This window comes from Macaca fascicularis, chromosome Y (genome assembly GCF_037993035.2).
Source record: "Macaca fascicularis isolate 582-1 chromosome Y, T2T-MFA8v1.1".
Taxonomy (NCBI): domain Eukaryota; kingdom Metazoa; phylum Chordata; class Mammalia; order Primates; family Cercopithecidae; genus Macaca; species Macaca fascicularis.
In genome coordinates this window covers 13412799-13701156 of record NC_132903.1, presented here as the reverse complement: position 1 = coordinate 13701156, position 288358 = coordinate 13412799, and positions in this window count along the sequence as shown.

Sequence of the window (288358 nt, the reverse complement as noted above, 5' to 3'; positions counted from 1 at the left end):
GAGAAACTGCATTGCGCTGTGTGAGTGCACCTCCCAGAGTTACACTTTTCCGTGATGAGTTTGACAAGACTGTTTCCTTGAAATCCGCAATGGGAGACTTCTTGGAGCTACGCAGCTTACCGTGACAAAGGAAGTATCCCTAGATAAAAATGACAGAAGCTTCCTCAGAAATTGCTTTCAGATACGTGACTTCATCTGACCGAGTTACATCACTGTTTCTTGGAGCCGTTTCCCAGCACTGTTTATGTGGATTCCGAGAACTGATATTTCGGATGGGTTTGGAGAGTGTGGGGAGAAAGGGATTATCCTCCGAGAAAAAGCAGGGTGCAGCTTTCTGAGAAACAGCTTTGTGATGTGTGAGTTCATTTCAAAGGCTTTCACCACTCTTGGGAGCACACGGAGGGATATGGTGAGAAAAGAAAGGTCCTCAGATAAAAACTGGAAAGAAGCCTTCGGAGAAACTGCATTGTGACATGTGAATGCGACTCCTAGACTTCCACGCAACTTTTCACTGACCCGTTTGCTAACACTGTTTGATTGCAGTCTGCACTGGGCTATTTCTCAGCGCAATGAAGCTTACGGTGACCCAGGAAATATCGTAAATGAAAACTGGAAAGAAGCTTTGTGAGAAACTTCTCAGTGAAACGTGAATTCATCTCACAGAGTTCCCACTTAGTCTTCGCGAAGCAGTTTGCTAACACCGTTTTCCTGGAATCTGCGTAGTACTATCTGGGAGCGCATTGAGGGCCCACGGTGAAAACGGAAACATCCTCAGATCGTAACGAGAAAGAAGCTGTCTCCGAAATTGCTTTGTGATGTGTCAGTTCACCACACAGAGATTCACCTTCCCTTCTTGTAGCCCTTTGCCAGCACTGTTTCCCTGGATTCTGCAAAGTGATATTTGGGGGCTACGGGGAAAAGGAAATAGCCTCAGATAAAAACTGGAAGGAAGCGTTCTGAGAAACTGCATTGCGATGTGTGAATGCAACTCACAGAGTGACACTTGTCTCTTCAGTGACCAGTTTGCTCACACAGTTTCCTTGAAATCTGCCTTGGGATGCTTCTTAGCGCAATGAAGCTTACGGTGACAAAGGAAATCTCCTCAGAAAACATTAAAAGAAGCTTTCTTAGAAACTGGTTTGCGATGTGTGAAATCATCTCCCAGCGTTACATCGGCGTTTCGTGGGGCAGTCGTTTAACACTGTCTCTCAGGAACCCGAGAAGGGCTACTTTGGATGGAATTGAGGCCTACGCTGATGAAGGACATATCCCCCATTAAAAACGTGAGAGAAGCTTTGTGAGACACTTCTCTGTGCTACGTGAATTCAACACATAGAGTTACAGCTGAATCTTCAGGAAGCAGTTTGCCACCACTGTTTTCCGGGAATCTGCAAAGTGATATTTGGGGGCGCATTCAGGGCCCATGGTGCAAAAGGAAACATCCTCAGACGATAACTAGAAAGAAGCTGACTCAGACATTGCTTTCTGATGTTGAATTCCCCACACGGAGCTTCACCTTTACCCTCTTGTAGCAGTATGCTAACACTGTTTTCATGGATTCCGCAAAGGGATGTTTGGGAGCTCATTGTGGCCTAGGGTGAAAAGGGAAATATCCTCAGACACAAACAAGAAAGAAGTGTTTTGAGAAACGGCGTTGGGATGTGTGAATGCAACTCACGGAGTTACAGTTTTCTCTTCAGTGATCAACTTGCTCACACAGTTTTCCTGAAATCTGCCATGGCATATTTCTTAGCGCAATGAAGCTTACAGAGGGCATAGCCTCAGATAAAATGAGAAAAGAAGCTGTCTTAGAAACTGGATCGTGATGTGAGAATTCATCTCACAGAGTTACACACCCCTTTCGTGGAAGAGTCATTTAACACTGTCTTTGAGGATCCTGAGAAGGGCTACTTCGGTTCGAATTCAGGCCTATACTGAAATACCCTCAATGCAAAACGTGAGCGAAGCTGTGTGAGAAACTTCTCTGTGATACGTGAATTCATCACACAGAGTTACAACTGAGTCTTCAGGAAGCAGTTTGCTAACACCGTTTTCGTGGAATCTGCAGAGTGATATTTGGGGGCACATTGAGGCCCATAGTGAACACGGAAACATCCTCCGATATTAACTAGAAAGAAGCAGTCTCAGAAATTGCTCTGTGATGTTGAATCCACCACACAGAGATTCACCTTTACCTTCTTATAGCAGTTTGCTAACACTGTTTCCGAGGATACTGCAAAGTGATCTTTGGGAGCTCATTGTGGGCTACGGGGAAAAGAAAATATCCTCAGATAAGAAGCGGAAGGAAGCTTTCTGAGAAACTGCATTGCGGTGTGTGAATGCACCTCACGGAGTTACACTCTTCTCTTCAGTGATCAGTTTGCCAACACCGTTTTCTTGAAGCTTGCGATGAGATACTTCTCAGCGCTAGCAGCTTACGGTGACAAAGGAAATATCCTCAAAGAAGAAATGAAAGAAGCTTCCTCGGGAATTGCTTTCAGATACGAGACTTCAGCTCCCAGAGTTACATCACTGTGTCTTGGAGCCGTTTCCTTGCACTGTTTTTGTGGATCCTGAGAACTGATCATTTCGGATGGGAACTGATAATTTCGGCTGGGAGGCAGGAACTATCCTCCGAGAAAAAGCGGAAGGAAGCTTTCTGAGAAACTGCTTTGTGATGTGTGAATTCATTTCAAAGGGTTACACCACTCTTTCATGAGGAGTTTGCTAGCACTGTGTTTGTAGAATCTCACGAGTGATATCTTGGATAGCGTTGAATCCCATGGTGAATCATGAAATCTCCTCAGACCAATCTGCAGAGAGGCCTCCTCTGAAACTCCTTTGCTGTGGGTGACTTCGGCTCACAGAGTTCTACCATTGTTTCCCTTGAGACGCTTGCTAACAGTGTTTTCGCAGAATCTGCTCTAAGACACACAGTGGGGCTCCGAGACCACAAATAACCTCAGCTCGAAAACGAAAAATAGAAGCTTTCTGAGAAACTGCTTTGTGATGTGTGACTTCAACTCACTGAATTACACCTGCCTTTCATGGAGCCGTTGGCTACCCCCGTTTCTGTGGAATCTGGAAACTGATATTTCAGACCCCTTTGAGGACTACGGGGCCAAAGGAAATATCCTCCGTTACAAAGGAGAAAGAAGCTTTCTGAGAAACTTCTTTGTGATCTGTGAATTCATCTCACAGAATTGCAGCTTTCTCCTAATGAAGCCCTTCGCGAAGACTGTTCTCGTGGAATTTGCAAAGTGATATTTGGGAGCTCACTGAGGGCTCCGGTGAAAAGGAAATAGCCTCAGATGCACACTGGAAAGAAGCTTAGTGAGAAACTGCATTGCGCTGTGTGAGTGCACCTCCCAGAGTTACACTTTTCCGTGATGAGTTTGACAAGACCGTTTCCTTGAAATCCGCAATGGGAGACTTCTTGGAGCTACGCAGCTTACCGTGACAAAGGAAGTATCCCTAGATAAAAATGACAGAAGCTTCCTCAGAAATTGCTTTCAGATACGTGACTTCATCTGACCGAGTTACATCACTGTTTCTTGGAGCCGTTTCCCAGCACTGTTTATGTGGATTCCGAGAACTGATATTTCGGATGGGTTTGGAGAGTGTGGGGAGAAAGGGATTATCCTCCGAGAAAAAGCAGGGTGCGGCTTTCTGAGAAACAGCTTTGTGACGTGTGAGTTCATTTCAAAGGCTTTCACCACTCTTGGGAGCACACGGAGGTATATGGTGAGAAAAGAAAGGTCCTCAGATAAAAGCTGGAAAGAAGCCTTCGGAGAAACTGCATTGTGACATGTGAATGCGACTCCTAGACTTCCACACAACTTTTCACTGACCCGTTTGCTAACACTGTTTGATTGCAGTACGCACTGGGCTATTTCTCAGCGCAATGAAGCTTACAGTGACCCAGGAAATATCGTAAATGAAAACTGGAAAGAAGCTTTGTGAGAAACTTCTCAGTGAAACGTGAATTCATCTCACAGAGTTCCCACTTAGTCTTCGCGAAGCAGTTTGCTAACACCGTTTTCCTGGAATCTGCGTAGTACTATCTGGGAGCGCATTGAGGGCCCACGGTGAAAACGGAAACATCCTCAGATCTTAACGAGAAAGAAGCTGTCTCCGAAATTGCTTTGTGATGTGTCAGTTCACCACACAGAGATTCACCTTCCCTTCTTGTAGCCCTTTGCCAGCACTGTTTCCCTGGATTCTGCAAAGTGATATTTGGGAGCTCATTGAGGGCTACGGGGAAAAGGAAATAGCCTCAGATAAAAACTGGAAGGAAGCGTTCTGAGAAACTGCATTGCGATGTGTGAATGCAACTCACAGAGTGACACTTGTCTCTTCAGTGACCAGTTTGCTCACACAGTTTCCTTGAAATCTGCCTTGGGATGCTTCTTAGCGCAATGAAGCTTACGGTGACAAAGGAAATCTCCTCAGAAAACATTAAAAGAAGCTTTCTTAGAAACTGGTTTGCGATGTGTGAAATCATCTCCCAGCGTTACATCGGCGTTTCGTGGGGCAGTCGTTTAACACTGTCTCTCAGGAACCCGAGAAGGGCTACTTTGGATGGAATTGGGGCCTACGCTGATGAAGGACATATCCCCCATTAAAAACGTGAGAGAAGCTTTGTGAGACACTTCTCTGTGCTACGTGAATTCAACACATAGAGTTACAGCTGAATCTTCAGGAAGCAGTTTGCCACCACTGTTTTCCGGGAATCTGCAAAGTGATATTTGGGGGCGCATTCAGGGCCCATGGTGCCAAAGGAAACATCCTCAGACGATAACTAGAAAGAAGCTGACTCAGACATTGCTTTGTGATGTTGAATTCCCCACACGGAGCTTCACCTTTACCCTCTTGTAGCAGTATGCTAACACTGTTTTCATGGATTCCGCAAAGGGATGTTTGGGAGCTCATTGAGGCCTATGGTGAAAAGGGAAATATCCTCAGACACAAACAAGAAAGAAGTGTTTTGAGAAACGGCGTTGGGATGTGTGAATGCAACTCACGGAGTTACAGTTTTCTCTTCAGTGATCAACTTGCTCACACAGTTTTCCTGAAATCTGCCATGGCATATATTTCTTAGCGCAATGAAGCTTACAGAGGGCGTAGCCTCAGATAAAATGAGAAAAGAAGCTGTCTTAGAAACTGGATCGTGATGTGAGAATTCATCTCACAGAGTTACTCACCCCTTTCGTGGAAGAGTCATTTAACACTGTCTTTGAGGAACCTGAGAAGGGCTACTTCGGTTCGAATTCAGGCCTACGCTGAAATACCCTCGATGCAAAACGTGAGCGAAGCTGTGTGAGAAACTTCTCTGTGATACGTGAATTCATCACACAGAGTTACAACTGAGTCTTCAGGAAGCAGTTTGCTAACACCGTTTTCGTGGAATCTGCAAAGTGATATTTGGGGGCGCATTGAGGCCCATAGTGAACACGGAAACATCCTCCGATATTAACTAGAAAGAAGCAGTCTCAGAAATTGCTCTGTGATGTTGAATCCACCACACAGAGATTCACCTTTACCTTCTTGTAGCAGTTTGCTAACACTGTTGCCGTGGATTCTGCAAAGTGATCTTTGGGAGCTCATTGTGGGCTACGGGGAAAAGAAAATATCCTCAGATAAGAAGCGGAAAGAAGCTTTCTGAGAAACTGCATTGCGGTGTGTGAATGCACCTCACGGAGTTACACTCTTCTCTTCAGTGATCAGTTTGCCAACACCGTTTTCTTGAAGCTTGCGATGAGATACTTCTCAGCGCTAGCAGCTTACGGTGACAAAGGAAATATCCTCAGATAAGAAATGAAAGAAGCTTCCTCGGGAATTGCTTTCAGATACGAGACTTCAGCTCCCAGAGTTACATCACTGTGTCTTGGAGCCGTTTCCTAGCACTGTTTTTGTGGATTCTGAGAACTGATCATTTCGGATGGGAACTGATAATTTCGGCTGGGAGGCAGGAACTATCCCCCGAGAAAAAGCGGAAGGAAGCTTTCTGAGAAAATGCTTTGTGATGTGTGAATTCATTTCAAAGGGTTACACCACTCTTTCATGAGGAGTTTGCTAGCACTGTGTTTGTAGAATCTCACGAGTGATATCTTGGATAGCGTTGAATCCCATGGTGAATCATGAAATCTCCTCAGACCAATCTGCAGAGAGGCCTCCTCTGAAACTCCTTTGCTGTGGGTGACTTCGGCTCACAGAGTTCTACCATTGTTTCCCTTGAGACGCTTGCTAACAGTGTTTTCGCAGAATCTGCTCTAAGACACACAGTGGGGCTCCGAGACCACAAATAACCTCAGCTCGAAAACGAAAAATAGAAGCTTTCTGAGAAACTGCTTTGTGATGTGTGACTTCAACTCACTGAATTACACCTGCCTTTCATGGAGCCGTTGGCTACCCCCGTTTCTGTGGAATCTGGAAACTGATATTTCAGACCCCTTTGAGGACTACGGGGCCAAAGGAAATATCCTCCGTTACAAAGGAGAAAGAAGCTTTCTGAGAAACTTCTTTGTGATCTGTGAATTCATCTCACAGAATTGCAGCTTTCTCCTAATGAAGCCCTTCGCGAAGACTGTTCTCGTGGAATTTGCAAAGTGATATTTGGGAGCTCACTGAGGGCTCCGGTGAAAAGGAAATAGCCTCAGATGCACACTGGAAAGAAGCTTTGTGAGAAACTGCATTGCGCTGTGTGAGTGCACCTCCCAGAGTTACACTTTTCCGTGATGTGTTTGACAAGACCGTTTCCTTGAAATCCGCAATGGGAGACTTCCTGGAGCTACGCAGCTTACCGTGACAAAGGAAGTATCCCTAGATAAAAATGACAGAAGCTTCCTCAGAAATTGCTTTCAGATACGTGACTTCATCTGACCGAGTTACATCACTGTTTCTTGGAGCCGTTTCCCAGCACTGTTTATGTGGATTCTGAGAACTGATATTTCGGATGGGTTTGGAGAGTGTGGGGAGAAAGGGATTATCCTCCGAGAAAAAGCAGGGTGCAGCTTTCTGAGAAACAGCTTTGTGACGTGTGAGTTCATTTCAAAGGCTTTCACCACTCTTGGGAGCACACGGAGGGATATGGTGAGAAAAGAAAGGTCCTCAGATAAAAACTGGAAAGAAGCCTTCGGAGAAACTGCATTGTGACATGTGAATGCGACTCCTAGACTTCCACGCAACTTTTCACTGACCCGTTTGCTAACACTGTTTGATTGCAGTCTGCACTGGGCTATTTCTCAGCGCAATGAAGCTTACGGTGACCCAGGAAATATCGTAAATGAAAACTGGAAAGAAGCTTTGTGAGAAACTTCTCAGTGAAACGTGAATTCATCTCACAGAGTTCCCACTTAGTCTTCGCGAAGCAGTTTGCTAACACCGTTTTCCTGGAATCTGCGTAGTACTATCTGGGAGCGCATTGAGGGCCCACGGTGAAAACGGAAACATCCTCAGATCGTAACGAGAAAGAAGCTGTCTCCGAAATTGCTTTGTGATGTGTCAGTTCACCACACAGAGATTCACCTTCCCTTCTTGTAGCCCTTTGCCAGCACTGTTTCCCTGGATTCTGCAAAGTGATATTTGGGAGCTCATTGAGGGCTACGGGGAAAAGGAAATAGCCTCAGATAAAAAGTGGAAGGAAGCGTTCTGAGAAACTGCATTGCGATGTGTGAATGCAACTCACAGAGTGACACTTGTCTCTTCAGTGACCAGTTTGCTTACACAGTTTCCTTGAAATCTGCCTTGGGATGCTTCTTAGCGCAATGAAGCTTACGGTGACAAAGGAAATCTCCTCAGAAAACATTAAAAGAAGCTTTCTTAGAAACTGGTTTGCGATGTGTGAAATCATCTCCCAGCGTTACATCGGCGTTTCGTGGGGCAGTCGTTTAACACTGTCTCTCAGGAACCCGAGAAGGGCTACTTTGGATGGAATTGAGGCCTACGCTGATGAAGGACATATCCCCCATTAAAAACGTGAGAGAAGCTTTGTGAGACACTTCTCTGTGCTACGTGAATTCAACACATAGAGTTACAGCTGAATCTTCAGGAAGCAGTTTGCCACCACTGTTTTCCGGGAATCTGCAAAGTGATATTTGGGGGCGCATTCAGGGCCCATGGTGCAAAAGGAAACATCCTCAGACGATAACTAGAAAGAAGCTGACTCAGACATTGCTTTGTGATGTTGAATTCCCCACACGGAGCTTCACCTTTACCATCTTGTAGCAGTATGCTAACACTGTTTTCATGGATTCCGCAAAGGGATGTTTGGGAGCTCATTGAGGCCTATGGTGAAAAGGGAAATATCCTCAGACACAAACAAGAAAGAAGTGTTTTGAGAAACGGCGTTGGGATGTGTGAATGCAACTCACGGAGTTACAGTTTTCTCTTCAGTGATCAACTTGCTCACACAGTTTTCCTGAAATCTGCCATGGCATATTTCTTAGCGCAATGAAGCTTACAGAGGGCATAGCCTCAGATAAAATGAGAAAAGAAGCTGTCTTAGAAACTGGATCGTGATGTGAGAATTCATCTCACAGAGTTACACACCCCTTTTGTGGAAGAGTCATTTAACACTGTCTTTGAGGATCCTGAGAAGGGCTTTTTCGGTTCGAATTCAGGCCTACGCTGAAATACCCTCGATGCAAAACGTGAGCGAAGCTGTGTGAGAAACTTCTCTGTGATACGTGAATTCATCACACAGAGTTACAACTGAGTCTTCAGGAAGCAGTTTGCTAACACCGTTTTCGTGGAATCTGCAAAGTGATATTTGGGGGCGCATTGAGGCCCATAGTGAACACGGAAACATCCTCCGATATTAACTAGAAAGAAGCAGTCTCAGAAATTGCTCTGTGATGTTGAATCCACCACACAGAGATTCACCTTTACCTTCTTGTAGCAGTTTGCTAACACTGTTGCCGTGGATTCTGCAAAGTGATCTTTGGGAGCTCATTGTGGGCTACGGGGAAAAGAAAATATCCTCAGATAAGAAGCGGAAAGAAGCTTTCTGAGAAACTGCATTGCGGTGTGTGAATGCACCTCACGGAGTTACACTCTTCTCTTCAGTGATCAGTTTGCCAACACCGTTTTCTTGAAGCTTGCGATGAGATACTTCTCAGCGCTAGCAGCTTACGGTGACAAAGGAAATATCCTCAGATAAGAAATGAAAGAAGCTTCCTCGGGAATTGCTTTCAGATACGAGACTTCAGCTCCCAGAGTTACATCACTGTGTCTTGGAGCCGTTTCCTAGCACTGTTTTTGTGGATTCTGAGAACCGATAATTTGGGATGGGAACTGAGAATTTCGGCTGGGAGGCAGGAACTATCCTCCGAGAAAAAGCGGAAGGAAGCTTTCTGAGAAACTGCTTTGTGATGTGTGAATTCATTTCAAAGGGTTACACCACTCTTTCATGAGGAGTTTGCTAGCACTGTGTTTGTAGAATCTCACGAGTGATATCTTGGATAGCGTTGAATCCCATGGTGAATCATGAAATCTCCTCAGACCAATCTGCAGAGAGGCCTCCTCTGAAACTCCTTTGCTGTGGGTGACTTCGGCTCACAGAGTTCTACCATTGTTTCCCTTGAGACGCTTGCTAACAGTGTTTTCGCAGAATCTGCTCTAAGACACACAGTGGGGCTCCGAGAACTCAAATAACCTCAGCTCGAAAACGAAAAATAGAAGCTTTCTGAGAAACTGCTTTGTGATGTGTGACTTCAACTCACTGAATTACACCTGCCTTTCATGGAGCCGTTGGCTACCCCCGTTTCTGTGGAATCTGGAAACTGATATTTCAGACCCCTTTGAGGACTACGGGGCCGAAGGAAATATCCTCCGTTATAAAGGAGAAAGAAGCTTTCTGAGAAACTTCTTTGTGATCTGTGAATTCATCTCACAGAATTGCAGCTTTCTCCTAATGAAGCCCTTCGCGAAGACTGTTGTTGTGGAATTTGCAAAGTGATATTTGGGAGCTCACTGAGGGCTCCGGTGAAAAGGAAATAGCCTCAGATGCACACTGGAAAGAAGCTTTGTGAGAAACTGCATTGCGCTGTGTGAGTGCACCTCCCAGAGTTACGCTTTTCCGTGATGAGATTGACAAGACCGTTTCCTTGAAATCCGCAATGGGAGACTTCTTGGAGCTACGCAGCTTACCGTGACAAAGGAAGTATCCCTAGATAAAAATGACAGAAGCTTCCTCAGAAATTGCTTTCAGATACGTGACTTCATCTGACCGAGTTACATCACTGTTTCTTGGAGCCGTTTCCCAGCACTGTTTATGTGGATTCCGAGAACTGATGTTTCGGATGGGTTTGGAGAGTGTGGGGAGAAAGGGATTATCCTCCGAGAAAAAGCAGGGTGCAGCTTTCTGAGAAACAGCTTTGTGAAGTGTGAGTTCATTTCAAAGGCTTTCACCACTCTTGGGAGCACACGGAGGGATATGGTGAGAAAAGAAAGGTCCTCAGATAAAAACTGGAAAGAAGCCTTCGGAGAAACTGCATTGTGACATGTGAATGCGACTCCTAGACTTCCACGCAACTTTTCACTGACCCGTTTGCTAACACTGTTTGATTGCAGTCTGCACTGGGCTATTTCTCAGCGCAATGAAGCTTACGGTGACCCAGGAAATATCGTAAATGAAAACTGGAAAGAAGCTTTGTGAGAAACTTCTCAGTGAAACGTGAATTCATCTCACAGAGTTCCCACTTAGTCTTCGCGAAGCAGTTTGCTAACACCGTTTTCCTGGAATCTGCGTAGTACTATCTGGGAGCGCATTGAGGGCCCACGGTGAAAACGGAAACATCCTCAGATCGTAACGAGAAAGAAGCTGTCTCCGAAATTGCTTTGTGATGTGTCAGTTCACCACACAGAGATTCACCTTCCCTTCTTGTAGCCCTTTGCCAGCACTGTTTCCCTGGATTCTGCAAAGTGATATTTGGGAGCTCATTGAGGGCTACGGGGAAAAGGAAATAGCCTCAGATAAAAACTGGAAGGAAGCGTTCTGAGAAACTGCATTGCGATATGTGAATGCAACTCACAGAGTGACACTTGTCTCTTCAGTGACCAGTTTGCTCACACAGTTTCCTTGAAATCTGCCTTGGGATGCTTCTTAGCGCAATGAAGCTTACGGTGACAAAGGAAATCTCCTCAGAAAACATTAAAAGAAGCTTTCTTAGAAACTGGTTTGCGATGTGTGAAATCATCTCCCAGCGTTACATCGGCGTTTCGTGGGGCAGTCGTTTAACACTGTCTCTCAGGAACCCGAGAAGGGCTACTTTGGATGGAATTGAGGCCTACGCTGATGAAGGACATATCCCCCATTAAAAACGTGAGAGAAGCTTTGTGAGACACTTCTCTGTGCTACGTGAATTCAACACATAGAGTTACAGCTGAATCTTCAGGAAGCAGTTTGCCACCACTGTTTTCCGGGAATCTGCAAAGTGATATTTGGGGGCGCATTCAGGGCCCATGGTGCCAAAGGAAACATCCTCAGACGATAACTAGAAAGAAGCTGACTCAGACATTGCTTTGTGATGTTGAATTCCCCACACGGAGCTTCACCTTTACCATCTTGTAGCAGTATGCTAACACTGTTTTCATGGATTCCGCAAAGGGATGTTTGGGAGCTCATTGAGGCCTATGGTGAAAAGGGAAATATCCTCAGACACAAACAGAAAGAAGTGTTTTGAGAAACGGCGTTGGGATGTGTGAATGCAACTCACGGAGTTACAGTTTTCTCTTCAGTGATCAACTTGCTCACACAGTTTTCCTGAAATCTGCCATGGCATATTTCTTAGCGCAATGAAGCTTACAGAGGGAATAGCCTCAGATAAAATGAGAAAAGAAGCTGTCTTAGAAACTGGATCGTGATGTGAGAATTCATCTCACAGAGTTACACACCCCTTTCGTGGAAGAGTCATTTAACACTGTCTTTGAGGAACCTGAGAAGGGCTACTTCGGTTCGAATTCAGGCCTACGCTGAAATACCCTCGATGCAAAACGTGAGCGAAGCTGTGTGAGAAACTTCTCTGTGATACGTGAATTCATCACACAGAGTTACAACTGAGTCTTCAGGAAGCAGTTTGCTAACACCGTTTTCGTGGAATCTACAGAGTGATATTTGGGGGCGCATTGAGGCCCATAGTGAACACGGAAACATCCTCCGATATTAACTAGAAAGAAGCAGACTCAGAAATTGCTCTGTGATGTTGAATCCACCACACAGAGATTCACCTTTACCTTCTTGTAGCAGTTTGCTAACACTGTTGCCGTGGATTCTGCAAAGTGATCTTTGGGAGCTCATTGTGGGCTACGGGGAAAAGAAAATATCCTCAGATAAGAAGCGGAAGGAAGCTTTCTGAGAAACTGCATTGCGGTGTGTGAATGCACCTCACGGAGTTACACTCTTCTCTTCAGTGATCAGTTTGCCAACACCGTTTTCTTGAAGCTTGCGATGAGATACTTCTCAGCGCTAGCAGCTTACGGTGACAAAGGAAATATCCTCAGATAAGAAATGAAAGAAGCTTCCTCGGGAATTGCTTTCAGATACGAGACTTCAGCTCCCAGAGTTACATCACTGTGTCTTCGAGCCGTTTCCTAGCACTGTTTTTGTGGATTCTGAGAACTGATCATTTCGGATGGGAACTGATAATTTCGGCTGGGAGGCAGGAACTATCCTCCGAGAAAAAGCGGAAGGAAGCTTTCTGAGAAACTGCTTTGTGATGTGTGAATTCATTTCAAAGGGTTACACCACTCTTTCATGAGGAGTTTGCTAGCACTGTGTTTGTAGAATCTCACGAGTGATATCTTGGATAGCGTTGAATCCCATGGTGAATCATGAAATCTCCTCAGACCAATCTGCAGAGAGGCCTCCTCTGAAACTCCTTTGCTGTGGGTGACTTCGGCTCACAGAGTTCTACCATTGTTTCCCTTGAGACGCTTGCTAACAGTGTTTTCGCAGAATCTGCTCTAAGACACACAGTGGGGCTCCGAGACCACAAATAACCTCAGCTCGAAAACGAAAAATAGAAGCTTTCTGAGAAACTGCTTTGTGATGTGTGACTTCAACTCACTGAATTACACCTGCGTTTCATGGAGCCGTTGGCTACCCCCGTTTCTGGGGAATCTGGAAACAGATATTTCAGACCCCTTTGAGGACTACGGGGCCAAAGGAAATATCCTCCGTTACAAAGGAGAAAGAAGCTTTCTGAGAAACTTTTTTGTGATCTGTGAATTCATCTCACAGAATTGCAGCTTTCTCCTAATGAAGCCCTTCGCGAAGACTGTTCTCGTGGAATTTGCAAAGTGATATTTGGGAGCTCACTGAGGGCTCCGGTGAAAAGGAAATAGCCTCAGATGCACACTGGAAAGAAGCTTTGTGAGAAACTGCATTGCGCTGTGTGAGTGCACCTCCCAGAGTTACACTTTTCCGTGATGTGTTTGACAAGACCGTTTCCTTGAAATCCGCAATGGGAGACTTCCTGGAGCTACGCAGCTTACCGTGACAAAGGAAGTATCCCTAGATAAAAATGACAGAAGCTTCCTCAGAAATTGCTTTCAGATACGTGACTTCATCTGACCGAGTTACATCACTGTTTCTTGGAGCCGTTTCCCAGCACTGTTTATGTGGATTCCGAGAACTGATATTTCGGATGGGTTTGGAGAGTGTGGGGAGAAAGGGATTATCCTCCGAGAAAAAGCAGGGTGCAGCTTTCCGAGAAACAGCTTTGTGACGTGTGAGTTCATTTCAAAGGCTTTCACCACTCTTGGGAGCACACGGAGGGATATGGTGAGAAAAGAAAGGTCCTCAGATAAAAACTGGAAAGAAGCCTTCGGAGAAACTGCATTGTGACATGTGAATGCGACTCCTAGACTTCCACGCAAGTTTTCACTGACCCGTTTGCTAACACTGTTTGATTGCAGTCTGCACTGGGCTATTTCTCAGCGCAATGAAGCTTACGGTGACCCAGGAAATATCGTAAATGAAAACTGGAAAGAAGCTTTGTGAGAAACTTCTCAGTGAAACGTGAATTCATCTCACAGAGTTCCCACTTAGTCTTCGCGAAGCAGTTTGCTAACACCGTTTTCGTGGAATCTGCATAGTACTATCTGGGAGCGCATTGAGGGCTCACGGTGAAAATAGAAACATCCTCAGATCGTAACGAGAAAGAAGCTGTCTCCGAAATTGCTTTGTGATGTGTCAGTTCACCACACAGAGATTCACCTTCCCTTCTTGTAGCCCTTTGCCAGCACTGTTTCCCTGGATTCTGCAAAGTGATATTTGGGAGCTCATTGAGGGCTACGGGGAAAAGGAAATAGCCTCAGATAAAAACTGGAAGGAAGCGTTCTGAGAAACTGCATTGCGATGTGTGAATGCAACTCACAGAGTGACACTTGTCTCTTCAGTGACCAGTTTGCTCACACAGTTTCCTTGAAATCTGCCTTGGGATGCCACTTAGCGCAATGAAGCTTACGGTGACAAAGGAAATCTCCTCAGAAAACATTAAAAGAAGCTTTCTTAGAAACTGGTTTGCGATGTGTGAAATCATCTCCCAGCGTTACATCGGCGTTTCGTGGGGCAGTCGTTTAACACTGTCTCTCAGGAACCCGAGAAGGGCTACTTTGGCTGGAATTGAGGCCTACGCTGATGAAGGACATATCCCCCATTAAAAACGTGAGAGAAGCTTTGTGAGACACTTCTCTGTTCTACGTGAATTCAACACATAGAGTTACAGCTGAATCTTCAGGAAGCAGTTTGCCACCACTGTTTTCCGGGAATCTGCAAAGTGATATTTGGGGGCGCATTCAGGGCCCATGGTGCCAAAGGAAACATCCTCAGACGATAACTAGAAAGAAGCTGACTCAGACATTGCTTTGTGATGTTGAATTCCCCACACGGAGCTTCACCTTTACCCTCTTGTAGCAGTATGCTAACACTGTTTTCATGGATTCCGCAAAGGGATGTTTGGGAGCTCATTGAGGCCTAAGGTGAAAAGGGAAATATCCTCAGACACAAACAAGAAAGAAGTGTTTTGAGAAACGGCGTTGGGATGTGTGAATGCAACTCAGGGAGTTACAGTTTTCTCTTCAGTGATCAACTTGCTCACACAGTTTTCCTGAAATCTGCCATGGCATATATTTCTTAGCGCAATGAAGCTTACAGAGGGCATAGCCTCAGATAAAATGAGAAAAGAAGCTGTCTTAGAAACTGGATCGTGATGTGAGAATTCATCTCACAGAGTTACACACCCCTTTCGTGGAAGAGTCATTTAACACTGTCTTTGAGGAACCTGAGAAGGGCTACTTCGGTTCGAATTCAGGCCTACGCTGAAATACCCTCGATGCAAAACGTGAGCGAAGCTGTGTGAGAAACTTCTCTGTGATACGTGAATTCATCACACAGAGTTACAACTGAGTCTTCAGGAAGCAGTTTGCTAACACCGTTTTCGTGGAATCTGCAGAGCGATATTTGGGGGCGCATTGAGGCCCATATCGAACACGGAAACATCCTCCGATATTAACTAGAAAGAAGCAGTCTCAGAAATTGCTCTGTGATGTTGAATCCACCACACAGAGATTCACCTTTACCTTCTTGTAGCAGTTTGCTAACACTGTTGCCGTGGATTCTGCAAAGTGATCTTTGGGAGGTCATTATGTTCTACGGGGAAAAGAGAATATCCTCAGATAAGAAGCGGAAAGAAGCTTTCTGGGAAACTGCATTGCGGTGTGTGAATGCACCTCACGGAGTTACACTTTTCTCTTCAGTGATCAGTTTGCCAACACCGTTTTCTTGAAGCTTGCGATGAGACACTTCTCAGCGCTAGCAGCTTTCGGTGACAAAGGAAATATCCTCAGATAAGAAATGAAAGAAGCTTCCTCGGGAATTGCTTTCAGATACGAGACTTCAGCTCCCAGAGTTACATCACTGTGTCTTGGAGCCGTTTCCTTGCACTGTTTTTGTGGATCCTGAGAACTGATAATTTCGGATGGGAACTGATAATTTCGGCTGGGAGGCAGGAACTATCCTCCGAGAAAAAGCGGAAGGAAGCTTTCTGAGAAACTGCTTTGTGATGTGTGAATTCATTTCAAAGGGTTACACCACTCTTTCATGAGGAGTTTGCTAGCACTGTGTTTGTCCAATCTCACGAGTGATATCTTGGATAGCGTTGAATCCCATGGTGAATCATGAAATCTCCTCAGACCAATCTGCAGAGAGGCCTCCTCTGAAACTCCTTTGCTGTGGGTGACTTCGGCTCACAGAGTTCTACCATTGTTTCCCTTGAGACGCTTGCTAACAGTGTTTTCGCAGAATCTGCTCTAAGACACACAGTGGGGCTCCGAGACCACAAATAACCTCAGCTCGAAAACGAAAAATAGAAGCTTTCTGAGAAACTGCTTTGTGATGTGTGACTTCAACTCACTGAATTACACCTGCGTTTCATGGAGCCGTTGGCTACCCCCGTTTCTGTGGAATCTGGAAACTGATATTTCAGACCCCTTTGAGGACTACGGGGCCAAAGGAAATATCCTCCGTTACAAAGGAGAAAGAAGCTTTCTGAGAAACTTCTTTGTGATCTGTGAATTCATCTCACAGAATTGCAGCTTTCTCCTAATGAAGCCCTTCGCGAAGACTGTTCTCGTGGAATTTGCAAAGTGATATTTGGGAGCTCACTGAGGGCTCCGGTGAAAAGGAAATAGCCTCAGATGCACACTGGAAGGAAGCTTTGTGAGAAACTGCATTGCGCTGTGTGAGTGCACCTCCCAGAGTTACACTTTTCAGTGATGAGTTTGACAAGACCGTTTCCTTGAAATCCGCAATGGGAGACTTCTTGGAGCTACGCAGCTTACCGTGACAAAGGAAGTATCCCTAGATAAAAATGACAGAAGCTTCCTCAGAAATTGCTTTCAGATACGTGACTTCATCTGACCGAGTTACATCACTGTTTCTTGGAGCCGTTTCCCAGCACTGTTTATGTGGATTCCGAGAACTGATATTTCGGATGGGTTTGGAGAGTGTGGGGAGAAAGGGATTATCCTCCGAGAAAAAGCAGGGTGCAGCTTTCTGAGAAACAGCTTTGTGACGTGTGAGTTCATTTCAAAGGCTTTCACCACTCTTGGGAGCACACGGAGGGATATGGTGAGAAAAGAAAGGTCCTCAGATAAAAACTGGAAAGAAGCCTTCGGAGAAACTGCATTGTGACATGTGAATGCGACTCCTAGACTTCCACGCAACTTTTCACTGACCCGTTTGCTAACACTGTTTGATTGCAGTACGCACTGGCCTCTTTCTCAGCACAATGAAGCTTACGGTGACCCAGGAAATATCGTAAATGAAAACTGGAAAGAAGCTTTGTGAGAAACTTCTCAGTGAAACGTGAATTCATCTCACAGAGTTCCCACTTAGTCTTCGCGAAGCAGTTTGCTAACACCGTTTTCCTGGAATCTGCGTAGTACTATCTGGGAGCGCATTGAGGGCCCACGGTGAAAACGGAAACATCCTCAGATCGTAACGAGAAAGAAGCTGTCTCCGAAATTGCTTTCTGATGTGTCAGTTCACCACACAGAGATTCACCTTCCCTTCTTGTAGCCCTTTGCCAGCACTGTTTCCCTGGATTCTGCAAAGTGATATTTGGGAGCTCATTGAGGGCTACGGGGAAAAGGAAATAGCCTCAGATAAAAAGTGGAAGGAAGCGTTCTGAGAAACTGCATTGCGATGTGTGAATGCAACTCACAGAGTGACACTTGTCTCTTCAGTGACCAGTTTGCTTACACAGTTTCCTTGAAATCTGCCTTGGGATGCTTCTTAGCGCAATGAAGCTTACGGTGACAAAGGAAATCTCCTCAGAAAACATTAAAAGAAGCTTTCTTAGAAACTGGTTTGCGATGTGTGAAATCATCTCCCAGCGTTACATCGGCGTTTCGTAGGGCAGTCGTTTAACACTGTCTCTCAGGAACCCGAGAAGGGCTACTTTGGATGGAATTGAGGCCTACGCTGATGAAGGACATATCCCCCATTAAAAACGTGAGAGAAGCTTTGTGAGACACTTCTCTGTGCTACGTGAATTCAACACATAGAGTTACAGCTGAATCTTCAGGAAGCAGTTTGCCACCACTGTTTTCCGGGAATCTGCAAAGTGATATTTGGGGGCGCATTCAGGGCCCATGGTGCCAAAGGAAACATCCTCAGACGATAACTAGAAAGAAGCTGACTCAGACATTGCTTTGTGATGTTGAATTCCCCACACGGAGCTTCACCTTTACCCTCTTGAAGCAGTATGCTAACACTGTTTTCATGGATTCCGCAAAGGGATGTTTGGGAGCTCATTGAGGCCTATGGTGAAAAGGGAAATATCCTCAGACGCAAACAAGAAAGAAGTGTTTTGAGAAACGGCGTTGGGATGTGTGAATGCAACTCACGGAGTTACAGTTTTCTCTTCAGTGATCAACTTGCTAACACAGTTTTCCTGAAATCTGCCATGGCATATTTCTTAGCGCAATGAAGCTTACAGAGGGCATAGCCTCAGATAAAATGAGAAAAGAAGCTGTCTTAGAAACTGGATCGTGATGTGAGAATTCATCTCACAGAGTTACACACCCCTTTCGTGGAAGAGTCATTTAACACTGTCTTTGAGGAACCTGAGAAGGGCTACTTCGGTTCGAATTCAGGCCTACGCTGCAATACCCTCGATGCAAAACGTGAGCGAAGCTGTGTGAGAAACTTCTCTGTGATACGTGAATTCATCACACAGAGTTACAACTGAGTCTTCAGGAAGCAGTTTGCTAACACCGTTTTCGTGGAATCTGCAGAGTGATATTTGGGGGCGCATAGAGGCCCATAGTGAACACGGAAACATCCTCCGATATTAACTAGAAAGAAGCAGTCTCAGAAATTGCTCTGTGATGTTGAATCCACCACACAGAGATTCACCTTTACCTTCTTGTAGCAGTTTGCTAACACCGTTGCCGTGGATTCTGCAAAGTGATCATTGGGAGCTCATTGTGGGCTACGGGGAAAAGAAAATATCCTCAGATAAGAAGCGGAAGGAAGCTTTCTGAGAAACTGCATTGCGGTGTGTGAATGCACCTCACGGAGTTACACTCTTCTCTTCAGTGATCAGTTTGCCAACACCGTTTTCTTGAAGCTTGCGATGAGATACTTCTCAGCGCTAGCAGCTTACGGTGACAAAGGAAATATCCTCAGATAAGAAATGAAAGAAGCTTCCTCGGGAATTGCTTTCAGATACGAGACTTCAGCTCCCAGAGTTACAGCACTGTGTCTTGGAGCCGTTTCCTAGCACTGTTTTTGTGGATTCTGAGAACTGATAATTTCGGATGGGAACTGATAATTTCGGATGGGAGGCAGGAACTATCCTCCGAGAAAAAGCGGAAGGAAGCTTTCTGAGAAACTGCTTTGTGATGTGTGAATTCATTTCAAAGGGTTACACCACTCTTTCATGAGGAGTTTGCTAGCACTCTGTTTGTAGAATCTCACGAGTGATATCTTGGATAGCATTGAATCCCATGGTGAATCATGAAATCTCCTCAGACCAATGTGCAGAGAGGCCTCCTCTGAAACTCCTTTGCTGTGGGTGACTTCGGCTCACAGAGTTCTACCATTGTTTCCCTTGAGACGCTTGCTAACAGTGTTTTCGCAGAATCTGCTCTAAGACACACAGTGGGGCTCCGAGACCACAAATAACCTGAGCTCGAAAACGAAAAATAGAAGCTTTCTGAGAAACTGCTTTGTCATGTGTGACTTCAACTCACTGAATTACACCTGCCTTTCATTGAGCCGTTGGCTACCCCCGTTTCTGTGGAATCTGGAAACTGATATTTCAGACCCCTTTGAGGACTACGGGGCCAAAGGAAATATCCTCCGTTACAAAGGAGAAAGAAGCTTTCTGAGAAACTTCTTTGTGATCTGTGAATTCATCTCACAGAATTGCAGCTTTCTCCTAATGAAGCCCTTCGCGAAGACTGTTCTCGTGGAATTTGCAAAGTGATATTTGGGAGCTCACTGAGGGCTCCGGTGAAAAGGAAATAGCCTCAGATGCACACTGGAAAGAAGCTTTGTGAGAAACTGCATTGCGCTGTGTGAGTGCACCTCCCAGAGTTACACTTTTCCGTGATGAGTTTGACAAGACCGTTTCCTTGAAATCCGCAATGGGAGACTTCTTGGAGCTACGCAGCTTACTGTGACAAAGGAAGTATCCCTAGATAAAAATGACAGAAGCTTCCTCAGAAATTGCTTTCAGATACGTGACTTCATCTGACCGAGTTACATCACTGTTTCTTGGAGCCGTTTCCCAGCACTGTTTATGTGGATTCTGAGAACTGATATTTCGGATGGGTTTGGAGAGTGTGGGGAGAAAGGGATTATCCTCCGAGAAAAAGCAGGGTGCAGCTTTCTGAGAAACAGCTTTGTGACGTGTGAGTTCATTTCAAAGGCTTTCACCACTCTTGGGAGCACACGGAGGGATATGGTGAGAAAAGAAAGGTCCTCAGATAAAAACTGGAAAGAAGCCTTCGGAGAAACTGCATTGTTACATGTGAATGCGACTCCTAGACTTCCACGCAAGTTTTCACTGACCCGTTTGCTAACACTGTTTGATTGCAGTCTGCACTGGGCTATTTCTCAGCGCAATGAAGCTTACGGTGACCCAGGAAATATCGTAAATGAAAACTGGAAAGAAGCTTTGTGAGAAACTTCTCAGTGAAACGTGAATTCATCTCACAGAGTTCCCACTTAGTCTTCGCGAAGCAGTTTGCTAACACCGTTTTCCTGGAATCTGCGTAGTACTATCTGGGAGCGCATTGAGGGCCCACGGTGAAAACGGAAACATCCTCAGATCGTAACGAGAAAGAAGCTGTCTCCGAAATTGCTTTGTGATGTGTCAGTTCACCACACAGAGATTCACCTTCCCTTCTTGTAGCCCTTTGCCAGCACTGTTTCCCTGGATTCTGCAAAGTGATATTTGAGAGCTCATTGAGGGCTACGGGGAAAAGGAAATAGCCTCAGATAAAAACTGGAAGGAAGCGTTCTGAGAAACTGCATCGCGATGTGTGAATGCAACTCACAGAGTGACACTTGTCTCTTCAGTGACCAGTTTGCTCACACAGTTTCCTTGAAATCTGCCTTGGGATGCCACTTAGCGCAATGAAGCTTACGGTGACAAAGGAAATCTCCTCAGAAAACATTAAAAGAAGCTTTCTTAGAAACTGGTTTGCGATGTGTGAAATCATCTCCCGGCGTTACATCGGCGTTTCGTGGGGCAGTCGTTTAACACTGTCTCTCAGGAACCCGAGAAGGGCTACTTTGGATGGAATTGAGGCCTACGCTGATGAAGGACATATCCCCCGTTAAAAACGTGAGAGAAGCTTTGTGAGACACTTCTCTGTGCTACGTGAATTCAACACATAGAGTTACAGCTGAATCTTCAGGAAGCAGTTTGCCACCACTGTTTTCCGGGAATCTGCAAAGTGATATTTGGGGGCGCATTCAGGGCCCATGGTGCAAAAGGAAACATCCTCAGACGATAACTAGAAAGAAGCTGACTCAGACATTGCTTTGTGATGTTGAATTCCCCACACGGAGCTTCACCTTTACCCTCTTCTAGCAGTATGCTAACACTGTTTTCATGGATTCCGCAAAGGGATGTTTAGGAGCTCATTGAGGCCTATGGTGAAAAGGGAAATATCCTCAGACGCAAACAAGAAATAAGTGTTTTGAGAAACGGCGTTGGGATGTGTGAATGCAACTCACGGAGTGACAGTTTTCTCTTCAGTGATCAACTTGCTCACACAGTTTTCCTGAAATCTGCCATGGCATATTTCTAAGCGCAATGAAGCTTACAGAGGGCGTAGCCTCAGATAAAATGAGAAAAGAAGCTGTCTTAGAAACTGGATCGTGATGTGAGAATTCATCTCACAGAGTTACACACCCCTTTCGTGGAAGAGTCATTTAACACTGTCTTTGAGGAACCTGAGAAGGGCTACTTCGGTTCGAATTCAGGCCTACGCTGAAATACCCTCGATGCAAAACGTGAGTGAAGCTGTGTGAGAAACTTCTCTGTGATACGTGATTTCATCACACAGAGTTACAACTGAGTCTTCAGGAAGCAGTTTGCTAACACCGTTTTCGTGGAATCTGCAAAGTGATATTTGGGGGCGCATTGAGGCCCATAGTGAACACGGAAACATCCTCCGATATTAACTAGAAAGAAGCAGTCTCAGAAATTGCTCTGTGATGTTGAATCCACCACACAGAGATTCACCTTTACCTTCCTGTAGCAGTTTGCTAACACTGTTGCCGTGGATTCTGCCAAGTGATCTTTGGGAGCTCATTGTGGGCTACGGGGAAAAGAAAATATCCTCAGATAAGAAGCGGAAAGAAGCTTTCTGAGAAACTGCATTGCTTTGTGTGAATGCACCTCACGGAGTTACACTCTTCTCTTCAGTGATCAGTTTGCCAACACCGTTTTCTTGAAGCTTGCGATGAGATACTTCTCAGCGCTAGCAGCTTACGGTGACAAAGGAAATATCCTCAGATAAGAAATGAAAGAAGCTTCCTCGGGAATTGCTTTCAGATACGAGACTTCAGCTCCCAGAGTTACATCACTGTGTCTTGGAGCCGTTTCCTAGCACTGTTTTTGTGGATTCTGAGAACTGATCATTTCGGATGGGAACTGATAACTTCGGCTGGGAGGCAGGAACTATCCTCCGAGAAAAAGCGGAAGGAAGCTTTCTGAGAAACTGCTTTGTGATGTGTGAATTCATTTCAAAGGGTTACACCACTCTTTCATGAGGAGTTTGCTAGCACTGTGTTTGTAGAATCTCACGAGTGATATCTTGGATAGCGTTGAATCCCATGGTGAATCATGAAATCTCCTCAGACCAATCTGCAGAGAGGCCTCCTCTGAAACTCCTTTGCTGTGGGTGACTTCGGCTCACAGAGTTCTACCATTGTTTCCCTTGAGACGCTTGCTAACAGTGTTTTCGCAGAATCTGCTCTAAGACACACAGTGGGGCTCCGAGACCACAAATAACCTCAGCTCGAAAACGAAAAATAGAAGCTTTCTGAGAAACTGCTTTGTGATGTGTGACTTCAACTCACTGAATTACACCTGCCTTTCATGGAGCCGTTGGCTACCCCCGTTTCTGTGGAATCTGGAAACTGATATTTCAGACCCCTTTGAGGACTACGGGGCCGAAGGAAATATCCTCCGTTACAAAGGAGAAAGAAGCTTTCTGAGAAACTTCTTTGTGATCTGTGAATTCATCTCACAGAATTGCAGCTTTCTCCTAATGAAGCCCTTCGCGAAGACTGTTCTCGTGGAATTTGCAACGTGATATTTGGGAGCTCACTGAGGGTTCCGGTGAAAAGGAAATAGCCTCAGATGCACACTGGAAAGAAGCTTTGTGAGAAACTGCATTGCGCTGTGTGAGTGCACCTCCCAGAGTTACACTTTTCCGTGATGAGTTTGACAAGACCGTTTCCTTGAAATCCGCAATGGGAGACTTCTTGGAGCTACGCAGCTTACCGTGACAAAGGAAGTATCCCTAGATAAAAATGACAGAAGCTTCCTCAGAAATTGCTTTCAGATACGTGACTTCATCTGACCGAGTTACATCACTGTTTCTTGGAGCCGTTTCCCAGCACTGTTTATGTGGATACCGAGAACTGATATTTCGGATGGGTTTGGAGAGTGTGGGGAGAAAGGGATTATCCTCCGAGAAAAAGCAGGGTGCGGCTTTCTGAGAAACAGCTTTGTGACGTGTGAGTTCATTTCAAAGGCTTTCACCACTCTTGGGAGCACACGGAGGGATATGGTGAGAAAAGAAAGGTCCTCAGATAAAAACTGGAAAGAAGCCTTCGGAGAAACTGCATTGTGACATGTGAATGCGACTCCTAGACTTCCACGCAACTTTTCACTGACCCGTTTGCTAACACTGTTTGATTGCAGTCTGCACTGGGCTATTTCTCAGCGCAATGAAGCTTACGGTGACCCAGGAAATATCGTAAATGAAAACTGGAAAGAAGCTTTGTGAGAAACTTCTCAGTGAAACGTGAATTCATCTCACAGAGTTCCCACTTAGTCTTCGCGAAGCAGTTTGCTAACACCGTTTTCGTGGAATCTGCATAGTACTATCTGGGAGCGCATTGAGGGCCCACGGTGAAAACGGAAACATCCTCAGATCGTAACGAGAAAGAAGCTGTCTCCGAAATTGCTTTCTGATGTGTCAGTTCACAACACAGAGATTCACCTTCCCTTCTTGTAGCCCTTTGCCAGCACTGTTTCCCTGGATTCTGCAAAGTGATATTTGGGAGCTCACTGAGGGCTACGGGGAAAAGGAAATAGCCTCAGATAAAAACTGGAAGGAAGCGTTCTGAGAAACTGCATTGCGATGTGTGAATGCAACTCACAGAGTGACACTTGTCTCTTCAGTGACCAGTTTGCTCTCACAGTTTCCTTGAAATCTGCCTTGGGATGCCTCTTAGCGCAATGAAGCTTACGGTGCCAAAGGAAATCTCCTCAGAAAACATTAAAAGAAGCTTTCTTAGAAACTGGTTTGCGATGTGTGAAATCATCTCCCAGCGTTACATTGGCGTTTCGTGGGGCAGTCGTTTCACACTGTCTCTCAGGAACCCGAGAAGGGCTACTTTGGATGGAATTGAGGCCTACGCTGATGAAGGACATATCCCCCATTAAAAACGTGAGAGAAGCTTTGTGAGACACTTCTCTGTGCTACGTGAATTCAACACATAGAGTTACAGCTGAATCTTCAGGAAGCAGTTTGCCACCACTGTTTTCCGGGAATCTGCAAAGTGATATTTGGGGGCGCATTCAGGGCCCATAGTGCAAAAGGAAACATCCTCAGACGATAACTAGAAAGAAGCTGACTCAGACATTGCTTTGTGATGTTGAATTCCCCACACGGAGCTTCACCTTTACCATCTTGTAGCAGTATGCTAACACTGTTTTCATGGATTCCGCAAAGGGATGTTTGGGAGCTCATTGAGGCCTATGGTGAAACGGGAAATATCCTCAGACACAAGCAATAAAGAAGTGTTTTGAGAAACGGCATTGGGATGTGTGAATGCAACTCACGGAGTTACAGTTTTCTCTTCAGTGATCAACTTGCTCACACAGTTTTCCTGAAATCTGCCATGGCATATATTTCGTAGCGCAGGAAGCTTACAGAGGGCATAGCCTCAGATAAAATGAGAAAAGAAGCTGTCTTAGAAACTGGATCGTGATGTGAGAATTCATCTCACAGAGTTACACACCCCTTTCGTGGAAGAGTCATTTAACACTGTCTTTGAGGAACCTGAGAAGGGCTACTTCGGTTCGAATTCAGGCCTACGCTGAAATACCCTCGATGCAAAACGTGAGCGAAGCTGTGTGAGAAACTTCTCTGTGATACGTGAATTCATCACACAGAGTTACAACTGAGTCTTCAGAAAGCAGTTTGCTAACACCGTTTTCGTGGAATCTGCAGAGTGATATTTGGGGGCGCATTGAGGCCCATAGTGAACACGGAAACATCCTCCGATATTAACTAGAAAGAAGCAGTCTCAGAAATTGCTCTGTGATGTTGAATCCACCACACAGAGATTCACCTTTACCTTCTTGTAGCAGTTTGCTAACACTGTTGCCGTGGATTCTGCAAAGTGATCTTTGGGAGCTCATTGTGGGCTACGGGGAAAAGAGAATATCCTCAGATAAGAAGCGGAAGGAAGCTTTCTGAGAAACTGCATTGCAGTGTGTGAATGCACCTCACGGAGTTACACTCTTCTCTTCAGTGATCAGTTTGCCAACACCGTTTTCTTGAACCTTGCGATGAGATACTTCTCAGCGCTAGCAGCTTACGGTGACAAAGGAAATATCCTCAGATAAGAAATGAAAGAAGCTTCCTCGGGAATTGCTTTCAGATACGAGACTTCAGCTCCCAGAATTACATCACTGTGTCTTGGAGCCGTTTCCTAGCACTGTTTTTGTGGATTCTGAGAACTGATCATTTCGGATGGGAACTGATAATTTCGGCTGGGAGGCAGGAACTATCCTCCGAGAAAAAGCGGAAGGAAGCTTTCTGAGAAACTGCTTTGTGATGTGTGAATTCATTTCAAAGGGTTACACCACTCTTTCATGAGGAGTTTGCTAGCACTGTGTTCGTAGAATCTCACGAGTGATATCTTGAATAGCGTTGAATCCCATGGTGAATCATGAAATGTCCTCAGACCAATCTGCAGAGAGGCCTCCTCTGAAACTCCTTTGCTGTGGGTGACTTTGGCTCACAGAGTTCTACCATTGTTTCCCTTGAGACGCTTGCTAACAGTGTTTTCGCAGAATCTGCTCTAAGACACACAGTGGGGCTCCGAGACCACAAATAACCTCAGCTCGAAAACGAAAAATAGAAGCTTTCTGAGAAACTGCTTTGTGATGTGTGACTTCAACTCACTGAATTACACCTGCCTTTCATGGAGCCGTTGGCTACCCCCGTTTCTCTGGAATCTGGAAACTGATATTTCAGACCCCTTTGAGGACTACGGGGCCAAAGGAAATATCCTCCGTTACAAAGGAGAAAGAAGCTTTCTGAGAAACTTCTTTGTGATCTGTGAATTCATCTCACAAAATTGCAGCTTTCTCCTAATGAAGCCCTTCGCGAAGACTGTTCTCGTGGAATTTGCAAAGTGATATTTGGGAGCTCACTGAGGGCTCCGGTGAAAAGGAAATAGCCTCAGATGCACACTGGAAAGAAGCTTTGTGAGAAACTGCATTGCGCTGTGTGAGTGCACCTCCCAGAGTTACACTTTTCAGTGTTGAGTTTGACAAGACCGTTTCCTTGAAATTCGCAATGGGAGACTTCTTGGAGCTACGCAGCTTACCGTGACAAAGGAAGTATCCCTAGATAAAAATGACAGAAGCTTCCTCAGAAATTGCTTTCAGAAACGTGACTTCATCTGACCGAGTTACATCACTGTTTCTTGGAGCCGTTTCCCAGCACTGTTTATGTGGATTCCGAGAACTGATATTTCGGATGGGTTTGGAGAGTGTGGGGAGAAAGGGATTATCCTCCGAGAAAAAGCAGGATGCAGCTCTCCGAGAAACAGCTTTCTGACGTGTGAGTTCATTTCAAAGGCTTTCACCACTCTTGGGAGCACACGGAGGGATATGGTGAGAAAAGAAAGGTCCTCAGATAAAAACTGGAAAGAAGCCTTCGGAGAAACTGCATTGTGACATGTGAATGCGACTCCTAGACTTCCACGCAACTTTTCACTGACCCGTTTGCTAACACTGTTTGATTGCAGTAAGCACTGGCCTATTTCTCAGCGCAATGAAGCTTACGGTGACCCAGGAAATATCGTAAATGAAAACTGGAAAGAAGCTTTGTGAGAAACTTCTCAGTGAAACGTGAATTCATCTCACAGAGTTCCCACTTAGTCTTCGCGAAGCAGTTTGCTAACACCGTTTTCGTGGAATCTGCATAGTACTATCTGGGAGCGCATTGAGGGCCCACGGTGAAAACGGAAACATCCTCAGATCGTAACGAGAAAGAAGCTGTCTCCGAAATTGCTTTGTGATGTGTCAGTTCACCACACAGAGATTCACCTTCCCTTCTTGTAGCCCTTTGCCAGCACTGTTTCCCTGGATTCTGCAAAGTGAAATTTGGGAGCTCATTGAGGGCTACGGGGAAAAGGAAATAGCCTCAGATAAAAACTGGAAGGAAGCGTTCTGAGAAACTGCATTGCGATGTGTGAATGCAACTCACAGAGTGACACTTGTCTCTTCAGTGACCAGTTTGCTCACACAGTTTCCTTGAAATCTGCCTTGGGATGCTTCTTAGCGCAATGAAGCTTACGGTGACAAAGGAAATCTCCTCAGAAAACATTAAAAGAAGCTTTCTTAGAAACTGGTTTGCGATGTGTGAAATCATCTCCCGGCGTTACATCGGCGTTTCGTGGGGCAGTCGTTTCACACTGTCTCTCAGGAACCCAAGAAGGGCTACTTTGGATGGAATTGAGGCCTACGCTGATGAAGGACATATCCCGCATTACAAACGTGAGAGAAGCTTTGTGAGACACTTCTCTGTGCTACGTGAATTCAACACATAGAGTTACAGCTGAATCTTCAGGAAGCAGTTTGCCACCACTGTTTTCCGGGAATCTGCAAAGTGATATTTGGGGGCGCATTCAGGGCCCATGGTGCCAAAGGAAACATCCTCAGACGATAACTAGAAAGAAGCTGACTCAGACATTGCTTTGTGATGTTGAATTCCCCACACGGAGCTTCACCTTTACCCTCTTGTAGCAGTAGGCTAACACTGTTTTCATGGATTCCGCAAAGGGATGTTTGGGAGCTCATTGAGGCCTATGGTGAAAAGGGAAATATCCTCAGACGCAAACAAGAAAGAAGTGTTTTTTTTTTTTTTTTTTTTTTTTTTTGAGACGGAGTCTTGCTCTGTCACCCAGGCTGGAGTGCAGTGGCCGGATCTCAGCTCACTGCAAGCTCCGCCTCCCGGGTTTACGCCGTTCTCCTGCCTCAGCCTCCCGAGTAGCTGGGACTACAGGCGCCCGCCACCTCGCCCGGCTAGTTTTTTTTTTTTTGTATTTTTTAGTAGAGACGGGGTTTCACCGTGTTAGCCGGGATCGTCTCTCGATCTCCTGGCCTCGTGATCCGCCCGTCTCGGCCTCCCAAAGTGCTGGGATTACAGGCTTGAGCCACCGCGCCCGGCCTAGAAGTGTTTTGAGAAACGGCGTTGGGATGTGTGAATGCAACTCACGGAGTTACAGTTTTCTCTTCAGTGATCAACTTGCTCACACAGTTTTCCTGAAATCTGCCATGGCATATATTTCTTAGCGCAATGAAGCTTACAGAGGGCATAGCCTCAGATAAAATGAGAAAAGAAGCTGTCTTAGAAACTGGATCGTGATGTGAGAATTCATCTCACAGAGTTACACACCCCTTTCGTGGAAGAGTCATTTAACACTGTCTTTGAGGAACCTGAGAAGGGCTACTTCGGTTCGAATTCAGGCCTACGTTGAAATACCCTCGAGGCAAAACGTGAGCGAAGCTGTGTGAGAAACTTCTCTGTGATACGTGAATTCATCACACAGAGTTACAACTGAGTCTTCAGGAAGCAGTTTGCTAACACCGTTTTCGTGGAATCTGCAGAGTGATATTTGGTGGCGCATTGAGGCCCATATCGAACACGGAAACATCCTCCGATATTAACTAGAAAGAAGCAGTCTCAGAAATTGCTCTGTGATGTTGAATCCACCACACAGAGATTCACCTTTACCTTCTTGTAGCAGTTTGCTAACACTGTTGCCGTGGATTCTGCAAAGTGATCTTTGGGAGCTCATTATGTTCTACGGGGAAAAGAGAATATCCTCAGATAAGAAGCGGAAAGAAGCTTTCTGAGAAACTGCATTGCGGTGTGTGAATGCACCTCACGGAGTTACACTTTTCTCTTCAGTGATCAGTTTGCCAACACCGTTTTCTTGAAGCTTGCGATGAGACACTTCTCAGCGCTAGCAGCTTTCGGTGACAAAGGAAATATCCTCAGATAAGAAATGAAAGAAGCTTCCTCGGGAATTGCTTTCAGATACGAGACTTCAGCTCCCAGAGTTACATCACTGTGTCTTGGAGCCGTTTCCTTGCACTGTTTTTGTGGATCCTGAGAACTGATAATTTCGGATGGGAACTGATAATTTCGGCTGGGAGGCAGGAACTATCCTCCGAGAAAAAGCGGAAGGAAGCTTTCTGAGAAACTGCTTTGTGATGTGTGAATTCATTTAAAAGGGTTACACCACTCTTTCATGAGGAGTTTGCTAGCACTGTGTTTGTCGAATCTCACGAGTGATATCTTGGATAGCGTTGAATCCCATGGTGAATCATGAAATCTCCTCAGACCAATCTGCAGAGAGGCCTCCTCTGAAACTCCTTTGCTGTGGGTGACTTCGGCTCACAGAGTTCTACCATTGTTTCCCTTGAGACGCTTGCTAACAGTGTTTTCGCAGAATCTGCTCTAAGACACACAGTGGGGCTCCGAGACCACAAATAACCTCAGCTCGAAAACGAAAAATAGAAGCTTTCTGAGAAACTGCTTTGTGATGTGTGACTTCAACTCACTGAATTACACCTGCCTTTCATGGAGCCGTTGGCTACCCCCGTTTCTGTGGAATCTGGAAACTGATATTTCAGACCCCTTTGAGGACTACGGGGCCAAATGAAATATCCTCCGTTACAAAGGAGAAAGAAGCTTTCTGAGAAACTTCTTTGTGATCTGTGAATTCATCTCACAGAATTGCAGCTTTCTCCTAATGAAGCCCTTCGCGAAGACTGTTCTCGTGGAATTTGCAAAGTGATATTTGGGAGCTCACTGAGGGCTCCGGTGAAAAGGAAATAGCCTCAGATGCACACTGGAAGGAAGCTTTGTGAGAAACTGCATTGCGCTGTGTGAGTGCACCTCCCAGAGTTACACTATTCCGTGATGAGTTTGACAAGACCGTTTCCTTGAAATCCGCAATGGGAGACTTCATGGAGCTACGCAGCTTACCGTGACAAAGGAAGTATCCCTAGATAAAAATGACAGAAGCTTCCTCAGAAATTGCTTTCAGATACGTGACTTCATCTGACCGAGTTACATCACTGTTTCTTGGAGCCGTTTCCCAGCACTGTTTATGTGGATTCCGAGAACTGATATTTCGGATGGGTTTGGAGAGTGTGGGTAGAAAGGGATTATCCTCCGAGAAAAAGCAGGGTGCACCTTTCCGAGAAACAGCTTTGTGACGTGTGAGTTCATTTCAAAGGCTTTCACCACTCTTGGGAGCACACGGAGGGATATGGTGAGAAAAGAAAGGTCCTCAGATAAAAACTGGAAAGAAGCCTTGGGAGAAACTGCATTGTGACATGTGAATTCGACTCCTAGACTTCCACGCAACTTTTCACTGACCCGTTTGCTAACACTGTTTGATTGCAGTACGCACTGGCCTATTTCTCAGCGCAATGAAGCTTACGGTGACCCAGGAAATATCGTAAATGAAAACTGGAAAGAAGCTTTGTGAGAAACTTCTCAGTGAAACGTGAATTCATCTCACAGAGTTCCCACTTAGTCTTCGCGAAGCAGTTTGCTAACACCGTTTTCCTGGAATCTGCGTAGTACTATCTGGGAGCGCATTGAGGGCCCACGGTGAAAACGGAAATATCCTCAGATCCTAACGAGAAAGAAGCTGTCTCCGAAATTGCTTTGTGATGTGTCAGTTCACCACACAGAGATTCACCTTCACTTCTTGTAGCCCTTTGCCAGCACTGTTTCCCTGGATTCTGCAAAGTGGTATTTGGGAGCTCATTGAGGGCTACGGGGAAAAGGAAATAGCCTCAGATAAAAACTGGAAGGAAGCGTTCTGAGAAACTGCATTGCGATGTGTGAATGCAACTCACAGAGTGACACTTGTCTCTTCAGTGACCAGTTTGCTCACACAGTTTCCTTGAAATCTGCCTTGGGATGCTTCTTAGCGCAATGAAGCTTACGGTGACAAAGGAAATCTCCTCAGAAAACATTAAAAGAAGCTTTCTTAGAAACTGGTTTGCGATGTGTGAAATCATCTCCCAGCGTTACATCGGCGTTTCGTGGGGCAGTCGTTTCACACTGTCTCTCAGGAACCCGAGAAGGGCTACTTTGGATGGAATTGAGGCCTACGCTGATGAAGGACATATCCCCCATTAAAAACGTGAGAGAAGCTTTGTGAGACACTTCTCTGTGCTACGTGAATTCAACACATAGAGTTACAGCTGAATCTTCAGGAAGCAGTTTGCCACCACTGTTTTCCGGGAATCTGCAAAGTGATATTTGGGGGCGCATTCAGGGCCCATGGTGCCAAAGGAAACATCCTCAGACGATAACTAGAAAGAAGCTGACTCAGACATTGCTTTGTGATGTTGAATTCCCCACACAGAGCTTCACCGTTACCCTCTTGTAGCAGTATGCTAACACTGTTTTCATGGATTCCGCAAAGGGATGTTTGGGAGCTCATTGAGGCCTATGGTGAAAAGGGAAATATCCTCAGACGCAAACAAGAAAGAAGTGTTTTGAGAAACGGCGTTGGGATGTGTGAATGCAACTCACGGAGTTACAGTTTTCTCTTCAGTGATCAACTTGCTCACACAGTTTTCCTGAAATCTGCCATGGCATATTTCTTAGCGCAATGAAGCTTACAGAGGGCATAGCCTCAGATAAAATGAGAAAAGAAGCTGTCTTAGAAACTGGATCGTGATGTGAGAATTCATCTCACAGAGTTACACACCCCTTTCGTGGAAGAGTCATTTAACACTGTCTTTGAGGAACCTGAGAAGGGCTACTTCGGTTCGAATTCAGGCCTACGCTGAAATACCCTCGATGCAAAACGTGAGCGAAGCTGTGTGAGAAACTTCTCTGTGATACGTGAATTCATCACACAGAGTTACAACTGAGTCTTCAGGAAGCAGTTTGCTAACACCGTTTTCGTGGAATCTGCAGAGTGATATTTGGGGGCGCATAGAGGCCCATAGTGAACACGGAAACATCCTCCGATATTAACTAGAAAGAAGCAGTCTCAGAAATTGCTCTGTGATGTTGAATCCACCACACAGAGATTCACCTTTACCTTCTTGTAGCAGTTTGCTAACACCGTTGCCGTGGATTCTGCAAAGTGATCATTGGGAGCTCATTGTGGGCTACGGGGAAAAGAAAATATCCTCAGATAAGAAGCGGAAGGAAGCTTTCTGAGAAACTGCATTGCGGTGTGTGAATGCACCTCACGGAGTTACACTCTTCTCTTCAGTGATCAGTTTGCCAACACCGTTTTCTTGAAGCTTGCGATGAGATACTTCTCAGCGCTAGCAGCTTACGGTGACAAAGGAAATATCCTCAGATGAGAAATGAAAGAAGCTTCCTCGGGAATTGCTTTCAGATACGAGACTTCAGCTCCCAGAGTTACATCACTGTGTCTTGGAGCCGTTTCCTTGCAGTGTTTTTGTGGATCCTGAGAACTGATAATTTCGGATGGGAACTGATAATTTCGGCTGGGAGGCAGGAACTATCCTCCGAGAAAAAGCGGAAGGAAGCTTTCTGAGAAACTGCTTTGTGATGTGTGAATTCATTTCAAAGGGTTACACCACTCTTTCATGAGGAGTTTGCTAGCACTGTGTTTGTCGAATCTCACGAGTGATATCTTGGATAGCGTTGAATCCCATGGTGAATCATGAAATCTCCTCAGACCAATCTGCAGAGAGGCCTCCTCTGAAACTCCTTTGCTGTGGGTGACTTCGGCTCACAGAGTTCTACCATTGTTTCCCTTGAGACGCTTGCTAACAGTGTTTTCGCAGAATCTGCTCTAAGACACACAGTGGGGCTCCGAGACCACAAATAACCTCAGCTCGAAAACGAAAAATAGAAGCTTTCTGAGAAACTGCTTTGTGATGTGTGACTTCAACTCACTGAATTACACCTGCCTTTCATGGAGCCGTTGGCTACCCCCGTTTCTGTGGAATCTGGAAACTGATATTTCAGACCCCTTTGAGGACTACGGGGCCAAAGGAAATATCCTCCGTTACAAAGGAGAAAGAAGCTTTCTGAGAAACTTCTTTGTGATCTGTGAATTCATCTCACAGAATTGCAGCTTTCTCCTAATGAAGCCCTTCGCGAAGACTGTTCTCGTGGAATTTGCAAAGTGATATTTGGGAGCTCACTGAGGGCTCCGGTGAAAAGGAAATAGCCTCAGATGCACACTGGAAGGAAGCTTTGTGAGAAACTGCATTGCGCTGTGTGAGTGCACCTCCCAGAGTTACACTTTTCCGTGATGAGTTTGACAAGACCGTTTCCTTGAAATCCGCAATGGGAGACTTCATGGAGCTACGCAGCTTACCGTGACAAAGGAAGTATCCCTAGATAAAAATGACAGAAGCTTCCTCAGAAATTGCTTTCAGATACGTGACTTCATCTGACCGAGTTACATCACTGTTTCTTGGAGCCGTTTCCCAGCACTGTTTATGTGGATTCCGAGAACTGATATTTCGGATGGGTTTGGAGAGTGTGGGTAGAAATGGATTATCCTCCGAGAAAAAGCAGGGTGCAGCTTTCCGAGAAACAGCTTTGTGACGTGTGAGTTCATTTCAAAGGCTTTCACCACTCTTGGGAGCACACGGAGGGATATGGTGAGAAAAGAAAGGTCCTCAGATAAAAACTGGAAAGAAGCCTTCGGAGAAACTGCATTGTGACATGTGAATGCGACTTCTAGACTTCCACGCAACTTTTCACTGACCCGTTTGCTAACACTGTTTGATTGCAGTACGCACTGGCCTATTTCTCAGCGCAATGAAACTTACGGTGACCCAGGAAATATCGTAAATGAAAACTGGAAAGAAGCTTTGTGAGAAACTTCTCAGTGAAACGTGAATTCATCTCACAGAGTTCCCACTTAGTCTTCGCGAAGCAGTTTGCTAACACCGTTTTCCTGGAATCTGCGTAGTACTATCTGGGAGCGCATTGAGGGCCCACGGTGAAAACGGAAACATCCTCAGATCGTAACGAGAAAGAAGCTGTCTCCGAAATTGCTTTGTGATGTGTCAGTTCACCACACAGAGATTCACCTTCCCTTCTTGTAGCCCTTTGCCAGCACTGTTTCCCTGGATTCTGCAAAGTGGTATTTGGGAGCTCATTGAGGGCTACGGGGAAAAGGAAATAGCCTCAGATAAAAACTGGAAGGAAGCGTTCTGAGAAACTGCATTGCGATGTGTGAATGCAACTCACAGAGTGACACTTGTCTCTTCAGTGACCAGTTTGCTCACACAGTTTCCTTGAAATCTGCCTTGGGATGCTTCTTAGCGCAATGAAGCTTACGGTGACAAAGGAAATCTCCTCAGAAAACATTAAAAGAAGCTTTCTTAGAAACTGGTTTGCGATGTGTGAAATCATCTCCCAGCGTTACATCGGCGTTTCGTGGGGCAGTCGTTTAACACTGTCTCTCAGGAACCCGAGAAGGGCTACTTTGGATGGAATTGAGGCCTACGCTGATGAAGGACATATCCCCCATTAAAAACGTGAGAGAAGCTTTGTGAGACACTTCTCTGTGCTACGTGAATTCAACACATAGAGTTACAGCTGAATCTTCAGGAAGCAGTTTGCCACCACTGTTTTCCGGGAATCTGCAAAGTGATATTTGGGGGCGCATTCAGGGCCCATGGTGCAAAAGGAAACAGCCTCAGACGATAACTAGAAAGAAGCTGACTCAGACATTGCTTTGTGATGTTGAATTCCCCACTCGGAGCTTCACCTTTACCCTCTTGTAGCAGTATGCTAACACTGTTTTCATGGATTCCGCAAAGGGATGTTTGGGAGCTTATTGTGGCCTATGGTGAAAAGGGAAATATCCTCAGACACAAACAAGAAAGAAGTGTTTTGAGAAACGGCGTTGGGATGTGTGAATGCAACTCACGGAGTTACAGTTTTCTCTTCAGTGATCAACTTGCTCACACAGTTTTCCTGAAATCTGCCATGGCATATTTCTTAGCGCAATGAAGCTTACAGAGGGCATAGCCTCAGATAAAATGAGAAAAGAAGCTGTCTTAGAAACTGGATCGTGATGTGAGAATTCATCTCACAGAGTTACACACCCCTTTCGTGGAAGAGTCATTTAACACTGTCTTTGAGGAACCTGAGAAGGGCTACTTCGGTTCGAATTCAGGCCTACGCTGAAATACCCTCGATGCAAAACGTGAGCGAAGCTGTGTGAGAAACTTCTCTGTGATACGTGAATTCATCACACAGAGTTACAACTGAGTCTTCAGGAAGCAGTTTGCTAACACCGTTTTCGTGGAATCTGCAGAGTGATATTTGGGGGCGCATAGAGGCCCATAGTGAACACGGAAACATCCTCCGATATTAACTAGAAAGAAGCAGTCTCAGAAATTGCTCTGTGATGTTGAATCCACCACACAGAGATTCACCTTTACCTTCTTGTAGCAGTTTGCTAACACCGTTGCCGTGGATTCTGCAAAGTGATCTTTGGGAGCTCATTGTGGGCTACGGGGAAAAGAAAATATCCTCAGATAAGAAGCGGAAGGAAGCTTTCTGAGAAACTGCATTGCGGTGTGTGAATGCACCTCACGGAGTTACACTCTTCTCTTCAGTGATCAGTTTGCCAACACCGTTTTCTTGAAGCTTGCGATGAGATACTTCTCAGCGCTAGCAGCTTACGGTGACAAAGGAAATATCCTCAGATGAGAAATGAAAGAAGCTTCCTCGGGAATTGCTTTCAGATACGAGACTTCAGCTCCCAGAGTTACAGCACTGTGTCTTGGAGCCGTTTCCTAGCACTGTTTTTGTGGATTCTGAGAACTGATAATTTCGGATGGGAACTGATAATTTCGGATGGGAGGCAGGAACTATCCTCCGAGAAAAAGCGGAAGGAAGCTTTCTGAGAAACTGCTTTGTGATGTGTGAATTCATTTCAAAGGGTTACACCACTCTTTCATGAGGAGTTTGCTAGCACTCTGTTTGTAGAATCTCACGAGTGATATCTTGGATAGCATTGAATCCCATGGTGAATCATGAAATCTCCTCAGACCAATGTGCAGAGAGGCCTCCTCTGAAACTCCTTTGCTGTGGGTGACTTCGGCTCACAGAGTTCTACCATTGTTTCCCTTGAGACGCTTGCTAACAGTGTTTTCGCAGAATCTGCTCTAAGACACACAGTGGGGCTCCGAGACCACCAATAACCTGAGCTCGAAAACGAAAAATAGAAGCTTTCTGAGAAACTGCTTTGTCATGTGTGACTTCAACTCACTGAATTACACCTGCCTTTCATGGAGCCGTTGGCTACCCCCGTTTCTGTGGAATCTGGAAACTGATATTTCAGACCCCTTTGAGGACTACGGGGCCAAAGGAAATATCCTCCGTTACAAAGGAGAAAGAAGCTTTCTGAGAAACTTCTTTGTCATCTGTGAATTCATCTCACAGAATTGCAGCTTTCTCCTAATGAAGCCCTTCGCGAAGACTGTTCTCGTGGAATTCGCAAAGTGATATTTGGGAGCTCACTGAGGGCTCCGGTGAAAAGGAAATAGCCTCAGATGCACACTGGAAAGAAGCTTTGTGAGAAACTGCATTGCGCTGTGTGAGTGCACCTCCCAGAGTTACACTTTTCCGTGATGAGTTTGACAAGACCGTTTCCTTGAAATCCGCAATGGGAGACTTCTTGGAGCTACGCAGCTTACCGTGACAAAGGAAGTATCCCTAGATAAAAATGACAGAAGCTTCCTCAGAAATTGCTTTCAGATACGTGACTTCATCTGACCAAGTTACATCACTGTTTCTTGGAGCCGTTTCCCAGCACTGTTTATGTGGATTCCGAGAACTGATATTTCGGATGGGTTTGGAGAGTGTGGGTAGAAATGGATTATCCTCCGAGAAAAAGCAGGGTGCAGCTTTCCGAGAAACAGCTTTGTGACGTGTGAGTTCATTTCAAAGGCTTTCACCACTCTTGGGAGCACACGGAGGGATATGGTGAGAAAAGAAAGGTCCTCAGATAAAAACTGGAAAGAAGCCTTCGGAGAAACTGCATTGTGACATGTGAATGCGACTTCTAGACTTCCACGCAACTTTTCACTGACCCGTTTGCTAACACTGTTTGATTGCAGTACGCACTGGCCTATTTCTCAGCGCAATGAAACTTACGGTGACCCAGGAAATATCGTAAATGAAAACTGGAAAGAAGCTTTGTGAGAAACTTCTCAGTGAAACGTGAATTCATCTCACAGAGTTCCCACTTAGTCTTCGCGAAGCAGTTTGCTAACACCGTTTTCCTGGAATCTGCGTAGTACTATCTGGGAGCGCATTGAGGGCCCACGGTGAAAACGGAAACATCCTCAGATCGTAACGAGAAAGAAGCTGTCTCCGAAATTGCTTTGTGATGTGTCAGTTCACCACACAGAGATTCACCTTCCCTTCTTGTAGCCCTTTGCCAGCACTGTTTCCCTGGATTCTGCAAAGTGGTATTTGGGAGCTCATTGAGGGCTACGGGGAAAAGGAAATAGCCTCAGATAAAAACTGGAAGGAAGCGTTCTGAGAAACTGCATTGCGATGTGTGAATGCAACTCACAGAGTGACACTTGTCTCTTCAGTGACCAGTTTGCTCACACAGTTTCCTTGAAATCTGCCTTGGGATGCTTCTTAGCGCAATGAAGCTTACGGTGACAAAGGAAATCTCCTCAGAAAACATTAAAAGAAGCTTTCTTAGAAACTGGTTTGCGATGTGTGAAATCATCTCCCAGCGTTACATCGGCGTTTCGTGGGGCAGTCGTTTAACACTGTCTCTCAGGAACCCGAGAAGGGCTACTTTGGATGGAATTGAGGCCTACGCTGATGAAGGACATATCCCCCATTAAAAACGTGAGAGAAGCTTTGTGAGACACTTCTCTGTGCTACGTGAATTCAACACATAGAGTTACAGCTGAATCTTCAGGAAGCAGTTTGCCACCACTGTTTTCCGGGAATCTGCAAAGTGATATTTGGGGGCGCATTCAGGGCCCATGGTGCAAAAGGAAACAGCCTCAGACGATAACTAGAAAGAAGCTGACTCAGACATTGCTTTGTGATGTTGAATTCCCCACTCGGAGCTTCACCTTTACCCTCTTGTAGCAGTATGCTAACACTGTTTTCATGGATTCCGCAAAGGGATGTTTGGGAGCTTATTGTGGCCTATGGTGAAAAGGGAAATATCCTCAGACACAAACAAGAAAGAAGTGTTTTGAGAAACGGCGTTGGGATGTGTGAATGCAACTCACGGAGTTACAGTTTTCTCTTCAGTGATCAACTTGCTCACACAGTTTTCCTGAAATCTGCCATGGCATATTTCTTAGCGCAATGAAGCTTACAGAGGGCATAGCCTCAGATAAAATGAGAAAAGAAGCTGTCTTAGAAACTGGATCGTGATGTGAGAATTCATCTCACAGAGTTACACACCCCTTTCGTGGAAGAGTCATTTAACACTGTCTTTGAGGAACCTGAGAAGGGCTACTTCGGTTCGAATTCAGGCCTACGCTGAAATACCCTCGATGCAAAACGTGAGCGAAGCTGTGTGAGAAACTTCTCTGTGATACGTGAATTCATCACACAGAGTTACAACTGAGTCTTCAGGAAGCAGTTTGCTAACACCGTTTTCGTGGAATCTGCAGAGTGATATTTGGGGGCGCATAGAGGCCCATAGTGAACACGGAAACATCCTCCGATATTAACTAGAAAGAAGCAGTCTCAGAAATTGCTCTGTGATGTTGAATCCACCACACAGAGATTCACCTTTACCTTCTTGTAGCAGTTTGCTAACACCGTTGCCGTGGATTCTGCAAAGTGATCTTTGGGAGCTCATTGTGGGCTACGGGGAAAAGAAAATATCCTCAGATAAGAAGCGGAAGGAAGCTTTCTGAGAAACTGCATTGCGGTGTGTGAATGCACCTCACGGAGTTACACTCTTCTCTTCAGTGATCAGTTTGCCAACACCGTTTTCTTGAAGCTTGCGATGAGATACTTCTCAGCGCTAGCAGCTTACGGTGACAAAGGAAATATCCTCAGATAAGAAATGAAAGAAGCTTCCTCGGGAATTGCTTTCAGATACGAGACTTCAGCTCCCAGAGTTACATCACTGTGTCTTGGAGCCGTTTCCTAGCACTGTTTTTGTGGATTCTGAGAACTGATAATTTCGGATGGGAACTGATAATTTCGGATGGGAGGCAGGAACTATCCTCCGAGAAAAAGCGGAAGGAAGCTTTCTGAGAAACTGCTTTGTGATGTGTGAATTCATTTCAAAGGGTTACACCACTCTTTCATGAGGAGTTCGCTAGCACTCTGTTTGTAGAATCTCACGAGTGATATCTTGGATAGCATTGAATCCCATGGTGAATCATGAAATCTCCTCAGACCAATGTGCAGAGAGGCCTCCTCTGAAACTCCTTTGCTGTGGGTGACTTCGGCTCACAGAGTTCTACCATTGTTTCCCTTGAGACGCTTGCTAACAGTGTTTTCGCAGAATCTGCTCTAAGACACACAGTGGGGCTCCGAGACCACAAATAACCTGAGCTCGAAAACGAAAAATAGAAGCTTTCTGAGAAACTGCTTTGTGATGTGTGACTTCAACTCACTGAATTACACCTGCCTTTCATGGAGCCGTTGGCTACCCCCGTTTCTGTGGAATCTGGAAACTGATATTTCAGACCCCTTTGAGGACTACGGGGCCAAAGGAAATATCCTCCGTTACTAAGGAGAAAGAAGCTTTCTGAGAAACTTCTTTGTGATCTGTGAATTCATCTCACAGAATTGCAGCTTTCTCCTAATGAAGCCCTTCGCGAAGACTGTTCTCGTGGAATTTGCAAAGTGATATTTGGGAGCTCACTGAGGGCTCCGGTGAAAAGGAAATAGCCTCAGATGCACACTGGAAAGAAGCTTTGTGAGAAACTGCATTGCGCTGTGTGAGTGCACCTCCCAGAGTTACACTTTTCCGTGATGAGTTTGACAAGACCGTTTCCTTGAAATCCGCAATGGGAGACTTCTTGGAGCTACGCAGCTTACCGTGACAAAGGAAGTATCCCTAGATAAAAATGACAGAAGCTTCCTCAGAAATTGCTTTCAGATACGTGACTTCATCTGACTGAGTTACATCACTGTTTCTTGGAGCCGTTTCCCAGCACTGTTTATGTGGATTCCGAGAACTGATATTTCGGATGGGTTTGGAGAGTGTGGGGAGAAAGGGATTATCCTCCGAGAAAAAGCAGGGTGCACCTTTCCGAGAAACAGCTTTGTGACGTGTGAGTTCATTTCAAAGGCTTTCACCACTCTTGGGAGCACACGGAGGGATATGGTGAGAAAAGAAAGGTCCTCAGATAAAAACTGGAAAGAAGCCTTCGGAGAAACTGCATTGTGACATGTGAATGCGACTCCTAGACTTCCACGCAACTTTTCACTGACCCGTTTGCTAACACTGTTTGATTGCAGTACGCACTGGCCTATTTCTCAGCGCAATGAAGCTTACGGTGACCCAGGAAATATCGTAAATGAAAACTGGAAAGAAGCTTTGTGAGAAACTTCTCAGTGAAACGTGAATTCATCTCACAGAGTTCCCACTTAGTCTTCGCGAAGCAGTTTGCTAACACCGTTTTCCTGGAATCTGCGTAGTACTATCTGGGAGCGCATTGAGGGCCCACGGTGAAAACGGAAACATCCTCAGATCGTAACGAGAAAGAAGCTGTCTCCGAAATTGCTTTGTGATGTGTCAGTTCACCACACAGAGATTCACCTTCCCTTCTTGTAGCCCTTTGCCAGCACTGTTTCCCTGGATTCTGCAAAGTGGTATTTGGGAGCTCATTGAGGGCTACGGGGAAAAGGAAATAGCCTCAGATAAAAACTGGAAGGAAGCGTTCTGAGAAACTGCATTGCGATGTGTGAATGCAACTCACAGAGTGACACTTGTCTCTTCAGTGACCAGTTTGCTCACACAGTTTCCTTGAAATCTGCCTTGGGATGCTTCTTAGCGCAATGAAGCTTACGGTGACAAAGGAAATCTCCTCAGAAAACATTAAAAGAAGCTTTCTTAGAAACTGGTTTGCGATGTGTGAAATCATCTCCCAGCGTTACATCGGCGTTTCGTGGGGCAGTCGTTTCACACTGTCTCTCAGGAACCCGAGAAGGGCTACTTTGGATGGAATTGAGGCCTACGCTGATGAAGGACATATCCCCCATTAAAAACGTGAGAGAAGCTTTGTGAGACACTTCTCTGTGCTACGTGAATTCAACACATAGAGTTACAGCTGAATCTTCAGGAAGCAGTTTGCCACCACTGTTTTCCGGGAATCTGCAAAGTGATATTTGGGGGCGCATTCAGGGCCCATGGTGCAAAAGGAAACATCCTCAGACGATAACTAGAAAGAAGCTGACTCAGACATTGCTTTGTGATGTTGAATTCCCCACACGGAGCTTCACCTTTACCCTCTTGTAGCAGTATGCTAACACTGTTTTCATGGATTCCGCAAAGGGATGTTTGGGAGCTCATTGAGGCCTATGGTGAAAAGGGAAATATCCTCAGACACAAACAAGAAAGAAGTGTTTTGAGAAACGGCGTTGGGATGTGTGAATGCAACTCACGGAGTTACAGTTTTCTCTTCAGTGATCAACTTGCTCACACAGTTTTCCTGAAATCTGCCATGGCATATTTCTTAGCGCAATGAAGCTTACAGAGGGCATAGCCTCAGATAAAATGAGAAAAGAAGCTGTCTTAGAAACTGGATCGTGATGTGAGAATTCATCTCACAGAGTTACACACCCCTTTCGTGGAAGAGTCATTTAACACTGTCTTTGAGGAACCTGAGAAGGGCTACTTCGGTTCGAATTCAGGCCTACGCTGAAATACCCTCGATGCAAAACGTGAGCGAAGCTGTGTGAGAAACTTCTCTGTGATACGTGAATTCATCACACAGAGTTACAACTGAGTCTTCAGGAAGCAGTTTGCTAACACCGTTTTCGTGGAATCTGCAAAGTGATATTTGGGGGCGCATTGAGGCCCATAGTGAACACGGAAACATCCTCCGATATTAACTAGAAAGAAGCAGTCTCAGAAATTGCTCTGTGATGTTGAATCCACCACACAGAGATTCACCTTTACCTTCTTGTAGCAGTTTGCTAACACTGTTGCCGTGGATTCTGCAAAGTGATCTTTGGGAGCTCATTGTGGGCTACGGGGAAAAGAAAATATCCTCAGATAAGAAGCGGAAAGAAGCTTTCTGAGAAACTGCATTGCGGTGTGTGAATGCACCTCACGGAGTTACACTCTTCTCTTCAGTGATCAGTTTGCCAACACCGTTTTCTTGAAGCTTGCGATGAGACACTTCTCAGCGCTAGCAGCTTACGGTGACAAAGGAAATATCCTCAGATAAGAAATGAAAGAAGCTTCCTCGGGAATTGCTTTCAGATACGAGACTTCAGCTCCCAGAGTTACATCACTGTGTCTTGGAGCCGTTTCCTTGCAGTGTTTTTGTGGATCCTGAGAACTGATAATTTCGGATGGGAACTGATAATTTCGGCTGGGAGGCAGGAACTATCCTCCGAGAAAAAGCGGAAGGAAGCTTTCTGAGAAACTGCTTTGTGATGTGTGAATTCATTTCAAAGGGTTACACCACTCTTTCATGAGGAGTTTGCTAGCACTGTGTTTGTAGAATCTCACGAGTGATATCTTGGATAGCGTTGAATCCCATGGTGAATCATGAAATCTCCTCAGACAAATCTGCAGAGAGGCCTCCTCTGAAACTCCTTTGCTGTGGGTGACTTCGGCTCATAGAGTTCTACCATTGTTTCCCTTGAGACGCTTGCTAACAGTGTTTTCGCAGAATCTGCTCTAAGACAAACAGTGGGGCTCCGAGACCACAAATAACCTCAGCTCGAAAACGAAAAATAGAAGCTTTCTGAGAAACTGCTTTGTGATGTGTGACTTCAACTCACTGAATTACACCTGCGTTTCATGGAGCCGTTGGCTACCCCCGTTTCTGTGGAATCTGGAAACTGATATTTCAGACCCCTTTGAGGACTACGGGGCCAAGGGAAATATCCTCCGTTACAAAGGAGAAAGAAGCTTTCTGAGAAACTTCTTTGTGATCTGTGAATTCATCTCACAGAATTGCAGCTTTCTCCTAATGAAGCCCTTCGCGAAGACTGTTCTCGTGGAATTTGCAAAGTGATATTTGGGAGCTCACTGAGGGCTCCGGTGAAAAGGAAATAGCCTCAGATGCACACTGGAAAGAAGCTTTGTGAGAAACTGCATTGCGCTGTGTGAGTGCACCTCCCAGAGTAACACTTTTCCGTGATGAGTTTGACAAGACCGTTTCCTTGAAATCCGCAATGGGAGACTTCTTGGAGCTACGCAGCTTACCGTGACAAAGGAAGTATCCCTAGATAAAAATGACAGAAGCTTCCTCAGAAATTGCTTTCAGATACGTGACTTCATCTGACCGAGTTACATCACTGTTTCTTGGAGCCGTTTCCCAGCACTGTTTATGTGGATTCCGAGAACTGATATTTCGGAAGGGTTTGGAGAGTGTGGGGAGAAAGGGATTATCCTCCGAGAAAAAGCAGGGTGCAGCTTTCTGAGAAACAGCTTTGTGACGTGTGAGTTCATTTCAAAGGCTTTCACCACTCTTGGGAGCACACGGAGGGATATGGTGAGAAAAGAAAGGTCCTCAGATAAAAACTGGAAAGAAGCCTTCGGAGAAACTGCATTGTGACATGTGAATGCGACTCCTAGACCTCCACGCAACTTTTCACTGACCCGTTTGCTAACACTGTTTGATTGCAGTCTGCACAGGGCTATTTCTCAGCGCAATGAAGCTTCCGGTGACCCAGGAAATATCGTAAATGAAAACTGGAAAGAAGCTTTGTGAGAAACTTCTCAGTGAAACGTGAATTCATCTCACAGAGTTCCCACTTAGTCTTCGCGAAGCAGTTTGCTAACACCGTTTTCGTGGAATCTGCATAGTACTATCTGGGAGCGCATTGAGGGCCCACGGTGAAAACGGAAACATCCTCAGATCGTAACGAGAAAGAAGCTGTCTCCGAAATTGCTTTGTGATGTGTCAGTTCACCACACAGAGATTCACCTTCCCTTCTTGTAGCCCTTTGCCAGCACTGTTTTCCTGGATTCTGCAAAGTGAAATTTGGGAGCTCATTGAGGGCTACGGGGAAAAGGAAATAGCCTCAGATAAAAACTGAAGGAAGCGTTCTGAGAAACTGCATTGCGATGTGTGAATGCAACTCACAGAGTGACACTTGTCTCTTCAGTGACCAGTTTGCTCACACAGTTTCCTTGAAATCTGCCTTGGGATGCTTCTTAGTGCAATGAAACTTACGGTGACAAAGGAAATCTCCTCAGAAAACATTAAAAGAAGCTTTCTTAGAAACTGGTTTGCGATGTGTGAAATCATCTCCCAGCGTTACATCGGCGTTTCGTGGGGCAGTCGTTTAACACTGTCTCTCAGGAACCCGAGAAGGGCTACTTTGGATGGAATTGAGGCCTACACTGATGAATGACATATCCCCCATTAAAAACGTGAGAGAAGCTTTGTGAGACACTTCTCTGTGCTACGTGAATTCAACACACAGAGTTACAACTGAATCTTCAGGAAGCAGTTTGCCACCACTGTTTTCCGGGAATCTGCAAAGTGATATTTGGGGGCGCCTTCAGGGCCCATGGTGCAAAAGGAAACATCCTCAGATGATAACTAGAAAGAAGCTGACTCAGACATTGCTTTGTGATGTTGAATTCCCCACACGGAGCTTCACCTTTACCCTCTTGTAGCAGTATGCTAACACTGTTTTCATGGATTCCGCAAAGGGATGTTTGGGAGCTCATTGAGGCCTATGGTGAAAAGGGAAATATCCTCAGACACAAACAAGAAAGAAGTGTTTTGAGAAACGGCATTGGGATGTGTGAATGCAACTCACGGAGTTACAGTTTTCTCTTCAGTGATCAACTTGCTAACATAGTTTTCCTGAAATCTGCCATGGCATATTTCTTAGCGCAATGAAGCTTACAGAGGGCATAGCCTCAGATAAAATGAGAAAAGAAGCTGTCTTAGAAACTGGATCGTGATGTGAGAATTCATCTCACAGAGTTTCACACCCCTTTCGTGGAAGAGTCATTTAACACTGTCTTTGAGGAACCTGAGAAGGGCTACTTCGGTTCGAATTCAGGCCTACGCTGAAATACCCTCGATGCAAAACGTGAGCGAAGCTGTGTGAGAAACTTCTCTGTGATACGTGAAATCATCACAGAGAGTTACAACTGAGACTTCAGGAAGCAGTTTGCTAACACCGTTTCCGTGGAATCTGCAGAGTGATATTTGGGGGCGCATTGAGGCCCATAGTGAACACGGAAACATCCTCCGATATTAACTAGAAAGAAGCAGTCTCAGAAATTGCTCTGTGATGTTGAATCCACCACACAGAGATTCACCTTTACCTTCTTGTAGCAGTTTGCTAACACTGTTGCCGTGGATTCTGCAAAGTGATCTTTGGGAGCTCATTGTGGGCTACGGGGAAAAGAAAATATCCTCAGATAAGAAGCGGAAAGAAGCTTTCTGAGAAACTGCATTGCGGTGTGTGAATGCACCTCACGGAGTTACACTCTTCTCTTCAGTGATCAGTTTGCCAACACCGTTTTCTTGAAGCTTGCGATGAGATACTTCTCAGCGCTAGCAGCTTACGGTGACAAAGGAAATATCCTCAGATAAGAAATGAAAGAAGCTTCCTCGGGAATTGCTTTCAGATACGAGACTTCAGCTCCCAGAGTTACATCACTGTGTCTTGGAGCCGTTCCCTAGCACTGTTTTTGTGGATTCTGAGAACTGATAATTTCGGATGGGAACTGATAATTTCGGCTGGGAGGCAGGAACTATCCTCCGAGAAAAAGCGCAAGGAAGCTTTCTGAGAAACTGCTTTGTGATGTGTGAATTCATTTCAAAGGGTTACACCACTCTTTCATGAGGAGTTTGCTAGCACTGTGTTTGTAGAATCTCACGAGTGATATCTTGGATAGCGTTGAATCCCATGGTGAATCATGAAATCTCCTCAGACCAATCTGCAGAGAGGCCTCCTCTGAAACTCCTTTGCTGTGGGTGACTTCGGCTCACAGAGTTCTACCATTGTTTCCCTTGAGACGCTTGCTAACAGTGTTTTCGCAGAATCTGCTCTAAGACACACAGTGGGGCTCCGAGACCACAAATAACCTCAGCTCGAAAACGAAAAATAGAAGCTTTCTGAGAAACTGCTTTGTGATGTGTGACTTCAACTCACTGAATTACACCTGCCTTTCATGGAGCCGTTGGCTACCCCCGTTTCTGTGGAATCTGGAAACTGATATTTCAGACCCCTTTGAGGACTACGGGGCCAAAGGAAATATCCTCCGTTACAAAGGAGAAAGAAGCTTTCTGAGAAACTTCTTTGTGATCTGTGAATTCGTCTCACAGAATTGCTGCTTTCACCTAATGAAGCCCTTCGCGAAGACTGTTCTCGTGGAATTTGCAAAGTGATATTTGGGAGCTCACTGAGGGCTCCCGTGAAAAGGAAATAGCCTCAGATGCACACTGGAAAGAAGCTTTGTGAGAAACTGCATTGCGCTGTGTGAGTGCACCTCCCAGAGTTACACTTTTCCGTGATGAGTTTGACAAGACCGTTTCCTTGAAATCCGCAATGGGAGACTTCTTGGAGCTACGCAGCTTACCGTGACAAAGGAAGTATACCTAGATAAAAATGACAGAAGCTTCCTCAGAAATTGCTTTCAGATACGTGACTTCATCTGACCGAGTTACATCACTGTTTCTTGGAGCCGTTTCCCAGCACTTTTTATGTGGATTCTGAGAACTGATATTTCGGATGGGTTTGGAGAGTGTGGGGAGAAAGGGATTATCCTCCGAGAAAAAGTAGGGTGCAGCTTTCTGAGAAACAGCTTTGTGACGTGTGATTTCATTTCAAAGGCTTTCACCACTCTTGGGAGCACACGGAGGGATATGGTGAGAAAAGAAAGGTCCTCAGATAAAAACTGGAAAGAAGCCTTCGGAGAAACTGCATTGTGACATGTGAATGCGACTCCTAGACTTCCACGCAACTTTTCACTGACCCGTTTGCTAACACTGTTTGATTGCAGTCTGCACTGGGCTATTTCTCAGCACAATGAAGCTTACGGTGACCCAGGAAATATCGTAAATGAAAACTGGAAAGAAGCTTTGTGAGAAACTTCTCAGTGAAACGTGAATTCATCTCACAGAGTTCCCACTTAGTCCTCGCGAAGCAGTTTGCTAACACCGTTTTCGTGGAATCTGCATAGTAGTATCTGGGAGCGCATTGAGGGCCCACGGTGAAAACGGAAACATCCTCAGATCGTAACGAGAAAGAAGCTGTCTCCGAAATTGCTTTGTGATGTGTCAGTTCACCACACAGAGATTCACCTTCCCTTCTTGTAGCCCTTTGCCAGCACTGTTTCCCTGGATTCCGCAAAGTGGTATTTGGGAGCTCATTGAGGGCTACGGGGAAAAGGAAATAGCCTCAGATAAAAACTGGAGGGAAGCGTTCTGAGAAACTGCATTGCGATGTGTGAATGCAACTCACAGAGTGACACTTGTCTCTTCAGTGACCAGTTTGCTCACACAGTTTCCTTGAAATCTGCCCTGGGATGCCACTTAGCGCAATGAAGCTTACGGTGACAAAGGAAATCTCCTCAGAAAACATTAAAAGAAGCTTTCTTAGAAACTGGTTTGCGATGTGTGAAATCATCTCCCAGCGTTACATCGGCGTTTCGTGGGGCAGTCGTTTAACACTGTCTTTCAGGAACCCGAGAAGGGCTACTTTGGATGGAATTGAGGCCTACGCTGATGAAGGACATATCCCCCATTAAAAACGTGAGAGAAGCTTTGTGAGACACTTCTCTGTGCTACGTGAATTCAACACATAGAGTTACAGCTGAATCTTCAGGAAGCAGTTTGCCACCACTGTTTTCCGGGAATCTGCAAAGTGATATTTGGGGGCGCATTCAGGGCCCATGGAGCAAAAGGAAACATCCTCAGACGATAACTAGAAAGAAGCTGACTCAGACATTGCTTTGTGATGATGAATTCCCCACACGGAGCTTCACCTTTACCCTCTTGTAGCAGTATGCTAACACTGTTTTCATGGATTCCGCAAAGGGATGTTTGGGAGCTCATTGAGGCCTATGGTGAAAAGGGAAATATCCTCAGACACAAACAAGAAAGAAGTGTTTTGAGAAACGGCGTTGGGATGTGTGAATGCAACTCACGGAGTTACAGTTTTCTCTTCAGTGATCAACTTGCTCACACAGTTTTCCTGAAATCTGCCATGGCATATTTCTTAGCGCAATGAAGCTTACAGAGGGCATAGCCTCAGATAAAATGAGAAAAGAAGCTGTCTTAGAAACTGGATCGTGATCTGAGAATTCATCTCACAGAGTTACACACCCCTTTCGTGGAAGAGTCATTTAACAGTGTCTTTGAGGAACCTGAGAAGGGCTACTTCGGTTCGAATTCAGGCCTACGCTGAAATACCCTCAATGCAAAACGTGAGCGAAGCTGTGTGAGAAAATTCTCTGTGATACGTGAATTCATCACACAGAGTTACAACTGAGTCTTCAGGAAGCAGTTTGCTAACACCGTTTTCGTGGAATCTGCAGAGTGATATTTGGGGGCGCATTGAGGCCCATAGTGAACACGGAAACATCCTCCGATATTAACTAGAAAGAAGCAGTCTCAGAAATTGCTCTGTGATGTTGAATCCACCACACAGAGATTCACCTTTACCTTCTTGTAGCAGATTGCTAACACTGTTGCCGTGGATTCTGCAAAGTGATCTTTGGGAGCTCATTGTGGGCTACGGGGAAAAGAGAATATCCTCAGATAAGAAGCGGAAAGAAGCTTTCTGAGAAACTGCATTGCGGTGTGTGAATGCACTTCACGGAGTTACACTCTTCTCTTCAGTGATCAGTTTGCCAACACCGTTTTCTTGAAGCTTGCGATGAGATACTTCTCAGCGCTAGCAGCTTACGGTGACAAAGGAAATATCCTCAGATAAGAAATGAAAGAAGCTTCCTCGGGAATTGCTTTCAGATACGAGACTTCAGCTCCCAGAGTTACATCACTGTGTCTTGCAGCCGTTTCCTAGCACTGTTTTTGTGGATCCTGAGAACTGATCATTTCGGATGGGAACTGATAATTTCGGCTGGGAGGCAGGAACTATCCTCCGAGAAAAAGCGGAAGGAAGCTTTCTGAGAAACTGCTTTGTGATGTGTGAATTCATTTCAAAGGGTTACACCACTCTTTCATGAGGAGTTTGCTAGCACTGTGTTTGTAGAATCTCACGAGTGATATCTTGGATAGCGTTGAATCCCATGGTGAATCATGAAATCTCCTCAGACCAATCTGCAGAGAGGCCTCCTCTGAAACTCCTTTGCTGTGGGTGACTTCGGCTCACAGAGTTCTACCATTGTTTCCCTTGAGACGCTTGCTAACAGTGTTTTCGCAGAATCTGCTCTAAGACACACAGTGGGGCTCCGAGAACACAAATAACCTCAGCTCGAAAACGAAAAATAGAAGCTTTCTGAGAAACTGCTTTGTGATGTGTGACTTCAACTCACTGAATTACACCTGCCTTTCATGGAGCCGTTGGCTACCCCTGTTTCTGTGGAATCTGGAAACTGATATTTCAGACCCCTTTGAGGACTACGGGGCCAAAGGAAATATCCTCCGTTACAAAGGAGAAAGAAGCTTTCTGAGAAACTTCTTTGTGATCTGTGAATTCATCTCACAGAATTGCAGCTTTCTCCTAATGAAGCCCTTCGCGAAGACTGTTCTCGTGGAATTTGCAAAGTGATATTTGGGAGCTCACTGAGGGCTCCGGTGAAAAGGAAATAGCCTCAGATGCACACTGGAAAGAAGCTTTGTGAGAAACTGCATTGCGCTGTGTGAGTGCACCTCCCAGAGTTACACTTTTCCGTGATGAGTTTGACAAGACCGTTTCCTTGAAATCCGCAATGGGAGACTTCTTGGAGCTACGCAGCTTACCGTGACAAAGGAAGTATCCCTAGATAAAAATGACAGAAGCTTCCTCAGAAATTGCTTTCAGACACGTGACTTCATCTGACCGAGTTACATCGCTGTTTCTTTGAGCCGTTTCCCAGCACTGTTTATGTGGATTCCGAGAACTGATATTTCGGATGGGTTTGGAGAGTGTGGGGAGAAAGGGATTATCCTCCGAGAAAAAGCAGGGTGCAGCTTTCTGAGAAACAGCTTTGTGACGTGTGAGTTCATTTCAAAGGCTTTCACCACTCTTGGGAGCACACGGAGGGATATGGTGAGAAAAGAAAGGTCCTCAGATAAAAACTGGAAAGAAGCCTTCGGAGAAACTGCATTGTGAGATGTGAATGCGACTCCTAGACTTCCACGCAACTTTTCACTGACCCGTTTGCTGACACTGTTTGATTGCAGTCTGCACTGGGCTATTTCTCAGCGCAATGAAGCTTACGGTGACCCAGGAAATATCGTAAAAGAAAACTGGAAAGAAGCTTTGTGAGAAACTTCTCAGTGAAACGTGAATTCATCTCACAGAGTTCCCACTTAGTCTTCGCGAAGCAGTTTGCTAACACCGTTTTCCTGGAATCTGCGTAGTACTATCTGGGAGCGCATTGAGGGCCCACGGTGAAAACGGAAACATCCTCAGATCGTAACGAGAAAGAAGCTGTCTCCGAAATTGCTTTGTGATGTGTCAGTTCACCACACAGAGATTCACCTTCCCTTCTTGTAGCCCTTTGCCAGCACTGTTTCCCTGGATTCTGAAGAAGTGGTATTTGGGAGCTCATTGAGGGCTACGGGGAAAAGGAAATAGCCTCAGATAAAAACTGGAAGGAAGCGTTCTGAGAAACTGCATTGCGATGTGTGAATGCGACTCACAGAGTGACACTTGTCTCTTCAGTGACCAGTTTGCTCACACAGTTTCCTTGAAATCTGCCTTGGGATGCTTCTTAGCGCAATGAAGCTTACGGTGACAAAGGAAATCTCCTCAGAAAACATTAAAAGAAGCTTTCTTAGAAACTGGTTTGCGATGTGTGAAATCATCTCCCAGCGTTACATCGGCGTTTCGTGGGGCAGTCGTTTAACACTGTCTCCCAGGAGCCCGAGAAGGGCTACTTTGGATGGAATTGAGGCCTACGCTGATGAAGGACATATCCCCCATTAAAAACGTGAGAGAAGCTTTGTGAGACACTTCTCTGTGCTACGTGAATTCAACACATAGAGTTACAGCTGAATCTTCAGGAAGCAGTTTGCCACCACTGTTTTCCGGGAATCTGCAAAGTGATATTTGGGGGCGCATTCAGGGCCCATGGTGCAAAAGGAAACATCCTCAGACGATAACTAGAAAGAAGCTGACTCAGACATTGCTTTGTGATGTTGAATTCCCCACACGGAGCTTCACCTTTACCCTCTTGTAGCAGTATGCTAACACTGTTTTCATGGATTCCGCAAAGGGATGTTTGGGAGCTCATTGAGGCCTATGGTGAAAAGGGAAATATCCTCAGACACAAACAAGAAAGAAGTGTTTTGAGAAACGGCGTTGGGATGTGTGAATGCAACTCACGGGGTTACAGTTTTCTCTTCAGTGATCAACTTGCTAACACAGTTTTCCTGAAATCTGACATGGCATATATTTCTTAGCGCAATGAAGCTTACAGAGGGCATAGCCTCAGATAAAATGAGAAAAGAAGCTGTCTTAGAAACTTGATCGTGATGTGAGAATTCATCTCACAGAGTTACACACCCCTTTCGTGGAAGAGTCATTTAACACTGTCTTTGAGGAACCTGAGAAGGGCTACTTCGGTTCGAATTCAGGCCTACGCTGAAATACCCTCTATGCAAAACGTGAGCGAAGCTGTGTGAGAAACTTCTCTGTGATACGTGAATTCATCACACAGAGTTACAACTGAGTCTTCAGGAAGCAGGTTGCTAACACCGTTTTCGTGGAATCTGCAGAGTGATATTTGGGGGCTCATTGAGGCCCATATCGAACACGGAAACATCCTCCGATATTAACTAGAAAGAAGCAGTCTCAGAAATTGCTCTGTGATGTTGAATCCACCACACAGAGATTCACCTTTACCTTCTTGTAGCAGTTTGCTAACACTGTTGCCGTGGATTCTGCAAAGTGATCTTTGGGAGCTCATTGTGGGCTACGGGGAAAAGAAAATATCCTCAGATAAGAAGGGGAAAGAAGCTTTCTGAGAAACGGCATTGCGGTGTGTGAATGCACCTCACGGAGTTACACTCTTCTCTTCAGTGATCAGTTTGCCAACACCGTTTTCTTGAAGCTTGCGATGAGATACTTCTCAGCGCTAGCAGCTTACGGTGACAAAGGAAATATCCTCAGATCAGAAATGAAAGAAGCTTCGTCGGGAATTGCTTTCAGATACGAGACTTCAGCTCCCAGAGTTACATCACTGTGTCTTGGAGCCGTTTACTAGCACTGTTTTTGTGGATTCTGAGAACCGATAATTTCGGATGGGAACTTATAATTTCGGCTGGGAGGCAGGAACTATCCTCCGAGAAAAAGCGGAAGGAAGCTTTCTGAGAAACTGCTTTGTGATGTGTGAATTCATTTCAAAGGGTTACACCACTCTTTCATGAGGAGTTTGCTAGCACTGTGTTTGTAGAATCTCACGAGTGATATCTTGGATAGCGTTGAATCCCATGGTGAATCATGAAATCTCCTCAGACAAATCTGCAGAGAGGCCTCCTCTGAAAATCCTTTGCTGTGGGTGACTTCGGCTCACAGAGTTCTACCATTGTTTCCCTTGAGACGCTTGCTAACAGTGTTTTCGCAGAATCTGCTCTCAGACACACAGTGGGGCTCCGAGACCACAAATAACCTCAGCTCGAAAACGAAAAATAGCAGCTTTCTGAGAAACTGCTTTGTGATGTGTGACTTCAACTCACTGAATTACACCTGCCTTTCATGGAGCCGTTGGCTACCCCCGTTTCTGTGGAATCTGGAAACTGATATTTCAGACCCCTTTGAGGACTACGGGGCCAAAGGAAATATCCTCCGTTACAAAGGAGAAAGAAGCTTTCTGAGAAACTTCTTTGTGATCTGTGAATTCGTCTCACAGAATTGCTGCTTTCACCTAATGAAGCCCTTCGCGAAGACTGTTCTCGTGGAATTTGCAAAGTGATATTTGGGAGCTCACTGAGGGCTCCCGTGAAAAGGAAATAGCCTCAGATGCACACTGGAAAGAAGCTTTGTGAGAAACTGCATTGCGCTGTGTGAGTGCACCTCCCAGAGTTACACTTTTCCGTGATGAGTTTGACAAGACCGTTTCCTTGAAATCCGCAATGGGAGACTTCTTGGAGCTACGCAGCTTACCGTGACAAAGGAAGTATACCTAGATAAAAATGACAGAAGCTTCCTCAGAAATTGCTTTCAGATACGTGACTTCATCTGACCGAGTTACATCACTGTTTCTTGGATTTGTTTCCCAGCACTTTTTATGTGGATTCTGAGAACTGATATTTCGGATGGGTTTGGAGAGTGTGGGGAGAAAGGGATTATCCTCCGAGAAAAAGTAGGGTGCAGCTTTCTGAGAAACAGCTTTGTGACGTGTGATTTCATTTCAAAGGCTTTCACCACTCTTGGGAGCACACGGAGGGATATGGTGAGAAAAGAAAGGTACTCAGATAAAAACTGGAAAGAAGCCTTCGGAGAAACTGCATTGTGACATGTGAATGCGACTCCTAGACTTCCACGCAACTTTTCACTGACCCGTTTGCTAACACTGTTTGATTGCAGTCTGCACTGGGCTATTTCTCAGCACAATGAAGCTTACGGTGACCCAGGAAATATCGTAAATAAAAACTGGAAAGAAGCTTTGTGAGAAACTTCTCAGTGAAACGTGAATTCATCTCACAGAGTTCCCACTTAGTCCTCGCGAAGCAGTTTGCTAACACCGTTTTCGTGGAATCTGCATAGTAGTATCTGGGAGCGCATTGAGGGCCCACGGTGAAAACGGAAACATCCTCAGATCGTAACGAGAAAGAAGCTGTCTCCGAAATTGCTTTGTGATGTGTCAGTTCACCACACAGAGATTCACCTTCCCTTCTTGTAGCCCTTTGCCAGCACTGTTTCCCTGGATTCCGCAAAGTGGTATTTGGGAGCTCATTGAGGGCTACGGGGAAAAGGAAATAGCCTCAGATAAAAACTGGAGGGAAGCGTTCTGAGAAACTGCATTGCGATGTGTGAATGCAACTCACAGAGTGACACTTGTCTCTTCAGTGACCAGTTTGCTCACACAGTTTCCTTGAAATCTGCCCTGGGATTCCACTTAGCGCAATGAAGCTTACGGTGACAAAGGAAATCTCCTCAGAAAACATTAAAAGAAGCTTTCTTAGAAACTGGTTTGCGATGTGTGAAATCATCTCCCAGCGTTACATCGGCGTTTCGTGGGGCAGTCGTTTAACACTGTCTTTCAGGAACCCGAGAAGGGCTACTTTGGATGGAATTGAGGCCTACGCTGATGAAGGACATATCCCCCATTAAAAACGTGAGAGAAGCTTTGTGAGACACTTCTCTGTGCTACGTGAATTCAACACATAGAGTTACAGCTGAATCTTCAGGAAGCAGTTTGCCACCACTGTTTTCCGGGAATCTGCAAAGTGATATTTGGGGGCGCATTCAGGGCCCATGGAGCAAAAGGAAACATCCTCAGACGATAACTAGAAAGAAGCTGACTCAGACATTGCTTTGTGATGATGAATTCCCTCACGGAGCTTCACCTTTACCCTCTTGTAGCAGTATGCTAACACTGTTTTCATGGATTCCGCAAAGGGATGTTTGGGAGCTCATTGAGGCCTATGGTGAAAAGGGAAATATCCTCAGACACAAACAAGAAAGAAGTGTTTTGAGAAACGGCGTTGGGATGTGTGTATGCAACTCACGGAGTTACAGTTTTCTCTTCAGTGATCAACTTGCTCACACAGTTTTCCTGAAATCTGCCATGGCATATTTCTTAGCGCAATGAAGCTTACAGAGGGCATAGCCTCAGATAAAATGAGAAAAGAAGCTGTCTTAGAAACTGGATCGTGATCTGAGAATTCATCTCACAGAGTTACACACCCCTTTCGTGAAAGAGTCATTTAACACTGTCTTTGAGGAACCTGAGAAGGGCTACTTCGGTTCGAATTCAGGCCTACGCTGAAATACCCTCAATGCAAAACGTGAGCGAAGCTGTGTGAGAAAATTCTCTGTGATACGTGAATTCATCACACAGAGTTACAACTGAGTCTTCAGGAAGCAGTTTGCTAACACCGTTTTCGTGGAATCTGCAGAGTGATATTTGGGGGCGCATTGAGGCCCATAGTGAACACGGAAACATCCTCCGATATTAACTAGAAAGAAGCAGTCTCAGAAATTGCTCTGTGATGTTGAATCCACCACACAGAGATTCACCTTTACCTTCTTGTAGCAGATTGCTAACACTGTTGCCGTGGATTCTGCAAAGTGATCTTTGGGAGCTCATTGTGGGCTACGGGGAAAAGAGAATATCCTCAGATAAGAAGCGGAAAGAAGCTTTCTGAGAAACTGCATTGCGGTGTGTGAATGCACTTCACGGAGTTACACTCTTCTCTTCAGTGATCAGTTTGCCAACACCGTTTTCTTGAAGCTTGCGATGAGATACTTCTCAGCGCTAGCAGCTTACGGTGACAAAGGAAATATCCTCAGATAAGAAATGAAAGAAGCTTCCTCGGGAATTGCTTTCAGATACGAGACTTCAGCTCCCAGAGTTACATCACTGTGTCTTGCAGCCGTTTCCTAGCACTGTTTTTGTGGATCCTGAGAACTGATCATTTCGGATGGGAACTGATAATTTCGGCTGGGAGGCAGGAACTATCCTCCGAGAAAAAGCGGAAGGAAGCTTTCTGAGAAACTGCTTTGTGATGTGTGAATTCATTTCAAAGGGTTACACCACTCTTTCATGAGGAGTTTGCTAGCACTGTGTTTGTAGAATCTCACGAGTGATATCTTGGATAGCGTTGAATCCCATGGTGAATCATGAAATCTCCTCAGACCAATCTGCAGAGAGGCCTCCTCTGAAACTCCTTTGCTGTGGGTGACTTCGGCTCACAGAGTTCTACCATTGTTTCCCTTGAGACGCTTGCTAACAGTGTTTTCGCAGAATCTGCTCTAAGACACACAGTGGGGCTCCGAGACCACAAATAACCTCAGCTCGAAAACGAAAAATAGAAGCTTTCTGAGAAACTGCTTTGTGATGTGTGACTTCAACTCACTGAATTACACCTGCCTTTCATGGAGCCGTTGGCTACCCCTGTTTCTGTGGAATCTGGAAACTGATATTTCAGACCCCTTTGAGGACTATGGGGCCAAAGGAAATATCCTCCGTTACAAAGGAGAAAGAAGCTTTCTGAGAAACTTCTTTGTGATCTGTGAATTCATCTCACAGAATTGCAGCTTTCTCCTAATGAAGCCCTTCGCGAAGACTGTTCTCGTGGAATTTGCAAAGTGATATTTGGGAGCTCACTGAGGGCTCCGGTGAAAAGGAAATAGCCTCAGATGCACACTGGAAAGAAGCTTTGTGAGAAACTGCATTGCGCTGTGTGAGTGCACCTCCCAGAGTTACACTTTTCCGTGATGAGTTTGACAAGACCGTTTCCTTGAAATCCGCAATGGGAGACTTCTTGGAGCTACGCAGCTTACCGTGACAAAGGAAGTATCCCTAGATAAAAATGACAGAAGCTTCCTCAGAAATTGCTTTCAGATAGTGACTTCATCTGACCGAGTTACATCACTGTTTCTTGGAGCCGTTTCCCAGCACTGTTTATGTGGATTCCGAGAACTGATATTTCGGATGGGTTTGGAGAGTGTGGGGAGAAAGGGATTATCCTCCGAGAAAAAGCAGGGTGCAGCTTTCTGAGAAACAGCTTTGTGACGTGTGAGTTCATTTCAAAGGCTTTCACCACTCTTGGGAGCACACGGAGGGATATGGTGAGAAAAGAAAGGTCCTCAGATAAAAACTGGAAAGAAGCCTTCGGAGAAACTGCATTGTGACATGTGAATGCGACTCCTAGACTTCCACGCAACTTTTCACTGACCCGTTTGCTAACACTGTTTGATTGCAGTCTGCACTGGGCTATTTCTCAGCGCAATGAAGCTTACCGTGACCCAGGAAATATCGTAAAAGAAAACTGGAAAGAAGCTTTGTGAGAAACTTCTCAGTGAAACGTGAATTCATCTCACAGAGTTCCCACTTAGTCTTCGCGAAGCAGTTTGCTAACACCGTTTTCCTGGAATCTGCGTAGTACTATCTGGGAGCGCATTGAGGGCCCACGGTGAAAACGGAAACATCCTCAGATCGTAACGAGAAAGAAGCTGTCTCCGAAATTGCTTTGTGATGTGTCAGTTCACCACACAGAGATTCACCTTCCCTTCTTGTAGCCCTTTGCCAGCACTGTTTCCCTGGATTCTGCAAAGTGGTATTTGGGAGCTCATTGAGGGCTACGGGGAAAAGGAAATAGCCTCAGATAAAAACTGGAAGGAAGCGTTCTGAGAAACTGCATTGCGATGTGTGAATGCAACTCACAGAGTGACACTTGTCTCTTCAGTGACCAGTTTGCTCACACAGTTTCCTTGAAATCTGCCTTGGGATGCTTCTTAGCGCAATGAAGCTTACGGTGACAAAGGAAATCTCCTCAGAAAACATTAAAAGAAGCTTTCTTAGAAACTGGTTTGCGATGTGTGAAATCATCTCCCAGCGTTACATCGGCGTTTCGTGGGGCAGTCGTTTCACACTGTCTCTCAGGAACCCGAGAAGGGCTACTTTGGATGGAATTGAGGCCTACGCTGATGAAGGACATATCCCCCATTAAAAACGTGAGAGAAGCTTTGTGAGACACTTCTCTGTGCTACGTGAATTCAACACATAGAGTTACAGCTGAATCTTCAGGAAGCAGTTTGCCACCACTGTTTTCCGGGAATCTGCAAAGTGATATTTGGGGGCGCATTCAGGGCCCATGGTGCAAAAGGAAACATCCTCAGACGATAACTAGAAAGAAGCTGACTCAGACATTCCTTTGTGATGTTGAATTCCCCACACGGAGCTTCACCTTTACCCTCTTGTAGCAGTATGCTAACACTGTTTTCATGGATTCCGCAAAGGGATGTTTGGGAGCTCCTTGAGACCTATGGTGAAAAGGGAAATATCCTCAGACGCAAACAAGAAAGACGTGTTTTGAGAAACGGCGTTGGGATGTGTGAATGCAACTCACGGAGTTACAGTTTTCTCTTCAGTGATCAACTTGCTAACACAGTTTTCCTGAAATCTGACATGGCATATATTTCTTAGCGCAATGAAGCTTACAGAGGGCATAGCCTCAGATAAAATGAGAAAAGAAGCTGTCTTAGAAACTGGATCGTGATGTGAGAATTCATCTCACAGAGTTACACACCCCTTTCGTGGAAGAGTCATTTAACACTGTCTTTGAGGAACCTGAGAAGGGCTACTTCGGTTCGAATTCAGGCCTACGCTGAAATACCCTCGATGCAAAACGTGAGCGAAGCTGTGTGAGAAACTTCTCTGTGATACGTGAATTCATCACACAGAGTTACAACTGAGTCTTCAGGAAGCAGTTTGCTAACACCGTTTTCGTGGAATCTGCAAAGTGATATTTGGGGGCGCATTGAGGCCCATAGTGAACACGGAAACATCCTCCGATATTAACTAGAAAGAAGCAGTCTCAGAAATTGCTCTGTGATGTTGAATCCACCACACAGAGATTCACCTTTACCTTCTTGTAGCAGTTTGCTAACACTGTTGCCGTGGATTCTGCAAAGTGATCTTTGGGAGCTCATTGTGGGCCACGGGGAAAAGAAAATATCCTCAGATAAGAAGCGGAAAGAAGCTTTCTGAGAAACTGCATTGCGGTGTGTGAATGCACCTCACGGAGTTACACTCTTCCCTTCAGTGATCAGTTTGCCAACACCGTTTTCTTGAAGCTTGCGATGAGATACTTCTCAGCGCTAGCAGCTTACGGTGACAAAGGAGATATCCTCAGATAAGAAATGAAAGAAGCTTCCTCGGGAATTGCTTTCAGATACGAGACTTCAGCTCCCAGAGTTACATCACTGTGTCTTGGAGCCGTTTCCTAGCACTGTTTTTGTGGATTCTGAGAACCGATAATTTGGGATGGGAACTGAGAATTTCGGCTGGGAGGCAGGAACTATCCTCCGAGAAAAAGCGGAAGGAAGCTTTCTGAGAAACTGCTTTGTGATGTGTGAATTCATTTCAAAGGGTTACACCACTCTTTCATGAGGAGTTTGCTAGCACTGTGTTTGTAGAATCTCACGAGTGATATCTTGGATAGCGTTGAATCCCATGGTGAATCATGAAATCTCCTCAGACCAATCTGCAGAGAGGCCTCCTCTGAAACTCCTTTGCTGTGGGTGACTTCGGCTCACAGAGTTCTACCATTGTTTCCCTTGAGAGGCTTGCTAACAGTGTTTTCGCAGAATCTGCTCTAAGACACACAGTGGGGCTCCGAGACCACAAATAACCTCAGCTCGAAAACGAAAAATAGAAGCTTTCTGAGAAACTGCTTTGTGATGTGTGACTTCAACTCACTGAATTACAACTGCGTTTCATGGAGCCGTTGGCTACCCCCGTTTCTGTGGAATCTGGAAACTGATATTTCAGACCCCTTTGTGGACTACGGGGCCAAAGGAAATATCCTCCGTTACAAAGGAGAAAGAAGCTTTCTGAGAAACTTCTTTGTGATCTGTGAATTCATCTCACAGACTTGCAGCTTTCTCCTAATGAAGCCCTTCGCGAAGACTGTTCTCGTGGAATTTGCAAAGTGATATTTGGGAGCTCACTGAGGGCTCCGGTGAAAAGGAAATAGCCTCAGATGCACACTGGAAAGAAGCTTTGTGAGAAACTGCATTGCGCTGTGTGAGTGCACCTCCCAGAGTTACACTTTTCCGTGAAGAGTTTGACAAGACCGTTTCCTTGAAATCCGCAATGGGAGACTTCTTGGAGCTACGCAGCTTACCGTGACAAAGGAAGTATCCCTAGATAAAAATGACAGAAGCTTCCTCAGAAATTGCCTTCAGACACGTGACTTCATCTGACCGAGTTACATCGCTGTTTCTTTGAGCCGTTTCCCAGCACTGTTTATGTGGATTCCGAGAACTGATATTTCGGATGGGTTTGGAGAGTGTGGGGAGAAAGGGATTATCCTCCGAGAAAAAGCAGGGTGCAGCTTTCTGAGAAACAGCTTTGTGACGTGTGAGTTCATTTCAAAGGCTTTCACCACTCTTGGGAGCACACGGAGGGATATGGTGAGAAAAGAAAGGTCCTCAGATAAAAACTGGAAAGAAGCCTTCGGAGAAACTGCATTGTGAGATGTGAATGCGACTCCTAGACTTCCACGCAACTTTTCACTGACCCGTTTGCTAACATTGTTTGATTGCAGTATGCACTGGGCTATTTCTCAGCGCAATGAAGCTTACGGTGACCCAGGAAATATCGTAAATGAAAACTGGAAAGAAGCTTTGTGAGAAACTTCTCAGTGAAACGTGAATTCATCTCACAGAGTTCCCACTTAGTCTTCGCGAAGCAGTTTGCTAACACCGTTTTCCTGGAATCTGCATAGTACTATCTGGGAGCGCATTGAGGGCCCACGGTGAAAACGGAAACATCCTCAGATCGTAACGAGAAAGAAGATGTCTCCGAAATTGCTTTGTGATGTGTCAGTTCACCACACAGAGATTCACCTTCCCTTCTTGTAGCCCTTTGCCAGCACTGTTTCCCTGGATTCTGCAAAGTGATATTTGGGAGCTCATTGAGGGCTACGGGGAAAAGGAAATAGCCTCAGATAAAAACTGGAAGGAAGCGTTCTGAGAAACTGCATTGCGATGTGTGAATGCAACTCACAGAGTGACACTTGTCCCTTCAGTGACTAGTTTGCTCACACAGATTCCTTGAAATCTGCCTTGGGATGCTTCTTAGTGCAATGAAGCTTACGGTGACAAAGGACATCTCCTCAGAAAACATTAAAAGAAGCTTTCTTAGAAACTGGTTTGCGATGTGTGAAATCATCTCCCAGCGTTACATCGGCGTTTCGTGGGGCAGTCGTTTAACACTGTCTCTCAGGAACCCGAGAAGGGCTACTTTGGATGTAATTGAGGCCTACGCTGATGAAGGACATATCCCCCATTAAAAACGTGAGAGAAGCTTTGTGAGACACTTCTCTGTGCTACGTGAATTCAACACATAGAGTTACAGCTGAATCTTCAGGAAGCAGTTTGCCACCACTGTTTTCCGGGAATCTGCAAAGTGATATTTGGGGGCGCATTCAGGGCCCATGGTGCCAAAGGAAACATCCTCAGACGATAACTAGAAAGAAGCTGACTCAGACATTGCTTTGTGATGTTGAATTCCCCACACGGAGCTTCACCTTTACCCTCTTGTAGCAGTATGCTAACACTGTTTTCATGGATTCCGCAAAGGGATGTTTGGGAGCTCATTGAGGCCTATGGTGAAAAGGGAAATATCCTCAGACACAAACAAGAAAGAAGTGTTTTGAGAAACGGCGTTGGGATGTGTGAATGCAACTCACGGAGTTACAGTTTTCTCTTAGTGATCAACTTGCTCACACAGTTTTCCTGAAATCTGCCATGGCATATATTTCTTAGCGCAATGAAGCTTACAGAGGGCATAGCCTCAGATAAAATGAGAAAAGAAGCTGTCTTAGAAACTGGATCGTGATGTGAGAATTCATCTCACAGAGTTACACACCCCTTTCGTGGAAGAGTCATTTAACACTGTCTTTGAGGAACCTGAGAAGGGCTACTTCGGTTCGAATTCAGGCCTACGCTGAAATACCCTCGATGCAAAACGTGAGCGAAGCTGTGTGAGAAACTTCTCTGTGATACGTGAATTCATCACACAGAGTTACAACGGAGTCTTCAGGAAGCAGTTTGCTAACACCGTTTTCGTGGAATCTGCAAAGTGATATTTGGGGGCGCATTGAGGCCCATAGTGAACACGGAAACATCCTCCGATATTAACTAGAAAGAAGCAGTCTCAGAAATTGCTCTGTGATGTTGAATCCACCACACAGAGATTCACCTTTACCTTCTTGTAGCAGTTTGCTAACACTGTTGCCGTGGATTCTGCAAAGTGATCTTTGGGAGCTCATTGTGGGCTACGGGGAAAAGAAAATATCCTCAGATAAGAAGCGGAAAGAAGCTTTCTGAGAAACTGCATTGCGGTGTGTGAATGCACCTCACGGAGTTACACTCTTCTCTTCAGTGATCAGTTTGCCAACACCGTTTTCTTGAAGCTTGCGATGAGATACTTCTCAGCGCTAGCAGCTTACGGTGACAAAGGAAATATCCTCAGATAAGAAATGAAAGAAGCTTCCTCGGGAATTGCTTTCAGATACGAGACTTCAGCTCCCAGAGTTACATCACTGTGTCTTGGAGCCGTTTCCTAGCACTGTTTTTGTGGATTCTGAGAACTGATAATTTCGGATGGGAACTGATAATTTCGGCTGGGAGGCAGGAACTATCCTCCGAGAAAAAGCGGAAGGAAGCTTTCTGAGAAACTGCTTTGTGATGTGTGAATTCATTTCAAAGGGTTACACCACTCTTTCATGAGGAGTTTGCTAGCACTGTGTTTGTTGAATCTCACGAGTGATATCTTGGATAGCGTTGAATCCCATGGTGAATCATGAAATCTCCTCAGACCAATCTGCAGAGAGGCCTCCTCTGAAACTCCTTTGCTGTGGGTGACTTCGGCTCACAGAGTTCTACCATTGTTTCCCTTGAGACGCTTGCTAACAGTGTTTTCGCAGAATCTGCTCTAAGACACACAGTGGGGCTCCGAGACCACAAATAACCTCAGCTCGAAAACGAAAAATAGAAGCTTTCTGAGAAACTGCTTTGTGATGTGTGACTTCAACTCACTGAATTACACCTGCCTTTCATGGAGCCGTTGGCTACCCCCGTTTCTGTGGAATCTGGAAACTGATATTTCAGACCCCTTTGACGACTACGGGGCCGAAGGAAATATCCTCCGTTACAAAGGAGAAAGAAGCTTTCTGAGAAACTTCTTTGTGATCTGTGAATTCATCTCACAGAATTGCAGGTTTCTCCTAATGAAGCCCTTCGCGAAGACTGTTCTCGTGGAATTTGCAAAGTGATATTTGGGAGCTCACTGAGGGCTCCGGTGAAAAGGAAATAGCCTCAGATGCACACTGGAAAGAAGCTTTGTGAGAAACTGCATTGCGCTGTGTGAGTGCACCTCCCAGAGTTACACTTTTCCGTGATGAGTTTGACAAGACCGTTTCCTTGAAATCCGCAATGGGAGACTTCTTGGAGCTACGCAGCTTACCGTGAAGAAGGAAGTATCCCTAGATAAAAATGACAGAAGCTTCCTCAGAAATTGCTTTTAGATACGTGACTTCATCTGACCGAGTTACATCACTGTTTCTTGGAGCCGTTTCCCAGCACTGTTTATGTGGATTCCGAGAACTGATATTGCGGATGGGTTTGGAGAGTGTGGGGAGAAAGGGATTATCCTCCGAGAAAAAGCAGGGTGCAGCTTTCTGAGAAACAGCTTTGTGACGTGCGAGTTCATTTCAAAGGCTTTCACCACTCTTGGGAGCACACGGAGGGATATGGTGAGAAAAGAAAGGTCCTCAGATAAAAACTGGAAAGAAGCCTTCGGAGAAACTGCATTGTGACATGTGAATGCGACTCCTAGACTTCCACGCAACTTTTCACTGACCCGTTTGCTAACACTGTTTGATTGCAGTCTGCACTGGGCTATTTCTCAGCGCAATGAAGCTTACGGTGACCCAGGAAATATCGTAAATGAAAACTGGAAAGAAGCTTTGTGAGAAACTTCTCAGTGAAACGTGAATTCATCTCACAGAGTTCCCACTTAGTCTTCGCGAAGCAGTTTGCTAACACCGTTTTCCTGGAATCTGCGTAGTACTATCTGGGAGCGCATTGAGGGCCCACGGTGAAAACGGAAACATCCTCAGATCGTAACGAGAAAGAAGCTGTCTCCGAAATTGCTTTGTGATGTGTCAGTTCACCACACAGAGACTCACCTTCCCTTCTTGTAGCCCTTTGCCAGCACTGTTTCCCTGGATTCTGCAAAGTGATATTTGGGAGCTCATTGAGGGCTACGGGGAAAAGGAAATAGCCTCAGATAAAAACTGGAAGGAAGCGTTCTGAGAAACTGCATTGCGATGTGTGAATGCAACTCACAGAGTGACACTTGTCTCTTCAGTGACCAGTTTGCTCACACAGTTTCCTTGAAATCTGCCTTGGGATGCTTCTTAGCGCAATGAAGCTTACGGTGACAAAGGAAATCTCCTCAGAAAACATTAAAGAAGCTTTCTTAGAAACTGGTTTGCGATGTGTGAAATCATCTCCCAGCGTTACATCGGCGTTTCGTGGGGCAGTCGTTTAACACTGTCTCTCAGGAACCCGAGAAGGGCTACTTTGGATGGAATTGAGGCCTACGCTGATGAAGGACATATCCCCCATTAAAAACGTGAGAGAAGCTTTGTGAGACACTTCTCTGTGCTACGTGAATTCAACACATAGAGTTACAGCTGAATCTTCAGGAAGCAGTTTGCCACCACTGTTTTCCTGGAATCTGCAAAGTGATATTTGGGGGCGCATTCAGGGCCCATGGTGCAAAAGGAGACATCCTCAGACGATAACTAGAAAGAAGCTGACTCAGACATTGCTTTGTGATGTTGAATTCCCCACACGGAGCTTCACCTTTACCATCTTGTAGCAGTATGCTAACACTGTTTTCATGGATTCCCCAAAGGGATGTTTGGGAGATCATTGAGGCCTATGGTGAAAAGGGAAATATCCTCAGACACAAACAAGAAAGAAGTGTTTTGAGAAACGGCGTTGGGATGTGTGAATGCAACTCACGGAGTTACAGTTTTCTCTTCAGTGATCAACTTGCTCACACAGTTTTCCTGAAATCTGCCATGGCATATATTTCTTAGCGCAATGAAGCTTACAGAGGGCATAGCCTCAGATAAAATGAGAAAAGAAGCTGTCTTAGAAACTGGATCGTGATGTGAGAATTCATCTCACAGAGTTACACACCCCTTTCGTGGAAGAGTCATTTAACACTGTCTTTGAGGAACCTGAGAAGGGCTACTTCGGTTCGAATTCAGGCCTACGCTGAAATACCCTCGATGCAAAACGTGAGCGAAGCTGTGTGAGAAACTTCTCTGTGATACGTGAATTCATCACACAGAGTTACAACTGAGTCTTCAGGAAGCAGTTTGCTAACACCGTTTTCGTGGAATCTGCAAAGAGATATTTGGGGGTGCATTGAGGCCCATAGTGAACACGGAAACATCCTCCGATATTAACTAGAAAGAAGCAGTCTCAGAAATTGCTCTGTGATGTTGAATCCACCACACAGAGATTCACCTTTACCTTCTTGTAGCAGTTTGCTAACACTGTTGCCGTGGATTCTGCAAAGTGATCTTTGGGAGCTCATTGTGGGCTACGGGGAAAAGAAAATATCCTCAGAAAAGAAGCGGAAAGAAGCTTTCTGAGAAACTGCATTGCGGTGTGTGAATGCACCTCACGGAGTTACACTCTTCTCTTCAGTGATCAGTTTGCCAACACCGTTTTCTTGAAGCTTGCGATGAGATACTTCTCAGCGCTAGCAGCTTATGGTGACAAAGGAAATATCCTCAGATAAGAAATGAAAGTAGCTTCCTCGGGAATTGCTTTCAGATACGAGACTTCAGCTCCCAGAGTTACATCACTATGACTTGGAGCCGTTACCTGGCACTGTTTTTGTGGATTCTGAGAACTGATAATTTCGAATGGGAACTTATAATTTCGGCTGCTTCACAGAAAATTTCGGATGGGAACTGATAATTTCGGTTGGGAACTGATAATTTCGGATGGGAAATGATAATTTCGGCTGCTTCCGAGAAAAAGCGGAAGGAAGCTTTCTGAGAAACTGCTTTGTGATGTGTGAATTCATTTCAAAGGGTTACACCACTCTTTCATGAGGAGTTTGCTAGCACTGTGTTTGTAGAATCTCACGAGTGATATCTTGGATAGCGTTGAATCCCATGGTGAATCATGAAATCTCCTCAGACCAATCTGCAGAGAGGCCTCCTCTGAAACTCCTTTGCTGTGGGTGACTTCGGCTCACAGAGTTCTACCATTGTTTCCCTTGAGACGCTTGCTAACAGTGTTTTCGCAGAATCTGCTCTAAGACACACAGTGGGGCTCCGAGACCACAAATAACCTCAGCTCGAAAACGAAAAATAGAAGCTTTCTGAGAAACTGCTTTGTGATGTGTGACTTCAACTCACTGAATTACACCTGCCTTTCATGGAGCCGTTGGCTACCCCCGTTTCTGTGGAATCTGGAAACTGATATTTCAGACCCCTTTGAGGACTACGGGGCCGAAGGAAATATCCTCCGTTACAAAGGAGAAAGAAGCTTTCTGAGAAACTTCTTTGAGATCTGTGAATTCATCTCACAGAATTGCAGCTTTCTCCTAATGAAGCCCTTCGCGAAGACTGTTCTCGTGGAATTTGCAAAGTGATATTTGGGAGCTCACTGAGGGCTCCGGTGAAAAGGAAATAGCCTCAGATGCACACTGGAAAGAAGCTTTGTGAGAAACTGCATTGCGCTGTGTGAGTGCACCTCCCAGAGTTACACTTTTCCGTGATGAGTTTGACAAGACCGTTTCCTTGAAATCCGCAATGGGAGACTTCTTGGAGCTACGCAGCTTACCGTGACAAAGGAAGTATCCCTAGATAAAAATGACGGAAGCTTCCTCAGAAATTGCTTTCAGATACGTGACTTCATCTGACCGAGTTACATCACTGTTTCTTGGAGCCGTTTCCCAGCACTGTTTATGTGGATTCCGAGAACTGATATTTCGGATGGGTTTGGAGAGTGTGGGGAGAAAGGGATTATCCTCCGAGAAAAAGCAGGGTGCGGCTTTCTGAGAAACAGCTTTGTGACGTGCGAGTTCATTTCAAAGGCTTTCACCACTCTTGGGAGCACACGGAGGGATATGGTGAGAAAAGAAAGGTCCTCAGATAAAAACTGGAAAGAAGCCTTCGGAGAAACTGCATTGTGACATGTGAATGCGACTCCTAGACTTCCACGCAACTTTTCACTGACCCGTTTGCTAACACTGTTTGATTGCAGTCTGCACTGGGCTATTTCTCAGCGCAATGAAGCTTACGGTGACCCAGGATATATCGTAAATGAAAACTGGAAAGAAGCTTTGTGAGAAACTTCTCAGTGAAACGTGAATTCATCTCACAGAGTTCCCACTTAGTCTTCGCAAAGCAGTTTGCTAACACCGTTTTCCTGGAATCTGCGTAGTACTATCTGGGAGTGCATTGAGGGCCCACGGTGAAAACGGAAACATCCTCAGATCGTAACGAGAAAGAAGCTGTCTCCGAAATTGCTTTGTGATGTGTCAGTTCACCACACAGAGATTCACCTTCCCTTCTTGTAGCCCTTTGCCAGCACTGTTTCCCTGGATTCTGCAAAGTGATATTTGGGAGCTCATTGAGGGCTACGGGGAAAAGGAAATAGCCTCAGATAAAAACTGGAAGGAAGCGTTCTGAGAAACTGCATTGCGATGTGTGAATGCAACTCACAGAGTGACACTTGTCTCTTCAGTGACCAGTTTGCTCACACAGTTTCCTTGAAATCTGCCTTGGGATGCTTCTTAGCGCAATGAAGCTTACGGTGACAAAGGAAATCTCCTCAGAAAACATTAAAAGAAGCTTTCTTAGAAACTGGTTTGCGATGTGTGAAATCATCTCCCAGCGTTACATCGGCGTTTCGTGGGGCAGTCGTTTAACACTGTCTCTCAGGAACCCGAGAAGGGCTACTTTGGATGGAATTGAGGCCTACACTGATGAAGGACATATCCCCCATTAAAAACGTGAGAGAAGCTTTGTGAGACACTTCTCTGTGCTACGTGAATTCAACACATAAAGTTACAGCTGAATCTTCAGGAAGCAGTTTGCCACCACTGTTTTCCGGGAATCTGCAAAGTGATATTTGGGGGCGCATTCAGGGCCCATGGTGCCAAAGGAAACATCCTCAGACGATAACTAGAAAGAAGCTGACTCAGACATTGCTTTGTGATGTTGAATTCCCCACACGGAGCTTCACCTTTACCATCTTGTAGCAGTATGCTAACACTGTTTTCATGGATTCCGCAAAGGGATGTTTGGGAGCTCATTGAGGCCTATGGTGAAAAGGGAAATATCCTCAGACACAAACAAGAAAGAAGTGTTTTGAGAAACGGCGTTGGGATGTGTGAATGCAACTCACGGAGTTACAGTTTTCTCTTCAGTGATCAACTTGCTCACACAGTTTTCCTGAAATCTGCCATGGCATATATTTCTTAGCGCAATGAAGCTTACAGAGGGCATAGCCTCAGATAAAATGAGAAAAGAAGCTGTCTTAGAAACTGGATCGTGATGTGAGAATTCATCTCACAGAGTTACACACCCCTTTCGTGGAAGAGTCATTTAACACTGTCTTTGAGGAACCTGAGAAGGGCTACTTCGGTTCGAATTCAGGCCTACGCTGAAATACCCTCGATGCAAAACGTGAGCGAAGCTGTGTGAGAAACTTCTCTGTGATACGTGAATTCATCACACAGAGTTACAACTGAGTCTTCAGGAAGCAGTTTGCTAACACCGTTTTCGTGTAATCTGCAAAGTGATATTTGGGGGCGCATTGAGGCCCATAGTGAACACGGAAACATCCTCCGATATTAACTAGAAAGAAGCAGTCTCAGAAATTGCTCTGTGATGTTGAATCCACCACACAGAGATTCACCTTTACCTTCTTGTAGCAGTTTGCTAACACTGTTGCCGTGGATTCTGCAAAGTGATCTTTGGGAGCTCATTGTGGGCTACGGGGAAAAGAAAATATCCTCAGATAAGAAGCGGAAAGAAGCTTTCTGAGAAACTGCATTGCGGTGTGTGAATGCACCTCACGGAGTTACACTCTTCTCTTCAGTGATCAGTTTGCCAACACCGTTTTCTTGAAGCTTGCGATGAGATACTTCTCAGCGCTAGCAGCTTACGGTGACAAAGGAAATATCCTCAGATAAGAAATGAAAGAAGCTTCCTCGGGAATTGCTTTCAGATACGAGACTTCAGCTCCCAGAGTTACATCACTGTGTCTTGGAGCCGTTTCCTAGCACTGTTTTTGTGGATTCTGAGAACTGATAATTTCGGATGGGAACTGATAATTTCGGCTGGGAGGCAGGAACTATCCTCCGAGAAAAAGCGGAAGGAAGCTTTCTGAGAAACTGCTTTGTGATGTGTGAATTCATTTCAAAGGGTTACACCACTCTTTCATGAGGAGTTTGCTAGCACTGTGTTTGTAGAATCTCACGAGTGATATCTTGGATAGCGTTGAATCCCATGGTGAATCATGAAATCTCCTCAGACCAATCTGCAGAGAGGCCTCCTCTGAAACTCCTTTGCTGTGGGTGACTTCGGCTCACAGAGTTCTACCTTTGTTTCCCTTGAGACGCTTGCTAACAGTGTTTTCGCAGAATCTGCTCTAAGACACACAGTGGGGCTCCGAGACCACAAATAACCTCAGCTCGAAAACGAAAAATAGAAGCTTTCTGAGAAACTGCTTTGTGATGTGTGACTTCAACTCACTGAATTACACCTGCCTTTCATGGAGCCGTTGGCTACCCCCGTTTCTGTGGAATCTGGAAACTGATATTTCAGAACCCTTTGAGGACTACGGGGCCGAAGGAAATATCCTCCGTTACAAAGGAGAAAGAAGCTTTCTGAGAAACTTCTTTGAGATCTGTGAATTCATCTCACAGAATTGCAGCTTTCTCCTAATGAAGCCCTTCGCGAAGACTGTTCTCGTGGAATTTGCAAAGTGATATTTGGGAGCTCACTGAGGGCTCCGGTGAAAAGGAAATAGCCTCAGATGCACACTGGAAAGAAGCTTTGTGAGAAACTGCATTGTGCTGTTTGAGTGCACCTCCCAGAGTTACACTTTTCAGTGATGAGTTTGACAAGACCGTTTCCTTGAAATCCGCAATGGGAGACTTCTTGGAGCTACGCAGCTTACCGTGACAAAGGAAGTATCCCTAGATAAAAATGACGGAAGCTTCCTCAGAAATTGCTTTCAGATACGTGACTTCATCTGACCGAGTTACATCACTGTTTCTTGGAGCCGTTTCCCAGCACTGTTTATGTGGATTCCGAGAACTGATATTTCGGATGGGTTTGGAGAGTGTGGGGAGAAAGGGATTATCCTCCGAGAAAAAGCAGGGTGCGGCTTTCTGAGAAACAGCTTTGTGACGTGCGAGTTCATTTCAAAGGCTTTCACCACTCTTGGGAGCACACGGAGGGATATGGTGAGAAAAGAAAGGTCCTCAGATAAAAACTGGAAAGAAGCCTTCGGAGAAACTGCATTGTGACATGTGAATGCGACTCCTAGACTTCCACGCAACTTTTCACTGACCCGTTTGCTAACACTGTTTGATTGCAGTCTGCACTGGGCTATTTCTCAGCGCAATGAAGCTTACGGTGACCCAGGATATATCGTAAATGAAAACTGGAAAGAAGCTTTGTGAGAAACTTCTCAGTGAAACGTGAATTCATCTCACAGAGTTCCCACTTAGTCTTCGCAAAGCAGTTTGCTAACACCGTTTTCCTGGAATCTGCGTAGTACTATCTGGGAGTGCATTGAGGGCCCACGGTGAAAACGGAAACATCCTCAGATCGTAACGAGAAAGAAGCTGTCTCCGAAATTGCTTTGTGATGTGTCAGTTCACCACACAGAGATTCACCTTCCCTTCTTGTAGCCCTTTGCCAGCACTGTTTCCCTGGATTCTGCAAAGTGATATTTGGGAGCTCATTGAGGGCTACGGGGAAAAGGAAATAGCCTCAGATAAAAACTGGAAGGAAGCGTTCTGAGAAACTGCATTGCGATGTGTGAATGCAACTCACAGAGTGACACTTGTCTCTTCAGTGACCAGTTTGCTCACACAGTTTCCTTGAAATCTGCCTTGGGATGCTTCTTAGCGCAATGAAGCTTACGGTGACAAAGGAAATCTCCTCAGAAAACATTAAAAGAAGCTTTCTTAGAAACTGGTTTGCGATGTGTGAAATCATCTCCCAGCGTTACATCGGCGTTTCGTGGGGCAGTCGTTTAACACTGTCTCTCAGGAACCTGAGAAGGGCTACTTTGGATGGAATTGAGGCCTACACTGATGAAGGACATATCCCCCATTAAAAACGTGAGAGAAGCTTTGTGAGACACTTCTCTGTGCTACGTGAATTCAACACATAAAGTTACAGCTGAATCTTCAGGAAGCAGTTTGCCACCACTGTTTTCCGGGAATCTGCAAAGTGATATTTGGGGGCGCATTCAGGGCCCATGGTGCCAAAGGAAACATCCTCAGACGATAACTAGAAAGAAGCTGACTCAGACATTGCTTTGTGATGTTGAATTCCCCACACGGAGCTTCACCTTTACCATCTTGTAGCAGTATGCTAACACTGTTTTCATGGATTCCGCAAAGGGATGTTTGGGAGCTCATTGAGGCCTATGGTGAAAAGGGAAATATCCTCAGACACAAACAAGAAAGAAGTGTTTTGAGAAACGGCGTTGGGATGTGTGAATGCAACTCACGGAGTTACAGTTTTCTCTTCAGTGATCAACTTGCTCACACAGTTTTCCTGAAATCTGCCATGGCATATATTTCTTAGCGCAATGAAGCTTACAGAGGGCATAGCCTCAGATAAAATGAGAAAAGAAGCTGTCTTAGAAACTGGATCGTGATGTGAGAATTCATCTCACAGAGTTACACACCCCTTTCGTGGAAGAGTCATTTAACACTGTCTTTGAGGAACCTGAGAAGGGCTACTTCGGTTCGAATTCAGGCCTACGCTGAAATACCCTCGATGCAAAACGTGAGCGAAGCTGTGTGAGAAACTTCTCTGTGATACGTGAATTCATCACACAGAGTTACAACTGAGTCTTCAGGAAGCAGTTTGCTAACACCGTTTTCGTGTAATCTGCAAAGTGATATTTGGGGGCGCATTGAGGCCCATAGTGAACACGGAAACATCCTCCGATATTAACTAGAAAGAAGCAGTCTCAGAAATTGCTCTGTGATGTTGAATCCACCACACAGAGATTCACCTTTACCTTCTTGTAGCAGTTTGCTAACACTGTTGCCGTGGATTCTGCAAAGTGATCTTTGGGAGCTCATTGTGGGCTACGGGGAAAAGAAAATATCCTCAGATAAGAAGCGGAAAGAAGCTTTCTGAGAAACTGCATTGCGGTGTGTGAATGCACCTCACGGAGTTACACTCTTCTCTTCAGTGATCAGTTTGCCAACACCGTTTTCTTGAAGCTTGCGATGAGATACTTCTCAGCGCTAGCAGCTTACGGTGACAAAGGAAATATCCTCAGATAAGAAATGAAAGAAGCTTCCTCGGGAATTGCTTTCAGATACGAGACTTCAGCTCCCAGAGTTACATCACTGTGTCTTGGAGCCGTTTCCTAGCACTGTTTTTGTGGATTCTGAGAACTGATAATTTCGGATGGAAACTGATAATTTCGGCTGGGAGGCAGGAACTATCCTCCGAGAAAAAGCGGAAGGAAGCTTTCTGAGACACTGCTTTGTGATGTGTGAATTCATTTCAAAGGGTTACACCACTCTTTCATGAGGAGTTTGCTAGCACTGTGTTTGTAGAATCTCACGAGTGATATCTTGGATAGCGTTGAATCCCATGGTGAATCATGAAATCTCCTCAGACCAATCTGCAGAGAGGCCTCCTCTGAAACTCCTTTGCTGTGGGTGACTTCGGCTCACAGAGTTCTACCATTGTTTCCCTTGAGACGCTTGCTAACAGTGTTTTCGCAGAATCTGCTCTAAGACACACAGTGGGGCTCCGAGACCACAAATAACCTCAGCTCGAAAACGAAAAATAGAAGCTTTCTGAGAAACTGCTTTGTGATGTGTGACTTCAACTCACTGAATTACACCTGCCTTTCATGGAGCCGTTGGCTACCCCCGTTTCTGTGGAATCTGGAAACTGATATTTCAGACCCCTTTGAGGACTACGGGGCCAAAGGAAATATCCTCCGTTACAAAGGAGAAAGAAGCTTTCTGAGAAACTTCTTTGTGATCTGTGAATTCATCTCACAGAATTGCAGCTTTCTCCTAATGAAGCCCTTCGCGAAGACTGTTCTCGTGGAATTTGCAAAGTGATATTTGGGAGCTCAATGAGGGCTCCGGTGAAAAGGAAATAGCCTCAGATGCACACTGGAAAGAAGCTTTGTGAGAAACTGCATTGCGCTCTGTGAGTGCACCTCCCAGAGTTACACTTTTCCGTGATGAGTTTGACAAGACCGTTTCCTTGAAATCCGCAATGGGAGACTTCTTGGAGCTACGCAGCTTACCGTGACAAAGGAAGTATCCCTAGATAAAAATGACAGAAGCTTCCTCAGAAATTGCTTTCAGATACGTGACTTCATCTGAGCGAGTTACATCACTGTTTCTTGGAGCCGTTTCCCAGCACTGTTTATGTGGATTCCGAGAACTGATATTTCGGATGGGTTTGGAGAGTGTGGGGAGAAAGGGATTATCCTCCGAGAAAAAGCAGGGTGCGGCTTTCTGAGAAACAGCTTTGTGACGTGCGAGTTCATTTCAAAGGCTTTCACCACTCTTGGGAGCACACGGAGGGATATGGTGAGAAAAGAAAGGTCCTCAGATAAAACCTGGAAAGAAGCCTTCGGAGAAACTGCATTGTGACATGTGAATGCGACTCCTAGACTTCCACGCAACTTTTCACTGACCCGTTTGCTAACACTGTTTGATTGCAGTCTGCACTGGGCTATTTCTCAGCGCAATGGAGCTTACGGTGACCCAGGAAATATCGTAAATGAAAACTGGAAAGAAGCTTTGTGAGAAACTTCTCAGTGAAACGTGAATTCATCTCACAGAGTTCCCACTTAGTCTTCGCGAAGCAGTTTGCTAACACCGTTTTCCTGGAATCTGCGTAGTACTATCTGGGAGCGCATTGAGGGCCCACGGTGAAAACGGAAACATCCTCAGATCGTAACGAGAAAGAAGCTGTCTCCGAAATTGCTTTGTGATGTGTCAGTTCACCACACAGAGATTCGCCTTCCCTTCTTGTAGCCCTTTGCCAGCACTGTTTCCCTGGATTCTGCAAAGTGATATTTGGGAGCTCATTGAGGGCTACGGGGAAAAGGAAATAGCCTCAGATAAAAACTGGAAGGAAGCGTTCTGAGAAGCTGCATTGCGATGTGTGAATGCAACTCACAGAGTGACACTTGTCTCTTCAGTGACCAGTTTGCTCACACAGTTTCCTTGAAATCTGCCTTGGGATGCTTCTTAGCGCAATGAAGCTTACGGTGACAAAGGAAATCTCCTCAGAAAACATTAAAAGAAGCTTTCTTAGAAACTGGTTTGCGATGTGTGAAATCATCTCCCAGCGTTACATCGGCGTTTCGTGGGGCAGTCGTTTAACACTGTCTCTCAGGAACCCGAGAAGGGCTACTTTGGATGGAATTGAGGCCTACGCTGATGAAGGACATATCCCCCATTAAAAACGTGAGAGAAGCTTTGTGAGACACTTCTCTGTGCTACGTGAATTCAACACATAGAGTTACAGCTGAATCTTCAGGAAGCAGTTTGCCACCACTGTTTTCCGGGAATCTGCAAAGTGATATTTGGGGGCGCATTCAGGGCCCATGGTGCCAAAGGAAACATCCTCAGACGATAACTAGAAAGAAGCTGACTCAGACATTGCTTTGTGATGTTGAATTCCCCACACGGAGCTTCACCTTTACCATCTTGTAGCAGTATGCTAACACTGTTTTCATGGATTCCGCAAAGGGATGTTTGGGAGCTCATTGAGGCCTATGGTGAAAAGGGAAATATCCTCAGACACAAACAAGAAAGAAGTGTTTTGAGAAACGGCGTTGGGATGTGTGAATGCAACTCACGGAGTTACAGTTTTCTCTTCAGTGATCAACTTGCTCACACAGTTTTCCTGAAATCTGCCATGGCATATATTTCTTAGCGCAATGAAGCTTACAGAGGGCATAGCCTCAGATAAAATGAGAAAAGAAGCTGTCTTAGAAACTGGATCGTGATGTGAGAATTCATCTCACAGAGTTACACACCCCTTTCGTGGAAGAGTCATTTAACACTGTCTTTGAGGAACCTGAGAAGGGCTACTTCGGTTCGAATTCAGGCCTACGCTGAAATACCCTCGATGCAAAACGTGAGCGAAGCTGTGTGAGAAACTTCGCTGTGATACGTGAATTCATCACACAGAGTTACAACTGAGTCTTCAGGAAGCAGTTTGCTAACAGCGTTTTCGTGGAATCTGCAAAGTGATATTTGGGGCGCATTGAGGCCCATAGTGAACACGGAAACATCCTGCGATATTAACTAGAAAGAAGCAGTCTCAGAAATTGCTCTGTGATGTTGAATCCACCACACAGAGATTCACCTTTACCTTCTTGTAGCAGTTTGCTAACACTGTTGCCGTGGATTCTGCAAAGTGATCTTTGGGAGCTCATTGTGGGCTACGGGGAAAAGAAAATATCCTCAGATAAGAAGCGGAAAGAAGCTTTCTGAGAAACTGCATTGCGGTGTGTGAATGCACCTCACGGAGTTACACTCTTCTCTTCAGTGATCAGTTTGCCAACACCGTTTTCTTGAAGCTTGCGATGAGATACTTCTCAGCGCTAGCAGCTTACGGTGACAAAGGAAATATCCTCAGATAAGAAATGAAAGAAGCTTCCTCGGGAATTGCTTTCAGATACGAGACTTCAGCTCCCAGAGTTACATCACTGTGTCTTGGAGCCGTTTCCTAGCACTGTTTTTGTGGATTCTGAGAACTGATCATTTCGGATGGGAACTGATAATTTCGGCTGGGAGGCAGGAACTATCCTCCGAGAAAAAGCGGAAGGAAGCTTTCTGAGAAACTGCTTTGTGATGTGTGAATTCATTTCAAAGGGTTACACCACTCTTTCATGAGGAGTTTGCTAGCACTGTGTTTGTAGAATCTCACGAGTGATATCTTGGATAGCGTTGAATCCCATGGTGAATCATGAAATCTCCTCAGACCAATCTGCAGAGAGGCCTCCTCTGAAACTCCTTTGCTGTGGGTGACTTCGGCTCACAGAGTTCTACCATTGTTTCCCTTGAGACGCTTGCTAACAGTGTTTTCGCAGAATCTGCTCTAAGACACACAGTGGGGCTCCGAGACCACAAATAACCTCAGCTCGAAAACGAAAAATAGAAGCTTTCTGAGAAACTGCTTTGTGATGTGTGACTTCAACTCACTGAATTACACCTGCCTTTCATGGAGCCGTTGGCTACCCCCGTTTCTGTGGAATCTGGAAACTGATATTTCAGACCCCTTTGAGGACTACGGGGCCGAAGGACATATCCTCCGTTACAAAGGAGAAAGAAGCTTTCTGAGAAACTTCTTTGTGATCTGTGAATTCATCTCACAGAATTGCAGCTTTCTCCTAATGAAGCCCTTCGCGAAGACTGTTCTCGTGGAATTTGCAAAGTGATATTTGGGAGCTCACTGAGGGCTCCGGTGAAAAGGAAATAGCCTCAGATGCACACTGGAAAGAAGCTTTGTGAGAAACTGCATTGCGCTGTGTGAGTGCACCTCCCAGAGTTACACTTTTCCGTGATGAGTTTGACAAGACCGTTTCCTTGAAATCCGCAATGGGAGACTTCTTGGAGCTACGCAGCTTACCGTGACAAAGGAAGTATCCCTAGATAAAAATGACAGAAGCTTCCTCAGAAATTGCTTTCAGATACGTGACTTCATCTGACCGAGTTACATCACTGTTTCTTGGAGCCGTTTCCCAGCACTGTTTATGTGGATTCCGAGAACTGATATTTCGGATGGGTTTGGAGAGTGTGGGGAGAAAGGGATTATCCTCCAAGAAAAAGCAGGGTGCGGCTTTCTGAGAAACAGCTTTGTGACGTGCGAGTTCATTTCAAAGGCTTTCACCACTCTTGGGAGCACACGGAGGGATATGGTGAGAAAAGAAAGGTCCTCAGATAAAAACTGGAAAGAAGCCTTCGGAGAAACTGCATTGTGACATGTGAATGCGACTCCTAGACTTCCACGCAACTTTTCACTGACCCGTTTGCTAACACTGTTTGATTGCAGTCTGCACTGGGCTATTTCTCAGCACAATGGAGCTTACGGTGACCCAGGAAATATCGTAAATGAAAACTGGAAAGAAGCTTTGTGAGAAACTTCTCAGTGAAACGTGAATTCATCTCACAGAGTTCCCACTTAGTCTTCGCGAAGCAGTTTGCTAACACCGTTTTCCTGGAATCTGCGTAGTACTATGTGGGAGCGCATTGAGGGCCCACGGTGAAAACGGAAACATCCTCAGATCGTAACGAGAAAGAAGCTGTCTCCGAAATTGCTTTGTGATGTGTCAGTTCACCACACAGAGATTCACCTTCCCTTCTTGTAGCCCTTTGCCAGCACTGTTTCCCTGGATTCTGCAAAGTGATATTTGGGAGCTCATTGAGGGCTACGGGGAAAAGGAAATAGCCTCAGATAAAAACTGGAAGGAAGCGTTCTGAGAAACTGCATTGCGATGTGTGAATGCAACTCACAGAGTGACACTTGTCTCTTCAGTGACCAGTTTGCTCACACAGTTTCCTTGAAATCTGCCTTGGGATGCTTCTTAGCGCAATGAAGCTTACGGTGACAAAGGAAATCTCCTCAGAAAACATTAAAAGAAGCTTTCTTAGAAACTGGTTTGCGATGTGTGAAATCATCTCCCAGCGTTACATCGGCGTTTCGTGGGGCAGTCGTTTAACACTGTCTCTCAGGAACCCGAGAAGGGCTACTTTGGATGGAATTGAGGCCTACGCTGATGAAGGACATATCCCCCATTAAAAACGTGAGAGAAGCTTTGTGAGACACTTCTCTGTGCTACGTGAATTCAACACATAGAGTTACAGCTGAATCTTCAGGAAGCAGTTTGCCACCACTGTTTTCCGGGAATCTGCAAAGTGATATTTGGGGGCGCATTCAGGGCCCATGGTGCCAAAGGAAACATCCTCAGACGATAACTAGAAAGAAGCTGACTCAGACATTGCTTTGTGATGTTGAATTCCCCACACGGAGCTTCACCTTTACCATCTTGTAGCAGTATGCTAACACTGTTTTCATGGATTCCGCAAAGGGATGTTTGGGAGCTCATTGAGGCCTATGGTGAAAAGGGAAATATCCTCAGACACAAACAAGAAAGAAGTGTTTTGAGAAACGGCGTTGGGATGTGTGAGTGCAACTCACGGAGTTACAGTTTTCTCTTCAGTGATCAGCTTTCTCACACAGTTTTCCTGAAATCTGCCATGGCATATATTTCTTAGCGCAATGAAGCTTACAGAGGGCGTAGCCTCAGATAAAATGAGAAAAGAAGCTGTCTTAGAAACTGGATCGTGATGTGAGAATTCATCTCACAGAGTTACACACCCCTTTCGTGGAAGAGTCATTTAACACTGTCTTTGAGGAACCTGAGAAGGGCTACTTCGGTTCGAATTCAGGCCTACGCTGAAATACCCTCGATGCAAAACGTGAGCGAAGCTGTGTGAGAAACTTCTCTGTGATACGTGAATTCATCACACAGAGTTACAACTGAGTCTTCAGGAAGCAGTTTGCTAACACCGTTTTCGTGGAATCTGCAAAGTGATATTTGGGGGCGCATTGAGGCCCATAGTGAACACGGAAACATCCTCCGATATTAACTAGAAAGATGCAGTCTCAGAAATTGCTCTGTGATGTTGAATCCACCACACAGAGATTCACCTTTACCTTCTTGTAGCAGTTTGCTAACACTGTTGACGTGGATTCTGCAAAGTGATCTTTGGGAGCTCATTGTGGGCTACGGGGAAAAGAAAATATCCTCAGATAAGAAGCGGAAAGAAGCTTTCTGAGAAACTGCATTGCGGTGTGTGAATGCACCTCACGGAGTTACACTCTTCTCTTCAGTGATCAGTTTGCCAACACCGTTTTCTTGAAGCTTGCGATGAGATACATCTCAGCGCTAGCAGCTTACGGTGACAAAGGAAATATCCTCAGATAAGAAATGAAAGAAGCTTCCTCGGGAATTGCTTTCAGATACGAGACTTCAGCTCCCAGAGTTACATCACTGTGTCTTGGAGCCGTTTCCTAGCACTGTTTTTGTGGATTCTGAGAACTGATAATTTCGGATGGGAACTGATAATTTCGGCTGGGAGGCAGGAACTATCCTCCGAGAAAAAGCGGAAGGAAGCTTTCTGAGAAACTGCTTTGTGATGTGTGAATTCATTTCAAAGGGTTACACCACTCTTTCATGAGGAGTTTGCTAGCACTGTGTTTGTAGAATCTCACGAGTGATATCTTGGATAGCGTTGAATCCCATGATGAATCATGAAATCTCCTCAGACCAATCTGCAGAGAGGCCTCCTCTGAAACTCCTTTGTTGTGGGTGACTTCGGCTCACAGAGTTCTACCATTGTTTCCCTTGAGACGCTTGCTAACAGTGTTTTCGCAGAATCTGCTCTAAGACACACAGTGGGGCTCCGAGACCACAAATAACCTCAGCTCGAAAACGAAAAATAGAAGCTTTCTGAGAAACTGCTTTGTGATGTGTGACTTCAACTCACTGAATTACACCTGCCTTTCATGGAGCCGTTGGCTACCCCCGTTTCTGTGGAATCTGGAAACTGATATTTCAGACCCCTTTGAGGACTACGGGGCCGAAGGAAATATCCTCCGTTACAAAGGAGAAAGAAGCTTTCTGAGAAACTTCTTTGTGATCTGTGAATTCATCTCACAGAATTGCAGCTTTCTCCTAATGAAGCCCTTCGCGAAGACTGTTCTCGTGGAATTTGCAAAGTGATATTTGGGAGCTCACTGAGGGCTCCGGTGAAAAGGAAATAGCCTCAGATGCACACTGGAAAGAAGCTTTGTGAGAAACTGCATTGCGCTGTGTGAGTGCACCTCCCAGAGTTACACTTTTCCGTGATGAGTTTGACAAGACCGTTTCCTTGAAATCCGCAATGGGAGACTTCTTGGAGCTACGCAGCTTACCGTGACAAAGGAAGTATCCCTAGATAAAAATGACAGAAGCTTCCTCAGAAATTGCTTTCAGATACGTGACTTCATCTGACCGAGTTACATCACTGTTTCTTGGAGCCGTTTCCCAGCACTGTTTATGTGGATTCCGAGAACTGATATTTCGGATGGGTTTGGAGAGTGTGGGGAGAAAGGGATTATCCTCCGAGAAAAAGCAGGGTGCAGCTTTCTGAGAAACAGCTTTGTGACGTGTGAGTTCATTTCAAAGGCTTTCACCACTCTTGGGAGCACACGGAGGGATATGGTGAGAAAAGAAAGGTCCTCAGATAAAAACTGGAAAGAAGCCTTCGGAGAAACTGCATTGTGACATGTGAATGCGACTCCTAGACTTCCACGCAACTTTTCACTGACCCGTTTGCTAACACTGTTTGATTGCAGTCTGCACTGGGCTATTTCTCAGCGCAATGAAGCTTACGGTGACCCAGGAAATATCGTAAATGAAAACTGGAAAGAAGCTTTGTGAGAAACTTCTCAGTGAAACGTGAATTCATCTCACAGAGTTCCCACTTAGTCTTCGCGAAGCAGTTTGCTAACACCGTTTTCCTGGAATCTGCGTAGTACTATCTGGGAGCGCATTGAGGGCCCACGGTGAAAACGGAAACATCCTCAGATCGTAACGAGAAAGAAGCTGTCTCTGAAATTGCTTTGTGATGTGTCAGTTCACCACACAGAGATTCACCTTCCCTTCTTGTAGCCCTTTGCCAGCACTGTTTCCCTGGATTCTGCAAAGTGATATTTGGGAGCTCATTGAGGGCTATGGGGAAAAGGAAATAACCTCAGATAAAAACTGGAAGGAAGCGTTCTGAGAAACTGCATTGCGATGTGTGAATGCAACTCACAGAGTGACACTTGTCTCTTCAGTGACCAGTTTGCTCACACAGTTTCCTTGAAATCTGCCTTGGGATGCTTCTTAGCGCAATGAAGCTTACGGTGACAAAGGAAATCTCCTCAGAAAACATTAAAAGAAGCTTTCTTAGAAACTGGTTTGCGATGTGTGAAATCATCTCCCAGCGTTACATCGGCGTTTCGTGGGGCAGTCGTTTAACACTGTCTCTCAGGAACCCGAGAAGGGCTACTTTGGATGGAATTGAGGCCTACGCTGATGAAGGACATATCCCCCATTAAAAACGTGAGAGAAGCTTTGTGAGACACTTCTCTGTGCTACGTGAATTCAACACATAGAGTTACAGCTGAATCTTCAGGAAGCAGTTTGCCACCACTGTTTTCCGGGAATCTGCAAAGTGATATTTGGGGGCGCATTCAGGGCCCATGGTGCCAAAGGAAACATCCTCAGACGATAACTAGAAAGAAGCTGACTCAGACATTGCTTTGTGATGTTGAATTCCCCACACGGAGCTTCACCTTTACCATCTTGTAGCAGTATGCTAACACTGTTTTCATGGATTCCGCAAAGGGATGTTTGGGAGCTCATTGAGGCCTATGGTGAAAAGGGAAATATCCTCAGACACAAACAAGAAAGAAGTGTTTTGAGAAACGGCGTTGGGATGTGTGAATGCAACTCACGGAGTTACAGTTTTCTCTTCAGTGATCAACTTGCTCACACAGTTTTCCTGAAATCTGCCATGGCATATATTTCTTAGCGCAATGAAGCTTACAGAGGGCATAGCCTCAGATAAAATGAGAAAAGAAGCTGTCTTAGAAACTGGATCGTGATGTGAGAATTCATCTCACAGAGTTACACACCCCTTTCGTGGAAGAGTCATTTAACACTGTCTTTGAGGAACCTGAGAAGGGCTACTTCGGTTCGAATTCAGGCCTACGCTGAAATACCCTCGATGCAAAACGTGAGCGAAGCTGTGTGAGAAACTTCTCTGTGATACGTGAATTCATCACACAGAGTTACAACTGAGTCTTCAGGAAGCAGTTTGCTAACACCGTTTTCGTGGAATCTGCAAAGTGATATTTGGGGGCGCATTGAGGCCCATAGTGAACACGGAAACATCCTCCGATATTAACTAGAAAGAAGCAGTCTCAGAAATTGCTCTGTGATGTTGAATCCACCACACAGAGATTCACCTTTACCTTCTTGTAGCAGTTTGCTAACACTGTTGCCGTGGATTCTGCAAAGTGATCTTTGGGAGCTCATTGTGGGCTACGGGGAAAAGAAAATATCCTCAGATAAGAAGCGGAAAGAAGCTTTCTGAGAAACTGCATTGCGGTGTGTGAATGCACCTCACGGAGTTACACTCTTCTCTTCAGTGATCATTTTGCCAAAACCGTTTTCTTGAAGCTTGCGATGAGATACTTCTCAGCGCTAGCAGCTTACGGTGACAAAGGAAATATCCTCAGATAAGAAATGAAAGAAGCTTCCTCGGGAATTGCTTTCAGATACGAGACTTCAGCTCCCAGAGTTACATCACTGTGTCTTGGAGCCGTTTCCTAGCACTGTTTTTGTGGATTCTGAGAACTGATAATTTCGGATGGGAACTGATAATTTCGGCTGGGAGGCAGGAACTATCCTCCGAGAAAAAGCGGAAGGAAGCTTTCTGAGACACTGCTTTGTGATGTGTGAATTCATTTCAAAGGGTTACACCACTCTTTCATGAGGAGTTTGCTAGCACTGTGTTTGTAGAATCTCACGAGTGATATCTTGGATAGCGTTGAATCCCATGGTGAATCATGAAATCTCCTCAGACCAATCTGCAGAGAGGCCTCCTCTGAAACTCCTTTGCTGTGGGTGACTTCGTCTCACAGAGTTCTACCATTGTTTCCCTTGAGACGCTTGCTAACAGTGTTTTCGCAGAATCTGCTCTAAGACACACAGTGGGGCTCCGAGACCACAAATAACCTCAGCTCGAAAACGAAAAATAGAAGCTTTCTGAGAAACTGCTTTGTGATGTGTGACTTCAACTCACTGAATTACACCTGCCTTTCATGGAGCCGTTGGCTACCCCCGTTTCTGTGGAATCTGGAAACTGATATATCAGACCCCTTTGAGGACTACGGGGCCAAGGAAATATCCTCCGTTACAAAGGAGAAAGAAGCTTTCTGAGAAACTTCTTTGTGATCTGTGAATTCATCTCACAGAATTGCAGCTTTCTCCTAATGAAGCCCTTCGCGAAGACTGTTCTCGTGGAATTTGCAAAGTGATATTTGGGAGCTCACTGAGGGCTCCGGTGAAAAGGAAATAGCCTCAGATGCACACTGGAAAGAAGCTTTGTGAGAAACTGCATTGCGCTGTGTGAGTGCACCTCCCAGAGTTACACTTTTCCGTGATGAGTTTGACAAGACCGTTTCCTTGAAATCCGCAATGGGAGACTTCTTGGAGCTACGCAGCTTACCGTGACAAAGGAAGTATCCCTAGATAAAAATGACAGAAGCTTCCTCAGAAATTGCTTTCAGATACGTGACTTCATCTGACCGAGTTACATCACTGTTTCTTGGAGCCGTTTCCCAGCACTGTTTATGTGGATTCCGAGAACTGATATTTCGGATGGGTTTGGAGAGTGTGGGGAGAAAGGGATTATCCTCCAAGAAAAAGCAGGGTGCGGCTTTCTGAGAAACAGCTTTGTGACGTGCGAGTTCATTTCAAAGGCTTTCACCACTCTTGGGAGCACACGGAGGGATATGGTGAGAAAAGAAAGGTCCTCAGATAAAAACTGGAAAGAAGCCTTCGGAGAAACTGCATTGTGACATGTGAATGCGACTCCTAGACTTCCACGCAACTTTTCACTGACCCGTTTGCTAACACTGTTTGATTGCAGTCTGCACTGGGCTATTTCTCAGCGCAATGGAGCTTACGGTGACCCAGGAAATATCGTAAATGAAAACTGGAAAGAAGCTTTGTGAGAAACTTCTCAGTGAAACGTGAATTCATCTCACAGAGTTCCCACTTAGTCTTCGCGAAGCAGTTTGCTAACACCGTTTTCCTGGAATCTGCGTAGTACTATCTGGGAGCGCATTGAGGGCCCACGGTGAAAACGGAAACATCCTCAGATCGTAACGAGAAAGAAGCTGTCTCCGAAATTGCTTTGTGATGTGTCAGTTCACCACACAGAGATTCACCTTCCCTTCTTGTAGCCCTTTGCCAGCACTGTTTCCCTGGATTCTGCAAAGTGATATTTGGGAGCTCATTGAGGGCTACGGGGAAAAGGAAATAGCCTCAGATAAAAACTGGAAGGAAGCGTTCTGAGAAACTGCATTGCGATGTGTGAATGCAACTCACAGAGTGACACTTGTCTCTTCAGTGACCAGTTTGCTCACACAGTTTCCTTGAAATCTGCCTTGGGATGCTTCTTAGCGCAATGAAGCTTACGGTGACAAAGGAAATCTCCTCAGAAAACATTAAAAGAAGCTTTCTTAGAAACTGGTTTGCGATGTGTGAAATCATCTCCCAGCGTTACATCGGCGTTTCGTGGGGCAGTCGTTTAACACTGTCTCTCAGGAACCCGAGAAGGGCTACTTTGGATGGAATTGAGGCCTACGCTGATGAAGGACATATCCCCCATTAAAAACGTGAGAGAAGCTTTGTGAGACACTTCTCTGTGCTACGTGAATTCAACACATAGAGTTACAGCTGAATCTTCAGGAAGCAGTTTGCCACCACTGTTTTCCGGGAATCTGCAAAGTGATATTTGGGGGCGCATTCAGGGCCCATGGTGCCAAAGGAAACATCCTCAGACGATAACTAGAAAGAAGCTGACTCAGACATTGCTTTGTGATGTTGAATTCCCCACACGGAGCTTCACCTTTACCATCTTGTAGCAGTATGCTAACACTGTTTTCATGGATTCCGCAAAGGGATGTTTGGGAGCTCATTGAGGCCTATGGTGAAAAGGGAAATATCCTCAGACACAAACAAGAAAGAAGTGTTTTGAGAAACGGCGTTGGGATGTGTGAGTGCAACTCACGGAGTTACAGTTTTCTCTTCAGTGATCAACTTGCTCACACAGTTTTCCTGAAATCTGCCATGGCATATATTTCTTAGCGCAATAAAGCTTACAGAGGGCGTAGCCTCAGATAAAATGAGAAAAGAAGCTGTCTTAGAAACTGGATCGTGATGTGAGAATTCATCTCACAGAGTTACACACCCCTTTCGTGGAAGAGTCATTTAACACTGTCTTTGAGGAACCTGAGAAGGGCTACTTCGGTTCGAATTCAGGCCTACGCTGAAATACCCTCGATGCAAAACGTGAGCGAAGCTGTGTGAGAAACTTCTCTGTGATACGTGAATTCATCACACAGAGTTACAACTGAGTCTTCAGGAAGCAGTTTGCTAACACCGTTTTCGTGGAATCTGCAAAGTGATATTTGGGGGCGCATTGAGGCCCATAGTGAACACGGAAACATCCTCCGATATTAACTAGAAAGAAGCAGTCTCAGAAATTGCTCTGTGATGTTGAATCCACCACACAGAGATTCACCTTTACCTTCTTGTAGCAGTTTGCTAACACTGTTGACGTGGATTCTGCAAAGTGATCTTTGGGAGCTCATTGTGGGCTACGGGGAAAAGAAAATATCCTCAGATAAGAAGCGGAAAGAAGCTTTCTGAGAAACTGCATTGCGGTGTGTGAATGCACCTCACGGAGTTACACTCTTCTCTTCAGTGATCAGTTTGCCAACACCGTTTTCTTGAAGCTTGCGATGAGATACATCTCAGCGCTAGCAGCTTACGGTGACAAAGGAAATATCCTCAGATAAGAAATGAAAGAAGCTTCCTCGGGAATTGCTTTCAGATACGAGACTTCAGCTCCCAGAGTTACATCACTGTGTCTTGGAGCCGTTTCCTAGCACTGTTTTTGTGGATTCTGAGAACTGATAATTTCGGATGGGAACTGATAATTTCGGCTGGGAGGCAGGAACTATCCTCCGAGAAAAAGCGGAAGGAAGCTTTCTGAGAAACTGCTTTGTGATGTGTGAATTCATTTCAAAGGGTTACACCACTCTTTCATGAGGAGTTTGCTAGCACTGTGTTTGTAGAATCTCACGAGTGATATCTTGGATAGCGTTGAATCCCATGATGAATCATGAAATCTCCTCAGACCAATCTGCAGAGAGGCCTCCTCTGAAACTCCTTTGCTGTGGGTGACTTCGGCTCACAGAGTTCTACCATTGTTTCCCTTGAGACGCTTGCTAACAGTGTTTTCGCAGAATCTGCTCTAAGACACACAGTGGGGCTCCGAGACCACAAATAACCTCAGCTCGAAAACGAAAAATAGAAGCTTTCTGAGAAACTGCTTTGTGATGTGTGACTTCAACTCACTGAATTACACCTGCCTTTCATGGAGCCGTTGGCTACCCCCGTTTCTGTGGAATCTGGAAACTGATATTTCAGACCCCTTTGAGGACTACGGGGCCGAAGGAAATATCCTCCGTTACAAAGGAGAAAGAAGCTTTCTGAGAAACTTTTTGTGATCTGTGAATTCATCTCACAGAATTGCAGCTTTCTCCTAATGAAGCCCTTCGCGAAGACTGTTCTCGTGGAATTTGCAAAGTGATATTTGGGAGCTCACTGAGGGCTCCGGTGAAAAGGAAATAGCCTCAGATGCACACTGGAAAGAAGCTTTGTGAGAAACTGCATTGCGCTGTGTGAGTGCACCTCCCAGAGTTACACTTTTCCGTGATGAGTTTGACAAGACCGTTTCCTTGAAATCCGCAATGGGAGACTTCTTGGAGCTACGCAGCTTACCGTGACAAAGGAAGTATCCCTAGATAAAAATGACAGAAGCTTCCTCAGAAATTGCTTTCAGATACGTGACTTCATCTGACCGAGTTACATCACTGTTTCTTGGAGCCGTTTCCCAGCACTGTTTATGTGGATTCCGAGAACTGATATTTCGGATGGGTTTGGAGAGTGTGGGGAGAAAGGGATTATCCTCCGAGAAAAAGCAGGGTGCAGCTTTCTGAGAAACAGCTTTGTGACGTGTGAGTTCATTTCAAAGGCTTTCACCACTCTTGGGAGCACACGGAGGGATATGGTGAGAAAAGAAAGGTCCTCAGATAAAAACTGGAAAGAAGCCTTCGGAGAAACTGCATTGTGACATGTGAATGCGACTCCTAGACTTCCACGCAACTTTTCACTGACCCGTTTGCTAACACTGTTTGATTGCAGTCTGCACTGGGCTATTTCTCAGCGCAATGAAGCTTACGGTGACCCAGGAAATATCGTAAATGAAAACTGGAAAGAAGCTTTGTGAGAAACTTCTCAGTGAAACGTGAATTCATCTCACAGAGTTCCCACTTAGTCTTCGCGAAGCAGTTTGCTAACACCGTTTTCCTGGAATCTGCGTAGTACTATCTGGGAGCGCATTGAGGGCCCACGGTGAAAACGGAAACATCCTCAGATCGTAACGAGAAAGAAGCTGTCTCCGAAATTGCTTTGTGATGTGTCAGTTCACCACACAGAGATTCACCTTCCCTTCTTGTAGCCCTTTGCCAGCACTGTTTCCCTGGATTCTGCAAAGTGATATTTGGGAGCTCATTGAGGGCTACGGGGAAAAGGAAATAGCCTCAGATAAAAACTGGAAGGAAGCGTTCTGAGAAACTGCATTGCGATGTGTGAATGCAACTCACAGAGTGACACTTGTCTCTTCAGTGACCAGTTTGCTCACACAGTTTCCTTGAAATCTGCCTTGGGATGCTTCTTAGCGCAATGAAGCTTACGGTGACAAAGGAAATCTCCTCAGAAAACATTAAAAGAAGCTTTCTTAGAAACTGGTTTGCGATGTGTGAAATCATCTCCCAGCGTTACATCGGCGTTTCGTGGGGCAGTCGTTTAACACTGTCTCTCAGGAACCCGAGAAGGGCTACTTTGGATGGAATTGAGGCCTACGCTGATGAAGGACATATCCCCCATTAAAAACGTGAGAGAAGCTTTGTGAGACACTTCTCTGTGCTACGTGAATTCAACACATAGAGTTACAGCTGAATCTTCAGGAAGCAGTTTGCCACCACTGTTTTCCGGGAATCTGCAAAGTGATATTTGGGGGCGCATTCAGGGCCCATGGTGCCAAAGGAAACATCCTCAGACGATAACTAGAAAGAAGCTGACTCAGACATTGCTTTGTGATGTTGAATTCCCCACACGGAGCTTCACCTTTACCATCTTGTAGCAGTATGCTAACACTGTTTTCATGGATTCCGCAAAGGGATGTTTGGGAGCTCATTGAGGCCTATGGTGAAAAGGGAAATATCCTCAGACACAAACAAGAAAGAAGTGTTTTGAGAAACGGCGTTGGGATGTGTGAATGCAACTCACGGAGTTACAGTTTTCTCTTCAGTGATCAACTTGCTCACACAGTTTTCCTGAAATCTGCCATGGCATATATTTCTTAGCGCAATGAAGCTTACAGAGGGCATAGCCTCAGATAAAATGAGAAAAGAAGCTGTCTTAGAAACTGGATCGTGATGTGAGAATTCATCTCACAGAGTTACACACCCCTTTCGTGGAAGAGTCATTTAACACTGTCTTTGAGGAACCTGAGAAGGGCTACTTCGGTTCGAATTCAGGCCTACGCTGAAATACCCTCGATGCAAAACGTGAGCGAAGCTGTGTGAGAAACTTCTCTGTGATACGTGAATTCATCACACAGAGTTACAACGGAGTCTTCAATGATCAGTTTGCCAACACCGTTTTCTTGAAGCTTGCGATGAGACACTTCTCAGCGCTAGCAGCTTACGGTGACAAAGGAAATATCCTCAGATAATAAATGAAAGAAGCTTCCTCGGGAATTGCTTTCAGATACGAGACTTCAGCTCCCAGAGTTACATCACTGTGTCTTGCAGCCGTTTCCTAGCACTGTTTTTGTGGATCCTGAGAACTGATCATTTCGGATGGGAACTGATAATTTCGGCTGGGAGGCAGGAACTATCCTCCGAGAAAAAGCGGAAGGAAGCTTTCTGAGAAACTGCTTTGTGATGTGTGAATTCATTTCAAAGGGTTACATCACTCTTTCATGAGGAGTTTGCTAGCACTGTGTTTGTAGAATCTCACGAGTGATATCTTGGATAGCGTTGAATCCCATGGTGAATCATGAAATCTCCTCAGACCAATCTGCAGAGAGGCCTCCTCTGAAACTCCTTTGCTGTGGGTGACTTCGGCTCACAGAGTTCTACCATTGTTTCCCTTGAGACGCTTGCTAACAGTGTTTTCGCAGAATCTGCTCTAAGACACACAGTGGGGCTCCGAGACCACAAATAACCTCAGCTCGAAAACGAAAAATAGAAGCTTTCTGAGAAACTGCTTTGTGATGTGTGACTTCAACTCACTGAATTACACCTGCCTTTCATGGAGCCGTTGGCTACCCCCGTTTCTGTGGAATCTGGAAACTGATATTTCAGACCCCTTTGAGGACTACGGGGCCGAAGGAAATATCCTCCGTTACAAAGGAGAAAGAAGCTTTCTGAGAAACTTCTTTGTGATCTGTGAATTCATCTCACAGAATTGCAGCTTTCTCCTAATGAAGCCCTTCGCGAAGACTGTTCTCGTGGAATTTGCAAAGTGATATTTGGGAGCTCACTGAGGGCTCCGGTGAAAAGGAAATAGCCTCAGATGCACACTGGAAAGAAGCTTTGTGAGAAACTGCATTGCGCTGTGTGAGTGCACCTCCCAGAGTTACACTTTTCCGTGATGAGTTTGACAAGACCGTTTCCTTGAAATCCGCAATGGGAGACTTCTTGGAGCTACGCAGCTTACCGTGACAAAGGAAGTATCCCTAGATAAAAATGACAGAAGTTTCCTCAGAAATTGCTTTCAGATACGTGACTTCATCTGACCGAGTTACATCACTGTTTCTTGGAGCCGTTTCCCAGCACTGTTTATGTGGATTCCGAGAACTGATATTTCGGATGGGTTTGGAGAGTGTGGGGAGAAAGGGATTATCCTCTGAGAAAAAGCAGGGTGCAGCTTTCTGAGAAACACATTTGTGAAGTGTGAGTTCATTTCAAAGGCTTTCACCACTCTTGGGAGCACACGGAGGGATATGGTGAGAAAAGAAAGGTCCTCAGATAAAAACTGGAAAGAAGCCTTCGGAGAAACTGCATTGTGACATGTGAATGCGACTCCTAGACTTCCACGCAACTTTTCACTGACCCGTTTGCTAACACTGTTTGATTGCAGTCTGCACTGGGCTATTTCTCAGCGCAATGAAGCTTACGGTGACCCAGGAAATATCGTAAATGAAAACTGGAAAGAAGCTTTGTGAGAAACTTCTCAGTGAAACGTGAATTCATCTCACAGAGTTCCCACTTAGTCTTCGCGAAGCAGTTTGCTAACACCGTTTTCCTGGAATCTGCGTAGTACTATCTGGGAGCGCATTGAGGGCCCACGGTGAAAACGGAAACATCCTCAGATCGTAACGAGAAAGAAGCTGTCTCCGAAATTGCTTTGTGATGTGTCAGTTCACCACACAGAGATTCACCTTCCCTTCTTGTAGCCCTTTGCCAGCACTGTTTCCCTGGATTCTGCAAAGTGATATTTGGGAGCTCATTGAGGGCTACGGGGAAAAGGAAATAGCCTCAGATAAAAACTGGAAGGAAGCGTTCTGAGAAACTGCATTGCGATGTGTGAATGCAACTCACAGAGTGACACTTGTCTCTTCAGTGACCAGTTTGCTCACACAGTTTCCTTGAAATCTGCCTTGGGATGCTTCTTAGCGCAATGAAGCTTACAGTGACAAAGGAAATCTCCTCAGAAAACATTAAAAGAAGCTTTCTTAGAAACTGGTTTGCGATGTGTGAAATCATCTCCCAGCGTTACATCGGCGTTTCGTGGGGCAGTCGTTTAACACTGTCTCTCAGGAACCCGAGAAGGGCTACTTTGGATGGAATTGAGGCCTACGCTGATGAAGGACATATCCCCCATTAAAAACGTGAGAGAAGCTTTGTGAGACACTTCTCTGTGCTACGTGAATTCAACACATAGAGTTACAGCTGAATCTTCAGGAAGCAGTTTGCCACCACTGTTTTCCGGGAATCTGCAAAGTGATATTTGGGGGCGCATTCAGGGCCCATGGTGCCAAAGGAAACATCCTCAGACGATAACTAGAAAGAAGCTGACTCAGACATTGCTTTGTGATGTTGAATTCCCCACACGGAGCTTCACCTTTACCCTCTTGTAGCAGTATGCTAACACTGTTTTCATGGATTCCGCAAAGGGATGTTTGGGAGCTCATTGAGGCCTATGGTGAAAAGGGAAATATCCTCAGACACAAACAAGAAAGAAGTGTTTTGAGAAACGGCGTTGGGATGTGTGAATGCAACTCACGGAGTTACAGTTTTCTCTTCAGTGATCAACTTGCTCACACAGTTTTCCTGAAATCTGCCATGGCCTATTTCTTAGCGCAATGAAGCTTACAGAGGGCGTAGCCTCAGATAAAATGAGAAAAGAAGCTGTCTTAGAAACTGGATCGTGATGTGAGAATTCATCTCACAGAGTTACACACCCCTTTCGTGGAAGAGTCATTTAACACTGTGTTTGAGGAACCTGAGAAGGGCTACTTCGGTTCGAATTCAGGCCTACGCTGAAATACCCTCGATGCAAAACGTGAGCGAAGCTGTGTGAGAAACTTCTCTGTGATACGTGAAATCATCACACAGAGTTACAACTGAGTCTTCAGGAAGTAGTTTGCTCACACCGTTTTCGTGGAATCTGCAAAGTGATATTTGGGGGCGCATTGAGGCCCATAGTGAACACGGAAACATCCTCCGATATTAACTAGAAAGAAGCAGTCTCAGAAATTGCTCTGTGATGTTGAATCCACCACACAGAGATTCACCTTTACCTTCTTGTAGCAGTTTGCTAACACTGTTGCCATGGATTCTGCAAAGTGATCTTTGGGAGCTCATTGTGGGCTACGGGGAAAAGAAAATATCCTCAGATAAGAAGCGGAAAGAAGCTTTCTGAGAAACTGCATTGCGGTGTGTGAATGCACCTCACGGAGTTACACTCTTCTCTTCAGTGATCAGTTTGCCAACACCGTTTTCTTGAAGCTTGCGATGAGATACTTCTCAGCGCTAGCAGCTTACGGTGACAAAGGAAATATCCTCAGATAAGAAATGAAAGAAGCTTCCTCGGGAATTGCTTTCAGATACGAGACTTCAGCTCCCAGAGTTACATCACTGTGTCTTGGAGCCGTTTCCTAGCACTGTTTTTGTGGATTCTGAGAACTGATCATTTCGGATGGGAACTGATAATTTCGGCTGGGAGGCAGGAACTATCCTCCGAGAAAAAGCGGAAGGAAGCTTTCTGAGAAACTGCTTTGTGATGTGTGAATTCATTTCAAAGGGTTACACCACTATTTCATGAGGAGTTTGCTAGCACTGTGTTTGTCGAATCTCACGAGTGATATCTTGGATAGCGTTGAATCCCATGGTGAATCATGAAATCTCCTCAGACCAATCTGCAGAGAGGCCTCCTCTGAAACTCCTTTGCTGTGGGTGACTTCGGCTCACAGAGTTCTACCATTGTTTCCCTTGAGACGCTTGCTAACAGTGTTTTCGCAGAATCTGCTCTAAGACACACAGTGGGGCTCCGAGACCACAAATAACCTCAGCTCGAAAACGAAAAATAGAAGCTTTCTGAGAAACTGCTTTGTGATGTGTGACTTCAACTCACTGAATTACACCTGCCTTTCATGGAGCCGTTGGCTACCCCCGTTTCTGTGGAATCTGGAAACTGATATTTCAGACCCCTTTGAGGACTACAGGGCCAAAGGAAATATCCTCCGTTACAAAGGAGAAAGAAGCTTTCTGAGAAACTTCTTTGTGATCTGTGAATTCATCTCACAGAATTGCAGCTTTCTCCTAATGAAGCCCTTCGCGAAGACTGTTCTCGTGGAATTTGCAAAGTGATATTTGGGAGCTCACTGAGGGCTCCGGTGAAAAGGAAATAGCCTCAGATGCACACTGGAAAGAAGCTTTGTGAGAAACTGCATTGCGCTGTGTGAGTGCACCTCCCAGAGTTACACTTTTCCGTGATGAGTTTGACAAGACCGTTTCCTTGAAATCCGCAATGGGAGACTTCTTGGAGCTACGCAGCTTACCGTGACAAAGGAAGTATCCCTAGATAAAAATGACAGAAGCTTCCTCAGAAATTGCTTTCAGATACGTGACTTCATCTGACCGAGTTACATCACTGTTTCTTGGAGCCGTTTCCCAGCACTGTTTATGTGGATTCCGAGAACTGATATTTCGGATGGGTTTGGAGAGTGTGGGGAGAAAGGGATTATCCTCCGAGAAAAAGCAGGGTGCAGCTTTCCGAGAAACAGCTTTGTGACGTGTGAGTTCATTTCAAAGGCTTTCACCACTCTTGGGAGCACACGGAGGGATATGGTGAGAAAAGAAAGGTCCTCAGATAAAAACTGGAAAGAAGCCTTCGGAGAAACTGCATTGTGACATGTGAATGCGACTCCTAGACTTCCACGCAACTTTTCACTGACCCGTTTGCTAACACTGTTTGATTGCAGTCTGCACTGGGCTATTTCTCAGCGCAATAAAGCTTACGGTGACCCAGGAAATATCGTAAATGAAAACTGGAAAGAAGCTTTGTGAGAAACTTCTCAGTGAAACGTGAATTCATCTCACAGAGTTCCCACTTAGTCTTCGCGAAGCAGTTTGCTAACACCGTTTTCCTGGAATCTGCGTAGTACTATCTGGGAGCGCATTGAGGGCCCACGGTGAAAACGGAAACACCCTCAGATCGTAACGAGAAAGAAGCTGTCTCCGAAATTGCTTTGTGATGTGTCAGTTCACCACACAGAGATTCACCTTCCCTTCTTGTAGCCCTTTGCCAGCACTGTTTTCCTGGATTCTGCAAAGTGGTATTTGGGAGCTCATTGAGGGCTACGGGGAAAAGGAAATAGCCTCAGATAAAAACTGGAAGGAAGCGTTCTGAGAAACTGCATGGCGATGTGTGAATGCAACTCACAGAGTGACACTTGTCTCTTCAGTGACCAGTTTGCTCACACAGTTTCCTTGAAATCTGCCTTGGGATGCTTCTTAGCGCAATGAAGCTTACGGTGACAAAGGAAATCTCCTCAGAAAACATTAAAAGAAGCTTTCTTAGAAACTGGTTTGCAATGTGTGAAATCATCTCCCAGCGTTACATCGGGGTTTCGTGGGGCAGTCGTTTAACACTGTCTCTCAGGAACCCGAGAAGGGCTACTTTGGATGGAATTGAGGCCTACGCTGATGAAGGACATATCCCCCATTAAAAACGTGAGAGAAGCTTTGTGAGACACTTCTCTGTGCTACGTGAATTCAACACATAGAGTTACAGCTGAATCTTCAGGAAGCAGTTTGCCACCACTGTTTTCCGGGATTCTGCAAAGTGATATTTGGGGGCGCATTCAGGGCCCATGGTGCCAAAGGAAACATCCTCAGACGATAACTAGAAAGAAGCTGACTCAGACATTGCTTTGTGATGTTGAATTCCCCACACGGAGCTTCACCTTTACCATCTTGTAGCAGTATGCTAACACTGTTTTCATGGATTCCGCAAAGGGATGTTTGGGAGCTCATTGAGGCCTATGGTGAAAAGGGAAATATCCTCAGACACAAACAAGAAAGAAGTGTTTTGAGAAACGGCGTTGGGATGTGTGAATGCAACTCACGGAGTTACAGTTTTCTCTTCAGTGATCAACTTGCTCACACAGTTTTCCTGAAATCTGCCATGGCATATTTCTTAGCGCAATGAAGCTTACAGAGGGCGTAGCCTCAGATAAAATGAGAAAAGAAGCTGTCTTAGAAACTGGATCGTGATGTGAGAATTCATCTCACAGAGTTACACACCCCTTTCGTGGAAGAGTCATTTAACACTGTGTTTGAGGAACCTGAGAAGGGCTACTTCGGTTCGAATTCAGGCCTACGCTAAAATACCCTCGATGCAAAACGTGAGCGAAGCTGTGTGAGAAACTTCTCTGTGATACGTGAATTCATCACACAGAGTTACAACTGAGTCTTCAGGAAGCAGTTTGCTAACACCGTTTTCGTGGAATCTGCAGAGTGATATTTGGGGGCGCATAGAGGCCCATAGTGAACACGGAAACATCCTCCGATATTAACTAGAAAGAAGCAGTCTCAGAAATTGCTCTGTGATGTTGAATCCACCACACAGAGATTCACCTTTACCTTCTTGTAGCAGTTTGCTAACACTGTTGCCGTGGATTCTGCAAAGTGATCTTTGGGAGCTCATTGTGGGCTACGGGGAAAAGAAAATATCCTCAGATAAGTAGCGGAAGGAAGCTTTCTGAGAAACTGCATTGCGGTGTGTGAATGCACCTCACGGAGTTACACTCTTCTCTTCAGTGATCAGTTTGCCAACACCGTTTTCTTGAAGCTTGCGATGAGATACTTCTCAGCGCTAGCAGCTTACGGTGACAAAGGAAATATCCTCAGATAAGAAATGAAAGCAGCTTCCTCGGGAATTGCTTTCAGATACGAGACTTCAGCTCCCAGAGTTACATCACTGTGTCTTGGAGCCGTTTCCTAGCACTGTTTTTGTGGATTCTGAGAACTGATAATTTCGGATGGGAACTGATAATTTCGGCTGGGAGGCAGGAACTATCCTCCGAGAAAAAGCGGAAGGAAGCTTTCTGAGAAACTGCTTTGTGATGTGTGAATTCATTTCAAAGGGTTACACCACTCTTTCATGAGGAGTTTGCTAGCACTGTGTTTGTAGAATCTCACGAGTGATATCTTGGATAGCGTTGAATCCCATGGTGAATCATGAAATCTCCTCAGACCAATGTGCAGAGAGGCCTCCTCTGAAACTCCTTTGCTGTGGGTGACTTCGGCTCACAGAGTTCTACCATTGTTTCCCTTGAGACGCTTGCTAACAGTGTTTTCGCAGAATCTGCTCTAAGACACACAGTGGGGCTCCGAGACCACAAATAACCTCAGCTCGAAAACGAAAAATAGAAGCTTTCTGAGAAACTGCTTTGTGATGTGTGACTTCAACTCACTGAATTACACCTGCCTTTCATGGAGCCGTTGGCTACCCCCGTTTCTGTGGAATCTGGAAACTGATATTTCAGACCCCTTTGGGGACTACGGGGCCAAAGGAAATATCCTCCGTTACAAAGGAGAAAGAAGCTTTCTGAGAAACTTCTTTGTGATCTGTGAATTCGTCTCACAGAATTGCAGCTTTCTCCTAATGAAGCCCTTCGCGAAGACTGTTCTCGTGGAATTTGCAAAGTGATATTTGGGAGCTCACTGAGGGCTCCGGTGAAAAGGAAATAGCCTCAGATGCACACTGGAAAGAAGCTTTGTGAGAAACTGCATTGCGCTGTGTGAGTGCACCTCCCAGAGTTACACTTTTCCGTGATGAGTTTGACAAGACCGTTTCCTTGAAATCCGCAATGGGAGACTTCTTGGAGCTTTGCAGCTTACCGTGACAAAGGAAGTATCCCTAGATAAAAATGACAGAAGCTTCCTCAGAAATTGCTTTCAGATACGTGACTTCATCTGACCGAGTTACATCACTGTGTCTTGGAGCCGTTTCCCAGCACTGTTTATGTGGATTCCGAGAACTGATATTTCGGATGGGTTTGGAGAGTGTGGGGAGAAAGGGATTATCCGCCGAGAAAAAGCAGGGTGCAGCTTTCTGAGAAACAGCTTTGTGACGTGTGAGTTCATTTCAAAGGCTTTCACCACTCTTGGGAGCACACGGAGGGATATGGTGAGAAAAGAAAGGTCCTCAGATAAAAACTGGAAAGAAGCCTTCGGAGAAACTAGATTGTGACATGTGAATGCGACTCCTAGACTTCCACGCAACTTTTCACTGACCCGTTTGCTAACACTGTTTGATTGCAGTCTGCACTGGGCTATTTCTCAGCGCAATGAAGCTTACGGTGACCCAGGAAATATCGTAAATGAAAACTGGAAAGAAGCTTTGTGAGAAACTTCTCAGTGAAACGTGAATTCATCTCACAGAGTTCCCACTTAGTCTTCGCGAAGCAGTTTGCTAACACCGTTTTCGTGGAATCTGCATAGTACTATCTGGGAGCGCATTGACGGCCTACGGTGAAAACGGAAACATCCTCAGATCGTAACGAGAAAGAAGCTGTCTCCGAAATTGCTTTGTGATGTGTCAGTTCACCACACAGAGATTCACCTTCCCTTCTTGTAGCCCTTTGCCAGCACTGTTTCCCTGGATTCTGCAAAGTGATATTTGAGAGCTCATTGAGGGCTACGGGGAAAAGGAAATAGCCTCAGATAAAAACTGGAAGGAAGCGTTCTGAGAAACTGCATCGCGATGTGTGAATGCAACTCACAGAGTGACACTTGTCTCTTCAGTGACCAGTTTGCTCACACAGTTTCCTTGAAATCTGCCTTGGGATGCCACTTAGCGCAATGAAGCTTACGGTGACAAAGGAAATCTCCTCAGAAAACATTAAAAGAAGCTTTCTTAGAAACTGGTTTGCGATGTGTGAAATCATCTCCCGGCGTTACATCGGCGTTTCGTGGGGCAGTCGTTTAACACTGTCTCTCAGGAACCCGAGAAGGGCTACTTTGGATGGAATTGAGGCCTACGCTGATGAAGGACATATCCCCCGTTAAAAACGTGAGAGAAGCTTTGTGAGACACTTATCTGTGCTACGTGAATTCAACACATAGAGTTACAGCTGAATCTTCAGGAAGCAGTTTGCCACCACTGTTTTCCGGGAATCTGCAAAGTGATATTTGGGGGCGCATTCAGGGCCCATGGTGCCAAAGGAAACATCCTCAGACGATAACTAGAAAGAAGCTGACTCAGACATTGCTTTGTGATGTTGAATTCCAAACACGGAGCTTCACCTTTACCCTCTTGTAGCAGTATGCTAACACTGTTTTCATGGATTCCGCAAAGGGATGTTTGGGCGCTCATTGAGGCCTATGGTGAAAAGGGAAATATCCTCAGACACAAACAAGAAAGAAGTGTGTTGAGAAACGGCGTTGGGATGTGTGAATGCAACTCACGGACTTACAGTTTTCTCTTCAGTGATCAACTTGCTCACACAGTTTTCCTGAAATCTGCCATGGCATATTTCTTAGCGCAATGAAGCTTACAGAGGGCATAGCCTCAGATAAAATGAGAAAAGAAGCTGTCTTAGAAACTGGATCGTGATGTGAGAATTCATCTCACAGAGTTACACACCCCTTTCGTGGAAGAGTCATTTAACACTGTCTTTGAGGAACCTGAGAAGGGCTACTTCGGTTCGAATTCAGGCCTACGCTGAAATACCCTCGATGCAAAACGTGAGCGAAGCTGTGTGAGAAACTTCTCTGTGATATGTGAATTCATCACACAGAGTTACAACTGAGTCTTCAGGAAGCAGTTTGCTAACACCGTTTTCGTGGAATCTGCAGAGTGATATTTGGGGGCGCATAGAGGCCCATAGTGAACACGGAAACATCCTCCGATATTAACTAGAAAGAAGCAGTCTCCGAAATTGCTCTGTGATGTTGAATCCACCACACAGAGATTCACCTTTACCTTCTTGTAGCAGTTTGCTAACACTGTTGCCGTGGATTCTGCAAAGTGATCTTTGGGAGCTCATTGTGGGCTACGGGGAAAAGAAAATATCCTCAGATAAGAAGCGGAAGGAAGCTTTCTGAGAAACTGCTTTGCGGTGTGTGAATGAACCTCACGGAGTTACACTCTTCTCTTCAGTGATCAGTTTGCCAACACCGTTTTCTTGAAGCTTGCGATGAGACACTTCTCAGCGCTAGCAGCTTACGGTGACAAAGGAAATATCCTCAGATAAGAAATGAAAGAAGCTTCCTCGGGAATTGCTTTCAGATACGAGACTTCAGCTCCCAGAGTTACATCACTGTGTCTTGGAGCCGTTTCCTAGCACTGTTTTTGTGGATCCTGAGAACTGATCATTTCGGATGGGAACTGATAATTTCGGCTGGGAGGCAGGAACTATCCTCCGAGAAAAAGCGGAAGGAAGCTTTCTGAGAAACTGCTTTGTGATGTGTGAATTCATTTCAAAGGGTTACACCACTCTTTCATGAGGAGTTTGCTAGCACTGTGTTTGTAGAATCTCACGAGTGATATCTTGGATAGCGTTGAATCCCATGGTGAATCATGAAATCTCCTCAGACCAATGTGCAGAGAGGCCTCCTCTGAAACTCCTTTGCTGTGGGTGACTTCGGCTCACAGAGTTCTACCATTGTTTCCCTTGAGACGCTTGCTAACAGTGTTTTCGCAGAATCTGCTCTAAGACACACAGTGGGACTCCGAGACCACAAATAACCTCAGCTCGAAAACGAAAAATAGAAGCTTCCTGAGAAACTGCTTTGTGATGTGTGACTTCAACTCACTGAATTACACCTGCCTTTCATGGAGCCGTTGGCTACCCCCGTTTCTGTGGAATCTGGAAACTGATATTTCAGACCCCTTTGAGGACTACGGGGCCAAAGGAAATATCCTCCGTTACAAAGGAGAAAGAAGCTTTCTGAGAAACTTCTTTGTGATCTGTGAATTCACCTCACAGAATTGCAGCTTTCTCCTAATGAAGCCCTTCGCGAAGACTGTTCTCGTGGAATTTGCAAAGTGATATTTGGGAGCTCACTGAGGGCTCCGGTGAAAAGGAAATAGCCTCAGATGCACACTGGAAAGAAGCTTTGTGAGAAACTGCATTGCGCTGTGTGAGTGCACCTCCCAGAGTTACACTTTTCAGTGATGAGTTTGACAAGACCGTTTCCTTGAAATCCGCAATGGGAGACTTCTTGGAGCTACGCAGCTTACGGTGACAAAGGAAGTATCCCTAGATAAAAATGACAGAAGCTTCCTCAGAAATTGCTTTCAGATACGTGACTTCATCTGACCGAGTTACATCACTGTTTCTTGGAGCCGTTTCCCAGCACTGTTTATGTGGATTCCGAGAACTGATATTTCGGATGGGTTTGGAGAGTGTGGGGAGAAAGGGATTATCCTCCGAGAAAAAGCAGGGTGCAGCTTTCCGAGAAACAGCTTTGTGAGGCGTGAAATCATTTCAAAGGCTTTCACCACTCTTGGGAGCACACGGAGGGATATGGTGAGAAAAGACAGGTCCTCAGATAAAAACTGTAAAGAAGCCTTCGGAGAAACTGCATTGTGACATGTGAATGCGACTCCTAGACTTCCACGCAACTTTTCACTGACCCGTTTGCTAACACTGTTTGATTGCAGTCTGCACTGGGCTATTTCTCAGCGCAATGAAGCTTACGGTGACCCAGGAAATATCGTAAATGAAAACTGGAAAGAAGCTTTGTGAGAAACTTCTCAGTGAAACGTGAATTCATCTCACAGAGTTCCCACTTAGTCTTCGCGAAGCAGTTTGCTAACACCGTTTTCGTGGAATCTGCATAGTACTATCTGGGAGCGCATTGAGGGCCCAAGGTGAAAACGGAAACATCCTCAGATCGTAACGAGAAAGAAGCTGTCTCCGAAATTGCTTTGTGATGTGTCAGTTCACCACACAGAGATTCACCTTCCCTTCTTGTAGCCCTTTGCCAGCACTGTTTCCCTGGATTCTGCAAAGTGATATTTGGGAGCTCATTGAGGGCTACGGGGAAAAGGAAATAGCCTCAGATAAAAAGTGGAAGGAAGCGTTCTGAGAAACTGCATCGCGATGTGTGAATGCAACTCACAGAGTGACACTTGTCTCTTCAGTGACCAGTTTGCTCACACAGTTTCCTTGAAATCTGCCTTGGGATGCCACTTAGCGCAATGAAGCTTACGGTGACAAAGGAAATCTCCTCAGAAAACATTAAAAGAAGCTTTCTTAGAAACTGGTTTGCGATGTGTGAAATCAACTCCCGGCGTTACATCGGCGTTTCGTGGGGCAGTCGTTTAACACTGTCTCTCAGGAACCCGAGAAGGGCTACTTTGGATGGAATTGAGGCCTACGCTGATGAAGGACATATCCCCCGTTAAAAACGTGAGAGAAGCTTTGTGAGACACTTCTCTGTGCTACGTGAATTCAACACATAGAGTTACAGCTGAATCTTCAGGAAGCAGTTTGCCACCACTGTTTTCCGGGAATCTGCAAAGTGATATTTGGGGGCGCATTCAGGGCCCATGGTGCAAAAGGAAACATCCTCAGACGATAACTAGAAAGAAGCTGACTCAGACATTGCTTTGTGATGTTGAATTCCCCACACGGAGCTTCACCTTTACCCTCTTCTAGCAGTATGCTAACACTGTTTTCATGGATTCCGCAAAGGGATGTTTGGGAGCTCATTGAGGCCTATGGTGAAAAGGGAAATATCCTCAGACGCAAACAAGAAATAAGTGTTTTGAGAAACGGCGTTGGGATGTGTGAATGCAACTCACGGAGTGACAGTTTTCTCTTCAGTGATCAACTTGCTCACACAGTTTTCCTGAAATCTGCCATGGCATATTTCTTAGCGCAATGAAGCTTACAGAGGGCATAGCCTCAGATAAAATGAGAAAAGAAGCTGTCTTAGAAACTGGATCGTGATGTGAGAATTCATCTCACAGAGTTACACACCCCTTTCGTGGAAGAGTCATTTAACACTGTCTTTGAGGAACCTGAGAAGGGCTACTTCGGTTCGAATTCAGGCCTACGCTGAAATACCCTCGATGCAAAACGTGAGCGAAGCTGTGTGAGAAACTTCTCTGTGATACGTGAATTCATCACACAGAGTTACAACTGAGTCTTCAGGAAGCAGTTTGCTAACACCGTTTTCGTGGAATCTGCAAAGTGATATTTGGGGGCGCATTGAGGCCCATAGTGAACACGGAAACATCCTCCGATATTAACTAGAAAGAAGCAGTCTCAGAAATTGCTCTGTGATGTTGAATCCACCACACAGAGATTCACCTTTACCTTCTTGTAGCAGTTTGCTAACACTGTTGCCGTGGATTCTGCAAAGTGATCTTTGGGAGCTCATTGTGGGCTACGGGGAAAAGAAAATATCCTCAGATAAGAAGCGGAAAGAAGCTTTCTGAGAAACTGCATTGCGGTGTGTGAATGCACCTCACGGAGTTACACTCTTCTCTTCAGTGATCAGTTTGCCAACACCGTTTTCTTGAAGCTTGCGATGAGATACTTCTCAGCGCTAGCAGCTTACGGTGACAAAGGAAATATCCTCAGATAAGAAATGAAAGAAGCTTCCTCGGGAATTGCTTTCAGATACGAGACTTCAGCTCCCAGAGTTACATCACTGTGTCTTGGAGCCGTTTCCTAGCACTGTTTTTGTGGATTCTGAGAACTGATAATTTCGGATGGGAACTGATAATTTCGGCTGGGAGGCAGGAACTATCCTCCGAGAAAAAGCGGAAGGAAGCTTTCTGAGAAACTGCTTTGTGATGTGTGAATTCATTTCAAAGGGTTACACCACTCTTTCATGAGGAGTTTGCTAGCACTGTGTTTGTAGAATCTCACGAGTGATATCTTGGATAGCGTTGAATCCCATGGTGAATCATGAAATCTCCTCAGACCAATCTGCAGAGAGGCCTCCTCTGAAACTCCTTTGCTGTGGGTGACTTCGGCTCACAGAGTTCTACCATTGTTTCCCTTGAGACGCTTGCTAACAGTGTTTTCGCAGAATCTGCTCTAAGACACACAGTGGGGCTCCGAGACCACAAATAACCTCAGCTCGAAAACGAAAAATAGAAGCTTTCTGAGAAACTGCTTTGTGATGTGTGACTTCAACTCACTGAATTACACCTGCCTTTCATGGAGCCGTTGGCTACCCCCGTTTCTGTGGAATCTGGAAACTGATATTTCAGACCCCTTTGAGGACTACGGGGCCGAAGGAAATATCCTCCGTTACAAAGGAGAAAGAAGCTTTCTGAGAAACTTCTTTGTGATCTGTGAATTCATCTCACAGAATTGCAGCTTTCTCCTAATGAAGCCCTTCGCGAAGACTGTTCTCGTGGAATTTGCAAAGTGATATTTGGGAGCTCACTGAGGGCTCCGGTGAAAAGGAAATAGCCTCAGATGCACACTGGAAAGAAGCTTTGTGAGAAACTGCATTGCGCTCTGTGAGTGCACCTCCCAGAGTTACACTTTTCCGTGATGAGTTTGACAAGACCGTTTCCTTGAAATCCGCAATGGGAGACTTCTTGGAGCTACGCAGCTTACCGTGACAAAGGAAGTATCCCTAGATAAAAATGACAGAAGCTTCCTCAGAAATTGCTTTCAGATACGTGACTTCATCTGACCGAGTTACATCACTGTTTCTTGGAGCCGTTTCCCAGCACTGTTTATGTGGATTCCGAGAACTGATATTTCGGATGGGTTTGGAGAGTGTGGGGAGAAAGGGATTATCCTCCGAGAAAAAGCAGGGTGCAGCTTTCTGAGAAACAGCTTTGTGACGTGTGAGTTCATTTCAAAGGCTTTCACCACTCTTGGGAGCACACGGAGGGATATGGTGAGAAAAGAAAGGTCCTCAGATAAAAACTGGAAAGAAGCCTTCGGAGAAACTGCATTGTGACATGTGAATGCGACTCCTAGACTTCCACGCAACTGTTCACTGACCCGTTTGCTAACACTGTTTGATTGCAGTCTGCACTGGGCTATTTCTCAGCGCAATGAAGCTTACGGTGACCCAGGAAATATCGTAAATGAAAACTGGAAAGAAGCTTTGTGAGAAACTTCTCAGTGAAACGTGAATTCATCTCACAGAGTTCCCACTTAGTCTTCGCGAAGCAGTTTGCTAACACCGTTTTCCTGGAATCTGCGTAGTACTATCTGGGAGCGCATTGAGGGCCCACGGTGAAAACGGAAACATCCTCAGATCGTAACGAGAAAGAAGCTGTCTCCGAAATTGCTTTGTGATGTGTCAGTTCACCACACAGAGATTCACCTTCCCTTCTTGTAGCCCTTTGCCAGCACTGTTTCCCTGGATTCTGCAAAGTGATATTTGGGGGCTACGGGGAAAAGGAAATAGCCTCAGATAAAAACTGGAAGGAAGCGTTCTGAGAAACTGCATTGCGATGTGTGAATGCAACTCACAGAGTGACACTTGTCTCTTCAGTGACCAGTTTGCTCACACAGTTTCCTTGAAATCTGTCTTGGGATGCTTCTTAGCGCAATGAAGCTTACGGTGACAAAGGAAATCTCCTCAGAAAACATTAAAAGAAGCTTTCTTAGAAACTGGTTTGCAATGTGTGAAATCATCTCCCAGCGTTACATCGGCGTTTCGTGGGGCAGTCGTTTAACACTGTCTCTCAGGAACCCGAGAAGGGCTACTTTGGATGGAATTGAGGCCTACGCTGATGAAGGACATATCCCCCATTAAAAACGTGAGAGAAGCTTTGTGAGACACTTCTCTGTGCTACGTGAATTCAACACATAGAGTTACAGCTGAATCTTCAGGAAGCAGTTTGCCACCACTGTTTTCCGGGAATCTGCAAAGTGATATTTGGGGGCGCATTCAGGGCCCATGGTGCCAAAGGAAACATCCTCAGACGATAACTAGAAAGAAGCTGACTCAGACATTGCTTTGTGATGTTGAATTCCCCACACGGAGCTTCACCTTTACCCTCTTGTAGCAGTATGCTAACACTGTTTTCATGGATTCCGCAAAGGGATGTTTGGGAGCTCATTGTGGCCTATGGTGAAAAGGGAAATATCCTCAGACACAAACAAGAAAGAAGTGTTTTGAGAAACGGCGTTGGGATGTGTGAATGCAACTCACGGAGTTACAGTTTTCTCTTCAGTGATCAACTTGCTAACACAGTTTTCCTGAAATCTGCCATGGCATATTTCTTAGCGCAATGAAGCTTACAGAGGGCATAGCCTCAGATAAAATGAGAAAAGAAGCTGTCTTAGAAACTGGATCGTGATGTGAGAATTCATCTCACAGAGTTACACACCCCTTTCGTGGAAGAGTCATTTAACACTGTCCTTGAGGATCCTGAGAAGGGCTACTTCGGTTCGAATTCAGGCCTATACTGAAATACCCTCAATGCAAAACGTGAGCGAAGCTGTGTGAGAAACTTCTCTGTGATACGTGAATTCATCACACAGAGTTACAACTGAGTCTTCAGGAAGCAGTTTGCTAACACCGTTTTCGTGGAATCTGCAGAGTGATATTTGGGGGCGCATTGAGGCCCATAGTGAACACGGAAACATCCTCCGATATTAACTAGAAAGAAGCAGTCTCAGAAATTGCTCTGTGATGTTGAATCCACCACACAGAGATTCACCTTTACCTTCTTATAGCAGTTTGCTAACACTGTTTCCGCGGATACTGCAAAGTGATCTTTGGGAGCTCATTGTGGGCTACGGGGAAAAGAAAATATCCTCAGATAAGAAGCGGAAGGAAGCTTTCTGAGAAACTGCATTGCGGTGTGTGAATGCACCTCACGGAGTTACACTCTTCTCTTCAGTGATCAGTTTGCCAACACCGTTTTCTTGAAGCTTGCGATGAGATACTTCTCAGCGCTAGCAGCTTACGGTGACAAAGGAAATATCCTCAAAGAAGAAATGAAAGAAGCTTCCTCGGGAATTGCTTTCAGATACGAGACTTCAGCTCCCAGAGTTACATCACTGTGTCTTGGAGCCGTTTCCTTGCACTGTTTTTGTGGATCCTGAGAACTGATCATTTCGGATGGGAACTGATAATTTCGGCTGGGAGGCAGGAACTATCCTCCGAGAAAAAGCGGAAGGAAGCTTTCTGAGAAACTGCTTTGTGATGTGTGAATTCATTTCAAAGGGTTACACCACTCTTTCATGAGGAGTTTGCTAGCTCTGTGTTTGTAGAATCTCACGAGTGATATCTTGGATAGCGTTGAATCCCATGGTGAATCATGAAATCTCCTCAGACCAATCTGCAGAGAGTCCTCCTCTGAAACTCCTTTGCTGTGGGTGACTTCGGCTCACAGAGTTCTACCATTGTTTCCCTTGAGACGCTTGCTAACAGTGTTTTCGCAGAATCTGCTCTAAGACACACAGTGGGGCTCCGAGAACACAAATAACCTCAGCTCGAAAACGAAAAACAGAAGCTTTCTGAGAAACTGCTTTGTCATGTGTGACTTCAACTCACTGAATTACACCTGCCTTTCATGGAGCCGTTGGCTACCCCCGTTTCTGTGGAATCTGGAAACTGATATTTCAGACCCCTTTGAGGACTACGGGGCCAAAGGAAATATCCTCCGTTACAAAGGAGAAAGAAGCTTTCTGAGAAACTTCTTTGTGATCTGTGAATTCATCTCACAGAATTGCAGCTTTCTCCTAATGAAGCCCTTCGCGAAGACTGTTCTCGTGGAATTTCCAAAGTGATATTTGGGAGCTCACTGAGGGCTCCGGTGAAAAGGAAGTAGCCTCAGATGCACACTGGAAAGAGGCTTTGTGAGAAACTGCATTGCGCTGTGTGAGTGCACCTCCCAGAGTTACACTTTTCCGTGATGAGTTTGACAAGACCGTTTCCTTGAAATCCGCAATGGGAGACTTCTTGGAGCTACGCAGCTTACCGTGACAAAGGAAGTATCCCTAGATAAAAATGACAGAAGCTTCCTCAGAAATTGCTTTCAGATACGTGACTTCATCTGACCGAGTTACATCACTGTTTCTTGGAGCCGTTTCCCAGCACTGTTTATGTGGATTCCGAGAACTGATATTTCGGATGGGTTTGGAGAGTGTGGGGAGAAAGGGATTATCCTCCGAGAAAAAGCAGGGTGCAGCTTTCTGAGAAACAGCTTTGTGACGTGTGAGTTCATTTCAAAGGCTTTCACCACTCTTGGGAGCACACGGAGGGATATGGTGAGAAAAGAAAGGTCCTCAGATAAAAACTGGAAAGAAGCCTTCGGAGAAACTGCATTGTGACATGTGAATGCGACTCCTAGACTTCCACGCAACTTTTCACTGACCCGTTTGCTAACACTGTTTGATTGCAGTCTGCACTGGGCTATTTCTCAGCGCAATGAAGCTTACGGTGACCCAGGAAATATCGTAAATGAAAACTGGAAAGAAGCTTTGTGAGAAACTTCTCAGTGAAACGTGAATTCATCTCACAGAGTTCCCACTTAGTCTTCGCGAAGCAGTTTGCTAACACCGTTTTCCTGGAATCTGCGTAGTACTATCTGGGAGCGCATTGAGGGCCCACGGTGAAAACGGAAACATCCTCAGATCGTAACGAGAAAGAAGCTGTCTCCGAAATTGCTTTGTGATGTGTCAGTTCACCACACAGAGATTCACCTTCCCTTCTTGTAGCCCTTTGCCAGCACTGTTTCCCTGCATTCCGCAAAGTGATATTTGGGAGCTCATTGAGGGCTACGGGGAAAAGGAAATAGCCTCAGATAAAAACTGGAAGGAAGCGTTCTGAGAAACTGCATTGCGATGTGTGAATGCAACTCACAGAGTGACACTTGTCTCTTCAGTGACCAGTTTGCTCACACAGTTTCCTTGAAATCTGCCTTGGGATGCTTCTTAGCGCAATGAAGCTTACGGTGACAAAGGAAATCTCCTCAGAAAACATTAAAAGAAGCTTTCTTAGAAACTGGTTTGCGATGTGTGAAATCATCTCCCAGCGTTACATCGGCGTTTCGTGGGGCAGTCGTTTAACACTGTCTCTCAGGAACCCGAGAAGGGCTACTTTGGATGGAATTGAGGCCTACGCTGATGAAGGACATATCCCCCATTAAAAACGTGAGAGAAGCTTTGTGAGACACTTCTCTGTGCTACGTGAATTCAACACATAGAGTTACAGCTGAATCTTCAGGAAGCAGTTTGCCACCACTGTTTTCCGGGAATCTGCAAAGTGATATTTGGGGGGGCATTCAGGGCCCATGGTGCCAAAGGAAACATCCTCAGACGATAACTAGAAAGAAGCTGACTCAGACATTGCTTTGTGATGTTGAATTCCCCACACGGAGCTTCACCTTTACCATCTTGTAGCAGTATGCTAACACTGTTTTCATGGATTCCGCAAAGGGATGTTTGGGAGCTCATTGAGGCCTAAGGTGAAAAGGGAAATATCCTCAAACACAAACAAGAAAGAATTGTTTTGAGAAACGGCGTTGGGATGTGTGAATGCAACTCACGGAGTTACAGTTTTCTCTTCAGTGATCAACTTGCTCACACAGTTTTCCTGAAATCTGCCATGGCATATATTTCTTAGCGCAATGAAGCTTACAGAGGGCATAGCCTCAGATAAAATGAGAAAAGAAGCTGTCTTAGAAACTGGATCATGATGTGAGAATTCATCTCACAGAGTTACACACCCCTTTCGTGGAAGAGTCATTTAACACTGTCTTTGAGGAACCTGAGAAGGGCTACTTCGGTTCGAATGCAGGCCTACGCTGAAATACCCTCGATGCAAAACGTGAGCGAAGCTGTGTGAGAAACTTCTCTGTGATACGTGAATTCATCACACAGAGTTACAACTGAGTCTTCAGGAAGCAGTTTGCTAACACCGTTTTCGTGGAATCTGCAAAGTGATATTTGGGGGCGCATTGAGGCCCATAGTGAACACGGAAACATCCTCCGATATTAACTAGAAAGAAGCAGTCTCAGAAATTGCTCTGTGATGTTGAATCCACCACACAGAGATTCACCTTTACCTTCTTGTAGCAGTTTGCTAACACTGTTGCCGTGGATTCTGCAAAGTGATCTTTGGGAGCTCATTGTGGGCTACGGGGAAAAGAAAATATCCTCAGATAAGAAGCGGAAAGAAGCTTTCTGAGAAACTGCATTGTGGTGTGTGAATGCACCTCACGGAGTTACACTCTTCTCTTCAGTGATCCGTTTGCCAACACCGTTTTCTTGAAGCTTGCGATGAGATACTTCTCAGCGCTAGCAGCTTACGGTGACAAAGGAAATATCCTCAGATAAGAAATGAAAGAAGCTTCCTCGGGAATTGCTTTCAGATACGAGACTTCAGCTCCCAGAGTTACATCACTGTGTCTTGGAGCCGCTTCCTAGCACTGTTTTTGTGGATTCTGAGAACTGATAATTTCGGATGGGAACTGATAATTTCGGCTGGGAGGCAGGAACTATCCTCCGAGAAAAAGCGGAAGGAAGCTTTCTGAGAAACTGCTTTGTGATGTGTGAATTCATTTCAAAGGGTTACACCACTCTTTCATGAGGAGTTTGCTAGCTCTGTGTTTGTAGAATCTCACGAGTGATATCTTGGATAGCGTTGAATCCCATGGTGAATCATGAAATCTCCTCAGACCAATCTGCAGAGAGGCCTCCTCTGAAACTCCTTTGCTGTGGGTGACTTCGGCTCACAGAGTTCTACCATTGTTTCCCTTGAGACGCTTGCTAACAGTGTTTTCGCAGAATCTGCTCTAAGACACACAGTGGGGCTCCGAGACCACAAATAACCTCAGCTCGAAAACGAAAAATAGAAGCTTTCTGAGAAACTGCTTTGTGATGTGTGACTTCAACTCACTGAATTACACCTGCCTTTCATGGAGCCGTTGGCTACCCCCGTTTCTGTGGAATCTGGAAACTGATATTTCAGACCCCTTTGAGGACTACGGGGCCAAAGGAAATATCCTCCGTTACAAAGGAGAAAGAAGCTTTCTGAGAAACTTCTTTGTGATCTGTGAATTCATCTCACAGAATTGCAGCTTTCTCCTAATGAAGCCCTTCGCGAAGACTGTTCTCGTGGAATTTGCAAAGTGATATTTGGGAGCTCACTGAGGGCTCCGGTGAAAAGGAAATAGCCTCAGATGCACACTGGAAAGAAGCTTAGTGAGAAACTGCATTGCGCTGTGTGAGTGCACCTCCCAGAGTTACACTTTTCCGTGATGAGTTTGACAAGACCGTTTCCTTGAAATCCGCAATGGGAGACTTCTTGGAGCTACGCAGCTTACCGTGACAAAGGAAGTATCCCTAGATAAAAATGACAGAAGCTTCCTCAGAAATTGCTTTCAGATACGTGACTTCATCTGACCGAGTTACATCACTGTTTCTTGGAGCCGTTTCCCAGCACTGTTTATGTGGATTCCGAGAACTGATATTTCGGATGGGTTTGGAGAGTGTGGGGAGAAAGGGATTATCCTCCGAGAAAAAGCAGGGTGCAGCTTTCTGAGAAACAGCTTTGTTACGTGTGAGTTCATTTCAAAGGCTTTCACCACTCTTGGGAGCACACGGAGGGATATGGTGAGAAAAGAAAGGTCCTCAGATAAAAACTGGAAAGAAGCCTTCGGAGAAACTGCATTGTGACATGTGAATGCGACTCCTAGACTTCCACGCAGCTTTTCACTCACCCGTTTGCTAACACTGTTTGATTGCAGTCTGCACTGGGCTATTTCTCAGCGCAATGAAGCTTACGGTGACCCAGGAAATATCGTAAATGAAAACTGGAAAGAAGCTTTGTGAGAAACTTCTCAGTGAAACGTGAATTCATCTCACAGAGTTCCCACTTAGTCTTCGCGAAGCAGTTTGCTAACACCGTTTTCCTGGAATCTGCGTAGTACTATCTGGGAGCGCATTGAGGGCCCACGGTGAAAACGGAAACATCCTCAGATCGTAACGAGAAAGAAGCTGTCTCCGAAATTGCTTTGTGATGTGTCAGTTCACCACACAGAGATTCACCTTCCCTTCTTGTAGCCCTTTGCCAGCACTGTTTCCCTGGATTCCGCAAAGTGATATTTGGGAGCTCATTGAGGGCTACGGGGAAAAGGAAATAGCCTCAGATAAAAACTGGAAGGAAGCGTTCTGAGAAACTGCATTGCGATGTGTGAATGCAACTCACAGAGTGACACTTGTCTCTTCAGTGACCAGTTTGCTCACACAGTTTCCTTGAAATCTGCCTTGGGATGCTTCTTAGCGCAATGAAGCTTACGGTGACAAAGGAAATCTCCTCAGAAAACATTAAAAGAAGCTTTCTTAGAAACTGGTTTGCGATGTGTGAAATCATCTCCCAGCGTTACATCGGCGTTTCGTGGGGCAGTCGTTTAACACTGTCTCTCAGGAACCCGAGAAGGGCTACTTTGGATGGAATTGAGGCCTACGCTGATGAAGGACATATCCCCCATTAAAAACGTGAGAGAAGCTTTGTGAGACACTTCTCTGTGCTACGTGAATTCAACACATAGAGTTACAGCTGAATCTTCAGGAAGCAGTTTGCCACCACTGTTTTCCGGGAATCTGCAAAGTGATATTTGGGGGGGCATTCAGGGCCCATGGTGCCAAAGGAAACATCCTCAGACGATAACTAGAAAGAAGCTGACTCAGACATTGCTTTGTGATGTTGAATTCCCCACACGGAGCTTCACCTTTACCATCTTGTAGCAGTATGCTAACACTGTTTTCATGGATTCCGCAAAGGGATGTTTGGGAGCTCATTGAGGCCTATGGTGAAAAGGGAAATATCCTCAGACACAAACAAGAAAGAAGTGTTTTGAGAAACGGCTTTGGGATGTGTGAATGCAACTCACGGAGTTACAGTTTTCTCTTCAGTGATCAACTTGCTCACACAGTTTTCCTGAAATCTGCCATGGCATATATTTCTTAGCGCAATGAAGCTTACAGAGGGCATAGCCTCAGATAAAATGAGAAAAGAAGCTGTCTTAGAAACTGGATCGTGATGTGAGAATTCATCTCACAGAGTTACACACCCCTTTCGTGGAAGAGTCATTTAACACTGTCTTTGAGGAACCTGAGAAGGGCTACTTCGGTTCGAATTCAGGCCTACGCTGAAATACCCTCGATGCAAAACGTGAGCGAAGCTGTGTGAGAAACTTCTCTGTGATACGTGAATTCATCACACAGAGTTACAACTGAGTCTTCAGGAAGCAGTTTGCTAACACCGTTTTCGTGGAATCTGCAAAGTGATATTTGGGGGCGCATTGAGGCCCATAGTGAACACGGAAACATCCTCCGATATTAACTAGAAAGAAGCAGTCTCAGAAATTGCTCTGTGATGTTGAATCCACCACACAGAGATTCACCTTTACCTTCTTGTAGCAGTTTGCTAACACTGTTGCCGTGGATTCTGCAAAGTGATCTTTGGGAGCTCATTGTGGGCTACGGGGAAAAGAAAATATCCTCAGATAAGAAGCGGAAAGAAGCTTTCTGAGAAACTGCATTGCGGTGTGTGAATGCACCTCACGGAGTTACACTCTTCTCTTCAGTGATCAGTTTGCCAACACCGTTTTCTTGAAGCTTGCGATGAGATACTTTTCAGCGCTAGCAGCTTATGGTGACAAAGGAAATATCCTCAGATAAGAAATGAAAGAAGCTTCCTCGGGAATTGCTTTCAGATACGAGACTTCAGCTCCCAGAGTTACATCACTGTGTCTTGGAGCCGTTTCCTAGCACTGTTTTTGTGGATTCTGAGAACTGATCATTTCGGATGGGAACTGATAATTTCGGCTGGGAGGCAGGAACTATCCCCCGAGAAAAAGCGGAAGGAAGCTTTCTGAGAAAATGCTTTGTGATGTGTGAATTCATTTCAAAGGGTTACACCACTCTTTCATGAGGAGTTTGCTAGCACTGTGTTTGTAGAATCTCACGAGTGATATCTTGGATAGCGTTGAATCCCATGGTGAATCATGAAATCTCCTCAGACCAATCTGCAGAGAGGCCTCCTCTGAAACTCCTTTGCTGTGGGTGACTTCGGCTCACAGAGTTCTACCATTGTTTCCCTTGAGACGCTTGCTAACAGTGTTTTCGCAGAATCTGCTCTAAGACACACAGTGGGGCTCTGAGACGACAAATAACCTCAGCTCGAAAACGAAAAATAGAAGCTTTCTGAGAAACTGCTTTGTGATGTGTGACTTCAACTCACTGAATTACACCTGCCTTTCATGGAGCCGTTGGCTACCCCCGTTTCTGTGGAATCTGGAAACTGATATTTCAGACCCCTTAGAGGACTACGGGGCCAAAGGAAATATCCTCCGTTACAAAGGAGAAAGAAGCTTTCTGAGAAACTTCTTTGTGATCTGTGAATTCATCTCACAGAATTGCAGCTTTCTCCTAATGAAGCCCTTCGCGAAGACTGTTCTCGTGGAATTTGCAAAGTGATATTTGGGAGCTCACTGAGGGCTCCGGTGAAAAGGAAATAGCCTCAGATGCACACTGGAAAGAAGCTTTGTGAGAAACTGCATTGCGCTGTGTGAGTGCACCTCCCAGAGTTACACTTTTCCGTGATGAGTTTGACAAGACCGTTTCCTTGAAATCCGCAATGGGAGACTTCTTGGAGCTACGCAGCTTACCGTGACAAAGGAAGTATCCCTAGATAAAAATGACAGAAGCTTCCTCAGAAATTGCTTTCAGATACGTGACTTCATCTGACCGAGTTACATCACTGTTTCTTGGAGCCGTTTCCCAGCACTGTTTATGTGGATTCCGAGAACTGATATTTCGGATGGGTTTGGAGAGTGTGGGGAGAAAGGGATTATCCTCCGAGAAAAAGCAGGGTGCAGCTTTCTGAGAAACAGCTTTGTGACGTGTGAGTTCATTTCAAAGGCTTTCACCACTCTTGGGAGCACACGGAGGGATATGGTGAGAAAAGAAAGGTCCTCAGATAAAAACTGGAAAGAAGCCTTCGGAGAAACTGCATTGTGACATGTGAATGCGACTCCTAGACTTCCACGCAACTTTTCACTGACCCGTTTGCTAACACTGTTTGATTGCAGTCTGCACTGGGCTATTTCTCAGCGCAATGAAGCTTACGGTGACCCAGGAAATATCGTAAATGAAAACTGGAAAGAAGCTTTGTGAGAAACTTCTCAGTGAAACGTGAATTCATCTCACAGAGTTCCCACTTAGTCTTCGCGAAGCAGTTTGCTAACACCGTTTTCCTGGAATCTGCGTTGTACTATGTGGGAGCGCATTGAGGGCCCACGGTGAAAACGGAAACATCCTCAGATCGTAACGAGAAAGAAGCTGTCTCCGAAATTGCTTTGTGATGTGTCAGTTCACCACACAGAGATTCACCTTCCCTTCTTGTAGCCCTTTGCCAGCACTGTTTCAATGGATTCTGCAAAGTGATATTTGGGAGCTCTTTGAGGACTACGGGGAAAAGGAAATAGCCTCAGATAAAAACTGGAAGGAAGCGTTCTGAGAAACTGCATTGCGATGTGTGAATGCAACTCACAGAGTGACACTTGTCTCTTCAGTGACCAGTTTGCTCACACAGTTTCCTTGAAATCTGCCTTGGGATGCTTCTTAGCGCAATGAAGCTTACGGTGACAAAGGAAATCTCCTCAGAAAACATTAAAAGAAGCTTTCTTAGAAACTGGTTTGCGATGTGTGAAATCATCTCCCAGCGTTACATCGGCGTTTCGTGGGGCAGTCGTTTAACACTGTCTCTCAGGAACCCGAGAAGGGCTACTTTGGATGGAATTGAGGCCTACGCTGATGAAGGACATATCCCCCGTTAAAAACGTGAGAGAAGCTTTGTGAGACACTTCTCTGTGCTACGTGAATTCAACACATAGAGTTACAGCTGAATCTTCAGGAAGCAGTTTGCCACCACTGTTTTCCGGGAATCTGCAAAGTGATATTTGGGGGCGCATTCAGGGCCCATGGTGCCAAAGGAAACATCCTCAGACGATAACTAGAAAGAAGCTGACTCAGACATTGCTTTGTGATGTTGAATTCCCCACACGGAGCTTCACCTTTACCCTCTTGTAGCAGTATGATAACACTGTTTTCATGGATTCCGCAAAGGGATGTTTGGGAGCTCATTGAGGCCTATGGTGAAAAGGGAAATATCCTCAGACGCAAACAAGAAAGAAGTGTTTTGAGAAACGGCGTTGGGATGTGTGAATGCAACTCACGGAGTTACAGTTTTCTCTTCAGTGATCAACTTGCTCACACAGTTTTCCTGAAATCTGCCATGGCATATTTCTTAGCGCAATGAAGCTTACAGAGGGCATAGCCTCAGATAAAATGAGAAAAGAAGCTGTCTTAGAAACTGGATCGTGATGTGAGAATTCATCTCACAGAGTTACACACCCCTTTCGTGGAAGAGTCATTTAACACTGTCTTTGAGGAACCTGAGAAGGGCTACTTCGGTTCGAATTCAGGCCTACGCTGAAATACCCTCGATGCAAAACGTGAGCGAAGCTGTGTGAGAAACTTCTCTGTGATACGTGAATTCATCACACAGAGTTACAACTGAGTCTTCAGGAAGCAGTTTGCTAACACCGTTTTCGTGGAATCTGCAGAGTGATATTTGGGGGCGCATAGAGGCCCATAGTGAACACGGAAACATCCTCCGATATTAACTAGAAAGAAGCAGTCTCAGAAATTGCTCTGTGATGTTGAATCCACCACACAGAGATTCACCTTTACCTTCTTGTAGCAGTTTGCTAACACTGTTGCCGTGGATTCTGCAAAGTGATCTTTGGGAGCTCATTGTGGGCTACGGGGAAAAGAAAATATCCTCAGATAAGAAGCGGAAGGAAGCTTTCTGAGAAACTGCATTGCGGTTTGTGAATGCACCTCACGAGTTACACTCTTCTCTTCAGTGATCAGTTTGCCAACACCGTTTTCTTGAAGCTTGCGATGAGATACTTCTCAGCGCTAGCAGCTTACGGTGACAAAGGAAATATCCTCAGATAAGAAATGAAAGCAGCTTCCTCGGGAATTGCTTTCAGATACGAGACTTCAGCTCCCAGAGTTACATCACTGTGTCTTGGAGCCGTTTCCTAGCACTGTTTTTGTGGATTCTGAGAACTGATAATTTCGGATGGGAACTGATAATTTCGGCTGGGAGGCAGGAACTATCCTCCGAGAAAAAGCGGAAGGAAGCTTTCTGAGAAACTGCTTTGTGATGTGTGAATTCATTTCAAAGGGTTACACCACTCTTTCATGAGGAGTTTGCTAGCACTGTGTTTGTAGAATCTCACGAGTGATACCTTGGATAGCGTTGAATCCCATGGTGAATCATGAAATCTCCTCAGACCAATGTGCTGAGAGGCCTCCTCTGAAACTCCTTTGCTGTGGGTGACTTCGGCTCACAGTGTTCTACCATTGTTTCCCTTGAGACGCTTGCTAACAGTGTTTTCGCAGAATCTGCTCTAAGACACACAGTGGGGCTCCGAGACCACAAATAACCTCAGTTCGAAAACGAAAAATAGAAGCTTTCTGAGAAACTGCTTTGTGATGTGTGACTTCAATTCACTGAATTACACCTGCCTTTCATGGAGCCGTTGGCTACCCCCGTTTCTGTGGAATCTGGAAACTGATATTTCAGACCCCTTTGGGGACTACGGGGCCAAAGGAAATATCCTCCGTTACAAAGGAGAAAGAAGCTTTCTGAGAAACTTCTTTGTGATCTGTGAATTCGTCTCACAGAATTGCAGCTTTCTCCTAATGAAGCCCTTCGCGAAGACTGTTCTCGTGGAATTTGCAAAGTGATATTTGGGAGCTCACTGAGGGCTCCGGTGAAAAGGAAATAGCCTCAGATGCACACTGGAAAGAAGCTTTGTGAGAAACTGCATTGCGCTGTGTGAGTGCACCTCCCAGAGTTACACTTTTCCGTGATGAGTTTGACAAGACCGTTTCCTTGAAATCCGCAATGGGAGACTTCTTGGAGCTATGCAGCTTACCGTGACAAAGGAAGTATCCCTAGATAAAAATGACAGAAGCTTCCTCAGAAATTGCTTTCAGATACGTGACTTCATCTGACCGAGTTACATCACTGTTTCTTGGAGCCGTTTCCCAGCACTGTTTATGTGGATTCCGAGAACTGATATTTCGGATGGGTTTGGAGAGTGTGGGGAGAAAGGGATTATCCTCCGAGAAAAAGCAGGGTGCAGCTTTCTGAGAAACAGCTTTGTGACGTGTGAGTTCATTTCAAAGGCTTTCACCACTCTTGGGAGCACACGGAGGGATATGGTGAGAAAAGAAAGGTCCTCAGATAAAAACTGGAAAGAAGCCTTCGGAGAAACTGCATTGTGACATGTGAATGCGACTCCTAGACTTCCACGCAACTTTTCACTGACCCGTTTGCTAACACTGTTTGATTGCAGTCTGCACTGGGCTATTTCTCAGCGCAATGAAGCTTACGGTGACCCAGGAAATATCGTAAATGAAAACTGGAAAAAAGCTTTGTGAGAAACTTCTCAGTGAAACGTGAATTCATCTCACAGAGTTCCCACTTAGTCTTCGCGAAGCAGTTTGCTAACACCGTTTTCCTGGAATCTGCGTTGTACTATGTGGGAGCGCATTGAGGGCCCACGGTGAAAACGGAAACATCCTCAGATCGTAACGAGAAAGAAGCTGTCTCCGAAATTGCTTTGTGATGTGTCAGTTCACCACACAGAGATTCACCTTCCCTTCTTGTAGCCCTTTGCCAGTACTGTTTCCCTGGATTCTGCAAAGTGATATTTGGGAGCTCATTGAGGACTACGTTGAAAAGGAAATAGCCTCAGATAAAAACTGGAAGGAAGCGTTCTGAGAAACTGCATTGCGATGTGTGAATGCAACTCACAGAGTGACACTTGTCTCTTCAGTGACCAGTTTGCTCACACAGTTTCCTTGAAATCTGCCTTGGGATGCTTCTTAGCGCAATAAAGCTTACGGTGACAAAGGAAATCTCCTCAGAAAACATTAAAAGAAGCTTTCTTAGAAACTGGTTTGCAATGTGTGAAATCATCTCCCGGCGTTACATCGGCGTTTCGTGGGGCAGTCGTTTAACACTGTCTCTCAGGAACCCGAGAAGGGCTACTTTGGATGGAATTGAGGCCTACGCTGATGAAGGACATATCCCCCGTTAAAAACGTGAGAGAAGCTTTGTGAGACACTTCTCTGTGCTACGTGAATTCAACACATAGAGTTACAGCTGAATCTTCAGGAAGCAGTTTGCCACCACTGTTTTCCGGGAATCTGCAAAGTGATATTTGGGGGCGCATTCAGGGCCCATGGTGCAAAAGGAAACATCCTCAGACGATAACTAGAAAGAAGCTGACTCAGACATTGCTTTGTGATGTTGAATTCCCCACACGGAGCTTCACCTTTAACCTCTTGAAGCAGTATGCTAACACTGTTTTCATGGATTCCGCAAAGGGATGTTTGGGCGCTCATTGAGGCCTATGGTGAAAAGGGAAATATCCTCAGACACAAACAAGAAAGAAGTGTTTTGAGAAACGGCGTTGGGATGTGTGAATGCAACTCACGGAGTTACAGTTTTCTCTTCAGTGATCAACTTGCTCACACAGTTTTCCTGAAATCTGCCATGGCATATTTCTTAGCGCAATGAAGCTTACAGAGGTCATAGCCTCAGATAAAATGAGAAAAGAAGCTGTCTTAGAAACTGGATCGTGATGTGAGAATTCATCTCACAGAGTTACACACCCCTTTCGTGGAAGAGTCATTTAACACTGTCTTTGAGGAACCTGAGAAGGGCTACTTCGGTTCGAATTCAGGCCTACGCTGAAATACCCTCGATGCAAAACGTGAGCGAAGCTGTGTGAGAAACTTCTCTGTGATACGTGAATTCATCACACAGAGTTACAACTGAGTCTTCAGGAAGCAGTTTGCTAACACCGTTTTCGTGGAATCTGCAGAGTGATATTTGGGGGCGCATAGAGGCCCATAGTGAACACGGAAACATCCTCCGATATTAACTAGAAAGAAGCAGTCTCAGAAATTGCTCTGTGATGTTGAATCCACCACACAGAGATTCACCTTTACCTTCTTGTAGCAGTTTGCTAACACTGTTGCCGTGGATTCTGCAAAGTGATCTTTGGGAGCTCATTGTGGGCTACGGGGAAAAGAAAATATCCTCAGATAAGAAGCGGAAGGAAGCTTTCTGAGAAACTGCTTTGCGGTGTGTGAATGAACCTCACGAGTTACACTCTTCTCTTCAGTGATCAGTTTGCCAACATCGTTTTCTTGAAGCTTGCGATGAGACACTTCTCAGCGCTAGCAGCTTACGGTGACAAAGGAAATATCCTCAGATAAGAAATGAAAGAAGCTTCCTCGGGAATTGCTTTCAGATACGAGACTTCAGCTCCCAGAGTTACATCACTGTGTCTTGGAGCCGTTTCCTAGCACTGTTTTTGTGGATCCTGAGAACTGATCTTTCGGATGGGAACTGATAATTTCGGCTGGGAGGCAGGAACTATCCTCCGAGAAAAAGCGGAAGGAAGCTTTCTGAGAAACTGCTTTGTGATGTGTGAATTCATTTCAAAGGGTTACACCACTCTTTCATGAGGAGTTTGCTAGCACTGTGTTTGTAGAATCTCACGAGTGATATCTTGGATAGCGTTGAATCCCATGGTGAATCATGAAATCTCCTCAGACCAATGTGCAGAGAGGCCTCCTCTGAAACTCCTTTGCTGTGGGTGACTTCGGCTCACAGAGTTCTACCATTGTTTCCCTTGAGACGCTTGCTAACAGTGTTTTCGCAGAATCTGCTCTAAGACACACAGTGGGGCTCCGAGACCACAAATAACCTCAGCTCGAAAACGAAAAATAGAAGCTTTCTGAGAAACTGCTTTGTGATGTGTGACTTCAACTCACTGAATTACACCTGCCTTTCATGGAGCCGTTGGCTACCCCCGTTTCTGTGGAATCTGGAAACTGATATTTCAGACCCCTTTGAGGACTACGGGGCCAAAGGAAATATCCTCCGTTACAAAGGAGAAAGAAGCTTTCTGAGAAACTTCTTTGTGATCTGTGAATTCGTCTCACAGAATTGCAGCTTTCTCCTAATGAAGCCCTTCGCGAAGACTGTTCTCGTGGAATTTGCAAAGTGATATTTGGGAGCTCACTGAGGGCTCCGGTGAAAAGGAAATAGCCTCAGATGCACACTGGAAAGAAGCTTTGTGAGAAACTGCATTGCGCTGTGTGAGTGCACCTCCCAGAGTTACACTTTTCAGTGATGAGTTTGACAAGACCCTTTCCTTGAAATCCGCAATGGGAGACTTCTTGGAGCTACGCAGCTTACCGTGACAAAGGAAGTATCCCTAGATAAAAATGACAGAAGCTTCCTCAGAAATTGCTTTCAGATACGTGACTTCATCTGACCGAGTTACATCACTGTTTCTTGGAGCCGTTTCCCAGCACTGTTTATGTGGATTCCGAGAACTGATATTTCGGATGGGTTTGGAGAGTGTGGGGAGAAAGGGATTATCCTCCGAGAAAAAGCAGGGTGCAGCTTTCCGAGAAACAGCTTTGTGAGGCGTGAAATCATTTCAAAGGCTTTCACCACTCTTGGGAGCACACGGAGGGATATGGTGAGAAAAGAAAGGTCCTCAGATAAAAACTGGAAAGAAGCCTTCGGAGAAACTGCATTGTGACATGTGAATGCGACTCCTAGACTTCCACGCAACTTTTCACTGACCCGTTTGCTAACACTGTTTGATTGCAGTCTGCACTGGGCTATTTCTCAGCGCAATGAAGCTTACGGTGACCCAGGAAATATCGTAAAAGAAAACTGGAAAGAAGCTTTGTGAGAAACTTCTCAGTGAAACGTGAATTCATCTCACAGAGTTCCCACTTAGTCTTCGCGAAGCAGTTTGCTAACACCGTTTTCGTGGAATCTGCATTGTACTATCTGGGAGCGCATTGAGGGCCCACGGTGAAAACGGAAACATCCTCAGATCGTAACGAGAAAGAAGCTGTCTCCGAAATTGCTTTGTGATGTGTCAGTTCACCACACAGAGATTCACCTTCCCTTCTTGTAGCCCTTTGCCAGCACTGTTTCCCTGGATTCTGCAAAGTGATATTTGGGAGCTCATTGAGGGCTACGGGGAAAAGGAAATAGCCTCAGATAAAAACTGGAAGGAAGCGTTCTGAGAAACTGCATTGCGATGTGTGAATGCAACTCACAGAGTGACACTTGTCTCTTCAGTGACCAGTTTGCTCACACAGTTTCCTTGAAATCTGCCTTGGGATGCTTCTTAGCGCAATAAAGCTTACGGTGACAAAGGAAATCTCCTCAGAAAACATTAAAAGAAGCTTTCTTAGAAACTGGTTTGCGATGTGTGAAATCATCTCCCGGCGTTACATCGGCGTTTCGTGGGGCAGTCGTTTAACACTGTCTCTCAGGAACCCGAGAAGGGCTACTTTGGCTGGAATTGAGGCCTACGCTGATGAAGGACATATCCCCCGTTAAAAACGTGAGAGAAGCTTTGTGAGACACTTCTCTGTGCTACGTGAATTCAACACATAGAGTTACAGCTGAATCTTCAGGAAGCAGTTTGCCACCACTGTTTTCCGGGAATCTGCAAAGTGATATTTGGGGGCGCATTCAGGGCCCATGGTGCAAAAGGTAACATCCTCAGACGATAACTAGAAAGAAGCTGACTCAGACATTGCTTTGTGATGTTGAATTCCCCACACGGAGCTTCACCTTTACCCTCTTGTAGCAGTATGCTAACACTGTTTTCATGGATTCCGCAAAGGGATGTTTGGGAGCTCATTGAGGCCTATGGTGAAAAGGGAAATATCCTCAGACGCTAACAAGAAAGAAGTGTTTTGAGAAACGGCGTTGGGATGTGTGAATGCAACTCACGGAGTTACAGTTTTCTCTTCAGTGATCAACTTGCTCACACAGTTTTCCTGAAATCTGCCATGGCATATATTTCTTAGCGCAATGAAGCTTACAGAGGGCATAGCCTCAGATAAAATGAGAAAAGAAGCTGTCTTAGAAACTGGATCGTGATGTGAGAATTCATCTCACAGAGTTACACACCCCTTTCGTGGAAGAGTCATTTAACACTGTCTTTGAGGAACCTGAGAAGGGCTACTTCGGTTCGAATTCAGGCCTACGCTGAAATACCCTCGATGCAAAACGTGAGCGAAGCTGTGTGAGAAACTTCTCTGTGATACGTGAATTCATCACACAGAGTTACAACTGAGTCTTCAGGAAGCAGTTTGCTAACACCGTTTGCGTGGAATCTGCAGAGTGATATTTGGGGGCGCATTGAGGCCCATAGTGAACACGGAAACATCCTCCGATATTAACTAGAAAGAAGCAGTCTCAGAAATTGCTCTGTGATGTTGAATCCACCACACAGAGACTCACCTTTACCTTCTTGTAGCAGTTTGCTAACACTGTTGCCGTGGATTCTGCAAAGTGATCTTTGGGAGCTCATTGTGGGCTACGGGGAAAAGAAAATATCCTCAGATAAGAAGCGGAAAGAAGCTTTCTGAGAAACTGCATTGCGGTGTGTGAATGCACCTCACGGAGTTACACTCTTCTCTTCAGTGATCAGTTTGCCAACACCGTTTTCTTGAAGCTTGCGATGAGATACTTCTCAGCGCTAGCAGCTTACGGTGACAAAGGAAATATCCTCAGATAAGAAATGAAAGAAGCTTCCTCGGGAATTGCTTTCAGATACGAGACTTCAGCTCCCAGAATTACATCACTGTGTCTTGGAGCCGTTTCCTAGCACTGTTTTTGTGGATTCTGAGAACCGATAATTTGGGATGGGAACTGATAATTTCGGCTGGGAGGCAGGAACTATCCTCCGAGAAAAAGCAGAAGGAAGCTTTCTGAGAAACTGCTTTGTGATGTGTGAATTCATTTCAAAGGGTTACACCACTCTTTCATGAGGAGTTTGCTAGCACTGTGTTTGTAGAATCTCACGAGTGATATCTTGGATAGCGTTGAATCCCATGGTGAATCATGAAATCTCCTCAGACCAATGTGCAGAGAGGCCTCCTCTGAAACTCCTTTGCTGTGGGTGACTTCGGCTCACAGAGTTCTACCATTGTTTCCCTTGAGAGGCTTGCTAACAGTGTTTTCGCAGAATCTGCTCTAAGACACACAGTGGGGCTCCGAGACCACAAATAACCTCAGTTCGAAAACGAAAAATAGAAGCTTTCTGAGAAACTGCTTTGTGATGTGTGACTCCAACTCACTGAATTACACCTGCGTTTCATGGAGCCGTTGGCTACCCCCGTTTCTGTGGAATCTGGAAACTGATATTTCAGACCCCTTTGAGGACTACGGGGCCAAAGGAAATATCCTCCGTTACCAAGGAGAAAGAAGCTTTCTGAGAAACTTCTTTGTGATCTGTGAATTCATCTCACAGAATTGCAGCTTTCTCCTAATGAAGCCCTTCGCGAAGACTGTTCTCGTGGAATTTGCAAAGTGATATTTGGGAGCTCACTGAGGGCTCCGGTGAAAAGGAAATAGCCTCAGATGCACACTGGAAAGAAGCTTTGTGAGAAACTGCATTGCGCTGTGTGAGTGCACCTCCCAGAGTTACACTTTTCCGTGATGAGTTTGACAAGACCGTTTCCTTGAAATCAGCAATGGGAGACTTCTTGGAGCTACGCAGCTTACCGTGACAAAGGAAGTATCCCTAGATAAAAATGACAGAAGCTTCCTCAGAAATTGCTTTCAGACACGTGACTTCATCTGAACGAGTTACATCACTGTTTCTTGGAGCCGTTTCCCAGCACTGTTTATGTGGATACCGAGAACTGATATTGCGGATGGGTTTGGAGAGTGTGGGGAGAAAGGGATTATCCTCCGAGAAAAAGCAGGGTGCAGCTTTCTGAGAAACAGCTTTGTGACGTGTGAGTTCATTTCAAAGGCTTTCACCATTCTTGGGAGCACACGGAGGGATATGGTGAGAAAAGAAAGGTCCTCAGATAAAAACTGGAAAGAAGCCTTCGGAGAAACTGCATTGTGACATGTGAATGCGACTCCTAGACTTACACGCAACTTTTCACTGACCAGTTTGCTAACACTGTTTGATTGCAGTCTGCACTGGGCTATTTCTCAGCGCAATGAAGCTTACGGTGACCCAGGAAATATCGTAAAAGAAAACTGGAAGGAAGCTTTGTGAGAAACTTCTCAGTGAAACGTGAATTCATCTCACAGAGTTCCCACTTAGTCTTCGCGAAGCAGTTTGCTAACACCGTTTTCCTGGAATCTGCGTAGAACTATCTGGGAGCACATTGAGGGCCCACGGTGAAAACGGAAACATCCTCAGATCATAACGAGAAAGAAGCTGTCTCCGAAATTGCTTTGTGATGTGTCAGTTCACCACACAGAGATTCACCTTCCCTTCTTGTAGCCCTTTGCCAGCACTGTTTCCCTGGATTCTGCAAAGTGATATTTGGGAGCTCATTGAGGGCTACGGGGAAAAGGAAATAGCCTCAGATAAAAACTGGAAGGAAGCGTTCTGAGAAACTGCATTGCGATGTGTGAATGCAACTCACAGAGTGACACTTGTCTCTTCAGTGACCAGTTTGCTCACACAGTTTCCTTGAAATCTGCCTTGGGATGCCTCTTAGCGCAATGAAGCTTACGGTGACAAAGGAAATCTCCTCAGAAAACATTAAAAGAAGCTTTCTTAGAAACTGGTTTGCGATGTGTGAAATCATCTCCCGGCGTTACATCGGCGTTTCGTGGGGCAGTCGTTTAACACTGTCTCTCAGGAACCCGAGAAGGGCTACTTTGGATGGAATTGAGGCCTACGCTGATGAAGGACATATCCCCCGTTAAAAACGTGAGAGAAGCTTTGTGAGACACTTCTCTGTGCTACGTGAATTCAACACATAGAGTTACAGCTGAATCTTCAGGAAGCAGTTTGCCACCACTGTTTTCCGGGAATCTGCAAAGTGATATTTGGGGGCGCATTCAGGGCCCATGGTGCCAAAGGAAACATCCTCAGACGATAACTAGAAAGAAGCTGACTCAGACATTGCTTTGTGATGTTGAATTCCCCACACGGAGCTTCACCTTTACCCTCTTGTAGCAGTATGCTAACACTGTTTTCATGGATTCCGCAAAGGGATGTTTGGGAGCTCATTGAGGCCTAAGGTGAAAAGGGAAATATCCTCAGACACAAACAAGAAAGAAGTGTTTTGAGAAACGGCGTTGGGATGTGTGAATGCAACTCACGGAGTTACAGTTTTCTCTTCAGTGATCAACTTGCTCACACAGTTTTCCTGAAATCTGCCATGGCATATATTTCTTAGCGCAATGAAGCTTACAGAGGGCATAGCCTCAGATAAAATGAGAAAAGAAGCTGTCTTAGAAACTGGATCGTGATGTGAGAATTCATCTCACAGAGTTACACACCCCTTTCGTGGAAGAGTCATTTAACACTGTCTTTGAGGAATCTGAGAAGTGCTACTTCGGTTCGAATTCAGGCCTACGCTGAAATACCCTCGATGCAAAACGTGAGCGAAGCTGTGTGAGAAACTTCTCTGTGATACGTGAATTCATCACACAGAGTTACAACTGAGTCTTCAGGAAGCAGTTTGCTAACACCGTTTTCGTGGAATCTGCAGAGCGATATTTGGGGGCGCATTCAGGGCCCATGGTGCCAAAGGAAACATCCTCAGACGATAACTAGAAAGAAGCTGACTCAGACATTGCTTTGTGATGTTGAATTCCCCACACGGAGCTTCACCTTTACCATCTTGTAGCAGTATGCTAACACTGTTTTCATGGATTCCGCAAAGGGATGTTTGGGAGCTCATTGAGGCCTATGGTGAAAAGGGAAATATCCTCAGACACAAACAAGAAAGAAGTGTTTTGAGAAACGGCGTTGGGATGTGTGAATGCAACTCACGGAGTTACAGTTTTCTCTTCAGTGATCAACTTGCTCACACAGTTTTCCTGAAATCTGCCATGGCATATATTTCTTAGCGCAATGAAGCTTACAGAGGGCATAGCCTCAGATACAATGAGAAAAGAAGCTGTCTTAGAAACTGGATCGTGATGTGAGAATTCATCTCACAGAGTTACACACCCCTTTCGTGGAAGAGTCATTTAACACTGTCTTTGAGGAACCTGAGAAGGGCTACTTCGGTTCGAAATCAGGCCTACGCTGAAATACCCTCGATGCAAAACGTGAGCGAAGCTGTGTGAGAAACTTCTCTGTGATACGTGAATTCATCACACAGAGTTACAACTGAGTCTTCAGGAAGCAGTTTGCTAACACCGTTTTCGTGGAATCTGCAAAGTGATATTTGGGGGCGCTTTGAGGCCCATAGTGAACACGGGAACATCCTCCGATATTAACTAGAAAGAAGCAGTCTCAGAAATTGCTCTGTGATGTTGAATCCACCACACAGAGATTCACCTTTACCTTCTTGTAGCAGTTTGCTAACACTGTTGCCGTGGATTCTGCAAAGTGATCTTTGGGAGCTCATTGTGGGCTACGGGGAAAAGAAAATATCCTCAGATAAGAAGCGGAAAGAAGCTTTCTGAGAAACTGCATTGCGGTGTGTGAATGCACCTCACGGAGTTACACTCTTCTCTTCAGTGATCAGTTTGCCAACACCGTTTTCTTGAAGCTTGCGATGAGATACTTCTCAGCGCTAGCAGCTTACGGTGACAAAGGAAATATCCTCAGATAAGAAATGAAAGAAGCTTCCTCGGGAATTGCTTTCAGATACGAGACTTCAGCTCCCAGAGTTACATCACTGTGTCTTGGAGCCGTTTCCTAGCACTGTTTTTGTGGATTCTGAGAACTGATAATTTCGGATGGGAACTGATAATTTCGGCTGGGAGGCAGGTACTATCCTCCGAGAAAAAGCGGAAGGAAGCTTTCTGAGACACTGCTTTGTGATGTGTGAATTCATTTCAAAGGGTTACACCACTCTTTCATGAGGAGTTTGCTAGCACTGTGTTTGTAGAATCTCACGAGTGATATCTTGGATAGCGTTGAATCCCATGGTGAATCATGAAATCTCCTCAGACCAATCTGCAGAGAGGCCTCCTCTGAAACTCCTTTGCTGTGGGTGACTTCGGCTCACAGAGTTCTACCATTGTTTCCCTTGAGACGCTTGCTAACAGTGTTTTCGCAGAATCTGCTCTAAGACACACAGTGGGGCTCCGAGACCTCAAATAACCTCAGCTCGAAAACGAAAAATAGAAGCTTTCTGAGAAACTGCTTTGTGATGTGTGACTTCAACTCACTGAATTACACCTGCCTTTCATGGAGCCGTTGGCTACCCCCGTTTCTGTGGAATCTGGAAACTGATATTTCAGACCCCTTTGAGGACTACGGGGCCGAAGGAAATATCCTCCGTTACAAAGGAGAAAGAAGCTTTCTGAGAAACTTCTTTGTGATCTGTGAATTCATCTCACAGAATTGCAGCTTTCTCCTAATGAAGCCCTTCGCGAAGACTGTTCTCGTGGAATTTGCAAAGTGATATTTGGGAGCTCACTGAGGGCTCCGGTGAAAAGGAAATAGCCTCAGATGCACACTGGAAAGAAGCTTTGTGAGAAACTGCATTGCGCTGTGTGAGTGCACCTCCCAGAGTTACACTTTTCCGTGATGAGTTTGACAAGACCGTTTCCTTGAAATCCGCAATGGGAGACTTCTTGGAGCTACGCAGCTTACCGTGACAAAGGAAGTATCCCTAGATAAAAATGACAGAAGCTTCCTCAGAAATTGCTTTCAGATACGTGACTTCATCTGACCGAGTTACATCACTGTTTCTTGGAGCCGTTTCCCAGCACTGTTTATGTGGATTCCGAGAACTGATATTTCGGATGGGTTTGGAGAGTGTGGGGAGAAAGGGATTATCCTCCGAGAAAAAGCAGGGTGCGGCTTTCTGAGAAACAGCTTTGTGACGTGTGAGTTCATTTCAAAGGCTTTCACCACTCGGGAGCACACGGAGGGATATGGTGAGAAAAGAAAGGTCCTCAGATAAAAACTGGAAAGAAGCCTTCGGAGAAACTGCATTGTGACATGTGAATGCGACTCCTAGACTTCCACGCAACTTTTCACTGACCCGTTTGCTAACACTGTTTGATTGCAGTCTGCACTGGGCTATTTCTCAGCGCAATGGAGCTTACGGTGACCCAGGAAATATCGTAAATGAAAACTGGAAAGAAGCTTTGTGAGAAACTTCTCAGTGAAACGTGAATTCATCTCACAGAGTTCCCACTTAGTCTTCGCGAAGCAGTTTGCTAACACCGTTTTCCTGGAATCTGCGTAGTACCATCTGGGAGCGCATTGAGGGCCCACGGTGAAAACGGAAACATCCTCAGATCGTAACGAGAAAGAAGCTGTCTCCGAAATTGCTTTGTGATGTGTCAGTTCACCACACAGAGATTCGCCTTCCCTTCTTGTAGCCCTTTGCCAGCACTGTTTCCCTGGATTCTGCAAAGTGATATTTGGGAGCTCATTGAGGGCTACGGGGAAAAGGAAATAGCCTCAGATAAAAACTGGAAGGAAGCGTTCTGAGAAACTGCATTGCGATGTGTGAATGCAACTCACAGAGTGACACTTGTCTCTTCAGTGACCAGTTTGCTCACACAGTTTCCTTGAAATCTGCCTTGGGATGCTTCTTAGCGCAATGAAGCTTACGGTGACAAAGGAAATCTCCTCAGAAAACATTAAAAGAAGCTTTCTTAGAAACTGGTTTGCGATGTGTGAAATCATCTCCCAGCGTTACATCGGCGTTTCGTGGGGCAGTCGTTTAACACTGTCTCTCAGGAACCCGAGAAGGGCTACTTTGGATGGAATTGAGGCCTACGCTGATGAAGGACATATCCCCCATTAAAAACGTGAGAGAAGCTTTGTGAGACACTTCTCTGTGCTACGTGAATTCAACACATAGAGTTACAGCTGAATCTTCAGGAAGCAGTTTGCCACCACTGTTTTCCGGGAATCTGCAAAGTGATATTTGGGGGCGCATTCAGGGCCCATGGTGCCAAAGGAAACATCCTCAGACGATAACTAGAAAGAAGCTGACTCAGACATTGCTTTGTGATGTTGAATTCCCCACACGGAGCTTCACCTTTACCATCTTGTAGCAGTATGCTAACACTGTTTTCATGGATTCCGCAAAGGGATGTTTGGGAGCTCATTGAGGCCTATGGTGAAAAGGGAAATATCCTCAGACACAAACAAGAAAGAAGTGTTTTGAGAAACGGCGTTGGGATGTGTGAATGCAACTCACGGAGTTACAGTTTTCTCTTCAGTGATCAACTTGCTCACACAGTTTTCCTGAAATCTGCCATGGCATATATTTCTTAGCGCAATGAAGCTTACAGAGGGCATAGCCTCAGATACAATGAGAAAAGAAGCTGTCTTAGAAACTGGATCGTGATGTGAGAATTCATCTCACAGAGTTACACACCCCTTTCGTGGAAGAGTCATTTAACACTGTCTTTGAGGAACCTGAGAAGGGCTACTTCGGTTCGAAATCAGGCCTACGCTGAAATACCCTCGATGCAAAACGTGAGCGAAGCTGTGTGAGAAACTTCTCTGTGATACGTGAATTCATCACACAGAGTTACAACTGAGTCTTCAGGAAGCAGTTTGCTAACACCGTTTTCGTGGAATCTGCAAAGTGATATTTGGGGGCGCATTGAGGCCCATAGTGAACACGGGAACATCCTCCGATATTAACTAGAAAGAAGCAGTCTCAGAAATTGCTCTGTGATGTTGAATCCACCACACAGAGATTCACCTTTACCTTCTTGTAGCAGTTTGCTAACACTGTTGCCGTGGATTCTGCAAAGTGATCTTTGGGAGCTCATTGTGGGCTACGGGGAAAAGAAAATATCCTCAGATAAGAAGCGGAAAGAAGCTTTCTGAGAAACTGCATTGCGGTGTGTGAATGCACCTCACGGAGTTACACTCTTCTCTTCAGTGATCAGTTTGCCAACACCGTTTTCTTGAAGCTTGCGATGAGATACTTCTCAGCGCTAGCAGCTTACGGTGACAAAGGAAATATCCTCAGATAAGAAATGAAAGAAGCTTCCTCGGGAATTGCTTTCAGATACGAGACTTCAGCTCCCAGAGTTACATCACTGTGTCTTGGAGCCGTTTCCTAGCACTGTTTTTGTGGATTCTGAGAACTGATAATTTCGGATGGGAACTGATAATTTCGGCTGGGAGGCAGGTACTATCCTCCGAGAAAAAGCGGAAGGAAGCTTTCTGAGACACTGCTTTGTGATGTGTGAATTCATTTCAAAGGGTTACACCACTCTTTCATGAGGAGTTTGCTAGCACTGTGTTTGTAGAATCTCACGAGTGATATCTTGGATAGCGTTGAATCCCATGGTGAATCATGAAATCTCCTCAGACCAATCTGCAGAGAGGCCTCCTCTGAAACTCCTTTGCTGTGGGTGACTTCGGCTCACAGAGTTCTACCATTGTTTCCCTTGAGACGCTTGCTAACAGTGTTTTCGCAGAATCTGCTCTAAGACACACAGTGGGGCTCCGAGACCTCAAATAACCTCAGCTCGAAAACGAAAAATAGAAGCTTTCTGAGAAACTGCTTTGTGATGTGTGACTTCAACTCACTGAATTACACCTGCCTTTCATGGAGCCGTTGGCTACCCCCGTTTCTGTGGAATCTGGAAACTGATATTTCAGACCCCTTTGAGGACTACGGGGCCGAAGGAAATATCCTCCGTTACAAAGGAGAAAGAAGCTTTCTGAGAAACTTCTTTGTGATCTGTGAATTCATCTCACAGAATTGCAGCTTTCTCCTAATGAAGCCCTTCGTGAAGACTGTTCTCGTGGAATTTGCAAAGTGATATTTGGGAGCTCACTGAGGGCTCCGGTGAAAAGGAAATAGCCTCAGATGCACACTGGAAAGAAGCTTTGTGAGAAACTGCATTGCGCTGTGTGAGTGCACCTCCCAGAGTTACACTTTTCCGTGATGAGTTTGACAAGACCGTTTCCTTGAAATCCGCAATGGGAGACTTCTTGGAGCTACGCAGCTTACCGTGACAAAGGAAGTATCCCTAGATAAAAATGACAGAAGCTTCCTCAGAAATTGCTTTCAGATACGTGACTTCATCTGACCGAGTTACATCACTGTTTCTTGGAGCCGTTTCCCAGCACTGTTTATGTGGATTCCGAGAACTGATATTTCGGATGGGTTTGGAGAGTGTGGGGAGAAAGGGATTATCCTCCGAGAAAAAGCAGGGTGCGGCTTTCTGAGAAACAGCTTTGTGACGTGTGAGTTCATTTCAAAGGCTTTCACCACTCGGGAGCACACGGAGGGATATGGTGAGAAAAGAAAGGTCCTCAGATAAAAACTGGAAAGAAGCCTTCGGAGAAACTGCATTGTGACATGTGAATGCGACTCCTAGACTTCCACGCAACTTTTCACTGACCCGTTTGCTAACACTGTTTGATTGCAGTCTGCACTGGGCTATTTCTCAGCGCAATGGAGCTTACGGTGACCCAGGAAATATCGTAAATGAAAACTGGAAAGAAGCTTTGTGAGAAACTTCTCAGTGAAACGTGAATTCATCTCACAGAGTTCCCACTTAGTCTTCGCGAAGCAGTTTGCTAACACCGTTTTCCTGGAATCTGCGTAGTACCATCTGGGAGCGCATTGAGGGCCCACGGTGAAAACGGAAACATCCTCAGATCGTAACGAGAAAGAAGCTGTCTCCGAAATTGCTTTGTGATGTGTCAGTTCACCACACAGAGATTCGCCTTCCCTTCTTGTAGCCCTTTGCCAGCACTGTTTCCCTGGATTCTGCAAAGTGATATTTGGGAGCTCATTGAGGGCTACGGGGAAAAGGAAATAGCCTCAGATAAAAACTGGAAGGAAGCGTTCTGAGAAACTGCATTGCGATGTGTGAATGCAACTCACAGAGTGACACTTGTCTCTTCAGTGACCAGTTTGCTCACACAGTTTCCTTGAAATCTGCCTTGGGATGCTTCTTAGCGCAATGAAGCTTACGGTGACAAAGGAAATCTCCTCAGAAAACATTAAAAGAAGCTTTCTTAGAAACTGGTTTGCGATGTGTGAAATCATCTCCCAGCGTTACATCGGCGTTTCGTGGGGCAGTCGTTTAACACTGTCTCTCAGGAACCCGAGAAGGGCTACTTTGGATGGAATTGAGGCCTACGCTGATGAAGGACATATCCCCCATTAAAAACGTGAGAGAAGCTTTGTGAGACACTTCTCTGTGCTACGTGAATTCAACACATAGAGTTACAGCTGAATCTTCAGGAAGCAGTTTGCCACCACTGTTTTCCAGGAATCTGCAAAGTGATATTTGGGGGCGCATTCAGGGCCCATGGTGCCAAAGGAAACATCCTCAGACGATAGCTAGAAAGAAGCTGATTCAGACATTGCTTTGTGATGTTGAATTCCCCACACGGAGCTTCACCTTTACCATCTTGTAGCAGTATGCTAACACTGTTTTCATGGATTCCGCAAAGGGATGTTTGGGAGCTCATTGAGGCCTATGGTGAAAAGGGAAATATCCTCAGACACAAACAAGAAAGAAGTGTTTTGAGAAACGGCGTTGGGATGTGTGAATGCAACTCACGGAGTTACAGTTTTCTCTTCAGTGATCAACTTGCTCACACAGTTTTCCTGAAATCTGCCATGGCATATATTTCTTAGCGCAATGAAGCTTACAGAGGGCATAGCCTCAGATACAATGAGAAAAGAAGCTGTCTTAGAAACTGGATGGTGATGTGAGAATTCATCTCACAGAGTTACACACACCTTTCGTGGAAGAGTCATTTAACACTGTCTTTGAGGAACCTGAGAAGGGCTACTTCGGTTCGAATTCAGGCCTACGCTGAAATACCCTCGATGCAAAACGTGAGCGAAGCTGTGTGAGAAACTTCTCTGTGATACGTGAATTCATCACACAGAGTTACAACTGGGTCTTCAGGAAGCAGTTTGCTAACACCGTTTTCGTGGAATCTGCAAAGTGATATTTGGGGGCGCATTGAGGCCCATAGTGAACACGGAAACATCCTCCGATATTAACTAGAAAGAAGCAGTCTCAGAAATTGCTCTGTGATGTTGAATCCACCACACAGAGATTCACCTTTACCTTCTTGTAGCAGTTTGCTAACACTGTTGCCGTGGATTCTGCAAAGTGATCTTTGGGAGCTCATTGTGGGCTACGGGGAAAAGAAAATATCCTCAGATAAGAAGCGGAAGGAAGCTTTCTGAGAAACTGCACTGCGGTGTGTGAATGCACCTCACGGAGTTACACTCTTCTCTTCAGTGATCAGTTTGCCAACACCGTTTTCTTGAAGCTTGCGATGAGATACTTCTCAGCGCTAGCAGCTTACGGTGACAAAGGAAATATCCTCAGATAAGAAATGAAAGAAGCTTCCTCGGGAATTGCTTTCAGATACGAGACTTCAGCTCCCAGAGTTACATCACTGTGTCTTGGAGCCGTTTCCTAGCACTGTTTTTGTGGATTCTGAGAACAGATAATTTCGGATGGGAACTGATAATTTCGGCTGGGAGGCAGGAACTATCCTCCGAGAAAAAGCGGAAGGAAGCTTTCTGAGACACTGCTTTGTGATGTGTGAATTCATTTCAAAGGGTTACACCACTCTTTCATGAGGAGTTTGCTAGCACTGTGTTTGTAGAATCTCACGAGTGATATCTTGGATAGCGTTGAATCCCATGGTGAATCATGAAATCTCCTCAGACCAATCTGCAGAGAGGCCTCCTCTGAAACTCCTTTGCTGTGGGTGACTTCGGCTCACAGAGTTCTACCATTGTTTCCCTTGAGACGCTTGCTAACAGTGTTTTCGCAGAATCTGCTCTAAGACACACAGTGGGGCTCCGAGACCACAAATAACCTCAGCTCGAAAACGAAAAATAGAAGCTTTCTGAGAAACTGCTTTGTGATGTGTGACTTCAACTCACTGAATTACACCTGCCTTTCATGGAGCCGTTGGCTACCCCCGTTTCTGTGGAATCTGGAAACTGATATTTCAGACCCCTTTGAGGACTACGGGGCCGAAGGAAATATCCTCCGTTACAAAGGAGAAAGAAGCTTTCTGAGAAACTTCTTTGTGATCTGTGAATTCATCTCACAGAATTGCAGCTTTCTCCTAATGAAGCCCTTCGCGAAGACTGTTCTCGTGGAACTTGCAAAGTGATATTTGGGAGCTCACTGAGGGCTCCGGTGAAAAGGAAATAGCCTCAGATGCACACTGGAAAGAAGCTTTGTGAGAAACTGCATTGCGCTGTGTGAGTGCACCTCCCAGAGTTACACTTTTCCGTGATGAGTTTGACAAGACCGTTTCCTTGAAATCCGCAATGGGAGACTTCTTGGAGCTACGCAGCTTACCGTGACAAAGGAAGTATCCCTAGATAAAAATGACAGAAGCTTCCTCAGAAATTGCTTTCAGATACGTGACTTCATCTGACCGAGTTACATCACTGTTTCTTGGAGCCGTTTCCCAGCACTGTTTATGTGGATTCCGAGAACTGATATTTCGGATGGGTTTGGAGAGTGTGGGGAGAAAGGGATTATCCTCCGAGAAAAAGCAGGGTGCGGCTTTCTGAGAAACAGCTTTGTGACGTGTGAGTTCATTTCAAAGGCTTTCACCACTCTTGGGAGCACACGGAGGGATATGGTGAGAAAAGAAAGGTCCTCAGATAAAAACTGGAAAGAAGCCTTCGGAGAAACTGCATTGTGACATGTGAATGCGACTCCTAGACTTCCACGCAACTTTTCACTGACCCGTTTGCTAACACTGTTTGATTGCAGCCTGCACTGGGCTATTTCTCAGCGCAATGGAGCTTACGGTGACCCAGGAAATATCGTAAATGAAAACTGGAAAGAAGCTTTGTGAGAAACTTCTCAGTGAAACGTGAATTCATCTCACAGAGTTCCCACTTAGTCTTCGCGAAGCAGTTTGCTAACACCGTTTTCCTGGAATCTGCGTAGTACCATCTGGGAGCGCATTGAGGGCCCACGGTGAAAACGGAAACATCCTCAGATCGTAACGAGAAAGAAGCTGTCTCCGAAATTGCTTTGTGATGTGTCAGTTCACCACACAGAGATTCACCTTCCCTTCTTGTAGCCCTTTGCCAGCACTGTTTCCCTGGATTCTGCAAAGTGATATTTGGGAGCTCATTGAGGGCTACGGGGAAAAGGAAATAGCCTCAGATAAAAACTGGAAGGAAGCGTTCTGAGAAACTGCATTGCGATGTGTGAATGCAACTCACAGAGTGACACTTGTCTCTTCAGTGACCAGTTTGCTCACACAGTTTCCTTGAAATCTGCCTTGGGATGCTTCTTAGCGCAATGAAGCTTACGGTGACAAAGGAAATCTCCTCAGAAAACATTAAAAGAAGCTTTCTTAGAAACTGGTTTGCGATGTGTGAAATCATCTCCCAGCGTTACATCGGCGTTTCGTGGGGCAGTCGTTTAACACTGTCTCTCAGGAACCCGAGAAGGGCTACTTTGGATGGAATTGAGGCCTACGCTGATGAAGGACATATCCCCCATTAAAAACGTGAGAGAAGCTTTGTGAGACACTTCTCTGTGCTACGTGAATTCAACACATAGAGTTACAGCTGAATCTTCAGGAAGCAGTTTGCCACCACTGTTTTCCGGGAATCTGCAAAGTGATATTTGGGGGCGCATTCAGGGCCCATGGTGCCAAAGGAAACATCCTCAGACGATAGCTAGAAAGAAGCTGATTCAGACATTGCTTTGTGATGTTGAATTCCCCACACGGAGCTTCACCTTTACCATCTTGTAGCAGTATGCTAACACTGTTTTCATGGATTCCGCAAAGGGATGTTTGGGAGCTCATTGAGGCCTATGGTGAAAAGGGAAATATCCTCAGACACAAACAAGAAAGAAGTGTTTTGAGAAACGGCGTTGGGATGTGTGAATGCAACTCACGGAGTTACAGTTTTCTCTTCAGTGATCAACTTGCTCACACAGTTTTCCTGAAATCTGCCATGGCATATATTTCTTAGCGCAATGAAGCTTACAGAGGGCATAGCCTCAGATACAATGAGAAAAGAAGCTGTCTTAGAAACTGGATGGTGATGTGAGAATTCATCTCACAGAGTTACACACCCCTTTCGTGGAAGAGTCATTTAACACTGTCTTTGAGGAACCTGAGAAGGGCTACTTCGGTTCGAATTCAGGCCTACGCTGAAATACCCTCGATGCAAAACGTGAGCGAAGCTGTGTGAGAAACTTCTCTGTGATACGTGAATTCATCACACAGAGTTACAACTGGGTCTTCAGGAAGCAGTTTGCTAACACCGTTTTCGTGGAATCTGCAAAGTGATATTTGGGGGCGCATTGAGGCCCATAGTGAACACGGAAACATCCTCCGATATTAACTAGAAAGAAGCAGTCTCAGAAATTGCTCTGTGATGTTGAATCCACCACACAGAGATTCACCTTTACCTTCTTGTAGCAGTTTGCTAACACTGTTGCCGTGGATTCTGCAAAGTGATCTTTGGGAGCTCATTGTGGGCTACGGGGAAAAGAAAATATCCTCAGATAAGAAGCGGAAGGAAGCTTTCTGAGAAACTGCACTGCGGTGTGTGAATGCACCTCACGGAGTTACACTCTTCTCTTCAGTGATCAGTTTGCCAACACCGTTTTCTTGAAGCTTGCGATGAGATACTTCTCAGCGCTAGCAGCTTACGGTGACAAAGGAAATATCCTCAGATAAGAAATGAAAGAAGCTTCCTCGGGAATTGCTTTCAGATACGAGACTTCAGCTCCCAGAGTTACATCACTGTGTCTTGGAGCCGTTTCCTAGCACTGTTTTTGTGGATTCTGAGAACTGATAATTTCGGATGGGAACTGATAATTTCGGCTGGGAGGCAGGAACTATCCTCCGAGAAAAAGCGGAAGGAAGCTTTCTGAGACACTGCTTTGTGATGTGTGAATTCATTTCAAAGGGTTACACCACTCTTTCATGAGGAGTTTGCTAGCACTGTGTTTGTAGAATCTCACGAGTGATATCTTGGATAGCGTTGAATCCCATGGTGAATCATGAAATCTCCTCAGACCAATCTGCAGAGAGGCCTCCTCTGAAACTCCTTTGCTGTGGGTGACTTCGGCTCACAGAGTTCTACCATTGTTTCCCTTGAGACGCTTGCTAACAGTGTTTTCGCAGAATCTGCTCTAAGACACACAGTGGGGCTCCGAGACCACAAATAACCTCAGCTCGAAAACGAAAAATAGAAGCTTTCTGAGAAACTGCTTTGTGATGTGTGACTTCAACTCACTGAATTACACCTGCCTTTCATGGAGCCGTTGGCTACCCCCGTTTCTGTGGAATCTGGAAACTGATATTTCAGACCCCTTTGAGGACTACGGGGCCGAAGGAAATATCCTCCGTTACAAAGGAGAAAGAAGCTTTCTGAGAAACTTCTTTGTGATCTGTGAATTCATCTCACAGAATTGCAGCTTTCTCCTAATGAAGCCCTTCGCGAAGACTGTTCTCGTGGAACTTGCAAAGTGATATTTGGGAGCTCACTGAGGGCTCCGGTGAAAAGGAAATAGCCTCAGATGCACACTGGAAAGAAGCTTTGTGAGAAACTGCATTGCGCTGTGTGAGTGCACCTCCCAGAGTTACACTTTTCCGTGATGAGTTTGACAAGACCGTTTCCTTGAAATCCGCAATGGGAGACTTCTTGGAGCTACGCAGCTTACCGTGACAAAGGAAGTATCCCTAGATAAAAATGACAGAAGCTTCCTCAGAAATTGCTTTCAGATACGTGACTTCATCTGACCGAGTTACATCACTGTTTCTTGGAGCCGTTTCCCAGCACTGTTTATGTGGATTCCGAGAACTGATATTTCGGATGGGTTTGGAGAGTGTGGGGAGAAAGGGATTATCCTCCGAGAAAAAGCAGGGTGCGGCTTTCTGAGAAACAGCTTTGTGACGTGTGAGTTCATTTCAAAGGCTTTCACCACTCTTGGGAGCACACGGAGGGATATGGTGAGAAAAGAAAGGTCCTCAGATAAAAACTGGAAAGAAGCCTTCGGAGAAACTGCATTGTGACATGTGAATGCGACTCCTAGACTTCCACGCAACTTTTCACTGACCCGGTTGCTAACACTGTTTGATTGCAGTCTGCACTGGGCTATTTCTCAGCGCAATGAAGCTTACGGTGACCCAGGAAATATCGTAAATGAAAACTGGAAAGAAGCTTTGTGAGAAACTTCTCAGTGAAACGTGAATTCATCTCACAGAGTTCCCACTTAGTCTTCGCGAAGCAGTTTGCTAACACCGTTTTCCTGGAATCTGCGTAGTACCATCTGGGAGCGCATTGAGGGCCCACGGTGAAAACGGAAACATCCTCAGATAGTAACGAGAAAGAAGCTGTCTCCGAAATTGCTTTGTGATGTGTCAGTTCACCACACAGGGATTCACCTTCCCTTCTTGTAGCCCTTTGCCAGCACTGTTTCCCTGGATTCTGCAAAGTGATATTTGGGAGCTCATTGAGGGCTACGGGGAAAAGGAAATAGCCTCAGATAAAAACTGGAAGGAAGCGTTCTGAGAAACTGCATTGCGATGTGTGAATGCAACTCACAGAGTGACACTTGTCTCTTCAGTGACCAGTTTGCTCACACAGTTTCCTTGAAATCTGCCTTGGGATGCTTCTTAGCGCAATGAAGCTTACGGTGACAAAGGAAATCTCCTCAGAAAACATTAAAAGAAGCTTTCTTAGAAACTGGTTTGCGATGTGTGAAATCATCTCCCAGCGTTACATCGGCGTTTCGTGGGGCAGTCGTTTAACACTGTCTCTCAGGAACCCGAGAAGGGCTACTTTGGATGGAATTGAGGCCTACGCTGATGAAGGACATATCCCCCATTAAAAACGTGAGAGAAGCTTTGTGAGACACTTCTCTGTGCTACGTGAATTCAACACATAGAGTTACAGCTGAATCTTCAGGAAGCAGTTTGCCACCACTGTTTTCCGGGAATCTGCAAAGTGATATTTGGGGGCGCATTCAGGGCCCATGGTGCCAAAGGAAACATCCTCAGACGATAACTAGAAAGAAGCTGACTCAGACATTGCTTTGTGATGTTGAATTCCCCACACGGAGCTTCACCTTTACCATCTTGTAGCAGTATGCTAACACTGTTTTCATGGATTCCGCAAAGGGATGTTTGGGAGCTCATTGAGGCCTATGGTGAAAAGGGAAATATCCTCAGACACAAACAAGAAAGAAGTGTTTTGAGAAACGGCGTTGGGATGTGTGAATGCAACTCACGGAGTTACAGTTTTCTCTTCAGTGATCAACTTGCTCACACAGTTTTCCTGAAATCTGCCATGGCATATATTTCTTAGCGCAATGAAGCTTACAGAGGGCATAGCCTCAGATAAAATGAGAAAAGAAGCTGTCTTAGAAACTGGATCGTGATGTGAGAATTCATCTCACAGAGTTACACACCCCTTTCGTGGAAGAGTCATTTAACACTGTCTTTGAGGAACCTGAGAAGGGCTACTTCGGTTCGAATTCAGGCCTACGCTGAAATACCCTCGATGCAAAACGTGAGCGAAGCTGTGTGAGAAACTTCTCTGTGATACGTGAATTCATCACACAGAGTTACAACTGAGTCTTCAGGAAGCAGTTTGCTAACACCGTTTTCGTGGAATCTGCAAAGTGATATTTGGGGGCGCATTGAGGCCCATAGTGAACACGGAAACATCCTCCGATATTAACTAGAAAGAAGCAGTCTCAGAAATTGCTCTGTGATGTTGAATCCACCACACAGAGATTCACCTTTACCTTCTTGTAGCAGTTTGCTAACACTGTTGCCGTGGATTCTGCAAAGTGATCTTTGGGAGCTCATTGTGGGCTACGGGGAAAAGAAAATATCCTCAGATAAGAAGCGGAAGGAAGCTTTCTGAGAAACTGCACTGCGGTGTGTGAATGCACCTCACGGAGTTACACTCTTCTCTTCAGTGATCAGTTTGCCAACACCGTTTTCTTGAAGCTTGCGATGAGATACTTCTCAGCGCTAGCAGCTTACGGTGACAAAGGAAATATCCTCAGATAAGAAATGAAAGAAGCTTCCTCGGGAATTGCTTTCAGATACGAGACTTCAGCTCCCAGAGTTACATCACTGTGTCTTGGAGCCGTTTCCTAGCACTGTTTTTGTGGATTCTGAGAACTGATAATTTCGGATGGGAACTGATAATTTCGGCTGGGAGGCAGGAACTATCCTCCGAGAAAAAGCGGAAGGAAGCTTTCTGAGAAACTGCTTTGTGATGTGTGAATTCATTTCAAAGGGTTACACCACTCTTTCATGAGGAGTTTGCTAGCACTGTGTTTGTAGAATCTCACGAGTGATATCTTGGATAGCGTTGAATCCCATGGTGAATCATGAAATCTCCTCAGACCAATCTGCAGAGAGGCCTCCTCTGAAACTCCTTTGCTGTGGGTGACTTCGGCTCACAGAGTTCTACCATTGTTTCCCTTGAGACGCTTGCTAACAGTGTTTTCGCAGAATCTGCTCTAAGACACACAGTGGGGCTCCGAGACCACAAATAACCTCAGCTCGAAAACGAAAAATAGAAGCTTTCTGAGAAACTGCTTTGTGATGTGTGACTTCAACTCACTGAATTACACCTGCCTTTCATGGAGCCGTTGGCTACCCCCGTTTCTGTGGAATCTGGAAACTGATATTTCAGACCCCTTTGAGGACTACGGGGCCGAAGGAAATATCCTCCGTTACAAAGGAGAAAGAAGCTTTCTGAGAAACTTCTTTGTGATCTGTGAATTCATCTCACAGAATTGCAGCTTTCTCCTAATGAAGCCCTTCGCGAAGACTGTTCTCGTGGAATTTGCAAAGTGATATTTGGGAGCTCACTGAGGGCTCCGGTGAAAAGGAAATAGCCTCAGATGCACACTGGAAAGAAGCTTTGTGAGAAACTGCATTGCGCTCTGTGAGTGCACCTCCCAGAGTTACACTTTTCCGTGATGAGTTTGACAAGACCGTTTCCTTGAAATCCGCAATGGGAGACTTCTTGGAGCTACGCAGCTTACCGTGACAAAGGAAGTATCCCTAGATAAAAATGACAGAAGCTTCCTCAGAAATTGCTTTCAGATACGTGACTTCATCTGACCGAGTTACATCACTGTTTCTTGGAGCCGTTTCCCAGCACTGTTTATGTGGATTCCGAGAACTGATATTTCGGATGGGTTTGGAGAGTGTGGGGAGAAAGGGATTATCCTCCGAGAAAAAGCAGGGTGCAGCTTTCTGAGAAACAGCTTTGTGACGTGTGAGTTCATTTCAAAGGCTTTCACCACTCTTGGGAGCACACGGAGGGATATGGTGAGAAAAGAAAGGTCCTCAGATAAAAACTGGAAAGAAGCCTTCGGAGAAACTGCATTGTGACATGTGAATGCGACTCCTAGACTTCCACGCAACTGTTCACTGACCCGTTTGCTAACACTGTTTGATTGCAGTCTGCACTGGGCTATTTCTCAGCGCAATGAAGCTTACGGTGACCCAGGAAATATCGTAAATGAAAACTGGAAAGAAGCTTTGTGAGAAACTTCTCAGTGAAACGTGAATTCATCTCACAGAGTTCCCACTTAGTCTTCGCGAAGCAGTTTGCTAACACCGTTTTCCTGGAATCTGCGTAGTACTATCTGGGAGCGCATTGAGGGCCCACGGTGAAAACGGAAACATCCTCAGATCGTAACGAGAAAGAAGCTGTCTCCGAAATTGCTTTGTGATGTGTCAGTTCACCACACAGAGATTCACCTTCCCTTCTTGTAGCCCTTTGCCAGCACTGTTTCCCTGGATTCTGCAAAGTGATATTTGGGGGCTACGGGGAAAAGGAAATAGCCTCAGATAAAAACTGGAAGGAAGCGTTCTGAGAAACTGCATTGCGATGTGTGAATGCAACTCACAGAGTGACACTTGTCTCTTCAGTGACCAGTTTGCTCACACAGTTTCCTTGAAATCTGTCTTGGGATGCTTCTTAGCGCAATGAAGCTTACGGTGACAAAGGAAATCTCCTCAGAAAACATTAAAAGAAGCTTTCTTAGAAACTGGTTTGCAATGTGTGAAATCATCTCCCAGCGTTACATCGGCGTTTCGTGGGGCAGTCGTTTAACACTGTCTCTCAGGAACCCGAGAAGGGCTACTTTGGATGGAATTGAGGCCTACGCTGATGAAGGACATATCCCCCATTAAAAACGTGAGAGAAGCTTTGTGAGACACTTCTCTGTGCTACGTGAATTCAACACATAGAGTTACAGCTGAATCTTCAGGAAGCAGTTTGCCACCACTGTTTTCCGGGAATCTGCAAAGTGATATTTGGGGGCGCATTCAGGGCCCATGGTGCCAAAGGAAACATCCTCAGACGATAACTAGAAAGAAGCTGACTCAGACATTGCTTTGTGATGTTGAATTCCCCACACGGAGCTTCACCTTTACCCTCTTGTAGCAGTATGCTAACACTGTTTTCATGGATTCCGCAAAGGGATGTTTGGGAGCTCATTGTGGCCTATGGTGAAAAGGGAAATATCCTCAGACACAAACAAGAAAGAAGTGTTTTGAGAAACGGCGTTGGGATGTGTGAATGCAACTCACGGAGTTACAGTTTTCTCTTCAGTGATCAACTTGCTAACACAGTTTTCCTGAAATCTGCCATGGCATATTTCTTAGCGCAATGAAGCTTACAGAGGGCATAGCCTCAGATAAAATGAGAAAAGAAGCTGTCTTAGAAACTGGATCGTGATGTGAGAATTCATCTCACAGAGTTACACACCCCTTTCGTGGAAGAGTCATTTAACACTGTCCTTGAGGATCCTGAGAAGGGCTACTTCGGTTCGAATTCAGGCCTATACTGAAATACCCTCAATGCAAAACGTGAGCGAAGCTGTGTGAGAAACTTCTCTGTGATACGTGAATTCATCACACAGAGTTACAACTGAGTCTTCAGGAAGCAGTTTGCTAACACCGTTTTCGTGGAATCTGCAGAGTGATATTTGGGGGCGCATTGAGGCCCATAGTGAACACGGAAACATCCTCCGATATTAACTAGAAAGAAGCAGTCTCAGAAATTGCTCTGTGATGTTGAATCCACCACACAGAGATTCACCTTTACCTTCTTATAGCAGTTTGCTAACACTGTTTCCGCGGATACTGCAAAGTGATCTTTGGGAGCTCATTGTGGGCTACGGGGAAAAGAAAATATCCTCAGATAAGAAGCGGAAGGAAGCTTTCTGAGAAACTGCATTGCGGTGTGTGAATGCACCTCACGGAGTTACACTCTTCTCTTCAGTGATCAGTTTGCCAACACCGTTTTCTTGAAGCTTGCGATGAGATACTTCTCAGCGCTAGCAGCTTACGGTGACAAAGGAAATATCCTCAAAGAAGAAATGAAAGAAGCTTCCTCGGGAATTGCTTTCAGATACGAGACTTCAGCTCCCAGAGTTACATCACTGTGTCTTGGAGCCGTTTCCTTGCACTGTTTTTGTGGATCCTGAGAACTGATCATTTCGGATGGGAACTGATAATTTCGGCTGGGAGGCAGGAACTATCCTCCGAGAAAAAGCGGAAGGAAGCTTTCTGAGAAACTGCTTTGTGATGTGTGAATTCATTTCAAAGGGTTACACCACTCTTTCATGAGGAGTTTGCTAGCTCTGTGTTTGTAGAATCTCACGAGTGATATCTTGGATAGCGTTGAATCCCATGGTGAATCATGAAATCTCCTCAGACCAATCTGCAGAGAGTCCTCCTCTGAAACTCCTTTGCTGTGGGTGACTTCGGCTCACAGAGTTCTACCATTGTTTCCCTTGAGACGCTTGCTAACAGTGTTTTCGCAGAATCTGCTCTAAGACACACAGTGGGGCTCCGAGAACACAAATAACCTCAGCTCGAAAACGAAAAACAGAAGCTTTCTGAGAAACTGCTTTGTCATGTGTGACTTCAACTCACTGAATTACACCTGCCTTTCATGGAGCCGTTGGCTACCCCCGTTTCTGTGGAATCTGGAAACTGATATTTCAGACCCCTTTGAGGACTACGGGGCCAAAGGAAATATCCTCCGTTACAAAGGAGAAAGAAGCTTTCTGAGAAACTTCTTTGTGATCTGTGAATTCATCTCACAGAATTGCAGCTTTCTCCTAATGAAGCCCTTCGCGAAGACTGTTCTCGTGGAATTTCCAAAGTGATATTTGGGAGCTCACTGAGGGCTCCGGTGAAAAGGAAGTAGCCTCAGATGCACACTGGAAAGAGGCTTTGTGAGAAACTGCATTGCGCTGTGTGAGTGCACCTCCCAGAGTTACACTTTTCCGTGATGAGTTTGACAAGACCGTTTCCTTGAAATCCGCAATGGGAGACTTCTTGGAGCTACGCAGCTTACCGTGACAAAGGAAGTATCCCTAGATAAAAATGACAGAAGCTTCCTCAGAAATTGCTTTCAGATACGTGACTTCATCTGACCGAGTTACATCACTGTTTCTTGGAGCCGTTTCCCAGCACTGTTTATGTGGATTCCGAGAACTGATATTTCGGATGGGTTTGGAGAGTGTGGGGAGAAAGGGATTATCCTCCGAGAAAAAGCAGGGTGCAGCTTTCTGAGAAACAGCTTTGTGACGTGTGAGTTCATTTCAAAGGCTTTCACCACTCTTGGGAGCACACGGAGGGATATGGTGAGAAAAGAAAGGTCCTCAGATAAAAACTGGAAAGAAGCCTTCGGAGAAACTGCATTGTGACATGTGAATGCGACTCCTAGACTTCCACGCAACTTTTCACTGACCCGTTTGCTAACACTGTTTGATTGCAGTCTGCACTGGGCTATTTCTCAGCGCAATGAAGCTTACGGTGACCCAGGAAATATCGTAAATGAAAACTGGAAAGAAGCTTTGTGAGAAACTTCTCAGTGAAACGTGAATTCATCTCACAGAGTTCCCACTTAGTCTTCGCGAAGCAGTTTGCTAACACCGTTTTCCTGGAATCTGCGTAGTACTATCTGGGAGCGCATTGAGGGCCCACGGTGAAAACGGAAACATCCTCAGATCGTAACGAGAAAGAAGCTGTCTCCGAAATTGCTTTGTGATGTGTCAGTTCACCACACAGAGATTCACCTTCCCTTCTTGTAGCCCTTTGCCAGCACTGTTTCCCTGCATTCCGCAAAGTGATATTTGGGAGCTCATTGAGGGCTACGGGGAAAAGGAAATAGCCTCAGATAAAAACTGGAAGGAAGCGTTCTGAGAAACTGCATTGCGATGTGTGAATGCAACTCACAGAGTGACACTTGTCTCTTCAGTGACCAGTTTGCTCACACAGTTTCCTTGAAATCTGCCTTGGGATGCTTCTTAGCGCAATGAAGCTTACGGTGACAAAGGAAATCTCCTCAGAAAACATTAAAAGAAGCTTTCTTAGAAACTGGTTTGCGATGTGTGAAATCATCTCCCAGCGTTACATCGGCGTTTCGTGGGGCAGTCGTTTAACACTGTCTCTCAGGAACCCGAGAAGGGCTACTTTGGATGGAATTGAGGCCTACGCTGATGAAGGACATATCCCCCATTAAAAACGTGAGAGAAGCTTTGTGAGACACTTCTCTGTGCTACGTGAATTCAACACATAGAGTTACAGCTGAATCTTCAGGAAGCAGTTTGCCACCACTGTTTTCCGGGAATCTGCAAAGTGATATTTGGGGGGGCATTCAGGGCCCATGGTGCCAAAGGAAACATCCTCAGACGATAACTAGAAAGAAGCTGACTCAGACATTGCTTTGTGATGTTGAATTCCCCACACGGAGCTTCACCTTTACCATCTTGTAGCAGTATGCTAACACTGTTTTCATGGATTCCGCAAAGGGATGTTTGGGAGCTCATTGAGGCCTAAGGTGAAAAGGGAAATATCCTCAAACACAAACAAGAAAGAATTGTTTTGAGAAACGGCGTTGGGATGTGTGAATGCAACTCACGGAGTTACAGTTTTCTCTTCAGTGATCAACTTGCTCACACAGTTTTCCTGAAATCTGCCATGGCATATATTTCTTAGCGCAATGAAGCTTACAGAGGGCATAGCCTCAGATAAAATGAGAAAAGAAGCTGTCTTAGAAACTGGATCATGATGTGAGAATTCATCTCACAGAGTTACACACCCCTTTCGTGGAAGAGTCATTTAACACTGTCTTTGAGGAACCTGAGAAGGGCTACTTCGGTTCGAATGCAGGCCTACGCTGAAATACCCTCGATGCAAAACGTGAGCGAAGCTGTGTGAGAAACTTCTCTGTGATACGTGAATTCATCACACAGAGTTACAACTGAGTCTTCAGGAAGCAGTTTGCTAACACCGTTTTCGTGGAATCTGCAAAGTGATATTTGGGGGCGCATTGAGGCCCATAGTGAACACGGAAACATCCTCCGATATTAACTAGAAAGAAGCAGTCTCAGAAATTGCTCTGTGATGTTGAATCCACCACACAGAGATTCACCTTTACCTTCTTGTAGCAGTTTGCTAACACTGTTGCCGTGGATTCTGCAAAGTGATCTTTGGGAGCTCATTGTGGGCTACGGGGAAAAGAAAATATCCTCAGATAAGAAGCGGAAAGAAGCTTTCTGAGAAACTGCATTGTGGTGTGTGAATGCACCTCACGGAGTTACACTCTTCTCTTCAGTGATCCGTTTGCCAACACCGTTTTCTTGAAGCTTGCGATGAGATACTTCTCAGCGCTAGCAGCTTACGGTGACAAAGGAAATATCCTCAGATAAGAAATGAAAGAAGCTTCCTCGGGAATTGCTTTCAGATACGAGACTTCAGCTCCCAGAGTTACATCACTGTGTCTTGGAGCCGCTTCCTAGCACTGTTTTTGTGGATTCTGAGAACTGATAATTTCGGATGGGAACTGATAATTTCGGCTGGGAGGCAGGAACTATCCTCCGAGAAAAAGCGGAAGGAAGCTTTCTGAGAAACTGCTTTGTGATGTGTGAATTCATTTCAAAGGGTTACACCACTCTTTCATGAGGAGTTTGCTAGCTCTGTGTTTGTAGAATCTCACGAGTGATATCTTGGATAGCGTTGAATCCCATGGTGAATCATGAAATCTCCTCAGACCAATCTGCAGAGAGGCCTCCTCTGAAACTCCTTTGCTGTGGGTGACTTCGGCTCACAGAGTTCTACCATTGTTTCCCTTGAGACGCTTGCTAACAGTGTTTTCGCAGAATCTGCTCTAAGACACACAGTGGGGCTCCGAGACCACAAATAACCTCAGCTCGAAAACGAAAAATAGAAGCTTTCTGAGAAACTGCTTTGTGATGTGTGACTTCAACTCACTGAATTACACCTGCCTTTCATGGAGCCGTTGGCTACCCCCGTTTCTGTGGAATCTGGAAACTGATATTTCAGACCCCTTTGAGGACTACGGGGCCAAAGGAAATATCCTCCGTTACAAAGGAGAAAGAAGCTTTCTGAGAAACTTCTTTGTGATCTGTGAATTCATCTCACAGAATTGCAGCTTTCTCCTAATGAAGCCCTTCGCGAAGACTGTTCTCGTGGAATTTGCAAAGTGATATTTGGGAGCTCACTGAGGGCTCCGGTGAAAAGGAAATAGCCTCAGATGCACACTGGAAAGAAGCTTAGTGAGAAACTGCATTGCGCTGTGTGAGTGCACCTCCCAGAGTTACACTTTTCCGTGATGAGTTTGACAAGACCGTTTCCTTGAAATCCGCAATGGGAGACTTCTTGGAGCTACGCAGCTTACCGTGACAAAGGAAGTATCCCTAGATAAAAATGACAGAAGCTTCCTCAGAAATTGCTTTCAGATACGTGACTTCATCTGACCGAGTTACATCACTGTTTCTTGGAGCCGTTTCCCAGCACTGTTTATGTGGATTCCGAGAACTGATATTTCGGATGGGTTTGGAGAGTGTGGGGAGAAAGGGATTATCCTCCGAGAAAAAGCAGGGTGCAGCTTTCTGAGAAACAGCTTTGTTACGTGTGAGTTCATTTCAAAGGCTTTCACCACTCTTGGGAGCACACGGAGGGATATGGTGAGAAAAGAAAGGTCCTCAGATAAAAACTGGAAAGAAGCCTTCGGAGAAACTGCATTGTGACATGTGAATGCGACTCCTAGACTTCCACGCAGCTTTTCACTGACCCGTTTGCTAACACTGTTTGATTGCAGTCTGCACTGGGCTATTTCTCAGCGCAATGAAGCTTACGGTGACCCAGGAAATATCGTAAATGAAAACTGGAAAGAAGCTTTGTGAGAAACTTCTCAGTGAAACGTGAATTCATCTCACAGAGTTCCCACTTAGTCTTCGCGAAGCAGTTTGCTAACACCGTTTTCCTGGAATCTGCGTAGTACTATCTGGGAGCGCATTGAGGGCCCACGGTGAAAACGGAAACATCCTCAGATCGTAACGAGAAAGAAGCTGTCTCCGAAATTGCTTTGTGATGTGTCAGTTCACCACACAGAGATTCACCTTCCCTTCTTGTAGCCCTTTGCCAGCACTGTTTCCCTGGATTCCGCAAAGTGATATTTGGGAGCTCATTGAGGGCTACGGGGAAAAGGAAATAGCCTCAGATAAAAACTGGAAGGAAGCGTTCTGAGAAACTGCATTGCGATGTGTGAATGCAACTCACAGAGTGACACTTGTCTCTTCAGTGACCAGTTTGCTCACACAGTTTCCTTGAAATCTGCCTTGGGATGCTTCTTAGCGCAATGAAGCTTACGGTGACAAAGGAAATCTCCTCAGAAAACATTAAAAGAAGCTTTCTTAGAAACTGGTTTGCGATGTGTGAAATCATCTCCCAGCGTTACATCGGCGTTTCGTGGGGCAGTCGTTTAACACTGTCTCTCAGGAACCCGAGAAGGGCTACTTTGGATGGAATTGAGGCCTACGCTGATGAAGGACATATCCCCCATTAAAAACGTGAGAGAAGCTTTGTGAGACACTTCTCTGTGCTACGTGAATTCAACACATAGAGTTACAGCTGAATCTTCAGGAAGCAGTTTGCCACCACTGTTTTCCGGGAATCTGCAAAGTGATATTTGGGGGGGCATTCAGGGCCCATGGTGCCAAAGGAAACATCCTCAGACGATAACTAGAAAGAAGCTGACTCAGACATTGCTTTGTGATGTTGAATTCCCCACACGGAGCTTCACCTTTACCATCTTGTAGCAGTATGCTAACACTGTTTTCATGGATTCCGCAAAGGGATGTTTGGGAGCTCATTGAGGCCTATGGTGAAAAGGGAAATATCCTCAGACACAAACAAGAAAGAAGTGTTTTGAGAAACGGCTTTGGGATGTGTGAATGCAACTCACGGAGTTACAGTTTTCTCTTCAGTGATCAACTTGCTCACACAGTTTTCCTGAAATCTGCCATGGCATATATTTCTTAGCGCAATGAAGCTTACAGAGGGCATAGCCTCAGATAAAATGAGAAAAGAAGCTGTCTTAGAAACTGGATCGTGATGTGAGAATTCATCTCACAGAGTTACACACCCCTTTCGTGGAAGAGTCATTTAACACTGTCTTTGAGGAACCTGAGAAGGGCTACTTCGGTTCGAATTCAGGCCTACGCTGAAATACCCTCGATGCAAAACGTGAGCGAAGCTGTGTGAGAAACTTCTCTGTGATACGTGAATTCATCACACAGAGTTACAACTGAGTCTTCAGGAAGCAGTTTGCTAACACCGTTTTCGTGGAATCTGCAAAGTGATATTTGGGGGCGCATTGAGGCCCATAGTGAACACGGAAACATCCTCCGATATTAACTAGAAAGAAGCAGTCTCAGAAATTGCTCTGTGATGTTGAATCCACCACACAGAGATTCACCTTTACCTTCTTGTAGCAGTTTGCTAACACTGTTGCCGTGGATTCTGCAAAGTGATCTTTGGGAGCTCATTGTGGGCTACGGGGAAAAGAAAATATCCTCAGATAAGAAGCGGAAAGAAGCTTTCTGAGAAACTGCATTGCGGTGTGTGAATGCACCTCACGGAGTTACACTCTTCTCTTCAGTGATCAGTTTGCCAACACCGTTTTCTTGAAGCTTGCGATGAGATACTTTTCAGCGCTAGCAGCTTATGGTGACAAAGGAAATATCCTCAGATAAGAAATGAAAGAAGCTTCCTCGGGAATTGCTTTCAGATACGAGACTTCAGCTCCCAGAGTTACATCACTGTGTCTTGGAGCCGTTTCCTAGCACTGTTTTTGTGGATTCTGAGAACTGATCATTTCGGATGGGAACTGATAATTTCGGCTGGGAGGCAGGAACTATCCCCCGAGAAAAAGCGGAAGGAAGCTTTCTGAGAAAATGCTTTGTGATGTGTGAATTCATTTCAAAGGGTTACACCACTCTTTCATGAGGAGTTTGCTAGCACTGTGTTTGTAGAATCTCACGAGTGATATCTTGGATAGCGTTGAATCCCATGGTGAATCATGAAATCTCCTCAGACCAATCTGCAGAGAGGCCTCCTCTGAAACTCCTTTGCTGTGGGTGACTTCGGCTCACAGAGTTCTACCATTGTTTCCCTTGAGACGCTTGCTAACAGTGTTTTCGCAGAATCTGCTCTAAGACACACAGTGGGGCTCCGAGACCACAAATAACCTCAGCTCGAAAACGAAAAATAGAAGCTTTCTGAGAAACTGCTTTGTGATGTGTGACTTCAACTCACTGAATTACACCTGCCTTTCATGGAGCCGTTGGCTACCCCCGTTTCTGTGGAATCTGGAAACTGATATTTCAGACCCCTTTGAGGACTACGGGGCCAAAGGAAATATCCTCCGTTACAAAGGAGAAAGAAGCTTTCTGAGAAACTTCTTTGTGATCTGTGAATTCATCTCACAGAATTGCAGCTTTCTCCTAATGAAGCCCTTCGCGAAGACTGTTCTCGTGGAATTTGCAAAGTGATATTTGGGAGCTCACTGAGGGCTCCGGTGAAAAGGAAATAGCCTCAGATGCACACTGGAAAGAAGCTTTGTGAGAAACTGCATTGCGCTGTGTGAGTGCACCTCCCAGAGTTACACTTTTCCGTGATGAGTTTGACAAGACCGTTTCCTTGAAATCCGCAATGGGAGACTTCTTGGAGCTACGCAGCTTACCGTGACAAAGGAAGTATCCCTAGATAAAAATGACAGAAGCTTCCTCAGAAATTGCTTTCAGATACGTGACTTCATCTGACCGAGTTACATCACTGTTTCTTGGAGCCGTTTCCCAGCACTGTTTATGTGGATTCCGAGAACTGATATTTCGGATGGGTTTGGAGAGTGTGGGGAGAAAGGGATTATCCTCCGAGAAAAAGCAGGGTGCAGCTTTCTGAGAAACAGCTTTGTGACGTGTGAGTTCATTTCAAAGGCTTTCACCACTCTTGGGAGCACACGGAGGGATATGGTGAGAAAAGAAAGGTCCTCAGATAAAAACTGGAAAGAAGCCTTCGGAGAAACTGCATTGTGACATGTGAATGCGACTCCTAGACTTCCACGCAACTTTTCACTGACCCGTTTGCTAACACTGTTTGATTGCAGTCTGCACTGGGCTATTTCTCAGCGCAATGAAGCTTACGGTGACCCAGGAAATATCGTAAATGAAAACTGGAAAGAAGCTTTGTGAGAAACTTCTCAGTGAAACGTGAATTCATCTCACAGAGTTCCCACTTAGTCTTCGCGAAGCAGTTTGCTAACACCGTTTTCCTGGAATCTGCGTTGTACTATGTGGGAGCGCATTGAGGGCCCACGGTGAAAACGGAAACATCCTCAGATCGTAACGAGAAAGAAGCTGTCTCCGAAATTGCTTTGTGATGTGTCAGTTCACCACACAGAGATTCACCTTCCCTTCTTGTAGCCCTTTGCCAGCACTGTTTCAATGGATTCTGCAAAGTGATATTTGGGAGCTCTTTGAGGACTACGGGGAAAAGGAAATAGCCTCAGATAAAAACTGGAAGGAAGCGTTCTGAGAAACTGCATTGCGATGTGTGAATGCAACTCACAGAGTGACACTTGTCTCTTCAGTGACCAGTTTGCTCACACAGTTTCCTTGAAATCTGCCTTGGGATGCTTCTTAGCGCAATGAAGCTTACGGTGACAAAGGAAATCTCCTCAGAAAACATTAAAAGAAGCTTTCTTAGAAACTGGTTTGCGATGTGTGAAATCATCTCCCAGCGTTACATCGGCGTTTCGTGGGGCAGTCGTTTAACACTGTCTCTCAGGAACCCGAGAAGGGCTACTTTGGATGGAATTGAGGCCTACGCTGATGAAGGACATATCCCCCGTTAAAAACGTGAGAGAAGCTTTGTGAGACACTTCTCTGTGCTACGTGAATTCAACACATAGAGTTACAGCTGAATCTTCAGGAAGCAGTTTGCCACCACTGTTTTCCGGGAATCTGCAAAGTGATATTTGGGGGCGCATTCAGGGCCCATGGTGCCAAAGGAAACATCCTCAGACGATAACTAGAAAGAAGCTGACTCAGACATTGCTTTGTGATGTTGAATTCCCCACACGGAGCTTCACCTTTACCCTCTTGTAGCAGTATGATAACACTGTTTTCATGGATTCCGCAAAGGGATGTTTGGGAGCTCATTGAGGCCTATGGTGAAAAGGGAAATATCCTCAGACGCAAACAAGAAAGAAGTGTTTTGAGAAACGGCGTTGGGATGTGTGAATGCAACTCACGGAGTTACAGTTTTCTCTTCAGTGATCAACTTGCTCACACAGTTTTCCTGAAATCTGCCATGGCATATTTCTTAGCGCAATGAAGCTTACAGAGGGCATAGCCTCAGATAAAATGAGAAAAGAAGCTGTCTTAGAAACTGGATCGTGATGTGAGAATTCATCTCACAGAGTTACACACCCCTTTCGTGGAAGAGTCATTTAACACTGTCTTTGAGGAACCTGAGAAGGGCTACTTCGGTTCGAATTCAGGCCTACGCTGAAATACCCTCGATGCAAAACGTGAGCGAAGCTGTGTGAGAAACTTCTCTGTGATACGTGAATTCATCACACAGAGTTACAACTGAGTCTTCAGGAAGCAGTTTGCTAACACCGTTTTCGTGGAATCTGCAGAGTGATATTTGGGGGCGCATAGAGGCCCATAGTGAACACGGAAACATCCTCCGATATTAACTAGAAAGAAGCAGTCTCAGAAATTGCTCTGTGATGTTGAATCCACCACACAGAGATTCACCTTTACCTTCTTGTAGCAGTTTGCTAACACTGTTGCCGTGGATTCTGCAAAGTGATCTTTGGGAGCTCATTGTGGGCTACGGGGAAAAGAAAATATCCTCAGATAAGAAGCGGAAGGAAGCTTTCTGAGAAACTGCATTGCGGTTTGTGAATGCACCTCACGAGTTACACTCTTCTCTTCAGTGATCAGTTTGCCAACACCGTTTTCTTGAAGCTTGCGATGAGATACTTCTCAGCGCTAGCAGCTTACGGTGACAAAGGAAATATCCTCAGATAAGAAATGAAAGCAGCTTCCTCGGGAATTGCTTTCAGATACGAGACTTCAGCTCCCAGAGTTACATCACTGTGTCTTGGAGCCGTTTCCTAGCACTGTTTTTGTGGATTCTGAGAACTGATAATTTCGGATGGGAACTGATAATTTCGGCTGGGAGGCAGGAACTATCCTCCGAGAAAAAGCGGAAGGAAGCTTTCTGAGAAACTGCTTTGTGATGTGTGAATTCATTTCAAAGGGTTACACCACTCTTTCATGAGGAGTTTGCTAGCACTGTGTTTGTAGAATCTCACGAGTGATACCTTGGATAGCGTTGAATCCCATGGTGAATCATGAAATCTCCTCAGACCAATGTGCTGAGAGGCCTCCTCTGAAACTCCTTTGCTGTGGGTGACTTCGGCTCACAGTGTTCTACCATTGTTTCCCTTGAGACGCTTGCTAACAGTGTTTTCGCAGAATCTGCTCTAAGACACACAGTGGGGCTCCGAGACCACAAATAACCTCAGTTCGAAAACGAAAAATAGAAGCTTTCTGAGAAACTGCTTTGTGATGTGTGACTTCAATTCACTGAATTACACCTGCCTTTCATGGAGCCGTTGGCTACCCCCGTTTCTGTGGAATCTGGAAACTGATATTTCAGACCCCTTTGGGGACTACGGGGCCAAAGGAAATATCCTCCGTTACAAAGGAGAAAGAAGCTTTCTGAGAAACTTCTTTGTGATCTGTGAATTCGTCTCACAGAATTGCAGCTTTCTCCTAATGAAGCCCTTCGCGAAGACTGTTCTCGTGGAATTTGCAAAGTGATATTTGGGAGCTCACTGAGGGCTCCGGTGAAAAGGAAATAGCCTCAGATGCACACTGGAAAGAAGCTTTGTGAGAAACTGCATTGCGCTGTGTGAGTGCACCTCCCAGAGTTACACTTTTCCGTGATGAGTTTGACAAGACCGTTTCCTTGAAATCCGCAATGGGAGACTTCTTGGAGCTATGCAGCTTACCGTGACAAAGGAAGTATCCCTAGATAAAAATGACAGAAGCTTCCTCAGAAATTGCTTTCAGATACGTGACTTCATCTGACCGAGTTACATCACTGTTTCTTGGAGCCGTTTCCCAGCACTGTTTATGTGGATTCCGAGAACTGATATTTCGGATGGGTTTGGAGAGTGTGGGGAGAAAGGGATTATCCTCCGAGAAAAAGCAGGGTGCAGCTTTCTGAGAAACAGCTTTGTGACGTGTGAGTTCATTTCAAAGGCTTTCACCACTCTTGGGAGCACACGGAGGGATATGGTGAGAAAAGAAAGGTCCTCAGATAAAAACTGGAAAGAAGCCTTCGGAGAAACTGCATTGTGACATGTGAATGCGACTCCTAGACTTCCACGCAACTTTTCACTGACCCGTTTGCTAACACTGTTTGATTGCAGTCTGCACTGGGCTATTTCTCAGCGCAATGAAGCTTACGGTGACCCAGGAAATATCGTAAATGAAAACTGGAAAAAAGCTTTGTGAGAAACTTCTCAGTGAAACGTGAATTCATCTCACAGAGTTCCCACTTAGTCTTCGCGAAGCAGTTTGCTAACACCGTTTTCCTGGAATCTGCGTTGTACTATGTGGGAGCGCATTGAGGGCCCACGGTGAAAACGGAAACATCCTCAGATCGTAACGAGAAAGAAGCTGTCTCCGAAATTGCTTTGTGATGTGTCAGTTCACCACACAGAGATTCACCTTCCCTTCTTGTAGCCCTTTGCCAGTACTGTTTCCCTGGATTCTGCAAAGTGATATTTGGGAGCTCATTGAGGACTACGTTGAAAAGGAAATAGCCTCAGATAAAAACTGGAAGGAAGCGTTCTGAGAAACTGCATTGCGATGTGTGAATGCAACTCACAGAGTGACACTTGTCTCTTCAGTGACCAGTTTGCTCACACAGTTTCCTTGAAATCTGCCTTGGGATGCTTCTTAGCGCAATAAAGCTTACGGTGACAAAGGAAATCTCCTCAGAAAACATTAAAAGAAGCTTTCTTAGAAACTGGTTTGCAATGTGTGAAATCATCTCCCGGCGTTACATCGGCGTTTCGTGGGGCAGTCGTTTAACACTGTCTCTCAGGAACCCGAGAAGGGCTACTTTGGATGGAATTGAGGCCTACGCTGATGAAGGACATATCCCCCGTTAAAAACGTGAGAGAAGCTTTGTGAGACACTTCTCTGTGCTACGTGAATTCAACACATAGAGTTACAGCTGAATCTTCAGGAAGCAGTTTGCCACCACTGTTTTCCGGGAATCTGCAAAGTGATATTTGGGGGCGCATTCAGGGCCCATGGTGCAAAAGGAAACATCCTCAGACGATAACTAGAAAGAAGCTGACTCAGACATTGCTTTGTGATGTTGAATTCCCCACACGGAGCTTCACCTTTAACCTCTTGAAGCAGTATGCTAACACTGTTTTCATGGATTCCGCAAATTGATGTTTGGGCGCTCATTGAGGCCTATGGTGAAAAGGGAAATATCCTCAGACACAAACAAGAAAGAAGTGTTTTGAGAAACGGCGTTGGGATGTGTGAATGCAACTCACGGAGTTACAGTTTTCTCTTCAGTGATCAACTTGCTCACACAGTTTTCCTGAAATCTGCCATGGCATATTTCTTAGCGCAATGAAGCTTACAGAGGTCATAGCCTCAGATAAAATGAGAAAAGAAGCTGTCTTAGAAACTGGATCGTGATGTGAGAATTCATCTCACAGAGTTACACACCCCTTTCGTGGAAGAGTCATTTAACACTGTCTTTGAGGAACCTGAGAAGGGCTACTTCGGTTCGAATTCAGGCCTACGCTGAAATACCCTCGATGCAAAACGTGAGCGAAGCTGTGTGAGAAACTTCTCTGTGATACGTGAATTCATCACACAGAGTTACAACTGAGTCTTCAGGAAGCAGTTTGCTAACACCGTTTTCGTGGAATCTGCAGAGTGATATTTGGGGGCGCATAGAGGCCCATAGTGAACACGGAAACATCCTCCGATATTAACTAGAAAGAAGCAGTCTCAGAAATTGCTCTGTGATGTTGAATCCACCACACAGAGATTCACCTTTACCTTCTTGTAGCAGTTTGCTAACACTGTTGCCGTGGATTCTGCAAAGTGATCTTTGGGAGCTCATTGTGGGCTACGGGGAAAAGAAAATATCCTCAGATAAGAAGCGGAAGGAAGCTTTCTGAGAAACTGCTTTGCGGTGTGTGAATGAACCTCACGAGTTACACTCTTCTCTTCAGTGATCAGTTTGCCAACATCGTTTTCTTGAAGCTTGCGATGAGACACTTCTCAGCGCTAGCAGCTTACGGTGACAAAGGAAATATCCTCAGATAAGAAATGAAAGAAGCTTCCTCGGGAATTGCTTTCAGATACGAGACTTCAGCTCCCAGAGTTACATCACTGTGTCTTGGAGCCGTTTCCTAGCACTGTTTTTGTGGATCCTGAGAACTGATCTTTCGGATGGGAACTGATAATTTCGGCTGGGAGGCAGGAACTATCCTCCGAGAAAAAGCGGAAGGAAGCTTTCTGAGAAACTGCTTTGTGATGTGTGAATTCATTTCAAAGGGTTACACCACTCTTTCATGAGGAGTTTGCTAGCACTGTGTTTGTAGAATCTCACGAGTGATATCTTGGATAGCGTTGAATCCCATGGTGAATCATGAAATCTCCTCAGACCAATGTGCAGAGAGGCCTCCTCTGAAACTCCTTTGCTGTGGGTGACTTCGGCTCACAGAGTTCTACCATTGTTTCCCTTGAGACGCTTGCTAACAGTGTTTTCGCAGAATCTGCTCTAAGACACACAGTGGGGCTCCGAGACCACAAATAACCTCAGCTCGAAAACGAAAAATAGAAGCTTTCTGAGAAACTGCTTTGTGATGTGTGACTTCAACTCACTGAATTACACCTGCCTTTCATGGAGCCGTTGGCTACCCCCGTTTCTGTGGAATCTGGAAACTGATATTTCAGACCCCTTTGAGGACTACGGGGCCAAAGGAAATATCCTCCGTTACAAAGGAGAAAGAAGCTTTCTGAGAAACTTCTTTGTGATCTGTGAATTCGTCTCACAGAATTGCAGCTTTCTCCTAATGAAGCCCTTCGCGAAGACTGTTCTCGTGGAATTTGCAATGTGATATTTGGGAGCTCACTGAGGGCTCCGGTGAAAAGGAAATAGCCTCAGATGCACACTGGAAAGAAGCTTTGTGAGAAACTGCATTGCGCTGTGTGAGTGCACCTCCCAGAGTTACACTTTTCAGTGATGAGTTTGACAAGACCCTTTCCTTGAAATCCGCAATGGGAGACTTCTTGGAGCTACGCAGCTTACCGTGACAAAGGAAGTATCCCTAGATAAAAATGACAGAAGCTTCCTCAGAAATTGCTTTCAGATACGTGACTTCATCTGACCGAGTTACATCACTGTTTCTTGGAGCCGTTTCCCAGCACTGTTTATGTGGATTCCGAGAACTGATATTTCGGATGGGTTTGGAGAGTGTGGGGAGAAAGGGATTATCCTCCGAGAAAAAGCAGGGTGCAGCTTTCCGAGAAACAGCTTTGTGAGGCGTGAAATCATTTCAAAGGCTTTCACCACTCTTGGGAGCACACGGAGGGATATGGTGAGAAAAGAAAGGTCCTCAGATAAAAACTGGAAAGAAGCCTTCGGAGAAACTGCATTGTGACATGTGAATGCGACTCCTAGACTTCCACGCAACTTTTCACTGACCCGTTTGCTAACACTGTTTGATTGCAGTCTGCACTGGGCTATTTCTCAGCGCAATGAAGCTTACGGTGACCCAGGAAATATCGTAAAAGAAAACTGGAAAGAAGCTTTGTGAGAAACTTCTCAGTGAAACGTGAATTCATCTCACAGAGTTCCCACTTAGTCTTCGCGAAGCAGTTTGCTAACACCGTTTTCGTGGAATCTGCATTGTACTATCTGGGAGCGCATTGAGGGCCCACGGTGAAAACGGAAACATCCTCAGATCGTAACGAGAAAGAAGCTGTCTCCGAAATTGCTTTGTGATGTGTCAGTTCACCACACAGAGATTCACCTTCCCTTCTTGTAGCCCTTTGCCAGCACTGTTTCCCTGGATTCTGCAAAGTGATATTTGGGAGCTCATTGAGGGCTACGGGGAAAAGGAAATAGCCTCAGATAAAAACTGGAAGGAAGCGTTCTGAGAAACTGCATTGCGATGTGTGAATGCAACTCACAGAGTGACACTTGTCTCTTCAGTGACCAGTTTGCTCACACAGTTTCCTTGAAATCTGCCTTGGGATGCTTCTTAGCGCAATAAAGCTTACGGTGACAAAGGAAATCTCCTCAGAAAACATTAAAAGAAGCTTTCTTAGAAACTGGTTTGCGATGTGTGAAATCATCTCCCGGCGTTACATCGGCGTTTCGTGGGGCAGTCGTTTAACACTGTCTCTCAGGAACCCGAGAAGGGCTACTTTGGCTGGAATTGAGGCCTACGCTGATGAAGGACATATCCCCCGTTAAAAACGTGAGAGAAGCTTTGTGAGACACTTCTCTGTGCTACGTGAATTCAACACATAGAGTTACAGCTGAATCTTCAGGAAGCAGTTTGCCACCACTGTTTTCCGGGAATCTGCAAAGTGATATTTGGGGGCGCATTCAGGGCCCATGGTGCAAAAGGTAACATCCTCAGACGATAACTAGAAAGAAGCTGACTCAGACATTGCTTTGTGATGTTGAATTCCCCACACGGAGCTTCACCTTTACCCTCTTGTAGCAGTATGCTAACACTGTTTTCATGGATTCCGCAAAGGGATGTTTGGGAGCTCATTGAGGCCTATGGTGAAAAGGGAAATATCCTCAGACGCTAACAAGAAAGAAGTGTTTTGAGAAACGGCGTTGGGATGTGTGAATGCAACTCACGGAGTTACAGTTTTCTCTTCAGTGATCAACTTGCTCACACAGTTTTCCTGAAATCTGCCATGGCATATATTTCTTAGCGCAATGAAGCTTACAGAGGGCATAGCCTCAGATAAAATGAGAAAAGAAGCTGTCTTAGAAACTGGATCGTGATGTGAGAATTCATCTCACAGAGTTACACACCCCTTTCGTGGAAGAGTCATTTAACACTGTCTTTGAGGAACCTGAGAAGGGCTACTTCGGTTCGAATTCAGGCCTACGCTGAAATACCCTCGATGCAAAACGTGAGCGAAGCTGTGTGAGAAACTTCTCTGTGATACGTGAATTCATCACACAGAGTTACAACTGAGTCTTCAGGAAGCAGTTTGCTAACACCGTTTGCGTGGAATCTGCAGAGTGATATTTGGGGGCGCATTGAGGCCCATAGTGAACACGGAAACATCCTCCGATATTAACTAGAAAGAAGCAGTCTCAGAAATTGCTCTGTGATGTTGAATCCACCACACAGAGACTCACCTTTACCTTCTTGTAGCAGTTTGCTAACACTGTTGCCGTGGATTCTGCAAAGTGATCTTTGGGAGCTCATTGTGGGCTACGGGGAAAAGAAAATATCCTCAGATAAGAAGCGGAAAGAAGCTTTCTGAGAAACTGCATTGCGGTGTGTGAATGCACCTCACGGAGTTACACTCTTCTCTTCAGTGATCAGTTTGCCAACACCGTTTTCTTGAAGCTTGCGATGAGATACTTCTCAGCGCTAGCAGCTTACGGTGACAAAGGAAATATCCTCAGATAAGAAATGAAAGAAGCTTCCTCGGGAATTGCTTTCAGATACGAGACTTCAGCTCCCAGAATTACATCACTGTGTCTTGGAGCCGTTTCCTAGCACTGTTTTTGTGGATTCTGAGAACCGATAATTTGGGATGGGAACTGATAATTTCGGCTGGGAGGCAGGAACTATCCTCCGAGAAAAAGCAGAAGGAAGCTTTCTGAGAAACTGCTTTGTGATGTGTGAATTCATTTCAAAGGGTTACACCACTCTTTCATGAGGAGTTTGCTAGCACTGTGTTTGTAGAATCTCACGAGTGATATCTTGGATAGCGTTGAATCCCATGGTGAATCATGAAATCTCCTCAGACCAATGTGCAGAGAGGCCTCCTCTGAAACTCCTTTGCTGTGGGTGACTTCGGCTCACAGAGTTCTACCATTGTTTCCCTTGAGAGGCTTGCTAACAGTGTTTTCGCAGAATCTGCTCTAAGACACACAGTGGGGCTCCGAGACCACAAATAACCTCAGTTCGAAAACGAAAAATAGAAGCTTTCTGAGAAACTGCTTTGTGATGTGTGACTCCAACTCACTGAATTACACCTGCGTTTCATGGAGCCGTTGGCTACCCCCGTTTCTGTGGAATCTGGAAACTGATATTTCAGACCCCTTTGAGGACTACGGGGCCAAAGGAAATATCCTCCGTTACCAAGGAGAAAGAAGCTTTCTGAGAAACTTCTTTGTGATCTGTGAATTCATCTCACAGAATTGCAGCTTTCTCCTAATGAAGCCCTTCGCGAAGACTGTTCTCGTGGAATTTGCAAAGTGATATTTGGGAGCTCACTGAGGGCTCCGGTGAAAAGGAAATAGCCTCAGATGCACACTGGAAAGAAGCTTTGTGAGAAACTGCATTGCGCTGTGTGAGTGCACCTCCCAGAGTTACACTTTTCCGTGATGAGTTTGACAAGACCGTTTCCTTGAAATCAGCAATGGGAGACTTCTTGGAGCTACGCAGCTTACCGTGACAAAGGAAGTATCCCTAGATAAAAATGACAGAAGCTTCCTCAGAAATTGCTTTCAGACACGTGACTTCATCTGAACGAGTTACATCACTGTTTCTTGGAGCCGTTTCCCAGCACTGTTTATGTGGATACCGAGAACTGATATTGCGGATGGGTTTGGAGAGTGTGGGGAGAAAGGGATTATCCTCCGAGAAAAAGCAGGGTGCAGCTTTCTGAGAAACAGCTTTGTGACGTGTGAGTTCATTTCAAAGGCTTTCACCATTCTTGGGAGCACACGGAGGGATATGGTGAGAAAAGAAAGGTCCTCAGATAAAAACTGGAAAGAAGCCTTCGGAGAAACTGCATTGTGACATGTGAATGCGACTCCTAGACTTACACGCAACTTTTCACTGACCAGTTTGCTAACACTGTTTGATTGCAGTCTGCACTGGGCTATTTCTCAGCGCAATGAAGCTTACGGTGACCCAGGAAATATCGTAAAAGAAAACTGGAAGGAAGCTTTGTGAGAAACTTCTCAGTGAAACGTGAATTCATCTCACAGAGTTCCCACTTAGTCTTCGCGAAGCAGTTTGCTAACACCGTTTTCCTGGAATCTGCGTAGAACTATCTGGGAGCGCATTGAGGGCCCACGGTGAAAACGGAAACATCCTCAGATCATAACGAGAAAGAAGCTGTCTCCGAAATTGCTTTGTGATGTGTCAGTTCACCACACAGAGATTCACCTTCCCTTCTTGTAGCCCTTTGCCAGCACTGTTTCCCTGGATTCTGCAAAGTGATATTTGGGAGCTCATTGAGGGCTACGGGGAAAAGGAAATAGCCTCAGATAAAAACTGGAAGGAAGCGTTCTGAGAAACTGCATTGCGATGTGTGAATGCAACTCACAGAGTGACACTTGTCTCTTCAGTGACCAGTTTGCTCACACAGTTTCCTTGAAATCTGCCTTGGGATGCCTCTTAGCGCAATGAAGCTTACGGTGACAAAGGAAATCTCCTCAGAAAACATTAAAAGAAGCTTTCTTAGAAACTGGTTTGCGATGTGTGAAATCATCTCCCGGCGTTACATCGGCGTTTCGTGGGGCAGTCGTTTAACACTGTCTCTCAGGAACCCGAGAAGGGCTACTTTGGATGGAATTGAGGCCTACGCTGATGAAGGACATATCCCCCGTTAAAAACGTGAGAGAAGCTTTGTGAGACACTTCTCTGTGCTACGTGAATTCAACACATAGAGTTACAGCTGAATCTTCAGGAAGCAGTTTGCCACCACTGTTTTCCGGGAATCTGCAAAGTGATATTTGGGGGCGCATTCAGGGCCCATGGTGCCAAAGGAAACATCCTCAGACGATAACTAGAAAGAAGCTGACTCAGACATTGCTTTGTGATGTTGAATTCCCCACACGGAGCTTCACCTTTACCCTCTTGTAGCAGTATGCTAACACTGTTTTCATGGATTCCGCAAAGGGATGTTTGGGAGCTCATTGAGGCCTAAGGTGAAAAGGGAAATATCCTCAGACACAAACAAGAAAGAAGTGTTTTGAGAAACGGCGTTGGGATGTGTGAATGCAACTCACGGAGTTACAGTTTTCTCTTCAGTGATCAACTTGCTCACACAGTTTTCCTGAAATCTGCCATGGCATATATTTCTTAGCGCAATGAAGCTTACAGAGGGCATAGCCTCAGATAAAATGAGAAAAGAAGCTGTCTTAGAAACTGGATCGTGATGTGAGAATTCATCTCACAGAGTTACACACCCCTTTCGTGGAAGAGTCATTTAACACTGTCTTTGAGGAATCTGAGAAGTGCTACTTCGGTTCGAATTCAGGCCTACGCTGAAATACCCTCGATGCAAAACGTGAGCGAAGCTGTGTGAGAAACTTCTCTGTGATACGTGAATTCATCACACAGAGTTACAACTGAGTCTTCAGGAAGCAGTTTGCTAACACCGTTTTCGTGGAATCTGCAGAGCGATATTTGGGGGCGCATTCAGGGCCCATGGTGCCAAAGGAAACATCCTCAGACGATAACTAGAAAGAAGCTGACTCAGACATTGCTTTGTGATGTTGAATTCCCCACACGGAGCTTCACCTTTACCATCTTGTAGCAGTATGCTAACACTGTTTTCATGGATTCCGCAAAGGGATGTTTGGGAGCTCATTGAGGCCTATGGTGAAAAGGGAAATATCCTCAGACACAAACAAGAAAGAAGTGTTTTGAGAAACGGCGTTGGGATGTGTGAATGCAACTCACGGAGTTACAGTTTTCTCTTCAGTGATCAACTTGCTCACACAGTTTTCCTGAAATCTGCCATGGCATATATTTCTTAGCGCAATGAAGCTTACAGAGGGCATAGCCTCAGATACAATGAGAAAAGAAGCTGTCTTAGAAACTGGATCGTGATGTGAGAATTCATCTCACAGAGTTACACACCCCTTTCGTGGAAGAGTCATTTAACACTGTCTTTGAGGAACCTGAGAAGGGCTACTTCGGTTCGAAATCAGGCCTACGCTGAAATACCCTCGATGCAAAACGTGAGCGAAGCTGTGTGAGAAACTTCTCTGTGATACGTGAATTCATCACACAGAGTTACAACTGAGTCTTCAGGAAGCAGTTTGCTAACACCGTTTTCGTGGAATCTGCAAAGTGATATTTGGGGGCGCTTTGAGGCCCATAGTGAACACGGGAACATCCTCCGATATTAACTAGAAAGAAGCAGTCTCAGAAATTGCTCTGTGATGTTGAATCCACCACACAGAGATTCACCTTTACCTTCTTGTAGCAGTTTGCTAACACTGTTGCCGTGGATTCTGCAAAGTGATCTTTGGGAGCTCATTGTGGGCTACGGGGAAAAGAAAATATCCTCAGATAAGAAGCGGAAAGAAGCTTTCTGAGAAACTGCATTGCGGTGTGTGAATGCACCTCACGGAGTTACACTCTTCTCTTCAGTGATCAGTTTGCCAACACCGTTTTCTTGAAGCTTGCGATGAGATACTTCTCAGCGCTAGCAGCTTACGGTGACAAAGGAAATATCCTCAGATAAGAAATGAAAGAAGCTTCCTCGGGAATTGCTTTCAGATACGAGACTTCAGCTCCCAGAGTTACATCACTGTGTCTTGGAGCCGTTTCCTAGCACTGTTTTTGTGGATTCTGAGAACTGATAATTTCGGATGGGAACTGATAATTTCGGCTGGGAGGCAGGTACTATCCTCCGAGAAAAAGCGGAAGGAAGCTTTCTGAGACACTGCTTTGTGATGTGTGAATTCATTTCAAAGGGTTACACCACTCTTTCATGAGGAGTTTGCTAGCACTGTGTTTGTAGAATCTCACGAGTGATATCTTGGATAGCGTTGAATCCCATGGTGAATCATGAAATCTCCTCAGACCAATCTGCAGAGAGGCCTCCTCTGAAACTCCTTTGCTGTGGGTGACTTCGGCTCACAGAGTTCTACCATTGTTTCCCTTGAGACGCTTGCTAACAGTGTTTTCGCAGAATCTGCTCTAAGACACACAGTGGGGCTCCGAGACCTCAAATAACCTCAGCTCGAAAACGAAAAATAGAAGCTTTCTGAGAAACTGCTTTGTGATGTGTGACTTCAACTCACTGAATTACACCTGCCTTTCATGGAGCCGTTGGCTACCCCCGTTTCTGTGGAATCTGGAAACTGATATTTCAGACCCCTTTGAGGACTACGGGGCCGAAGGAAATATCCTCCGTTACAAAGGAGAAAGAAGCTTTCTGAGAAACTTCTTTGTGATCTGTGAATTCATCTCACAGAATTGCAGCTTTCTCCTAATGAAGCCCTTCGCGAAGACTGTTCTCGTGGAATTTGCAAAGTGATATTTGGGAGCTCACTGAGGGCTCCGGTGAAAAGGAAATAGCCTCAGATGCACACTGGAAAGAAGCTTTGTGAGAAACTGCATTGCGCTGTGTGAGTGCACCTCCCAGAGTTACACTTTTCCGTGATGAGTTTGACAAGACCGTTTCCTTGAAATCCGCAATGGGAGACTTCTTGGAGCTACGCAGCTTACCGTGACAAAGGAAGTATCCCTAGATAAAAATGACAGAAGCTTCCTCAGAAATTGCTTTCAGATACGTGACTTCATCTGACCGAGTTACATCACTGTTTCTTGGAGCCGTTTCCCAGCACTGTTTATGTGGATTCCGAGAACTGATATTTCGGATGGGTTTGGAGAGTGTGGGGAGAAAGGGATTATCCTCCGAGAAAAAGCAGGGTGCGGCTTTCTGAGAAACAGCTTTGTGACGTGTGAGTTCATTTCAAAGGCTTTCACCACTCGGGAGCACACGGAGGGATATGGTGAGAAAAGAAAGGTCCTCAGATAAAAACTGGAAAGAAGCCTTCGGAGAAACTGCATTGTGACATGTGAATGCGACTCCTAGACTTCCACGCAACTTTTCACTGACCCGTTTGCTAACACTGTTTGATTGCAGTCTGCACTGGGCTATTTCTCAGCGCAATGGAGCTTACGGTGACCCAGGAAATATCGTAAATGAAAACTGGAAAGAAGCTTTGTGAGAAACTTCTCAGTGAAACGTGAATTCATCTCACAGAGTTCCCACTTAGTCTTCGCGAAGCAGTTTGCTAACACCGTTTTCCTGGAATCTGCGTAGTACCATCTGGGAGCGCATTGAGGGCCCACGGTGAAAACGGAAACATCCTCAGATCGTAACGAGAAAGAAGCTGTCTCCGAAATTGCTTTGTGATGTGTCAGTTCACCACACAGAGATTCGCCTTCCCTTCTTGTAGCCCTTTGCCAGCACTGTTTCCCTGGATTCTGCAAAGTGATATTTGGGAGCTCATTGAGGGCTACGGGGAAAAGGAAATAGCCTCAGATAAAAACTGGAAGGAAGCGTTCTGAGAAACTGCATTGCGATGTGTGAATGCAACTCACAGAGTGACACTTGTCTCTTCAGTGACCAGTTTGCTCACACAGTTTCCTTGAAATCTGCCTTGGGATGCTTCTTAGCTCAATGAAGCTTACGGTGACAAAGGAAATCTCCTCAGAAAACATTAAAAGAAGCTTTCTTAGAAACTGGTTTGCGATGTGTGAAATCATCTCCCAGCGTTACATCGGCGTTTCGTGGGGCAGTCGTTTAACACTGTCTCTCAGGAACCCGAGAAGGGCTACTTTGGATGGAATTGAGGCCTACGCTGATGAAGGACATATCCCCCATTAAAAACGTGAGAGAAGCTTTGTGAGACACTTCTCTGTGCTACGTGAATTCAACACATAGAGTTACAGCTGAATCTTCAGGAAGCAGTTTGCCACCACTGTTTTCCGGGAATCTGCAAAGTGATATTTGGGGGCGCATTCAGGGCCCATGGTGCCAAAGGAAACATCCTCAGACGATAACTAGAAAGAAGCTGACTCAGACATTGCTTTGTGATGTTGAATTCCCCACACGGAGCTTCACCTTTACCATCTTGTAGCAGTATGCTAACACTGTTTTCATGGATTCCGCAAAGGGATGTTTGGGAGCTCATTGAGGCCTATGGTGAAAAGGGAAATATCCTCAGACACAAACAAGAAAGAAGTGTTTTGAGAAACGGCGTTGGGATGTGTGAATGCAACTCACGGAGTTACAGTTTTCTCTTCAGTGATCAACTTGCTCACACAGTTTTCCTGAAATCTGCCATGGCATATATTTCTTAGCGCAATGAAGCTTACAGAGGGCATAGCCTCAGATACAATGAGAAAAGAAGCTGTCTTAGAAACTGGATCGTGATGTGAGAATTCATCTCACAGAGTTACACACCCCTTTCGTGGAAGAGTCATTTAACACTGTCTTTGAGGAACCTGAGAAGGGCTACTTCGGTTCGAAATCAGGCCTACGCTGAAATACCCTCGATGCAAAACGTGAGCGAAGCTGTGTGAGAAACTTCTCTGTGATACGTGAATTCATCACACAGAGTTACAACTGAGTCTTCAGGAAGCAGTTTGCTAACACCGTTTTCGTGGAATCTGCAAAGTGATATTTGGGGGCGCATTGAGGCCCATAGTGAACACGGGAACATCCTCCGATATTAACTAGAAAGAAGCAGTCTCAGAAATTGCTCTGTGATGTTGAATCCACCACACAGAGATTCACCTTTACCTTCTTGTAGCAGTTTGCTAACACTGTTGCCGTGGATTCTGCAAAGTGATCTTTGGGAGCTCATTGTGGGCTACGGGGAAAAGAAAATATCCTCAGATAAGAAGCGGAAAGAAGCTTTCTGAGAAACTGCATTGCGGTGTGTGAATGCACCTCACGGAGTTACACTCTTCTCTTCAGTGATCAGTTTGCCAACACCGTTTTCTTGAAGCTTGCGATGAGATACTTCTCAGCGCTAGCAGCTTACGGTGACAAAGGAAATATCCTCAGATAAGAAATGAAAGAAGCTTCCTCGGGAATTGCTTTCAGATACGAGACTTCAGCTCCCAGAGTTACATCACTGTGTCTTGGAGCCGTTTCCTAGCACTGTTTTTGTGGATTCTGAGAACTGATAATTTCGGATGGGAACTGATAATTTCGGCTGGGAGGCAGGTACTATCCTCCGAGAAAAAGCGGAAGGAAGCTTTCTGAGACACTGCTTTGTGATGTGTGAATTCATTTCAAAGGGTTACACCACTCTTTCATGAGGAGTTTGCTAGCACTGTGTTTGTAGAATCTCACGAGTGATATCTTGGATAGCGTTGAATCCCATGGTGAATCATGAAATCTCCTCAGACCAATCTGCAGAGAGGCCTCCTCTGAAACTCCTTTGCTGTGGGTGACTTCGGCTCACAGAGTTCTACCATTGTTTCCCTTGAGACGCTTGCTAACAGTGTTTTCGCAGAATCTGCTCTAAGACACACAGTGGGGCTCCGAGACCTCAAATAACCTCAGCTCGAAAACGAAAAATAGAAGCTTTCTGAGAAACTGCTTTGTGATGTGTGACTTCAACTCACTGAATTACACCTGCCTTTCATGGAGCCGTTGGCTACCCCCGTTTCTGTGGAATCTGGAAACTGATATTTCAGACCCCTTTGAGGACTACGGGGCCGAAGGAAATATCCTCCGTTACAAAGGAGAAAGAAGCTTTCTGAGAAACTTCTTTGTGATCTGTGAATTCATCTCACAGAATTGCAGCTTTCTCCTAATGAAGCCCTTCGTGAAGACTGTTCTCGTGGAATTTGCAAAGTGATATTTGGGAGCTCACTGAGGGCTCCGGTGAAAAGGAAATAGCCTCAGATGCACACTGGAAAGAAGCTTTGTGAGAAACTGCATTGCGCTGTGTGAGTGCACCTCCCAGAGTTACACTTTTCCGTGATGAGTTTGACAAGACCGTTTCCTTGAAATCCGCAATGGGAGACTTCTTGGAGCTACGCAGCTTACCGTGACAAAGGAAGTATCCCTAGATAAAAATGACAGAAGCTTCCTCAGAAATTGCTTTCAGATACGTGACTTCATCTGACCGAGTTACATCACTGTTTCTTGGAGCCGTTTCCCAGCACTGTTTATGTGGATTCCGAGAACTGATATTTCGGATGGGTTTGGAGAGTGTGGGGAGAAAGGGATTATCCTCCGAGAAAAAGCAGGGTGCGGCTTTCTGAGAAACAGCTTTGTGACGTGTGAGTTCATTTCAAAGGCTTTCACCACTCGGGAGCACACGGAGGGATATGGTGAGAAAAGAAAGGTCCTCAGATAAAAACTGGAAAGAAGCCTTCGGAGAAACTGCATTGTGACATGTGAATGCGACTCCTAGACTTCCACGCAACTTTTCACTGACCCGTTTGCTAACACTGTTTGATTGCAGTCTGCACTGGGCTATTTCTCAGCGCAATGGAGCTTACGGTGACCCAGGAAATATCGTAAATGAAAACTGGAAAGAAGCTTTGTGAGAAACTTCTCAGTGAAACGTGAATTCATCTCACAGAGTTCCCACTTAGTCTTCGCGAAGCAGTTTGCTAACACCGTTTTCCTGGAATCTGCGTAGTACCATCTGGGAGCGCATTGAGGGCCCACGGTGAAAACGGAAACATCCTCAGATCGTAACGAGAAAGAAGCTGTCTCCGAAATTGCTTTGTGATGTGTCAGTTCACCACACAGAGATTCGCCTTCCCTTCTTGTAGCCCTTTGCCAGCACTGTTTCCCTGGATTCTGCAAAGTGATATTTGGGAGCTCATTGAGGGCTACGGGGAAAAGGAAATAGCCTCAGATAAAAACTGGAAGGAAGCGTTCTGAGAAACTGCATTGCGATGTGTGAATGCAACTCACAGAGTGACACTTGTCTCTTCAGTGACCAGTTTGCTCACACAGTTTCCTTGAAATCTGCCTTGGGATGCTTCTTAGCGCAATGAAGCTTACGGTGACAAAGGAAATCTCCTCAGAAAACATTAAAAGAAGCTTTCTTAGAAACTGGTTTGCGATGTGTGAAATCATCTCCCAGCGTTACATCGGCGTTTCGTGGGGCAGTCGTTTAACACTGTCTCTCAGGAACCCGAGAAGGGCTACTTTGGATGGAATTGAGGCCTACGCTGATGAAGGACATATCCCCCATTAAAAACGTGAGAGAAGCTTTGTGAGACACTTCTCTGTGCTACGTGAATTCAACACATAGAGTTACAGCTGAATCTTCAGGAAGCAGTTTGCCACCACTGTTTTCCAGGAATCTGCAAAGTGATATTTGGGGGCGCATTCAGGGCCCATGGTGCCAAAGGAAACATCCTCAGACGATAGCTAGAAAGAAGCTGATTCAGACATTGCTTTGTGATGTTGAATTCCCCACACGGAGCTTCACCTTTACCATCTTGTAGCAGTATGCTAACACTGTTTTCATGGATTCCGCAAAGGGATGTTTGGGAGCTCATTGAGGCCTATGGTGAAAAGGGAAATATCCTCAGACACAAACAAGAAAGAAGTGTTTTGAGAAACGGCGTTGGGATGTGTGAATGCAACTCACGGAGTTACAGTTTTCTCTTCAGTGATCAACTTGCTCACACAGTTTTCCTGAAATCTGCCATGGCATATATTTCTTAGCGCAATGAAGCTTACAGAGGGCATAGCCTCAGATACAATGAGAAAAGAAGCTGTCTTAGAAACTGGATGGTGATGTGAGAATTCATCTCACAGAGTTACACACCCCTTTCGTGGAAGAGTCATTTAACACTGTCTTTGAGGAACCTGAGAAGGGCTACTTCGGTTCGAATTCAGGCCTACGCTGAAATACCCTCGATGCAAAACGTGAGCGAAGCTGTGTGAGAAACTTCTCTGTGATACGTGAATTCATCACACAGAGTTACAACTGGGTCTTCAGGAAGCAGTTTGCTAACACCGTTTTCGTGGAATCTGCAAAGTGATATTTGGGGGCGCATTGAGGCCCATAGTGAACACGGAAACATCCTCCGATATTAACTAGAAAGAAGCAGTCTCAGAAATTGCTCTGTGATGTTGAATCCACCACACAGAGATTCACCTTTACCTTCTTGTAGCAGTTTGATAACACTGTTGCCGTGGATTCTGCAAAGTGATCTTTGGGAGCTCATTGTGGGCTACGGGGAAAAGAAAATATCCTCAGATAAGAAGCGGAAGGAAGCTTTCTGAGAAACTGCACTGCGGTGTGTGAATGCACCTCACGGAGTTACACTCTTCTCTTCAGTGATCAGTTTGCCAACACCGTTTTCTTGAAGCTTGCGATGAGATACTTCTCAGCGCTAGCAGCTTACGGTGACAAAGGAAATATCCTCAGATAAGAAATGAAAGAAGCTTCCTCGGGAATTGCTTTCAGATACGAGACTTCAGCTCCCAGAGTTACATCACTGTGTCTTGGAGCCGTTTCCTAGCACTGTTTTTGTGGATTCTGAGAACTGATAATTTCGGATGGGAACTGATAATTTCGGCTGGGAGGCAGGAACTATCCTCCGAGAAAAAGCGGAAGGAAGCTTTCTGAGACACTGCTTTGTGATGTGTGAATTCATTTCAAAGGGTTACACCACTCTTTCATGAGGAGTTTGCTAGCACTGTGTTTGTAGAATCTCACGAGTGATATCTTGGATAGCGTTGAATCCCATGGTGAATCATGAAATCTCCTCAGACCAATCTGCAGAGAGGCCTCCTCTGAAACTCCTTTGCTGTGGGTGACTTCGGCTCACAGAGTTCTACCATTGTTTCCCTTGAGACGCTTGCTAACAGTGTTTTCGCAGAATCTGCTCTAAGACACACAGTGGGGCTCCGAGACCACAAATAACCTCAGCTCGAAAACGAAAAATAGAAGCTTTCTGAGAAACTGCTTTGTGATGTGTGACTTCAACTCACTGAATTACACCTGCCTTTCATGGAGCCGTTGGCTACCCCCGTTTCTGTGGAATCTGGAAACTGATATTTCAGACCCCTTTGAGGACTACGGGGCCGAAGGAAATATCCTCCGTTACAAAGGAGAAAGAAGCTTTCTGAGAAACTTCTTTGTGATCTGTGAATTCATCTCACAGAATTGCAGCTTTCTCCTAATGAAGCCCTTCGCGAAGACTGTTCTCGTGGAACTTGCAAAGTGATATTTGGGAGCTCACTGAGGGCTCCGGTGAAAAGGAAATAGCCTCAGATGCACACTGGAAAGAAGCTTTGTGAGAAACTGCATTGCGCTGTGTGAGTGCACCTCCCAGAGTTACACTTTTCCGTGATGAGTTTGACAAGACCGTTTCCTTGAAATCCGCAATGGGAGACTTCTTGGAGCTACGCAGCTTACCGTGACAAAGGAAGTATCCCTAGATAAAAATGACAGAAGCTTCCTCAGAAATTGCTTTCAGATACGTGACTTCATCTGACCGAGTTACATCACTGTTTCTTGGAGCCGTTTCCCAGCACTGTTTATGTGGATTCCGAGAACTGATATTTCGGATGGGTTTGGAGAGTGTGGGGAGAAAGGGATTATCCTCCGAGAAAAAGCAGGGTGCGGCTTTCTGAGAAACAGCTTTGTGACGTGTGAGTTCATTTCAAAGGCTTTCACCACTCGGGAGCACACGGAGGGATATGGTGAGAAAAGAAAGGTCCTCAGATAAAAACTGGAAAGAAGCCTTCGGAGAAACTGCATTGTGACATGTGAATGCGACTCCTAGACTTCCACGCAACTTTTCACTGACCCGTTTGCTAACACTGTTTGATTGCAGTCTGCACTGGGCTATTTCTCAGCGCAATGGAGCTTACGGTGACCCAGGAAATATCGTAAATGAAAACTGGAAAGAAGCTTTGTGAGAAACTTCTCAGTGAAACGTGAATTCATCTCACAGAGTTCCCACTTAGTCTTCGCGAAGCAGTTTGCTAACACCGTTTTCCTGGAATCTGCGTAGTACCATCTGGGAGCGCATTGAGGGCCCACGGTGAAAACGGAAACATCCTCAGATCGTAACGAGAAAGAAGCTGTCTCCGAAATTGCTTTGTGATGTGTCAGTTCACCACACAGAGATTCACCTTCCCTTCTTGTAGCCCTTTGCCAGCACTGTTTCCCTGGATTCTGCAAAGTGATATTTGGGAGCTCATTGAGGGCTACGGGGAAAAGGAAATAGCCTCAGATAAAAACTGGAAGGAAGCGTTCTGAGAAACTGCATTGCGATGTGTGAATGCAACTCACAGAGTGACACTTGTCTCTTCAGTGACCAGTTTGCTCACACAGTTTCCTTGAAATCTGCCTTGGGATGCTTCTTAGCGCAATGAAGCTTACGGTGACAAAGGAAATCTCCTCAGAAAACATTAAAAGAAGCTTTCTTAGAAACTGGTTTGCGATGTGTGAAATCATCTCCCAGCGTTACATCGGCGTTTCGTGGGGCAGTCGTTTAACACTGTCTCTCAGGAACCCGAGAAGGGCTACTTTGGATGGAATTGAGGCCTACGCTGATGAAGGACATATCCCCCATTAAAAACGTGAGAGAAGCTTTGTGAGACACTTCTCTGTGCTACGTGAATTCAACACATAGAGTTACAGCTGAATCTTCAGGAAGCAGTTTGCCACCACTGTTTTCCGGGAATCTGCAAAGTGATATTTGGGGGCGCATTCAGGGCCCATGGTGCCAAAGGAAACATCCTCAGACGATAGCTAGAAAGAAGCTGATTCAGACATTGCTTTGTGATGTTGAATTCCCCACACGGAGCTTCACCTTTACCATCTTGTAGCAGTATGCTAACACTGTTTTCATGGATTCCGCAAAGGGATGTTTGGGAGCTCATTGAGGCCTATGGTGAAAAGGGAAATATCCTCAGACACAAACAAGAAAGAAGTGTTTTGAGAAACGGCGTTGGGATGTGTAAATGCAACTCACGGAGTTACAGTTTTCTCTTCAGTGATCAACTTGCTCACACAGTTTTCCTGAAATCTGCCATGGCATATATTTCTTAGCGCAATGAAGCTTACAGAGGGCATAGTCTCAGATACAATGAGAAAAGAAGCTGTCTTAGAAACTGGATGGTGATGTGAGAATTCATCTCACAGAGTTACACACCCCTTTCGTGGAAGAGTCATTTAACACTGTCTTTGAGGAACCTGAGAAGGGCTACTTCGGTTCGAATTCAGGCCTACGCTGAAATACCCTCGATGCAAAACGTGAGCGAAGCTGTGTGAGAAACTTCTCTGTGATACGTGAATTCATCACACAGAGTTACAACTGGGTCTTCAGGAAGCAGTTTGCTAACACCGTTTTCGTGGAATCTGCAAAGTGATATTTGGGGGCGCATTGAGGCCCATAGTGAACACGGAAACATCCTCCGATATTAACTAGAAAGAAGCAGTCTCAGAAATTGCTCTGTGATGTTGAATCCACCACACAGAGATTCACCTTTACCTTCTTGTAGCAGTTTGATAACACTGTTGCCGTGGATTCTGCAAAGTGATCTTTGGGAGCTCATTGTGGGCTACGGGGAAAAGAAAATATCCTCAGATAAGAAGCGGAAGGAAGCTTTCTGAGAAACTGCACTGCGGTGTGTGAATGCACCTCACGGAGTTACACTCTTCTCTTCAGTGATCAGTTTGCCAACACCGTTTTCTTGAAGCTTGCGATGAGATACTTCTCAGCGCTAGCAGCTTACGGTGACAAAGGAAATATCCTCAGATAAGAAATGAAAGAAGCTTCCTCGGGAATTGCTTTCAGATACGAGACTTCAGCTCCCAGAGTTACATCACTGTGTCTTGGAGCCGTTTCCTAGCACTGTTTTTGTGGATTCTGAGAACTGATAATTTCGGATGGGAACTGATAATTTCGGCTGGGAGGCAGGAACTATCCTCCGAGAAAAAGCGGAAGGAAGCTTTCTGAGACACTGCTTTGTGATGTGTGAATTCATTTCAAAGGGTTACACCACTCTTTCATGAGGAGTTTGCTAGCACTGTGTTTGTAGAATCTCACGAGTGATATCTTGGATAGCGTTGAATCCCATGGTGAATCATGAAATCTCCTCAGACCAATCTGCAGAGAGGCCTCCTCTGAAACTCCTTTGCTGTGGGTGACTTCGGCTCACAGAGTTCTACCATTGTTTCCCTTGAGACGCTTGCTAACAGTGTTTTCGCAGAATCTGCTCTAAGACACACAGTGGGGCTCCGAGACCACAAATAACCTCAGCTCGAAAACGAAAAATAGAAGCTTTCTGAGAAACTGCTTTGTGATGTGTGACTTCAACTCACTGAATTACACCTGCCTTTCATGGAGCCGTTGGCTACCCCCGTTTCTGTGGAATCTGGAAACTGATATTTCAGACCCCTTTGAGGACTACGGGGCCGAAGGAAATATCCTCCGTTACAAAGGAGAAAGAAGCTTTCTGAGAAACTTCTTTGTGATCTGTGAATTCATCTCACAGAATTGCAGCTTTCTCCTAATGAAGCCCTTCGCGAAGACTGTTCTCGTGGAACTTGCAAAGTGATATTTGGGAGCTCACTGAGGGCTCCGGTGAAAAGGAAATAGCCTCAGATGCACACTGGAAAGAAGCTTTGTGAGAAACTGCATTGCGCTGTGTGAGTGCACCTCCCAGAGTTACACTTTTCCGTGATGAGTTTGACAAGACCGTTTCCTTGAAATCCGCAATGGGAGACTTCTTGGAGCTACGCAGCTTACCGTGACAAAGGAAGTATCCCTAGATAAAAATGACAGAAGCTTCCTCAGAAATTGCTTTCAGATACGTGACTTCATCTGACCGAGTTACATCACTGTTTCTTGGAGCCGTTTCCCAGCACTGTTTATGTGGATTCCGAGAACTGATATTTCGGATGGGTTTGGAGAGTGTGGGGAGAAAGGGATTATCCTCCGAGAAAAAGCAGGGTGCGGCTTTCTGAGAAACAGCTTTGTGACGTGTGAGTTCATTTCAAAGGCTTTCACCACTCTTGGGAGCACACGGAGGGATATGGTGAGAAAAGAAAGGTCCTCAGATAAAAACTGGAAAGAAGCCTTCGGAGAAACTGCATTGTGACATGTGAATGCGACTCCTAGACTTCCACGCAACTTTTCACTGACCCGGTTGCTAACACTGTTTGATTGCAGTCTGCACTGGGCTATTTCTCAGCGCAATGAAGCTTACGGTGACCCAGGAAATATCGTAAATGAAAACTGGAAAGAAGCTTTGTGAGAAACTTCTCAGTGAAACGTGAATTCATCTCACAGAGTTCCCACTTAGTCTTCGCGAAGCAGTTTGCTAACACCGTTTTCCTGGAATCTGCGTAGTACCATCTGGGAGCGCATTGAGGGCCCACGGTGAAAACGGAAACATCCTCAGATAGTAACGAGAAAGAAGCTGTCTCCGAAATTGCTTTGTGATGTGTCAGTTCACCACACAGGGATTCACCTTCCCTTCTTGTAGCCCTTTGCCAGCACTGTTTCCCTGGATTCTGCAAAGTGATATTTGGGAGCTCATTGAGGGCTACGGGGAAAAGGAAATAGCCTCAGATAAAAACTGGAAGGAAGCGTTCTGAGAAACTGCATTGCGATGTGTGAATGCAACTCACAGAGTGACACTTGTCTCTTCAGTGACCAGTTTGCTCACACAGTTTCCTTGAAATCTGCCTTGGGATGCTTCTTAGCGCAATGAAGCTTACGGTGACAAAGGAAATCTCCTCAGAAAACATTAAAAGAAGCTTTCTTAGAAACTGGTTTGCGATGTGTGAAATCATCTCCCAGCGTTACATCGGCGTTTCGTGGGGCAGTCGTTTAACACTGTCTCTCAGGAACCCGAGAAGGGCTACTTTGGATGGAATTGAGGCCTACGCTGATGAAGGACATATCCCCCATTAAAAACGTGAGAGAAGCTTTGTGAGACACTTCTCTGTGCTACGTGAATTCAACACATAGAGTTACAGCTGAATCTTCAGGAAGCAGTTTGCCACCACTGTTTTCCGGGAATCTGCAAAGTGATATTTGGGGGCGCATTCAGGGCCCATGGTGCCAAAGGAAACATCCTCAGACGATAACTAGAAAGAAGCTGACTCAGACATTGCTTTGTGATGTTGAATTCCCCACACGGAGCTTCACCTTTACCATCTTGTAGCAGTATGCTAACACTGTTTTCATGGATTCCGCAAAGGGATGTTTGGGAGCTCATTGAGGCCTATGGTGAAAAGGGAAATATCCTCAGACACAAACAAGAAAGAAGTGTTTTGAGAAACGGCGTTGGGATGTGTGAATGCAACTCACGGAGTTACAGTTTTCTCTTCAGTGATCAACTTGCTCACACAGTTTTCCTGAAATCTGCCATGACATATATTTCTTAGCGCAATGAAGCTTACAGAGGGCATAGCCTCAGATAAAATGAGAAAAGAAGCTGTCTTAGAAACTGGATCGTGATGTGAGAATTCATCTCACAGAGTTACACACCCCTTTCGTGGAAGAGTCATTTAACACTGTCTTTGAGGAACCTGAGAAGGGCTACTTCGGTTCGAATTCAGGCCTACGCTGAAATACCCTCGATGCAAAACGTGAGCGAAGCTGTGTGAGAAACTTCTCTGTGATACGTGAATTCATCACACAGAGTTACAACTGAGTCTTCAGGAAGCAGTTTGCTAACACCGTTTTCGTGGAATCTGCAAAGTGATATTTGGGGGCGCATTGAGGCCCATAGTGAACACGGAAACATCCTCCGATATTAACTAGAAAGAAGCAGTCTCAGAAATTGCTCTGTGATGTTGAATCCACCACACAGAGATTCACCTTTACCTTCTTGTAGCAGTTTGCTAACACTGTTGCCGTGGATTCTGCAAAGTGATCTTTGGGAGCTCATTGTGGGCTACGGGGAAAAGAAAATATCCTCAGATAAGAAGCGGAAAGAAGCTTTCTGAGAAACTGCACTGCGGTGTGTGAATGCACCTCACGGAGTTACACTCTTCTCTTCAGTGATCAGTTTGCCAACACCGTTTTCTTGAAGCTTGCGATGAGATACTTCTCAGCGCTAGCAGCTTACGGTGACAAAGGAAATATCCTCAGATAAGAAATGAAAGAAGCTTCCTCGGGAATTGCTTTCAGATACGAGACTTCAGCTCCCAGAGTTACATCACTGTGTCTTGGAGCCGTTTCCTAGCACTGTTTTTGTGGATTCTGAGAACTGATAATTTCGGATGGGAACTGATAATTTCGGCTGGGAGGCAGGAACTATCCTCCGAGAAAAAGCGGAAGGAAGCTTTCTGAGACACTGCTTTGTGATGTGTGAATTCATTTCAAAGGGTTACACCACTCTTTCATGAGGAGTTTGCTAGCACTGTGTTTGTAGAATCTCACGAGTGATATCTTGGATAGCGTTGAATCCCATGGTGAATCATGAAATCTCCTCAGACCAATCTGCAGAGAGGCCTCCTCTGAAACTCCTTTGCTGTGGGTGACTTCGGCTCACAGAGTTCTACCATTGTTTCCCTTGAGACGCTTGCTAACAGTGTTTTCGCAGAATCTGCTCTAAGACACACAGTGGGGCTCCGAGACCACAAATAACCTCAGCTCGAAAACGAAAAATAGAAGCTTTCTGAGAAACTGCTTTGTGATGTGTGACTTCAACTCACTGAATTACACCTGCCTTTCATGGAGCCGTTGGCTACCCCCGTTTCTGTGGAATCTGGAAACTGGTATTTCAGACCCCTTTGAGGACTACGGGGCCGAAGGAAATATCCTCCGTTACAAAGGAGAAAGAAGCTTTCTGAGAAACTTCTTTGTGATCTGTGAATTCATCTCACAGAATTGCAGCTTTCTCCTAATGAAGCCCTTCGCGAAGACTGTTCTCGTGGAATTTGCAAAGTGATATTTGGGAGCTCACTGAGGGCTCCGGTGAAAAGGAAATAGCCTCAGATGCACACTGGAAAGAAGCTTTGTGAGAAACTGCATTGCGCTGTGTGAGTGCACCTCCCAGAGTTACACTTTTCCGTGATGAGTTTGACAAGACCGTTTCCTTGAAATCCGCAATGGGAGACTTCTTGGAGCTACGCAGCTTACCGTGACAAAGGAAGTATCCCTAGATAAAAATGACAGAAGCTTCCTCAGAAATTGCTTTCAGATACGTGACTTCATCTGACCGAGTTACATCACTGTTTCTTGGAGCCGTTTCCCAGCACTGTTTATGTGGATTCCGAGAACTGATATTTCGGATGGGTTTGGAGAGTGTGGGGAGAAAGGGATTATCCTCCGAGAAAAAGCAGGGTGCGGCTTTCTGAGAAACAGCTTTGTGACGTGTGAGTTCATTTCAAAGGCTTTCACCACTCTTGGGAGCACACGGAGGGATATGGTGAGAAAAGAAAGGTCCTCAGATAAAAACTGGAAAGAAGCCTTCGGAGAAACTGCATTGTGACATGTGAATGCGACTCCTAGACTTCCAGGCAACTGTTCACTGACCCGTTTGCTAACACTGTTTGATTGCAGTCTGCACTGGGCTATTTCTCAGCGCAATGAAGCTTACGGTGACCCAGGAAATATCGTAAATGAAAACTGGAAAGAAGCTTTGTGAGAAACTTCTCAGTGAAACGTGAATTCATCTCACAGAGTTCCCACTTAGTCTTCGCGAAGCAGTTTGCTAACACCGTTTTCCTGGAATCTGCGTAGTACCATCTGGGAGCGCATTGAGGGCCCACGGTGAAAACGGAAACATCCTCAGATAGTAACGAGAAAGAAGCTGTCTCCGAAATTGCTTTGTGATGTGTCAGTTCACCACACAGAGATTCGCCTTCCCTTCTTGTAGCCCTTTGCCAGCACTGTTTCCCTGGATTCTGCAAAGTGATATTTGGGAGCTCATTGAGGGCTACGGGGAAAAGGAAATAGCCTCAGATAAAAACTGGAAGGAAGCGTTCTGAGAAACTGCATTGCGATGTGTGAATGCAACTCACAGAGTGACACTTGTCTCTTCAGTGACCAGTTTGCTCACACAGTTTCCTTGAAATCTGCCTTGGGATGCTTCTTAGCGCAATGAAGCTTACGGTGACAAAGGAAATCTCCTCAGAAAACATTAAAAGAAGCTTTCTTAGAAACTGGTTTGCGATGTGTGAAATCATCTCCCCGCGTTACATCGGCGTTTCGTGGGGCAGTCGTTTAACACTGTCTCTCAGGAACCCGAGAAGGGCTACTTTGGATGGAATTGAGGCCTACGCTGATGAAGGACATATCCCCCATTAAAAACGTGAGAGAAGCTTTGTGAGACACTTCTCTGTGCTACGTGAATTCAACACATAGAGTTACAGCTGAATCTTCAGGAAGCAGTTTGCCACCACTGTTTTCCGGGAATCTGCAAAGTGATATTTGGGGGCGCATTCAGGGCCCATGGTGCCAAAGGAAACATCCTCAGACGATAACTAGAAAGAAGCTGACTCAGACATTGCTTTGTGATGTTGAATTCCCCACACGGAGCTTCACCTTTACCATCTTGTAGCAGTATGCTAACACTGTTTTCATGGATTCCGCAAAGGGATGTTTGGGAGCTCATTGAGGCCTATGGTGAAAAGGGAAATATCCTCAGACACAAACAAGAAAGAAGTGTTTTGAGAAACGGCGTTGGGATGTGTGAATGCAACTCACGGAGTTACAGTTTTCTCTTCAGTGATCAACTTGCTCACACAGTTTTCCTGAAATCTGCCATGGCATATATTTCTTAGCGCAATGAAGCTTACAGAGGGCATAGCCTCAGATACAATGAGAAAAGAAGCTGTCTTAGAAACTGGATCGTGATGTGAGAATTCATCTCACAGCGTTACACACCCCTTTCGTGGAAGAGTCATTTAACACTGTCTTTGAGGAACCTGAGAAGGGCTACTTCGGTTCGAATTCAGGCCTACGCTGAAATACCCTCGATGCAAAACGTGAGCGAAGCTGTGTGAGAAACTTCTCTGTGATACGTGAATTCATCACACAGAGTTACAACTGGGTCTTCAGGAAGCAGTTTGCTAACACCGTTTTCGTGGAATCTGCAAAGTGATATTTGGGGGCGCATTGAGGCCCATAGTGAACACGGAAACATCCTCCGATATTAACTAGAAAGAAGCAGTCTCAGAAATTGCTCTGTGATGTTGAATCCACCACACAGAGATTCACCTTTACCTTCTTGTAGCAGTTTGCTAACACTGTTGCCGTGGATTCTGCAAAGTGATCTTTGGGAGCTCATTGTGGGCTACGGGGAAAAGAAAATATCCTCAGATAAGAAGCGGAAGGAAGCTTTCTGAGAAACTGCACTGCGGTGTGTGAATGCACCTCACGGAGTTACACTCTTCTCTTCAGTGATCAGTTTGCCAACACCGTTTTCTTGAAGCTTGCGATGAGATACTTCTCAGCGCTAGCAGCTTACGGTGACAAAGGAAATATCCTCAGATAAGAAATGAAAGAAGCTTCCTCGGGAATTGCTTTCAGATACGAGACTTCAGCTCCCAGAGTTACATCACTGTGTCTTGGAGCCGTTTCCTAGCACTGTTTTTGTGGATTCTGAGAACTGATAATTTCGGATGGGAACTGATAATTTCGGCTGGGAGGCAGGAACTATCCTCCGAGAAAAAGCGGAAGGAAGCTTTCTGAGACACTGCTTTGTGATGTGTGAATTCATTTCAAAGGGTTACACCACTCTTTCATGAGGAGTTTGCTAGCACTGTGTTTGTAGAATCTCACGAGTGATATCTTGGATAGCGTTGAATCCCATGGTGAATCATGAAATCTCCTCAGACCAATCTGCAGAGAGGCCTCCTCTGAAACTCCTTTGCTGTGGGTGACTTCGGCTCACAGAGTTCTACCATTGTTTCCCTTGAGACGCTTGCTAACAGTGTTTTCGCAGAATCTGCTCTAAGACACACAGTGGGGCTCCGAGACCACAAATAACCTCAGCTCGAAAACGAAAAATAGAAGCTTTCTGAGAAACTGCTTTGTGATGTGTGACTTCAACTCACTGAATTACACCTGCCTTTCATGGAGCCGTTGGCTACCCCCGTTTCTGTGGAATCTGGAAACTGATATTTCAGACCCCTTTGAGGACTACGGGGCCGAAGGAAATATCCTCCGTTACAAAGGAGAAAGAAGCTTTCTGAGAAACTTCTTTGTGATCTGTGAATTCATCTCACAGAATTGCAGCTTTCTCCTAATGAAGCCCTTCGCGAAGACTGTTCTCGTGGAACTTGCAAAGTGATATTTGGGAGCTCACTGAGGGCTCCGGTGAAAAGGAAATAGCCTCAGATGCACACTGGAAAGAAGCTTTGTGAGAAACTGCATTGCGCTGTGTGAGTGCACCTCCCAGAGTTACACTTTTCCGTGATGAGTTTGACAAGACCGTTTCCTTGAAATCCGCAATGGGAGACTTCTTGGAGCTACGCAGCTTACCGTGACAAAGGAAGTATCCCTAGATAAAAATGACAGAAGCTTCCTCAGAAATTGCTTTCAGATACGTGACTTCATCTGACCGAGTTACATCACTGTTTCTTGGAGCCGTTTCCCAGCACTGTTTATGTGGATTCCGAGAACTGATATTTCGGATGGGTTTGGAGAGTGTGGGGAGAAAGGGATTATCCTCCGAGAAAAAGCAGGGTGCGGCTTTCTGAGAAACAGCTTTGTGACGTGTGAGTTCATTTCAAAGGCTTTCACCACTCTTGGGAGCACACGGAGGGATATGGTGAGAAAAGAAAGGTCCTCAGATAAAAACTGGAAAGAAGCCTTCGGAGAAACTGCATTGTGACATGTGAATGCGACTCCTAGACTTCCACGCAACTTTTCACTGACCCGGTTGCTAACACTGTTTGATTGCAGTCTGCACTGGGCTATTTCTCAGCGCAATGAAGCTTACGGTGACCCAGGAAATATCGTAAATGAAAACTGGAAAGAAGCTTTGTGAGAAACTTCTCAGTGAAACGTGAATTCATCTCACAGAGTTCCCACTTAGTCTTCGCGAAGCAGTTTGCTAACACCGTTTTCCTGGAATCTGCGTAGTACCATCTGGGAGCGCATTGAGGGCCCACGGTGAAAACGGAAACATCCTCAGATAGTAACGAGAAAGAAGCTGTCTCCGAAATTGCTTTGTGATGTGTCAGTTCACCACACAGGGATTCACCTTCCCTTCTTGTAGCCCTTTGCCAGCACTGTTTCCCTGGATTCTGCAAAGTGATATTTGGGAGCTCATTGAGGGCTACGGGGAAAAGGAAATAGCCTCAGATAAAAACTGGAAGGAAGCGTTCTGAGAAACTGCATTGCGATGTGTGAATGCAACTCACAGAGTGACACTTGTCTCTTCAGTGACCAGTTTGCTCACACAGTTTCCTTGAAATCTGCCTTGGGATGCTTCTTAGCGCAATGAAGCTTACGGTGACAAAGGAAATCTCCTCAGAAAACATTAAAAGAAGCTTTCTTAGAAACTGGTTTGCGATGTGTGAAATCATCTCCCAGCGTTACATCGGCGTTTCGTGGGGCAGTCGTTTAACACTGTCTCTCAGGAACCCGAGAAGGGCTACTTTGGATGGAATTGAGGCCTACGCTGATGAAGGACATATCCCCCATTAAAAACGTGAGAGAAGCTTTGTGAGACACTTCTCTGTGCTACGTGAATTCAACACATAGAGTTACAGCTGAATCTTCAGGAAGCAGTTTGCCACCACTGTTTTCCGGGAATCTGCAAAGTGATATTTGGGGGCGCATTCAGGGCCCATGGTGCCAAAGGAAACATCCTCAGACGATAACTAGAAAGAAGCTGACTCAGACATTGCTTTGTGATGTTGAATTCCCCACACGGAGCTTCACCTTTACCATCTTGTAGCAGTATGCTAACACTGTTTTCATGGATTCCGCAAAGGGATGTTTGGGAGCTCATTGAGGCCTATGGTGAAAAGGGAAATATCCTCAGACACAAACAAGAAAGAAGTGTTTTGAGAAACGGCGTTGGGATGTGTGAATGCAACTCACGGAGTTACAGTTTTCTCTTCAGTGATCAACTTGCTCACACAGTTTTCCTGAAATCTGCCATGGCATATATTTCTTAGCGCAATGAAGCTTACAGAGGGCATAGCCTCAGATACAATGAGAAAAGAAGCTGTCTTAGAAACTGGATCGTGATGTGAGAATTCATCTCACAGAGTTACACACCCCTTTCGTGGAAGAGTCATTTAACACTGTCTTTGAGGAACCTGAGAAGGGCTACTTCGGTTCGAATTCAGGCCTACGCTGAAATACCCTCGATGCAAAACGTGAGCGAAGCTGTGTGAGAAACTTCTCTGTGATACGTGAATTCATCACACAGAGTTACAACTGAGTCTTCAGGAAGCAGTTTGCTAACACCGTTTTCGTGGAATCTGCAAAGTGATATTTGGGGGCGCATTGAGGCCCATAGTAAACACGGAAACATCCTCCGATATTAACTAGAAAGAAGCAGTCTCAGAAATTGCTCTGTGATGTTGAATCCACCACACAGAGATTCACCTTTACCTTCTTGTAGCAGTTTGCTAACACTGTTGCCGTGGATTCTGCAAAGTGATCTTTGGGAGCTCATTGTGGGCTACGGGGAAAAGAAAATATCCTCAGATAAGAAGCGGAGAGAAGCTTTCTGAGAAACTGCACTGCGGTGTGTGAATGCACCTCACGGAGTTACACTCTTCTCTTCAGTGATCAGTTTGCCAACACCGTTTTCTTGAAGCTTGCGATGAGATACTTCTCAGCGCTAGCAGCTTACGGTGACAAAGGAAATATCCTCAGATAAGAAATGAAAGAAGCTTCCTCGGGAATTGCTTTCAGATACGAGACTTCAGCTCCCAGAGTTACATCACTGTGTCTTGGAGCCGTTTCCTAGCACTGTTTTTGTGGATTCTGAGAACAGATAATTTCGGATGGGAACTGATAATTTCGGCTGGGAGGCAGGAACTATCCTCCGAGAAAAAGCGGAAGGAAGCTTTCTGAGACACTGCTTTGTGATGTGTGAATTCATTTCAAAGGGTTACACCACTCTTTCATGAGGAGTTTGCTAGCACTGTGTTTGTAGAATCTCACGAGTGATATCTTGGATAGCGTTGAATCCCATGGTGAATCATGAAATCTCCTCAGACCAATCTGCAGAGAGGCCTCCTCTGAAACTCCTTTGCTGTGGGTGACTTCGGCTCACAGAGTTCTACCATTGTTTCCCTTGAGACGCTTGCTAACAGTGTTTTCGCAGAATCTGCTCTAAGACACACAGTGGGGCTCCGAGACCACAAATAACCTCAGCTCGAAAACGAAAAATAGAAGCTTTCTGAGAAACTGCTTTGTGATGTGTGACTTCAACTCACTGAATTACACCTGCCTTTCATGGAGCCGTTGGCTACCCCCGTTTCTGTGGAATCTGGAAACTGATATTTCAGACCCCTTTGAGGACTACGGGGCCGAAGGAAATATCCTCCGTTACAAAGGAGAAAGAAGCTTTCTGAGAAACTTCTTTGTGATCTGTGAATTCATCTCACAGAATTGCAGCTTTCTCCTAATGAAGCCCTTCGCGAAGACTGTTCTCGTGGAACTTGCAAAGTGATATTTGGGAGCTCACTGAGGGCTCCGGTGAAAAGGAAATAGCCTCAGATGCACACTGGAAAGAAGCTTTGTGAGAAACTGCATTGCGCTGTGTGAGTGCACCTCCCAGAGTTACACTTTTCCGTGATGAGTTTGACAAGACCGTTTCCTTGAAATCCGCAATGGGAGACTTCTTGGAGCTACGCAGCTTACCGTGACAAAGGAAGTATCCCTAGATAAAAATGACAGAAGCTTCCTCAGAAATTGCTTTCAGATACGTGACTTCATCTGACCGAGTTACATCACTGTTTCTTGGAGCCGTTTCCCAGCACTGTTTATGTGGATTCCGAGAACTGATATTTCGGATGGGTTTGGAGAGTGTGGGGAGAAAGGGATTATCCTCCGAGAAAAAGCAGGGTGCGGCTTTCTGAGAAACAGCTTTGTGACGTGTGAGTTCATTTCAAAGGCTTTCACCACTCTTGGGAGCACACGGAGGGATATGGTGAGAAAAGAAAGGTCCTCAGATAAAAACTGGAAAGAAGCCTTCGGAGAAACTGCATTGTGACATGTGAATGCGACTCCTAGACTTCCACGCAACTTTTCACTGACCCGGTTGCTAACACTGTTTGATTGCAGTCTGCACTGGGCTATTTCTCAGCGCAATGAAGCTTACGGTGACCCAGGAAATATCGTAAATGAAAACTGGAAAGAAGCTTTGTGAGAAACTTCTCAGTGAAACGTGAATTCATCTCACAGAGTTCCCACTTAGTCTTCGCGAAGCAGTTTGCTAACACCGTTTTCCTGGAATCTGCGTAGTACCATCTGGGAGCGCATTGAGGGCCCACGGTGAAAACGGAAACATCCTCAGATAGTAACGAGAAAGAAGCTGTCTCCGAAATTGCTTTGTGATGTGTCAGTTCACCACACAGGGATTCACCTTCCCTTCTTGTAGCCCTTTGCCAGCACTGTTTCCCTGGATTCTGCAAAGTGATATTTGGGAGCTCATTGAGGGCTACGGGGAAAAGGAAATAGCCTCAGATAAAAACTGGAAGGAAGCGTTCTGAGAAACTGCATTGCGATGTGTGAATGCAACTCACAGAGTGACACTTGTCTCTTCAGTGACCAGTTTGCTCACACAGTTTCCTTGAAATCTGCCTTGGGATGCTTCTTAGCGCAATGAAGCTTACGGTGACAAAGGAAATCTCCTCAGAAAACATTAAAAGAAGCTTTCTTAGAAACTGGTTTGCGATGTGTGAAATCATCTCCCAGCGTTACATCGGCGTTTCGTGGGGCAGTCGTTTAACACTGTCTCTCAGGAACCCGAGAAGGGCTACTTTGGATGGAATTGAGGCCTACGCTGATGAAGGACATATCCCCCATTAAAAACGTGAGAGAAGCTTTGTGAGACACTTCTCTGTGCTACGTGAATTCAACACATAGAGTTACAGCTGAATCTTCAGGAAGCAGTTTGCCACCACTGTTTTCCGGGAATCTGCAAAGTGATATTTGGGGGCGCATTCAGGGCCCATGGTGCCAAAGGAAACATCCTCAGACGATAACTAGAAAGAAGCTGACTCAGACATTGCTTTGTGATGTTGAATTCCCCACACGGAGCTTCACCTTTACCATCTTGTAGCAGTATGCTAACACTGTTTTCATGGATTCCGCAAAGGGATGTTTGGGAGCTCATTGAGGCCTATGGTGAAAAGGGAAATATCCTCAGACACAAACAAGAAAGAAGTGTTTTGAGAAACGGCGTTGGGATGTGTGAATGCAACTCACGGAGTTACAGTTTTCTCTTCAGTGATCAACTTGCTCACACAGTTTTCCTGAAATCTGCCATGGCATATATTTCTTAGCGCAATGAAGCTTACAGAGGGCATAGCCTCAGATACAATGAGAAAAGAAGCTGTCTTAGAAACTGGATCGTGATGTGAGAATTCATCTCACAGAGTTACACACCCCTTTCGTGGAAGAGTCATTTAACACTGTCTTTGAGGAACCTGAGAAGGGCTACTTCGGTTCGAATTCAGGCCTACGCTGAAATACCCTCGATGCAAAACGTGAGCGAAGCTGTGTGAGAAACTTCTCTGTGATACGTGAATTCATCACACAGAGTTACAACTGAGTCTTCAGGAAGCAGTTTGCTAACACCGTTTTCGTGGAATCTGCAAAGTGATATTTGGGGGCGCATTGAGGCCCATAGTAAACACGGAAACATCCTCCGATATTAACTAGAAAGAAGCAGTCTCAGAAATTGCTCTGTGATGTTGAATCCACCACACAGAGATTCACCTTTACCTTCTTGTAGCAGTTTGCTAACACTGTTGCCGTGGATTCTGCAAAGTGATCTTTGGGAGCTCATTGTGGGCTACGGGGAAAAGAAAATATCCTCAGATAAGAAGCGGAGAGAAGCTTTCTGAGAAACTGCACTGCGGTGTGTGAATGCACCTCACGGAGTTACACTCTTCTCTTCAGTGATCAGTTTGCCAACACCGTTTTCTTGAAGCTTGCGATGAGATACTTCTCAGCGCTAGCAGCTTACGGTGACAAAGGAAATATCCTCAGATAAGAAATGAAAGAAGCTTCCTCGGGAATTGCTTTCAGATACGAGACTTCAGCTCCCAGAGTTACATCACTGTGTCTTGGAGCCGTTTCCTAGCACTGTTTTTGTGGATTCTGAGAACAGATAATTTCGGATGGGAACTGATAATTTCGGCTGGGAGGCAGGAACTATCCTCCGAGAAAAAGCGGAAGGAAGCTTTCTGAGACACTGCTTTGTGATGTGTGAATTCATTTCAAAGGGTTACACCACTCTTTCATGAGGAGTTTGCTAGCACTGTGTTTGTAGAATCTCACGAGTGATATCTTGGATAGCGTTGAATCCCATGGTGAATCATGAAATCTCCTCAGACCAATCTGCAGAGAGGCCTCCTCTGAAACTCCTTTGCTGTGGGTGACTTCGGCTCACAGAGTTCTACCATTGTTTCCCTTGAGACGCTTGCTAACAGTGTTTTCGCAGAATCTGCTCTAAGACACACAGTGGGGCTCCGAGACCACAAATAACCTCAGCTCGAAAACGAAAAATAGAAGCTTTCTGAGAAACTGCTTTGTGATGTGTGACTTCAACTCACTGAATTACACCTGCCTTTCATGGAGCCGTTGGCTACCCCCGTTTCTGTGGAATCTGGAAACTGATATTTCAGACCCCTTTGAGGACTACGGGGCCGAAGGAAATATCCTCCGTTACAAAGGAGAAAGAAGCTTTCTGAGAAACTTCTTTGTGATCTGTGAATTCATCTCACAGAATTGCAGCTTTCTCCTAATGAAGCCCTTCGCGAAGACTGTTCTCGTGGAACTTGCAAAGTGATATTTGGGAGCTCACTGAGGGCTCCGGTGAAAAGGAAATAGCCTCAGATGCACACTGGAAAGAAGCTTTGTGAGAAACTGCATTGCGCTGTGTGAGTGCACCTCCCAGAGTTACACTTTTCCGTGATGAGTTTGACAAGACCGTTTCCTTGAAATCCGCAATGGGAGACTTCTTGGAGCTACGCAGCTTACCGTGACAAAGGAAGTATCCCTAGATAAAAATGACAGAAGCTTCCTCAGAAATTGCTTTCAGATACGTGACTTCATCTGACCGAGTTACATCACTGTTTCTTGGAGCCGTTTCCCAGCACTGTTTATGTGGATTCCGAGAACTGATATTTCGGATGGGTTTGGAGAGTGTGGGGAGAAAGGGATTATCCTCCGAGAAAAAGCAGGGTGCGGCTTTCTGAGAAACAGCTTTGTGACGTGTGAGTTCATTTCAAAGGCTTTCACCACTCTTGGGAGCACACGGAGGGATATGGTGAGAAAAGAAAGGTCCTCAGATAAAAACTGGAAAGAAGCCTTCGGAGAAACTGCATTGTGACATGTGAATGCGACTCCTAGACTTCCACGCAACTGTTCACTGACCCGGTTGCTAACACTGTTTGATTGCAGTCTGCACTGGGCTATTTCTCAGCGCAATGAAGCTTACGGTGACCCAGGAAATATCGTAAATGAAAACTGGAAAGAAGCTTTGTGAGAAACTTCTCAGTGAAACGTGAATTCATCTCACAGAGTTCCCACTTAGTCTTCGCGAAGCAGTTTGCTAACACCGTTTTCCTGGAATCTGCGTAGTACTATCTGGGAGCGCATTGAGGGCCCACGGTGAAAACGGAAACATCCTCAGATCGTAACGAGAAAGAAGCTGTCTCCGAAATTGCTTTGTGATGTGTCAGTTCACCACACAGGGATTCACCTTCCCTTCTTGTAGCCCTTTGCCAGCACTGTTTCCCTGGATTCTGCAAAGTGATATTTGGGAGCTCATTGAGGGCTACGGGGAAAAGGAAATAGCCTCAGATAAAAACTGGAAGGAAGCGTTCTGAGAAACTGCATTGCGATGTGTGAATGCAACTCACAGAGTGACACTTGTCTCTTCAGTGACCAGTTTGCTCACACAGTTTCCTTGAAATCTGCCTTGGGATGCTTCTTAGCGCAATGAAGCTTACGGTGACAAAGGAAATCTCCTCAGAAAACATTAAAAGAAGCTTTCTTAGAAACTGGTTTGCGATGTGTGAAATCATCTCCCAGCGTTACATCGGCGTTTCGTGGGGCAGTCGTTTAACACTGTCTCTCAGGAACCCGAGAAGGGCTACTTTGGATGGAATTGAGGCCTACGCTGATGAAGGACATATCCCCCATTAAAAACGTGAGAGAAGCTTTGTGAGACACTTCTCTGTGCTACGTGAATTCAACACATAGAGTTACAGCTGAATCTTCAGGAAGCAGTTTGCCACCACTGTTTTCCGGGAATCTGCAAAGTGATATTTGGGGGCGCATTCAGGGCCCATGGTGCCAAAGGAAACATCCTCAGACGATAACTAGAAAGAAGCTGACTCAGACATTGCTTTGTGATGTTGAATTCCCCACACGGAGCTTCACCTTTACCATCTTGTAGCAGTATGCTAACACTGTTTTCATGGATTCCGCAAAGGGATGTTTGGGAGCTCATTGAGGCCTATGGTGAAAAGGGAAATATCCTCAGACACAAACAAGAAAGAAGTGTTTTGAGAAACGGCGTTGGGATGTGTGAATGCAACTCACGGAGTTACAGTTTTCTCTTCAGTGATCAACTTGCTCACACAGTTTTCCTGAAATCTGCCATGGCATATATTTCTTAGCGCAATGAAGCTTACAGAGGGCATAGCCTCAGATACAATGAGAAAAGAAGCTGTCTTAGAAACTGGATCGTGATGTGAGAATTCATCTCACAGAGTTACACACCCCTTTCGTGGAAGAGTCATTTAACACTGTCTTTGAGGAACCTGAGAAGGGCTACTTCGGTTCGAATTCAGGCCTACGCTGAAATACCCTCGATGCAAAACGTGAGCGAAGCTGTGTGAGAAACTTCTCTGTGATACGTGAATTCATCACACAGAGTTACAACTGAGTCTTCAGGAAGCAGTTTGCTAACACCGTTTTCGTGGAATCTGCAAAGTGATATTTGGGGGCGCATTGAGGCCCATAGTGAACACGGAAACATCCTCCGATATTAACTAGAAAGAAGCAGTCTCAGAAATTGCTCTGTGATGTTGAATCCACCACACAGAGATTCACCTTTACCTTCTTGTAGCAGTTTGCTAACACTGTTGCCGTGGATTCTGCAAAGTGATCTTTGGGAGCTCATTGTGGGCTACGGGGAAAAGAAAATATCCTCAGATAAGAAGCGGAAGGAAGCTTTCTGAGAAACTGCACTGCGGTGTGTGAATGCACCTCACGGAGTTACACTCTTCTCTTCAGTGATCAGTTTGCCAACACCGTTTTCTTGAAGCTTGCGATGAGATACTTCTCAGCGCTAGCAGCTTACGGTGACAAAGGAAATATCCTCAGATAAGAAATGAAAGAAGCTTCCTCGGGAATTGCTTTCAGATACGAGACTTCAGCTCCCAGAGTTACATCACTGTGTCTTGGAGCCGTTTCCTAGCACTGTTTTTGTGGATTCTGAGAACTGATAATTTCGGATGGGAACTGATAATTTCGGCTGGGAGGCAGGAACTATCCTCCGAGAAAAAGCGGAAGGAAGCTTTCTGAGAAACTGCTTTGTGATGTGTGAATTCATTTCAAAGGGTTACACCACTCTTTCATGAGGAGTTTGCTAGCACTGTGTTTGTAGAATCTCACGAGTGATATCTTGGATAGCGTTGAATCCCATGGTGAATCATGAAATCTCCTCAGACCAATCTGCAGAGAGGCCTCCTCTGAAACTCCTTTGCTGTGGGTGACTTCGGCTCACAGAGTTCTACCATTGTTTCCCTTGAGACGCTTGCTAACAGTGTTTTCGCAGAATCTGCTCTAAGACACACAGTGGGGCTCCGAGACCACAAATAACCTCAGCTCGAAAACGAAAAATAGAAGCTTTCTGAGAAACTGCTTTGTGATGTGTGACTTCAACTCACTGAATTACACCTGCCTTTCATGGAGCCGTTGGCTACCCCCGTTTCTGTGGAATCTGGAAACTGATATTTCAGACCCCTTTGAGGACTACGGGGCCAAAGGAAATATCCTCCGTTACAAAGGAGAAAGAAGCTTTCTGAGAAACTTCTTTGTGATCTGTGAATTCATCTCACAGAATTGCAGCTTTCTCCTAATGAAGCCCTTCGCGAAGACTGTTCTCGTGGAACTTGCAAAGTGATATTTGGGAGCTCACTGAGGGCTCCGGTGAAAAGGAAATAGCCTCAGATGCACACTGGAAAGAAGCTTTGTGAGAAACTGCATTGCGCTGTGTGAGTGCACCTCCCAGAGTTACACTTTTCCGTGATGAGTTTGACAAGACCGTTTCCTTGAAATCCGCAATGGGAGACTTCTTGGAGCTACGCAGCTTACCGTGACAAAGGAAGTATCCCTAGATAAAAATGACAGAAGCTTCCTCAGAAATTGCTTTCAGATACGTGACTTCATCTGACCGAGTTACATCACTGTTTCTTGGAGCCGTTTCCCAGCACTGTTTATGTGGATTCCGAGAACTGATATTTCGGATGGGTTTGGAGAGTGTGGGGAGAAAGGGATTATCCTCCGAGAAAAAGCAGGGTGCGGCTTTCTGAGAAACAGCTTTGTGACGTGTGAGTTCATTTCAAAGGCTTTCACCACTCTTGGGAGCACACGGAGGGATATGGTGAGAAAAGAAAGGTCCTCAGATAAAAACTGGAAAGAAGCCTTCGGAGAAACTGCATTGTGACATGTGAATGCGACTCCTAGACTTCCACGCAACTGTTCACTGACCCGGTTGCTAACACTGTTTGATTGCAGTCTGCACTGGGCTATTTCTCAGCGCAATGAAGCTTACGGTGACCCAGGAAATATCGTAAATGAAAACTGGAAAGAAGCTTTGTGAGAAACTTCTCAGTGAAACGTGAATTCATCTCACAGAGTTCCCACTTAGTCTTCGCGAAGCAGTTTGCTAACACCGTTTTCCTGGAATCTGCGTAGTACTATCTGGGAGCGCATTGAGGGCCCACGGTGAAAACGGAAACATCCTCAGATCGTAACGAGAAAGAAGCTGTCTCCGAAATTGCTTTGTGATGTGTCAGTTCACCACACAGGGATTCACCTTCCCTTCTTGTAGCCCTTTGCCAGCACTGTTTCCCTGGATTCTGCAAAGTGATATTTGGGAGCTCATTGAGGGCTACGGGGAAAAGGAAATAGCCTCAGATAAAAACTGGAAGGAAGCGTTCTGAGAAACTGCATTGCGATGTGTGAATGCAACTCACAGAGTGACACTTGTCTCTTCAGTGACCAGTTTGCTCACACAGTTTCCTTGAAATCTGCCTTGGGATGCTTCTTAGCGCAATGAAGCTTACGGTGACAAAGGAAATCTCCTCAGAAAACATTAAAAGAAGCTTTCTTAGAAACTGGTTTGCGATGTGTGAAATCATCTCCCAGCGTTACATCGGCGTTTCGTGGGGCAGTCGTTTAACACTGTCTCTCAGGAACCCGAGAAGGGCTACTTTGGATGGAATTGAGGCCTACGCTGATGAAGGACATATCCCCCATTAAAAACGTGAGAGAAGCTTTGTGAGACACTTCTCTGTGCTACGTGAATTCAACACATAGAGTTACAGCTGAATCTTCAGGAAGCAGTTTGCCACCACTGTTTTCCGGGAATCTGCAAAGTGATATTTGGGGGCGCATTCAGGGCCCATGGTGCCAAAGGAAACATCCTCAGACGATAACTAGAAAGAAGCTGACTCAGACATTGCTTTGTGATGTTGAATTCCCCACACGGAGCTTCACCTTTACCATCTTGTAGCAGTATGCTAACACTGTTTTCATGGATTCCGCAAAGGGATGTTTGGGAGCTCATTGAGGCCTATGGTGAAAAGGGAAATATCCTCAGACACAAACAAGAAAGAAGTGTTTTGAGAAACGGCGTTGGGATGTGTGAATGCAACTCACGGAGTTACAGTTTTCTCTTCAGTGATCAACTTGCTCACACAGTTTTCCTGAAATCTGCCATGGCATATATTTCTTAGCGCAATGAAGCTTACAGAGGGCATAGCCTCAGATAAAATGAGAAAAGAAGCTGTCTTAGAAACTGGATCGTGATGTGAGAATTCATCTCACAGAGTTACACACCCCTTTCGTGGAAGAGTCATTTAACACTGTCTTTGAGGAACCTGAGAAGGGCTACTTCGGTTCGAATTCAGGCCTACGCTGAAATACCCTCGATGCAAAACGTGAGCGAAGCTGTGTGAGAAACTTCTCTGTGATACGTGAATTCATCACACAGAGTTACAACTGAGTCTTCAGGAAGCAGTTTGCTAACACCGTTTTCGTGGAATCTGCAAAGTGATATTTGGGGGCGCATTGAGGCCCATAGTGAACACGGAAACATCCTCCGATATTAACTAGAAAGAAGCAGTCTCAGAAATTGCTCTGTGATGTTGAATCCACCACACAGAGATTCACCTTTACCTTCTTGTAGCAGTTTGCTAACACTGTTGCCGTGGATTCTGCAAAGTGATCTTTGGGAGCTCATTGTGGGCTACGGGGAAAAGAAAATATCCTCAGATAAGAAGCGGAAGGAAGCTTTCTGAGAAACTGCACTGCGGTGTGTGAATGCACCTCACGGAGTTACACTCTTCTCTTCAGTGATCAGTTTGCCAACACCGTTTTCTTGAAGCTTGCGATGAGATACTTCTCAGCGCTAGCAGCTTACGGTGACAAAGGAAATATCCTCAGATAAGAAATGAAAGAAGCTTCCTCGGGAATTGCTTTCAGATACGAGACTTCAGCTCCCAGAGTTACATCACTGTGTCTTGGAGCCGTTTCCTAGCACTGTTTTTGTGGATTCTGAGAACTGATAATTTCGGATGGGAACTGATAATTTCGGCTGGGAGGCAGGAACTATCCTCCGAGAAAAAGCGGAAGGAAGCTTTCTGAGAAACTGCTTTGTGATGTGTGAATTCATTTCAAAGGGTTACACCACTCTTTCATGAGGAGTTTGCTAGCACTGTGTTTGTAGAATCTCACGAGTGATATCTTGGATAGCGTTGAATCCCATGGTGAATCATGAAATCTCCTCAGACCAATCTGCAGAGAGGCCTCCTCTGAAACTCCTTTGCTGTGGGTGACTTCGGCTCACAGAGTTCTACCATTGTTTCCCTTGAGACGCTTGCTAACAGTGTTTTCGCAGAATCTGCTCTAAGACACACAGTGGGGCTCCGAGACCACAAATAACCTCAGCTCGAAAACGAAAAATAGAAGCTTTCTGAGAAACTGCTTTGTGATGTGTGACTTCAACTCACTGAATTACACCTGCCTTTCATGGAGCCGTTGGCTACCCCCGTTTCTGTGGAATCTGGAAACTGATATTTCAGACCCCTTTGAGGACTACGGGGCCAAAGGAAATATCCTCCGTTACGAAGGAGAAAGAAGCTTTCTGAGAAACTTCTTTGTGATCTGTGAATTCATCTCACAGAATTGCAGCTTTCTCCTAATGAAGCCCTTCGCGAAGACTGTTCTCGTGGAATTTGCAAAGTGATATTTGGGAGCTCACTGAGGGCTCCGGTGAAAAGGAAATAGCCTCAGATGCACACTGGAAAGAAGCTTTGTGAGAAACTGCATTGCGCTGTGTGAGTGCACCTCCCAGAGTTACACTTTTCCGTGATGAGTTTGACAAGACCGTTTCCTTGAAATCCGCAATGGGAGACTTCTTGGAGCTACGCAGCTTGCCGTGACAAAGGAAGTATCCCTAGATAAAAATGACAGAAGCTTCCTCAGAAATTGCTTTCAGATACGTGACTTCATCTGACCGAGTTACATCACTGTTTCTTGGAGCCGTTTCCCAGCACTGTTTATGTGGATTCCGAGAACTGATATTTCGGATGGGTTTGGAGAGTGTGGGGAGAAAGGGATTATCCTCCGAGAAAAAGCAGGGTGCAGCTTTCTGAGAAACAGCTTTGTGACGTGTGAGTTCATTTCAAAGGCTTTCACCACTCTTGGGAGCACACGGAGGGATATGGTGAGAAAAGAAAGGTCCTCAGATAAAAACTGGAAAGAAGCCTTCGGAGGAACTGCATTGTGACATGTGAATGCGACTCCTAGACTTCCACGCAACTGTTCACTGACCCGTTTGCTAACACTGTTTGATTGCAGTCTGCACTGGGCTATTTCTCAGCGCAATGAAGCTTACGGTGACCCAGGAAATATCGTAAATGAAAACTGGAAAGAAGCTTTGTGAGAAACTTCTCAGTGAAACGTGAATTCATCTCACAGAGTTCCCACTTAGTCTTCGCGAAGCAGTTTGCTAACACCGTTTTCCTGGAATCTGCGTAGTACTATCTGGGAGCGCATTGAGGGCCCACGGTGAAAACGGAAACATCCTCAGATCGTAACGAGAAAGAAGCTGTCTCCGAAATTGCTTTGTGATGTGTCAGTTCACCACACAGAGATTCACCTTCCCTTCTTGTAGCCCTTTGCCAGCACTGTTTCCCTGGATTCTGCAAAGTGATATTTGGGAGCTCATTGAGGGCTACGGGGAAAAGGAAATAGCCTCAGATAAAAACTGGAAGGAAGCGTTCTGAGAAACTGCATTGCGATGTGTGAATGCAACTCACAGAGTGACACTTGTCTCTTCAGTGACCAGTTTGCTCACACAGTTTCCTTGAAATCTGCCTTGGGATGCTTCTTAGCGCAATGAAGCTTACGGTGACAAAGGAAATCTCCTCAGAAAACATTAAAAGAAGCTTTCTTAGAAACTGGTTTGCGATGTGTGAAATCATCTCCCAGCGTTACATCGGCGTTTCGTGGGGCAGTCGTTTAACACTGTCTCTCAGGAACCCGAGAAGGGCTACTTTGGATGGAATTGAGGCCTACGCTGATGAAGGACATATCCCCCATTAAAAACGTGAGAGAAGCTTTGTGAGACACTTCTCTGTGCTACGTGAATTCAACACATAGAGTTACAGCTGAATCTTCAGGAAGCAGTTTGCCACCACTGTTTTCCGGGAATCTGCAAAGTGATATTTGGGGGCGCATTCAGGGCCCATGGTGCCAAAGGAAACATCCTCAGACGATAACTAGAAAGAAGCTGACTCAGACATTGCTTTGTGATGTTGAATTCCCCACACGGAGCGTCACCTTTACCCTCTTGTAGCAGTATGCTAACACTGTTTTCATGGATTCCGCAAAGGGATGTTTGGGAGCTCATTGGGGCCTATGGTGAAAAGGGAAATATCCTCAGACACAAACAAGAAAGAAGTGTTTTGAGAAACGGCGTTGGGATGTGTGAATGCAACTCACGGAGTTACAGTTTTCTCTTCAGTGATCAACATGCTCACACAGTTTTCCTGAAATCTGCCATGGCATATATTTCTTAGCGCAATGAAGCTTACAGAGGGCATAGCCTCAGATACAATGAGAAAAGAAGCTGTCTTAGAAACTGGATCGTGATGTGAGAATTCATCTCACAGAGTTACACACCCCTTTCGTGGAAGAGTCATTTAACACTGTCTTTGAGGAACCTGAGAAGGGCTACTTCGGTTCGAATTCAGGCCTACGCTGAAATACCCTCGATGCAAAACGTGAGCGAAGCTGTGTGAGAAACTTCTCTGTGATACGTGAATTCATCACACAGAGTTACAACTGAGTCTTCAGGAAGCAGTTTGCTAACACCGTTTTCGTGGAATCTGCAAAGTGATATTTGGGGGCGCATTGAGGCCCATAGTGAACACGGAAACATCCTCCGATATTAACTAGAAAGAAGCAGTCTCAGAAATTGCTCTGTGATGTTGAATCCACCACACAGAGATTCACCTTTACCTTCTTGTAGCAGTTTGCTAACACTGTTGCCGTGGATTCTGCAAAGTGATCTTTGGGAGCTCATTGTGGGCTACGGGGAAAAGAAAATATCCTCAGATAAGAAGCGGAAGGAAGCTTTCTGAGAAACTGCACTGCGGTGTGTGAATGCACCTCACGGAGTTACACTCTTCTCTTCAGTGATCAGTTTGCCAACACCGTTTTCTTGAAGCTTGCGATGAGATACTTCTCAGCGCTAGCAGCTTACGGTGACAAAGGAAATATCCTCAGATAAGAAATGAAAGAAGCTTCCTCGGGAATTGCTTTCAGATACGAGACTTCAGCTCCCAGAGTTACATCACTGTGTCTTGGAGCCGTTTCCTAGCACTGTTTTTGTGGATTCTGAGAACTGATAATTTCGGATGGGGACTGATAATTTCGGCTGGGAGGCAGGAACTATCCTCCGAGAAAAAGCGGAAGGAAGCTTTCTGAGACACTGCTTTGTGATGTGTGAATTCATTTCAAAGGGTTACACCACTCTTTCATGAGGAGTTTGCTAGCACTGTGTTTGTAGAATCTCACGAGTGATATCTTGGATAGCGTTGAATCCCATGGTGAATCATGAAATCTCCTCAGACCAATCTGCAGAGAGGCCTCCTCTGAAACTCCTTTGCTGTGGGTGACTTCGGCTCACAGAGTTCTACCATTGTTTCCCTTGAGACGCTTGCTAACAGTGTTTTCGCAGAATCTGCTCTAAGACACACAGTGGGGCTCCGAGACCACAAATAACCTCAGCTCGAAAACGAAAAATAGAAGCTTTCTGAGAAACTGCTTTGTGATGTGTGACTTCAACTCACTGAATTACACCTGCCTTTCATGGAGCCGTTGGCTACCCCCGTTTCTGTGGAATCTGGAAACTGATATTTCAGACCCCTTTGAGGACTACGGGGCCGAAGGAAATATCCTCCGTTACAAAGGAGAAAGAAGCTTTCTGAGAAACTTCTTTGTGATCTGTGAATTCATCTCACAGAATTGCAGCTTTCTCCTAATGAAGCCCTTCGCGAAGACTGTTCTCGTGGAATTTGCAAAGTGATATTTGGGAGCTCACTGAGGGCTCCGGTGAAAAGGAAATAGCCTCAGATGCACACTGGAAAGAAGCTTTGTGAGAAACTGCATTGCGCTGTGTGAGTGCACCTCCCAGAGTTACACTTTTCCGTGATGAGTTTGACAAGACCGTTTCCTTGAAATCCGCAATGGGAGACTTCTTGGAGCTACGCAGCTTGCCGTGACAAAGGAAGTATCCCTAGATAAAAATGACAGAAGCTTCCTCAGAAATTGCTTTCAGATACGTGACTTCATCTGACCGAGTTACATCACTGTTTCTTGGAGCCGTTTCCCAGCACTGTTTATGTGGATTCCGAGAACTGATATTTCGGATGGGTTTGGAGAGTGTGGGGAGAAAGGGATTATCCTCCGAGAAAAAGCAGGGTGCAGCTTTCTGAGAAACAGCTTTGTGACGTGTGAGTTCATTTCAAAGGCTTTCACCACTCTTGGGAGCACACGGAGGGATATGGTGAGAAAAGAAAGGTCCTCAGATAAAAACTGGAAAGAAGCCTTTGGAGAAACTGCATTGTGACATGTGAATGCGACTCCTAGACTTCCACGCAACTGTTCACTGACCCGTTTGCTAACACTGTTTGATTGCAGTCTGCACTGGGCTATTTCTCAGCGCAATGAAGCTTACGGTGACCCAGGAAATATCGTAAATGAAAACTGGAAAGAAGCTTTGTGAGAAACTTCTCAGTGAAACGTGAATTCATCTCACAGAGTTCCCACTTAGTCTTCGCGAAGCAGTTTGCTAACACCGTTTTCCTGGAATCTGCGTAGTACTATCTGGGAGCGCATTGAGGGCCCACGGTGAAAACGGAAACATCCTCAGATCGTAACGAGAAAGAAGCTGTCTCCGAAATTGCTTTGTGATGTGTCAGTTCACCACACAGAGATTCACCTTCCCTTCTTGTAGCCCTTTGCCAGCACTGTTTCCCTGGATTCTGCAAAGTGATATTTGGGAGCTCATTGAGGGCTACGGGGAAAAGGAAATAGCCTCAGATAAAAACTGGAAGGAAGCGTTCTGAGAAACTGCATTGCGATGTGTGAATGCAACTCACAGAGTGACACTTGTCTCTTCAGTGACCAGTTTGCTCACACAGTTTCCTTGAAATCTGCCTTGGGATGCTTCTTAGCGCAATGAAGCTTACGGTGACAAAGGAAATCTCCTCAGAAAACATTAAAAGAAGCTTTCTTAGAAACTGGTTTGCGATGTGTGAAATCATCTCCCAGCGTTACATCGGCGTTTCGTGGGGCAGTCGTTTAACACTGTCTCTCAGGAACCCGAGAAGGGCTACTTTGGATGGAATTGAGGCCTACGCTGATGAAGGACATATCCCCCATTAAAAACGTGAGAGAAGCTTTGTGAGACACTTCTCTGTGCTACGTGAATTCAACACATAGAGTTACAGCTGAATCTTCAGGAAGCAGTTTGCCACCACTGTTTTCCGGGAATCTGCAAAGTGATATTTGGGGGCGCATTCAGGGCCCATGGTGCCAAAGGAAACATCCTCAGACGATAACTAGAAAGAAGCTGACTCAGACATTGCTTTGTGATGTTGAATTCCCCACACGGAGCGTCACCTTTACCCTCTTGTAGCAGTATGCTAACACTGTTTTCATGGATTCCGCAAAGGGATGTTTGGGAGCTCATTGGGGCCTATGGTGAAAAGGGAAATATCCTCAGACACAAACAAGAAAGAAGTGTTTTGAGAAACGGCGTTGGGATGTGTGAATGCAACTCACGGAGTTACAGTTTTCTCTTCAGTGATCAACATGCTCACACAGTTTTCCTGAAATCTGCCATGGCATATATTTCTTAGCGCAATGAAGCTTACAGAGGGCATAGCCTCAGATACAATGAGAAAAGAAGCTGTCTTAGAAACTGGATCGTGATGTGAGAATTCATCTCACAGAGTTACACACCCCTTTCGTGGAAGAGTCATTTAACACTGTCTTTGAGGAACCTGAGAAGGGCTACTTCGGTTCGAATTCAGGCCTACGCTGAAATACCCTCGATGCAAAACGTGAGCAAAGCTGTGTGAGAAACTTCTCTGTGATACGTGAATTCATCACACAGAGTTACAACTGAGTCTTCAGGAAGCAGTTTGCTAACACCGTTTTCGTGGAATCTGCAAAGTGATATTTGGGGGCGCATTGAGGCCCATAGTGAACACGGAAACATCCTCCGATATTAACTAGAAAGAAGCAGTCTCAGAAATTGCTCTGTGATGTTGAATCCACCACACAGAGATTCACCTTTACCTTCTTGTAGCAGTTTGCTAACACTGTTGCCGTGGATTCTGCAAAGTGATCTTTGGGAGCTCATTGTGGGCTACGGGGAAAAGAAAATATCCTCAGATAAGAAGCGGAAAGAAGCTTTCTGAGAAACTGCACTGCGGTGTGTGAATGCACCTCACGGAGTTACACTCTTCTCTTCAGTGATCAGTTTGCCAACACCGTTTTCTTGAAGCTTGCGATGAGATACTTCTCAGCGCTAGCAGCTTACGGTGACAAAGGAAATATCCTCAGATAAGAAATGAAAGAAGCTTCCTCGGGAATTGCTTTCAGATACGAGACTTCAGCTCCCAGAGTTACATCACTGTGTCTTGGAGCCGTTTCCTAGCACTGTTTTTGTGGATTCTGAGAACTGATAATTTCGGATGGGGACTGATAATTTCGGCTGGGAGGCAGGAACTATCCTCCGAGAAAAAGCGGAAGGAAGCTTTCTGAGACACTGCTTTGTGATGTGTGAATTCATTTCAAAGGGTTACACCACTCTTTCATGAGGAGTTTGCTAGCACTGTGTTTGTAGAATCTCACGAGTGATATCTTGGATAGCGTTGAATCCCATGGTGAATCATGAAATCTCCTCAGACCAATCTGCAGAGAGGCCTCCTCTGAAACTCCTTTGCTGTGGGTGACTTCGGCTCACAGAGTTCTACCATTGTTTCCCTTGAGACGCTTGCTAACAGTGTTTTCGCAGAATCTGCTCTAAGACACACAGTGGGGCTCCGAGACCACAAATAACCTCAGCTCGAAAACGAAAAATAGAAGCTTTCTGAGAAACTGCTTTGTGATGTGTGACTTCAACTCACTGAATTACACCTGCCTTTCATGGAGCCGTTGGCTACCCCCGTTTCTGTGGAATCTGGAAACTGATATTTCAGACCCCTTTGAGGACTACGGGGCCGAAGGAAATATCCTCCGTTACAAAGGAGAAAGAAGCTTTCTGAGAAACTTCTTTGTGATCTGTGAATTCATCTCACAGAATTGCAGCTTTCTCCTAATGAAGCCCTTCGCGAAGACTGTTCTCGTGGAATTTGCAAAGTGATATTTGGGAGCTCACTGAGGGCTCCGGTGAAAAGGAAATAGCCTCAGATGCACACTGGAAAGAAGCTTTGTGAGAAACTGCATTGCGCTGTGTGAGTGCACCTCCCAGAGTTACACTTTTCCGTGATGAGTTTGACAAGACCGTTTCCTTGAAATCCGCAATGGGAGACTTCTTGGAGCTACGCAGCTTGCCGTGACAAAGGAAGTATCCCTAGATAAAAATGACAGAAGCTTCCTCAGAAATTGCTTTCAGATACGTGACTTCATCTGACCGAGTTACATCACTGTTTCTTGGAGCCGTTTCCCAGCACTGTTTATGTGGATTCCGAGAACTGATATTTCGGATGGGTTTGGAGAGTGTGGGGAGAAAGGGATTATCCTCCGAGAAAAAGCAGGGTGCAGCTTTCTGAGAAACAGCTTTGTGACGTGTGAGTTCATTTCAAAGGCTTTCACCACTCTTGGGAGCACACGGAGGGATATGGTGAGAAAAGAAAGGTCCTCAGATAAAAACTGGAAAGAAGCCTTCGGAGAAACTGCATTGTGACATGTGAATGCGACTCCTAGACTTCCACGCAACTGTTCACTGACCCGTTTGCTAACACTGTTTGATTGCAGTCTGCACTGGGCTATTTCTCAGCGCAATGAAGCTTACGGTGACCCAGGAAATATCGTAAATGAAAACTGGAAAGAAGCTTTGTGAGAAACTTCTCAGTGAAACGTGAATTCATCTCACAGAGTTCCCACTTAGTCTTCGCGAAGCAGTTTGCTAACACCGTTTTCCTGGAATCTGCGTAGTACTATCTGGGAGCGCATTGAGGGCCCACGGTGAAAACGGAAACATCCTCAGATCGTAACGAGAAAGAAGCTGTCTCCGAAATTGCTTTGTGATGTGTCAGTTCACCACACAGAGATTCACCTTCCCTTCTTGTAGCCCTTTGCCAGCACTGTTTCCCTGGATTCTGCAAAGTGATATTTGGGAGCTCATTGAGGTCTACGGGGAAAAGGAAATAGCCTCAGATAAAAACTGGAAGGAAGCGTTCTGAGAAACTGCATTGCGATGTGTGAATGCAACTCACAGAGTGACACTTGTCTCTTCAGTGACCAGTTTGCTCACACAGTTTCCTTGAAATCTGCCTTGGGATGCTTCTTAGCGCAATGAAGCTTACGGTGACAAAGGAAATCTCCTCAGAAAACATTAAAAGAAGCTTTCTTAGAAACTGGTTTGCGATGTGTGAAATCATCTCCCAGCGTTACATCGGCGTTTCGTGGGGCAGTCGTTTAACACTGTCTCTCAGGAACCCGAGAAGGGCTACTTTGGATGGAATTGAGGCCTACGCTGATGAAGGACATATCCCCCATTAAAAACGTGAGAGAAGCTTTGTGAGACACTTCTCTGTGCTACGTGAATTCAACACATAGAGTTACAGCTGAATCTTCAGGAAGCAGTTTGCCACCACTGTTTTCCGGGAATCTGCAAAGTGATATTTGGGGGCGCATTCAGGGCCCATGGTGCCAAAGGAAACATCCTCAGACGATAACTAGAAAGAAGCTGACTCAGACATTGCTTTGTGATGTTGAATTCCCCACACGGAGCGTCACCTTTACCCTCTTGTAGCAGTATGCTAACACTGTTTTCATGGATTCCGCAAAGGGATGTTTGGGAGCTCATTGGGGCCTATGGTGAAAAGGGAAATATCCTCAGACACAAACAAGAAAGAAGTGTTTTGAGAAACGGCGTTGGGATGTGTGAATGCAACTCACGGAGTTACAGTTTTCTCTTCAGTGATCAACATGCTCACACAGTTTTCCTGAAATCTGCCATGGCATATATTTCTTAGCGCAATGAAGCTTACAGAGGGCATAGCCTCAGATACAATGAGAAAAGAAGCTGTCTTAGAAACTGGATCGTGATGTGAGAATTCATCTCACAGAGTTACACACCCCTTTCGTGGAAGAGTCATTTAACACTGTCTTTGAGGAACCTGAGAAGGGCTACTTCGGTTCGAATTCAGGCCTACGCTGAAATACCCTCGATGCAAAACGTGAGCGAAGCTGTGTGAGAAACTTCTCTGTGATACGTGAATTCATCACACAGAGTTACAACTGAGTCTTCAGGAAGCAGTTTGCTAACACCGTTTTCGTGGAATCTGCAAAGTGATATTTGGGGGCGCATTGAGGCCCATAGTGAACACGGAAACATCCTCCGATATTAACTAGAAAGAAGCAGTCTCAGAAATTGCTCTGTGATGTTGAATCCACCACACAGAGATTCACCTTTACCTTCTTGTAGCAGTTTGCTAACACTGTTGCCGTGGATTCTGCAAAGTGATCTTTGGGAGCTCATTGTGGGCTACGGGGAAAAGAAAATATCCTCAGATAAGAAGCGGAAAGAAGCTTTCTGAGAAACTGCACTGCGGTGTGTGAATGCACCTCACGGAGTTACACTCTTCTCTTCAGTGATCAGTTTGCCAACACCGTTTTCTTGAAGCTTGCGATGAGATACTTCTCAGCGCTAGCAGCTTACGGTGACAAAGGAAATATCCTCAGATAAGAAATGAAAGAAGCTTCCTCGGGAATTGCTTTCAGATACGAGACTTCAGCTCCCAGAGTTACATCACTGTGTCTTGGAGCCGTTTCCTAGCACTGTTTTTGTGGATTCTGAGAACTGATAATTTCGGATGGGGACTGATAATTTCGGCTGGGAGGCAGGAACTATCCTCCGAGAAAAAGCGGAAGGAAGCTTTCTGAGACACTGCTTTGTGATGTGTGAATTCATTTCAAAGGGTTACACCACTCTTTCATGAGGAGTTTGCTAGCACTGTGTTTGTAGAATCTCACGAGTGATATCTTGGATAGCGTTGAATCCCATGGTGAATCATGAAATCTCCTCAGACCAATCTGCAGAGAGGCCTCCTCTGAAACTCCTTTGCTGTGGGTGACTTCGGCTCACAGAGTTCTACCATTGTTTCCCTTGAGACGCTTGCTAACAGTGTTTTCGCAGAATCTGCTCTAAGACACACAGTGGGGCTCCGAGACCACAAATAACCTCAGCTCGAAAACGAAAAATAGAAGCTTTCTGAGAAACTGCTTTGTGATGTGTGACTTCAACTCACTGAATTACACCTGCCTTTCATGGAGCCGTTGGCTACCCCCGTTTCTGTGGAATCTGGAAACTGATATTTCAGACCCCTTTGAGGACTACGGGGCCGAAGGAAATATCCTCCGTTACAAAGGAGAAAGAAGCTTTCTGAGAAACTTCTTTGTGATCTGTGAATTCATCTCACAGAATTGCAGCTTTCTCCTAATGAAGCCCTTCGCGAAGACTGTTCTCGTGGAATTTGCAAAGTGATATTTGGGAGCTCACTGAGGGCTCCGGTGAAAAGGAAATAGCCTCAGATGCACACTGGAAAGAAGCTTTGTGAGAAACTGCATTGCGCTGTGTGAGTGCACCTCCCAGAGTTACACTTTTCCGTGATGAGTTTGACAAGACCGTTTCCTTGAAATCCGCAATGGGAGACTTCTTGGAGCTACGCAGCTTACCGTGACAAAGGAAGTATCCCTAGATAAAAATGACAGAAGCTTCCTCAGAAATTGCTTTCAGATACGTGACTTCATCTGACCGAGTTACATCACTGTTTCTTGGAGCCGTTTCCCAGCACTGTTTATGTGGATTCCGAGAACTGATATTTCGGATGGGTTTGGAGAGTGTGGGGAGAAAGGGATTATCCTCCGAGAAAAAGCAGGGTGCAGCTTTCTGAGAAACAGCTTTGTGACGTGTGAGTTCATTTCAAAGGCTTTCACCACTCTTGGGAGCACACGGAGGGATATGGTGAGAAAAGAAAGGTCCTCAGATAAAAACTGGAAAGAAGCCTTCGGAGAAACTGCATTGTGACATGTGAATGCGACTCCTAGACTTCCACGCAACTTTTCACTGACCCGTTTGCTAACACTGTTTGATTGCAGTCTGCACTGGGCTATTTCTCAGCGCAATGAAGCTTACGGTGACCCAGGAAATATCGTAAATGAAAACTGGAAAGAAGCTTTGTGAGAAACTTCTCAGTGAAACGTGAATTCATCTCACAGAGTTCCCACTTAGTCTTCGCGAAGCAGTTTGCTAACACCGTTTTCCTGGAATCTGCGTAGTACTATCTGGGAGCGCATTGAGGGCCCACGGTGAAAACGGAAACATCCTCAGATCGTAACGAGAAAGAAGCTGTCTCCGAAATTGCTTTGTGATGTGTCAGTTCACCACACAGAGATTCACCTTCCCTTCTTGTAGCCCTTTGCCAGCACTGTTTCCCTGGATTCTGCAAAGTGATATTTGGGAGCTCATTGAGGGCTACGGGGAAAAGGAAATAGCCTCAGATAAAAACTGGAAGGAAGCGTTCTGAGAAACTGCATTGCGATGTGTGAATGCAACTCACAGAGTGACACTTGTCTCTTCAGTGACCAGTTTGCTCACACAGTTTCCTTGAAATCTGCCTTGGGATGCTTCTTAGCGCAATGAAGCTTACGGTGACAAAGGAAATCTCCTCAGAAAACATTAAAAGAAGCTTTCTTAGAAACTGGTTTGCGATGTGTGAAATCATCTCCCAGCGTTACATCGGCGTTTCGTGGGGCAGTCGTTTAACACTGTCTCTCAGGAACCCGAGAAGGGCTACTTTGGATGGAATTGAGGCCTACGCTGATGAAGGACATATCCCCCATTAAAAACGTGAGAGAAGCTTTGTGAGACACTTCTCTGTGCTACGTGAATTCAACACATAGAGTTACAGCTGAATCTTCAGGAAGCAGTTTGCCACCACTGTTTTCCGGGAATCTGCAAAGTGATATTTGGGGGCGCATTCAGGGCCCATGGTGCCAAAGGAAACATCCTCAGACGATAACTAGAAAGAAGCTGACTCAGACATTGCTTTGTGATGTTGAATTCCCCACACGGAGCTTCACCTTTACCCTCTTGTAGCAGTATGCTAACACTGTTTTCATGGATTCCGCAAAGGGATGTTTGGGAGCTCATTGGGGCCTATGGTGAAAAGGGAAATATCCTCAGACACAAACAAGAAAGAAGTGTTTTGAGAAACGGCGTTGGGATGTGTGAATGCAACTCACGGAGTTACAGTTTTCTCTTCAGTGATCAACATGCTCACACAGTTTTCCTGAAATCTGCCATGGCATATATTTCTTAGCGCAATGAAGCTTACAGAGGGCATAGCCTCAGATACAATGAGAAAAGAAGCTGTCTTAGAAACTGGATCGTGATGTGAGAATTCATCTCACAGAGTTACACACCCCTTTCGTGGAAGAGTCATTTAACACTGTCTTTGAGGAACCTGAGAAGGGCTACTTCGGTTCGAATTCAGGCCTACGCTGAAATACCCTCGATGCAAAACGTGAGCGAAGCTGTGTGAGAAACTTCTCTGTGATACGTGAATTCATCACACAGAGTTACAACTGAGTCTTCAGGAAGCAGTTTGCTAACACCGTTTTCGTGGAATCTGCAAAGTGATATTTGGGGGCGCATTGAGGCCCATAGTGAACACGGAAACATCCTCCGATATTAACTAGAAAGAAGCAGTCTCAGAAATTGCTCTGTGATGTTGAATCCACCACACAGAGATTCACCTTTACCTTCTTGTAGCAGTTTGCTAACACTGTTGCCGTGGATTCTGCAAAGTGATCTTTGGGAGCTCATTGTGGGCTACGGGGAAAAGAAAATATCCTCAGATAAGAAGCGGAAAGAAGCTTTCTGAGAAACTGCATTGCGGTGTGTGAATGCACCTCACGGAGTTACACTCTTCTCTTCAGTGATCAGTTTGCCAACACCGTTTTCTTGAAGCTTGCGATGAGATACTTCTCAGCGCTAGCAGCTTACGGTGACAAAGGAAATATCCTCAGATAAGAAATGAAAGAAGCTTCCTCGGGAATTGCTTTCAGATACGAGACTTCAGCTCCCAGAGTTACATCACTGTGTCTTGGAGCCGTTTCCTAGCACTGTTTTTGTGGATTCTGAGAACTGATAATTTCGGATGGGGACTGATAATTTCGGCTGGGAGGCAGGAACTATCCTCCGAGAAAAAGCGGAAGGAAGCTTTCTGAGACACTGCTTTGTGATGTGTGAATTCATTTCAAAGGGTTACACCACTCTTTCATGAGGAGTTTGCTAGCACTGTGTTTGTAGAATCTCACGAGTGATATCTTGGATAGCGTTGAATCCCATGGTGAATCATGAAATCTCCTCAGACCAATCTGCAGAGAGGCCTCCTCTGAAACTCCTTTGCTGTGGGTGACTTCGGCTCACAGAGTTCTACCATTGTTTCCCTTGAGACGCTTGCTAACAGTGTTTTCGCAGAATCTGCTCTAAGACACACAGTGGGGCTCCGAGACCACAAATAACCTCAGCTCGAAAACGAAAAATAGAAGCTTTCTGAGAAACTGCTTTGTGATGTGTGACTTCAACTCACTGAATTACACCTGCCTTTCATGGAGCCGTTGGCTACCCCCGTTTCTGTGGAATCTGGAAACTGATATTTCAGACCCCTTTGAGGACTACGGGGCCGAAGGAAATATCCTCCGTTACAAAGGAGAAAGAAGCTTTCTGAGAAACTTCTTTGTGATCTGTGAATTCATCTCACAGAATTGCAGCTTTCTCCTAATGAAGCCCTTCGCGAAGACTGTTCTCGTGGAATTTGCAAAGTGATATTTGGGAGCTCACTGAGGGCTCCGGTGAAAAGGAAATAGCCTCAGATGCACACTGGAAAGAAGCTTTGTGAGAAACTGCATTGCGCTGTGTGAGTGCACCTCCCAGAGTTACACTTTTCCGTGATGAGTTTGACAAGACCGTTTCCTTGAAATCCGCAATGGGAGACTTCTTGGAGCTACGCAGCTTACCGTGACAAAGGAAGTATCCCTAGATAAAAACGACAGAAGCTTCCTCAGAAATTGCTTTCAGATACGTGACTTCATCTGACCGAGTTACATCACTGTTTCTTGGAGCCGTTTCCCAGCACTGTTTATGTGGATTCCGAGAACTGATATTTCGGATGGGTTTGGAGAGTGTGGGGAGAAAGGGATTATCCTCCGAGAAAAAGCAGGGTGCAGCTTTCTGAGAAACAGCTTTGTGACGTGTGAGTTCATTTCAAAGGCTTTCACCACTCTTGGGAGCACACGGAGGGATATGGTGAGAAAAGAAAGGTCCTCAGATAAAAACTGGAAAGAAGCCTTCGGAGAAACTGCATTGTGACATGTGAATGCGACTCCTAGACTTCCACGCAACTTTTCACTGACCCGTTTGCTAACACTGTTTGATTGCAGTCTGCACTGGGCTATTTCTCAGCGCAATGAAGCTTACGGTGACCCAGGAAATATCGTAAATGAAAACTGGAAAGAAGCTTTGTGAGAAACTTCTCAGTGAAACGTGAATTCATCTCACAGAGTTCCCACTTAGTCTTCGCGAAGCAGTTTGCTAACACCGTTTTCCTGGAATCTGCGTAGTACTATCTGGGAGCGCATTGAGGGCCCACGGTGAAAACGGAAACATCCTCAGATCGTAACGAGAAAGAAGCTGTCTCCGAAATTGCTTTGTGATGTGTCAGTTCACCACACAGAGATTCACCTTCCCTTCTTGTAGCCCTTTGCCAGCACTGTTTCCCTGGATTCTGCAAAGTGATATTTGGGAGCTCATTGAGGGCTACGGGGAAAAGGAAATAGCCTCAGATAAAAACTGGAAGGAAGCGTTCTGAGAAACTGCATTGCGATGTGTGAATGCAACTCACAGAGTGACACTTGTCTCTTCAGTGACCAGTTTGCTCACACAGTTTCCTTGAAATCTGCCTTGGGATGCTTCTTAGCGCAATGAAGCTTACGGTGACAAAGGAAATCTCCTCAGAAAACATTAAAAGAAGCTTTCTTAGAAACTGGTTTGCGATGTGTGAAATCATCTCCCAGCGTTACATCGGCGTTTCGTGGGGCAGTCGTTTAACACTGTCTCTCAGGAACCCGAGAAGGGCTACTTTGGATGGAATTGAGGCCTACGCTGATGAAGGACATATCCCCCATTAAAAACGTGAGAGAAGCTTTGTGAGACACTTCTCTGTGCTACGTGAATTCAACACATAGAGTTACAGCTGAATCTTCAGGAAGCAGTTTGCCACCACTGTTTTCCGGGAATCTGCAAAGTGATATTTGGGGGCGCATTCAGGGCCCATGGTGCCAAAGGAAACATCCTCAGACGATAACTAGAAAGAAGCTGACTCAGACATTGCTTTGTGATGTTGAATTCCCCACACGGAGCTTCACCTTTACCCTCTTGTAGCAGTATGCTAACACTGTTTTCATGGATTCCGCAAAGGGATGTTTGGGAGCTCATTGGGGCCTATGGTGAAAAGGGAAATATCCTCAGACACAAACAAGAAAGAAGTGTTTTGAGAAACGGCGTTGGGATGTGTGAATGCAACTCACGGAGTTACAGTTTTCTCTTCAGTGATCAACATGCTCACACAGTTTTCCTGAAATCTGCCATGGCATATATTTCTTAGCGCAATGAAGCTTACAGAGGGCATAGCCTCAGATACAATGAGAAAAGAAGCTGTCTTAGAAACTGGATCGTGATGTGAGAATTCATCTCACAGAGTTACACACCCCTTTCGTGGAAGAGTCATTTAACACTGTCTTTGAGGAACCTGAGAAGGGCTACTTCGGTTCGAATTCAGGCCTACGCTGAAATACCCTCGATGCAAAACGTGAGCGAAGCTGTGTGAGAAACTTCTCTGTGATACGTGAATTCATCACACAGAGTTACAACTGAGTCTTCAGGAAGCAGTTTGCTAACACCGTTTTCGTGGAATCTGCAAAGTGATATTTGGGGGCGCATTGAGGCCCATAGTGAACACGGAAACATCCTCCGATATTAACTAGAAAGAAGCAGTCTCAGAAATTGCTCTGTGATGTTGAATCCACCACACAGAGATTCACCTTTACCTTCTTGTAGCAGTTTGCTAACACTGTTGCCGTGGATTCTGCAAAGTGATCTTTGGGAGCTCATTGTGGGCTACGGGGAAAAGAAAATATCCTCAGATAAGAAGCGGAAAGAAGCTTTCTGAGAAACTGCACTGCGGTGTGTGAATGCACCTCACGGAGTTACACTCTTCTCTTCAGTGATCAGTTTGCCAACACCGTTTTCTTGAAGCTTGCGATGAGATACTTCTCAGCGCTAGCAGCTTACGGTGACAAAGGAAATATCCTCAGATAAGAAATGAAAGAAGCTTCCTCGGGAATTGCTTTCAGATACGAGACTTCAGCTCCCAGAGTTACATCACTGTGTCTTGGAGCCGTTTCCTAGCACTGTTTTTGTGGATTCTGAGAACTGATAATTTCGGATGGGGACTGATAATTTCGGCTGGGAGGCAGGAACTATCCTCCGAGAAAAAGCGGAAGGAAGCTTTCTGAGACACTGCTTTGTGATGTGTGAATTCATTTCAAAGGGTTACACCACTCTTTCATGAGGAGTTTGCTAGCACTGTGTTTGTAGAATCTCACGAGTGATATCTTGGATAGCGTTGAATCCCATGGTGAATCATGAAATCTCCTCAGACCAATCTGCAGAGAGGCCTCCTCTGAAACTCCTTTGCTGTGGGTGACTTCGGCTCACAGAGTTCTACCATTGTTTCCCTTGAGACGCTTGCTAACAGTGTTTTCGCAGAATCTGCTCTAAGACACACAGTGGGGCTCCGAGACCACAAATAACCTCAGCTCGAAAACGAAAAATAGAAGCTTTCTGAGAAACTGCTTTGTGATGTGTGACTTCAACTCACTGAATTACACCTGCCTTTCATGGAGCCGTTGGCTACCCCCGTTTCTGTGGAATCTGGAAACTGATATTTCAGACCCCTTTGAGGACTACGGGGCCGAAGGAAATATCCTCCGTTACAAAGGAGAAAGAAGCTTTCTGAGAAACTTCTTTGTGATCTGTGAATTCATCTCACAGAATTGCAGCTTTCTCCTAATGAAGCCCTTCGCGAAGACTGTTCTCGTGGAATTTGCAAAGTGATATTTGGGAGCTCACTGAGGGCTCCGGTGAAAAGGAAATAGCCTCAGATGCACACTGGAAAGAAGCTTTGTGAGAAACTGCATTGCGCTGTGTGAGTGCACCTCCCAGAGTTACACTTTTCCGTGATGAGTTTGACAAGACCGTTTCCTTGAAATCCGCAATGGGAGACTTCTTGGAGCTACGCAGCTTACCGTGACAAAGGAAGTATCCCTAGATAAAAATGACAGAAGCTTCCTCAGAAATTGCTTTCAGATACGTGACTTCATCTGACCGAGTTACATCACTGTTTCTTGGAGCCGTTTCCCAGCACTGTTTATGTGGATTCCGAGAACTGATATTTCGGATGGGTTTGGAGAGTGTGGGGAGAAAGGGATTATCCTCCGAGAAAAAGCAGGGTGCAGCTTTCTGAGAAACAGCTTTGTGACGTGTGAGTTCATTTCAAAGGCTTTCACCACTCTTGGGAGCACACGGAGGGATATGGTGAGAAAAGAAAGGTCCTCAGATAAAAACTGGAAAGAAGCCTTCGGAGAAACTGCATTGTGACATGTGAATGCGACTCCTAGACTTCCACGCAACTTTTCACTGACCCGTTTGCTAACACTGTTTGATTGCAGTCTGCACTGGGCTATTTCTCAGCGCAATGAAGCTTACGGTGACCCAGGAAATATCGTAAATGAAAACTGGAAAGAAGCTTTGTGAGAAACTTCTCAGTGAAACGTGAATTCATCTCACAGAGTTCCCACTTAGTCTTCGCGAAGCAGTTTGCTAACACCGTTTTCCTGGAATCTGCGTAGTACTATCTGGGAGCGCATTGAGGGCCCACGGTGAAAACGGAAACATCCTCAGATCGTAACGAGAAAGAAGCTGTCTCCGAAATTGCTTTGTGATGTGTCAGTTCACCACACAGAGATTCACCTTCCCTTCTTGTAGCCCTTTGCCAGCACTGTTTCCCTGGATTCTGCAAAGTGATATTTGGGAGCTCATTGAGGGCTACGGGGAAAAGGAAATAGCCTCAGATAAAAACTGGAAGGAAGCGTTCTGAGAAACTGCATTGCGATGTGTGAATGCAACTCACAGAGTGACACTTGTCTCTTCAGTGACCAGTTTGCTCACACAGTTTCCTTGAAATCTGCCTTGGGATGCTTCTTAGCGCAATGAAGCTTACGGTGACAAAGGAAATCTCCTCAGAAAACATTAAAAGAAGCTTTCTTAGAAACTGGTTTGCGATGTGTGAAATCATCTCCCAGCGTTACATCGGCGTTTCGTGGGGCAGTCGTTTAACACTGTCTCTCAGGAACCCGAGAAGGGCTACTTTGGATGGAATTGAGGCCTACGCTGATGAAGGACATATCCCCCATTAAAAACGTGAGAGAAGCTTTGTGAGACACTTCTCTGTGCTACGTGAATTCAACACATAGAGTTACAGCTGAATCTTCAGGAAGCAGTTTGCCACCACTGTTTTCCGGGAATCTGCAAAGTGATATTTGGGGGCGCATTCAGGGCCCATGGTGCCAAAGGAAACATCCTCAGACGATAACTAGAAAGAAGCTGACTCAGACATTGCTTTGTGATGTTGAATTCCCCACACGGAGCTTCACCTTTACCCTCTTGTAGCAGTATGCTAACACTGTTTTCATGGATTCCGCAAAGGGATGTTTGGGAGCTCATTGGGGCCTATGGTGAAAAGGGAAATATCCTCAGACACAAACAAGAAAGAAGTGTTTTGAGAAACGGCGTTGGGATGTGTGAATGCAACTCACGGAGTTACAGTTTTCTCTTCAGTGATCAACATGCTCACACAGTTTTCCTGAAATCTGCCATGGCATATATTTCTTAGCGCAATGAAGCTTACAGAGGGCATAGCCTCAGATACAATGAGAAAAGAAGCTGTCTTAGAAACTGGATCGTGATGTGAGAATTCATCTCACAGAGTTACACACCCCTTTCGTGGAAGAGTCATTTAACACTGTCTTTGAGGAACCTGAGAAGGGCTACTTCGGTTCGAATTCAGGCCTACGCTGAAATACCCTCGATGCAAAACGTGAGCGAAGCTGTGTGAGAAACTTCTCTGTGATACGTGAATTCATCACACAGAGTTACAACTGAGTCTTCAGGAAGCAGTTTGCTAACACCGTTTTCGTGGAATCTGCAAAGTGATATTTGGGGGCGCATTGAGGCCCATAGTGAACACGGAAACATCCTCCGATATTAACTAGAAAGAAGCAGTCTCAGAAATTGCTCTGTGATGTTGAATCCACCACACAGAGATTCACCTTTACCTTCTTGTAGCAGTTTGCTAACACTGTTGCCGTGGATTCTGCAAAGTGATCTTTGGGAGCTCATTGTGGGCTACGGGGAAAAGAAAATATCCTCAGATAAGAAGCGGAAAGAAGCTTTCTGAGAAACTGCATTGCGGTGTGTGAATGCACCTCACGGAGTTACACTCTTCTCTTCAGTGATCAGTTTGCCAACACCGTTTTCTTGAAGCTTGCGATGAGATACTTCTCAGCGCTAGCAGCTTACGGTGACAAAGGAAATATCCTCAGATAAGAAATGAAAGAAGCTTCCTCGGGAATTGCTTTCAGATACGAGACTTCAGCTCCCAGAGTTACATCACTGTGTCTTGGAGCCGTTTCCTAGCACTGTTTTTGTGGATTCTGAGAACTGATAATTTCGGATGGGGACTGATAATTTCGGCTGGGAGGCAGGAACTATCCTCCGAGAAAAAGCGGAAGGAAGCTTTCTGAGACACTGCTTTGTGATGTGTGAATTCATTTCAAAGGGTTACACCACTCTTTCATGAGGAGTTTGCTAGCACTGTGTTTGTAGAATCTCACGAGTGATATCTTGGATAGCGTTGAATCCCATGGTGAATCATGAAATCTCCTCAGACCAATCTGCAGAGAGGCCTCCTCTGAAACTCCTTTGCTGTGGGTGACTTCGGCTCACAGAGTTCTACCATTGTTTCCCTTGAGACGCTTGCTAACAGTGTTTTCGCAGAATCTGCTCTAAGACACACAGTGGGGCTCCGAGACCACAAATAACCTCAGCTCGAAAACGAAAAATAGAAGCTTTCTGAGAAACTGCTTTGTGATGTGTGACTTCAACTCACTGAATTACACCTGCCTTTCATGGAGCCGTTGGCTACCCCCGTTTCTGTGGAATCTGGAAACTGATATTTCAGACCCCTTTGAGGACTACGGGGCCGAAGGAAATATCCTCCGTTACAAAGGAGAAAGAAGCTTTCTGAGAAACTTCTTTGTGATCTGTGAATTCATCTCACAGAATTGCAGCTTTCTCCTAATGAAGCCCTTCGCGAAGACTGTTCTCGTGGAATTTGCAAAGTGATATTTGGGAGCTCACTGAGGGCTCCGGTGAAAAGGAAATAGCCTCAGATGCACACTGGAAAGAAGCTTTGTGAGAAACTGCATTGCGCTGTGTGAGTGCACCTCCCAGAGTTACACTTTTCCGTGATGAGTTTGACAAGACCGTTTCCTTGAAATCCGCAATGGGAGACTTCTTGGAGCTACGCAGCTTACCGTGACAAAGGAAGTATCCCTAGATAAAAATGACAGAAGCTTCCTCAGAAATTGCTTTCAGATACGTGACTTCATCTGACCGAGTTACATCACTGTTTCTTGGAGCCGTTTCCCAGCACTGTTTATGTGGATTCCGAGAACTGATATTTCGGATGGGTTTGGAGAGTGTGGGGAGAAAGGGATTATCCTCCGAGAAAAAGCAGGGTGCAGCTTTCTGAGAAACAGCTTTGTGACGTGTGAGTTCATTTCAAAGGCTTTCACCACTCTTGGGAGCACACGGAGGGATATGGTGAGAAAAGAAAGGTCCTCAGATAAAAACTGGAAAGAAGCCTTCGGAGAAACTGCATTGTGACATGTGAATGCGACTCCTAGACTTCCACGCAACTTTTCACTGACCCGTTTGCTAACACTGTTTGATTGCAGTCTGCACTGGGCTATTTCTCAGCGCAATGAAGCTTACGGTGACCCAGGAAATATCGTAAATGAAAACTGGAAAGAAGCTTTGTGAGAAACTTCTCAGTGAAACGTGAATTCATCTCACAGAGTTCCCACTTAGTCTTCGCGAAGCAGTTTGCTAACACCGTTTTCCTGGAATCTGCGTAGTACTATCTGGGAGCGCATTGAGGGCCCACGGTGAAAACGGAAACATCCTCAGATCGTAACGAGAAAGAAGCTGTCTCCGAAATTGCTTTGTGATGTGTCAGTTCACCACACAGAGATTCACCTTCCCTTCTTGTAGCCCTTTGCCAGCACTGTTTCCCTGGATTCTGCAAAGTGATATTTGGGAGCTCATTGAGGGCTACGGGGAAAAGGAAATAGCCTCAGATAAAAACTGGAAGGAAGCGTTCTGAGAAACTGCATTGCGATGTGTGAATGCAACTCACAGAGTGACACTTGTCTCTTCAGTGACCAGTTTGCTCACACAGTTTCCTTGAAATCTGCCTTGGGATGCTTCTTAGCGCAATGAAGCTTACGGTGACAAAGGAAATCTCCTCAGAAAACATTAAAAGAAGCTTTCTTAGAAACTGGTTTGCGATGTGTGAAATCATCTCCCAGCGTTACATCGGCGTTTCGTGGGGCAGTCGTTTAACACTGTCTCTCAGGAACCCGAGAAGGGCTACTTTGGATGGAATTGAGGCCTACGCTGATGAAGGACATATCCCCCATTAAAAACGTGAGAGAAGCTTTGTGAGACACTTCTCTGTGCTACGTGAATTCAACACATAGAGTTACAGCTGAATCTTCAGGAAGCAGTTTGCCACCACTGTTTTCCGGGAATCTGCAAAGTGATATTTGGGGGCGCATTCAGGGCCCATGGTGCCAAAGGAAACATCCTCAGACGATAACTAGAAAGAAGCTGACTCAGACATTGCTTTGTGATGTTGAATTCCCCACACGGAGCTTCACCTTTACCCTCTTGTAGCAGTATGCTAACACTGTTTTCATGGATTCCGCAAAGGGATGTTTGGGAGCTCATTGGGGCCTATGGTGAAAAGGGAAATATCCTCAGACACAAACAAGAAAGAAGTGTTTTGAGAAACGGCGTTGGGATGTGTGAATGCAACTCACGGAGTTACAGTTTTCTCTTCAGTGATCAACATGCTCACACAGTTTTCCTGAAATCTGCCATGGCATATATTTCTTAGCGCAATGAAGCTTACAGAGGGCATAGCCTCAGATACAATGAGAAAAGAAGCTGTCTTAGAAACTGGATCGTGATGTGAGAATTCATCTCACAGAGTTACACACCCCTTTCGTGGAAGAGTCATTTAACACTGTCTTTGAGGAACCTGAGAAGGGCTACTTCGGTTCGAATTCAGGCCTACGCTGAAATACCCTCGATGCAAAACGTGAGCGAAGCTGTGTGAGAAACTTCTCTGTGATACGTGAATTCATCACACAGAGTTACAACTGAGTCTTCAGGAAGCAGTTTGCTAACACCGTTTTCGTGGAATCTGCAAAGTGATATTTGGGGGCGCATTGAGGCCCATAGTGAACACGGAAACATCCTCCGATATTAACTAGAAAGAAGCAGTCTCAGAAATTGCTCTGTGATGTTGAATCCACCACACAGAGATTCACCTTTACCTTCTTGTAGCAGTTTGCTAACACTGTTGCCGTGGATTCTGCAAAGTGATCTTTGGGAGCTCATTGTGGGCTACGGGGAAAAGAAAATATCCTCAGATAAGAAGCGGAAAGAAGCTTTCTGAGAAACTGCATTGCGGTGTGTGAATGCACCTCACGGAGTTACACTCTTCTCTTCAGTGATCAGTTTGCCAACACCGTTTTCTTGAAGCTTGCGATGAGATACTTCTCAGCGCTAGCAGCTTACGGTGACAAAGGAAATATCCTCAGATAAGAAATGAAAGAAGCTTCCTCGGGAATTGCTTTCAGATACGAGACTTCAGCTCCCAGAGTTACATCACTGTGTCTTGGAGCCGTTTCCTAGCACTGTTTTTGTGGATTCTGAGAACTGATAATTTCGGATGGGGACTGATAATTTCGGCTGGGAGGCAGGAACTATCCTCCGAGAAAAAGCGGAAGGAAGCTTTCTGAGACACTGCTTTGTGATGTGTGAATTCATTTCAAAGGGTTACACCACTCTTTCATGAGGAGTTTGCTAGCACTGTGTTTGTAGAATCTCACGAGTGATATCTTGGATAGCGTTGAATCCCATGGTGAATCATGAAATCTCCTCAGACCAATCTGCAGAGAGGCCTCCTCTGAAACTCCTTTGCTGTGGGTGACTTCGGCTCACAGAGTTCTACCATTGTTTCCCTTGAGACGCTTGCTAACAGTGTTTTCGCAGAATCTGCTCTAAGACACACAGTGGGGCTCCGAGACCACAAATAACCTCAGCTCGAAAACGAAAAATAGAAGCTTTCTGAGAAACTGCTTTGTGATGTGTGACTTCAACTCACTGAATTACACCTGCCTTTCATGGAGCCGTTGGCTACCCCCGTTTCTGTGGAATCTGGAAACTGATATTTCAGACCCCTTTGAGGACTACGGGGCCGAAGGAAATATCCTCCGTTACAAAGGAGAAAGAAGCTTTCTGAGAAACTTCTTTGTGATCTGTGAATTCATCTCACAGAATTGCAGCTTTCTCCTAATGAAGCCCTTCGCGAAGACTGTTCTCGTGGAATTTGCAAAGTGATATTTGGGAGCTCACTGAGGGCTCCGGTGAAAAGGAAATAGCCTCAGATGCACACTGGAAAGAAGCTTTGTGAGAAACTGCATTGCGCTGTGTGAGTGCACCTCCCAGAGTTACACTTTTCCGTGATGAGTTTGACAAGACCGTTTCCTTGAAATCCGCAATGGGAGACTTCTTGGAGCTACGCAGCTTACCGTGACAAAGGAAGTATCCCTAGATAAAAATGACAGAAGCTTCCTCAGAAATTGCTTTCAGATACGTGACTTCATCTGACCGAGTTACATCACTGTTTCTTGGAGCCGTTTCCCAGCACTGTTTATGTGGATTCCGAGAACTGATATTTCGGATGGGTTTGGAGAGTGTGGGGAGAAAGGGATTATCCTCCGAGAAAAAGCAGGGTGCAGCTTTCTGAGAAACAGCTTTGTGACGTGTGAGTTCATTTCAAAGGCTTTCACCACTCTTGGGAGCACACGGAGGGATATGGTGAGAAAAGAAAGGTCCTCAGATAAAAACTGGAAAGAAGCCTTCGGAGAAACTGCATTGTGACATGTGAATGCGACTCCTAGACTTCCACGCAACTTTTCACTGACCCGTTTGCTAACACTGTTTGATTGCAGTCTGCACTGGGCTATTTCTCAGCGCAATGAAGCTTACGGTGACCCAGGAAATATCGTAAATGAAAACTGGAAAGAAGCTTTGTGAGAAACTTCTCAGTGAAACGTGAATTCATCTCACAGAGTTCCCACTTAGTCTTCGCGAAGCAGTTTGCTAACACCGTTTTCCTGGAATCTGCGTAGTACTATCTGGGAGCGCATTGAGGGCCCACGGTGAAAACGGAAACATCCTCAGATCGTAACGAGAAAGAAGCTGTCTCCGAAATTGCTTTGTGATGTGTCAGTTCACCACACAGAGATTCACCTTCCCTTCTTGTAGCCCTTTGCCAGCACTGTTTCCCTGGATTCTGCAAAGTGATATTTGGGAGCTCATTGAGGGCTACGGGGAAAAGGAAATAGCCTCAGATAAAAACTGGAAGGAAGCGTTCTGAGAAACTGCATTGCGATGTGTGAATGCAACTCACAGAGTGACACTTGTCTCTTCAGTGACCAGTTTGCTCACACAGTTTCCTTGAAATCTGCCTTGGGATGCTTCTTAGCGCAATGAAGCTTACGGTGACAAAGGAAATCTCCTCAGAAAACATTAAAAGAAGCTTTCTTAGAAACTGGTTTGCGATGTGTGAAATCATCTCCCAGCGTTACATCGGCGTTTCGTGGGGCAGTCGTTTAACACTGTCTCTCAGGAACCCGAGAAGGGCTACTTTGGATGGAATTGAGGCCTACGCTGATGAAGGACATATCCCCCATTAAAAACGTGAGAGAAGCTTTGTGAGACACTTCTCTGTGCTACGTGAATTCAACACATAGAGTTACAGCTGAATCTTCAGGAAGCAGTTTGCCACCACTGTTTTCCGGGAATCTGCAAAGTGATATTTGGGGGCGCATTCAGGGCCCATGGTGCCAAAGGAAACATCCTCAGACGATAACTAGAAAGAAGCTGACTCAGACATTGCTTTGTGATGTTGAATTCCCCACACGGAGCTTCACCTTTACCCTCTTGTAGCAGTATGCTAACACTGTTTTCATGGATTCCGCAAAGGGATGTTTGGGAGCTCATTGGGGCCTATGGTGAAAAGGGAAATATCCTCAGACACAAACAAGAAAGAAGTGTTTTGAGAAACGGCGTTGGGATGTGTGAATGCAACTCACGGAGTTACAGTTTTCTCTTCAGTGATCAACTTGCTCACACAGTTTTCCTGAAATCTGCCATGGCATATATTTCTTAGCGCAATGAAGCTTACAGAGGGCATAGCCTCAGATACAATGAGAAAAGAAGCTGTCTTAGAAACTGGATCGTGATGTGAGAATTCATCTCACAGAGTTACACACCCCTTTCGTGGAAGAGTCATTTAACACTGTCTTTGAGGAACCTGAGAAGGGCTACTTCGGTTCGAATTCAGGCCTACGCTGAAATACCCTCGATGCAAAACGTGAGCGAAGCTGTGTGAGAAACTTCTCTGTGATACGTGAATTCATCACACAGAGTTACAACTGAGTCTTCAGGAAGCAGTTTGCTAACACCGTTTTCGTGGAATCTGCAAAGTGATATTTGGGGGCGCATTGAGGCCCATAGTGAACACGGAAACATCCTCCGATATTAACTAGAAAGAAGCAGTCTCAGAAATTGCTCTGTGATGTTGAATCCACCACACAGAGATTCACCTTTACCTTCTTGTAGCAGTTTGCTAACACTGTTGCCGTGGATTCTGCAAAGTGATCTTTGGGAGCTCATTGTGGGCTACGGGGAAAAGAAAATATCCTCAGATAAGAAGCGGAAAGAAGCTTTCTGAGAAACTGCATTGCGGTGTGTGAATGCACCTCACGGAGTTACACTCTTCTCTTCAGTGATCAGTTTGCCAACACCGTTTTCTTGAAGCTTGCGATGAGATACTTCTCAGCGCTAGCAGCTTACGGTGACAAAGGAAATATCCTCAGATAAGAAATGAAAGAAGCTTCCTCGGGAATTGCTTTCAGATACGAGACTTCAGCTCCCAGAGTTACATCACTGTGTCTTGGAGCCGTTTCCTAGCACTGTTTTTGTGGATTCTGAGAACTGATAATTTCGGATGGGGACTGATAATTTCGGCTGGGAGGCAGGAACTATCCTCCGAGAAAAAGCGGAAGGAAGCTTTCTGAGACACTGCTTTGTGATGTGTGAATTCATTTCAAAGGGTTACACCACTCTTTCATGAGGAGTTTGCTAGCACTGTGTTTGTAGAATCTCACGAGTGATATCTTGGATAGCGTTGAATCCCATGGTGAATCATGAAATCTCCTCAGACCAATCTGCAGAGAGGCCTCCTCTGAAACTCCTTTGCTGTGGGTGACTTCGGCTCACAGAGTTCTACCATTGTTTCCCTTGAGACGCTTGCTAACAGTGTTTTCGCAGAATCTGCTCTAAGACACACAGTGGGGCTCCGAGACCACAAATAACCTCAGCTCGAAAACGAAAAATAGAAGCTTTCTGAGAAACTGCTTTGTGATGTGTGACTTCAACTCACTGAATTACACCTGCCTTTCATGGAGCCGTTGGCTACCCCCGTTTCTGTGGAATCTGGAAACTGATATTTCAGACCCCTTTGAGGACTACGGGGCCGAAGGAAATATCCTCCGTTACAAAGGAGAAAGAAGCTTTCTGAGAAACTTCTTTGTGATCTGTGAATTCATCTCACAGAATTGCAGCTTTCTCCTAATGAAGCCCTTCGCGAAGACTGTTCTCGTGGAATTTGCAAAGTGATATTTGGGAGCTCACTGAGGGCTCCGGTGAAAAGGAAATAGCCTCAGATGCACACTGGAAAGAAGCTTTGTGAGAAACTGCATTGCGCTGTGTGAGTGCACCTCCCAGAGTTACACTTTTCCGTGATGAGTTTGACAAGACCGTTTCCTTGAAATCCGCAATGGGAGACTTCTTGGAGCTACGCAGCTTACCGTGACAAAGGAAGTATCCCTAGATAAAAATGACAGAAGCTTCCTCAGAAATTGCTTTCAGATACGTGACTTCATCTGACCGAGTTACATCACTGTTTCTTGGAGCCGTTTCCCAGCACTGTTTATGTGGATTCCGAGAACTGATATTTCGGATGGGTTTGGAGAGTGTGGGGAGAAAGGGATTATCCTCCGAGAAAAAGCAGGGTGCAGCTTTCTGAGAAACAGCTTTGTGACGTGTGAGTTCATTTCAAAGGCTTTCACCACTCTTGGGAGCACACGGAGGGATATGGTGAGAAAAGAAAGGTCCTCAGATAAAAACTGGAAAGAAGCCTTCGGAGAAACTGCATTGTGACATGTGAATGCGACTCCTAGACTTCCACGCAACTTTTCACTGACCCGTTTGCTAACACTGTTTGATTGCAGTCTGCACTGGGCTATTTCTCAGCGCAATGAAGCTTACGGTGACCCAGGAAATATCGTAAATGAAAACTGGAAAGAAGCTTTGTGAGAAACTTCTCAGTGAAACGTGAATTCATCTCACAGAGTTCCCACTTAGTCTTCGCGAAGCAGTTTGCTAACACCGTTTTCCTGGAATCTGCGTAGTACTATCTGGGAGCGCATTGAGGGCCCACGGTGAAAACGGAAACATCCTCAGATCGTAACGAGAAAGAAGCTGTCTCCGAAATTGCTTTGTGATGTGTCAGTTCACCACACAGAGATTCACCTTCCCTTCTTGTAGCCCTTTGCCAGCACTGTTTCCCTGGATTCTGCAAAGTGATATTTGGGAGCTCATTGAGGGCTACGGGGAAAAGGAAATAGCCTCAGATAAAAACTGGAAGGAAGCGTTCTGAGAAACTGCATTGCGATGTGTGAATGCAACTCACAGAGTGACACTTGTCTCTTCAGTGACCAGTTTGCTCACACAGTTTCCTTGAAATCTGCCTTGGGATGCTTCTTAGCGCAATGAAGCTTACGGTGACAAAGGAAATCTCCTCAGAAAACATTAAAAGAAGCTTTCTTAGAAACTGGTTTGCGATGTGTGAAATCATCTCCCAGCGTTACATCGGCGTTTCGTGGGGCAGTCGTTTAACACTGTCTCTCAGGAACCCGAGAAGGGCTACTTTGGATGGAATTGAGGCCTACGCTGATGAAGGACATATCCCCCATTAAAAACGTGAGAGAAGCTTTGTGAGACACTTCTCTGTGCTACGTGAATTCAACACATAGAGTTACAGCTGAATCTTCAGGAAGCAGTTTGCCACCACTGTTTTCCGGGAATCTGCAAAGTGATATTTGGGGGCGCATTCAGGGCCCATGGTGCCAAAGGAAACATCCTCAGACGATAACTAGAAAGAAGCTGACTCAGACATTGCTTTGTGATGTTGAATTCCCCACACGGAGCTTCACCTTTACCCTCTTGTAGCAGTATGCTAACACTGTTTTCATGGATTCCGCAAAGGGATGTTTGGGAGCTCATTGGGGCCTATGGTGAAAAGGGAAATATCCTCAGACACAAACAAGAAAGAAGTGTTTTGAGAAACGGCGTTGGGATGTGTGAATGCAACTCACGGAGTTACAGTTTTCTCTTCAGTGATCAACTTGCTCACACAGTTTTCCTGAAATCTGCCATGGCATATATTTCTTAGCGCAATGAAGCTTACAGAGGGCATAGCCTCAGATACAATGAGAAAAGAAGCTGTCTTAGAAACTGGATCGTGATGTGAGAATTCATCTCACAGAGTTACACACCCCTTTCGTGGAAGAGTCATTTAACACTGTCTTTGAGGAACCTGAGAAGGGCTACTTCGGTTCGAATTCAGGCCTACGCTGAAATACCCTCGATGCAAAACGTGAGCGAAGCTGTGTGAGAAACTTCTCTGTGATACGTGAATTCATCACACAGAGTTACAACTGAGTCTTCAGGAAGCAGTTTGCTAACACCGTTTTCGTGGAATCTGCAAAGTGATATTTGGGGGCGCATTGAGGCCCATAGTGAACACGGAAACATCCTCCGATATTAACTAGAAAGAAGCAGTCTCAGAAATTGCTCTGTGATGTTGAATCCACCACACAGAGATTCACCTTTACCTTCTTGTAGCAGTTTGCTAACACTGTTGCCGTGGATTCTGCAAAGTGATCTTTGGGAGCTCATTGTGGGCTACGGGGAAAAGAAAATATCCTCAGATAAGAAGCGGAAAGAAGCTTTCTGAGAAACTGCATTGCGGTGTGTGAATGCACCTCACGGAGTTACACTCTTCTCTTCAGTGATCAGTTTGCCAACACCGTTTTCTTGAAGCTTGCGATGAGATACTTCTCAGCGCTAGCAGCTTACGGTGACAAAGGAAATATCCTCAGATAAGAAATGAAAGAAGCTTCCTCGGGAATTGCTTTCAGATACGAGACTTCAGCTCCCAGAGTTACATCACTGTGTCTTGGAGCCGTTTCCTAGCACTGTTTTTGTGGATTCTGAGAACTGATAATTTCGGATGGGGACTGATAATTTCGGCTGGGAGGCAGGAACTATCCTCCGAGAAAAAGCGGAAGGAAGCTTTCTGAGACACTGCTTTGTGATGTGTGAATTCATTTCAAAGGGTTACACCACTCTTTCATGAGGAGTTTGCTAGCACTGTGTTTGTAGAATCTCACGAGTGATATCTTGGATAGCGTTGAATCCCATGGTGAATCATGAAATCTCCTCAGACCAATCTGCAGAGAGGCCTCCTCTGAAACTCCTTTGCTGTGGGTGACTTCGGCTCACAGAGTTCTACCATTGTTTCCCTTGAGACGCTTGCTAACAGTGTTTTCGCAGAATCTGCTCTAAGACACACAGTGGGGCTCCGAGACCACAAATAACCTCAGCTCGAAAACGAAAAATAGAAGCTTTCTGAGAAACTGCTTTGTGATGTGTGACTTCAACTCACTGAATTACACCTGCCTTTCATGGAGCCGTTGGCTACCCCCGTTTCTGTGGAATCTGGAAACTGATATTTCAGACCCCTTTGAGGACTACGGGGCCGAAGGAAATATCCTCCGTTACAAAGGAGAAAGAAGCTTTCTGAGAAACTTCTTTGTGATCTGTGAATTCATCTCACAGAATTGCAGCTTTCTCCTAATGAAGCCCTTCGCGAAGACTGTTCTCGTGGAATTTGCAAAGTGATATTTGGGAGCTCACTGAGGGCTCCGGTGAAAAGGAAATAGCCTCAGATGCACACTGGAAAGAAGCTTTGTGAGAAACTGCATTGCGCTGTGTGAGTGCACCTCCCAGAGTTACACTTTTCCGTGATGAGTTTGACAAGACCGTTTCCTTGAAATCCGCAATGGGAGACTTCTTGGAGCTACGCAGCTTACCGTGACAAAGGAAGTATCCCTAGATAAAAATGACAGAAGCTTCCTCAGAAATTGCTTTCAGATACGTGACTTCATCTGACCGAGTTACATCACTGTTTCTTGGAGCCGTTTCCCAGCACTGTTTATGTGGATTCCGAGAACTGATATTTCGGATGGGTTTGGAGAGTGTGGGGAGAAAGGGATTATCCTCCGAGAAAAAGCAGGGTGCAGCTTTCTGAGAAACAGCTTTGTGACGTGTGAGTTCATTTCAAAGGCTTTCACCACTCTTGGGAGCACACGGAGGGATATGGTGAGAAAAGAAAGGTCCTCAGATAAAAACTGGAAAGAAGCCTTCGGAGAAACTGCATTGTGACATGTGAATGCGACTCCTAGACTTCCACGCAACTTTTCACTGACCCGTTTGCTAACACTGTTTGATTGCAGTCTGCACTGGGCTATTTCTCAGCGCAATGAAGCTTACGGTGACCCAGGAAATATCGTAAATGAAAACTGGAAAGAAGCTTTGTGAGAAACTTCTCAGTGAAACGTGAATTCATCTCACAGAGTTCCCACTTAGTCTTCGCGAAGCAGTTTGCTAACACCGTTTTCCTGGAATCTGCGTAGTACTATCTGGGAGCGCATTGAGGGCCCACGGTGAAAACGGAAACATCCTCAGATCGTAACGAGAAAGAAGCTGTCTCCGAAATTGCTTTGTGATGTGTCAGTTCACCACACAGAGATTCACCTTCCCTTCTTGTAGCCCTTTGCCAGCACTGTTTCCCTGGATTCTGCAAAGTGATATTTGGGAGCTCATTGAGGGCTACGGGGAAAAGGAAATAGCCTCAGATAAAAACTGGAAGGAAGCGTTCTGAGAAACTGCATTGCGATGTGTGAATGCAACTCACAGAGTGACACTTGTCTCTTCAGTGACCAGTTTGCTCACACAGTTTCCTTGAAATCTGCCTTGGGATGCTTCTTAGCGCAATGAAGCTTACGGTGACAAAGGAAATCTCCTCAGAAAACATTAAAAGAAGCTTTCTTAGAAACTGGTTTGCGATGTGTGAAATCATCTCCCAGCGTTACATCGGCGTTTCGTGGGGCAGTCGTTTAACACTGTCTCTCAGGAACCCGAGAAGGGCTACTTTGGATGGAATTGAGGCCTACGCTGATGAAGGACATATCCCCCATTAAAAACGTGAGAGAAGCTTTGTGAGACACTTCTCTGTGCTACGTGAATTCAACACATAGAGTTACAGCTGAATCTTCAGGAAGCAGTTTGCCACCACTGTTTTCCGGGAATCTGCAAAGTGATATTTGGGGGCGCATTCAGGGCCCATGGTGCCAAAGGAAACATCCTCAGACGATAACTAGAAAGAAGCTGACTCAGACATTGCTTTGTGATGTTGAATTCCCCACACGGAGCTTCACCTTTACCCTCTTGTAGCAGTATGCTAACACTGTTTTCATGGATTCCGCAAAGGGATGTTTGGGAGCTCATTGGGGCCTATGGTGAAAAGGGAAATATCCTCAGACACAAACAAGAAAGAAGTGTTTTGAGAAACGGCGTTGGGATGTGTGAATGCAACTCACGGAGTTACAGTTTTCTCTTCAGTGATCAACTTGCTCACACAGTTTTCCTGAAATCTGCCATGGCATATATTTCTTAGCGCAATGAAGCTTACAGAGGGCATAGCCTCAGATACAATGAGAAAAGAAGCTGTCTTAGAAACTGGATCGTGATGTGAGAATTCATCTCACAGAGTTACACACCCCTTTCGTGGAAGAGTCATTTAACACTGTCTTTGAGGAACCTGAGAAGGGCTACTTCGGTTCGAATTCAGGCCTACGCTGAAATACCCTCGATGCAAAACGTGAGCGAAGCTGTGTGAGAAACTTCTCTGTGATACGTGAATTCATCACACAGAGTTACAACTGAGTCTTCAGGAAGCAGTTTGCTAACACCGTTTTCGTGGAATCTGCAAAGTGATATTTGGGGGCGCATTGAGGCCCATAGTGAACACGGAAACATCCTCCGATATTAACTAGAAAGAAGCAGTCTCAGAAATTGCTCTGTGATGTTGAATCCACCACACAGAGATTCACCTTTACCTTCTTGTAGCAGTTTGCTAACACTGTTGCCGTGGATTCTGCAAAGTGATCTTTGGGAGCTCATTGTGGGCTACGGGGAAAAGAAAATATCCTCAGATAAGAAGCGGAAAGAAGCTTTCTGAGAAACTGCATTGCGGTGTGTGAATGCACCTCACGGAGTTACACTCTTCTCTTCAGTGATCAGTTTGCCAACACCGTTTTCTTGAAGCTTGCGATGAGATACTTCTCAGCGCTAGCAGCTTACGGTGACAAAGGAAATATCCTCAGATAAGAAATGAAAGAAGCTTCCTCGGGAATTGCTTTCAGATACGAGACTTCAGCTCCCAGAGTTACATCACTGTGTCTTGGAGCCGTTTCCTAGCACTGTTTTTGTGGATTCTGAGAACTGATAATTTCGGATGGGGACTGATAATTTCGGCTGGGAGGCAGGAACTATCCTCCGAGAAAAAGCGGAAGGAAGCTTTCTGAGACACTGCTTTGTGATGTGTGAATTCATTTCAAAGGGTTACACCACTCTTTCATGAGGAGTTTGCTAGCACTGTGTTTGTAGAATCTCACGAGTGATATCTTGGATAGCGTTGAATCCCATGGTGAATCATGAAATCTCCTCAGACCAATCTGCAGAGAGGCCTCCTCTGAAACTCCTTTGCTGTGGGTGACTTCGGCTCACAGAGTTCTACCATTGTTTCCCTTGAGACGCTTGCTAACAGTGTTTTCGCAGAATCTGCTCTAAGACACACAGTGGGGCTCCGAGACCACAAATAACCTCAGCTCGAAAACGAAAAATAGAAGCTTTCTGAGAAACTGCTTTGTGATGTGTGACTTCAACTCACTGAATTACACCTGCCTTTCATGGAGCCGTTGGCTACCCCCGTTTCTGTGGAATCTGGAAACTGATATTTCAGACCCCTTTGAGGACTACGGGGCCGAAGGAAATATCCTCCGTTACAAAGGAGAAAGAAGCTTTCTGAGAAACTTCTTTGTGATCTGTGAATTCATCTCACAGAATTGCAGCTTTCTCCTAATGAAGCCCTTCGCGAAGACTGTTCTCGTGGAATTTGCAAAGTGATATTTGGGAGCTCACTGAGGGCTCCGGTGAAAAGGAAATAGCCTCAGATGCACACTGGAAAGAAGCTTTGTGAGAAACTGCATTGCGCTGTGTGAGTGCACCTCCCAGAGTTACACTTTTCCGTGATGAGTTTGACAAGACCGTTTCCTTGAAATCCGCAATGGGAGACTTCTTGGAGCTACGCAGCTTACCGTGACAAAGGAAGTATCCCTAGATAAAAATGACAGAAGCTTCCTCAGAAATTGCTTTCAGATACGTGACTTCATCTGACCGAGTTACATCACTGTTTCTTGGAGCCGTTTCCCAGCACTGTTTATGTGGATTCCGAGAACTGATATTTCGGATGGGTTTGGAGAGTGTGGGGAGAAAGGGATTATCCTCCGAGAAAAAGCAGGGTGCAGCTTTCTGAGAAACAGCTTTGTGACGTGTGAGTTCATTTCAAAGGCTTTCACCACTCTTGGGAGCACACGGAGGGATATGGTGAGAAAAGAAAGGTCCTCAGATAAAAACTGGAAAGAAGCCTTCGGAGAAACTGCATTGTGACATGTGAATGCGACTCCTAGACTTCCACGCAACTTTTCACTGACCCGTTTGCTAACACTGTTTGATTGCAGTCTGCACTGGGCTATTTCTCAGCGCAATGAAGCTTACGGTGACCCAGGAAATATCGTAAATGAAAACTGGAAAGAAGCTTTGTGAGAAACTTCTCAGTGAAACGTGAATTCATCTCACAGAGTTCCCACTTAGTCTTCGCGAAGCAGTTTGCTAACACCGTTTTCCTGGAATCTGCGTAGTACTATCTGGGAGCGCATTGAGGGCCCACGGTGAAAACGGAAACATCCTCAGATCGTAACGAGAAAGAAGCTGTCTCCGAAATTGCTTTGTGATGTGTCAGTTCACCACACAGAGATTCACCTTCCCTTCTTGTAGCCCTTTGCCAGCACTGTTTCCCTGGATTCTGCAAAGTGATATTTGGGAGCTCATTGAGGGCTACGGGGAAAAGGAAATAGCCTCAGATAAAAACTGGAAGGAAGCGTTCTGAGAAACTGCATTGCGATGTGTGAATGCAACTCACAGAGTGACACTTGTCTCTTCAGTGACCAGTTTGCTCACACAGTTTCCTTGAAATCTGCCTTGGGATGCTTCTTAGCGCAATGAAGCTTACGGTGACAAAGGAAATCTCCTCAGAAAACATTAAAAGAAGCTTTCTTAGAAACTGGTTTGCGATGTGTGAAATCATCTCCCAGCGTTACATCGGCGTTTCGTGGGGCAGTCGTTTAACACTGTCTCTCAGGAACCCGAGAAGGGCTACTTTGGATGGAATTGAGGCCTACGCTGATGAAGGACATATCCCCCATTAAAAACGTGAGAGAAGCTTTGTGAGACACTTCTCTGTGCTACGTGAATTCAACACATAGAGTTACAGCTGAATCTTCAGGAAGCAGTTTGCCACCACTGTTTTCCGGGAATCTGCAAAGTGATATTTGGGGGCGCATTCAGGGCCCATGGTGCCAAAGGAAACATCCTCAGACGATAACTAGAAAGAAGCTGACTCAGACATTGCTTTGTGATGTTGAATTCCCCACACGGAGCTTCACCTTTACCCTCTTGTAGCAGTATGCTAACACTGTTTTCATGGATTCCGCAAAGGGATGTTTGGGAGCTCATTGGGGCCTATGGTGAAAAGGGAAATATCCTCAGACACAAACAAGAAAGAAGTGTTTTGAGAAACGGCGTTGGGATGTGTGAATGCAACTCACGGAGTTACAGTTTTCTCTTCAGTGATCAACATGCTCACACAGTTTTCCTGAAATCTGCCATGGCATATATTTCTTAGCGCAATGAAGCTTACAGAGGGCATAGCCTCAGATACAATGAGAAAAGAAGCTGTCTTAGAAACTGGATCGTGATGTGAGAATTCATCTCACAGAGTTACACACCCCTTTCGTGGAAGAGTCATTTAACACTGTCTTTGAGGAACCTGAGAAGGGCTACTTCGGTTCGAATTCAGGCCTACGCTGAAATACCCTCGATGCAAAACGTGAGCGAAGCTGTGTGAGAAACTTCTCTGTGATACGTGAATTCATCACACAGAGTTACAACTGAGTCTTCAGGAAGCAGTTTGCTAACACCGTTTTCGTGGAATCTGCAAAGTGATATTTGGGGGCGCATTGAGGCCCATAGTGAACACGGAAACATCCTCCGATATTAACTAGAAAGAAGCAGTCTCAGAAATTGCTCTGTGATGTTGAATCCACCACACAGAGATTCACCTTTACCTTCTTGTAGCAGTTTGCTAACACTGTTGCCGTGGATTCTGCAAAGTGATCTTTGGGAGCTCATTGTGGGCTACGGGGAAAAGAAAATATCCTCAGATAAGAAGCGGAAAGAAGCTTTCTGAGAAACTGCATTGCGGTGTGTGAATGCACCTCACGGAGTTACACTCTTCTCTTCAGTGATCAGTTTGCCAACACCGTTTTCTTGAAGCTTGCGATGAGATACTTCTCAGCGCTAGCAGCTTACGGTGACAAAGGAAATATCCTCAGATAAGAAATGAAAGAAGCTTCCTCGGGAATTGCTTTCAGATACGAGACTTCAGCTCCCAGAGTTACATCACTGTGTCTTGGAGCCGTTTCCTAGCACTGTTTTTGTGGATTCTGAGAACTGATAATTTCGGATGGGGACTGATAATTTCGGCTGGGAGGCAGGAACTATCCTCCGAGAAAAAGCGGAAGGAAGCTTTCTGAGACACTGCTTTGTGATGTGTGAATTCATTTCAAAGGGTTACACCACTCTTTCATGAGGAGTTTGCTAGCACTGTGTTTGTAGAATCTCACGAGTGATATCTTGGATAGCGTTGAATCCCATGGTGAATCATGAAATCTCCTCAGACCAATCTGCAGAGAGGCCTCCTCTGAAACTCCTTTGCTGTGGGTGACTTCGGCTCACAGAGTTCTACCATTGTTTCCCTTGAGACGCTTGCTAACAGTGTTTTCGCAGAATCTGCTCTAAGACACACAGTGGGGCTCCGAGACCACAAATAACCTCAGCTCGAAAACGAAAAATAGAAGCTTTCTGAGAAACTGCTTTGTGATGTGTGACTTCAACTCACTGAATTACACCTGCCTTTCATGGAGCCGTTGGCTACCCCCGTTTCTGTGGAATCTGGAAACTGATATTTCAGACCCCTTTGAGGACTACGGGGCCGAAGGAAATATCCTCCGTTACAAAGGAGAAAGAAGCTTTCTGAGAAACTTCTTTGTGATCTGTGAATTCATCTCACAGAATTGCAGCTTTCTCCTAATGAAGCCCTTCGCGAAGACTGTTCTCGTGGAATTTGCAAAGTGATATTTGGGAGCTCACTGAGGGCTCCGGTGAAAAGGAAATAGCCTCAGATGCACACTGGAAAGAAGCTTTGTGAGAAACTGCATTGCGCTGTGTGAGTGCACCTCCCAGAGTTACACTTTTCCGTGATGAGTTTGACAAGACCGTTTCCTTGAAATCCGCAATGGGAGACTTCTTGGAGCTACGCAGCTTACCGTGACAAAGGAAGTATCCCTAGATAAAAATGACAGAAGCTTCCTCAGAAATTGCTTTCAGATACGTGACTTCATCTGACCGAGTTACATCACTGTTTCTTGGAGCCGTTTCCCAGCACTGTTTATGTGGATTCCGAGAACTGATATTTCGGATGGGTTTGGAGAGTGTGGGGAGAAAGGGATTATCCTCCGAGAAAAAGCAGGGTGCAGCTTTCTGAGAAACAGCTTTGTGACGTGTGAGTTCATTTCAAAGGCTTTCACCACTCTTGGGAGCACACGGAGGGATATGGTGAGAAAAGAAAGGTCCTCAGATAAAAACTGGAAAGAAGCCTTCGGAGAAACTGCATTGTGACATGTGAATGCGACTCCTAGACTTCCACGCAACTTTTCACTGACCCGTTTGCTAACACTGTTTGATTGCAGTCTGCACTGGGCTATTTCTCAGCGCAATGAAGCTTACGGTGACCCAGGAAATATCGTAAATGAAAACTGGAAAGAAGCTTTGTGAGAAACTTCTCAGTGAAACGTGAATTCATCTCACAGAGTTCCCACTTAGTCTTCGCGAAGCAGTTTGCTAACACCGTTTTCCTGGAATCTGCGTAGTACTATCTGGGAGCGCATTGAGGGCCCACGGTGAAAACGGAAACATCCTCAGATCGTAACGAGAAAGAAGCTGTCTCCGAAATTGCTTTGTGATGTGTCAGTTCACCACACAGAGATTCACCTTCCCTTCTTGTAGCCCTTTGCCAGCACTGTTTCCCTGGATTCTGCAAAGTGATATTTGGGAGCTCATTGAGGGCTACGGGGAAAAGGAAATAGCCTCAGATAAAAACTGGAAGGAAGCGTTCTGAGAAACTGCATTGCGATGTGTGAATGCAACTCACAGAGTGACACTTGTCTCTTCAGTGACCAGTTTGCTCACACAGTTTCCTTGAAATCTGCCTTGGGATGCTTCTTAGCGCAATGAAGCTTACGGTGACAAAGGAAATCTCCTCAGAAAACATTAAAAGAAGCTTTCTTAGAAACTGGTTTGCGATGTGTGAAATCATCTCCCAGCGTTACATCGGCGTTTCGTGGGGCAGTCGTTTAACACTGTCTCTCAGGAACCCGAGAAGGGCTACTTTGGATGGAATTGAGGCCTACGCTGATGAAGGACATATCCCCCATTAAAAACGTGAGAGAAGCTTTGTGAGACACTTCTCTGTGCTACGTGAATTCAACACATAGAGTTACAGCTGAATCTTCAGGAAGCAGTTTGCCACCACTGTTTTCCGGGAATCTGCAAAGTGATATTTGGGGGCGCATTCAGGGCCCATGGTGCCAAAGGAAACATCCTCAGACGATAACTAGAAAGAAGCTGACTCAGACATTGCTTTGTGATGTTGAATTCCCCACACGGAGCTTCACCTTTACCCTCTTGTAGCAGTATGCTAACACTGTTTTCATGGATTCCGCAAAGGGATGTTTGGGAGCTCATTGGGGCCTATGGTGAAAAGGGAAATATCCTCAGACACAAACAAGAAAGAAGTGTTTTGAGAAACGGCGTTGGGATGTGTGAATGCAACTCACGGAGTTACAGTTTTCTCTTCAGTGATCAACTTGCTCACACAGTTTTCCTGAAATCTGCCATGGCATATATTTCTTAGCGCAATGAAGCTTACAGAGGGCATAGCCTCAGATACAATGAGAAAAGAAGCTGTCTTAGAAACTGGATCGTGATGTGAGAATTCATCTCACAGAGTTACACACCCCTTTCGTGGAAGAGTCATTTAACACTGTCTTTGAGGAACCTGAGAAGGGCTACTTCGGTTCGAATTCAGGCCTACGCTGAAATACCCTCGATGCAAAACGTGAGCGAAGCTGTGTGAGAAACTTCTCTGTGATACGTGAATTCATCACACAGAGTTACAACTGAGTCTTCAGGAAGCAGTTTGCTAACACCGTTTTCGTGGAATCTGCAAAGTGATATTTGGGGGCGCATTGAGGCCCATAGTGAACACGGAAACATCCTCCGATATTAACTAGAAAGAAGCAGTCTCAGAAATTGCTCTGTGATGTTGAATCCACCACACAGAGATTCACCTTTACCTTCTTGTAGCAGTTTGCTAACACTGTTGCCGTGGATTCTGCAAAGTGATCTTTGGGAGCTCATTGTGGGCTACGGGGAAAAGAAAATATCCTCAGATAAGAAGCGGAAAGAAGCTTTCTGAGAAACTGCATTGCGGTGTGTGAATGCACCTCACGGAGTTACACTCTTCTCTTCAGTGATCAGTTTGCCAACACCGTTTTCTTGAAGCTTGCGATGAGATACTTCTCAGCGCTAGCAGCTTACGGTGACAAAGGAAATATCCTCAGATAAGAAATGAAAGAAGCTTCCTCGGGAATTGCTTTCAGATACGAGACTTCAGCTCCCAGAGTTACATCACTGTGTCTTGGAGCCGTTTCCTAGCACTGTTTTTGTGGATTCTGAGAACTGATAATTTCGGATGGGGACTGATAATTTCGGCTGGGAGGCAGGAACTATCCTCCGAGAAAAAGCGGAAGGAAGCTTTCTGAGACACTGCTTTGTGATGTGTGAATTCATTTCAAAGGGTTACACCACTCTTTCATGAGGAGTTTGCTAGCACTGTGTTTGTAGAATCTCACGAGTGATATCTTGGATAGCGTTGAATCCCATGGTGAATCATGAAATCTCCTCAGACCAATCTGCAGAGAGGCCTCCTCTGAAACTCCTTTGCTGTGGGTGACTTCGGCTCACAGAGTTCTACCATTGTTTCCCTTGAGACGCTTGCTAACAGTGTTTTCGCAGAATCTGCTCTAAGACACACAGTGGGGCTCCGAGACCACAAATAACCTCAGCTCGAAAACGAAAAATAGAAGCTTTCTGAGAAACTGCTTTGTGATGTGTGACTTCAACTCACTGAATTACACCTGCCTTTCATGGAGCCGTTGGCTACCCCCGTTTCTGTGGAATCTGGAAACTGATATTTCAGACCCCTTTGAGGACTACGGGGCCGAAGGAAATATCCTCCGTTACAAAGGAGAAAGAAGCTTTCTGAGAAACTTCTTTGTGATCTGTGAATTCATCTCACAGAATTGCAGCTTTCTCCTAATGAAGCCCTTCGCGAAGACTGTTCTCGTGGAATTTGCAAAGTGATATTTGGGAGCTCACTGAGGGCTCCGGTGAAAAGGAAATAGCCTCAGATGCACACTGGAAAGAAGCTTTGTGAGAAACTGCATTGCGCTGTGTGAGTGCACCTCCCAGAGTTACACTTTTCCGTGATGAGTTTGACAAGACCGTTTCCTTGAAATCCGCAATGGGAGACTTCTTGGAGCTACGCAGCTTACCGTGACAAAGGAAGTATCCCTAGATAAAAATGACAGAAGCTTCCTCAGAAATTGCTTTCAGATACGTGACTTCATCTGACCGAGTTACATCACTGTTTCTTGGAGCCGTTTCCCAGCACTGTTTATGTGGATTCCGAGAACTGATATTTCGGATGGGTTTGGAGAGTGTGGGGAGAAAGGGATTATCCTCCGAGAAAAAGCAGGGTGCAGCTTTCTGAGAAACAGCTTTGTGACGTGTGAGTTCATTTCAAAGGCTTTCACCACTCTTGGGAGCACACGGAGGGATATGGTGAGAAAAGAAAGGTCCTCAGATAAAAACTGGAAAGAAGCCTTCGGAGAAACTGCATTGTGACATGTGAATGCGACTCCTAGACTTCCACGCAACTTTTCACTGACCCGTTTGCTAACACTGTTTGATTGCAGTCTGCACTGGGCTATTTCTCAGCGCAATGAAGCTTACGGTGACCCAGGAAATATCGTAAATGAAAACTGGAAAGAAGCTTTGTGAGAAACTTCTCAGTGAAACGTGAATTCATCTCACAGAGTTCCCACTTAGTCTTCGCGAAGCAGTTTGCTAACACCGTTTTCCTGGAATCTGCGTAGTACTATCTGGGAGCGCATTGAGGGCCCACGGTGAAAACGGAAACATCCTCAGATCGTAACGAGAAAGAAGCTGTCTCCGAAATTGCTTTGTGATGTGTCAGTTCACCACACAGAGATTCACCTTCCCTTCTTGTAGCCCTTTGCCAGCACTGTTTCCCTGGATTCTGCAAAGTGATATTTGGGAGCTCATTGAGGGCTACGGGGAAAAGGAAATAGCCTCAGATAAAAACTGGAAGGAAGCGTTCTGAGAAACTGCATTGCGATGTGTGAATGCAACTCACAGAGTGACACTTGTCTCTTCAGTGACCAGTTTGCTCACACAGTTTCCTTGAAATCTGCCTTGGGATGCTTCTTAGCGCAATGAAGCTTACGGTGACAAAGGAAATCTCCTCAGAAAACATTAAAAGAAGCTTTCTTAGAAACTGGTTTGCGATGTGTGAAATCATCTCCCAGCGTTACATCGGCGTTTCGTGGGGCAGTCGTTTAACACTGTCTCTCAGGAACCCGAGAAGGGCTACTTTGGATGGAATTGAGGCCTACGCTGATGAAGGACATATCCCCCATTAAAAACGTGAGAGAAGCTTTGTGAGACACTTCTCTGTGCTACGTGAATTCAACACATAGAGTTACAGCTGAATCTTCAGGAAGCAGTTTGCCACCACTGTTTTCCGGGAATCTGCAAAGTGATATTTGGGGGCGCATTCAGGGCCCATGGTGCCAAAGGAAACATCCTCAGACGATAACTAGAAAGAAGCTGACTCAGACATTGCTTTGTGATGTTGAATTCCCCACACGGAGCTTCACCTTTACCCTCTTGTAGCAGTATGCTAACACTGTTTTCATGGATTCCGCAAAGGGATGTTTGGGAGCTCATTGGGGCCTATGGTGAAAAGGGAAATATCCTCAGACACAAACAAGAAAGAAGTGTTTTGAGAAACGGCGTTGGGATGTGTGAATGCAACTCACGGAGTTACAGTTTTCTCTTCAGTGATCAACTTGCTCACACAGTTTTCCTGAAATCTGCCATGGCATATATTTCTTAGCGCAATGAAGCTTACAGAGGGCATAGCCTCAGATACAATGAGAAAAGAAGCTGTCTTAGAAACTGGATCGTGATGTGAGAATTCATCTCACAGAGTTACACACCCCTTTCGTGGAAGAGTCATTTAACACTGTCTTTGAGGAACCTGAGAAGGGCTACTTCGGTTCGAATTCAGGCCTACGCTGAAATACCCTCGATGCAAAACGTGAGCGAAGCTGTGTGAGAAACTTCTCTGTGATACGTGAATTCATCACACAGAGTTACAACTGAGTCTTCAGGAAGCAGTTTGCTAACACCGTTTTCGTGGAATCTGCAAAGTGATATTTGGGGGCGCATTGAGGCCCATAGTGAACACGGAAACATCCTCCGATATTAACTAGAAAGAAGCAGTCTCAGAAATTGCTCTGTGATGTTGAATCCACCACACAGAGATTCACCTTTACCTTCTTGTAGCAGTTTGCTAACACTGTTGCCGTGGATTCTGCAAAGTGATCTTTGGGAGCTCATTGTGGGCTACGGGGAAAAGAAAATATCCTCAGATAAGAAGCGGAAAGAAGCTTTCTGAGAAACTGCATTGCGGTGTGTGAATGCACCTCACGGAGTTACACTCTTCTCTTCAGTGATCAGTTTGCCAACACCGTTTTCTTGAAGCTTGCGATGAGATACTTCTCAGCGCTAGCAGCTTACGGTGACAAAGGAAATATCCTCAGATAAGAAATGAAAGAAGCTTCCTCGGGAATTGCTTTCAGATACGAGACTTCAGCTCCCAGAGTTACATCACTGTGTCTTGGAGCCGTTTCCTAGCACTGTTTTTGTGGATTCTGAGAACTGATAATTTCGGATGGGGACTGATAATTTCGGCTGGGAGGCAGGAACTATCCTCCGAGAAAAAGCGGAAGGAAGCTTTCTGAGACACTGCTTTGTGATGTGTGAATTCATTTCAAAGGGTTACACCACTCTTTCATGAGGAGTTTGCTAGCACTGTGTTTGTAGAATCTCACGAGTGATATCTTGGATAGCGTTGAATCCCATGGTGAATCATGAAATCTCCTCAGACCAATCTGCAGAGAGGCCTCCTCTGAAACTCCTTTGCTGTGGGTGACTTCGGCTCACAGAGTTCTACCATTGTTTCCCTTGAGACGCTTGCTAACAGTGTTTTCGCAGAATCTGCTCTAAGACACACAGTGGGGCTCCGAGACCACAAATAACCTCAGCTCGAAAACGAAAAATAGAAGCTTTCTGAGAAACTGCTTTGTGATGTGTGACTTCAACTCACTGAATTACACCTGCCTTTCATGGAGCCGTTGGCTACCCCCGTTTCTGTGGAATCTGGAAACTGATATTTCAGACCCCTTTGAGGACTACGGGGCCGAAGGAAATATCCTCCGTTACAAAGGAGAAAGAAGCTTTCTGAGAAACTTCTTTGTGATCTGTGAATTCATCTCACAGAATTGCAGCTTTCTCCTAATGAAGCCCTTCGCGAAGACTGTTCTCGTGGAATTTGCAAAGTGATATTTGGGAGCTCACTGAGGGCTCCGGTGAAAAGGAAATAGCCTCAGATGCACACTGGAAAGAAGCTTTGTGAGAAACTGCATTGCGCTGTGTGAGTGCACCTCCCAGAGTTACACTTTTCCGTGATGAGTTTGACAAGACCGTTTCCTTGAAATCCGCAATGGGAGACTTCTTGGAGCTACGCAGCTTACCGTGACAAAGGAAGTATCCCTAGATAAAAATGACAGAAGCTTCCTCAGAAATTGCTTTCAGATACGTGACTTCATCTGACCGAGTTACATCACTGTTTCTTGGAGCCGTTTCCCAGCACTGTTTATGTGGATTCCGAGAACTGATATTTCGGATGGGTTTGGAGAGTGTGGGGAGAAAGGGATTATCCTCCGAGAAAAAGCAGGGTGCAGCTTTCTGAGAAACAGCTTTGTGACGTGTGAGTTCATTTCAAAGGCTTTCACCACTCTTGGGAGCACACGGAGGGATATGGTGAGAAAAGAAAGGTCCTCAGATAAAAACTGGAAAGAAGCCTTCGGAGAAACTGCATTGTGACATGTGAATGCGACTCCTAGACTTCCACGCAACTTTTCACTGACCCGTTTGCTAACACTGTTTGATTGCAGTCTGCACTGGGCTATTTCTCAGCGCAATGAAGCTTACGGTGACCCAGGAAATATCGTAAATGAAAACTGGAAAGAAGCTTTGTGAGAAACTTCTCAGTGAAACGTGAATTCATCTCACAGAGTTCCCACTTAGTCTTCGCGAAGCAGTTTGCTAACACCGTTTTCCTGGAATCTGCGTAGTACTATCTGGGAGCGCATTGAGGGCCCACGGTGAAAACGGAAACATCCTCAGATCGTAACGAGAAAGAAGCTGTCTCCGAAATTGCTTTGTGATGTGTCAGTTCACCACACAGAGATTCACCTTCCCTTCTTGTAGCCCTTTGCCAGCACTGTTTCCCTGGATTCTGCAAAGTGATATTTGGGAGCTCATTGAGGGCTACGGGGAAAAGGAAATAGCCTCAGATAAAAACTGGAAGGAAGCGTTCTGAGAAACTGCATTGCGATGTGTGAATGCAACTCACAGAGTGACACTTGTCTCTTCAGTGACCAGTTTGCTCACACAGTTTCCTTGAAATCTGCCTTGGGATGCTTCTTAGCGCAATGAAGCTTACGGTGACAAAGGAAATCTCCTCAGAAAACATTAAAAGAAGCTTTCTTAGAAACTGGTTTGCGATGTGTGAAATCATCTCCCAGCGTTACATCGGCGTTTCGTGGGGCAGTCGTTTAACACTGTCTCTCAGGAACCCGAGAAGGGCTACTTTGGATGGAATTGAGGCCTACGCTGATGAAGGACATATCCCCCATTAAAAACGTGAGAGAAGCTTTGTGAGACACTTCTCTGTGCTACGTGAATTCAACACATAGAGTTACAGCTGAATCTTCAGGAAGCAGTTTGCCACCACTGTTTTCCGGGAATCTGCAAAGTGATATTTGGGGGCGCATTCAGGGCCCATGGTGCCAAAGGAAACATCCTCAGACGATAACTAGAAAGAAGCTGACTCAGACATTGCTTTGTGATGTTGAATTCCCCACACGGAGCTTCACCTTTACCCTCTTGTAGCAGTATGCTAACACTGTTTTCATGGATTCCGCAAAGGGATGTTTGGGAGCTCATTGGGGCCTATGGTGAAAAGGGAAATATCCTCAGACACAAACAAGAAAGAAGTGTTTTGAGAAACGGCGTTGGGATGTGTGAATGCAACTCACGGAGTTACAGTTTTCTCTTCAGTGATCAACATGCTCACACAGTTTTCCTGAAATCTGCCATGGCATATATTTCTTAGCGCAATGAAGCTTACAGAGGGCATAGCCTCAGATACAATGAGAAAAGAAGCTGTCTTAGAAACTGGATCGTGATGTGAGAATTCATCTCACAGAGTTACACACCCCTTTCGTGGAAGAGTCATTTAACACTGTCTTTGAGGAACCTGAGAAGGGCTACTTCGGTTCGAATTCAGGCCTACGCTGAAATACCCTCGATGCAAAACGTGAGCGAAGCTGTGTGAGAAACTTCTCTGTGATACGTGAATTCATCACACAGAGTTACAACTGAGTCTTCAGGAAGCAGTTTGCTAACACCGTTTTCGTGGAATCTGCAAAGTGATATTTGGGGGCGCATTGAGGCCCATAGTGAACACGGAAACATCCTCCGATATTAACTAGAAAGAAGCAGTCTCAGAAATTGCTCTGTGATGTTGAATCCACCACACAGAGATTCACCTTTACCTTCTTGTAGCAGTTTGCTAACACTGTTGCCGTGGATTCTGCAAAGTGATCTTTGGGAGCTCATTGTGGGCTACGGGGAAAAGAAAATATCCTCAGATAAGAAGCGGAAAGAAGCTTTCTGAGAAACTGCATTGCGGTGTGTGAATGCACCTCACGGAGTTACACTCTTCTCTTCAGTGATCAGTTTGCCAACACCGTTTTCTTGAAGCTTGCGATGAGATACTTCTCAGCGCTAGCAGCTTACGGTGACAAAGGAAATATCCTCAGATAAGAAATGAAAGAAGCTTCCTCGGGAATTGCTTTCAGATACGAGACTTCAGCTCCCAGAGTTACATCACTGTGTCTTGGAGCCGTTTCCTAGCACTGTTTTTGTGGATTCTGAGAACTGATAATTTCGGATGGGGACTGATAATTTCGGCTGGGAGGCAGGAACTATCCTCCGAGAAAAAGCGGAAGGAAGCTTTCTGAGACACTGCTTTGTGATGTGTGAATTCATTTCAAAGGGTTACACCACTCTTTCATGAGGAGTTTGCTAGCACTGTGTTTGTAGAATCTCACGAGTGATATCTTGGATAGCGTTGAATCCCATGGTGAATCATGAAATCTCCTCAGACCAATCTGCAGAGAGGCCTCCTCTGAAACTCCTTTGCTGTGGGTGACTTCGGCTCACAGAGTTCTACCATTGTTTCCCTTGAGACGCTTGCTAACAGTGTTTTCGCAGAATCTGCTCTAAGACACACAGTGGGGCTCCGAGACCACAAATAACCTCAGCTCGAAAACGAAAAATAGAAGCTTTCTGAGAAACTGCTTTGTGATGTGTGACTTCAACTCACTGAATTACACCTGCCTTTCATGGAGCCGTTGGCTACCCCCGTTTCTGTGGAATCTGGAAACTGATATTTCAGACCCCTTTGAGGACTACGGGGCCGAAGGAAATATCCTCCGTTACAAAGGAGAAAGAAGCTTTCTGAGAAACTTCTTTGTGATCTGTGAATTCATCTCACAGAATTGCAGCTTTCTCCTAATGAAGCCCTTCGCGAAGACTGTTCTCGTGGAATTTGCAAAGTGATATTTGGGAGCTCACTGAGGGCTCCGGTGAAAAGGAAATAGCCTCAGATGCACACTGGAAAGAAGCTTTGTGAGAAACTGCATTGCGCTGTGTGAGTGCACCTCCCAGAGTTACACTTTTCCGTGATGAGTTTGACAAGACCGTTTCCTTGAAATCCGCAATGGGAGACTTCTTGGAGCTACGCAGCTTACCGTGACAAAGGAAGTATCCCTAGATAAAAATGACAGAAGCTTCCTCAGAAATTGCTTTCAGATACGTGACTTCATCTGACCGAGTTACATCACTGTTTCTTGGAGCCGTTTCCCAGCACTGTTTATGTGGATTCCGAGAACTGATATTTCGGATGGGTTTGGAGAGTGTGGGGAGAAAGGGATTATCCTCCGAGAAAAAGCAGGGTGCAGCTTTCTGAGAAACAGCTTTGTGACGTGTGAGTTCATTTCAAAGGCTTTCACCACTCTTGGGAGCACACGGAGGGATATGGTGAGAAAAGAAAGGTCCTCAGATAAAAACTGGAAAGAAGCCTTCGGAGAAACTGCATTGTGACATGTGAATGCGACTCCTAGACTTCCACGCAACTTTTCACTGACCCGTTTGCTAACACTGTTTGATTGCAGTCTGCACTGGGCTATTTCTCAGCGCAATGAAGCTTACGGTGACCCAGGAAATATCGTAAATGAAAACTGGAAAGAAGCTTTGTGAGAAACTTCTCAGTGAAACGTGAATTCATCTCACAGAGTTCCCACTTAGTCTTCGCGAAGCAGTTTGCTAACACCGTTTTCCTGGAATCTGCGTAGTACTATCTGGGAGCGCATTGAGGGCCCACGGTGAAAACGGAAACATCCTCAGATCGTAACGAGAAAGAAGCTGTCTCCGAAATTGCTTTGTGATGTGTCAGTTCACCACACAGAGATTCACCTTCCCTTCTTGTAGCCCTTTGCCAGCACTGTTTCCCTGGATTCTGCAAAGTGATATTTGGGAGCTCATTGAGGGCTACGGGGAAAAGGAAATAGCCTCAGATAAAAACTGGAAGGAAGCGTTCTGAGAAACTGCATTGCGATGTGTGAATGCAACTCACAGAGTGACACTTGTCTCTTCAGTGACCAGTTTGCTCACACAGTTTCCTTGAAATCTGCCTTGGGATGCTTCTTAGCGCAATGAAGCTTACGGTGACAAAGGAAATCTCCTCAGAAAACATTAAAAGAAGCTTTCTTAGAAACTGGTTTGCGATGTGTGAAATCATCTCCCAGCGTTACATCGGCGTTTCGTGGGGCAGTCGTTTAACACTGTCTCTCAGGAACCCGAGAAGGGCTACTTTGGATGGAATTGAGGCCTACGCTGATGAAGGACATATCCCCCATTAAAAACGTGAGAGAAGCTTTGTGAGACACTTCTCTGTGCTACGTGAATTCAACACATAGAGTTACAGCTGAATCTTCAGGAAGCAGTTTGCCACCACTGTTTTCCGGGAATCTGCAAAGTGATATTTGGGGGCGCATTCAGGGCCCATGGTGCCAAAGGAAACATCCTCAGACGATAACTAGAAAGAAGCTGACTCAGACATTGCTTTGTGATGTTGAATTCCCCACACGGAGCTTCACCTTTACCCTCTTGTAGCAGTATGCTAACACTGTTTTCATGGATTCCGCAAAGGGATGTTTGGGAGCTCATTGGGGCCTATGGTGAAAAGGGAAATATCCTCAGACACAAACAAGAAAGAAGTGTTTTGAGAAACGGCGTTGGGATGTGTGAATGCAACTCACGGAGTTACAGTTTTCTCTTCAGTGATCAACATGCTCACACAGTTTTCCTGAAATCTGCCATGGCATATATTTCTTAGCGCAATGAAGCTTACAGAGGGCATAGCCTCAGATACAATGAGAAAAGAAGCTGTCTTAGAAACTGGATCGTGATGTGAGAATTCATCTCACAGAGTTACACACCCCTTTCGTGGAAGAGTCATTTAACACTGTCTTTGAGGAACCTGAGAAGGGCTACTTCGGTTCGAATTCAGGCCTACGCTGAAATACCCTCGATGCAAAACGTGAGCGAAGCTGTGTGAGAAACTTCTCTGTGATACGTGAATTCATCACACAGAGTTACAACTGAGTCTTCAGGAAGCAGTTTGCTAACACCGTTTTCGTGGAATCTGCAAAGTGATATTTGGGGGCGCATTGAGGCCCATAGTGAACACGGAAACATCCTCCGATATTAACTAGAAAGAAGCAGTCTCAGAAATTGCTCTGTGATGTTGAATCCACCACACAGAGATTCACCTTTACCTTCTTGTAGCAGTTTGCTAACACTGTTGCCGTGGATTCTGCAAAGTGATCTTTGGGAGCTCATTGTGGGCTACGGGGAAAAGAAAATATCCTCAGATAAGAAGCGGAAAGAAGCTTTCTGAGAAACTGCATTGCGGTGTGTGAATGCACCTCACGGAGTTACACTCTTCTCTTCAGTGATCAGTTTGCCAACACCGTTTTCTTGAAGCTTGCGATGAGATACTTCTCAGCGCTAGCAGCTTACGGTGACAAAGGAAATATCCTCAGATAAGAAATGAAAGAAGCTTCCTCGGGAATTGCTTTCAGATACGAGACTTCAGCTCCCAGAGTTACATCACTGTGTCTTGGAGCCGTTTCCTAGCACTGTTTTTGTGGATTCTGAGAACTGATAATTTCGGATGGGGACTGATAATTTCGGCTGGGAGGCAGGAACTATCCTCCGAGAAAAAGCGGAAGGAAGCTTTCTGAGACACTGCTTTGTGATGTGTGAATTCATTTCAAAGGGTTACACCACTCTTTCATGAGGAGTTTGCTAGCACTGTGTTTGTAGAATCTCACGAGTGATATCTTGGATAGCGTTGAATCCCATGGTGAATCATGAAATCTCCTCAGACCAATCTGCAGAGAGGCCTCCTCTGAAACTCCTTTGCTGTGGGTGACTTCGGCTCACAGAGTTCTACCATTGTTTCCCTTGAGACGCTTGCTAACAGTGTTTTCGCAGAATCTGCTCTAAGACACACAGTGGGGCTCCGAGACCACAAATAACCTCAGCTCGAAAACGAAAAATAGAAGCTTTCTGAGAAACTGCTTTGTGATGTGTGACTTCAACTCACTGAATTACACCTGCCTTTCATGGAGCCGTTGGCTACCCCCGTTTCTGTGGAATCTGGAAACTGATATTTCAGACCCCTTTGAGGACTACGGGGCCGAAGGAAATATCCTCCGTTACAAAGGAGAAAGAAGCTTTCTGAGAAACTTCTTTGTGATCTGTGAATTCATCTCACAGAATTGCAGCTTTCTCCTAATGAAGCCCTTCGCGAAGACTGTTCTCGTGGAATTTGCAAAGTGATATTTGGGAGCTCACTGAGGGCTCCGGTGAAAAGGAAATAGCCTCAGATGCACACTGGAAAGAAGCTTTGTGAGAAACTGCATTGCGCTGTGTGAGTGCACCTCCCAGAGTTACACTTTTCCGTGATGAGTTTGACAAGACCGTTTCCTTGAAATCCGCAATGGGAGACTTCTTGGAGCTACGCAGCTTACCGTGACAAAGGAAGTATCCCTAGATAAAAATGACAGAAGCTTCCTCAGAAATTGCTTTCAGATACGTGACTTCATCTGACCGAGTTACATCACTGTTTCTTGGAGCCGTTTCCCAGCACTGTTTATGTGGATTCCGAGAACTGATATTTCGGATGGGTTTGGAGAGTGTGGGGAGAAAGGGATTATCCTCCGAGAAAAAGCAGGGTGCAGCTTTCTGAGAAACAGCTTTGTGACGTGTGAGTTCATTTCAAAGGCTTTCACCACTCTTGGGAGCACACGGAGGGATATGGTGAGAAAAGAAAGGTCCTCAGATAAAAACTGGAAAGAAGCCTTCGGAGAAACTGCATTGTGACATGTGAATGCGACTCCTAGACTTCCACGCAACTTTTCACTGACCCGTTTGCTAACACTGTTTGATTGCAGTCTGCACTGGGCTATTTCTCAGCGCAATGAAGCTTACGGTGACCCAGGAAATATCGTAAATGAAAACTGGAAAGAAGCTTTGTGAGAAACTTCTCAGTGAAACGTGAATTCATCTCACAGAGTTCCCACTTAGTCTTCGCGAAGCAGTTTGCTAACACCGTTTTCCTGGAATCTGCGTAGTACTATCTGGGAGCGCATTGAGGGCCCACGGTGAAAACGGAAACATCCTCAGATCGTAACGAGAAAGAAGCTGTCTCCGAAATTGCTTTGTGATGTGTCAGTTCACCACACAGAGATTCACCTTCCCTTCTTGTAGCCCTTTGCCAGCACTGTTTCCCTGGATTCTGCAAAGTGATATTTGGGAGCTCATTGAGGGCTACGGGGAAAAGGAAATAGCCTCAGATAAAAACTGGAAGGAAGCGTTCTGAGAAACTGCATTGCGATGTGTGAATGCAACTCACAGAGTGACACTTGTCTCTTCAGTGACCAGTTTGCTCACACAGTTTCCTTGAAATCTGCCTTGGGATGCTTCTTAGCGCAATGAAGCTTACGGTGACAAAGGAAATCTCCTCAGAAAACATTAAAAGAAGCTTTCTTAGAAACTGGTTTGCGATGTGTGAAATCATCTCCCAGCGTTACATCGGCGTTTCGTGGGGCAGTCGTTTAACACTGTCTCTCAGGAACCCGAGAAGGGCTACTTTGGATGGAATTGAGGCCTACGCTGATGAAGGACATATCCCCCATTAAAAACGTGAGAGAAGCTTTGTGAGACACTTCTCTGTGCTACGTGAATTCAACACATAGAGTTACAGCTGAATCTTCAGGAAGCAGTTTGCCACCACTGTTTTCCGGGAATCTGCAAAGTGATATTTGGGGGCGCATTCAGGGCCCATGGTGCCAAAGGAAACATCCTCAGACGATAACTAGAAAGAAGCTGACTCAGACATTGCTTTGTGATGTTGAATTCCCCACACGGAGCTTCACCTTTACCCTCTTGTAGCAGTATGCTAACACTGTTTTCATGGATTCCGCAAAGGGATGTTTGGGAGCTCATTGGGGCCTATGGTGAAAAGGGAAATATCCTCAGACACAAACAAGAAAGAAGTGTTTTGAGAAACGGCGTTGGGATGTGTGAATGCAACTCACGGAGTTACAGTTTTCTCTTCAGTGATCAACATGCTCACACAGTTTTCCTGAAATCTGCCATGGCATATATTTCTTAGCGCAATGAAGCTTACAGAGGGCATAGCCTCAGATACAATGAGAAAAGAAGCTGTCTTAGAAACTGGATCGTGATGTGAGAATTCATCTCACAGAGTTACACACCCCTTTCGTGGAAGAGTCATTTAACACTGTCTTTGAGGAACCTGAGAAGGGCTACTTCGGTTCGAATTCAGGCCTACGCTGAAATACCCTCGATGCAAAACGTGAGCGAAGCTGTGTGAGAAACTTCTCTGTGATACGTGAATTCATCACACAGAGTTACAACTGAGTCTTCAGGAAGCAGTTTGCTAACACCGTTTTCGTGGAATCTGCAAAGTGATATTTGGGGGCGCATTGAGGCCCATAGTGAACACGGAAACATCCTCCGATATTAACTAGAAAGAAGCAGTCTCAGAAATTGCTCTGTGATGTTGAATCCACCACACAGAGATTCACCTTTACCTTCTTGTAGCAGTTTGCTAACACTGTTGCCGTGGATTCTGCAAAGTGATCTTTGGGAGCTCATTGTGGGCTACGGGGAAAAGAAAATATCCTCAGATAAGAAGCGGAAAGAAGCTTTCTGAGAAACTGCATTGCGGTGTGTGAATGCACCTCACGGAGTTACACTCTTCTCTTCAGTGATCAGTTTGCCAACACCGTTTTCTTGAAGCTTGCGATGAGATACTTCTCAGCGCTAGCAGCTTACGGTGACAAAGGAAATATCCTCAGATAAGAAATGAAAGAAGCTTCCTCGGGAATTGCTTTCAGATACGAGACTTCAGCTCCCAGAGTTACATCACTGTGTCTTGGAGCCGTTTCCTAGCACTGTTTTTGTGGATTCTGAGAACTGATAATTTCGGATGGGGACTGATAATTTCGGCTGGGAGGCAGGAACTATCCTCCGAGAAAAAGCGGAAGGAAGCTTTCTGAGACACTGCTTTGTGATGTGTGAATTCATTTCAAAGGGTTACACCACTCTTTCATGAGGAGTTTGCTAGCACTGTGTTTGTAGAATCTCACGAGTGATATCTTGGATAGCGTTGAATCCCATGGTGAATCATGAAATCTCCTCAGACCAATCTGCAGAGAGGCCTCCTCTGAAACTCCTTTGCTGTGGGTGACTTCGGCTCACAGAGTTCTACCATTGTTTCCCTTGAGACGCTTGCTAACAGTGTTTTCGCAGAATCTGCTCTAAGACACACAGTGGGGCTCCGAGACCACAAATAACCTCAGCTCGAAAACGAAAAATAGAAGCTTTCTGAGAAACTGCTTTGTGATGTGTGACTTCAACTCACTGAATTACACCTGCCTTTCATGGAGCCGTTGGCTACCCCCGTTTCTGTGGAATCTGGAAACTGATATTTCAGACCCCTTTGAGGACTACGGGGCCGAAGGAAATATCCTCCGTTACAAAGGAGAAAGAAGCTTTCTGAGAAACTTCTTTGTGATCTGTGAATTCATCTCACAGAATTGCAGCTTTCTCCTAATGAAGCCCTTCGCGAAGACTGTTCTCGTGGAATTTGCAAAGTGATATTTGGGAGCTCACTGAGGGCTCCGGTGAAAAGGAAATAGCCTCAGATGCACACTGGAAAGAAGCTTTGTGAGAAACTGCATTGCGCTGTGTGAGTGCACCTCCCAGAGTTACACTTTTCCGTGATGAGTTTGACAAGACCGTTTCCTTGAAATCCGCAATGGGAGACTTCTTGGAGCTACGCAGCTTACCGTGACAAAGGAAGTATCCCTAGATAAAAATGACAGAAGCTTCCTCAGAAATTGCTTTCAGATACGTGACTTCATCTGACCGAGTTACATCACTGTTTCTTGGAGCCGTTTCCCAGCACTGTTTATGTGGATTCCGAGAACTGATATTTCGGATGGGTTTGGAGAGTGTGGGGAGAAAGGGATTATCCTCCGAGAAAAAGCAGGGTGCAGCTTTCTGAGAAACAGCTTTGTGACGTGTGAGTTCATTTCAAAGGCTTTCACCACTCTTGGGAGCACACGGAGGGATATGGTGAGAAAAGAAAGGTCCTCAGATAAAAACTGGAAAGAAGCCTTCGGAGAAACTGCATTGTGACATGTGAATGCGACTCCTAGACTTCCACGCAACTTTTCACTGACCCGTTTGCTAACACTGTTTGATTGCAGTCTGCACTGGGCTATTTCTCAGCGCAATGAAGCTTACGGTGACCCAGGAAATATCGTAAATGAAAACTGGAAAGAAGCTTTGTGAGAAACTTCTCAGTGAAACGTGAATTCATCTCACAGAGTTCCCACTTAGTCTTCGCGAAGCAGTTTGCTAACACCGTTTTCCTGGAATCTGCGTAGTACTATCTGGGAGCGCATTGAGGGCCCACGGTGAAAACGGAAACATCCTCAGATCGTAACGAGAAAGAAGCTGTCTCCGAAATTGCTTTGTGATGTGTCAGTTCACCACACAGAGATTCACCTTCCCTTCTTGTAGCCCTTTGCCAGCACTGTTTCCCTGGATTCTGCAAAGTGATATTTGGGAGCTCATTGAGGGCTACGGGGAAAAGGAAATAGCCTCAGATAAAAACTGGAAGGAAGCGTTCTGAGAAACTGCATTGCGATGTGTGAATGCAACTCACAGAGTGACACTTGTCTCTTCAGTGACCAGTTTGCTCACACAGTTTCCTTGAAATCTGCCTTGGGATGCTTCTTAGCGCAATGAAGCTTACGGTGACAAAGGAAATCTCCTCAGAAAACATTAAAAGAAGCTTTCTTAGAAACTGGTTTGCGATGTGTGAAATCATCTCCCAGCGTTACATCGGCGTTTCGTGGGGCAGTCGTTTAACACTGTCTCTCAGGAACCCGAGAAGGGCTACTTTGGATGGAATTGAGGCCTACGCTGATGAAGGACATATCCCCCATTAAAAACGTGAGAGAAGCTTTGTGAGACACTTCTCTGTGCTACGTGAATTCAACACATAGAGTTACAGCTGAATCTTCAGGAAGCAGTTTGCCACCACTGTTTTCCGGGAATCTGCAAAGTGATATTTGGGGGCGCATTCAGGGCCCATGGTGCCAAAGGAAACATCCTCAGACGATAACTAGAAAGAAGCTGACTCAGACATTGCTTTGTGATGTTGAATTCCCCACACGGAGCTTCACCTTTACCCTCTTGTAGCAGTATGCTAACACTGTTTTCATGGATTCCGCAAAGGGATGTTTGGGAGCTCATTGGGGCCTATGGTGAAAAGGGAAATATCCTCAGACACAAACAAGAAAGAAGTGTTTTGAGAAACGGCGTTGGGATGTGTGAATGCAACTCACGGAGTTACAGTTTTCTCTTCAGTGATCAACATGCTCACACAGTTTTCCTGAAATCTGCCATGGCATATATTTCTTAGCGCAATGAAGCTTACAGAGGGCATAGCCTCAGATACAATGAGAAAAGAAGCTGTCTTAGAAACTGGATCGTGATGTGAGAATTCATCTCACAGAGTTACACACCCCTTTCGTGGAAGAGTCATTTAACACTGTCTTTGAGGAACCTGAGAAGGGCTACTTCGGTTCGAATTCAGGCCTACGCTGAAATACCCTCGATGCAAAACGTGAGCGAAGCTGTGTGAGAAACTTCTCTGTGATACGTGAATTCATCACACAGAGTTACAACTGAGTCTTCAGGAAGCAGTTTGCTAACACCGTTTTCGTGGAATCTGCAAAGTGATATTTGGGGGCGCATTGAGGCCCATAGTGAACACGGAAACATCCTCCGATATTAACTAGAAAGAAGCAGTCTCAGAAATTGCTCTGTGATGTTGAATCCACCACACAGAGATTCACCTTTACCTTCTTGTAGCAGTTTGCTAACACTGTTGCCGTGGATTCTGCAAAGTGATCTTTGGGAGCTCATTGTGGGCTACGGGGAAAAGAAAATATCCTCAGATAAGAAGCGGAAAGAAGCTTTCTGAGAAACTGCATTGCGGTGTGTGAATGCACCTCACGGAGTTACACTCTTCTCTTCAGTGATCAGTTTGCCAACACCGTTTTCTTGAAGCTTGCGATGAGATACTTCTCAGCGCTAGCAGCTTACGGTGACAAAGGAAATATCCTCAGATAAGAAATGAAAGAAGCTTCCTCGGGAATTGCTTTCAGATACGAGACTTCAGCTCCCAGAGTTACATCACTGTGTCTTGGAGCCGTTTCCTAGCACTGTTTTTGTGGATTCTGAGAACTGATAATTTCGGATGGGGACTGATAATTTCGGCTGGGAGGCAGGAACTATCCTCCGAGAAAAAGCGGAAGGAAGCTTTCTGAGACACTGCTTTGTGATGTGTGAATTCATTTCAAAGGGTTACACCACTCTTTCATGAGGAGTTTGCTAGCACTGTGTTTGTAGAATCTCACGAGTGATATCTTGGATAGCGTTGAATCCCATGGTGAATCATGAAATCTCCTCAGACCAATCTGCAGAGAGGCCTCCTCTGAAACTCCTTTGCTGTGGGTGACTTCGGCTCACAGAGTTCTACCATTGTTTCCCTTGAGACGCTTGCTAACAGTGTTTTCGCAGAATCTGCTCTAAGACACACAGTGGGGCTCCGAGACCACAAATAACCTCAGCTCGAAAACGAAAAATAGAAGCTTTCTGAGAAACTGCTTTGTGATGTGTGACTTCAACTCACTGAATTACACCTGCCTTTCATGGAGCCGTTGGCTACCCCCGTTTCTGTGGAATCTGGAAACTGATATTTCAGACCCCTTTGAGGACTACGGGGCCGAAGGAAATATCCTCCGTTACAAAGGAGAAAGAAGCTTTCTGAGAAACTTCTTTGTGATCTGTGAATTCATCTCACAGAATTGCAGCTTTCTCCTAATGAAGCCCTTCGCGAAGACTGTTCTCGTGGAATTTGCAAAGTGATATTTGGGAGCTCACTGAGGGCTCCGGTGAAAAGGAAATAGCCTCAGATGCACACTGGAAAGAAGCTTTGTGAGAAACTGCATTGCGCTGTGTGAGTGCACCTCCCAGAGTTACACTTTTCCGTGATGAGTTTGACAAGACCGTTTCCTTGAAATCCGCAATGGGAGACTTCTTGGAGCTACGCAGCTTACCGTGACAAAGGAAGTATCCCTAGATAAAAATGACAGAAGCTTCCTCAGAAATTGCTTTCAGATACGTGACTTCATCTGACCGAGTTACATCACTGTTTCTTGGAGCCGTTTCCCAGCACTGTTTATGTGGATTCCGAGAACTGATATTTCGGATGGGTTTGGAGAGTGTGGGGAGAAAGGGATTATCCTCCGAGAAAAAGCAGGGTGCAGCTTTCTGAGAAACAGCTTTGTGACGTGTGAGTTCATTTCAAAGGCTTTCACCACTCTTGGGAGCACACGGAGGGATATGGTGAGAAAAGAAAGGTCCTCAGATAAAAACTGGAAAGAAGCCTTCGGAGAAACTGCATTGTGACATGTGAATGCGACTCCTAGACTTCCACGCAACTTTTCACTGACCCGTTTGCTAACACTGTTTGATTGCAGTCTGCACTGGGCTATTTCTCAGCGCAATGAAGCTTACGGTGACCCAGGAAATATCGTAAATGAAAACTGGAAAGAAGCTTTGTGAGAAACTTCTCAGTGAAACGTGAATTCATCTCACAGAGTTCCCACTTAGTCTTCGCGAAGCAGTTTGCTAACACCGTTTTCCTGGAATCTGCGTAGTACTATCTGGGAGCGCATTGAGGGCCCACGGTGAAAACGGAAACATCCTCAGATCGTAACGAGAAAGAAGCTGTCTCCGAAATTGCTTTGTGATGTGTCAGTTCACCACACAGAGATTCACCTTCCCTTCTTGTAGCCCTTTGCCAGCACTGTTTCCCTGGATTCTGCAAAGTGATATTTGGGAGCTCATTGAGGGCTACGGGGAAAAGGAAATAGCCTCAGATAAAAACTGGAAGGAAGCGTTCTGAGAAACTGCATTGCGATGTGTGAATGCAACTCACAGAGTGACACTTGTCTCTTCAGTGACCAGTTTGCTCACACAGTTTCCTTGAAATCTGCCTTGGGATGCTTCTTAGCGCAATGAAGCTTACGGTGACAAAGGAAATCTCCTCAGAAAACATTAAAAGAAGCTTTCTTAGAAACTGGTTTGCGATGTGTGAAATCATCTCCCAGCGTTACATCGGCGTTTCGTGGGGCAGTCGTTTAACACTGTCTCTCAGGAACCCGAGAAGGGCTACTTTGGATGGAATTGAGGCCTACGCTGATGAAGGACATATCCCCCATTAAAAACGTGAGAGAAGCTTTGTGAGACACTTCTCTGTGCTACGTGAATTCAACACATAGAGTTACAGCTGAATCTTCAGGAAGCAGTTTGCCACCACTGTTTTCCGGGAATCTGCAAAGTGATATTTGGGGGCGCATTCAGGGCCCATGGTGCCAAAGGAAACATCCTCAGACGATAACTAGAAAGAAGCTGACTCAGACATTGCTTTGTGATGTTGAATTCCCCACACGGAGCTTCACCTTTACCCTCTTGTAGCAGTATGCTAACACTGTTTTCATGGATTCCGCAAAGGGATGTTTGGGAGCTCATTGAGGCCTATGGTGAAAAGGGAAATATCCTCAGACACAAACAAGAAAGAAGTGTTTTGAGAAACGGCGTTGGGATGTGTGAATGCAACTCACGGAGTTACAGTTTTCTCTTCAGTGATCAACTTGCTCACACAGTTTTCCTGAAATCTGCCATGGCATATATTTCTTAGCGCAATGAAGCTTACAGAGGGCATAGCCTCAGATACAATGAGAAAAGAAGCTGTCTTAGAAACTGGATCGTGATGTGAGAATTCATCTCACAGAGTTACACACCCCTTTCGTGGAAGAGTCATTTAACACTGTCTTTGAGGAACCTGAGAAGGGCTACTTCGGTTCGAATTCAGGCCTACGCTGAAATACCCTCGATGCAAAACGTGAGCGAAGCTGTGTGAGAAACTTCTCTGTGATACGTGAATTCATCACACAGAGTTACAACTGAGTCTTCAGGAAGCAGTTTGCTAACACCGTTTTCGTGGAATCTGCAAAGTGATATTTGGGGGCGCATTGAGGCCCATAGTGAACACGGAAACATCCTCCGATATTAACTAGAAAGAAGCAGTCTCAGAAATTGCTCTGTGATGTTGAATCCACCACACAGAGATTCACCTTTACCTTCTTGTAGCAGTTTGCTAACACTGTTGCCGTGGATTCTGCAAAGTGATCTTTGGGAGCTCATTGTGGGCTACGGGGAAAAGAAAATATCCTCAGATAAGAAGCGGAAAGAAGCTTTCTGAGAAACTGCATTGCGGTGTGTGAATGCACCTCACGGAGTTACACTCTTCTCTTCAGTGATCAGTTTGCCAACACCGTTTTCTTGAAGCTTGCGATGAGATACTTCTCAGCGCTAGCAGCTTACGGTGACAAAGGAAATATCCTCAGATAAGAAATGAAAGAAGCTTCCTCGGGAATTGCTTTCAGATACGAGACTTCAGCTCCCAGAGTTACATCACTGTGTCTTGGAGCCGTTTCCTAGCACTGTTTTTGTGGATTCTGAGAACTGATAATTTCGGATGGGGACTGATAATTTCGGCTGGGAGGCAGGAACTATCCTCCGAGAAAAAGCGGAAGGAAGCTTTCTGAGACACTGCTTTGTGATGTGTGAATTCATTTCAAAGGGTTACACCACTCTTTCATGAGGAGTTTGCTAGCACTGTGTTTGTAGAATCTCACGAGTGATATCTTGGATAGCGTTGAATCCCATGGTGAATCATGAAATCTCCTCAGACCAATCTGCAGAGAGGCCTCCTCTGAAACTCCTTTGCTGTGGGTGACTTCGGCTCACAGAGTTCTACCATTGTTTCCCTTGAGACGCTTGCTAACAGTGTTTTCGCAGAATCTGCTCTAAGACACACAGTGGGGCTCCGAGACCACAAATAACCTCAGCTCGAAAACGAAAAATAGAAGCTTTCTGAGAAACTGCTTTGTGATGTGTGACTTCAACTCACTGAATTACACCTGCCTTTCATGGAGCCGTTGGCTACCCCCGTTTCTGTGGAATCTGGAAACTGATATTTCAGACCCCTTTGAGGACTACGGGGCCGAAGGAAATATCCTCCGTTACAAAGGAGAAAGAAGCTTTCTGAGAAACTTCTTTGTGATCTGTGAATTCATCTCACAGAATTGCAGCTTTCTCCTAATGAAGCCCTTCGCGAAGACTGTTCTCGTGGAATTTGCAAAGTGATATTTGGGAGCTCACTGAGGGCTCCGGTGAAAAGGAAATAGCCTCAGATGCACACTGGAAAGAAGCTTTGTGAGAAACTGCATTGCGCTGTGTGAGTGCACCTCCCAGAGTTACACTTTTCCGTGATGAGTTTGACAAGACCGTTTCCTTGAAATCCGCAATGGGAGACTTCTTGGAGCTACGCAGCTTACCGTGACAAAGGAAGTATCCCTAGATAAAAATGACAGAAGCTTCCTCAGAAATTGCTTTCAGATACGTGACTTCATCTGACCGAGTTACATCACTGTTTCTTGGAGCCGTTTCCCAGCACTGTTTATGTGGATTCCGAGAACTGATATTTCGGATGGGTTTGGAGAGTGTGGGGAGAAAGGGATTATCCTCCGAGAAAAAGCAGGGTGCAGCTTTCTGAGAAACAGCTTTGTGACGTGTGAGTTCATTTCAAAGGCTTTCACCACTCTTGGGAGCACACGGAGGGATATGGTGAGAAAAGAAAGGTCCTCAGATAAAAACTGGAAAGAAGCCTTCGGAGAAACTGCATTGTGACATGTGAATGCGACTCCTAGACTTCCACGCAACTTTTCACTGACCCGTTTGCTAACACTGTTTGATTGCAGTCTGCACTGGGCTATTTCTCAGCGCAATGAAGCTTACGGTGACCCAGGAAATATCGTAAATGAAAACTGGAAAGAAGCTTTGTGAGAAACTTCTCAGTGAAACGTGAATTCATCTCACAGAGTTCCCACTTAGTCTTCGCGAAGCAGTTTGCTAACACCGTTTTCCTGGAATCTGCGTAGTACTATCTGGGAGCGCATTGAGGGCCCACGGTGAAAACGGAAACATCCTCAGATCGTAACGAGAAAGAAGCTGTCTCCGAAATTGCTTTGTGATGTGTCAGTTCACCACACAGAGATTCACCTTCCCTTCTTGTAGCCCTTTGCCAGCACTGTTTCCCTGGATTCTGCAAAGTGATATTTGGGAGCTCATTGAGGGCTACGGGGAAAAGGAAATAGCCTCAGATAAAAACTGGAAGGAAGCGTTCTGAGAAACTGCATTGCGATGTGTGAATGCAACTCACAGAGTGACACTTGTCTCTTCAGTGACCAGTTTGCTCACACAGTTTCCTTGAAATCTGCCTTGGGATGCTTCTTAGCGCAATGAAGCTTACGGTGACAAAGGAAATCTCCTCAGAAAACATTAAAAGAAGCTTTCTTAGAAACTGGTTTGCGATGTGTGAAATCATCTCCCAGCGTTACATCGGCGTTTCGTGGGGCAGTCGTTTAACACTGTCTCTCAGGAACCCGAGAAGGGCTACTTTGGATGGAATTGAGGCCTACGCTGATGAAGGACATATCCCCCATTAAAAACGTGAGAGAAGCTTTGTGAGACACTTCTCTGTGCTACGTGAATTCAACACATAGAGTTACAGCTGAATCTTCAGGAAGCAGTTTGCCACCACTGTTTTCCGGGAATCTGCAAAGTGATATTTGGGGGCGCATTCAGGGCCCATGGTGCCAAAGGAAACATCCTCAGACGATAACTAGAAAGAAGCTGACTCAGACATTGCTTTGTGATGTTGAATTCCCCACACGGAGCTTCACCTTTACCCTCTTGTAGCAGTATGCTAACACTGTTTTCATGGATTCCGCAAAGGGATGTTTGGGAGCTCATTGGGGCCTATGGTGAAAAGGGAAATATCCTCAGACACAAACAAGAAAGAAGTGTTTTGAGAAACGGCGTTGGGATGTGTGAATGCAACTCACGGAGTTACAGTTTTCTCTTCAGTGATCAACTTGCTCACACAGTTTTCCTGAAATCTGCCATGGCATATATTTCTTAGCGCAATGAAGCTTACAGAGGGCATAGCCTCAGATACAATGAGAAAAGAAGCTGTCTTAGAAACTGGATCGTGATGTGAGAATTCATCTCACAGAGTTACACACCCCTTTCGTGGAAGAGTCATTTAACACTGTCTTTGAGGAACCTGAGAAGGGCTACTTCGGTTCGAATTCAGGCCTACGCTGAAATACCCTCGATGCAAAACGTGAGCGAAGCTGTGTGAGAAACTTCTCTGTGATACGTGAATTCATCACACAGAGTTACAACTGAGTCTTCAGGAAGCAGTTTGCTAACACCGTTTTCGTGGAATCTGCAAAGTGATATTTGGGGGCGCATTGAGGCCCATAGTGAACACGGAAACATCCTCCGATATTAACTAGAAAGAAGCAGTCTCAGAAATTGCTCTGTGATGTTGAATCCACCACACAGAGATTCACCTTTACCTTCTTGTAGCAGTTTGCTAACACTGTTGCCGTGGATTCTGCAAAGTGATCTTTGGGAGCTCATTGTGGGCTACGGGGAAAAGAAAATATCCTCAGATAAGAAGCGGAAAGAAGCTTTCTGAGAAACTGCATTGCGGTGTGTGAATGCACCTCACGGAGTTACACTCTTCTCTTCAGTGATCAGTTTGCCAACACCGTTTTCTTTGAAGCTTGCGATGAGATACTTCTCAGCGCTAGCAGCTTACGGTGACAAAGGAAATATCCTCAGATAAGAAATGAAAGAAGCTTCCTCGGGAATTGCTTTCAGATACGAGACTTCAGCTCCCAGAGTTACATCACTGTGTCTTGGAGCCGTTTCCTAGCACTGTTTTTGTGGATTCTGAGAACTGATAATTTCGGATGGGGACTGATAATTTCGGCTGGGAGGCAGGAACTATCCTCCGAGAAAAAGCGGAAGGAAGCTTTCTGAGACACTGCTTTGTGATGTGTGAATTCATTTCAAAGGGTTACACCACTCTTTCATGAGGAGTTTGCTAGCACTGTGTTTGTAGAATCTCACGAGTGATATCTTGGATAGCGTTGAATCCCATGGTGAATCATGAAATCTCCTCAGACCAATCTGCAGAGAGGCCTCCTCTGAAACTCCTTTGCTGTGGGTGACTTCGGCTCACAGAGTTCTACCATTGTTTCCCTTGAGACGCTTGCTAACAGTGTTTTCGCAGAATCTGCTCTAAGACACACAGTGGGGCTCCGAGACCACAAATAACCTCAGCTCGAAAACGAAAAATAGAAGCTTTCTGAGAAACTGCTTTGTGATGTGTGACTTCAACTCACTGAATTACACCTGCCTTTCATGGAGCCGTTGGCTACCCCCGTTTCTGTGGAATCTGGAAACTGATATTTCAGACCCCTTTGAGGACTACGGGGCCGAAGGAAATATCCTCCGTTACAAAGGAGAAAGAAGCTTTCTGAGAAACTTCTTTGTGATCTGTGAATTCATCTCACAGAATTGCAGCTTTCTCCTAATGAAGCCCTTCGCGAAGACTGTTCTCGTGGAATTTGCAAAGTGATATTTGGGAGCTCACTGAGGGCTCCGGTGAAAAGGAAATAGCCTCAGATGCACACTGGAAAGAAGCTTTGTGAGAAACTGCATTGCGCTGTGTGAGTGCACCTCCCAGAGTTACACTTTTCCGTGATGAGTTTGACAAGACCGTTTCCTTGAAATCCGCAATGGGAGACTTCTTGGAGCTACGCAGCTTACCGTGACAAAGGAAGTATCCCTAGATAAAAATGACAGAAGCTTCCTCAGAAATTGCTTTCAGATACGTGACTTCATCTGACCGAGTTACATCACTGTTTCTTGGAGCCGTTTCCCAGCACTGTTTATGTGGATTCCGAGAACTGATATTTCGGATGGGTTTGGAGAGTGTGGGGAGAAAGGGATTATCCTCCGAGAAAAAGCAGGGTGCAGCTTTCTGAGAAACAGCTTTGTGACGTGTGAGTTCATTTCAAAGGCTTTCACCACTCTTGGGAGCACACGGAGGGATATGGTGAGAAAAGAAAGGTCCTCAGATAAAAACTGGAAAGAAGCCTTCGGAGAAACTGCATTGTGACATGTGAATGCGACTCCTAGACTTCCACGCAACTTTTCACTGACCCGTTTGCTAACACTGTTTGATTGCAGTCTGCACTGGGCTATTTCTCAGCGCAATGAAGCTTACGGTGACCCAGGAAATATCGTAAATGAAAACTGGAAAGAAGCTTTGTGAGAAACTTCTCAGTGAAACGTGAATTCATCTCACAGAGTTCCCACTTAGTCTTCGCGAAGCAGTTTGCTAACACCGTTTTCCTGGAATCTGCGTAGTACTATCTGGGAGCGCATTGAGGGCCCACGGTGAAAACGGAAACATCCTCAGATCGTAACGAGAAAGAAGCTGTCTCCGAAATTGCTTTGTGATGTGTCAGTTCACCACACAGAGATTCACCTTCCCTTCTTGTAGCCCTTTGCCAGCACTGTTTCCCTGGATTCTGCAAAGTGATATTTGGGAGCTCATTGAGGGCTACGGGGAAAAGGAAATAGCCTCAGATAAAAACTGGAAGGAAGCGTTCTGAGAAACTGCATTGCGATGTGTGAATGCAACTCACAGAGTGACACTTGTCTCTTCAGTGACCAGTTTGCTCACACAGTTTCCTTGAAATCTGCCTTGGGATGCTTCTTAGCGCAATGAAGCTTACGGTGACAAAGGAAATCTCCTCAGAAAACATTAAAAGAAGCTTTCTTAGAAACTGGTTTGCGATGTGTGAAATCATCTCCCAGCGTTACATCGGCGTTTCGTGGGGCAGTCGTTTAACACTGTCTCTCAGGAACCCGAGAAGGGCTACTTTGGATGGAATTGAGGCCTACGCTGATGAAGGACATATCCCCCATTAAAAACGTGAGAGAAGCTTTGTGAGACACTTCTCTGTGCTACGTGAATTCAACACATAGAGTTACAGCTGAATCTTCAGGAAGCAGTTTGCCACCACTGTTTTCCGGGAATCTGCAAAGTGATATTTGGGGGCGCATTCAGGGCCCATGGTGCCAAAGGAAACATCCTCAGACGATAACTAGAAAGAAGCTGACTCAGACATTGCTTTGTGATGTTGAATTCCCCACACGGAGCTTCACCTTTACCCTCTTGTAGCAGTATGCTAACACTGTTTTCATGGATTCCGCAAAGGGATGTTTGGGAGCTCATTGGGGCCTATGGTGAAAAGGGAAATATCCTCAGACACAAACAAGAAAGAAGTGTTTTGAGAAACGGCGTTGGGATGTGTGAATGCAACTCACGGAGTTACAGTTTTCTCTTCAGTGATCAACTTGCTCACACAGTTTTCCTGAAATCTGCCATGGCATATATTTCTTAGCGCAATGAAGCTTACAGAGGGCATAGCCTCAGATACAATGAGAAAAGAAGCTGTCTTAGAAACTGGATCGTGATGTGAGAATTCATCTCACAGAGTTACACACCCCTTTCGTGGAAGAGTCATTTAACACTGTCTTTGAGGAACCTGAGAAGGGCTACTTCGGTTCGAATTCAGGCCTACGCTGAAATACCCTCGATGCAAAACGTGAGCGAAGCTGTGTGAGAAACTTCTCTGTGATACGTGAATTCATCACACAGAGTTACAACTGAGTCTTCAGGAAGCAGTTTGCTAACACCGTTTTCGTGGAATCTGCAAAGTGATATTTGGGGGCGCATTGAGGCCCATAGTGAACACGGAAACATCCTCCGATATTAACTAGAAAGAAGCAGTCTCAGAAATTGCTCTGTGATGTTGAATCCACCACACAGAGATTCACCTTTACCTTCTTGTAGCAGTTTGCTAACACTGTTGCCGTGGATTCTGCAAAGTGATCTTTGGGAGCTCATTGTGGGCTACGGGGAAAAGAAAATATCCTCAGATAAGAAGCGGAAAGAAGCTTTCTGAGAAACTGCATTGCGGTGTGTGAATGCACCTCACGGAGTTACACTCTTCTCTTCAGTGATCAGTTTGCCAACACCGTTTTCTTTGAAGCTTGCGATGAGATACTTCTCAGCGCTAGCAGCTTACGGTGACAAAGGAAATATCCTCAGATAAGAAATGAAAGAAGCTTCCTCGGGAATTGCTTTCAGATACGAGACTTCAGCTCCCAGAGTTACATCACTGTGTCTTGGAGCCGTTTCCTAGCACTGTTTTTGTGGATTCTGAGAACTGATAATTTCGGATGGGGACTGATAATTTCGGCTGGGAGGCAGGAACTATCCTCCGAGAAAAAGCGGAAGGAAGCTTTCTGAGACACTGCTTTGTGATGTGTGAATTCATTTCAAAGGGTTACACCACTCTTTCATGAGGAGTTTGCTAGCACTGTGTTTGTAGAATCTCACGAGTGATATCTTGGATAGCGTTGAATCCCATGGTGAATCATGAAATCTCCTCAGACCAATCTGCAGAGAGGCCTCCTCTGAAACTCCTTTGCTGTGGGTGACTTCGGCTCACAGAGTTCTACCATTGTTTCCCTTGAGACGCTTGCTAACAGTGTTTTCGCAGAATCTGCTCTAAGACACACAGTGGGGCTCCGAGACCACAAATAACCTCAGCTCGAAAACGAAAAATAGAAGCTTTCTGAGAAACTGCTTTGTGATGTGTGACTTCAACTCACTGAATTACACCTGCCTTTCATGGAGCCGTTGGCTACCCCCGTTTCTGTGGAATCTGGAAACTGATATTTCAGACCCCTTTGAGGACTACGGGGCCGAAGGAAATATCCTCCGTTACAAAGGAGAAAGAAGCTTTCTGAGAAACTTCTTTGTGATCTGTGAATTCATCTCACAGAATTGCAGCTTTCTCCTAATGAAGCCCTTCGCGAAGACTGTTCTCGTGGAATTTGCAAAGTGATATTTGGGAGCTCACTGAGGGCTCCGGTGAAAAGGAAATAGCCTCAGATGCACACTGGAAAGAAGCTTTGTGAGAAACTGCATTGCGCTGTGTGAGTGCACCTCCCAGAGTTACACTTTTCCGTGATGAGTTTGACAAGACCGTTTCCTTGAAATCCGCAATGGGAGACTTCTTGGAGCTACGCAGCTTACCGTGACAAAGGAAGTATCCCTAGATAAAAATGACAGAAGCTTCCTCAGAAATTGCTTTCAGATACGTGACTTCATCTGACCGAGTTACATCACTGTTTCTTGGAGCCGTTTCCCAGCACTGTTTATGTGGATTCCGAGAACTGATATTTCGGATGGGTTTGGAGAGTGTGGGGAGAAAGGGATTATCCTCCGAGAAAAAGCAGGGTGCAGCTTTCTGAGAAACAGCTTTGTGACGTGTGAGTTCATTTCAAAGGCTTTCACCACTCTTGGGAGCACACGGAGGGATATGGTGAGAAAAGAAAGGTCCTCAGATAAAAACTGGAAAGAAGCCTTCGGAGAAACTGCATTGTGACATGTGAATGCGACTCCTAGACTTCCACGCAACTTTTCACTGACCCGTTTGCTAACACTGTTTGATTGCAGTCTGCACTGGGCTATTTCTCAGCGCAATGAAGCTTACGGTGACCCAGGAAATATCGTAAATGAAAACTGGAAAGAAGCTTTGTGAGAAACTTCTCAGTGAAACGTGAATTCATCTCACAGAGTTCCCACTTAGTCTTCGCGAAGCAGTTTGCTAACACCGTTTTCCTGGAATCTGCGTAGTACTATCTGGGAGCGCATTGAGGGCCCACGGTGAAAACGGAAACATCCTCAGATCGTAACGAGAAAGAAGCTGTCTCCGAAATTGCTTTGTGATGTGTCAGTTCACCACACAGAGATTCACCTTCCCTTCTTGTAGCCCTTTGCCAGCACTGTTTCCCTGGATTCTGCAAAGTGATATTTGGGAGCTCATTGAGGGCTACGGGGAAAAGGAAATAGCCTCAGATAAAAACTGGAAGGAAGCGTTCTGAGAAACTGCATTGCGATGTGTGAATGCAACTCACAGAGTGACACTTGTCTCTTCAGTGACCAGTTTGCTCACACAGTTTCCTTGAAATCTGCCTTGGGATGCTTCTTAGCGCAATGAAGCTTACGGTGACAAAGGAAATCTCCTCAGAAAACATTAAAAGAAGCTTTCTTAGAAACTGGTTTGCGATGTGTGAAATCATCTCCCAGCGTTACATCGGCGTTTCGTGGGGCAGTCGTTTAACACTGTCTCTCAGGAACCCGAGAAGGGCTACTTTGGATGGAATTGAGGCCTACGCTGATGAAGGACATATCCCCCATTAAAAACGTGAGAGAAGCTTTGTGAGACACTTCTCTGTGCTACGTGAATTCAACACATAGAGTTACAGCTGAATCTTCAGGAAGCAGTTTGCCACCACTGTTTTCCGGGAATCTGCAAAGTGATATTTGGGGGCGCATTCAGGGCCCATGGTGCCAAAGGAAACATCCTCAGACGATAACTAGAAAGAAGCTGACTCAGACATTGCTTTGTGATGTTGAATTCCCCACACGGAGCTTCACCTTTACCCTCTTGTAGCAGTATGCTAACACTGTTTTCATGGATTCCGCAAAGGGATGTTTGGGAGCTCATTGGGGCCTATGGTGAAAAGGGAAATATCCTCAGACACAAACAAGAAAGAAGTGTTTTGAGAAACGGCGTTGGGATGTGTGAATGCAACTCACGGAGTTACAGTTTTCTCTTCAGTGATCAACTTGCTCACACAGTTTTCCTGAAATCTGCCATGGCATATATTTCTTAGCGCAATGAAGCTTACAGAGGGCATAGCCTCAGATACAATGAGAAAAGAAGCTGTCTTAGAAACTGGATCGTGATGTGAGAATTCATCTCACAGAGTTACACACCCCTTTCGTGGAAGAGTCATTTAACACTGTCTTTGAGGAACCTGAGAAGGGCTACTTCGGTTCGAATTCAGGCCTACGCTGAAATACCCTCGATGCAAAACGTGAGCGAAGCTGTGTGAGAAACTTCTCTGTGATACGTGAATTCATCACACAGAGTTACAACTGAGTCTTCAGGAAGCAGTTTGCTAACACCGTTTTCGTGGAATCTGCAAAGTGATATTTGGGGGCGCATTGAGGCCCATAGTGAACACGGAAACATCCTCCGATATTAACTAGAAAGAAGCAGTCTCAGAAATTGCTCTGTGATGTTGAATCCACCACACAGAGATTCACCTTTACCTTCTTGTAGCAGTTTGCTAACACTGTTGCCGTGGATTCTGCAAAGTGATCTTTGGGAGCTCATTGTGGGCTACGGGGAAAAGAAAATATCCTCAGATAAGAAGCGGAAAGAAGCTTTCTGAGAAACTGCATTGCGGTGTGTGAATGCACCTCACGGAGTTACACTCTTCTCTTCAGTGATCAGTTTGCCAACACCGTTTTCTTTGAAGCTTGCGATGAGATACTTCTCAGCGCTAGCAGCTTACGGTGACAAAGGAAATATCCTCAGATAAGAAATGAAAGAAGCTTCCTCGGGAATTGCTTTCAGATACGAGACTTCAGCTCCCAGAGTTACATCACTGTGTCTTGGAGCCGTTTCCTAGCACTGTTTTTGTGGATTCTGAGAACTGATAATTTCGGATGGGGACTGATAATTTCGGCTGGGAGGCAGGAACTATCCTCCGAGAAAAAGCGGAAGGAAGCTTTCTGAGACACTGCTTTGTGATGTGTGAATTCATTTCAAAGGGTTACACCACTCTTTCATGAGGAGTTTGCTAGCACTGTGTTTGTAGAATCTCACGAGTGATATCTTGGATAGCGTTGAATCCCATGGTGAATCATGAAATCTCCTCAGACCAATCTGCAGAGAGGCCTCCTCTGAAACTCCTTTGCTGTGGGTGACTTCGGCTCACAGAGTTCTACCATTGTTTCCCTTGAGACGCTTGCTAACAGTGTTTTCGCAGAATCTGCTCTAAGACACACAGTGGGGCTCCGAGACCACAAATAACCTCAGCTCGAAAACGAAAAATAGAAGCTTTCTGAGAAACTGCTTTGTGATGTGTGACTTCAACTCACTGAATTACACCTGCCTTTCATGGAGCCGTTGGCTACCCCCGTTTCTGTGGAATCTGGAAACTGATATTTCAGACCCCTTTGAGGACTACGGGGCCGAAGGAAATATCCTCCGTTACAAAGGAGAAAGAAGCTTTCTGAGAAACTTCTTTGTGATCTGTGAATTCATCTCACAGAATTGCAGCTTTCTCCTAATGAAGCCCTTCGCGAAGACTGTTCTCGTGGAATTTGCAAAGTGATATTTGGGAGCTCACTGAGGGCTCCGGTGAAAAGGAAATAGCCTCAGATGCACACTGGAAAGAAGCTTTGTGAGAAACTGCATTGCGCTGTGTGAGTGCACCTCCCAGAGTTACACTTTTCCGTGATGAGTTTGACAAGACCGTTTCCTTGAAATCCGCAATGGGAGACTTCTTGGAGCTACGCAGCTTACCGTGACAAAGGAAGTATCCCTAGATAAAAATGACAGAAGCTTCCTCAGAAATTGCTTTCAGATACGTGACTTCATCTGACCGAGTTACATCACTGTTTCTTGGAGCCGTTTCCCAGCACTGTTTATGTGGATTCCGAGAACTGATATTTCGGATGGGTTTGGAGAGTGTGGGGAGAAAGGGATTATCCTCCGAGAAAAAGCAGGGTGCAGCTTTCTGAGAAACAGCTTTGTGACGTGTGAGTTCATTTCAAAGGCTTTCACCACTCTTGGGAGCACACGGAGGGATATGGTGAGAAAAGAAAGGTCCTCAGATAAAAACTGGAAAGAAGCCTTCGGAGAAACTGCATTGTGACATGTGAATGCGACTCCTAGACTTCCACGCAACTTTTCACTGACCCGTTTGCTAACACTGTTTGATTGCAGTCTGCACTGGGCTATTTCTCAGCGCAATGAAGCTTACGGTGACCCAGGAAATATCGTAAATGAAAACTGGAAAGAAGCTTTGTGAGAAACTTCTCAGTGAAACGTGAATTCATCTCACAGAGTTCCCACTTAGTCTTCGCGAAGCAGTTTGCTAACACCGTTTTCCTGGAATCTGCGTAGTACTATCTGGGAGCGCATTGAGGGCCCACGGTGAAAACGGAAACATCCTCAGATCGTAACGAGAAAGAAGCTGTCTCCGAAATTGCTTTGTGATGTGTCAGTTCACCACACAGAGATTCACCTTCCCTTCTTGTAGCCCTTTGCCAGCACTGTTTCCCTGGATTCTGCAAAGTGATATTTGGGAGCTCATTGAGGGCTACGGGGAAAAGGAAATAGCCTCAGATAAAAACTGGAAGGAAGCGTTCTGAGAAACTGCATTGCGATGTGTGAATGCAACTCACAGAGTGACACTTGTCTCTTCAGTGACCAGTTTGCTCACACAGTTTCCTTGAAATCTGCCTTGGGATGCTTCTTAGCGCAATGAAGCTTACGGTGACAAAGGAAATCTCCTCAGAAAACATTAAAAGAAGCTTTCTTAGAAACTGGTTTGCGATGTGTGAAATCATCTCCCAGCGTTACATCGGCGTTTCGTGGGGCAGTCGTTTAACACTGTCTCTCAGGAACCCGAGAAGGGCTACTTTGGATGGAATTGAGGCCTACGCTGATGAAGGACATATCCCCCATTAAAAACGTGAGAGAAGCTTTGTGAGACACTTCTCTGTGCTACGTGAATTCAACACATAGAGTTACAGCTGAATCTTCAGGAAGCAGTTTGCCACCACTGTTTTCCGGGAATCTGCAAAGTGATATTTGGGGGCGCATTCAGGGCCCATGGTGCCAAAGGAAACATCCTCAGACGATAACTAGAAAGAAGCTGACTCAGACATTGCTTTGTGATGTTGAATTCCCCACACGGAGCTTCACCTTTACCCTCTTGTAGCAGTATGCTAACACTGTTTTCATGGATTCCGCAAAGGGATGTTTGGGAGCTCATTGGGGCCTATGGTGAAAAGGGAAATATCCTCAGACACAAACAAGAAAGAAGTGTTTTGAGAAACGGCGTTGGGATGTGTGAATGCAACTCACGGAGTTACAGTTTTCTCTTCAGTGATCAACTTGCTCACACAGTTTTCCTGAAATCTGCCATGGCATATATTTCTTAGCGCAATGAAGCTTACAGAGGGCATAGCCTCAGATACAATGAGAAAAGAAGCTGTCTTAGAAACTGGATCGTGATGTGAGAATTCATCTCACAGAGTTACACACCCCTTTCGTGGAAGAGTCATTTAACACTGTCTTTGAGGAACCTGAGAAGGGCTACTTCGGTTCGAATTCAGGCCTACGCTGAAATACCCTCGATGCAAAACGTGAGCGAAGCTGTGTGAGAAACTTCTCTGTGATACGTGAATTCATCACACAGAGTTACAACTGAGTCTTCAGGAAGCAGTTTGCTAACACCGTTTTCGTGGAATCTGCAAAGTGATATTTGGGGGCGCATTGAGGCCCATAGTGAACACGGAAACATCCTCCGATATTAACTAGAAAGAAGCAGTCTCAGAAATTGCTCTGTGATGTTGAATCCACCACACAGAGATTCACCTTTACCTTCTTGTAGCAGTTTGCTAACACTGTTGCCGTGGATTCTGCAAAGTGATCTTTGGGAGCTCATTGTGGGCTACGGGGAAAAGAAAATATCCTCAGATAAGAAGCGGAAAGAAGCTTTCTGAGAAACTGCATTGCGGTGTGTGAATGCACCTCACGGAGTTACACTCTTCTCTTCAGTGATCAGTTTGCCAACACCGTTTTCTTTGAAGCTTGCGATGAGATACTTCTCAGCGCTAGCAGCTTACGGTGACAAAGGAAATATCCTCAGATAAGAAATGAAAGAAGCTTCCTCGGGAATTGCTTTCAGATACGAGACTTCAGCTCCCAGAGTTACATCACTGTGTCTTGGAGCCGTTTCCTAGCACTGTTTTTGTGGATTCTGAGAACTGATAATTTCGGATGGGGACTGATAATTTCGGCTGGGAGGCAGGAACTATCCTCCGAGAAAAAGCGGAAGGAAGCTTTCTGAGACACTGCTTTGTGATGTGTGAATTCATTTCAAAGGGTTACACCACTCTTTCATGAGGAGTTTGCTAGCACTGTGTTTGTAGAATCTCACGAGTGATATCTTGGATAGCGTTGAATCCCATGGTGAATCATGAAATCTCCTCAGACCAATCTGCAGAGAGGCCTCCTCTGAAACTCCTTTGCTGTGGGTGACTTCGGCTCACAGAGTTCTACCATTGTTTCCCTTGAGACGCTTGCTAACAGTGTTTTCGCAGAATCTGCTCTAAGACACACAGTGGGGCTCCGAGACCACAAATAACCTCAGCTCGAAAACGAAAAATAGAAGCTTTCTGAGAAACTGCTTTGTGATGTGTGACTTCAACTCACTGAATTACACCTGCCTTTCATGGAGCCGTTGGCTACCCCCGTTTCTGTGGAATCTGGAAACTGATATTTCAGACCCCTTTGAGGACTACGGGGCCGAAGGAAATATCCTCCGTTACAAAGGAGAAAGAAGCTTTCTGAGAAACTTCTTTGTGATCTGTGAATTCATCTCACAGAATTGCAGCTTTCTCCTAATGAAGCCCTTCGCGAAGACTGTTCTCGTGGAATTTGCAAAGTGATATTTGGGAGCTCACTGAGGGCTCCGGTGAAAAGGAAATAGCCTCAGATGCACACTGGAAAGAAGCTTTGTGAGAAACTGCATTGCGCTGTGTGAGTGCACCTCCCAGAGTTACACTTTTCCGTGATGAGTTTGACAAGACCGTTTCCTTGAAATCCGCAATGGGAGACTTCTTGGAGCTACGCAGCTTACCGTGACAAAGGAAGTATCCCTAGATAAAAATGACAGAAGCTTCCTCAGAAATTGCTTTCAGATACGTGACTTCATCTGACCGAGTTACATCACTGTTTCTTGGAGCCGTTTCCCAGCACTGTTTATGTGGATTCCGAGAACTGATATTTCGGATGGGTTTGGAGAGTGTGGGGAGAAAGGGATTATCCTCCGAGAAAAAGCAGGGTGCAGCTTTCTGAGAAACAGCTTTGTGACGTGTGAGTTCATTTCAAAGGCTTTCACCACTCTTGGGAGCACACGGAGGGATATGGTGAGAAAAGAAAGGTCCTCAGATAAAAACTGGAAAGAAGCCTTCGGAGAAACTGCATTGTGACATGTGAATGCGACTCCTAGACTTCCACGCAACTTTTCACTGACCCGTTTGCTAACACTGTTTGATTGCAGTCTGCACTGGGCTATTTCTCAGCGCAATGAAGCTTACGGTGACCCAGGAAATATCGTAAATGAAAACTGGAAAGAAGCTTTGTGAGAAACTTCTCAGTGAAACGTGAATTCATCTCACAGAGTTCCCACTTAGTCTTCGCGAAGCAGTTTGCTAACACCGTTTTCCTGGAATCTGCGTAGTACTATCTGGGAGCGCATTGAGGGCCCACGGTGAAAACGGAAACATCCTCAGATCGTAACGAGAAAGAAGCTGTCTCCGAAATTGCTTTGTGATGTGTCAGTTCACCACACAGAGATTCACCTTCCCTTCTTGTAGCCCTTTGCCAGCACTGTTTCCCTGGATTCTGCAAAGTGATATTTGGGAGCTCATTGAGGGCTACGGGGAAAAGGAAATAGCCTCAGATAAAAACTGGAAGGAAGCGTTCTGAGAAACTGCATTGCGATGTGTGAATGCAACTCACAGAGTGACACTTGTCTCTTCAGTGACCAGTTTGCTCACACAGTTTCCTTGAAATCTGCCTTGGGATGCTTCTTAGCGCAATGAAGCTTACGGTGACAAAGGAAATCTCCTCAGAAAACATTAAAAGAAGCTTTCTTAGAAACTGGTTTGCGATGTGTGAAATCATCTCCCAGCGTTACATCGGCGTTTCGTGGGGCAGTCGTTTAACACTGTCTCTCAGGAACCCGAGAAGGGCTACTTTGGATGGAATTGAGGCCTACGCTGATGAAGGACATATCCCCCATTAAAAACGTGAGAGAAGCTTTGTGAGACACTTCTCTGTGCTACGTGAATTCAACACATAGAGTTACAGCTGAATCTTCAGGAAGCAGTTTGCCACCACTGTTTTCCGGGAATCTGCAAAGTGATATTTGGGGGCGCATTCAGGGCCCATGGTGCCAAAGGAAACATCCTCAGACGATAACTAGAAAGAAGCTGACTCAGACATTGCTTTGTGATGTTGAATTCCCCACACGGAGCTTCACCTTTACCCTCTTGTAGCAGTATGCTAACACTGTTTTCATGGATTCCGCAAAGGGATGTTTGGGAGCTCATTGGGGCCTATGGTGAAAAGGGAAATATCCTCAGACACAAACAAGAAAGAAGTGTTTTGAGAAACGGCGTTGGGATGTGTGAATGCAACTCACGGAGTTACAGTTTTCTCTTCAGTGATCAACTTGCTCACACAGTTTTCCTGAAATCTGCCATGGCATATATTTCTTAGCGCAATGAAGCTTACAGAGGGCATAGCCTCAGATACAATGAGAAAAGAAGCTGTCTTAGAAACTGGATCGTGATGTGAGAATTCATCTCACAGAGTTACACACCCCTTTCGTGGAAGAGTCATTTAACACTGTCTTTGAGGAACCTGAGAAGGGCTACTTCGGTTCGAATTCAGGCCTACGCTGAAATACCCTCGATGCAAAACGTGAGCGAAGCTGTGTGAGAAACTTCTCTGTGATACGTGAATTCATCACACAGAGTTACAACTGAGTCTTCAGGAAGCAGTTTGCTAACACCGTTTTCGTGGAATCTGCAAAGTGATATTTGGGGGCGCATTGAGGCCCATAGTGAACACGGAAACATCCTCCGATATTAACTAGAAAGAAGCAGTCTCAGAAATTGCTCTGTGATGTTGAATCCACCACACAGAGATTCACCTTTACCTTCTTGTAGCAGTTTGCTAACACTGTTGCCGTGGATTCTGCAAAGTGATCTTTGGGAGCTCATTGTGGGCTACGGGGAAAAGAAAATATCCTCAGATAAGAAGCGGAAAGAAGCTTTCTGAGAAACTGCATTGCGGTGTGTGAATGCACCTCACGGAGTTACACTCTTCTCTTCAGTGATCAGTTTGCCAACACCGTTTTCTTTGAAGCTTGCGATGAGATACTTCTCAGCGCTAGCAGCTTACGGTGACAAAGGAAATATCCTCAGATAAGAAATGAAAGAAGCTTCCTCGGGAATTGCTTTCAGATACGAGACTTCAGCTCCCAGAGTTACATCACTGTGTCTTGGAGCCGTTTCCTAGCACTGTTTTTGTGGATTCTGAGAACTGATAATTTCGGATGGGGACTGATAATTTCGGCTGGGAGGCAGGAACTATCCTCCGAGAAAAAGCGGAAGGAAGCTTTCTGAGACACTGCTTTGTGATGTGTGAATTCATTTCAAAGGGTTACACCACTCTTTCATGAGGAGTTTGCTAGCACTGTGTTTGTAGAATCTCACGAGTGATATCTTGGATAGCGTTGAATCCCATGGTGAATCATGAAATCTCCTCAGACCAATCTGCAGAGAGGCCTCCTCTGAAACTCCTTTGCTGTGGGTGACTTCGGCTCACAGAGTTCTACCATTGTTTCCCTTGAGACGCTTGCTAACAGTGTTTTCGCAGAATCTGCTCTAAGACACACAGTGGGGCTCCGAGACCACAAATAACCTCAGCTCGAAAACGAAAAATAGAAGCTTTCTGAGAAACTGCTTTGTGATGTGTGACTTCAACTCACTGAATTACACCTGCCTTTCATGGAGCCGTTGGCTACCCCCGTTTCTGTGGAATCTGGAAACTGATATTTCAGACCCCTTTGAGGACTACGGGGCCGAAGGAAATATCCTCCGTTACAAAGGAGAAAGAAGCTTTCTGAGAAACTTCTTTGTGATCTGTGAATTCATCTCACAGAATTGCAGCTTTCTCCTAATGAAGCCCTTCGCGAAGACTGTTCTCGTGGAATTTGCAAAGTGATATTTGGGAGCTCACTGAGGGCTCCGGTGAAAAGGAAATAGCCTCAGATGCACACTGGAAAGAAGCTTTGTGAGAAACTGCATTGCGCTGTGTGAGTGCACCTCCCAGAGTTACACTTTTCCGTGATGAGTTTGACAAGACCGTTTCCTTGAAATCCGCAATGGGAGACTTCTTGGAGCTACGCAGCTTACCGTGACAAAGGAAGTATCCCTAGATAAAAATGACAGAAGCTTCCTCAGAAATTGCTTTCAGATACGTGACTTCATCTGACCGAGTTACATCACTGTTTCTTGGAGCCGTTTCCCAGCACTGTTTATGTGGATTCCGAGAACTGATATTTCGGATGGGTTTGGAGAGTGTGGGGAGAAAGGGATTATCCTCCGAGAAAAAGCAGGGTGCAGCTTTCTGAGAAACAGCTTTGTGACGTGTGAGTTCATTTCAAAGGCTTTCACCACTCTTGGGAGCACACGGAGGGATATGGTGAGAAAAGAAAGGTCCTCAGATAAAAACTGGAAAGAAGCCTTCGGAGAAACTGCATTGTGACATGTGAATGCGACTCCTAGACTTCCACGCAACTTTTCACTGACCCGTTTGCTAACACTGTTTGATTGCAGTCTGCACTGGGCTATTTCTCAGCGCAATGAAGCTTACGGTGACCCAGGAAATATCGTAAATGAAAACTGGAAAGAAGCTTTGTGAGAAACTTCTCAGTGAAACGTGAATTCATCTCACAGAGTTCCCACTTAGTCTTCGCGAAGCAGTTTGCTAACACCGTTTTCCTGGAATCTGCGTAGTACTATCTGGGAGCGCATTGAGGGCCCACGGTGAAAACGGAAACATCCTCAGATCGTAACGAGAAAGAAGCTGTCTCCGAAATTGCTTTGTGATGTGTCAGTTCACCACACAGAGATTCACCTTCCCTTCTTGTAGCCCTTTGCCAGCACTGTTTCCCTGGATTCTGCAAAGTGATATTTGGGAGCTCATTGAGGGCTACGGGGAAAAGGAAATAGCCTCAGATAAAAACTGGAAGGAAGCGTTCTGAGAAACTGCATTGCGATGTGTGAATGCAACTCACAGAGTGACACTTGTCTCTTCAGTGACCAGTTTGCTCACACAGTTTCCTTGAAATCTGCCTTGGGATGCTTCTTAGCGCAATGAAGCTTACGGTGACAAAGGAAATCTCCTCAGAAAACATTAAAAGAAGCTTTCTTAGAAACTGGTTTGCGATGTGTGAAATCATCTCCCAGCGTTACATCGGCGTTTCGTGGGGCAGTCGTTTAACACTGTCTCTCAGGAACCCGAGAAGGGCTACTTTGGATGGAATTGAGGCCTACGCTGATGAAGGACATATCCCCCATTAAAAACGTGAGAGAAGCTTTGTGAGACACTTCTCTGTGCTACGTGAATTCAACACATAGAGTTACAGCTGAATCTTCAGGAAGCAGTTTGCCACCACTGTTTTCCGGGAATCTGCAAAGTGATATTTGGGGGCGCATTCAGGGCCCATGGTGCCAAAGGAAACATCCTCAGACGATAACTAGAAAGAAGCTGACTCAGACATTGCTTTGTGATGTTGAATTCCCCACACGGAGCTTCACCTTTACCCTCTTGTAGCAGTATGCTAACACTGTTTTCATGGATTCCGCAAAGGGATGTTTGGGAGCTCATTGGGGCCTATGGTGAAAAGGGAAATATCCTCAGACACAAACAAGAAAGAAGTGTTTTGAGAAACGGCGTTGGGATGTGTGAATGCAACTCACGGAGTTACAGTTTTCTCTTCAGTGATCAACTTGCTCACACAGTTTTCCTGAAATCTGCCATGGCATATATTTCTTAGCGCAATGAAGCTTACAGAGGGCATAGCCTCAGATACAATGAGAAAAGAAGCTGTCTTAGAAACTGGATCGTGATGTGAGAATTCATCTCACAGAGTTACACACCCCTTTCGTGGAAGAGTCATTTAACACTGTCTTTGAGGAACCTGAGAAGGGCTACTTCGGTTCGAATTCAGGCCTACGCTGAAATACCCTCGATGCAAAACGTGAGCGAAGCTGTGTGAGAAACTTCTCTGTGATACGTGAATTCATCACACAGAGTTACAACTGAGTCTTCAGGAAGCAGTTTGCTAACACCGTTTTCGTGGAATCTGCAAAGTGATATTTGGGGGCGCATTGAGGCCCATAGTGAACACGGAAACATCCTCCGATATTAACTAGAAAGAAGCAGTCTCAGAAATTGCTCTGTGATGTTGAATCCACCACACAGAGATTCACCTTTACCTTCTTGTAGCAGTTTGCTAACACTGTTGCCGTGGATTCTGCAAAGTGATCTTTGGGAGCTCATTGTGGGCTACGGGGAAAAGAAAATATCCTCAGATAAGAAGCGGAAAGAAGCTTTCTGAGAAACTGCATTGCGGTGTGTGAATGCACCTCACGGAGTTACACTCTTCTCTTCAGTGATCAGTTTGCCAACACCGTTTTCTTTGAAGCTTGCGATGAGATACTTCTCAGCGCTAGCAGCTTACGGTGACAAAGGAAATATCCTCAGATAAGAAATGAAAGAAGCTTCCTCGGGAATTGCTTTCAGATACGAGACTTCAGCTCCCAGAGTTACATCACTGTGTCTTGGAGCCGTTTCCTAGCACTGTTTTTGTGGATTCTGAGAACTGATAATTTCGGATGGGGACTGATAATTTCGGCTGGGAGGCAGGAACTATCCTCCGAGAAAAAGCGGAAGGAAGCTTTCTGAGACACTGCTTTGTGATGTGTGAATTCATTTCAAAGGGTTACACCACTCTTTCATGAGGAGTTTGCTAGCACTGTGTTTGTAGAATCTCACGAGTGATATCTTGGATAGCGTTGAATCCCATGGTGAATCATGAAATCTCCTCAGACCAATCTGCAGAGAGGCCTCCTCTGAAACTCCTTTGCTGTGGGTGACTTCGGCTCACAGAGTTCTACCATTGTTTCCCTTGAGACGCTTGCTAACAGTGTTTTCGCAGAATCTGCTCTAAGACACACAGTGGGGCTCCGAGACCACAAATAACCTCAGCTCGAAAACGAAAAATAGAAGCTTTCTGAGAAACTGCTTTGTGATGTGTGACTTCAACTCACTGAATTACACCTGCCTTTCATGGAGCCGTTGGCTACCCCCGTTTCTGTGGAATCTGGAAACTGATATTTCAGACCCCTTTGAGGACTACGGGGCCGAAGGAAATATCCTCCGTTACAAAGGAGAAAGAAGCTTTCTGAGAAACTTCTTTGTGATCTGTGAATTCATCTCACAGAATTGCAGCTTTCTCCTAATGAAGCCCTTCGCGAAGACTGTTCTCGTGGAATTTGCAAAGTGATATTTGGGAGCTCACTGAGGGCTCCGGTGAAAAGGAAATAGCCTCAGATGCACACTGGAAAGAAGCTTTGTGAGAAACTGCATTGCGCTGTGTGAGTGCACCTCCCAGAGTTACACTTTTCCGTGATGAGTTTGACAAGACCGTTTCCTTGAAATCCGCAATGGGAGACTTCTTGGAGCTACGCAGCTTACCGTGACAAAGGAAGTATCCCTAGATAAAAATGACAGAAGCTTCCTCAGAAATTGCTTTCAGATACGTGACTTCATCTGACCGAGTTACATCACTGTTTCTTGGAGCCGTTTCCCAGCACTGTTTATGTGGATTCCGAGAACTGATATTTCGGATGGGTTTGGAGAGTGTGGGGAGAAAGGGATTATCCTCCGAGAAAAAGCAGGGTGCAGCTTTCTGAGAAACAGCTTTGTGACGTGTGAGTTCATTTCAAAGGCTTTCACCACTCTTGGGAGCACACGGAGGGATATGGTGAGAAAAGAAAGGTCCTCAGATAAAAACTGGAAAGAAGCCTTCGGAGAAACTGCATTGTGACATGTGAATGCGACTCCTAGACTTCCACGCAACTTTTCACTGACCCGTTTGCTAACACTGTTTGATTGCAGTCTGCACTGGGCTATTTCTCAGCGCAATGAAGCTTACGGTGACCCAGGAAATATCGTAAATGAAAACTGGAAAGAAGCTTTGTGAGAAACTTCTCAGTGAAACGTGAATTCATCTCACAGAGTTCCCACTTAGTCTTCGCGAAGCAGTTTGCTAACACCGTTTTCCTGGAATCTGCGTAGTACTATCTGGGAGCGCATTGAGGGCCCACGGTGAAAACGGAAACATCCTCAGATCGTAACGAGAAAGAAGCTGTCTCCGAAATTGCTTTGTGATGTGTCAGTTCACCACACAGAGATTCACCTTCCCTTCTTGTAGCCCTTTGCCAGCACTGTTTCCCTGGATTCTGCAAAGTGATATTTGGGAGCTCATTGAGGGCTACGGGGAAAAGGAAATAGCCTCAGATAAAAACTGGAAGGAAGCGTTCTGAGAAACTGCATTGCGATGTGTGAATGCAACTCACAGAGTGACACTTGTCTCTTCAGTGACCAGTTTGCTCACACAGTTTCCTTGAAATCTGCCTTGGGATGCTTCTTAGCGCAATGAAGCTTACGGTGACAAAGGAAATCTCCTCAGAAAACATTAAAAGAAGCTTTCTTAGAAACTGGTTTGCGATGTGTGAAATCATCTCCCAGCGTTACATCGGCGTTTCGTGGGGCAGTCGTTTAACACTGTCTCTCAGGAACCCGAGAAGGGCTACTTTGGATGGAATTGAGGCCTACGCTGATGAAGGACATATCCCCCATTAAAAACGTGAGAGAAGCTTTGTGAGACACTTCTCTGTGCTACGTGAATTCAACACATAGAGTTACAGCTGAATCTTCAGGAAGCAGTTTGCCACCACTGTTTTCCGGGAATCTGCAAAGTGATATTTGGGGGCGCATTCAGGGCCCATGGTGCCAAAGGAAACATCCTCAGACGATAACTAGAAAGAAGCTGACTCAGACATTGCTTTGTGATGTTGAATTCCCCACACGGAGCTTCACCTTTACCCTCTTGTAGCAGTATGCTAACACTGTTTTCATGGATTCCGCAAAGGGATGTTTGGGAGCTCATTGGGGCCTATGGTGAAAAGGGAAATATCCTCAGACACAAACAAGAAAGAAGTGTTTTGAGAAACGGCGTTGGGATGTGTGAATGCAACTCACGGAGTTACAGTTTTCTCTTCAGTGATCAACTTGCTCACACAGTTTTCCTGAAATCTGCCATGGCATATATTTCTTAGCGCAATGAAGCTTACAGAGGGCATAGCCTCAGATACAATGAGAAAAGAAGCTGTCTTAGAAACTGGATCGTGATGTGAGAATTCATCTCACAGAGTTACACACCCCTTTCGTGGAAGAGTCATTTAACACTGTCTTTGAGGAACCTGAGAAGGGCTACTTCGGTTCGAATTCAGGCCTACGCTGAAATACCCTCGATGCAAAACGTGAGCGAAGCTGTGTGAGAAACTTCTCTGTGATACGTGAATTCATCACACAGAGTTACAACTGAGTCTTCAGGAAGCAGTTTGCTAACACCGTTTTCGTGGAATCTGCAAAGTGATATTTGGGGGCGCATTGAGGCCCATAGTGAACACGGAAACATCCTCCGATATTAACTAGAAAGAAGCAGTCTCAGAAATTGCTCTGTGATGTTGAATCCACCACACAGAGATTCACCTTTACCTTCTTGTAGCAGTTTGCTAACACTGTTGCCGTGGATTCTGCAAAGTGATCTTTGGGAGCTCATTGTGGGCTACGGGGAAAAGAAAATATCCTCAGATAAGAAGCGGAAAGAAGCTTTCTGAGAAACTGCATTGCGGTGTGTGAATGCACCTCACGGAGTTACACTCTTCTCTTCAGTGATCAGTTTGCCAACACCGTTTTCTTTGAAGCTTGCGATGAGATACTTCTCAGCGCTAGCAGCTTACGGTGACAAAGGAAATATCCTCAGATAAGAAATGAAAGAAGCTTCCTCGGGAATTGCTTTCAGATACGAGACTTCAGCTCCCAGAGTTACATCACTGTGTCTTGGAGCCGTTTCCTAGCACTGTTTTTGTGGATTCTGAGAACTGATAATTTCGGATGGGGACTGATAATTTCGGCTGGGAGGCAGGAACTATCCTCCGAGAAAAAGCGGAAGGAAGCTTTCTGAGACACTGCTTTGTGATGTGTGAATTCATTTCAAAGGGTTACACCACTCTTTCATGAGGAGTTTGCTAGCACTGTGTTTGTAGAATCTCACGAGTGATATCTTGGATAGCGTTGAATCCCATGGTGAATCATGAAATCTCCTCAGACCAATCTGCAGAGAGGCCTCCTCTGAAACTCCTTTGCTGTGGGTGACTTCGGCTCACAGAGTTCTACCATTGTTTCCCTTGAGACGCTTGCTAACAGTGTTTTCGCAGAATCTGCTCTAAGACACACAGTGGGGCTCCGAGACCACAAATAACCTCAGCTCGAAAACGAAAAATAGAAGCTTTCTGAGAAACTGCTTTGTGATGTGTGACTTCAACTCACTGAATTACACCTGCCTTTCATGGAGCCGTTGGCTACCCCCGTTTCTGTGGAATCTGGAAACTGATATTTCAGACCCCTTTGAGGACTACGGGGCCGAAGGAAATATCCTCCGTTACAAAGGAGAAAGAAGCTTTCTGAGAAACTTCTTTGTGATCTGTGAATTCATCTCACAGAATTGCAGCTTTCTCCTAATGAAGCCCTTCGCGAAGACTGTTCTCGTGGAATTTGCAAAGTGATATTTGGGAGCTCACTGAGGGCTCCGGTGAAAAGGAAATAGCCTCAGATGCACACTGGAAAGAAGCTTTGTGAGAAACTGCATTGCGCTGTGTGAGTGCACCTCCCAGAGTTACACTTTTCCGTGATGAGTTTGACAAGACCGTTTCCTTGAAATCCGCAATGGGAGACTTCTTGGAGCTACGCAGCTTACCGTGACAAAGGAAGTATCCCTAGATAAAAATGACAGAAGCTTCCTCAGAAATTGCTTTCAGATACGTGACTTCATCTGACCGAGTTACATCACTGTTTCTTGGAGCCGTTTCCCAGCACTGTTTATGTGGATTCCGAGAACTGATATTTCGGATGGGTTTGGAGAGTGTGGGGAGAAAGGGATTATCCTCCGAGAAAAAGCAGGGTGCAGCTTTCTGAGAAACAGCTTTGTGACGTGTGAGTTCATTTCAAAGGCTTTCACCACTCTTGGGAGCACACGGAGGGATATGGTGAGAAAAGAAAGGTCCTCAGATAAAAACTGGAAAGAAGCCTTCGGAGAAACTGCATTGTGACATGTGAATGCGACTCCTAGACTTCCACGCAACTTTTCACTGACCCGTTTGCTAACACTGTTTGATTGCAGTCTGCACTGGGCTATTTCTCAGCGCAATGAAGCTTACGGTGACCCAGGAAATATCGTAAATGAAAACTGGAAAGAAGCTTTGTGAGAAACTTCTCAGTGAAACGTGAATTCATCTCACAGAGTTCCCACTTAGTCTTCGCGAAGCAGTTTGCTAACACCGTTTTCCTGGAATCTGCGTAGTACTATCTGGGAGCGCATTGAGGGCCCACGGTGAAAACGGAAACATCCTCAGATCGTAACGAGAAAGAAGCTGTCTCCGAAATTGCTTTGTGATGTGTCAGTTCACCACACAGAGATTCACCTTCCCTTCTTGTAGCCCTTTGCCAGCACTGTTTCCCTGGATTCTGCAAAGTGATATTTGGGAGCTCATTGAGGGCTACGGGGAAAAGGAAATAGCCTCAGATAAAAACTGGAAGGAAGCGTTCTGAGAAACTGCATTGCGATGTGTGAATGCAACTCACAGAGTGACACTTGTCTCTTCAGTGACCAGTTTGCTCACACAGTTTCCTTGAAATCTGCCTTGGGATGCTTCTTAGCGCAATGAAGCTTACGGTGACAAAGGAAATCTCCTCAGAAAACATTAAAAGAAGCTTTCTTAGAAACTGGTTTGCGATGTGTGAAATCATCTCCCAGCGTTACATCGGCGTTTCGTGGGGCAGTCGTTTAACACTGTCTCTCAGGAACCCGAGAAGGGCTACTTTGGATGGAATTGAGGCCTACGCTGATGAAGGACATATCCCCCATTAAAAACGTGAGAGAAGCTTTGTGAGACACTTCTCTGTGCTACGTGAATTCAACACATAGAGTTACAGCTGAATCTTCAGGAAGCAGTTTGCCACCACTGTTTTCCGGGAATCTGCAAAGTGATATTTGGGGGCGCATTCAGGGCCCATGGTGCCAAAGGAAACATCCTCAGACGATAACTAGAAAGAAGCTGACTCAGACATTGCTTTGTGATGTTGAATTCCCCACACGGAGCTTCACCTTTACCCTCTTGTAGCAGTATGCTAACACTGTTTTCATGGATTCCGCAAAGGGATGTTTGGGAGCTCATTGGGGCCTATGGTGAAAAGGGAAATATCCTCAGACACAAACAAGAAAGAAGTGTTTTGAGAAACGGCGTTGGGATGTGTGAATGCAACTCACGGAGTTACAGTTTTCTCTTCAGTGATCAACTTGCTCACACAGTTTTCCTGAAATCTGCCATGGCATATATTTCTTAGCGCAATGAAGCTTACAGAGGGCATAGCCTCAGATACAATGAGAAAAGAAGCTGTCTTAGAAACTGGATCGTGATGTGAGAATTCATCTCACAGAGTTACACACCCCTTTCGTGGAAGAGTCATTTAACACTGTCTTTGAGGAACCTGAGAAGGGCTACTTCGGTTCGAATTCAGGCCTACGCTGAAATACCCTCGATGCAAAACGTGAGCGAAGCTGTGTGAGAAACTTCTCTGTGATACGTGAATTCATCACACAGAGTTACAACTGAGTCTTCAGGAAGCAGTTTGCTAACACCGTTTTCGTGGAATCTGCAAAGTGATATTTGGGGGCGCATTGAGGCCCATAGTGAACACGGAAACATCCTCCGATATTAACTAGAAAGAAGCAGTCTCAGAAATTGCTCTGTGATGTTGAATCCACCACACAGAGATTCACCTTTACCTTCTTGTAGCAGTTTGCTAACACTGTTGCCGTGGATTCTGCAAAGTGATCTTTGGGAGCTCATTGTGGGCTACGGGGAAAAGAAAATATCCTCAGATAAGAAGCGGAAAGAAGCTTTCTGAGAAACTGCATTGCGGTGTGTGAATGCACCTCACGGAGTTACACTCTTCTCTTCAGTGATCAGTTTGCCAACACCGTTTTCTTTGAAGCTTGCGATGAGATACTTCTCAGCGCTAGCAGCTTACGGTGACAAAGGAAATATCCTCAGATAAGAAATGAAAGAAGCTTCCTCGGGAATTGCTTTCAGATACGAGACTTCAGCTCCCAGAGTTACATCACTGTGTCTTGGAGCCGTTTCCTAGCACTGTTTTTGTGGATTCTGAGAACTGATAATTTCGGATGGGGACTGATAATTTCGGCTGGGAGGCAGGAACTATCCTCCGAGAAAAAGCGGAAGGAAGCTTTCTGAGACACTGCTTTGTGATGTGTGAATTCATTTCAAAGGGTTACACCACTCTTTCATGAGGAGTTTGCTAGCACTGTGTTTGTAGAATCTCACGAGTGATATCTTGGATAGCGTTGAATCCCATGGTGAATCATGAAATCTCCTCAGACCAATCTGCAGAGAGGCCTCCTCTGAAACTCCTTTGCTGTGGGTGACTTCGGCTCACAGAGTTCTACCATTGTTTCCCTTGAGACGCTTGCTAACAGTGTTTTCGCAGAATCTGCTCTAAGACACACAGTGGGGCTCCGAGACCACAAATAACCTCAGCTCGAAAACGAAAAATAGAAGCTTTCTGAGAAACTGCTTTGTGATGTGTGACTTCAACTCACTGAATTACACCTGCCTTTCATGGAGCCGTTGGCTACCCCCGTTTCTGTGGAATCTGGAAACTGATATTTCAGACCCCTTTGAGGACTACGGGGCCGAAGGAAATATCCTCCGTTACAAAGGAGAAAGAAGCTTTCTGAGAAACTTCTTTGTGATCTGTGAATTCATCTCACAGAATTGCAGCTTTCTCCTAATGAAGCCCTTCGCGAAGACTGTTCTCGTGGAATTTGCAAAGTGATATTTGGGAGCTCACTGAGGGCTCCGGTGAAAAGGAAATAGCCTCAGATGCACACTGGAAAGAAGCTTTGTGAGAAACTGCATTGCGCTGTGTGAGTGCACCTCCCAGAGTTACACTTTTCCGTGATGAGTTTGACAAGACCGTTTCCTTGAAATCCGCAATGGGAGACTTCTTGGAGCTACGCAGCTTACCGTGACAAAGGAAGTATCCCTAGATAAAAATGACAGAAGCTTCCTCAGAAATTGCTTTCAGATACGTGACTTCATCTGACCGAGTTACATCACTGTTTCTTGGAGCCGTTTCCCAGCACTGTTTATGTGGATTCCGAGAACTGATATTTCGGATGGGTTTGGAGAGTGTGGGGAGAAAGGGATTATCCTCCGAGAAAAAGCAGGGTGCAGCTTTCTGAGAAACAGCTTTGTGACGTGTGAGTTCATTTCAAAGGCTTTCACCACTCTTGGGAGCACACGGAGGGATATGGTGAGAAAAGAAAGGTCCTCAGATAAAAACTGGAAAGAAGCCTTCGGAGAAACTGCATTGTGACATGTGAATGCGACTCCTAGACTTCCACGCAACTTTTCACTGACCCGTTTGCTAACACTGTTTGATTGCAGTCTGCACTGGGCTATTTCTCAGCGCAATGAAGCTTACGGTGACCCAGGAAATATCGTAAATGAAAACTGGAAAGAAGCTTTGTGAGAAACTTCTCAGTGAAACGTGAATTCATCTCACAGAGTTCCCACTTAGTCTTCGCGAAGCAGTTTGCTAACACCGTTTTCCTGGAATCTGCGTAGTACTATCTGGGAGCGCATTGAGGGCCCACGGTGAAAACGGAAACATCCTCAGATCGTAACGAGAAAGAAGCTGTCTCCGAAATTGCTTTGTGATGTGTCAGTTCACCACACAGAGATTCACCTTCCCTTCTTGTAGCCCTTTGCCAGCACTGTTTCCCTGGATTCTGCAAAGTGATATTTGGGAGCTCATTGAGGGCTACGGGGAAAAGGAAATAGCCTCAGATAAAAACTGGAAGGAAGCGTTCTGAGAAACTGCATTGCGATGTGTGAATGCAACTCACAGAGTGACACTTGTCTCTTCAGTGACCAGTTTGCTCACACAGTTTCCTTGAAATCTGCCTTGGGATGCTTCTTAGCGCAATGAAGCTTACGGTGACAAAGGAAATCTCCTCAGAAAACATTAAAAGAAGCTTTCTTAGAAACTGGTTTGCGATGTGTGAAATCATCTCCCAGCGTTACATCGGCGTTTCGTGGGGCAGTCGTTTAACACTGTCTCTCAGGAACCCGAGAAGGGCTACTTTGGATGGAATTGAGGCCTACGCTGATGAAGGACATATCCCCCATTAAAAACGTGAGAGAAGCTTTGTGAGACACTTCTCTGTGCTACGTGAATTCAACACATAGAGTTACAGCTGAATCTTCAGGAAGCAGTTTGCCACCACTGTTTTCCGGGAATCTGCAAAGTGATATTTGGGGGCGCATTCAGGGCCCATGGTGCCAAAGGAAACATCCTCAGACGATAACTAGAAAGAAGCTGACTCAGACATTGCTTTGTGATGTTGAATTCCCCACACGGAGCTTCACCTTTACCCTCTTGTAGCAGTATGCTAACACTGTTTTCATGGATTCCGCAAAGGGATGTTTGGGAGCTCATTGGGGCCTATGGTGAAAAGGGAAATATCCTCAGACACAAACAAGAAAGAAGTGTTTTGAGAAACGGCGTTGGGATGTGTGAATGCAACTCACGGAGTTACAGTTTTCTCTTCAGTGATCAACTTGCTCACACAGTTTTCCTGAAATCTGCCATGGCATATATTTCTTAGCGCAATGAAGCTTACAGAGGGCATAGCCTCAGATACAATGAGAAAAGAAGCTGTCTTAGAAACTGGATCGTGATGTGAGAATTCATCTCACAGAGTTACACACCCCTTTCGTGGAAGAGTCATTTAACACTGTCTTTGAGGAACCTGAGAAGGGCTACTTCGGTTCGAATTCAGGCCTACGCTGAAATACCCTCGATGCAAAACGTGAGCGAAGCTGTGTGAGAAACTTCTCTGTGATACGTGAATTCATCACACAGAGTTACAACTGAGTCTTCAGGAAGCAGTTTGCTAACACCGTTTTCGTGGAATCTGCAAAGTGATATTTGGGGGCGCATTGAGGCCCATAGTGAACACGGAAACATCCTCCGATATTAACTAGAAAGAAGCAGTCTCAGAAATTGCTCTGTGATGTTGAATCCACCACACAGAGATTCACCTTTACCTTCTTGTAGCAGTTTGCTAACACTGTTGCCGTGGATTCTGCAAAGTGATCTTTGGGAGCTCATTGTGGGCTACGGGGAAAAGAAAATATCCTCAGATAAGAAGCGGAAAGAAGCTTTCTGAGAAACTGCATTGCGGTGTGTGAATGCACCTCACGGAGTTACACTCTTCTCTTCAGTGATCAGTTTGCCAACACCGTTTTCTTTGAAGCTTGCGATGAGATACTTCTCAGCGCTAGCAGCTTACGGTGACAAAGGAAATATCCTCAGATAAGAAATGAAAGAAGCTTCCTCGGGAATTGCTTTCAGATACGAGACTTCAGCTCCCAGAGTTACATCACTGTGTCTTGGAGCCGTTTCCTAGCACTGTTTTTGTGGATTCTGAGAACTGATAATTTCGGATGGGGACTGATAATTTCGGCTGGGAGGCAGGAACTATCCTCCGAGAAAAAGCGGAAGGAAGCTTTCTGAGACACTGCTTTGTGATGTGTGAATTCATTTCAAAGGGTTACACCACTCTTTCATGAGGAGTTTGCTAGCACTGTGTTTGTAGAATCTCACGAGTGATATCTTGGATAGCGTTGAATCCCATGGTGAATCATGAAATCTCCTCAGACCAATCTGCAGAGAGGCCTCCTCTGAAACTCCTTTGCTGTGGGTGACTTCGGCTCACAGAGTTCTACCATTGTTTCCCTTGAGACGCTTGCTAACAGTGTTTTCGCAGAATCTGCTCTAAGACACACAGTGGGGCTCCGAGACCACAAATAACCTCAGCTCGAAAACGAAAAATAGAAGCTTTCTGAGAAACTGCTTTGTGATGTGTGACTTCAACTCACTGAATTACACCTGCCTTTCATGGAGCCGTTGGCTACCCCCGTTTCTGTGGAATCTGGAAACTGATATTTCAGACCCCTTTGAGGACTACGGGGCCGAAGGAAATATCCTCCGTTACAAAGGAGAAAGAAGCTTTCTGAGAAACTTCTTTGTGATCTGTGAATTCATCTCACAGAATTGCAGCTTTCTCCTAATGAAGCCCTTCGCGAAGACTGTTCTCGTGGAATTTGCAAAGTGATATTTGGGAGCTCACTGAGGGCTCCGGTGAAAAGGAAATAGCCTCAGATGCACACTGGAAAGAAGCTTTGTGAGAAACTGCATTGCGCTGTGTGAGTGCACCTCCCAGAGTTACACTTTTCCGTGATGAGTTTGACAAGACCGTTTCCTTGAAATCCGCAATGGGAGACTTCTTGGAGCTACGCAGCTTACCGTGACAAAGGAAGTATCCCTAGATAAAAATGACAGAAGCTTCCTCAGAAATTGCTTTCAGATACGTGACTTCATCTGACCGAGTTACATCACTGTTTCTTGGAGCCGTTTCCCAGCACTGTTTATGTGGATTCCGAGAACTGATATTTCGGATGGGTTTGGAGAGTGTGGGGAGAAAGGGATTATCCTCCGAGAAAAAGCAGGGTGCAGCTTTCTGAGAAACAGCTTTGTGACGTGTGAGTTCATTTCAAAGGCTTTCACCACTCTTGGGAGCACACGGAGGGATATGGTGAGAAAAGAAAGGTCCTCAGATAAAAACTGGAAAGAAGCCTTCGGAGAAACTGCATTGTGACATGTGAATGCGACTCCTAGACTTCCACGCAACTTTTCACTGACCCGTTTGCTAACACTGTTTGATTGCAGTCTGCACTGGGCTATTTCTCAGCGCAATGAAGCTTACGGTGACCCAGGAAATATCGTAAATGAAAACTGGAAAGAAGCTTTGTGAGAAACTTCTCAGTGAAACGTGAATTCATCTCACAGAGTTCCCACTTAGTCTTCGCGAAGCAGTTTGCTAACACCGTTTTCCTGGAATCTGCGTAGTACTATCTGGGAGCGCATTGAGGGCCCACGGTGAAAACGGAAACATCCTCAGATCGTAACGAGAAAGAAGCTGTCTCCGAAATTGCTTTGTGATGTGTCAGTTCACCACACAGAGATTCACCTTCCCTTCTTGTAGCCCTTTGCCAGCACTGTTTCCCTGGATTCTGCAAAGTGATATTTGGGAGCTCATTGAGGGCTACGGGGAAAAGGAAATAGCCTCAGATAAAAACTGGAAGGAAGCGTTCTGAGAAACTGCATTGCGATGTGTGAATGCAACTCACAGAGTGACACTTGTCTCTTCAGTGACCAGTTTGCTCACACAGTTTCCTTGAAATCTGCCTTGGGATGCTTCTTAGCGCAATGAAGCTTACGGTGACAAAGGAAATCTCCTCAGAAAACATTAAAAGAAGCTTTCTTAGAAACTGGTTTGCGATGTGTGAAATCATCTCCCAGCGTTACATCGGCGTTTCGTGGGGCAGTCGTTTAACACTGTCTCTCAGGAACCCGAGAAGGGCTACTTTGGATGGAATTGAGGCCTACGCTGATGAAGGACATATCCCCCATTAAAAACGTGAGAGAAGCTTTGTGAGACACTTCTCTGTGCTACGTGAATTCAACACATAGAGTTACAGCTGAATCTTCAGGAAGCAGTTTGCCACCACTGTTTTCCGGGAATCTGCAAAGTGATATTTGGGGGCGCATTCAGGGCCCATGGTGCCAAAGGAAACATCCTCAGACGATAACTAGAAAGAAGCTGACTCAGACATTGCTTTGTGATGTTGAATTCCCCACACGGAGCTTCACCTTTACCCTCTTGTAGCAGTATGCTAACACTGTTTTCATGGATTCCGCAAAGGGATGTTTGGGAGCTCATTGGGGCCTATGGTGAAAAGGGAAATATCCTCAGACACAAACAAGAAAGAAGTGTTTTGAGAAACGGCGTTGGGATGTGTGAATGCAACTCACGGAGTTACAGTTTTCTCTTCAGTGATCAACTTGCTCACACAGTTTTCCTGAAATCTGCCATGGCATATATTTCTTAGCGCAATGAAGCTTACAGAGGGCATAGCCTCAGATACAATGAGAAAAGAAGCTGTCTTAGAAACTGGATCGTGATGTGAGAATTCATCTCACAGAGTTACACACCCCTTTCGTGGAAGAGTCATTTAACACTGTCTTTGAGGAACCTGAGAAGGGCTACTTCGGTTCGAATTCAGGCCTACGCTGAAATACCCTCGATGCAAAACGTGAGCGAAGCTGTGTGAGAAACTTCTCTGTGATACGTGAATTCATCACACAGAGTTACAACTGAGTCTTCAGGAAGCAGTTTGCTAACACCGTTTTCGTGGAATCTGCAAAGTGATATTTGGGGGCGCATTGAGGCCCATAGTGAACACGGAAACATCCTCCGATATTAACTAGAAAGAAGCAGTCTCAGAAATTGCTCTGTGATGTTGAATCCACCACACAGAGATTCACCTTTACCTTCTTGTAGCAGTTTGCTAACACTGTTGCCGTGGATTCTGCAAAGTGATCTTTGGGAGCTCATTGTGGGCTACGGGGAAAAGAAAATATCCTCAGATAAGAAGCGGAAAGAAGCTTTCTGAGAAACTGCATTGCGGTGTGTGAATGCACCTCACGGAGTTACACTCTTCTCTTCAGTGATCAGTTTGCCAACACCGTTTTCTTTGAAGCTTGCGATGAGATACTTCTCAGCGCTAGCAGCTTACGGTGACAAAGGAAATA